This window comes from Nyctibius grandis, chromosome 8 (assembly GCF_013368605.1).
Source record: "Nyctibius grandis isolate bNycGra1 chromosome 8, bNycGra1.pri, whole genome shotgun sequence".
In the NCBI taxonomy this organism is placed as follows: Eukaryota; Metazoa; Chordata; class Aves; order Nyctibiiformes; family Nyctibiidae; genus Nyctibius; species Nyctibius grandis.
The window spans coordinates 907,609-1,166,202 of NC_090665.1; the positions used below are offsets into that span (position 1 = coordinate 907,609).

General features: G+C 42.5%; 3 protein-coding genes across 3 annotated transcripts; 1 reads left to right on the top strand and 2 right to left on the bottom strand.

Annotated features, from left to right (window-relative positions):
* Positions 1-70,566: 70,566 nt before the first annotated feature.
* On the top strand, positions 70,567-119,645 carry ARHGEF26 (Rho guanine nucleotide exchange factor 26). Its single transcript, XM_068406514.1, has 15 exons — positions 70,567-70,643; positions 71,249-72,373; positions 73,886-73,925; positions 75,650-75,795; positions 81,951-82,007; positions 86,245-86,405; positions 98,631-98,783; positions 99,272-99,401; positions 100,359-100,433; positions 102,136-102,225; positions 106,910-107,064; positions 113,607-113,816; positions 116,993-117,060; positions 117,561-117,665; positions 118,587-119,645. The coding sequence occupies exons 2-15, from the start codon at positions 71,324-71,326 to the stop codon at positions 118,727-118,729; spliced, it is 2,583 nt and encodes an 860-aa protein (XP_068262615.1). The 5' UTR covers positions 70,567-70,643; positions 71,249-71,323; the 3' UTR covers positions 118,730-119,645.
* A 6,246-nt stretch (positions 119,646-125,891) lies between these two features.
* Positions 125,892-144,323, bottom strand: DHX36 (DEAH-box helicase 36). Its single transcript, XM_068405939.1, has 25 exons — positions 144,084-144,323; positions 143,417-143,538; positions 142,437-142,638; positions 141,699-141,737; positions 140,450-140,620; positions 139,443-139,522; positions 138,368-138,442; positions 138,064-138,230; positions 137,401-137,482; positions 136,773-136,913; positions 135,407-135,509; positions 134,843-134,930; positions 133,909-133,964; positions 133,742-133,806; positions 133,099-133,242; positions 132,346-132,463; positions 131,996-132,094; positions 131,534-131,707; positions 131,145-131,231; positions 130,417-130,500; positions 130,216-130,315; positions 130,039-130,129; positions 128,600-128,720; positions 127,845-127,997; positions 125,892-126,827 (listed from the first exon to the last, which is right to left on the bottom strand). The coding sequence occupies exons 1-25, from the start codon at positions 144,321-144,323 to the stop codon at positions 126,642-126,644; spliced, it is 2,988 nt and encodes a 995-aa protein (XP_068262040.1). The 3' UTR covers positions 125,892-126,641.
* A 6,403-nt stretch (positions 144,324-150,726) lies between these two features.
* Positions 150,727-174,178, bottom strand: GPR149 (G protein-coupled receptor 149). The gene is made up of 4 exons (XM_068407075.1): positions 173,204-174,178; positions 172,018-172,210; positions 168,738-169,111; positions 150,727-151,299 (listed from the first exon to the last, which is right to left on the bottom strand). Exons 1-4 carry the CDS (start codon positions 174,170-174,172, stop codon positions 150,727-150,729), a joined length of 2,109 nt encoding a protein of 702 aa, XP_068263176.1. The 5' UTR covers positions 174,173-174,178.
* Positions 174,179-258,594: the final 84,416 nt, after the last annotated feature.

A 258,594-nucleotide genomic window follows, 5' to 3' on the forward strand; every position in this document is an offset into this window, starting at 1 on the left:
CAAAAACAGTGGCTGAATAGAAAAGCCAATTCAGAATTTGCATAATAGTTACTAATTGTTTTCCTTGCTATTAGCATGTCTCTGCTTAATAGGCAATATTGGTTACTATTTCATTTCTGGATACAGTCTGATACAAGAATTGTGACCTGTTGTAGAGGATCTTAATAGCTGAGCGTATTTAGGTGGAGAAATAGTACTGACAGAGCCCAGCGTGTGGCCCCTCAGTCTCGTGGTGTAAGCAGTGCAAGACTTCTCGCCAGAAATGTATTTCCCTTAGTGGGGTAGAACTAGAAAATTATTTATTCTCACAAAACGTTATGAAGTTTGGAGAAAATCTCAGTGTTCTCGAGGGGAAGGAAGATGTACCTTTGTTGCAGCTGACTGCAGAAGCAAGATGGTAATTTTGGCCAACTTTGGCTTCCAAAGCAAATCCCAAAGATTTGCAATTATTCATGAGAGGAATGTGTTGGACTTAAAGACCAGTTTCTAGAGAGGATCTGCTGTGTTTGTGTCGGATTTATATAAGTGCATATACAGAGAGAAGAAAACAGTGAATCTGCATCTGTTCACACTCTCTTCATCTAATATTCTGAAATACTGTCTTCAGGGATATAATATCTTATTCAGTAGGTACTAATCCTCTTAAATCCAGTAGTGCTTTGGAAAGTTGGTATTTGTAATTAAATGTTACTTCTCGAGTGCTGGTTTTGGTTACAGCAGCCTAAGCTGAGTGTACCTTGGTAAAAGTTTGCTACATCCCTGGTCCAGATCAGCTTTTCTGCTACTGGGAGGACGATGAGCTTGCTTGGGAAGGGGTGTTGCCGCGTGAGAAGGTAGAGTATTTCATCACACTCCTCTTTGTACCGTGGATCCTAAAGTCGAGGTGAAAACTGGCAGAAGTAAAACTGCTGGCTCTTTGTATTCTTGGGATGTAGAGATGCCATCAATGACACCTGCAGTCTTATCTACAGCAGCATTCATCATTCTAGCCAGTTTTTGGGGGGAGAGCGCTTTCTTTTCTCATCTGTAACTTTCTTCCTCTCTCTTGCCTGAACTTCCTGCTTTTCACAGTAGTCGTTCTAGAATAATTTCAGGAAGTGAATCTATTATCAGTCTTTACAGATGTTTCTTCAACTTGCCCCTTTCTGAAGCAAATCTGTTTCCTTTAAAGATGCAGTGCCCCTTTCCGCTGCCCCGGCGGTAATTCAGCATCTCTCCGAGCAGTGCTGCCACTCGTTTCAGGGGCACCTTCATAAGGTTACGGTTGAACATGTGTAGGTTTGTTCCTGTCTTTTCAGGAAAAGTTTGACATTGTGGTTTCCTTCGTAAGAAATGTACCTCTGTTGAAAAGGAAACATATTTTCCTTTTAAAAAAGCACGCCACGAAGAAAACCACAGGAGAGACAAAAGAGTAAGGCTGGAAATGTCGCCGTGTGACAAGGTCTGCTGCCCCACTGCTCATCCCTGGGCACAGGCCACACAGATCTGTGTGCCGTGTAACCCCTATGTCTTGCTGTGCACACAGGATGATTACGGTGGATTTTTGTGTCACGCTTTTCTCTGCAGATTTCAGAATGTTTAACAAAAGAAAAAGGGTTAGTGGCATCTTTCCCAGTGTGCAGAGGAAGAAATAAAGGAAGAAAGAGTTAAATTTCTAGGAAGGAAATGGCAGAGTGCAGTGTAAAATTCACGTCTCCTGAGACTGGTTTTTCTGCCACTCTATTACATTATATTGCCAATTATGATGATCTTTTGTTAGAAATATATGGTGACTTGCAGCAATATAGATGAGGTATGATTTGTTCGTAGGCTAGTGACATTCATCCCTTTTTTGTTGGTTACATTGTCCGAGGAGCTAAAAATATTTGCTGTAATCTCTTTTCTAGAAGATGTTTCTAAACTGTTTATCATTTTAAAAACATTGAAGATGAGTATGTCGGTTGGGGTGATTTTTTTTTTGTGGCTTGTCATTTAGCAAAGATCACTGTGAAGACTTCACTCTCTGCCATTTTTAATTTAGTGTAGATTACAAAAAGATACATTAATCTTTTTACAATTTATGTCTAGCAGAGGTCACCATCCCTATTGACCTTTTGGACTGGTGTGTCACTCAGCTCGTCTGTTTTGAGGTACATGCAGTGAAGTGTGAGCAGGAGGTTGGTGCTAAACACCTCATGTACCCAGATTCTCTAGAGAGCAAATCAAATTGCTTTGCTTTATTCTCCTCATTCAGCAATCACATTTTAAAGCATGAAAAAATTATGATCTAAAAATAAAAAATTACAAATACAATATTGGAAAGATTAATCATCCTGTGTTTAATCCATAGTGATTTCATATGATGAGATTTGCTTATTATTATTATTAGAAGTATTGGGGTTTTTTCTTCTGCATAATACAACTATTAATTTACAACTTAGAGCCATATGTTTTGTTTTAATTTCTTGTCATGAAACATACAGTGAACATTTCTGCCCAAATATTAATTAAGGTAAAATGTAAGTAAGTTAGCTAATCATAAGTGTCATTTACTTATTGGAATGTATTAATTCCATTTGTCAAATTCTCTGGAAAAATGAAGTTACCGGTTTTGTTTTATCTGAACTGACCTTCCACAGCCAAAACCAGCAGGCGTGATGACTTCTCTAAGAGCAAAACTGGTTTAAAAAGGGGACAAACAAACAAGCCTACAAAGCCTGATCCTGTATTTTTATGGAAAATTTTAAGTAGCAAAAAGTCAGGATGAAGGTATAAAGATACCAGATGCATCTCAAATCCTCTTAGCAAATCTAAAATCCTGAAGACTAAGCAAGAATTTGTTCTTCGAGTAAGGATGTATCTTATCTTCTCTGGGATATTTGGATAAAAGTAGCTAGTCAGATTCCACCAGTTCTCCTTCTAAATCTGTGGTGTCTGGTGGGCTTTTTTAACAAATAGAACATAAACCTGTAGCATAAACTAGCAGGAATAATAGGCCAGGTAAAGAAAGAAATTCAGGCGAAAGTCTCTTGATACTGTTCTCTTTGGTCTGTCGTTAGTATAAATTATCATTATCATAATTAAACAAAAAAGGCACTGTTGAATTTTACACTATATTCTCTTGATGATGCTGGAGAAATAATATGCTTGAAATCAAATTTTATAATAGCTATGAAGTCACTGCTACTTCCATAGTAGCTTTTACAGCTTGCAGCAAAAGTCTTTGGTGGTTGTGCAGTTCATAGTAAATTAATCACTTGCTTTTCAGTTAATTGTATATTTTGAGGCTATAAAATGAATATTTACAGCTATGCTTTTCTAATTCCTGCAGCCATTGTGCCTAGATTGAGATAATTATCACATCTTCACCTCATAATTTTGCTTGTCCTTGAAAGTCATGAACTTCATGTCTTGGATTTTTTCAGGTGGTTTGTAAAAGTTCCTGCTGAATTTAGTGGAAGGGACAGGTCTTAAATAGTCTTAAATCTCTTTTTAATTGTAGATTTGTAGTTCTGTTGCTGCAACCACAGAATAACAAAGATCAGAAAAGCTGTACCGCTCTTGCTACGTGACTGCTGTCATCACTGGGAGCAGTGGGTACGGAACAGACCTGTGTGTGCATGCAGCTGTGATGCTGGAAGAATCATGGGATGGTGACAATTCACATACGTCTAGAATAATCCTCGAGTTTATTGGGCCTCACTCCCTACTTTGCCATGTGCTCAAAGTATTTTCAAGATGCAAAAGAGGTAAGTGTATTTAATACTACACATTTGGGGGTTTTGTGGCATTATTTCTAAGTTTTGAAACTGTTTTTAGACAAGACAATGTCATCACATGAAGCAATGAATGCTTTAGACCTAGTTTTGTAAAAGATACAGTATATACAGCTTAAACCAGCCTGTTTGTAAATGGTGATGAGAATCTTGTAAAGTCTTTTCTTTGTGCAAAATAATTGCTGCTGGCATATTCATTTAATGGAACGTGCCTTCCTCTGGGAGAGTGAGTAATAATGCCTTAAGTTAGGCCTTTCATTTATTTGAGATAGACAATAGATGACATGTTTTAGGTTCCCCTTTTGGACATTTTTTCTTTGAAAAGTAGGAAATGCAATGACATTTCTGACATGACTGTTCAGGCTAAGAGAGTGAGTTTTTCCTGTAAACAAATGGCTGAGAAAAATCACATGGAAAATAATCCAAAATGCGGATACTTGTGTAGCTTATGAACAAAGCAGCCCATCTTATGAAGTTGTTTAGAAAAAAACCTACAAATGCAATTTTCTTCATGGTCATGACCTCGGAAGGTTGGTAAGGTGCCACAGTGTGTTATTTCTCTCAAAAAGACTTACTGGATCTGTAAAGTATCATCTTTGACCAGGGAAATGGAGACATTGGTAGATCAATCCCTTTGTCCACAATCAACAGACACCATGTGGAATCTTCAAAAGCAGCATGTGCTAAAAGTACAGCACATGCAATGTATGTGTTCTGCCAGTACAGCTGTCCGCTCTGGTTATTGCTTCCAGGAACAAGGCTGTGCTGCACAGTTTACCAGTAACTGTAATGGGCCCTAGACCTACCATTGCCGAAGCAAAAAACGTGGTCACCTGTTGTATCTTGTCCAAGGTGCCTGCACTCTGCTGAATTCCATCAAGAGGCTGTGGGAAATGGGGTGCACAGAGGTGTCAAGAAGCAGAAGGAGCTCATTGCTCCCCTGCTTTTCTTTCATTAAGCATATGACCTGTCTGAAATACCCATGCTTGTGTGCATGAGAAAATCACACAATTACAAAATCTTCATGTGGTGAACTCTTTGAATTCAGGAGTCCTTGGAGGCAATCCGGAGAGGACCTGTTTCATGCAAGAGAAAAAATGAAGCTAGTATGTCAATAATAAAGCATACATGACATGAATGAATTTATATAAGCTGGTTTCATCTATGTAGGGAGATCCATAGAAAAGATTATTAACATTTCTTCTTACTGTTTGGTTCTAAACAAGATAATCTTTCTGTCCTTTGTGTCTAACATAACTATGCTGTTTTCCTTACTAAACATTTGTGTATTTTCTATTTCCTGGCTCTGGATATACACTATTCCTTCCAAAATGGCTATCCCTGCTTAGTCACCCTGCCACCCATTGACCCCATCGCTCCTAGGACGTGTACGTGTTGCCTTCTCTTGGTGGCATCTGCCTCCTTTCTGCCATCACCTGCAGAACTAAAGAGAAATACTAATCTAACAACAGAATTTCAGACATAGAGCTAAACAGGCATAAATTCGCATGGTACATTTATTGTACAGATGTTTTAATTTTCATAGTTAATGGTAGTTGCTAGGCAGAGCAAAGGTTGTCCTTAAGATCAGAACAAAATGTTTAATTTTTATATGAATCTCTTTACCATATTAGAAGTGACAAATTTATGCTTTTTGAAGTGTGCTTTAGTGACGAATTGAAACTAACATGCAAAATATCCACAGTAATATTTGCATGCAAAATTTCTCAAAATCTGACTATCTTTGTTCTCCAGCATCTCTTCATTGCCTTTATGTGCTTTCTGTTAAAGACACATAGAAGTGACCAGTCACAACCGTACAGACACAGACAGGATTGGGAGACACTGTTATTATGTAGTGGTTAGAACTGGAATGGGGTTTACAGTACAGCACTGTTCACTGGGATCTTTTATTTAAATTATTGGGTTGAAGAGCCCTAGTTTTGTGGTGAAGAATCAAAAATAGTGACTAGACACTAGATTTTCAGGGTTACTGCCCCTAAGTATTTATAGAGGGATTTCCAGAGGAAACGAGGCCCTTCTCTCATATGAAAATCATCGTGACTGTGGTGCACAGATGTTTTTGGACATTCCATCTGACCTCTGCACGCTGTTCAGCACCAAAATGCTTTCATAAATCTGGCCTTGGGTGTTGGTTGGTGCGGATGCCATTTGATGGTATATGCAGGGTGATACAGTGCAGCTTGTCACCTAAAGCCATGGGAGTTAATTTTTCTCACTCAAGTTTTTTGGAACATGTTTTCCAAAACAAACATCTAAAAATGAAAGAGCAGAAGAAAATCATAGTTTCTGTGACAGATGTGGTTAAAGAAGATTTAAGACAGAACGTAATTTCCGTAAGTTGTATTACTATTTTTACAGAAAGAAGTCAATGTACTCAGTACTGTATTTATGGCCTGTTCATTGTAAATAGGAATAACATCATATTCTCCTGCAGCCTGCTTAATTGGTGTTATTTAATTATTATTTCTGTTATTTATTTCTGAAATCCTCACCTTAACAGCACTTAGAGCAATTTATAAATATTATTCTGCTTTTGGTTAACTGGGTGGAACTTGCAATGCTCAATAGCTTCAAAATTACAGACCATTTTCTCTTTGCTGTTTAGAATACGTGAGCTACACATAATTTTAAATAAAATTGCTGTATGAAGTGTCACGTGCAGAGCAGTATATAGTCTTAACACATGGTAGAAATGTGATATTTTAGAAAATATTTCACTGCAAGGAGATATTTCATTTAAACCCATAATGACATTGTATTTATGCCTTATTTTCTTTCAAGAACTGGAAGTGTGTTTTGACAAGAATTTTACACATAGAAATGCTAATAGCATGCTAATTACACTCAGAAGCTGACAGTGTACAGCTAGTAAAGCTCTTTAAGATAACCTCTTTTTATATTCTGAATTATAATCAGCCTTCAAAATTAATGTTGTTTAGGAGACATTGTTAATCTGCCTTGTGTTTATACACTTTAACAATAGGATTAGTTCAGGATTCCCTCAGGCAGACTTTAAGAATGATTTGTCACTTTTGGAAAAGGACCTTCCCATTTACTAACTTGCTCTTCTTACCAGGGATTTTGGCTTCAGGGGCTGTATTTTTTCGGACACACAGTGTTTTGTCTGATTTAATTTTTCCCAACACGTTTGTGTTCCATTTGTTGTGTGGCAGAATGTCGGGACTCATAGCGTGTCTTACCTAGCTGTCTGCATCTGCTTCTGGTTTTCCATCTGCTCGTGGGCTGGGATGTTGTTTTCATTGCTTCCCCAAGAAGCTGCTCTGTGTTCCAGGCACACTGCACTTTCTCTCCTCTCATAGCAATTATTTTTTAAGATTCTAAGATACTTTGGCTTTATACTGAGGTGTCACCGGGGTGGACACAGTTGAGATTTTTTGAAGTTTTTATTCACCTAATATTTTTCTGTTCAAATTAAGTCTTGCAATCAGTGCTAGAGCAAAGCTACCTCGTTCTTAGAATAACATGATAATAAGATCCTTCTGGCAATACCAAGGATCTTACTTTTTTTTTTTTAAACTTTTGAGTTGCAAATAAGACAAAATTTTTCTCTCTAAAATGATTTGCTGCCATATGCATACCTGAACACACAAACCCAGTGTCTGTACGTGTGTTATGCAGATAAAAGTTTTGTGTCCAGAATGAGGCAACCACTGAAGTCCTTCCACTGACTTTATGAGTATCCGGGGGGGTCACCTGTCTGCAGACTTGAGTGGCAGCAGTAATCAGTCTGCACAGAAAACAGGTAATTTTGGATTGTGAAATCATGACTGAGTGCAGAGCCTTTCAGTGACTGAAATCTAACCATGCTAACAAGCCCTGCAAGGTGGAAGAGGGTCAGTTCCCCAAGTTAATCTGAAACTGGTTTTTATCTGGTTTGCTCACTCTGTACTGTGCTCAGTGTGACATTAAAAGATGTTAGCAGGACTGAATGCTGTTTTCAACGCCAAGGTGTGTAAAATAATTTCTAATTTCTTCTAATAATCTCTAATTTCTTCTTTATAAGTATGCATCAAATTATATATTTGTAAAAAAAAATACCTGAGATGCAATGATTACATGTGCAATTACAGACGTGCTGGATGTATGACTATATTTCATTTAAGCTTGCCAATGATGTGTAAGAATGAATTCTAGATCTTACTCTCATAGGTAATATGCATTTCTTATGTTATTTTAAAATTATAGCAATGGTTTTATGGGTCATACTAACTTTATTATTAGCAGTATCAAGCGGATTATCAAGGCAAAATGGGAAGAAAAAGAAGAATTTTGAGCCAGGGCCTGAATCTGCGTTATTTTTAGCACTTTTTCAAGTTACTCTTCGTAACTGCCAGGAACTGACAAGCAGGAGAAACAGTGTGAATGGAGATGTTCAGTTATCATCTGTTCACATTTTTAATTTGTGAATTTGACATGCAAATCATTCTTTTGCCACTGGTGGTGGTGGTGAATGACGTACACACCGTTGCTGATGCATTCGTGATGAGCTGTAGGGGGGCTTTGGTCTAAAATAAATTGGTGGCTTTCTGTATAGGCTGGCCATTAAATGGCATCCCCTGGGGAACTGGGGATAGGACATCTTCTGCTGGATAACTAAGGAGGAGACATCCTGACGTGTGCTTGTCCTCTGTTATGAATGTGCTTGTTTATAATGGGTCAAAAATAGATGAAGGAGGAGTTTTCAAGAGGAGTTTTCAAAAAAGCGAGCAGTATTCTTTATGTATTCCTTAACTGGGAAAATAGTAAATAACCTGCCGCAGAGAATGCCTCTCACTTTCTTGTAGTCTCCAAGACATTCAACAAGAGGAAAAAAAAAAGTTCACTTGAATGAGGCCCTTGTTTTCTGGTTTCCCATCACAAGCTTTTGTGGTGTGCCTTCCTAGCCCAGAGAAGGAAAATCTGAAGTGCTGTCCAGTGCTTCGTTTCAGTGTTATGCCTGAGTGTAACTGCCAAAGAAACAGTTGAAGACAAAGACTTGTCATGCAGAATAGAGGGAGATGTGTTTAAAATTGACAATTATAACAGAAAAGAAAACTGAATAATTTTGTAGAAGAGCAAAGATACAGAAGGAGGAGGAGAGTAACTAGGAGAAAGAATGCGGCGGAGATCAATTATTACATGTTAGGAGAGAATTTAATTGTCCTGGAAGTTTGGAACAAGAGAATGAAAGAAGATAAAAGTGAAAGAGTGAGGTGAACTAAGAGGTAAATAGAAAGACTGAATTTAGCAAGGAAAAACAACCGTAACTTCCTAAGAATGGAAATCAAAGTACCAAGATGTTGCATTAAGAGGTATAATAGTTCTACAATATGCTTTGTAGAATGTACTAGACTACAACAATTTCATATATTCAAAAATGTTTCTACTTGCCATTTCTCTAAAGGCTTATTTATTTTTTTTTACATTTTCTTGTCATATGGTATTTTTCCATATGGTCAAAAGATTTTCCAGTGTGATATGTATGAGGAGTGAATAGTGGGTATAAGTGGGGTCTCACAAGATCTAGCAAGACTAATCAGTGTCTAGTAATTCTAGACCTGAAAAGAATCTAACCTCTGTCCTGAGATCCCGGAGCAGCATCTGCAATAATCACAGAAAGGCACATGGAATTGTGGTTTATTTCTTAAGTCATGACATCCGTTGGTGGGTCCAGTCGATGGAAGGAAGGGAGCAAGATCCCTGAGCTGCAAAATGTTCAGAATAACGTGCAGTAAGGATTTATTGCACACTCCGATTAGTGCAATTTTATCTGAAAATTTTTTAATTCCAGTTGGTTGCTTGGGTTTAGCGCTAGCCTGAAGTAAATCCTGTCCAGTGTATGGACTGTGTTGGCAGTCCCACTGCGGAGGAGAGGGTGGTTCAGCCTGTGCCTCTGGAGCTCATTGCCTTGGCACTGCTGAGAAGAAAAAGCAACGTTGTCTGTTGCCTGGATCTAGTAAGATTCTTTTTGTTTGTTTGGGGCTTTTTAGCTGAAAGAGAAACAGCTTCCACGTTCTGTGTGGAGTAGTGGGGAAATGGCTCCACTGCCTCATCATCCTCTGTTATTCCAAAAGCCTCAACAGCTGCTCTGGGGAAGAAACAGGAAAACACGTTGTATTCCATATCATAGCTGTGCTCCAATTTTTCTGGATTTTTTAAAACACTAGTTTAACATTCTCCTCTGTGAATCAAGTTAGCATGAAAACTCGTTGACAACAGCTGTTGCTTCATTTAGAAATAACAAGTAGATTTTAAAATCTGAGACACTTTTCTTCCCAAATCAACGCTTATTCCTCCTACAGTACCTAAAATGATCATGAGGGTTGCTGCTGGTTCACAGAGCTAATGAATTGGATTTTTAACTGTGTATTCGCTACAGCTTATGGCTCTTAATTTAGAAGATAAATGAAATGTAGGAAGTGGGTGGAGAAATAACGTTCCACTGTTTCCATTCACTTGTTTGATGGTATGTTAGGGACTGATTTTTTAAAAGCTTTTCAGAGTTAAATGTATTCAGGGATGGGCCTGTACTGATTTTTTTTTTGTTATTGTTGTTATAAACAGCCAGTAAAAAAAATTCCACTTCTCTTGGGAAGTAATAGTGATATTTTAGCCTGAAGCTAAATTAACTATTACAAAGTAAGCAAAACATTTCTTCAAAAATATGTGATAGTCTTGATCTTGTGAAGGGCTAAACCTTCAACGCTGTTTCTGCCTTGTGCTGTTTTATCACTGTTGTATCCCAATAATGTCCAGGGGCTTCAGCTGAGATCAAGATCCCGGTATGCCGTGCCCTGTGTAAGCTTAGAAGTCAAGACTGTCAGACCATCTGCGTATGCCATCTGAAGGGTATCTTAATAAAACCTGCCATTTAAGTTGTATTTCAGATGATCAATAAAATGGGACCAGATCAGAGCCAGTGCAGTCCTGCTAGGCGTTCATCCGCTTGTAGCTGTTTTGCTAATTAATGCACATGGACCATTTGATCTTTGTTATTTAGTTCCAATAGAACAGAGCAGAACAGATGCTTTCCAGAAGAGTCAGATGGTGAGGATTGCTTACTGGGGAACTAGCAAACTGAAGCAGAGCAGGGACTTAAAATTATACCCTGCTGGGATTATTCCCTCCCCACAGGTCTATGAGCGGTTCTGGACAGCGACCCTTTCGCTGTGATTTCCTGCCAAGCGCTGCAGTGAGGAAATGCCATCTGCTCTTCAGCACCCTCCTCCTCCAGATCTTTTGGACCTTGAAGATTCTTGAAAAGTGTCAGTTTTGTGATGGGTTCTGGAATGTAGTCACCAAGTTCATTTTGCATAGCAAGCTACATTTCAGGTACAGAAATCTTCATCTTGAATAACATGTTGGTCTGGAGTGCCTGTTTCCCATACCCTCACCAGGGTGAGTAGGGACTTCACACTGAGCCATGGGTTGTATTTTTTTAGGTAGATAAGTAGTTAAATAGCTGAAAAAGCTGATTTTTAAATTCCTTTATTTTCTTCTTACTGGAGTTGAAGTGCAGGACTACTTCAACTCCTTTATGTGTAAGCCAGAGATATGACTGTGCTGTCACAGTAGATGGGAGGATTAATTACTCGTGCTAATAGCGTGCTTGGAATATGCTGTTTGGAAGACTGTAAATATCCAAGATGAACTTGAAATGATCTGAAGTTAGTGCTCTGCCTGGGCATTCTTCCAGCTGTACTGTTCACAAGCCCGTGCTATCTCTACCTTCCAGCAGGTACATCAGACGTGGCAGTAGGCCTGGCTCTCTGCACTGTCAGGGTGGCACAGAACTCACTGCAGCTCAAAAGCTGTTTGTGCCTTGGTGTTACCACTCGCAGTACACCACTGGACTGAATGGGTTTTATCAGTGTGTTCACCAGAGGGGTTTTTTAAGCTTTGGAAGTGTTGACACAAAGGGATAGAGGTGATACAGTCACCAGTAACGTTTTACTGTCAAAAATCGGGACTTGAAACAATATAGTTCATTAGATGATCCTAAAACAGGGAGCAATTTCCATCACACAGTTGGTTTTTTTTCAGTAATACCAGGTTAAAGGTATTAGTGGTATCTGGATAACTGTTTTAACCCGTCAACAGCAACAATCACATCTTTTAAAAAATTTCTTTATTTATATGAGTGTTTACATATGAAAAGTAATGAATATCAATCCTGTTTCTTATAAGCTCATTATAACACATGAAGTTATGGATTACCGTGCTACATATACCCATTTTGCTCACAGTGATAGTTAAACAAACGTTGTCTGCCATACTAAGGCTACGACTTCCATCATCTCCTGCACTTGTTCTAATGGCTGACGAAACTGGACCCAAAAGGTTTTCTCAGCTGTTTAAGAATTTTGATTGTACCCAGGGTATATATTATCCATAAAAAACATCATGGATATTATGTCTAATATTCAGTATTTTTCTTCAAAAGAGAAAGCAAAAGAATTATTAATATTTAGAGCCAGGCATACTATGTAAAAGAAGTTGGAGTTGTTTTGAGGTTCTAGAAATAGCTGATGTGGAAGGACTTGAATAGCAGCTTTCTTTCTAAACTGACTGTATTCCGTGGTTTTGATAGCTTTCTGCAGGGGACTAGCAGTCACAGCTCAAAACTTTCTGTTTCTGATTCTGCTTCTGTTTTCCTCTCACATAATCTTTGTTTATCCATTTGTAAGTAGACACAGTAATAGCTATTTCACAGGGGCATTGTGAGACTACTACTTACAAAGTAGTTCCAGATCTTTGAATTAAAGGCATGAGAAGTGCTGTTATTACTATCAGAGATCTTACAGTAAGTCTGATGGTTTCAGATAATTCTATTAATATTTGATTAATATCAATGTATATTAATATAAAGTGTGGATACATTTTGTAAATTAATTTTCAATATCCGTATTGTCTTCTGCTTAATTTTGTGTTGCTGTTTTCATTTATTTTTATTGTATTACTCCTTGAGGCCAACATGCAGGGCAGTGCATAATTGTGTTGATAAAAACATATTGTTATTGCCTTTTACTTATGCTCTACTTTGACAACAGGTAGAGAACAAAGGAGGGAACAAAGTCATCTGCAGAACTGGTAGTAAGTTTGTGTCCTGCATCCCGTCTGTTCAGTAATCAGCTGAATCTGGAAGAGGTTTCATTTAACCTTTGGTAAATGGTTCTCCATGGTCACCAGTATGCAACATGCACGGCACTATAACCAGAGGCTTTTATGAGACCCTTCTGAAGACATAGTTCCCTCTTCTTTTTCTTATAGACCATGTAGCATTAAATGATGATTAAAAATCCCTAGTAATACAAGAATTTCAGAGCCTTATAAACTATTAGCTCAGTCACACAGTTGCTTTTGGACGGAGAGTCCGAGAGATGTGTGGTTCTCCTTGGAGACCTTGGAACTGCCTCTTGTTGTCTGCCAGTGATAAGCTCTTTCATTAGTTCTGCTTGTCTGAAGTGATTTCCCTTTGGCCGTTGCGGCTGGTGGTTATTTAAGACATCCTCAGACAGGCTGGCTGTGGCAAGCGCTCCGACCCACCTCCTTCCTGGAGCGCTGACAAGCCCGCAGGCTGGCTGCAGAGCCTCCTGGCTCGGGGGGCCGCGGGGACGCCCCAGCTCTCCGCGTTAGTGCCTTCCCGTCGGAGCCACGCTGCCTCCTGGCCCTGCCCAGCCTTCCACATTGTACTGAGTTCAAAGTTGTGGGTTGTGGATCTTTCTAGACATCTGCCATGCCCTCTGACCCTGACTTTGGTCTCCAGCCATGCAGGCTTTCTTCTTGTCAGTCTGCCACTGAGTAAAGCACAAAAAGATGGCAACCCAGCATTTTTTCCTGCTACTCTGTAATTTAACGGCTAAATATGGACTAGGGTCTGACTTGACTTGTTTCATAATAGTCTCTCTATTATTTTGGCACCATTTTCCACCAGTGTATTAAGTTTCCATTTGTATAGTCTGTTAGTAGGTGCGACTGACTGTTCACTTCATACAGTATCTGAATTATAATCAATCAATAAAATGCAACCTGACTTTCCGTGCGGCACATCTGGCTCTACATAGCCATCCTGAAGTTCCACACTATCTAATGCTCAGTCTAGCACACCAGAACCCCCTGTAATTAACCTGAGGTGTCACTCTCAGGTATTAGGCAGCTTTTCATGATTTTCAGATTTGTTTTACTGGATTTAAAATTCCTGCTTAACACACCAGAGTCTGATTCCCAAGGGATTCCAGAACTTTCCTGCTTCAGCAAGATTTCCCTTTGGCAGAATGAGTAAGAAAATGTAGACAAATAAAATGCTGATAAGGGCTGCAAAAGCGATGCCAAGCTAGGCTGAACCCTGGGATAAGGGTGTGCAGACTTCAGGCCCTGCTTGGAGTATCAGTTACTCCTTTTCAGAAGAGAGATGCCAATATGATCACCGTTTTGTTAGCACAACGTGTGTATTAGTAACTTGTTGCTTAGATGTTTGTATCAGTTTGAGTCAAACGTTATCTTTAAACGTGCAGATAGTGCCCTAATATGAAGAGAGTGATCACAATTATGTGTGGAATAATGCCCTGTAATAAAAAAGGAAATCCACAATGAATTGGCATGCTGGTGTTACTTGTTTATTGGAAACGCTCATCAGCACATGAATGCTTGTAAAATAACCAAAACATATAAGAAACAGGAATATAGTTCACCAGTATTCATAAAGTAGAAATATGCCCATCATGGACTTCTGGATAGCAAACAGAGGTGTCACTGCTGTATACCAAGTAGGTGAGGATGCCGTGAAATCATTCACACGTTTTTCCATGTTTTATGACAATTTTCATGTTAGAGCTGAATGTCTTCAGTGGTACAGAAACTGCAGTGCATTAAATACCCATATGAGCTATTTTAAACACAGTACTTCTCTTTGGTTTGTCTGGATTTGAAATCCAAATATGTCACAGCAGAAAGCTCTTGATAAATACCTTCCCACAATATTATAGCTGTGTGGAAGAACACCTTACATTTTGGTTATGCATTTCAAATGGATGTGTTTGCAGTTGAGCTGCCTCAATTCATGGTGGTCCAGTTGTTAGAAAGTTGAGCACTTCAGGTGACAAATTTCTGTGACACGTTTGGATACTCTGGCATAAGTGTTCAGTAATGTTTAAGCAACTCAGCAGAGCATGTGTGTTATGTCAGGAAGGCAGCTTGTCCTGTCAGTGGCAGGGGTGTGCAGCTAGCTCCTTGCTGCTGCAGGAGGCGGGGGATCAGTGTGGCATGGATCAGCATGCAGGTCCTGTCTGAAAGTTTTCTCTTAATTTCACTGTTTTTTCCTGTTGTGACCCTCTGGCTGACAAAACCCCTGCAGTGGCACACAGAGGACTGACTGGACGCCTGCTGCCTCAGAAGAGCCTGCGTGGTTATTCTTCCAGTTGAATACACGGCTAAATTTGCTGAAAGATCAAGCTGCTGTGGCTGCTGATAAGGTGTCTGGAAGCTGTGAAGCCTTGTTGCGAGGCTGCTGGCGTGCTGCAGGGATGAACTGTCTGGGGCTGATTGTTCCTGGGTAACTGAACATTGCTGCAAACTTAACCCATTTGTCATTCTTGAATCACATTTCTGGCATGCCTGTGCTGTTCTGTCATTGACACGGAGGTGGTGTAAAGCAATCCAAAAAGCCAGATGACAAGTCAGATGACCTTTGTAATGGACACAGCGTAACAGACCTATGTCTGGTTGCAATTTCAACTTTCTCAGCTTTCTGTGTTTCAGGGCATATCAATCCTGTTCTGTAGACACGTGCATTGCTTAAGCGGTTTTCTTTACACACAGCATCTCTCAGTTCCAGGGGACACTCCAGCAGTTACAGAGCACATTTCCTTCCTGTCGCAACATCCTGGAGCTATTTCTTCAGAGACAGATTGTTTGAGTTGCTGCAAATCAAAGAATGTTCAGTACTGCTGAAGAATCACTGCAACTGCCATCACACGGTGCTTCTGGCTGCACACGCCACATTCTGTTCATTTCTCTCACCTTCCAAAACCTATTTGGAAAGCACCCTAGGAGTGCTTTAAAAACGTTAACACGCTGTCAGTCGGTATGTTGTCAGAACTGTTCATTTCTCCTCTCTTGCTTACTTGGAGCTTAGAAATGATTAAAAAATGGAGCTGTTCCAGAAGCTGGTAAATACTGACAGGTTTTTCGCTCCTCCCTGTTCCTGATGGGTATGGCCAAGCTTAAGAGTAGCGGTCAGATACAGAGGTAGTTCATGTACACAACAGACCTTTCTGTCTGTTTTCCTGTTCCGTGCTAGAACAGCTCCTACACGCTTTTTGGAGTGCAGTTCTATGCTCTAGGTACAGTATTTTTGTGGAGAAAATGAATGCTTACCCTGAGCCCCCAGATGCTGACAGAGATGCCAGATCTGTCTGGGTACGGCTGCACTGGCTGTGTAGGTGCTGGCTGTCTTTCCTTACGACCTGACTTCTCCACCCCACTCTACCCCCTTCCACCCCAGCTGACATCTAGCGAAGCCCAGAGGAGCGCGGCTCCAAGGCAGCTGCTCAGGAGCCCTGCCTGTGCTCCTGGGTGCAGCAGAACGGACGCGTTCCTTGGGGTCACTCTGGCACCTTGTCTGCAGGTACAGAAAGAAGTAATGTATTTTCAGGGCTGAAGCATGCAACTCCATGAGTTTAAGATGGTTACCTTTCCCTTGTGTGGGAAGGGAGTACAAGGCTTGCTTACCTTTGTAAAACAGTTAAGAGAACAAGGCTGAAAAGTATGAAAAGGGCAGAAAATAATATTATATAATGTCTTACTAGGAGCATTATCCTGCATGATTATGTGCTGTGAAATCACCATATGTAACAATTGAACTAAAAAGGGACAGTGTTCTTTAGGGAGCTCCAAGATAACTGTTGAGAGTGCAGTGGCCACTGTAGAAGAAAAAATAACTTCCTTTAAACAATCCTTTTACTGTTACGGGTCATATGTTTTCCAGGAGAATCCGTGCACTGTTTTTGTCACAGCTGATAAACGCTGTGGAGGAAGCTCTGAAAAAGCTACTAGAATGGCTCTCTCTCTTTAAGTACATTCTTCCCACTCTGATGCTCTTAAACTTGACATTTGAAGGAGCATTCCGGAGTGGTTGTTCAGGAACAAACGAGGTCTTCAGCAGGGCGCCAAGCAGCCTCTGCGGGACGCTCCATAAGGAAGAAATTCTATTCATCGTGCATCTTCTATACTTTCAACCCATAGCTCTCTTCTGTGAGAGCAGGGCTGAGCTCACAATCTGGGCATGTGATAAGGGACAGCGAGTGCTGTATTTGTTGTTTGTGTCACTGATAGCTACCAAAGGAAAATAACTGCTTCGGGTGGCCTTGCTCTGACCAAGGGCTTGTGTGAGATGACCTCCAGAGGTCCCTTCTGACCTGAATTTTCTGTGTGCAGCAGTGATTGCCATGATCTGATTCCAGAGACTGAAAAGCAAGGTAACAGTGCAGAGATACAGCCCAGCCTCTTTCCTCTGCTACATGCAGATGTGCAGCCAGGGCAGGAGAGCTCCACGCAACCCAAATGTTCTGGAACTGTTAAAACAATTTCCTATGCCAAAATAATTTGAAAGTATGTATTCAGGCATTAAAAATAGTAGTTCTAGTACCCTGTTTGTCTTTTTCCCCACAAAGTGGAAACTTGAAAACGTGTGAGTTGTTTCTTCAGAGACACTTCAAGGATTTATTTTCTTTTTGCTGAATTTTAAACTTAATGGTCAATTTACTCAACCAAAGCCGCAGGAGATACTGAAATGAGTGTGAAAGGACAGTCCAAAGCACCTCACCCTCCTTCCAAGGCCTGCTTGCATGTAATGACTCCTGTGCTGTAAACAGTCTGTATGTTCCACCTTCAGCTGTCAGAGCTCCTCGCTGCCTGTGCTCTGGAGACGTTGGGACAGATGGGGATGGAGCTGTGCCACGCACAGGGTTTGCACGTGCAAGTTTCTAAACACAGAGAAATCAGCTGAAAATGGGAGTACACATTAACTGTGGCTGCTTGGAACTGAATGAACTTCGCAGGTGTTTGCAGAAAACACTGCTTTTACTCTCAGTGTGAGAGTTTGGGAACCTGTGAAACCCACAATAATCAGTTCAGTACAAGACGAAATTATGTCTTGATCCTAAACTCATCCATTATCCATCAAATGGATGGATGCTAAATTGTGAAAGCTAGTAGGAACAACTTCTTTGAAATAAACGAACACTCTGTGTTTGTTTGCACCCTTCGAGAACAGTTTTCTTGAAAGTGAAAAGCAAGAGTTACAAAATTTTACGTTTCATCTTCTTGCATGACAGATTAGGTTTCTTAAGAATCTTTGGTGAAGGACCTCAAGAAAGGCGTTTTGAAAATGCACTGGTCTGTATTATGTGTGTTATATTAATAATCATTTTTTCTGATACATATTTTAATTGCCATTGTTTTACTGGGGTTGGCTATCACCACCGTTTGTACTTTCAATGGTAAGATAATATGGGGGAATTAATCTCACCTGTATGGAAGCAAGGAGGGCTGGCTGCTGGCTATAGCAGAGGGAGCTGGGTGCCAAGGGCGAGCCCAGGCCGGCAGGGCAGGATCTGTGCCACCGTCCCCAGCAAGGGAGTAGGGCAGGGTCTATCATGTCCCAGCTAGAGTCTGCTCCTTTTTGCAGTTACTGGGGAGGACCGAGCATCTTCAGGGGGGAAAGTGCATCTCCAGCGTCTTCAGCCCTGACATAAAATGAGGGTTTGACCAGCTAGCAGTGTTCATTTCTCCCTGCATTCCAGAAGGCCAAGTTTAAAAAGGAAAGGTTTATGACTTTTGAATACCTACAATTTATGAATGCGATAATATATGATTGAACTGATGTTTTCTGACACCAGGCCTTCTCTGTTAATGCTAATGTGCTTATATTTAATTGGGAAGGGAATTAGGTAGAAGGAAATAAAATTTTATGAAGATGTATTTTTGCTTTAGGTCATTTTCTCATTCCATTACAAATTAAAATCAATATGCAATTATGATACTGGTTGATATTAGGGTCAGAGTGAAATCTGCATTTTGAATGGAGCTGGTTGTCTTTCCTGTAGTTTTTGGTTTATAGGTGCAGAACTACAGTGCGGTGTTAAAATATACTCATCCATTCAGATGGGATGATTTTAGGCAAATGGATGGCTCAGGTTCTGGGCAACCCTGGTTTCATATTCTGAAACTTCAGAGGGGAAATGGCAACTGAGTAGCAGTTGGGAATGCATCCAGTCAAAGGGGTTTTATCAAAAATTTCTGGAGGCCGTAAAAGAAGGTGTCTGTACTTCACAGAATCACAGACTGGTTTGGGTTGGAAGGGACCTTAAAGACCATCTCGTTCCAACCCTCCGCCACGGGCAGGGACACCTTCCACCAGACCAGGTCGCTCCAAGCCCCATCCAGCGTGGCCTTGAGCACTGCCAGCTTGCACGTTGTCAGGACAGGGAGATGAGGGCAGGAGCGGAGGCCGTGGGAGAAGGCAGTGCTGGTGAGGGCCAGTTAGAAGATATGAATGATTGTGTTAAATCTCAGCACCTGGAGATGAAGGTGGTGGTGGTGGCACTGGAGCTCACTTCTATGAATAGAAAAAAATCCAATTCATAACTAATTATAACAAAGCTAAAAGCAAAGACCCAAATTACAGCATCATGTTTAAGCAAGACTGACTGCCAGGAATGCAAAATGATGGCCCAGTATATGTTGTTTTGTGTGCGCATGGTATTTACAAACTGCATATTAATAGCTGCCAGCATCCAGCAAGAAGTTTTATTTTAAAATCTTTGTCATGTTTTTATTTAAAAGACTGTAAAATTGAATGTTCAAAACTTACCCAAAACCATCTGGAGGCTGCATAAAAAAGAAAATAGCTTAGTGCCTTGTCCAGATGAACACAACTTTTAAAATTAGACATTGCAAATGGGAGGTTGGGCCCTGACGGGCCACCCTCAGCACTGTGGACGTCAGGCTCAGGCCACAATGGCAGTGCTTTACACTTACAGGAATGCTCTTCTTTGAAGCCACTTGAACAGCACATTTTAGGCTGTTCAGTCTCAAATTTCACATAGTTTAACAAGATAAACACAGGAAAAAGTTAACCCTTCCTTAAAAAGCAGCTGATGAAAGAAAGCAAAACTACAGATGTCATAACTGCTTATGCTCCAGATCGAGCACAAGTTCCTTTTACCCCTTTTGGTGATTGCTCATAACAGGTCACATTCTCTTTCCAATGAACAGAGCCTGGAGTGTAAAATCTGCATACAGTTATGCATCTGAAAGGGATGGGGGCAGGACCCTAATTAAACAGAAATACAAGCAACTGCAGTCTCAGAGAGGATGCTCATTTAAGTTTTGATGAGGAGGAGATAAAGATGCTCCTTCAAGGACCTTAAATATTAGAAACATCAGGGGCTTTTTCTGGTTTGCTGTATGTGATAACAGTCTAACTTATAAATTAGTATCCCATTGTAAAAGCTGCTGCTTGTTTTCCATGGTAATAGCTCCTTTCTTAAGCAGCACTGTGGATGTCAGAATATCCCCCTTGGGAACTGCATGTTCTTGCTACAGCTATTTTGTTTAAGCAATAACTTTGAGGCATACTGGAAATACGAGGTAGCAACTGTGTATTGCATGCTGAGTACGTACAGAGGACTTGCACCAAGATGCTTATTCAGAGCACCGCAGGGCCCTTTCCTGCTGGGGTTTACATTGTGCCTAGAAGCAGTGTCACATCCAGAGTTACATTTTTACTGAAAACAAAGTCTTGTGAAAGAGTTTATAGCAATAAACTCTTATATGGCAATGCTGCAGAATTTCCACAGTAAGGGGCTTTGAAAAAATACGGGTTGGTTTATGCTGCAAAGGAAATAATGTCTTTAATTAATTAATCTGCCGTCTTGGCTGCATTAGTTTTTAATGGCTGTAGGTTTGCATATTCTGTGAATAAACGGGTTGTCCAGGTGGTGCTTATATGGTACTTTGAAACTGATTTTCTTGAGAACATCTAAAGTAGTCACCAAAGGAGATGCTATTCTAAAATGAAGTCATATACTATGTTTGCTGCAAGGCAGCTACATGTCCTCATGCCCTCATAGCTTGAGTGAGTTCCGTATCTAAAAGCGAGCGAGGAGGATGGGAGAATGATTAGCAGCCTAACTCCAACACTGGATACTCTGGTCCTGTTTTCAAAAACGGTGTTTATTTCTAATGGTTTCCCTTACTCCCAACCTGACAAGGAGTAGGTCACATCCCTCTTGCAGTGCTTAGTGCTGTGCACACACTGACTGTTACGAGCAATCAAAATGACAGATAATTTACATACACGTTAATCTGGATACCTCTGGGGAACGTTTTGACATTTTCTTACTGTGCAGATAAAGCATTCTTTTTTTATGTCACTTTAAAGATAAACAAAAGCAGGTTTCAGTTCTGAGTTGAATGCAACCTGTATCTTTTGTTCTTTAAGACGACCTTAAACCTGAGACCTAATAACCTAGATCTGAGTGCCACTGATGCCCGTAGCCTTGTTCATGGCATGGTTGTGCTGTGAGTAACCCGGCTGTAACTAACGGCAGAGAACCCCCAGGGGGTACATTCCCATCCAGCGTGAAGGGATTATGGTCTAACCCTTGGTGAGGAAATGATCTTGTCAGAGTTCACAACCTCTCACACAATATGGTGCCTGGCAGCACATCTGTGTAATACAGCTAATGGTTCTGCATTTTGGGTTGGTCCCTGTGCATACTTTAATAGAAACAGCACCACTCTCAATTAGCCATGTTTAGTAAGATCGTGTTGAATTGTTCAGTGTTAAATAAAATTGGTGAATATGAGAGTAAAAGTTATTTATAATTTATACATACAAAGCAAGACATTCAGGAAACTAAGATCATTAAGTAGTTGAGTTTTTTGTAAGATGTCTGACAGATCTAGATGAAAGGGACTACTTTCAGGTCAATGCTTTTTTCTACAGCTGAGTCTCTTAATATTCTTAGAAAGTGAGTAAGTACAACTGGGCAACATATCAGAAGTTTAGTCTGGGTGGAGGTAAAAATGATAGTCCACATATTTGTTTCTTTTGGCAGCATAAATGTCTGCCTCATCAGTGCTTTGTTTCCCTTCCTTTCCTCTTTAGCTGATAGCTGTCTCCTGTGTGCTTTGTCTATTAACTCAACACAAGCAATGTTTACTGAAATGTCATGCCTAATTGTAAGTGATAATGCTGTATGCGTGAGAAATGAAGGGTGCAAAGGAGTTCTCTTTAACCTATTTCAGCTGCACAGAACAGTTTAAGATGCAACCTACATTTTATGGGTTTGAACTAAGATTAAAGGGCATTTTTTTCATGGAGATAAATACGCTTATCCATTTTTATTCCACTGACAGCAGACTTATCACAGGCTGGGACGTATTTGATTATATCTGAGCACAGTTTAGAACATCCCAATACTCAGTCTGGACCAAAATGACAAAGAGTATTTTTCATGGGAAGGTGGGAATCTGGAGCCTGTGCTTAAAAATACCAGGCACATCCTTACTGTTAAACTCACTTGTTTAAAGCAACAGCATGAAATCCTGGTTCTGATAAGCTCGATAGGAGCCTTTTGAAAAAAATCCAACAATTCAAACCCAAGAATTTCACTATAGGCTATTTTTCAAAGGCTTACCTTGGAAATGTCTGATCAACTGTTGCTCTAACAGCCACCATACTGTCTCTGCCAGCCTTGGCTGACAGAACAGTAGGTGCTAAAGGCTGGAATAACCCCAGAACGTTTGCCTGTCCGGACACAACAGCAGAGAATTGTACTGTTTCCTGTTCCAGTTAGTAGTAGTTACTGCTGGTTTTGTTACTGAAGAGTATGACAGTCCTTTGGAGTGGGAGCCTAGGCGTAAGTCTCTGAGGCTTAATTCGTAAACTTAAGCAGAGATCTAAGTACCTCATCTAGCAGACCCTGGATGGAGCCCCCTCTCTGAGGACACCCTTTTCAACCATATCCGATGTGGAAGCACTGATCAGAGATGAAAAGCCGCCCTAATGAACCCTTCAGGCAGTTTCTCAAGATATGGTGAATCTAAAAATAACCGCAGATGCGGCTCCGTGTCCAAGGCAGACACTTTATGCCCACCACAGGAAGGACAGGGCCTTCCTATGGGGCCCGTCTCGTAGAGACGTAGAGTCTGTGACTGGGGGACATGCCTGAAATGAAAGGGAACGATAAAAATAAGTGAATTCCGAAACCCAGCCAATCTGGGTTTGATTGCTGGGTTCCTGCACGGGAGAGGGGAGTTCCCCTGGAGCTGAACGCGTAGGGAGGAGGACTGTGAGCCAGCAGCTGAAGCCCCTAGGCACAATGACAACATGTTTTGGAAAGTTCTGGATGAAGTCTTTTGTTTCTTTATTATTCTGTGGTTGTGTGTATGCCTATGCTGGAACTGCAGTTTTGCTTCATCAACCACATTTATCTATTTATAGATTTATTTTTTTAATCAAAATTACAGAGTAGCTTTGCCAGTACTTATTACACAGAAATAAAGTCAGGACAAAGCCCTTTAAAACTACAAACATTTTCAGGCCTTTCATTAGTATATTGAGGGTTTAATTCTTAGGAAGAAAAAAATAGCATTGGAAGCATAAAGGTAATGTTTCCTGTTCTTTTTTAAATGTAAGTAAAGGCATTTTTGAGCATTCCAAATTTTCCTTTTCTCTTCTTCCACTTGCCCAGGGCAGGCAGTGGTAGCACGTGTCTGTGGCAAGAATGGATTACAGGTCAGCCAGCGCGCCAGGGCTTTAGCTGGCGCTCTCCTTCCTCAGCTGAAAGAGATCGAACTGCTTCACCTGGCTGGTGCATTTGTTTCTTGTGGAAAACTTAAATTTCTTTAATTATAGTATCTGCAAGGCAGATGCGGAGCCTCCTGTGTGTCTGAATTCTGTGCTGTATGTCTGTAGTGCTGCTGCGTTTTACGAGAACTTCTATTGCCTTTGTCAGAATAACACACACGTACAGCTGGTTGAGTTTTGTCTCATTGTGTTGGATATGTTTGAAGCCAAATAACGGAAATAACTTTTCATTCGGCGTTATCTGCACTTCATGTGCATGCCCAGACTCTATGCGCTGCATGTTCCACTGCCTGACTGGCAAGGACGCTGTAGGCAGCTCCTGGGGCTTACAGCCATCCTCTCCAGTAGCCATGACTGGTGGTGGCTGGCACCAGATGTGTAAGAGTAAGAAACACTCGGGAGGCACTTTGAAAACAGTGTGCCTTCTCTACTCATCTCATCATCTCATCTCATTTGTGAACTAGGGGTTGTAAATTTTTGGACTAATGGTGAAACACTTTTGGTGAGCCAACAGCACAGCCACATGGACCTGAGAAGTTCATGCAACTGTTTCTTTAACAGTGTACTTACATCAGCTGCAGAGCAGTTCCCGTAGCTCCACTGACCAAGAGGAGCCAACTGTCTACAGTTTGGGAACTGTGGTTTAAAAAATTATTTAATCCATTAAATGCTGGGTTGCTACTTCCTAGAAGTTAGTTATTGTTAAGAAGGATATCAAGATACCAGTAGTTAATGAAACATTTTCTTTGTAAGAAGCATCCTCCAGGATCGCCCGTTCTTGGCTTCGGTGACTTCCTTTGGCAGTGAGTTTCTGAGTTACGGGCTGGTGTAGAAGTGTTTCCTTTATGAAATTCTGATTGTCCACGTTTTTATTTTCTGAAGAACTGACTGCCTCTGTGATTTCAAGTCTGCTTCACCTCAGAGCAACTTTTGTTAAAAAGCAACTCTTCCTATTAACTGAATTATGTATTTTCTTTCATGTCTCTCTCCTCTGTGCTCAGGAATATCAAATTCAGTTAACACTTATTAGTAAGTATTTGTCTGTACACTACTACTGCCAATACTTAACACATAAAGCAGATTAGTTCTAATTTGAGGAATAAATATATTGAATGCAGACTGTAAATGTTCTTGGTAAAATAAATGTTACTGTTGTTAAGGTAAACTTGTATTACCATGTGCTGAAGGAGTTGGGTTGAGTGGTTACTATAGCTGATCAGTTACCACTCCAGTGCTTTGCATTTAGAGAGGTGATTTGCCACATTCAGGGAACACTAAAGGCAATTGAAGTGTATTTTTCAAACAGTAGACCAAGGAGAGAAGCTTGTGATGCACTGTCCTACCTTTTGGAGAGTAGCCAAGCATAATATTTAAAACATCTTTTTCTTCTGGGGACCATCCAATTACTACATCAGTTACTACATGAGTAAGATTAAGCAACGTTTTTAAAGATTGGCAGAAGATATAAAGAGCTAAATAAAACTGTCAGTGAATTTAAAGTAAATGCAAGGTGAGCCAACAAAAAGGAGAATGAGCGAGGATCTAAATATTCCATCTGGACATTCACCCTCCAGAAGGGATTGCAGCTCTGGCAGAAGAGGGTTCATGTAAAACAGCTTGGCTCTTAGAAATCAAATCGAGTTCAGCACAGTGCAATTGTTGTTGATCAAATACACATTTTCCAGTGAAACCATCTGCAATGTGATTTGTGTCTTGCCTGACCAGAATATCATGAGAATGCACTAGTGTGTGGCAGTAAATGAGTTTCTGTGCTATTGTTGACAACTTAAGTGATTCTTTTCATAAAATCAGAGAATAGTCGTCGTGCGGCCCATGTAGAAAGTGGGAATGTTCAGAGAAGGTTGAGCTGTCTTTGAGATCTCTCTTTAAAAGGGGTGGAGGCAATGCAACACTTGAATTACCCAGGGCTTGCTAGCTGTGGAAGGGCAGTCACCCAGGTCATGGGTAAGACACAGCGCTCACAGACACCACCTGGCTGGCCTTGCTAGGTGATGCCTCGCAAACCTGCACAACGTGGCCGTTCCCGTGCTGCCTCCTGCAGGTGCAGATCCAAGGAAACGGCTGAGGACATCTTTGCAGTTCTGAATTGAACAGCTGCGCTGTTATTAGAAGATTCATAAAGCCTACAAAAGACCTCATGAATTTCTAAAGACTCTGAAACGAAGAGTGTGCAGAATAACATCTGCTCGTGTTTCCTAAGGTCTGTTGTTGCATCTGCCCTGACAAAGAATCCCAAAGAATGCACATTGTTTGTATGTTTTCTAAACACTTCATGAGACATCACTTCTAATGGCTCATTTGAATATCCAGGAATATCCTTTCACACAAATTGCTGCTGCAATCAAACAGGAATTAAGAGGAAAATCTGTTCTTGTTTTAATATTTGAAAAAGAAATCTGCTGAAAATCAGACAATTACAACTCCCAGAGGCGTTGATGAAAGCGGTTGGGAACCAAAGGGTTAGTCCCTGTCCATGATTTCCCTTCCCTGTTCCAGGAGGCTTTTCTGAGTTTGCTCCCACTAGTGATTGGCGGGAGGGGGCATACCTGGATTTCCAATGCCTGTAAAAATCTTGTAGGGCTTCAACAGTGCTAAGATATTTGAATTATGTTAACAGGGGCGTTAGTGAAGAGGTTACAGGGAAATGTATCCCCTCTTTTTTTCTTCTTCAAAATACTCCGAATAGTAGCAGAGACAATAATGGTAATACCAAAAGTAAAATTAACTCCCCGTTATTGATTTAGCTTCTGAACAAGCTTTAGTTCTTCATCCCTCTCCAAATATTATCAAGGGTGAGGGATTATTTTTTAAGATGGAAGATTTTCTCTGGAGAAGCTTGAAAAAGGCAGTGCTGTAAGATCAGTTTTACAGAGCCACTGAGCTGTATGGGGATTGTGTAGTTAAAATCAAAGTACCACCACTGCTGAAAAAAGCATGCTGCAGCACATGTGTTTATCAGAGTGCCAGAGAAAAACTTCCCTCTTGAACAACTTCAGTCTGAAGGACGTTCTCGGTTGTCAGCAGTTCATTCTGTAGGTGAGTGCTCTCACAGCAGCTCCACCCTGCTCTTCTGTCCAAACCCAGGTTTTATGTTCTTGCTGGGCATTCCTGATGTTACCCTGTCTGGTCCCGTTCCCGTCTCTTACGCTGCCCTGGAGTCGGCGCGGTGCAGCAGCAGCGGCCAGTGCAGGCACATTCAGGCCCTGTGGATGCTTTGGTTACGTTGCATTTTCTTTCTCCATTCCATCACCAAGGTTAATGGGTAAACAGAGCCTTCATTTAATGTTATACCAACATGATCATGAGATTTAAAATGTTCAAAAGAGACAATGTTAAGAAAATCTAGAACATTTGGATTTTTCTAACTGGGTAATTCTGGCTTCCTTCACTATTACCTTGCGAGTATATTGGGTGTGCTTGCCAAGGTACCGGCCGTTCCCTCGTGATTGACATGTTCTAATTGTTTTGTGACCTTTTCTTCTCTCTCTCTCTTCTTCATACTCAAGCCAGTGCTTGTTAAAATAAATTCATACTTTTTGCATGTAATTCATATTGATTACTGTAGGCAATCGTGCTGAAAATGAGTGTATTTATGGGCTGTGCTGCTCCACAGGCCCTCCTGCAAGAGCTTGCCTTTGTAGATCAGAACGGTGGGTGCTCCCCTTGGGATCTGCACCTCCAGTCTCCTCCAGGTTGGTCCATATGACAAATATGGCATGCTGCCCGCTCCTTTACATTGTTTGACATGAAAAAGAAGAGAACAATGTGTTGTCTTCATGTTAAGTAAGGTTTTGTTCTCCTCAGAGCTGCTAGTGTTGGGTGCTGGGATGTAAGAAACTCAGCTTGTACTTAGGAACTGCAGTTTTAGTCAGTACATACCGTCCTGGTGTTTAGCGATGCTGCTCCTAAACTGGAGCTCTCTGGCTTTCTAGTACTGCCAGGGGTTCCTCAAAGAGCCAAGAGTAATTTTCGTTCTGGCTGACGCTGGAGCGGAGCAGACCAAGGCCCTCACCGCGCTGCGGGGCTGTAGTGCCGCGGCGGGGAGTATCGTCACTCCTCACAGTGCTCCACTGGGGTTAGGCTGGAATAGGGTAAAATTTCAAACATGACAGATAGAGTAATAATTTTAATATAACCCAGATTAATAATATTATTTTAATGTTCTTTTTTGAATGTGCGTAAATATTATTTCAATATCGTCTCCAAGTTATGCAACGGGCCTTTTTGTCACTTTGAATAATTGGTAATTGAGAAATCTTTCCCGTCTGTTTATAATAAAAAGCATCTGTTCAACATCTGCCAGAAAAAAAAGTCTTGGGTGGGAGAGAATCTGTGGATTAGGGAAAATGGTTTCTGTTCAGAGGCCAGAAATCATGGGGTGAACCTGCATAATCTGCATTTTCTGATTTTAGAAGAATGCACTTCCAGACGGAGACGGTTACCTGGGGAAGGGCTGCTGAGCTCCACCTCAGCCGTGACACACGCAGTCCTCCTCTCCAGCCATTGTCTGACTCTGCCTGAATTTAATTTATTATTATAGCAACAGGAACGAGAACCACACATTCATCGCAGAGTGACACCACTTCACAGACTGACCTATATTTTCAAAACCAGTTCTTGGCGATGACGTGCTAGCTCGAGTCTGCTGAGCCTTTGCTTCGGGCCTCGGCTGCAGCCTGTAGAATCACTGATCCCTTCGCGAGGTGGGCATCTACATCCATGGGCTTTCTCCTTCTCTAAGAGAAGGGGTTAGTTCGTATTCCTCTGACCTTTTTACAGTATTGGAAATACCACATCATTACAATCTCACACCCACCTTGTCCTCCGTGACTTTTTTACCCCTTTTGAAGCAATAAGAGAATTACACAGTTTGTTTCCTGATTCTAGATGAAAGCTTTTTACTGTTGATACAATCCCAGTCTGTAACAGAGCACATCTCTCTTAAGACATCCGTGTTTTTACCTTCAACCATATACATGAAACACTTTTTCTGAGAAAGACAAGAACTGCAGACTGTAGTATTTGTAAAGAAAGCAATAAGTGGAATGACAAAAAAAAAGTGTGCTGCTATTTTTGTTATGTTTGCAGAGTCTTTTAATATAAGAGCAGTATAAATCAAAACTTGGAATATTCTTTGCTGGTCACCTGTATATGCCTTTCAAAGCCCCTGCACACGCTGTCTGCCAAAGCAGCAACGGGAAGCAGCAGAGCTCAACTCTCGCACAGGGTTTGTGCTCCCTCCGACCAGAGCCAGCCCGCAGCGGGCAGCTCCCCGTCCATGACTCTCCTGGTGTCACTGCACACACACTGCCATAGGAAGCTGTCCTGAGCAAGTCTGCCTTTCTTAACAGGCAGCAGGAACACACGGATAAGCAGCCTGGAGTAGGTAACTACAAAATCCTAATGCTTTGTCGTGGTGTCAGAGCAGCAGCTCTCCGAAATGCTGCCGCTGACGTGAACGCATGAGAATTCAAATCTGGTTGGTTACCAAACTGAGCTGATGCTGTGCTTAAGTGGGTACTCCATCAAGCAGTGGAAGCTCTCACAAGACAGCAGAGCTAGGCGGTATTTAAACACAGGCTGCCAAACCCTGAATTGAGGAAATTACAAGGATTTTGAATAAAATTAAATTCTTGCCTTTTTTTTTTAAAATCTAGTAAAGTCAATTTAAATTTGATTTAGTCCATTCATAATATGGAATCTTCTATTCCATTTTCCGTTGGCTCACATACGTGAAGGACTTGAGGGACTAAATAAATCATTATCTATTCTATGGCACACCATTCCTCTGATAGCTTTTCAAAGAAGAATTAGGAGGCTTGCATATTAAACACCTGCAATCCATGATAAGGATAAGGTCAGCTTCAAGGATAAAGGTAGATCTGTACTTGGAGTTTGTAACTCATTATATTAATATAAAACTTCAGTTTGATCTAGAAAGATCTCTTCAAAATTAATTCAATGGAAAAATTCATTTTTCCAGGTCAAAAATACCCAAAAAGAAAACTTAAACATTCCCAATTTTCTTGAGCAATGTTGTGGTAGTAGCAGATATAATGAGATTCAAAGAGGAGTCTGGACCACATTCCATGTGAAAAGGGGTTTTGTTTTTGCAAAGCAAATTAAACAGATGTTGCAGGAATATGGTATTTTATATTTTTCTTTGTACTATACTCTCTGTGAATTTGATGCTATGTTTTCATCCAAAGAACAATCTATTGCATATTAAATACATATCTTTAAAATACATTATTATATGTTATTATTATAGTATATAACTGCTGTTAGAGTATTGTTTAATTTAGTATATTAAATGTACTATATTAGGTTAAGTTAGTATCACATTACATGTATTTATATTTACAGTTCTCCGGGCTTCTCCTGGAGATGATTAAACCTGCCCCCATTTCTGGTTCTCTTCGTCCCTCTGCTATGTACAAATGCTTTTGTTAAGACTGAAATCAAACCGGTAAGATGACACACGTCTGCACTGTAAGGTGACACGTATGTCTGAACCCCTTTGACTCATTTACATTCTCCTTTGAGCCACTTGGCAGACAATCTCCTCAGCTCTGAGAACCAGGAGTCTCCTCTGCTAGCCCAACTGACTGACAGAGTTGTGCCTTTAATCCCTTCATCAACGTCAAAGCCAAGTGCACAGAAGTGTTAGTGGAGTCAAAGCTTTGGTAGCGTGGAATCCGTGAGGATGCTGCCGTGGGGCATCGAGGAGGATGTCTGGCAGGTGACAGCGTGACACGGCGGGCAAACAGAGGCCGAGCTCGGGGGGGACAGTGGGAAGGAGCCATCTGCAGCCCCAGGCTGCAGCATGTGCGAGCAGTGGAAGCAGTGACACGTGAGGTGCAAACATGTCCTTGGAATGGCGTTTGTCGACACAATTTCAGATCTTCATTTGATTGTGAATATATTGAACTGCCCAAGTAACACGGAAAAGTAATTATCAAGCAATTACAGCGACCTGATTTGCCCTCTCAAAATTTGCTTGGATGTTTTGTGTCATCCCATCACTCAGTGAAACCATAATTAGGTTTCACTGCAGCATAAATGTTAGTGAAATGTGCTGTCCAAGTCAATCAGTGTTATAAAGAAATTAATCAAATCCAGTTCCTCCTCCTAACGAACTTCTTCATTAGCTGCTAGCTCTTAGCTCTAGTCTGTACGGGGCAGGCGGAGAGTAGCTTCAGCTGTTTAATGGTAACCATTAAACCAATGTTTAACTACATAGCAATTAAAGAGCAGCAAAGAGTTTGCAGTGTAATCTTTTGTGTGTGGATATCACCAAATAATTTTGGTGAGAAGTTTGTTTTCTGTACTGGTTCCTTTTAAGATTGCCACGATTTGCTGCCCCAGTCATCTGAGTACCAGTGACTCAGGAGAGGCAGAGAGGAGGTGCAAACACAACAGTGTTGTTGGGATGCAAATGCTGCAAATTTGTGAATCCCTGCCCTTTGTGATTAAGTTAGACAGAGTCCCTATTATATCACATTGGTCTTTTATGTAAAGCTGGAGGATAAATTATGATTTATATTATAATTGTTGATCAAATTGTTACTTGATAAAATACGATTTAAGATACAACAGAAGAAAAAGTGCTCAGCTGTAGCTCCATTTTCCGGTCATTCCCTAGCTCTTCATTCTGCCAGTCGTAGTTCCTTTGACACTATGGTACCTCTGGTTCTGGTGTTAATTATTCAGCTGTTCCTCCAGCAAAGCAGTCAAGTGCGAAGACGGTCTTTTGCTTAGAAGATGCTTATTTAGGTGGTGACTCTTAAGCATGCAGTAAATAATACTGTAGCGTCCTCGCTGCAGCTCCCTATGTGAGTCAGCAAGCACACAGACAGGAGGGGTTTAGTCTTTAGTGCTTTTTTTCTGTAGCATAGGATTAGTATCAAGTTTCTTTTCAAGTGCTTTGTTTATGGATGTCTCTTGTTAGAGCTTTGGTTTCCAAGATACCATTCTTCCTCACGGAAAGACAACATAATTTTTCTGACTAAATCTTGCCTTTTCATCAATTATGCCGTGAATTTCTCCTGACGATATGGGGGGAAAAAATATTTCATTTCCATTTTGATGACAAAATTCCCTTATATGCGATGATGAATGGTTGAGATCTTGACCTGACCTAAAGTCTGCGGAAATCAGTGAGCATCTTCTGTTGGCTTTTGTTGTCTTTGCATCGGGCTGTGAGAGCATGATCCTGTCCCCTGAAGTCGGTGGGAGTTGTGTCTTTGATTTCAGTGAACACTGATGAAGACATTTAATGAACAGTGCATTTAATAGCTGGATGTTTCTCTGTGAGAACGAGCTACCTGCAGGATCTTTGTTTCCTGGGTACATAATGTTCCAGGTGGAGAAATGCAAAGTCAGACAGTCATCTGGCAATTCAGTGGGCTTCTCTTTCTACTCTGCTCAGCGTTTCTGTATGACCAACATGACAGCAGCCATTGTTCCAGAGACTGTTGTGCTGGAGCCTCGTGTATCATTCAGCAAACTGAAGACACGCAGTTCTGTCCAAACGCACTGCAATAAAAATGCAGGAACAGAGCTGTTGGTGGGGCATTTCATCAGGATGTTTAGTTTAAACACCCTCACAGCATCTTAAGTGATGCATCACACCCCTGTATGGGCCCATTTGTTTATTCATTTTAAATACCTCCTGTCATCTGCAATCACTAATATTTCAAATAGATTGCTGCACAGCTGTGAAACGGCTTTCTGTTACTGCCCCGGGGCTGGAGTCTGACTGTGTTACTGAGCAAGCTACAGATCCCATCGCTTACTCCCCTGGGACATTCAATCCCCACTGAAAAGTCATTTCAAAATATTTCCTCGGCAGTTTGGGTCTAGGGATTAATGTTAATTTGATGACAAATACAGTTTTTACCTTTCCCATTCTGAAAGAACCATCTCGTTGCCTTTTTAATGTGTTTATAGCCGTACAGCTGCGGGGTCACGTTACACCTCCATGTTATCACTCCTCTTGCTCTTGTCAAATCGCCACAGACAGCGTAACTGCTAGAGAGAGATGTCTGTGATTGATTTATTGCCCCTCTGTAAATTGGAGTACGATGCCCCATGAAGTTACAAAGACCCAAAGTGCAGCCTGGGTCTCTCTGCTCCACTTTCTCATCACTCTGCACTTCAAGAAACAAAGTGCTACATCTGCTTTTCAGCTTTGGGTGTGTGATCTCATGATCTTTAGTCCCCTGGGAGAGAGCACAGAGCAAGAGCTCGCGTGATCTTTACTAGCAGAGACAGTACATGACTCCTGCATATCGCGTGTTTCTGGGGTTCTCTCAGAAAACCAGAGCCACACAATCCAAATTTTCTATTGCCTGGCCCATATTCAGTGCGGTAAAGCCAGACCGTGTGTTTGCATACAGAGCGCAGCACATGTGCTTTAGTCACATACTGTAAAGCTATTTTTTTACATCATCTTTTAGTGTTCCCGTTTAATTTGGGGTTGTCAGAGAAATACTACTAGACACTGTGTGCAGATTGATGTCATGGGCCGTTCTGTTGTTAACAGTATTTTACGGCAAATGACTTCAGGGTACATAGTTCTGCTCTGCCCTTTTCCATGAGGATGAATGACCCTTTTCATCCAGGCAGGCATGCCTCTAGCCTCGTGATGGGTTCAGAAGTTCTGGAGCTCAGGCAGTGGGCTGGGCAGGCAAGGCAGAGAGCGTTGTACGGGTGAGCATGTCGAGGTTGCTTTACCAGCAGTCCTCCCTTCAGGGGCAGAGCGGGGCAGAAGGCCTTGTGGGGTTCAGTCCTGACTGGCTCCTCCGAATCACCAGGGAAAGTCTTTGGACTTCAAAAGTCTCCTCCATCAGGCTCTGCGGGCACTGACACTTGCTCAGTTAGCAATTCCTGTAAACCAAGAGGTACTTTAACAAAGGGAAGTTTGAACCTGTGTAGTATGGAATGGAATGTCAGTCTGCCAAGTATCCATCCCTCTCATCATCATCATCATCATCATCATCAGAGCTGATGGATGTGATCAGGACGGCAGCAACCAGTGTGTCTTCCACAGGGGCCAAATGGAACCACGGCAGAGTCCTCCCGGGCACAGCCTGGGTGCCAGGCTGCCGCCTCCTGCTGCCCCGAGGCCTTCCAGGAAGCGCAGGGGCTGGGATTTGTGTTGTGTACGAACGTGAGGCAGTGGGCAACGAGGAGCAGTCAGGGGAGGAGTGGCAGCAAGGCCTCCTTGGTCAGCACTCTTTCTGGAAGTGGGGAGAGAGACACGCACCCACCGCAGCACTGATGGGGCGCTGGGGGGGCACCTCAAAAGGCACAAGCGTCCCGTTGGCCACGTCCTGGCGCAGCCCGTGCCGGCAGCGCTGGGGCACAGCGAGCAGGCTGCCATCGCGAGGGCACTGGACTCTGCTGAACTGCTCCCCGTGCCACGGCAGCAACAGGGTGGCTCTTGGACACCTCCCCTGCCAGCTGTGCCTTTGCCATTTTTTTCCTGTCAAATCTAGCAGCGTCCTGGGTCGCTGGCTCTTGCCAGCTGATCACCTCTCTTTTCACCTCTCTGGCTGCAGTACAGCCCCAGCCCTTTCTCCTCATCGTCAGTGCCTGGCAGTGCGTGAAGCACGGGCACATCACCCTAGTTACTCTGAGCCCTTCAGGGATACATCTGCACTTAATGATGTCACTTGTTGTGCCGTGGGACTGCAGCGAGGGGAACTCCCCAGCGTGCCTCAGGATGTCCGGGACCATCCTCACCCCCCGGCCAGGAAGCTGTGTCATCCTGCTGCCTTTGTGCGGGCACCAGATTCTTTGGACACATCACTTATTGCCAGGGAGTCATCAGTCAGGCTCAATAAAACAATAGCTTTGATGGGGCATGTAAAAATAGGTGGCTGTTTATAATGAGATCTGATGCCCTGGAGTTATAAAGGGAACCGTAGGGGTACATGGGTGATACTGCAATATTGCTTTGGCCTCAGGGGGTTATTTTGTAATTTAATCTTAAAATAAGCAAATGGTGTTACACATTCCTGAATTATTTAATGAAGAGCATGACAAACTGGTAATTGTAAAGGCTGCTCCTTCCCAGGAGTACATTCCTTTTCGGCTGGCTAATCCCAGCTATTGCACTAGGTAGCAAATTGTCTCTGTGCTGCAGCTTGTTCTGTTTCTGTCTATGGACTCTCATTACAATCCTCTTGGACTTTGTTTTTTGAATTACACGTGAGCAAGTTCAGTTTGGAAGGAATAACATTTTTCTACTTTCCTATTTTTAGTTCTTTTCCATCGTTTTCTGTTGGGATGCCCCACCTTAATTAGCTACAGTAGCTCTTTGCTTTGGCACGTTGGGGATCATTGCTTACTGCATCACTGGAAAGTCTGGCACTGATTGATAAAAAGGATTTACATTTTGTTGTGTGTTAGTTCTACTTCTCATAATGATTTTGGCTAATCATATCCTACAGGTTTTTATCTTTGTAGGCCAAAATCAATTTATTAATATTTATTATTTAGACAAATGATTCAGAAGAACACTGATGTTTCATTTTTATGTAAAGAATAAATCTTGATTTTGCCTGTTAGCACCTGGTAAGGTTGATATCATACCTAGAATAACTTTCAAACTTCCATTAGGAAAACACTGCAAGGGGAGGTCGGTACCAGCAGTGGCACATGCAATCAGCACGTATAACGTGGTGCATCAGTCCTTTTGCAGCTGGAAGCAAACAGGTTCTAGTTTCTCCTGAGAGGAGCTGGCTGTTCTCACTGCTCTGTGTGACACCAGTGCCCATGGCCCCGAATGTTCCTGTGTCCCAGCGACTGAGGTGCTGCGTTGATGGGTATTGACGTTTCTGTGTTGAGGAGCTTCTTGCCTAAACTGGCTCATAGAAGAGAGGAGACAGTGAAACAAAGGTAGAGGTTTCCTACAAATTGTTGCACCTGCACAAGACTCTCGTGCTTCTGCTGTGGTGCCATGTCTCTCGGCTGTCACCTTTCCTGACTTGCTTGGGCTACTGTGAATGCTACTGGGCAAACGCAAGGACATATGTAACAGCACAGAGTCTGCTCTCAGTTTGGCTCACCTCCACAATCGTAGTGCTCAAAAAAACCTGTATTTGTCTGCCTCTCATGGTGTCATGTGTTTCTGAAAAAAATGCAACTGGTTGTTGACAACACAGCTCGTAGACTCTGATTGTGTCTGAAGTTTAAGTTGTGAATCTGTCAGACCTTTTAGTTGATGATCTTTGGCTAATAGATCATGGGTTGGTCTTCCACCTGCTGGGATTATCATTCACTGCTGGATTCTTTTTCCAAGTGATTAAGTATATTCTCCGAGCAGCCTGGTTTTATATCTGCAATATCCCGTCTTGATTTTGCCGTGCTACCCTGGGTTCACCCTCCCTCCAGGATGACATGGCAGGTTCACTTCCTATCAGTCCAGTGTCCGCTACGTGTGCGCTGAAGCCCTGTCACTGGGTGTAGGGCTGCGCGTGTTCGGTGAACGTGGTGTGGTACAGGACCTCTTTCCTGGCGTGGGGCCTCTGAGATGCCACGCGGGTGTCTGGTCCTGGCTTCGTTGCTGAAGAAAAGCTTTGTGAGCCTGAGGAGTACAGAGCAGGTTCTCGAAGCACCAGCTGTTCCTCTGTGTGCAGGGCAACCAAGGTGTCCACACCACAGCTACCAACAACGTGAAAGCGAATGTACGGGACTGAATGGCCGTGGGGTCCATTCTGTTTCCTCTGCAGTGTGCGGGAGCCTCTGGCAGTTGTAGGACATTAATTTTCTGTGTATGTATTATTCTTAATTGTCTGTTGCGTCATTGCCATATGGTCTATATCTGGCACTCGGCTTTAGCAGCCAACCCATTTCTTATTATTGTTGCAAGCAGCGGGATGTAGATAGCGTGACCTAGAGCAGCTGGTCTCTGAGGTGTTAACTCGCTTGGTGCTTAACTTGGGAGGCTTTCTTTAGGGAAGTGTGTGATTAGTTTAAGGCAGCGGGTTCAAACCTTGTGCCTTGTTTCTGTACTTAAAGTTAATATGTTTAAGTAAGTTATGATTGCAGTCACACAGACGTGATTTTAAGAATGTTCCCCTGTTTAGGTTCGTTGCAGGGTAAGTGTAACTACTTCATGTTATCTGGAGCAACATTTGGATGAGAGATCTGTCATCAGCTGAAATTAACCTGCACATGGCTCAGAGGAAGATGAAGGGCATTTAAATATGCCAGCTGGAAAGCATTTGCTGTTCCCTTTTATTCCCACTCTAACACTGCAAATCCCATCATGTGCATCTGTGTCGGTCTCACAGTGTTCCAAGCAGCGGGAGGTTTGCGTGGCATTAGGGCCTGTTAAGCCACTTAGACAACCTTGATGTGTCAATAATCCCTCCATGAATTAAAGCTGAGCAGCATCTCCTGCTCAGCCTCTCGGGCACTCTTGCCTGCTCAATTTGATTTGCTTAGGGTTAGCAACGGCTTTATTAGGAAGTGAAATGCTCTTGTGAATATAACCTGACCAACGCTGGTGGAAGGCTGCGAAGGATTAATCCCACCCTCCAGTCTCAGACAGCATCTCTGGCTACTGCTTGGAACAGAAATCACTCACCATTAGAAGCACACACAAAGACGCAACCAATGAGTCCAGTTTATCCTACACGTTGGGCCAGAGCTGCTTTTCTCCTTCTGAATGCCCAAAGCCTCCCTTTGTGAGGGTGGGAACTGAGCTGGGGGTGCATCTATTCAGATATCACTGGAGCTGCAGTGTTGCCTGAGGATGAAACGAAGCCAGGCTATTTTGCACCACCCTACACCAGAACAGTTTAAATCAGACAGCTAAAACAAGGTAGGTGGGTATGTGTCCGTAGGCCCTGATCGCTGACTAAGAGCTGTCCGTGCCTTCTGATCCTGCAGGAATGCAGACGTATATTTCAGTACAGTTCTGCTGACAGAACAAAGCTGGCCCCTCACAGCTCAGCTCCAGATGTCAGCCCTGCTCTTGGCACGCCTGCTACACGAGACAATCTTCACTGAACGCTTCATCTCCGAGGACCCCCGTCATGTGGAAGACATCTGCTTAATCAGCAGCAAAGTTTTGGCCATGTTTTGACATGAGAAAACTCTTTGTTTTCTTTAGAAGGTTCATGCAATTCCTGACTGTCTTCAACTGCTGATGACAAAAATATGACAAAAAAATCTTTCCCACTTGGCCAGGGATGTAAGTCATAACCTGTCCCTCCAAATGAGGGAGAAGGCAAAGATACAGCAGGCCCGTAACAGCTGCAGATTGAGGAGTGGGTCTGCACTTTCATTAACTGCCTGAACAGTAAATGAATTAAATATCCAGAGCACTGTTGATTTTTGTCTTCAAAGCTTTGGAAATCCATCTTGCTTTGTAATGATATGGAGAATATAACTAAAGCAAAAGGATGGTTATTTACAGAAATGAACAATAAGACGTGGCTAAAAATACATTGAACCTGAGCTAAAAAATCAGAACAGCATATCCCAGGGTCTGCTTAATCACTGAGAATGGAAGGATAAAGCATGCTTGATACATCAGAAGCAAAGCCTTGTACAGTAGGTCCTTCATTTTGGTCCATTTTGGGAAATGTGTTCAGCAGTGACAATGAAAGGGCACACGCTGCTCCGGCTGATGAAAAGCAGGCCTAGATGGTCCAGATTAACATTCTAGTGCAACCAAAGAGGCTCAGCACGTCTCAGTAATTTACTGCAAATTGGCAGATGGCTGCAGTAAAAGGATTACCATGAATCAAGATAGATGGCAAGCGTAACAAAGCAATAGCGAGTAAAAATGATCTTGCTTTTCTCATTCCTATTAAAAACTAGGTGAACACCAACAGCTTCAAAGCGTGGTGAATGACAGCAGCTTTGGATGCCAGCCAAGAGCTCACCCAAAGCTCCTCTTCACTTTCTCATATCCTGGCCTGACCTCCCAGCAGCTGTCCCACTGCCTGGGCTGCACGGACTGCCTGGAAGCTTCTTCCTGCCGAGCTGCTCCGACAGCCTCTTGGCTGCAGGCAGAACTGCCCCGTAGGTGCCTCAAGAGAATCGCCCCAACATCCTTTGTTCTTTAAATCATCACCAAAAAGCCCCCGTAGATGGAATATGTCAAGCTTTCGGCCATTCCAGTGTCCAGACCTTGGAGTATGGAGCACTTGGGCTTAGGGACTATTCATTAATATATGTGCTTGCTCTGGCACCTCTTCTTTTGTCTTTCAATGTCTGGTCCCATTTCACTTCTGTCCCCACGCAATGGAAGAGCCCACTCCAGATTGGTCTGAGACACCTGTGTTCACTTTTAATGAGACGATCCCCTGGGCTGGCAGGAGAAGGTGGAACAGAAACCACCTTTCCCTGTGCTGGCCCTGCAGGATGCCCAGCCTGGAGGTCGGTCCGTGCGAGAACTGGCTGATGGTGGAGAAGGCACATGGGTGCTATGTCCACCTCCCCTTCCTCAGCACCAGGGCGATCACAGGCAGTTCCCAAAGCTCTTACCTTGTGGTTTGCTTCCAATTGCAAGAATTTCAGAGGACATCTTCCTGGTTTGGGAGGATGAAGTTAGTAGTAATAAATGAGATGTGAATGGATGCTGATGACTCCTTTTCCTGGGCTGCTGATTCTGAATGATAAATCCTGTCTGGCGTCCCAGTGACAGCGGAGGTGCGGTGGCAGCCTGGGATGGACGAGCTGGGTGCCTGCTTTCACCCCCGCTGGCGTTCGGTGCAGAGCCACCCTCGAGAGTGTCACACCTCTGCACGCTCCGTCTCGTGCTGTGTTAGTACCACGTCCTGTGCCCCGGGGGGACTGCGGCATTAATGATTGTCTGAGCTTCCTAATTAGCGTGACAGATTGAGAGGTCAGAGCCCTATTAGAAATCTTGTGCCAGGTTACGTGCGCTGTGTTATTTTACTGTTGTAGTTATCACGTCCTGGGAATTCCTGAGTAAGTGCAGGGTCAGATGTGTTCTGACTTAAGGAAAACTGAAAAGTAAATTTGGGATTAATTTTAGGTAACAAAAATTACTTATTTTCAGTCAATTTTTCCACTGTTTTCATTGTGTGTGTACAAATTAAAGAAAATTGAAATATTTTTTCCATCAGAGTAACATTTAATCTGGGATAATGTTATTGTAAAGATATTGCTTTCATAAAAAAAGATAATAAATAATAACAACTTAGTATAGGTGGTGGCTTGTGAGGAATCTGCTGTCACGTTGTACTGCTACAGCTCTACACTGTGTGGGAACTGCGTCTTGTTGCCAGAGAAGAGGAAAAATCAAGTCTTATGTGTATTAAAATTCATTTGGCATTTTAGCTGGTGATACTCATCTGTAAGTGCACTATAAAAATCCGCTACGGGAAGCCAACTAGTTCCATCTGAAAGGAGGAGCTGGCATGATGCTGTTTAGGTTCACAGTAATTCCCACTGATGTGCTATTTCAGACGTGAGCGTGTGCTCTCTGAACAGGGAGAGCACCTCGGTGAGGCTCTAATCTCTCCACTTTTCTGACACAAAGAGGGCAGTGTAGAAGGACGCAGGTTTGTGAAAAGCAGAAGGTTCACTTGGCTCCACAGACGGCGAATTTCCCATGAAAAAAGAGAATTGGCAGGAAGCCTGCCGAAGGACAGGTCTAATGGGCACAGCGATTACCTGATTTTTCTGTGGTAATTACTATTTAGTTCAAATAATTACCCAAGCAAGGCCACAATTACATGACACACAAGTCCATATCGCATCCAGATTTACAGAAGTATAAAAATAACATCTGGCATCTGAAGCCCAAACCCAGATTAGCTCAGGGTTAAGGTTTCTCTTGTAGCCCAGACGCCCGCTGTTGCATACAAAGCTTTTTTTCTCAGCAGTTTGTCAAAACTCCCTGCATTTCGTTGTCAATTGGGAAACGTTTCCTAGGGCTCCTGACCAGGAGGCCCGTTCTGCACGGCGTTGGGGTGTGCCCGCAGCGGACAGCACGGGACAGCTGTAAAGCCTCCAGCCAGGCAGTGGAGGGGGGGGTGACACGGGGAGAAGGTCTCCTCTCGAGGAAGCCAAGTTCTCCTATGGAGCATCAAGCAGTACAGAGTCTGTTTGTCACATCTGTTATACGTACAGTGCAGTGTGTTGCTTACTTTTGAGGATGTGTATGTCACAGATGTATATGAAGTAATTAAATAGTAAGGTTGAATAAGCAGTTGTACTTTGCTCTCGCTTGGTGCACCTCAGAAACAGCAGTTTGTTTCCCTCTCTTGCTCTACTGGTTGCTTGGCCTTTTGGTTTCAGACTTGGCTTTCATTCACAGCGAGATGGCTCCTTTGTGTCCCTAGACTCTAACTGCAGCACGGGGGGATGAGCCCACACAATGCATCCTCTGTTGCAAACACTTTGGTCATTTCAAAGTGCTGCGCCCCAGATGAACTAAAAGATGAGCTCATGTTTTTCAGAGCAAGCTAAAGCATTAGAAGAATGTGATGTGGCATGAAACATATCGCTTTTTGTTGATGAACCTTGTTGGTTCCTTCATCCTCTCTCTCTCAGACTAGTTTTAGAGCATTTTCAGTGATAAGGATCTAGAGTGTGGTCAGACGTGTTCTTATATATCGCTCGATCAGAGATGTTTGTAACATTTCTGAACTATCTGCAGTCCAGTTGCTTTAGCTCAGAGCACAGTAAACAGTTTCATTAGTTAGACACACTTTCTCCTGTGAGTATCAAATACTAACAGGATACTTCAGTATCTGGTACCAATTAATCGGTGTGTGATTCACAAACCAGAACAGTCTGATCAAAGGATCAGTCACCTAAGTGAGATCTCTTGATTCCTCTTTCACTTCGGAAAGGCACTGTATTATCTTTTATTGACAGGGTTAGAAATGGCTTTGGCATATTTTATCCAGCAGAGATTTTGTATAAATACCTGCCACACCAGATTTTACTGGCAATTATTATTTCATATGACTGTTTTTACATTAATTCTATATTAACAACAGTTTTAGATGATCTTCACAGTGTCTGTAGCCCTTATATTAATCTTTTCTCAAAACTGCCTTATTTTTCAAATTTTTAAATTTTCTGATTTATCTGAAAATGATTTCTGTTTAAATACCTATATTTAATGCATTTATTTTAATAGTGGGCTTTTTTTTCTTATTTAGAGATAAGCTTTCATTTTCACAGAATTATTTTATATCGGTTTGTCACAACACTATCATCATGATGTGTCGCTAACCATGGATCTTAATCAAATGCAATTAGAAAATGACTGGTGGAGGATAAAATGCCACGAGCTATGGTGTAACAGGACTATTCAAGCAGCGAGCTCTAGAAGGAGGGAGTGCGAGCTAGAGGTTAGTGGCCTGAGCATCAAAAGCAATTTATTTTTATTTCAGAGACTGTGTTGACCTGAGCAGCAAGGGCCAGCTTGCACTCTCTCTACTCATCCATAGCAAAAAAGGATGCTTTACTACAACAAGATGATTGATACCATAGAACTGATTAAGCTCTCTTCCCTATTTACAAATCACTAATGAACAGCTCCTGTGGCCCTCTCCTGTACAGCACTTCCTTACCCCTCACAGCATACCATAACACTGTGTGTTACTACTGTGTGAGTAGTCCTTCTCTGCCAGAGAGAGGAGCTGATACCCAGCTGGGCAGTTACGGGTTTCACACATCCAGCACATCACAAATCTCTGAACTCTGCTAATCGTTCCAAGGTTCCTTAAAGCCGAACTTCCCCAAGGGGAGTGTACAGAAAGGAGCTGTCAGGTGAAGCCCTTGCTGTGCCTTCCTGGGCAGCATTCACTGTTGCTTTTGCCTTGGTTTTCCCCGTTGAACTCAGCAGTGAAGATGCTGGTGATGTTCCTCCTCCCGCCCCACCAGCCGGAGGGGCTGCCCCGCTCTCGGTGCAGCGCTGGCCGGGGGGTGTCTGCCCCGCTGGGGCAGGGCACGCTGCAGCTGGACGTGAAAAATCACCCTCCGGTGGCCAGGCTCCAAGGGGGCTGCCAAACGCTTACAATGACTTTCGGAAAGTAATCAGATGTAAACAAAGAGCAGTGCTGTTTGGGAAGCGTTTCAGGCCCCGGAGCTCTCCCGTGGGCCATCTCATGCAAATGAAAAACCCAGCATATTTCTGGGTTCTTTTATATAACTCTTCCTTTGATTGGGAACTTTTCCTGAGAGCGTCTGGCTTCTCCTCTCTGTCCCTTTTCTCCATTCCCTTTTTAGTTCTTCTGGTTCTCCGCCCCCTGCTTTCCCCCCCTGCAGCTGGGGTCTATTTTCTAGTGACTGCAGCGAGATGAGGACTGGGATCACACTTCTGCCTTGCTGGGGTCCCCTAGCCAAGCCCTGACTGCACCACGCTGCGAGGCGAGGCTGGCTCCAGCTGACAGGCAGGGCAGGCAGCTGCTGCGAGCAGCAGCATTTCAGTGGCAACAAATCATCCCAAACCAGTTCTTGGATGAGAGGGAGAAGGTAACGGCAGGCTGGTAGAGGAGGGTATTTGCCAGCTGGCCTGCGGGAGCAGGACTGCTAGAGCCAGCTGTATCTCCAGCTATGGGTAGTAAGGAAGGCACCAGAGGAGTGGCTGGGCCAAGCCAAAAGATAATCCTTGCTACGGCAATACAGCGTGGCTGGGTGTGGGTCGGGGGAGCCGGCCTGGATGAGGATAGCTGGAAGCAGGTAAATCCCCAGTGGATGTACCAGAGAGCTCAAAACTGCCAATAAACCTGGGACTGCTGGCAAGCTCTTCTAGGAAGGCTGCTCGATCACAGCCTTGAAACTGGAGATGAATAAGGACAAAGGTGTGATGGGTTTGACTATTTCAGGCATCACTGCTTTTTTTTCCTCACTTTTGGGGGGATTCCAGCTGACGGCCTTTGCCAGCTGGACACTTGCACAGCCTCCGACAGCCCTGCCAGCACAGGGTTTGCTCTGGTGGAAGGGAGTCTAATGCGGCACAGCCCCTGGTACCAGTGTGTCATAACCAAATCCCGTGCTCCTTGGGTTCTGTGTAGGCGTCCAGCACAGGGGCAGAAGGAAAAGTTTGAGACTGCCAGTAGACACAAAGCATGTCAGCAGTGCAGTTCAAATAGAAATAGCTTTAACTTTGTTATCTTGGGTACCGCCAGGACAGAGCCCTTCCTGAGCTCTGCATTTCCCCAGCTATACTGTTACCAGGGCTAGTTCAGGTACGTCTGCGTGGCCCCAACCTGCAGCCCCACACACGAACACCCTCACGGGCGGGCAGAGCGTGGTGCCGCGGTGCCTGAGATGGCAGAGCTCCCTCCCGCAGCCCTGGCTGCCCCTCAGCACTGCCTACAGCCGGCCTGGGCTGCTGGAGCCACGCGTTGACCCCTGCGCGGTGTGGGTGGAAGCTTGGGCACCTCCTTTCCTTAGGAAGTAAAGAGAGGGGCTTTCTGTTTTCCCTTTTCTGTGGTGAGCTCCCAGGCATCAGTCCGTGGCCAGCGCGTTGCGGTAACGCTGCTCCCTCCCAGCACAGGGCGGGACGCGCTCCTCACTGCCAGCAAGCCCGTGCCAAAGCTGGTGGCACGTTCAGGTACAGCAGTGATGGAGCGAAGCCATTCAGTTTGTGTGTTTGTGTAGGTGTGTGTCTGCATGTGCACAGAGAGTGGGAGAGGGGTTTAAAAACCAGGTACTTTACCTGTCCTTGACATTGTTTTGTAAGTGGGTGAAACTTCTGGTGGTTGGAGTGAAGCAAAAAGTGTGTGTTGCCCTCAGTATGCAGTACAAATGCTAAGTGCTATTGATTAGAGAACAGCAAGCCTGATTATATAAAGCTTTATCTGATGCTAACATCAACGGAGATCTTTGCAAGAGTTTCAGTGGGCCCAAACCATTAAGCCTGCAGAGGAGGAAAGTACACTAGGTTTTGAGGGACTCTCTCGGGTCTTGTTTTTCTCCTGGAACTGTGTTTCCCTGCTCAGTAACTAGTGACTTTGACACTTCATATTTCTGCTAAAGCAAATATATCATCTTACTTTTCATTAGTTCAGATTAGCCAAAAGTTGGAAGATGGACTAAGGAGAAAGTACTGCAAGATGGTTTTGCCGTGTAAACGAGGCAGGAAACTCCCATCTAAATGGTTGATGCAAGTTTAAGGACGTGAACCCTCTGTAGGGGTTATTGTGGTGGGAGCAGGGGGTGATTAGTGGTGACTCAGTGCAGGAAAACCCCCCAAACCTGGCTGTCACAGTTCTTCATCCTCTGGCTCAAATGAATGGCAACTGCTGCAGTGCCACGTTGTGGTGAAATGGAGAACGAGACACACTCAAACCTTTCCTTCACACAGAAACTGTCACCGAAACGGGGAGCTGAGGTTCTGACCTGTGGTTTAACGCCCTGGTGCCCCCCATCTCTGAGCCCTGCGACCTCCCCGGTGTCAGCTCTGCATCGAGAAGGGTCACGGTCTTCGACGTGAAGGTGAACGATCTCCAGGCACTTTGGCCAAAGAGGGTGGATGTTCCCAAAGCACTGCTGACCTCACCAGACCCGCCCTTCAACCTCTTGAGAGCGAGGACATTTCCAGCCTTCTGAGCTTGAGCTCTTCATTGGCTTCATCCTAATCTAAACTTTACTTTGATCCAAAGATCTTTTATGCTGTACCAAGTATTTTTTAGGCTGTACTATGTTCTATTAGCCATTGGAAGGGGCTGCCCAGGGAGGTGGTGGAGTCACCATCTCTGGAGGGGTTTAAGAAAAGCCTGGACATGGCACTTAGTGCCCTGGTCTAGTTGCCATGGTGGTGTCAGGGCAATGGTTGGACTCGATGATCCCAGAGGGCTCTTCCAACCTCATTGATTCTGTGATTCTGTGAAATTGTACATTGCCTGCAACTAGTGAAATCTCAGACCAGGCACTTGCATCTTGACTAGGGCTCTGGGGCCTGAGCTGAATGGAGCCCTCCCAGCAGCTCCTCTGGATATGTCTGTGCTCTGGAGACGGTACTGGGGACGATGTGGCAGTGCTGGGTTGCGTCTCTTTTTGGTGTCACAGCTGTCAGGAGCGGTAACGGCACACAGGAAAAGCCTGGCATTTGCTCTTTGGGCCCCGAAGTAGGGTATTTATTGTCATTTTGTTTTTCAAGTTATGGTGTTCACGAAGGCTACCTGGAACCACAAAGATGGGTGAGGCTTTATTCTCTCTTTTCTGGCATAGGCAAAAATATACTCTAAAAAATCATGACATACCTAGAAGACAAGATCATCAAAACTCCATGAACTTCTATTTTTTAAAGTCAGAGGTGTCACTGTCCTAAAACTGAAAACATATTCTCAAATCTGTTTCTCAGACTTGAGCTTCACATTCAAGGAATGCCATGGAGGGCTGTGCTGAGATAGCTGCCAGCAGATTGCCCGTTGTCCTGCCTTCTCCCTTTGAGCTTTTAAACTAGAACGTGTGTCTGCTGCATCTCCTGAGAGGATCAGATCCCCTCATTTCCTCTAAGAGTAGATGTTCTTGCTCTGCTGATGAGCCTTGCTCTCATGTACTGCAGCAGAGGGGGATCTAGCTGGACCACTGAGCCATCTCAGGTGGCTTCTAAAACAGCAAATGCTTGTCCTCATGGCATTACTCTGCCTTCAATGGTTTGTTTTCCATTCAAGTGAAATCTGTCTTTCAGAGTAGATAACGTATGTATTGTTCTTTGCTTTATTACATTCTCTTCTCCAAAAGCATTCAAGTGGTGTTTTGGGTAGATTCAAGGCATTACTAAGAAAAGTGCAGTGCATTGCCCCGTTTTCAGCTTAAACCTTGCGAGAAAACTGGATCTTCTCTGAGCCTTTGTATCCTCTCTCCTGCTAAATGATAGATGATGGGAAACCAACAGGTAGGTACTGTACAGCCTGATGGCCGAAGTGGCCTAAATCAAGCCTTGATTGCGGGCAGATCTGGAACAAAGTGCCCAAGATTAATTGCCAAAGGACAACAATTCATAGCCGTAGTTGCTGAGGCTGTTCAAGGTGAACTTTGCATTTTATTGCTTGCCAGAAGCTGTGGAAAAATCTAGAGATGCTGCTTTCCCATGTTGGTCTTTATCAAATACTGATCTGGTCTCAATGACTTTAAGGCCCAGTCATCAACTGGATGTCATGGGAGACAGGCAGGTAAAAAAATGTCTGGGGAGGGGGAAGAACGCAGGGGGCAACAGCACACACGAGAGGCAAAGCAGGACACTGTTGGACGCAATTGTAATTGAATTTGGTATTGTCACAAATTAATGTTTTGTCTTTAACAACTACACAGCTGTGTTACAGTGTAGGAGTGACCCGTTGGACCTTGGTCCTATAATTTAGCAGACAGGAGAGCACAGAATTTAAGGACAGCCCACATACCCCGTACAGAAGTGTGCTTAATCCTTAACTCTGGCAAACGTGCACAAAAACGAGGGGCTGGAAAATCCTCATTCTGCAGGTTTTTCTGAGCCCTGTGTCACAAGGGCCGTTCGTGCAATTAACTGACAGCCTTCATCAGACATTTAGGGTTTTGTTTACCACTGTTCTGTGCTGCATCATGCTCTCAGCCAAGTATGAAATGCAGAGTTTCATCGAATATGATAGTACAAGAGATATTTGTATTACAAATGAGATTTTGTTGCTGCGACTGAGATTTCCTCAAATACCTGTATGATATTAATGCAAAAAAACCATAACCCAATAGAAAGGGAATGTGTGACTTCTAAACCAGCTGCAAGGTTTTTGTTTGCAGTCCGATTGTCACCATAATGCTTACAACTGAGAGTTAGGTATTTTAATAATTTCATATTGCTGGTGATTTAATCTCCTCTTGTGCTTTTATAGTGCGTCCTTGCGACTGCAATCCAAGGGTCAGGAGTTCGTGTCCTCACGGAAGTCCCGCAGCAGAACTGTACTTCAGGAAAGCAAGTTCTGGGCGTACAAGGTAACGTTAAATTCCTGACATAGTTCTGTTGAGCTTTCTCAGGGGATGAATGAGCTAGGACAAAGTGAAAGATCTCTTCCCTAGTTAGCATGTGAGGGGGTGTTTGTTTAGACCCTGTGCTCTGATCAGATTTTGAAAAAACAGATCTGTAGCTTAGTTTCACATAAAAAAATGAGAGATGTTCCAGGTGAAGTTAATTCTTACTCCTGAGTAAGTTTTAAGTGATAATAAGCAACCTTCTCTGTCGACATTTTTGGCAATGTCACAGAGCCAAAATACCCAAAATCTATTTTCCTTGAAGTCTACGAACATCTGATGTCTTGGGTACGTATGAAGAAAGTAAACTCATTGTCTCCACATTGCAATATCTAACTTTTATTGCAAGGTCATTTTTTCAAGTATGTTTTTCAAAAGATTATATGTGCAAACAGCTTTGGCACCAGGATTAGTAGTTTTAAGATTTGTTTCCACAAACCTCCACAAAAATATGGCAACAGAGATAAAAACTCCGGGCAGAAGGCAGAATGAATGGAAACAATCCCTCTGACTGAGTAAGGCTGAACTCTGCAGTGGTCTGTTCAGCCTCTCGCAGTCCCGTTCCCATCCCACGAGACCAGAGCTCCTCACCAGTGAGGTATTTATCTGCACGGGCGATTGAGATACACGGAGTTACTCATTTACAGAGGGAAAGTTCAAAGCCAGGCAGGAAACAACTGAGTGGAGACCCAGGGTTCCTTACAGAGAAATGGCAAATTCCAGAGTTAAACTGCCGGACACATCTTCAAACCCGACTAATCCTGTGCCAGTGTCCAAAGAGCATCAGAGGAACTGACAAGGGGCCACCACTTCCTTTTGTTAAATCTCCATCCGATGTGACTGGTCCCTTACTGCTTTCAGCTAAGAAGTCTGCAAGAGGGGAGGAGGTAATAGGTGCAAGAAATGCCACTGAGTTGAGAAGCTTTACAGAAATAATTAGTGCTGGAAATTGCAAATACTAAATTAGCCTCGTTTAATGTGCTAATAGCTAGGCTGTGCCCCTGCACTTTGCCTGGGGCGGAAGGTGGGGTTCAGCTCTTGTGTCCTGAGTGGGCAGAGAGCAGGAACCTGCCGTGTGCCCCCGTAACCCGCTCCTCCCTGTGAGCAAACGCTGCTCCCGTAACCCCGCTCTGCCCTGGGCACATCAACACCGGCACAGGGTGTGTGTGGCCTGGCCTCAGCTCTCAGTGGGGTTTGAGGGGGGAAATAATGATGACAGAGCAAAACCAAACTGTGTATTTGGTGCCTGGTTTATTGTGCAAGGTGAGTGAGGAACCCCAAGTCAGACTGGATGCTTCTCTTTTATCTCACCTCTAGTTATTGCTGAGCATGACTTTGGTGTGATAGGAGGATCAATGGGGAAGAAGCTTGGGTCTGACTGGCATTTGAAATACAAGTGCAACTGCAAACCTGTAAACAGTCTCTTTCAAAAATTCTGCACAACTTCACACTAAAGCTTCACAGAAGAATTTACTTGATGGAATATTCAGTTGTGGCTTAAAAATACAGTAATATTTTGGAGTCCTACAAACCGCAAAGCCATCTCTAACAGCCATGCTTTGTCAGACAAAGTTGGTGTCAAAGTGGTGGTGCTGGATGCTGGCAGGAGCCCTCTAGGGCACACGGGCAGTGCCAGAGGCGGGGTGCCATGGTATGAGCAGCGCGGTGTGTCGGGCATGGTCACAGGCAGCCTTCGAGAAGGGGCAGGGTCACAGCGGGCTCTGGTGACGCTCCGCCACCACGGGCTTGTTCTCACACAGCGGAATTGGCTGTTCTCCAGCTTTGTCTTGTGCTGGGAGGAGGCGCTGCTCTGGGACCAAGGCAAGGACCGACAGACAAGAAGTGTGGAAGTCAGATTTACCTAAGTGAGAAGAAAGCACCAAAGGTTTTACAGGTACATTCTTAAGCAACAAGTGCATTACCTAAGGTCCTGAAGTGCGATGTGTAGACAGTTTAAGTCCTCAGAGAGAGCCCCTGGCCTCGCAGAGGCAGTTACCTGCCTCAGCACTCACTGTGCCTGGCGCTGAAAGGGGACCAGCAGGGAGATGGATGGCAACTTCTGATAACGCTTACCCCAGCCCTGCTCTGTACGTGGGCCATGCAGGAACGCCGGCCTGCAAGAGCTGGCTGTGGCTTCACAGCTGTTGGAGTCCCAATCCCAAGATGAAATCAATGCTGTAGCTACAGCTGCAGAAATTCCAGAAATTCCTGCTCGGGTTGGCTGCAATGCACATCAGGGTGTGAGCCCAGGGGAATCCAGGGCTAATGCTGAGCTGTCTCTCTGCTTCTTCCCAAATGAGTGCTCGCTTTTCTTTACAGAAAACATGTTTTACCCTAAATTCATCAGAAAAGACCAGATAATTGTGTGTTATAAACTGGCATAGCTCCACAGATGGCAACAAGCATTTCATTTCTGGGGTAATTTCTGCATTACTCGGCGGGAGGAGCTGCTGCTTCGTGATGGGCAGGAGGGCACGTGGAAACTAAAGCATATGCAGGGAGACATATCGTTATCATATTGTATTTTAACAAGTTTGCATTGTCTGAATCATTGAATCCAGTCTGCTGGCACTCACACTGAATGACTTTCTGAGTGTACGTTGCCTACCTGGCATTAAAACTTCTGGTTTTCAAAGGTACCATTGTTTGTACCTTTCCAAAATTCTGGCAAGATGTGTTTGACAGTAAACCCTACAGCCAGGGACTTGTCACAGTGCTTTTAGGTCTCCAGATGTTTTGCTTATTTTCAGGTCCAACACTGTAGTTTAATCAAGGAAAAAACAGATTTTTTTTTTTCATCTGTCATCTCTTTATCACGAGCTCTTGGTGAATGACTGTAGAGAATTTATGAGACACAGATGCAGCCCTCAGCTCCAGGGAGGAGATTATATACAGGGTAGTGCAAAACCTACACCCTGGCCCCAAATGCCACGCAGTTGTTACAGCCATGTGCCATTTTTCTGAAGGAGTCTATAACATAAACTCCTCCTGGATTTCTAGCACATCACTGGCTTATAAATATTTCTGAGGTTAAAAATAAGATAAACAGCTCTGTCTAGTGGCAATTCCAATAACTACATCAGAAGGTCATTACTTCTAACAGAATTCAGCCCATATGTGTTGAATCAAGTGAGTTTAAAAATAGCCTGTTGGCTTGCTCTGACACATGGCAAATGCTCCGAGTGCTGGAGAGACGCTGCATAAACACGTGAGGCCATATTCTGCCGTGAGTTTTCTCCTAGTTCTTTTAAGAGATTTGCTGCCTTTATTTAATTTTCACCAAGAGCATAAAAATCCCTGACGCTTTGCCGTTCCTAAAGCTGTGGTTGTTATTTGTAGGGCCCTGCGCTTCCCCCCTTCCCCCAAAGTATTCGGTGCTGGATGTTCACAATCCATCTCAGGCTCACGAGCCTGTCGTGCTGCGCTGGAAGCCTTGCAGGAACAGATGTCATTGGGTTTGGGTTTTGTGCAAGTTCCATCATACTTCCCTGTGTAGTTCTTAACAAAACCACATAAATGGGGGAATTATTCTGGACGCTGCCAGAAACTGGGGGTGGGGGATCCCCTCCTTGAACAGTTTTACGCCTGGAAAGGTCCTGCTTCAGGCCACCACTGGAGAACCCCCCCTGTCTGTGCACTTAGATGCGGAAAGCATAAGTATTTTTTAGTGATTTTAAAATACCATCACTGGGTTTTCTGTGTGCCATAAGGTCAGGAGTCATAAGGGCTGGACCCGCCTGCGGTATCTTCACCCGCTTCCATCTTCTCCCACCCCAGTGCAGGCTCAGAGCAACTGGCACCCAGGGGACGCGGGAGCGTGATGGGGAGAGGGCTGCCTTCAGCTGCCTGGGGATAGGGGGTGAAAAACTCCCCAGTTACAAACAGGACGTTAATTACCCCTCTCTGTGGAGAGATCTTAGCTAGGAGTACGTGTGTTCAAAGGTTAGGATAGACTGTGGCCAAAGGGGAGATTATCTCCAGGCTGTTTCTTTTGTACAGTGGGTAATACACGTATCTAATGATACTGTGTGTTCTCCATGATAGCCCTTTGGCTAGCTTGCTACAGTCTGAAGGAAATTCTAAAACACTGTAAAAACTCTAAATCACTTCAAATCTTCTCCAGAATGTCACAAAAAGGTGACATTTCCTGAAATACCAAAATGATTTATAAAATTGTTCTTCAAAGGACTTCATTTAACATCATTATTTTGGTACCGTAACGTGCACTGTATGATATATGGAACAGAAACCAAACCACACAAATCAGCTGGTGGCTTTTTATTTTGTGAACAATTCTGTTTTTTCTATCTCAAAGGATGCTTCTGTAAATCCGTAACAGGCTAATGAGACACAGCCGTAGATACTAGTGCTTGTCATCTGTGCTAGATCACTGCTCTGTTAAGAACGTGGGTCCTGTGGGAAAAAGAAAGCTAAGGGCAAGCTCGTTCAGGTGAACCTTTGCAGAGACGTTTGAAGCTGCCAGAGAACTAAGATTGTGCCCGTGGCAACTTCAAATGGCAAGAAAAGCGAAAAATCTTTTCCTGTAGTGTGCTCACAGAATATTCTCAGGTTTTCTGCAGCCTGCAAAGCCACCTTTGCTAGTGCTGATTTAGATTGTGCCTGTGTCTCAATTTCCAATAGATTGAGACTGTGTCTCATTTTTCACATTGGTATGTTGTAATAAAAGACTTTCAGAGCCCTGCAAGCTTTAGATAAAAGCTGATTTGATGAATAAATTCTTACATACAAGTTAGGAAAACAATGATCTGGTGTAGTAAGATCAACCTCTGAACAAACCATCTCTGTTCCACCATAATTAGTTAAATGTGATAGGTGATTTTTTTTCTTCTAATGATCCATTTCTTCACATGGATGAAATTATACTGGTATAAATGGGCCTAGACAGAATCACAGAATCACTGAGGTTGGAAGAGCCCTCTGGGATCATCGAGTCCAACCATTGCCCTGGCACCACCACGGCAACTAGACCAGGGCACTAAGTGCCATGTCCAGTCTTGTCTTAAACCCCTCCAGAGATGGTGACTCCACCACCTCCCAGTGCCTCTGGAGTGGAGCATCTTGCCCAGATACTCTGCACTTGGTCCTCAGCCATTCCCAGGTGCTAAGGTGTTATCTCTGGTCTGTGAAGTTTTGGCAGCCTGACACCCACCCACTCGGTCCTGCTTTTCTTGCTCTGTCACAGTGAGTTGTGTGCTCATCAGGATGAGAGGTTTGTGAAACCCAGAGCCAGCCCACCTGCCCTCCTCCGCACCCACCCACGCCTCATCTACTTTAATTGACTCTTAGAGAATGATTCAAAGCATACTTGTACTTAGATGGTGGTGGTAAAAAAACACCTTTCTATCAAAAGGGAAAATGGGTGTGAAGGGAGAAGGTAGTGGAGTTGTTGGAGTTGTAATTGCGTTGTCTGTCTGTGTGGTGTATGTGCATCTGTGCACAGTGCTGCCTAGATCTGAGGCTACAGCTGCCTCTGTTAATTGTGGTAAATCAAAATGAGTAAGCACAAATAATGAGGAGACTGCAGAAAGCATTTCAGGGGAAAGATTCAGCGTGCTATCGTTGTCTAGTGACTTCAGCTTACAGGAGGATCAAAGGTCAGAGCCTAAAAGATGGAAGATGAGCTCACTAGGAGTTGCTCAGGATTTCAGGTGAAGTGCACCCCAGCAGCGAAGTGCTGCAGGGAGAGGTTAGAGCTCAGGGCAGATGCTGCAGAGATCGCAAAACAAGCGGCACAATCCTTTTGTATTTAACACTCTCTTGTAACAAGGACTCTGCTGCTTCTAGGCAGGCGAGGCTTTATTTCTTAGTCATGGCAAGCAGGTAGAGACAGAAATAAAGCTGTGACTAGCTGAAAGTCATGTGCAGCAGAACTTCAATGTGAAGTCTGAACTTGCTCGTTTGTCTGCAATCTCCAGTGAAGCCAACAGGATTTTATAAAAGGAATGCGTTCTTGTTAAATGTGCCTCCTCCCTTGCAACACCTCCACTCGGCAGCATAGCCTGCAGCCTTGCCTCGCGCTTTGCATAAGCAAAGGCTGAAGATAAGGAGAGAGAAGCGATAACAGAAACCTGCAGTTTGCAAATTGCCCTGCCCAGGAGGAATTCGGGACTTTGAGTCAATTGCTTCCTCTGGACTAGTGCTTCATCCCAGTTCTCTGCAAGTGCTTTTCGCTGTGTGCCCCATCACCTCCTGCCGGTGCCTTTCTCTGTCATATACCAGATTGAACCTGGCGAATTAGGTTTTTCAGTTATTTTTGTCCAACTTTTTAAAGCTGGAGGTCCTGGATCATGTCTCCTTTTTCTCATTCTCCCCTTGTGCTGGGTTTTCTTTCTTGTATCTCCCTTTAGAAGTTCTGACTCATTTCACTCTTTGTGTGCTCTCATTTGGCATCTCCCATGATGTCTGCCTGCCAACTCCTTGCAATCCCCATGTCGTCTTCTGCACTCAGTATGTTTCTTGGCCGCCCGCCAGTTCTCAGACTTTAAACTTCAGTATTTCTAGGATCTGCTCTTGAGATTCTTTTTTCCTTTTTTATTTCCTCTCCTTTTTAAAATATTTCTGATCATTTCTCCTTTGGCCCTGCGTTGAACTCTCTCTAGGCACAAGGAAAATAAGAATGGTTTTTTGCAACCTGACTTGGAGCATGTGGGATTCAGAAAGGTGGTACAGAGATTTGTTTAAATATGCTCCTGGAGGCTTTACTCAAAGTGCAAGGGGCTCTCAGCCGCCTCTTCAAAGAGTAAGGTCTCTAAACAACCCCAAATTCAAAGTTTTGATACGCATATCGATATATGCTAAACGCTTCCATTTGTTGACAAACTTCAGGAAGGCAAGAGGTGCCAGGCAGCATTATTCTGGCAGGTTTATTTTGTCCTTCCTAGTTGCTATAAAGGACATTTCCCACAAACAGGCATGTACAACTGAACAGGAGAAGCTCGCTCGTTTGCAGGGGAGAAGAAACTCTGGGATTTTTTTCCATGCCAACACTTTGATAAGTATTGCAAATTTGAAACAAGTTTGTCAATTAAATGTTCACATCTGTACCTTTTTACTAATGGCTCTTTCATTCAAACACATTTCTAAGCCTTCCCTTAAGCTCACTGCTGTTTGGAAATTCTGTTGCTGTTTTTGTGGTTCCAGTTCGTATCAAACGGCTGCTTCACCTGCTTTTTTATATAACAAAATTGTGCATGTCAAGAACATATAAACCAAACTTGCATATTTTAACATTAAATGGTCACACTCTCTCATACTTTTCCTTTGTCTTTATCTCTGTGGGAAAAAGGGGCACAGAAAGAGATGAAGACTGTGGATCTAGAAATACGTGTGTGCTTGCAGAACTTGCCCGTCTATACGTGCATTGCTCCCATCTACATGAGAAGTCTGCGTCAGACTTGGTAGCTTGATGGACATTTGTTGCCAGCTTGGTTTTAACCTGTAATACTAGAGCATTAATTTCTCATGTCATATTTGCCAATTATACCTAACATCATAATCACACGCTGACATATACACACAGAGGGAAGCTGTTGTCTCATCCTTAGGCTAGAACATTGTGCTCTTCATTAATCTATTTATACATTTGTATAAATAGGCCATATGGACCTTCATTAGAGAATGTTCTTTGCAAATTTAACCCCTTCTTTCTCCATGTAATAAGTCAGTCTTGACTTCTGCAAAGTATTTGCATGATTGGAATAACCTCATGCGCTGGACTCCAAAATTCTTTAAGTCAATGAGAAGTTGTAGGTCTTTCCGCTGAGTTGAACTAAGTTGTATTCGTGTACAATGTAGATATATTTATAATCAGATCTTTCTGCCTACGGGTTTTTTTTGCATAATAATTTCAATCATATTGATCACTCATGATACCTGACTGATCACATAAGTCAGTACTATTTTTTTCCACTTGAGTAGATATTTATAACCTCTTTTGTAGTAGTGGTACCCTCATCCAATCGCCTGGGTGAGAATGTGTACATACATGTCTATACACATGCATGTATATATTTAAAAACACAAATTCCATTCTATGTCCATGGTTTCTGTGTAGGCAGAAAAACACAATTCCCAGCCATTGCTGCCAGAGCTGCTGTTTCTGGAAGAGGCAGACATAGCCCGGTGGTTGGCTGTCCCCCCGTAGCTCCTCCGGTGGCTAATGCCTGGGGCGCTTTGAACAGCCCTTCAGCCGTTCTCGCTGGAACAGGCGCCCTTTGTGCAGCAGCCAGCGTCCTTGGCTGAGCTGACACCTGACCAGTAGTTCAAGTTGGTGCTGTACTCCTTACAGTATGTTTCCTATTAATGCCAGATGTGTTCATCACAGCTCAAACACTGCAGTGAATACCAAAAGAGTGATGCCTTAAGTGGACTCTGCAATGTGAGTCTCAGGGTGCTGTTCTCCAGTGATTCATGGAAACTGGCTTTCGTTTGTTTGTTCCTTAAATCCTTGTATTAAAGATACCCTAATCTGTAAGTACAACTGTCACTTAACAATGCTTATATTTAAAGCACTCTGCTAAGATCACTGCTCTTCGCAGCAGGCACAGTAAACGGAGCAAGCAGAAATGTCCTAGAGCCAGACACTGAATTTTGCTGCAGGAGAAAGCTGCAGGCACAATAGATTCTGTACGATGAGGGTTTGCCTGGGTACATTTTTCAAGACGAGTCAGTAGCAGGGCACCAGAACACGCAGTGAATGGCTTGGCAGGCAAAGTGAGGATCAGAAAAAAGGCCGTTCCTTCATGTCTGCGCAGTGCCAGGCATTAACGCAGAGAGTATCGGGCAGGAATGCACGGTGGAGGCTGTGACAGATAAGGACAGTGTGCAGGGGAGGCAGCTCAGGGCTCAAAGGCAATGGGAGAAAAAACAGCGTCTGGAGCTCAGGGTCAGCTGATAAGTTTGCAAATAATACATGTGTTGCTCACTGGTTCTGTTTAAACTAGTTTATCTCTTACAAACCAATTTTTGCAAGTGATTTAATTGCTGGTTGGATGAATGCTTGTAACTGCATATTAACCACTGTTTAAAGTGCTGCTTGCATTTTCCTCCCTCAAATATCTAGCATTAATTCTGGAGTAATATGATTGGCAAGGTAACACGTATACATTACTCTTATCTGCAAATGAAAGTAACTATTAATTAATGTCCAACAGTGATTATCACACTAGATGTCTTAGCTGCAGCCCTGTTTTATGTGGGCAGAATTTAAATGGGATTGGGTCAGCAGTAATTTAGCCTGATTAGGAATGTGGGTTTTGGACTCTTTGATGGAGTCTTATTGCTGAGCTGTATGCAGATTTGAAAAGAACACAGGGAACTTGTGTGGATGTCAATGAGAACAAAACTCAATCCATAACTGTTTGCTCTAAGCGTTCCGCCAAACCAGCCCAGGGAGGTGGCACAGTTGTACAGAGACCCCTCTCTGGGAAAGCCTCCCAAGAGGGTGACCTACCTCGGCTCAGGCTCCTCTAGGCTCCATCAGACTATCGCACGTGGGAGCTGTGCATAAGTGAGGTGGGGATTATGCTTCTCTGACAAACTGGCAAAGCAAGGCAGTAGATTTGTCTCACGTTTTCTGTACCTTTAATCTTGTACTTCACCATCTGTCTCCAGGTGAGATCAGTCAGTTGTGGAAAAACCTCCGTGAATTCAGCTTCAGCAGCCTTTGGAAGCAGATGAAAAATGCTATTAGGAATGAGCCCTAAGTTTCAAGGGAGGCTTGGGGAGAAGGGTTCATCCATTTATAATCCAAGAGTTTACCCAGGGTAACTTTTTTTTCTCAATTTTGTCTCCTCAAGGACAGGGAAATCTAGCTTTTTCTTCTTCATTTGCTTTTCACATTTCTGCTGCTGCTAGGCTCTTTTTTTTGGACTAAAATAAGGTGAACAAAGGGTGAATCTACTTCTGTTGCTACGAGGTGAAGCAATAGCTGAGGTCAAACACTTTCACACTTTTTCCACCTTCCAGGGTTTAGTCACGCTACATTTTCAGCTGGAGGCTTGTAAAGGTTAGTTGGAAACGAGCTTATCAGCGTAGCAATGTAAGTCATGCACTTCTTTAGCTCTTTATCTAACACGAGAGTTTGAATGCAGAACAACCAAAGGATTAATAGGCCCTGGATTTTTGTGTCACAGATGCTATAATGTCTGTTACTGTAGCATACGATGGAGCGTTCAGCAGCCAGCTAACTATAAGCCTAGAATTTCTTTGTACATAAAAACTAAACTGGAGCTGTGTGTGGTGAGGCACTAAGGAGCTGGGTGCTGAGAAGGGACAGGGGCTGCTGGCTGGACACAGTGTCCTGGAGCAGAGGAGAGAATCCTTCCCCTTTTTTCCTTTCTAGCAAGGAAAGGGCAACAGTGAAACTGTTCTCTGAAGCTACTCCTCATGATTTCTGATGGAGTTTCATAAGCCTTTCTGCACCTACTAATTTTTCCATGAGGTGAAGGAGATACCACGTACATTAGCCTGTGCTCAGCTCTTCTGCTGCTTGAAAACAAAAACTTTCTCTCAAACCATGGAGATCAAAACAGAAGCCTTATTTATTAAAGTGACTAAGTCATGTATTCATTCTCAGTGACTGGGATTTTGGCCCATGAATGCAGAATTTGGAACTGCCTGTTCTTCCCTTGTTTTTCCACTCTCGGACATTCTCACTCTGGTCATGTTTTGTTCCATCTACAGCCTTTTCCCCATGAGAACACAGTGTCTGCTGTCTCTTTCTAATTTCTTAGAAAATAAATTCATCTCTAAGAAAGGACACTTGTGCTTCTTGTCTTACCTCTAATAGGTATTGAAATGTATGAAATAATTCCTGAGTTTTTTAAGAATCATAGCAACTATCCCTACTTTACATGTTAGTAATTTTTTAAAAGGACTCCACTAATTTTTCTCTTCATTAAGTGAGCACTCTTTAATAGTGTTTATCCCAAATGCACATTTAAATCTGTTCTGTTCTGGTTTTTCAGAATAGTCTTTTCACTTCTCCTTCTCCAAAGCAAACAGGAACAGACAAGATGTGGAGCATGTGTAGGTGACATGACGGTGTACAGCCTGGTGCAGAAAGTGGATCTTATTTTAAAAAAAAAAAAAATATTGGAATCTTTCTCTTCATGGATTCAGAAGTCGCCTGCTTCCTTGCTTGTTAATGTGGGCCTATTGTAACTGCCAGCTCAGCTGCCTCTGTTTGGCTTTGTGAAGAGCTTTTCATCCTGTATTTTTAGGTACAGAACTAAAACCATGCTGAGCTTTTCTCTTGCCCTGACAAGAGCTTTTCTGTGTGGGCAGTGGCTGCCTTCCATCTGCTATCTCGTTCTTTAGGCCTGGGCAAAGCTCTGTACGCTTTAGAAATAAGACAGCCCTACTCTCCTGGCATCACCTCTGCTTGCCAGGAGCTTCTGGAAGGAGCAGCCCATTTGGGTGTTCATCATTTGCCTGTCCTCCCTTTGCGTAAATGAGGGAAATATCTGTTCCCTTCGGGAGGGACAGGGAGAATGGAAAATAGTGCCATCCTTGATAAAGCGACCTCAGAGCCTTTGTCAGTGGCAAGTCAGCCGTGAATATTTGTATTTCCCCAAACAAACATGTACTGTACATACATGCTGGCAGGCTGTTAAATATCCTTAACCTCAGCTGCTCTGTCCAGCAGGCTGGGAGGTATGCGAGGCACGCAGAGCCTTCTGGCAGGTACTAGCGATGATGGGCTGAGAAATAACCTATGACAGAGTGATTTCTAAGCTAACATGTATATGGATGTACATGTACAGGTGCAGCACTAATGAAAATAAACATGCTAAAAGAGGAAAAGAACTTGCTTTAACTTGCTAAGCAACATGTTTAGCGTTGTTCTGTACCTCTAACAGTCTGAGTAAAGGCATCAAGAGCTGAATGGGCAAGAAGCCAGAGCTCCCCTTTGAGCTGTAGTTCCCTTCGGGACTGCTCTGTCATTCCACAGGGGACTTCTCACACGCTGTTACAGCCCTGCCAAGGGCCTCTCGAGTCCCTTCCGTACAGCCCGCTCCCAGCTCCTCCAGCGGTCCCAGCCGGGTCTGCCCTGCCAGCCTGGGCTGCGCTGGTGGAAGTGGCAGGAGCGGCGTGGTGACGCCTGTCCCTCTCCCTGTTCCCGTCTGCGTCCCTTTCCCTGAGCCCGGGTCTCTGTTGTTGCTGAGCAGACAGACCTTCGTGTGAAAGCAAGTCTGGGAAAGCCAGGCAGCGGTGACTGGGGACAGAAGGAAGATAGATCACTAGGGAAAAAAATATGTGCATTTACACATATAAACATATATATTTAATAATGCCTCTGAAATACCCAAAGAATTCATTAACAGAAGTATGGAGAAGAAATGCAGTGTTTAATCCCCAAATCCTGCGTCCCCCTTCCCTGTTGCTGTGAGGAATGCCCGTGTGTAGGGCCCTCGGTACAGGCCGTGGCCGTGTCTCCGTTACACACGGACAGAACCAGGGGCGTTACCGGGGCACTTGGCTCGTGCTGGCCCCTCTTGGGCACGGTGAGGCTGCCAGCGAGGTCCCAGCGGCGTGTGTGATCCCAGAATGAGCCTGCCATTACAGGGATGGAGCCAAAGGCTCACGATGTAAAAATCTGATTTAATGTTTTTAATGGATTAAGGCCATACTTTTATTGTGCTTTTCTCCAAGGGAAACAAGAACTAGAATCCTGCTTTATGAAAAAGAGGTGAATGATAAGATTTGAGATAGGTCAGGCTGATCGTTTTAGACATCATCTAGTGTAAGGAGCAGAGTAGCTGCCATCTGTTGCTCTCCTTTTTTGAAGACTGTGCAATTAATTGAAATGTGGAAAAAAATTATTTGTCTGGGGTTTATAAAAGCAAGGTCTTGCAGAATAAGATGCATGAAATTAGAAAGATTTTCCTTATCATTACCTTCTCCCTTTCCATATTTATTTCCTATTTGTATAGAACTTCACATAACAAATTAAGATTTTTAAGCTGAGGGTCTGATTTCCCTGCTGTGTTTGAACTGTGTATATGGTGACATGAAATAGAGGAGAACTGAGAAACCCTTTTAAATTCTTTCCCCCCCCAAAACTATTTGGATCAGAATATAAACAGTATATAATGCCAAATATATTTGCGCTTAAAATCCCTCCAGGTGCAATAATGCAAGGAGTTTATTAAAACAGGTATGGACTGTTGTTAAAATCCTGTTTCTTTCTGAAATAATAACCATTAATTAAATCACTTGGGTAATTAAGAATCAGAATTTGACTGTGCAAAGGGTAAAGAAAGGTTTCTAATTATATTGGAATTTAAATAAATCTTTCACTCGAAGCAGGACTCTGTGAGAAAGTCTATTTTTAGACTTAGATTTTAGAGCAAAGCTCTCTTGTTGTAATACAAAGTACTTCTCCCGTGTTTCAAAGATCAGCTTTCCAAACTTGGGTGTCCCAGAAGCTCGCTCTTTGTATGTTTCTTCCCCTATTGGAAGCGTCTCAATTTTTGTAGCTCTAGTTTTGGATGGCTGGTTACAGCTAAGTAGTTCAGTCCAAGAATATTAGTGTGGTTTTTATCATTGTGATTGGACTGTTCTGTTAATGGTTTACTTAAAACAAAGATACATATTTGCAGTGGGGTTTGCTGGCCAGTCATAACTATCTGGAGTATTTCAAGTATTCCTAGGTTTTCACTCGCAAGGATAAGAACATCTGCAGCTGGCTGTCCTTTCTAATGGCTCTTACTTCTGGCTTAAATATTTCTCTTGGAATTCTCAGGAGATTCGGGAATGGCTTTTTAAACTTTAAATTACTGATTAGTCGTGGCTTGACACCTAGCAGGCTGCTCCGCCTGACGCTGTGCAGACAGACTCCACTGCAAAGCCCTTTAAAACGAGCCCTGACTCAGCTGTCACCTAAGTGATCCACCCAATCCAACAACTGATTTCAAACTCCTTGCAAAAGATCTTGCTTATCACTACCGACGTGGCCAGTTAGGAAGGGCTGTCTAGGCTTCCCTGCACATAGTCAGGGACTGTGGATGCAGCTCCCGTGAATAGGGCTGACGTCTGCCCAGGGTGTCTCACAGAGTGCGGCTGGGTTCTGCCCTGGGTGGGAGCCAGGGGCTGGCGGCTGGGGCATTCATGGGACGGGCAGTGGGTAATAACCTACACGGCAGCGAGGGCGGGGGTGGATCTGGATCTGAGTATTTCCAGTTCTTGTGACTTTTTGGTGCTGAGGGCTCATAGTGATGCCTATTTCAGAATCGGGTTCCTTGCGCTGAGGTACTGCTGTAAATGTTATCATTAATAGAAATAAAGTTAAACATCAACAGCAAAGAGTCAGGGTACAAGAGGAAGGATCACGTGTCTGTTTCATTAAGGCACATGCCTGTCTTTATGTTCTGTAGAAAACTTTCATACATTTATTTAGTGTTTTAATTTGTTCTTCAGATCATTACTTCCTCTAAGAAGTCACTTATTTTTACCCCACTACAAAAATGAAGTTAAAAAACCCAAGCTGTGATACTGTTTAGAGTGGATGATGTTGATTTGCACTTTGCTGGTTCTCTAGATGGCCTAAATTCAGTGTCGAAGCTCCTGCAGGACTCCCCTCCCCATCCCAGCTGCACATGGTGAACTATAATTTTTGTTGTATCCCCATTGGATGCACTTAAATCTGTTTAAACCTGGCACATATAAATTGAGCTTAAAAATCAATTCTAAATCAGTAAACTCATTTAGAAGTATTTACAAAGGAGTTTGGACAGGCTTGACTGAACGGATCATAAAGAATTATTAGTTACACAACTGGAGAGGTGTGGATCACTGTAACGTAAGCCCAGATTCCTTTCCTGTGAGCTTTGCTGTGCGGTTGTTGCCAAGTCACAGGAGTCCATGCAGGCACACACAGACCAGCCTACAGTAAAACCCATAGAAAGTATCGGACACAAAAACATCTTGCTTGACAAAAATGAACATTCTCTCCCATTCAGCACTCGGGAGTTCACCTCTTGCGAGCATTTGTACTGATAGGGAACAACCCTGAGCTAGTTCTTAAAAATAACTGCTCTTACCACGGAGCCTGCATAACTCAAAGTGAGGTGACAAAGATAATTTATTTTGGTTATTTTGCTACTTGAAGAATTGATTAATGATGATACACAGCAAGTAGGTATCAAGCTAAGTAAACTGGCTTGTAACACGTGTTGTTCCCTTTGGTCTTAGAGAGAGAAACATGTTCTCTGTTTCCTTCTGGCTTCTGGCTTTTATCACTGAAAAAAGCAAGGACATAAACTGCACCGTAACATTGCCCAGGAAGGTTATCCATTGCTTCGGTAACCTCTCCTTCAGCCAGCGAACACACTGACGCTGCAGTGGGGTAGGTCTAGGACTAGGGACTGTAGGACAGAGGATGCCAGCAATTTAATATCGCTTTTCTTATTTGTCTAATGTTTTAAGAGAGAAAGAACTTGCAGAAACAAGAACAACAAGAAGCACTTTCCAGTATCACAGACAAACTGCTGCTTGCAGTTCTCTTTTTAAGTTTTCCAAGTAACGACACAAAGGTTAAAATTTTTTTCTCTTGTTTTCAGACTGCATTTTAAAATATTTTCAGCCACTTTAATAGTCTTTCATCTCCTGAGAAACTTTGAACAAAACTGTAAATGACACACAAGCACTTTGACACCACACATGAATCCAGACGTGTATTTAACAGCCCGGAGCTCTCTAGGAAGAAGCCAGGCAAAATCTTCTGAGAGGTGCGAAGAAACACTCTTGCTCTATGTGTGCATACCTTAATCCACTCTTATTGTTTTTTCTTCTATACCCCAGAGGATCATAATTCAACATTAAAAAAAACTCCATACAAAACAGGACAAGAGGACACAGCCTCAAGCTTGGTCAGGGGAGGTTCAGGTTGGACATCAGGAAGCATTTCTTCTCAGCAAGGGTCATTAGCCATTGGAAGGAGCTGCCCAGGGAGGTGGTGGAGTCACCATCTCTGGAGGGGTTTAAGAAAAGCCTGGACATGGCACTTAGTGCCCTGGTCTAGTTGCCATGGTGGTGTCAGGGCAATGGTTGGACTCGATGATCCCAGAGGGCTCTTCCAACCTCATTGATCCTGTGATTCTGTATCAGCCTGTAAAAATAAAAACCCAAAGCACAGTAAGACCATGCACACATATGAGCACTGTTGTAACTGGGACGACAATCCAGAGCTCCTACTAATCGTTCAGAAGACCACAGAGCATTGTCACCCGTGCTGTAAAACCACTGAGAAGTCTCAGTCCCTGTACCAGCTCAGATGACTTTTTCCAGCTCCCTACACATGGCTGAAAACCAGCACTGCGAATAGCTGCTGCTCAGCCTAAGGGACCATGAAAACGTTCGAGGTGGAGTCCAGCGTGTTCGGGGCAGATCGTGTTTTGTTTCCATGGCCATCAAGTGAGTGCCGTGTTTGCTTCCAGTTTCAAGGACTTGTAAGGCCTTTACAAAGTCGGTGGAACTCAGCTGAGTAAGTCCTCGTCCTTTGAGAAAGGCTCTCGCCTATTAAAGCTCTTCCCAACTAGGTAAAGTATGTGGACTTGAAACTGCCTGAGCAGCCTGCTCTGTGTTAGGCCCACGATTGTGCACGCTGGCCAGCTGACCTGCTGCAACAAATCAGTTCGCAGGATTCTCACGCGAAGTTTTTTCAGAGTAACTTGAAAAGTATTTAAACTCTTTATTAACATTTATAAAACAGCTTATTCTTCACAGCAGCTATGCTGGGCAAGGCTTCTGCTTATTTTGGGCCCAGCATTGCCTCTCTGGAAGGATGCCTTTTTCAAGGTCTTGATCACCTTCACTTTGATTTAAGGGATAAAATTAGTCTGTGACTAATTTTGAAGCCAACTGAAAAGCAATAAGAATGTTTTGTCTAAGGGGACTTGTTTCACAGATAAAATGAATAATCTCAGCCAAAGGCACTGCTCGGGCAGAGAGCACTCGCTGTTCTCCTTCAGACAGGGGCCTTTGGCAAACAGCACTTAGTCCATCCACTGCTTTTTTTCCTTCCTTTTGAATCCAGAGTTCTCTTTTGGGATTCTGTTCTGTTCTTGGCTCAGTAAGTGTCTCTACCCCCATCTTCTCTTTCCCTTTTTAGTCTTGTCAGAAGTGCTGTATGAATTCTCAAACTGCTCACTCTGCTTCTAACTTGCTGTTGTTTCAGCTGAAGGTCTTTCTTTTCTTTCCTGCAATATTCTGTTCTACATACCCCCTTCTCCTCTCTTCCTCATGACTGCACCTATCAGTTCTAGAATTTCAATTGCCAGAACCACCATTTACAAATCATGCAATAAACGTGCTTTGTAAATTGGGCTTCTGTGACACTTCGTGGTACTGAGACCTGTGCAAGCACGTTGTCGTCTCCGTCTGTTGGGACGCTCACCCGTGCTTTGCTGTGCAGGAGGAAGTACTCCCTGGTATCTGTTACCAGGGCAGAAGCAGTGCTAGCTAAGTTGTGTTTGAAAATAAACCCAGCTTCTCCGCTATTGCTTTTACTCATCTGCACTGAGCACAGGCTGATGGAAAGGAGGTCTGAAAGGACAGCTGGGGATCTCCTTTGTAGAGGAGAGATACGAAGCTGTAGAAAGCTCTGGTGTTGCCAGTTTTGTCCTTCTCATTGCAGCAGTGGTGTAGCAGTGATGTAGCAGACCTGGGGCTGAAGTGTATGACTCCCTGACCAGTCCTTCCTTATCTCATGACTCCTGGCTGCTCACGGCATGTCCTTTACATCTTCATGACTCGACAGTAAGCTGGGGAGGATGGTCCTTGCCAGCGGAGCAAAGTGCAGTGACAGCACTCGAGCTGACCAGGTACTAAGACAAGTACTTTTGAGAGACCCTTGAGTTGCTTAGTTAGTGCTTGTGCTTTCAACATGGAAGTGCTACGTGTAAGTGCTGAGATGTGCTTCGGGGGTTTGTGTACTGGGGGTTTTTTGTGTGTATATATGTCTTTTGTGTGTATATATGATGAGAAAATGGAAGGTTCAGTCTGAGATGTGTCTTTTCATTCTTAAGGATCTTTTGAGAAGCAGAGATATAGATGAACTTTGAAGTTCTCTGGGGTAGGTTGGGAAATAAGTCATAGTCAAAGAGACAAATAAAAAAAAAGATAATATGATACAAAGTATTTGCAAATGAGAAGAACAGTTAAGTGACTGCTAGAAAATAAAAGCATGAATCTGACTGGAAAGGAGGCAACTTTAGTTTGGAGAAACCATATACCTGAATTTTGGCACACACAACAACAGACTAGATCCCACTAATTAAAATGTATTTGAGCTAATTAGCGGGTTCAGAGTTGAATTAGAAACACTTCTAATAGCTTGAAGAGGGAAGATAATAAAAGAAGTGCCCATTTTTCAAAACGTTGAGCAAAGGAACAATCTTACATATGCTGCTATTCACCAAAAAAAAATTATTACAGAAAGACTTGTGCATTCTTTGGACAATCTGTTGTGCTTAGTACACTGCTGTGTAGGAGGACTGGTGAACTGTGCAAACGGCCTCTCACTAAGGAGATCGGGGAATTCTACTGAACTCACAGTTATTCAGGTCCAATTAGTCCTCCTGCAGCCAAAATCATGGTCTTGTTGCAGTCAGTAATACAGCTCCCCCAGCCTTTCGCAGGGCCGGGATCTTACCCGTTACGCGTGCGTTGGTGCATAGTTTCCACTGAAGGACCGTCAGCCAAGCAGCTAAGTGAAGCGTGGAATCTGAGTGTAGGGAGGACAACTGGGAAACCTGAATTTAAGGAGGAAAGGCACACTTCAGAGTTTCAGCTCATTAGAGAAAAACAGCTACAAGCTTCCATGCCTCACACTCCAGGTTTCCTCATTTTCTGATCCTGTTGCTGTGGCATTCATAAAATTCGAGCATTTTGATGCTGGATAATCACAGCCCGAAAGGGACTTCAGAATGGGTGACTGCTGCTCCGATTGCAGTGAATGACAGTGGTGAATCAAACCCATGAATTATTATCTACCATTAAGGAAGCAGATCAAAAACATTATGGTTCTCCATTTTTTTTTAAGTTTCTGTATGAGCAGAATGTTCATTTCTTTAAAAAAAAAAAAACTGCAAAAAAACCCAACAAAAAACAAACTTAAAGAATAAGAAGCGGCTCTTTGGAGTCATGCCCACAGTAATGATCCTCTCTCCCTCCTGTCACTTGTTCAGGCATTTTCTGTGCAACATGCAGACAAAGAAAGAATAAAGAAAGAGCAGACATAGCAAATAGCATCCCTTAGCTGCAAAGACGTGTTCTGCAGGCTCCCAAGCTTGCTTTGGTTTCTAATAGCAACCACAAAATGTCTCCAGCTATGGCGAGCAACGCTTCCATCCTTTTGTTAGGAGTTGTTTGAAGTACCTCATCTTCCTGCTGAACTGGTTAACTAGCAACATCTTATGAACTATAGGAATCAGTTAAAAGAGTTTATAGCTGCATTTTTCGGAGACTTTTCCTTAACTGTTCTCCTATAGAAATGACGTTCTTAGGATTATTGAGATGAAATTCAGGCCTACCGGACCTAATTATCTACATTGAAGTCCGTGGGAGTTTTACTAGTGAAAGTATTGTAGAGAGAAACGTTTCTGGAAAATAAAAAGTAACAGCAAAGACAGGCATCTAATTCAAGCAAGGCAGGAAATGGTTTTCACATCAAAATTTAAAATCCCACATACACACACACACAAAGCTTGGGTAGGATATTGAAATCTCCAATACTTGCTGTTGGAAAATTCCCAAGTACCTCTAGAAATGATGGAGCTGCCATGTAGCATCCTTCTCCCACAGTAGCAGATGATCTCTGGACTCGCTTTGATGTGGTAAAGGAAGAGACAGTATCAGCAAAGATTCTGTTAAAGCAGCTGGGTAACAAGTAATATCAACTTAAGGGTTAGTAAACACAGGGCTATTTTGATGATGATGTAGACAAGAAATTCGTGACTCCCATTACAGGAATCAAAGGGGCAGCAGTGCCTCAGTCATCAGTCGTGTTTCTCAGGGTACTCATTCTCACTCTTTTTCTGCCGTTCTACTCCAAGCTACATCCCAGTTTCACAGTAAAAAGTCTCTTGTTTCAACTCTGATACTCTGTGAGCATTAACAGGTTCTTTATTACTACAGTACTGCGTGATTTGGTTTTCCCCTAAAAGCTTCACGGGGGTACGGTGAGGCAGGTGTGACCCCTGGCCAGCAGCGGTGCGGGGTCTGTGACGGGCCCTACGCAAGGACACGCTCCCCCTGCCCCCACTTAGGCCATCTCAGGTTTTTTCACTTCTCGAAAAATACCTCAGTGATTTTATACTGAGACCTTGCTTTGTCTGAGGTGTTAATAACAACGTTTAAATTTCTTTCTTCTCTTAAATTATATAGTTGATTGTACTTTGCTTCTGATGGCAATTTTATTGTAAGGGTTTTATTTCTTTTTTACTCTGTATGAAACCGAACACTGAGGTGGCTGTTCAGAAACAAAAATTACTCTTGTAATTGCATCGTAGTTAATAAGTATATGTAAGAGAATAATCTTGTAAAAGCTGATTACCTCAGTTATTAATAATTAGGACTTATGAGTTAAGTAATACGCTACAACTATATCCAATTCCTTGGCAATTTCATGTGGAAAGTTGAGAGGTAATTTTAGAAATAATCCTGTGTGTGAATTTTCTATATAATTAATGCCTTAGGCTGTGAAATCCTAAGTGACAACGGAACGAGCATTTGAGGTTCTGCCTGTGGCGTCTCCGTGTGTGCTTTGGCTGGGTGAAGGTGCTGCGGCAATTTGAAGTTTTGTCTCATTTGTGAGACATGCAAATTTGTCAATTTTAATTTCATTGTGCTTTGCTTAATTTTATTCCTAGTAAGATTTTTGTTTTTCCTGGATTCTTCTGACAGAAGAATTAATACATCTGAGGTTTATGTGCAGGTACATGTGGCTGGCCGTTCCTTATGTTTTCTTCTATATTTTTTTCTGATTGTTTACTACCTACTAAACAGGCTTAGTATAAATACTATTTTTTAATATCTTTAAAAATATAATACAGCACTTTTAATATCTTTCTTTTTTTTTGATTCAGTGATATATGGACTCTTGCAAGTCTGGAGAGAACAATTAAAAATCTAAACATTTTTTTCTGGCCCTTCTCCTTTCAAATTTAGCCAGGAGCTCAAGCGAGTGCCCGTCTTTAAATAAGCAAGTTATTGAACTTGAGTTGGAAAATCAGCACTCTTGAAGTTGGGCATGTGTTGATGCACCAGAGTGAATTCTAGCTCGTGTGAGGCTGCCTTGGGCCCTTTCTCCTCTGATTCTGGACTCAGGCGTATGTGTAGGGGGGATGGGTTAGACAGCCCTTGCATGGAGTTTTCCATCAAATCTGGTGATAGCCCTTCTCTTTGTTACATTTGCTCCTCTTTTCTAATTAAGTGCCTTTCTTGTAACAAACATGATCATCACCTCAGCTTCCAAACTTCTGAAGTATCATTTCAGGATTGGGCGTCTGCCAAACAAACCCGGTGAGGTTTTTTTGGTTACACAAACTCTCAGGGAATGAACCACCCCCCTTGCTCCTGCCAACCACAGCGACTCCCCTAAATCCGTGTGCTTTTCCTGCCGGGAGAACAGAGCTCTCACTGCTCACTCAGGAACCGCCTGTGTCACACGTGTGTAGCAGGGCCAGCTCCACACCTCCCAAAACTCTCTCCTGCAAACCCCCCAGCTGGTCTCCAGCCCTGAAACAAGCCCTCGGAGCGGCTGCTGGGTGGCCAGGCTCCACCAGCGAGGCACCTGCCGTACTGGATTGCTGGTATGTGTTGCAGGCCGGTCTCCACATCAAAGCTTTTTGTTTTTCAGTTAAAATCTGGAGAGAAATCAAGTTGGCACCTTGCAGGTAATGAAAGCAAAGTGCCCTCTCAGCCGGGTGGGAGGAAACACCTTCAGCCTAACAAAGCCTTCGCTGACCCCAGCCGCTTTGCCATTTCCTGAAGCTCACTTAGATGTAAATAACGTGAAGGTTTCACCACTAATTTGGGTGGCAGAAAACCTAAGAGCCAAGATTAACAGCAATAGGTATGCGCCGCATGTCCTTCAGTGCCTTATTTCCCATCTCCAACCCTCTGGATTGCAGGGCCTGCACTCCAGCATCTCCAAGCATTCGAGGTATTTCTGTTGCACCGATCCAGGCTGGATGCAGTACACAGGAACAGGAATCACACCTAGCTTTGATCCTTCGTGTGTTTGAGGGAAGCCTGGCAAATAATTCAGTATTGTGATTCAATACTAGGAAAGCGTTCTAAATGAGATTTTACATTCATATCCAATGTGACATCTAATAGTGGAGCTAAATAATTACTCATGCTACGTGCCCCACATACTGTGACAAGATGGCTTTTAAAATATAGGGACCATAATTTTTTTCCAACATTAGTGGAGACAAATTTTAATTGCAGAGAAGCAGACAGTGAAGTAAGGGCATGTTGTAATTATTACTAAATGTAATAGAGCAGAAAAAGCATCCGTGTTACTTGTTTCGGGGACTCTGCTGCTGAGGTGGTGGAGTCACCATCTCTGGAGGGGTTTAAGACAAGACTGGACATGGCACTTAGTGCCCTGGTCTAGTTGCCATGGTGGTGTCAGGGCAATGGTTGGACTCGATGATCCCAGAGGGCTCTTCCAACCTGGTTGATTCTGTGTGATTCTGAGGCTCTGCCCTCCCAGCAGCGCAGGGACCTGTGGGGTGGGCAGCGGGGGCCTTGCCGGTGCAGGAGCCGGGCAGAGCGTGTACCTTGCTGGGGCGAGGGCAGGGCAGCACCATTTTTAGAGACGCAGGGTCTTCAGGGTGATGTAATTTCTCAGAATTCCCAGCAGATTCACGGTTTATGTCCTATTTTCTTATCAAAAAGCTGCTCCTGTTCCCCGCTTCCCCCCAGCACTTCTGCAGCAGGCAGGAGCCCAGCCTCAGCCGGCCAACACCGAGGTAAATCAGTTCCGCTTTTGCCGAGGGGCGACTCCAGCCGCTGCTGCCGAGCACCGCGCTCCTCAAAAGCCCCGCCGCCCGCGGCGCTTGCCGGGGTTACGTTTCGTGCAGCACCGGGCCGCCCCCGCGAGACCGGCCCCCGCCTCCCGGCCCCTCCCGCCGCCCGCTACCTGCGGGGCGGGGGCGGAGGGCAGGGGAGGGGCCCGGCGGCGGGGCCGGGCCGTGGCGGGGCAGCGCGGCGGGGGCTGGCGGAGCGCGGTGGAAGGGCTCCGCGCCGCCCTCCGCCTCGGCCGGGCCGCAGGTGGGGCGGGGAGGCGGCCTTCCCCCCGCCCCGGGGGGCGCTGCGATGAGGTGAGGGCCTGGGTGCTGCGGGTGGGACCGGGGCGGCGGGCGGACGGGGACCAGGAGCGGGCCCTCCCCTCCCCGCCGCCGGGGCCGGGCGGCCCAGCGCGGGCTCCACGCAGGTGGGAGCGGTGCCCGGCGGCGGCCCCCGCGGGCCGGGGGTGCTCCTGCCTCCCCCTGTCCCGCGGCCCGGCCCGCCGCGGCGGTGGGGCTGCCGCGGCCTGACGAGCGGTGCCGTTTGCTTCCCCTTTGCCGAGCTGCAGGGAGCGGGCGGCGGCGGGGAGCGGCGCCGGGCGGGAGGTGCTGCCGCCGCCGTGAGGTCGCGGCGGCCCCCGAGGATGGACGGGGGGGGCGAGGCGGATCTCTCCAACAAGGCGGCGCCGCGGTGGAGGAGGAGGTCGACCCCCCGGCCGCAGCCCCGCGCCTGGAGCAAGCCGCGGCCGCAGTCGTACCAGAGCGCCAACGGCGTGCTTTTCACCGACTTCCCCGTGGAGGACAGGTGCGCCTTCACCGTGACTCAGCCTGCCGGCACCGTCAGCACCTGCCCGGGCAGCGGGGCGCTCCGGAGGGGCCCCTCGCACTTCAGCTCCGGCATGGGGTCGGTGTCCAACGGGACGGTGCGGCCTCCAGCCTGTAAAGCCGTCTCCCCGGAGCGCTCCTCCCGGGTGCTCGCTCTGGTTTCGAACAGTTCTGGTGGTTTTACGGCCAACGGCACCGTTGCCTCCCCGGGAAGCCAGGTGGGTCACCCCCCGAGCATTTCCAGCCCGCAGCAGGAGCAGGTTGGTTTTAGAGCCAGCCCTCAGCCCTCCCCTCCTGGGAACGCACCTTCGCCCAGCAACAGCAACGCGGCAGCGCTGCCCTGGCAATGCAGCCGGCTTTCCAAAATGCCCGAAAAAGGGCCGCTGGGGCCCGCCGTGGTTTCCCGGGCGGTGTCCCCGGAGCACGGCACAGCCCCCCAGAGGCCGGCGGCCCCTCCGGAGCAGCCCCTGGAGCAGCAGCCCGTGGTCCTGAGCACCCACAGCCCCGCCGCTCTCAAGGTGGGCACGCAGCAGATCATCCCCAAGAGCCTGGCTTCCGAAATAAAGCTGACGAGCAAAGCCCACAGCCAGAACGCGGAGACGAGCAAGAGGGTGCTGAAGGTCCGCAGCATGGTGGAGAGCCTCAGCGTGCCCTTGGTGGCCGACGCGGAGGAAGAGGCCGAGGGCGAGCTGGACAGCCCGGGGGCCCTGAGGCGCGGCCTGAGGTCGACGTCCTACCGCAGAGCCGTGGTGAGCGGCGTGGACTTGGACGGCTCGTCTAACTTCAAGAAAAAAAACAGAATGTCCCAGCCCATACTTAAAGCAGTTGTGGAAGATAAAGAGAAATTTGCGAGCCTGGGGAGGGTAAAGGTAAGTTGTGCTGATCGGGGACGCGTTGATTTGAACGCTGTGGGTCACACAGGAGCGCCATTTGCAATCTCTGTCCTTTCCATTAATGCTGAGGGTTTTTTCAGTTTGCTTTTTGCTGCCACAAAACTTTTTGTGGTTGTTGATGAATGCCACAGATCGCTTACAAGTGGTGTTTTCAAAGTGAAGTGGTGGAGGCTTCAGGGACACGATTCTGTTGAAACCTGGGCAGCTCAAAGACGTGCTGATGGCAGCCTCATGCTCCTGTTTCCTGCTGGGTTGCCCAGCGTTTCTTTCACAATCAAATCGATGTTTTAAAACATGTTTCCCAGGAAGTAGTAAACAGGAAAAAAAGAGACATTAACTTAATGAAGTCTGCCTGCTAGGGTAGACAGACTGACAGAAAAATGAACTTCCTCCCTTACTCCTCTATCTGAGACATTACTTCTGAAGTTCTTTTAAAAATCAGAGTGTGATTTTTAAATTGATAGAGGCCCCTTCAAATACCTTTTTGTAGCTTAATTTTAATGCCTGCAAGTAAAAGCAGAATGTCTGTTTTTAATTCATTGTAATCCTTTAGGAGTAGTAGATTTACACTGAAAGTTAACGTATTAAAATTGAATTATAAAGAGTTACTTAAAATAATATTTTATTTGAACATATTATATTGTAATCTTATATTTCCTTCTTTTTAAATATAATTTGTTACCTTTTGAAAAATATATTGGTAGATTGCTACGGAGTGTTTGGAGTTGTGTAATAAAGTACTCCAGGCTAAAGCCTAATGCTGTAGCTACTAAAATAATTATCAGCTTTATGACAATTTTCAGCCCAATTAAAAATTATGGTTATGGAAGCTTTTGTGAAAATGCTACAGGTGGTGAAATAGGGATCAATCAAATTGTGAACTGCTGCTGAGTGGGGACGTGGTTTGGTTTTGGTAGGAGACTTGAACAGTAAGCTATGTTTAAAGTAGGAGGACATGACATTGTCCTGTCTTTACACACAAAACTCTTTGCTACTAGCATTTTTTTAAATAGACTTCTTAGACCATAGGACTTGTTACACCAAAGCAGCTGTTTTATTTCAGAGGCATGTTTTGGTCTCAAAATGGTAGTTTACAGAATACTTTGTGTGGTGGTTCTTTGCAGTGTGTGGAAGGAGGCAGCTACTCAGTCCTGTACCTCCAGCCTCGAGGCAAAGCCCAGTGACAGTGGGATGAGCTGGGAGTTCACTGAACTCTCCTAAAGCTGTGCTTTTGGAACATAGAAAAATGAAGCATTTGGGGCAAATATGTGTAAACAGTGCATGAGAGAAGGAAAACTAGAGCAGCTTTTCACTTTCTGTGATGAAGCAATTGTTTTCTTGCATACTTGGCCAACATCAGAAGTTTATAGATTAGGGCCTGTTAATTTGGTGCTTAAGTATCAAATAAAATAGAAGTTCTTGTTACCGTTGGTTATTTTGCATTCTTCATTTAATGTGTATATCTCTCTCTCCTGTTAAAATTACCAGAAGAAAATGCTGAAAGGACAAGGGACGTTTGATGGGGAAGGTAAGCCCTTTTCTGTGCAGACTTGATATGCTCAATCACAAGAGAAATGAACTTCAGGAGCATTTGCACACTTCTTAATTCGTAAACACTAAGTACCCTGTTTTTCAGTAAACTGACTAAAATATGGAACCATAATTTTGGCACTAGACATACTTTAGGGAACAGTTTGAAGAATAGAGAATGGCAGGCTAAAAATGGGGTTTTGTTTGAAGGGCTGCTTTTCAACTTAAGCTCCTGTCCCTCCTAAGAGATGAGCTGCTCGATGTGTCTGTCTCAGCTGTAACAGTTTGTGGAATTACACAGCTGAGGCTCACTCCTCCAGCTGGGACTGCCTGTTCCCCGTGATTCTTCCCAGGTGCAAGACGTAGCTTTTGTGGATCAGCTTAGGGGTTTGGGGTCATCACTCGCAGCAGGCACCTGAATTGTTATTCTGAGTTTGTGTTCATGCAGCTATTTCTCTCTTTTCATCATAAAGCAACGGTGCTGCGGTGAATTCCTTGACTTTGTAATCCTTTTCTTTTCTTGCTACCTGGACTTCAAGTTTAAGTGTCAGAAAAACACTGTCTGTGTGCCTGCTCTTTTATGTTACTCATTAATTCCGGGCTTTGCCAAGTTTGCTGCTTTTCCCAATATTTCAACAAGAAAAAAAATTCTTTCCTGGCTATGAGTCCATGGAGGTTTCATTATAACTGCTACTCTCTTGGCTTTTCTCTGCTTCATGCCTCCTTAAGGTCATCTCAGCTGCTGTGTTACCTTCCTTTTCCTCTTGTTTCTATTTTCAAAACTTTCTACTTTGTTTTATTTGCATCATCCCCATCTTACTCTTTATCTTTTCTCACACTATCTCCTGACGACATTTTCTGTATTCTTTTCCAACGTCTCCCTTCTATCCTGGACTGATTCCAGCTAATAACTTTCTCTGTAATGCCTCTCAGAATTCAGTTGCTGTACACAATTTCCTGTCTTAAAAGTGTATAAACTATATAGACACATTCCAAAGAACAAATACAAAAGGCCAGACCTTGTATAATACTCAGCCAGGGCTGTATGGTCTGGGCAGGTGGAACAGATCTACCCAGCCCAGCATCAGACCTCAGGGGTTGCAGCTGTGTGTGGAGTATCTGATATCACTGAATTAATACTGGCAGCACCGAAATATAAATGGGTGTATTTTGTCTTAAGGCTCGTAGGCTTCATGCTTATTCAAGCTTTGAAGTTTCTATTTGGAATAGTTCTGACCTCAAATTTCTGCAAATTGGATCATTTCCTTCTCTTAGTGAAGTGTGAAGATGGGATTAAAAGCTGACAGAATAAAAGTTGGCATGGGGAGTGGACTTATTATGGTCTTGTAGATTAAAATAGCTAGACCTCCAGATCAGTGACTGCTCTACTGACACGCTTGTTCCGTTTTTAAATTGCTGGCTAATTATGAAACATTGTACAGCAAACCAAGGAAGAAAAAATTGTTTTCTGTTTTTTCTTGACAAAGGACACATCTGTTCTTTAATTCAGTCAGTGTGGATCTTCTGGTGGCGGTACAGTGATGCATTGTTACTGTACTGCACCATTGTCCATCCTAAATAAGATGCTGTCTGTGTCTCGTGGAGTTTGTGAGCAGCACACTGACATTTTGGGTTCTTTCGTTGTTTAATTACTTACAATTTTTATGAAAGCAGCTAAGCTAACTTTCTAGCAATTAATGACATACTGTTGTTGTTTTATAGAAAATGCTGTATTATATCAGAACTATAAAGAAAAAGCTCTGGACATAGATTCTGATGAAGAGTCTGAGCCCCGAGAGCAGAAATCGGATGAAAAGGTTGTTTTTCACTATAAGCCCCTGAGATCAACGTGGAGTCAGCTGTCTGTCGTGAGTATCTGATCATTGTACAGCCAGACAAAGGCAGAGTATCTAAGAATGTATTGAAGCAAGTCTTTTTACTTGCTACAGGAGCTTTTGGCTAAAGTTTGTCATCTCCTTTTCCCTGCCAAAATATAAGGTGTCTCCAAATGTTTTTTTAATCAACAAGTTTGCAACCATTCAGATGTTACTAATCCAAATCCAGAGGTCTCCATTTAACTTTTGTTTAGGTTTTATGTGAGGTAACTCCAACAGCTTAAAGAAAGCATAAATCATGTTTTCTCAGTCAGTTTTAGTAGGTATAGACTGATGCTGTTTCCCTGATTCCTGCCACCTCCCTTTTTCTAGTGCAAGTGTTTGTAGGCTCACGTGGCCACACAACAGAATGGTCATAGTATCTGATTTGAAATTACCTGGAAAAAAATTCAGTGTAGCTTCAGATGAAATTAAATACAACTTTGAAACGCAAAGGAATTAGTATGTCATAGTTTTGCACTTCAAGATACATTTCTAATTTTTTTTTCTTTTTAAACTACGCTGGACCAAAAAAATCCAGCGTGCCTTTTTTGTTTGCACATTGGATTTAAGGCCCTGACTTTGTACTTCCCCCAGTCACTAGAGATGGCTGCTTAGGCCTTGCCTGCACAGGCTGTTGGCAGCTGTACTGATGCAGGTCCTTGGAGGAGTGATGGCTGACGCTGACGTATCTTACTGTGTCTGGCTGTTCAATGAGGTGCTGTCAGAGAGCCTGAAAAGGCAGGTGTGAATCCTCACAGCGTGGAAACTTGGAGTGAAATCTGTGCTTTGTAGTTCTCAATAAATTGGAGTGGTGTGGACCAAACCTTAAATAGGATTTAGTCCTGTTCTTTTTTTTTTTTTTTTTTTTTTTGCTAAATGTTTTTTCATTTCATCAGAACAACATGGAAGTCCTGATCAATTACTGGTCTTTGTTTTACATACAAAGCAATGCAATTGAGAAAGGTCGTTTTAGGGTCCTGCGTTTGGCAAAGATACAACTTTACTGGTTGGTTTAAAAAAAAAAGTGTTTGAATCACTAAAAGGGTCAATTATACTAAAGAAAAGCTTCGGTTAGTTACAAACAAGTTCCTGCTGAATTGTTCTGAATTGCTGCAAACCAACTCTGAGTTGATTTGACTGCATGTATTTAATGGAAACCAATTTAAAAAGGCTGAGTATTCACATGGTGGCATTCTGCTATCCCTAGCACGGTCTGTGAAGCACGTGCAGTGGCTTTTTCTTAGTAGCATTGTTAAACAAAGTAAAATTCAGCTGTTTTAGTACTGTAATCTTGCTAGCATCCTGCTAATAAGCTGGCAAATTAATGATACTAGTTGGGATTTCTGCAGGCTTTGCTACTGTGCATGATTTTGAGACTAAAGCAACTGTAAAAATTCTGTGTTTCTGTGGTTAATATTGTCCTATGATCATTTCTGTGGCTTCTGGAGGGATATCCTGAAAATGAAGGGTTTGGGGTTTTTGGGTTTTGTTTATGTAACTTGCAGAATGTTGTAGAACCTCGTCTCTGGATGTGGCATAGGGAAGGGTTATTACTGCGTGACATGATCACCTAGAATACTTGACAATTGGAGCAACTGGCTTTGTATGTCCTATATAAATCAGTTATTAAGCCTCAGCAAGATGTTCTAAGGCTTAGATTGTCTGCTGAGAAGAGCTGTTGTAGATGTTGATGACCTTTCGCAATTTTAAGGTATTGAAATATGAATTTCTCTGATTCAATAATTATAAAGAAGGCAAGACTGTGGTTTTGAAAAGATTTGCTTTAAATTTTCTTACAACAAATGAAGTACTTCAAATGTGGTTAATTTGCTTAATGTTGCAAAAAAGTTTGTTTATAATGAAGTCAGATTGTTTTTTTTTTTTCTGCCTTCCAGGCAAACTAGCAGTTAAATGTTTAGCAGCTGAGGTATTGTGGAAGCAGTGCTATTCAGTAATAATAATAATTTCAAAAACGCTGATTTGTCAGGAGACCAAAGTAATGTAAAGATCATCTCGGTAAGAGAACCGTACCTGTGGTGTGCTTACACCTCTATAAACTAAATTGTTCTTTACGATCTCTAGCACAGCAAACTTGTGCAGTGTCTTTAGCTGATTCACAAGGTTGGAAGTGGGGAGTACATGGGAAAAGGCAGTGCACTGTGAAAACAAACTGTGGGAATCTGAATCTTGTCGTGTCTGTTTGTAACTCTCTGGAACAATTACACGCTGTCAGTGTGTAGTAAAAGTGATGTGAAATTGGAACAGGAAGTCAGCTGGAAAATGTCAGCGTGTTGGGTTTGACCATACGTTAGGAAAGGCGGAGAATAATGTTTATGGTGTTTGTTAGCAGTGACTGTGCTGGGAAACGGAGGGGAGAGGCAGCAGGACGGGTCTGCTCCTCCTGCAGGATGTGTCTCTGGCCGTGCAGGCTTGACAGCTGGTGCAGCTCTGAGCAGAGCTGCTGTCTGAGGAGAGCAGTGAAACCTTCGTGGATGGAGTTGTCAAATATAATAATAATAACAAAAGGGCATTTCTGTCATCCTGCACTGTATGCACATGTGAAACTAAGACTGAGCTTTGCAGAGGACGTTTAAAGACTCAGAAATAGGGTGCTGTTTAAATCTGGTTCCTTTCAAATTCCTCCCTTGAACCCTCTTCCTCTGTAGACTCCCGTTACAGATCAGACAGCTAGCAGTAGCTAAGCAGATGGCTAGGTAAAGAGCTAGCTTACCTACTGTCTCTGTTCCTTCCAACCTTCATCTGTTATTTTAGAAGTTTAATTTCGGGAGAATAACCAATATTTCCAAAATATATTCCAGAAGTGTCTTTTGATATTTTTGAAGAATTTGCAGCAGATCATAAGCACTGATGCTAACCTGTGCACTATGTTCAATGTATTTACTTCCCAACAAATGCAGCATTCAGTTGTATGGATAATGACAGTGTGTACTATTGTGCATGCAAAGAGTCACAGCATCAGCTGGGTTGGCAGGGAACTCTTGAGATCGTCTTGTCCAACCCCTCTGCTCAAGGAGGGTCAGTTAGAGCAAGTTGTCCAGGACTGTGTCCAGTCAGTTTTTTAATATCTCCACAGGTGGAGACCTCACCACCTCCCTGGGCAACCTGTTGCAGAGTTTGACCACTGTATCTGACTGGTGGACTTTGAACTTAAACGTCTGTTTTTCCAGGTCCTCCCTGTCCAGCCTGGAGAATATGATGGATATTCACTGTTCGTTACTCCTGTCAATGCTGCTGTGATTCTTACAGATGTTCTTGAGATCTAGCACTGGCAGCAGATGTCCCATAGCATGGGTAGTGCTCATAATTATTGAAGGATTTAATATTAAATGGGTGTTTTAGCATCAAGACCTCCATTTCATGCCCAGCAGGTTCAATGTGTTTAGGTAGCACTGCATCAAGGTTTTGCGTGTTCTCTCAACTGCTGTCTCTCTAACCTGAAACTCTTTCCAAGCTTTGGTCATCTTGTGTTTCATTTCTCTGATCAAGTCTTTCTCTGGTTTGGGACAAGTGAAGTTGGGATTTTTCTCATCCATTTAAAAAGCTGCTGCAAGTTGCTCTACCAGGCCACTCACACTGTCACCTTTCCATGGCTGCCTCTTCTCTGTGGTATCAGACAAAAACTACCTGGTTTTAGTGTCAAGGATCTTCAGGGCTAACCTCTGCAGTAGCTCTCATTTCTCTCCCAGTATCAAAGGGCTTCCAGAATCACAGAATCATTTTGGTTGGAAAGGACCTTTAAGATCATCGAGTCCAACCGTTAACCCAGCACTGCCAAGGCCACCACTAACCCATGTCCCTCAGCACCACATCTACACGACTTTTAAATCCCCCCAGGGATGGGGACTCCACCACTGCCCTGGGCAGCCTGTTCCAATACATGACAACCCTTTTGGTGAAGAAATTGTTCCTAATACCTCCCCTGGTGCAACTTGAGGCCATTTCCTCTTGTCCTGTCACTTGTTACTTGGGAGAAGAGGCTGACCTCCACCTTGATACAGCCTCCTTTCAGGTGTGTTCAGTTTGGTTTATGGTGCAGCCACTTAGTGTATTTCTCAAAGAAGTATTTCTGGTGAGTTCCACCCCTGCAGCACCTCCTTATTTTGGAGGAACTTCTTGCACATAACCGCAGAGTTAACCTGTCATTCTCTCATCCTTTCCTCCTCGTCTCCATGCTTGAAGCAGTCATAACCGAGTTGCTGGAAAAAAACAATCCAGTGTGAAAATGAGACAACATTGGTAGCTGTAGTGTTGGGCCTCTTCCATTCTTTCTGGGTATGTTCTTAGCTTGTATTAAGGGGTTTTTTTGCATAGTATCACAAATGTGATTTTTAGGCTATTTCAGCTAAAACATTTTGGACACCTCGAAAACAGGAATCGAGTTGTCTTTCACAGAGTGTGCTAAAAATAGTCTCTGTATTTGGGCGTCTTTCTCTTTGGAAATGTTGCCGTTGATTAAGAAAAGCAAATAGCTCAACCTTATAATGTGATGAATTTATATGTGTACTTTGTATGTACACACCCGCATACGACAAGATAATGATCAGGAAAAGCAGCTGCAGGTTTTTTAACATGAACACAGCAGTTGCTGCACTGAGCTCACTGGAAATTTGCAGTTAGCACTGAAATCTCTGGGATGTGTTCGTAAGTGTTTCCTGTGTCGGCATACTCTTACAAAAATCTTCCCCTGCATCCAGAAAGAGGTGACCTTGTACTTCCTAGTGAGTGCTTTAAAGCTTTCACGTTGTTGATTGAAAGGTACTTTAGTAGAAAGGCATCTAGTCAGTTCTTGCTTGGTACTCAGAGGCGTGTGCTTGTGGTGACAAAGGAGTTTGTGACTTGTGTTCAAGAGAACAATTGCTCAAACACTGGAATATTTGTTACTTTTATAAGTGTATACATGTGTGTATATACTTTGGTGTGCACGCAAACCAAGTGCAGCACTTCTTAATGTTGTTCCCCCTTTACTCTTGAGCCTGCTGTCCAGGTTTGTGGTGCCTGGTCTGTGGGAATAAAATGAGGCATCCTGTATCCTTTAAAATTACAGGGCACAAGTGGGGTAAGAAGAGAAAGCTGTTATGATAGTATGTTAGGAGCTTGTGGAGAAGACTGAGAGAGAAATGGGAGAATGGAGGAGCATCTGTTAGGTCTCGTGTCCCGTGACACACTGCTGCTCCACGAAGAGAAGGCTGTCTTTCACGTGTGTAGTGCTGGGCAGTGGCCTCTTTCCCCTGCCCTGGGCCAGCGTGCCATACACAGGGGACCCTCCTGATGGGGGGTCCTGGCTTTAACGCTCCTCTGGGAAATGCATGAAGTCAGTCCCTCCTTGGTGCTTCGCTTTCTGGGTTTGTTTTTTGTTTGTTTTTTTATTTAATGTTCTCTTGTGAAATGCCACAACGCATGCGTTTTGCACCAGGAAAGAAGAAACTTCAGGGGTTTCAGGTGTGGAGTTTGGTAACTAAGCATGTGGCTTCAGGCTGTGGAAAATGTGGCTATGGCTGGAGATCATGATGGCTGTGTATGGAGAGCTGGGGCAAACGTGTCTTGGCTGATTGGGCTGTAAGGTGCGGAGTGGGGAGGGACGGCATTGTAGGGCTGGGGGTAGAAATATGGGTATTTACTCAGGACTTTGCTGTGTCTGTTTAGGGTAAAGCTGGAGCTCCTCCAGAACAACTTTTTAGCCAACAAACTTACCTTCCTAGGTAGCTTGTCTCAGCCTTTAGATGTGTTTAACAAATGAAGACACTAAGATTTTTCAGGCCAACTCAGAAAACGAACCTTGTGGTGTATGTGTGTCAGTCAAGAAATCTATCTTGAAAGGAGAAAACAGATTTCATGCTTCTGTGTGTGTGTAAAATCCAGGGAGGTTGTGCAGGGCGACCATGATTCAACTTATAGTTCTGTGTGCGTGTCCTGGGATAGCTTTTAATGAGTTTAGTTCTTTTGATAAGTCAAATGTCATTATCAACTTTTTTTTTATTTCTGCTGGTTCATTGCTGTCTTTCTGAAGTGGACAGATTTTTTAGTTGAATTCTTAGTTCAATGTTTTGATAATTCTGTGGTTTGTTCTTTTTTTAAGTCGTATTTTTCTACAAAATATGTGAGAAAACATTTTTTTTTTTCCTTAGGTAAAGAAGAATGGATTATCAGAAGCGATCAGCCAGGAAGAAAGAAAAAGACAGGAGGTACTCTTTAAAGTAGCACGTTCTTTTGTGTTGGTTGTTTAGGGATGCACTGCATGCCTGATTTAATACTCTCTATTTGTTGATAAGGAGGCAAGTTCATCACACTGCTCCTGTCCTAGAGTGAGGTGTCTTCTCTCCCCAGGGAGAACAAATAGACAAAACCTGTCTGTGGCTGATGGGCATATGTCCCTGCCACGGGTCTCCTGCCGGCATCCTGCGGGTCTGCTGGAGGAGTGGTTCCTAGGTGCGCTCACTCCAGCAGATGCAGCCTGGCGGGTGGCAGTTCAGTGGCAGGAGACGGTCCCTGTGGCGTGCTGTGCCGGGGAAGGTGTAAAATTAACCTGGCGTTCACAGAGGGTAGGAGGTAAAGGCAGCGAGGAGCAAAGAACAGCTTGTTACAGTGCCCCTTAGTTGTAACTAATCCTGTGAACGATTCTGAACACGCGAGCACGTGTCTGGTGTAACTAACCTTTTCCCTTCCACACTGAGGTGGAGGAGGTGCATCCATGCTGTCAGCAGCACAAACAACAGCAGCAATTACTGATGTGGTTATCTTTTCTGTCTCTTTCCCCTTTGCTCCTTTTGTCCTCTTGACCCGCTTTCCTCTTCCTCTTTGCTCCTTCTGTCGCTTCACCTGCTTTACCCTCCCTCCTTACTTACAGGGGCTATATCAAAATGAATGAGAGGTGTTGAAAAGAGTAGCCTGACCTAGCCACTATGTACCTGCAGTGCTTGAGGTATGTCCTTCAATAGGAAAACACCCACGTTTTTGTGAACAGAAACACTGTAGGATCACCTGCCGTGGTAATTTGTTCCAATATCTTCATTTCACTCCAGGACGTACCTCAGTGCATGTAGCTGGGTGAGACCTGCCTGGGGTTTTCTGGGGAGTTCACAGATGTGTATAGCGAGCCTCAAATACTAATTTAGCTGCGTGACCTACAGCTGTTGTGGTCGTCCATGAAATACAGAAACATCTTGTGTTGCATACATGAGATTTAGATGACAGTTTGCTGGGGTTTTTTACTAAAGCTACGTTTCTTTGGCTATCTTCTTTCGGGTTTTTTTTGGGGAAGAGGCTGTGCAGCAGTTCAGGCCACGTGTTCTGCTTTTCTATCTCCTGCTGTTCTGCTTTTCTATCTCCTGCTGGGGAGCTTTGAGACACAAGGCATTTATTTCAGTCATATCCTTCAGGAGCCTTTAGTCTGTGCTTCCTGGAGTCATACTTACATCCCTTCAAAGAGAACAGGTTCTTTAGATGCCTTTTAAATGTAAAGTCTTCAATGTTACCAAAAATGTTTTCAAGCCTGAGGTGTTTTTCATTTGAGTATTAGAGGCCCATTCTTTGAGAGGGAGCCTAAATAAATACTCTTGAGGTGCAGTTGTACTGCCAAGTCGTGCTTTTGCAGTATGTCTTTTAAATTGCCTTTGATCAGTTTTTCTTTATCTATTCTTTAAATTGTTTTTTAGAGCCTATTAGGTTATTTTTGTCATCATAATATATTGTCACTGCAGAAAAATGTTTGGTTTATACCTTGATTAAATGTCAATGTCATGCATTGATAGACATCCCATCTTTCAGAGCACATTAGGGGGATGGACCTCTGTGCATCTTTTGTCTAAAGAACATGTCACATAGACTGATTTGAACTAAAATAATTTTTGATAGATCTTCTTTTCTTGCAAGCTGGAAACTGTGTGTGTGTACACAAACTGCAGTATGTATCTGGCTGCTTAAGAGTGTTCACTGTCCATCAGGATTCAAACATCTGGTTCCCTCGATATCATGCACATTAACCACAATAGGAGTTCAGAGGTCATTCAGAAATGCTCTTAGCAAGCGCCTGGTAAATGCCACCCCAGCCTCTGAATGTGGTGTAGTTACTGTATGTCAAAGACAAGGTTGTTTCTTCATCCTTTTTTATTTTTTATTCTCTGAAATGTGTTTGGGTCGTGGTAAGATGATATCCTCTCCCTTCCTTACACATGAGAAGCAAAGTATCTTTCTTTGTCCCATTTATTTCTGATGACGCTAATGACTTCCTGTCCCCAAACTAGAACAAGTCCTTGAGGGTCCTCAGTAAAAGCATAAACAAACTCCTCCAAAACACTAAGAGAGCTTGTATATTTTCCTGTGTTGAAAAACGTCTAGGTAGAAACCAATTAGCCATGGAACTCTGCAGCAATCGTTAGGTAAATCCTTTCTTGGTGAGCACAGCTGGGACAAGTACAACAGACTGAAGACACAAAATGTAACTGCTGGGCAAAGCCAAAATACCCTTTTTGGGCACCTTGTTAGCCAAGCAGTAGGTAGGTTTGCTGCCAGTTTGCCTGATGTATATGTATGTTTTCTAGATTCTTGAGGCTGATGGAGGTGGCAGGCAATTTAACAGTGTTTTAAGCATCCCCTTTGCATATCTTCTGGCACAGCAGTATTCACTCTTGCGAGTAACATGTAGCATGTTGTAGCTGTTACCTGGCTGCTGCTGTATCCCTCACCAGATCCCTTCAGCTCTTTAGGTTGGTAATAAGATGGAGACTACTGACATGTACATTAGGCTTCCTTTCCTTGTGTGTGTAATGGCCCTGTAGGTTTTCTGTGGAGTTGGTAAATCTTCTTTGCACCGCATAAACATTTTAAGGCTTCAGCTAAAGCAGGTTTTTGTTGTTGTTGTTTTGTTCTAAGAAATCCAAAACTTGTTATTTCATCATTAAACTCTCAGTTCTTTGAAGAAGACTTTTTAGAAGGGCAAGAATAATTTCAAAAGCACAGGCTGGGAACACTGAGACTCAGGATACCCAAGAGAAATTGTCTGTGATCAAAAGCTTCCCTTAGTAACACCAGCAGAGTTCACTGGACTTGAACTCTTTAAGAAATCTTACGAACAAATGTCCCCAGCAAAATGTTTTGCCCGGGTATGGTTTGTCTCAGTTGGCAGCTGGGAATACTCAGGAAGACTGCCTTCAACCTGCTGTAGTCTCCTTTGCCTTTATACTGGGTCACGGAGGAGCAGGGTTTCTGTGGAGCACATCCATCAGACCATCCAAGTGATGGTCACCTGCAAGACCCTCTCTGTGTAGAGCCATGGGCATTAGCCTTTCTAAATACACAGGTCTGCACATTTAACGTATATATTTCTCTTTGGTTTGAGAATGCTTAGAGAAGCTGTTTGCAAATAACTCATGAAATTATACATGCAAGTATTAACGCTCGTTATATTGAGAACAGAGTTCTGTTAGCTCTGCTGATGGCATGATTCTGTGTTAGTAATGCCTGGAAGGTAGCACTGATGGCAGATGTGACTTGGTGGAGCTCGTGACAAAAGGGTTCATGAAAATTATTTAACTTTTTTCCATGTATATACATATAAGAACTCTATTAGATTAACAGCCCGTAAAGCCTAGAGAGGTAAGAGATGTCTAAAAGCTGAACAGATTTCTACATGAGGTGAAAATTTCCAGTGGAACAAGTATGTGGGTTTCAAAGTCCAGGAGTCCATCGACAGTTTGCTTTGTGTGTCAGCCAGCCCGTGGCAGTTACAGGGGCTGCTGCTGAAGGGGCAGGGTGATAAACCAGAGGGCACGTGTCAGAGCTGTGCCTGGCTGCTGGCTGCTCCCTCATCGCTCAGGGGCAGGGGCAGAGCGCTCCGCTTCTCCTGGGCCTGCTCCTAACCCGAGGATTTAAAAGTACCCAAGGTATCGCTGCTGAGAGATGACTAAAACCTGAATTTTGTGAAGGGTTCTGCTCTTCTGCAGGTGCTGGAGTAAGCAGAGCTCTGTCACCCAAGAACACTTTCAAGTAATAGCTTACCAGCTTCTGTTTAAAAAAAACAAAAGCAGATACTGGCTGGTCAACAGTAGTAGGACTGATAGGAAGCTTCCAGCCAGACCACGGAAACAGATGTGTTTTTTTAATTAAAAACCAAACCAAACCCACCTGTCAGGAGTGTGAATGGGGAGTGATCACAGTTGGTGTTCAGTTTTTGTCTTCAAACTCTTGTTTGTAGTTGCATTGAGAAGACTGGATATAGACTTTTAAAAAGTTTTTTTTCTGGTATTAAATCACTTATTTCTAAGTAAATGATGCAACTATCATAGAAACGAATATTTTATAATCTCTAGCTTACATTCAATAACTTCTTTGCATCCTCCTCCACATTTTCTTTTTTTTTTTTTTTTTTTTTAAAAAAAAAGCCTAGTCAATGGTAAGTCTTTTCTTTCCCCCTCCACTTTGCAGGCGATATTTGAAGTGATATCTTCTGAGCATTCTTACTTGCTGAGCTTGGAGATTCTGATCCGGATGTTTAAAAATTCCAGGGAACTGAGCCTCACCATGACCAAAACGGAGAGCCATCACCTTTTCTCCAACATCACGGACGTTTATGAAGCAAGCAAAAAGTAAGTGTAGCAATAAGCTTCTACATTTAACAGAAATTACACATGTTTAAAATTATACGTGTAAAATTTAGTAATTGAAGACTTAAATTATTCACAATACATTTTTGAAATTATACCTGAGAGTCATTATTAGTAGTCAAAATATGTTTCAAGCAAGTAATGAAAGGTAGGATACAAAATAGTGGCATTAGTATTACCACAAAGTGAAGGAACAGCTCCAAGGCAGCAAATTCAACAACCAATTAGGCCTGACAGTTTAAGAATGAGAGGGCAAATGTTGCAGGTGTTAATATGCACTTAGTTTTTTGTAAGCTGTAAATAAATTAGAATGGAAGTGGATTCTCTGTTCTTTCAGAGCACCAAAATATATGTGCTCTGCGATGTTAAAGATTCATTTCATATAATACAAACAGCTAAGGTTTGATTTTGCTTCTGTAATACAAGTAAGCCCCTGTTTATTTGGGTTATATTTTCCTTATGTACCTCACAGGCAGCTCCTTGAATAGTAGAGCTTTGGTTACTGGTATCTGTGATACATGGTAGTGTTTGCAGACTCGGGCTACACCTTACCTACACTCTTGTTCTCTGAGGCAGCTTGCTCTTAGTTGGACAAATCTTCGCTTTCCTTGCCAGAATATTCTCTGTTTTTACAGTTGAACAGTTGTTTACTTTTCTGGCTGTACTGATGTAGTAAGGAAAGCTTACTGGCAGGCTGGACTGGAGATGTCCAGTTATTATTTAATAACTGAACATAAAAGCAAGTTTTTAATTGGAGTCTCAGGTAACCGTTTTGCAGTGGTAACCATTTCTTCCAGAACTGTCATGCTAGTTTGATGGTGGAAAATGCAAATTGGGTTTGACAGACTCACCTGGCCACTGTGTTTGAGCTGCCATGTAGTGGGATAGGCATGGCATTAGTTTCTCTGAAAACTGGTAGGGAAGGAAAGAACATAGTATATTTTAGTAGGAATTAGCATCCTCAAACCTAACCGGTTCTAAGCTGACTGTTGGTACATTAGGCAGTCATACCTAGTCTACGGTCTGTCAAATCAAGCTTAGTCTGCCCTTATGAAACTGTTAAAAATTGAGCAAGAGTTTCATGCTTGCCCTTAAGAACTGGCTCTTGCCAGTGTTTTCCTTCCTCAGCTGAATCCCTGTTTATTTTTGGCTGGGTACGGGATGTGCATCATGCTCTGACTGAGTGTTACCAATACCTTAAACTCTATTTCAGACAGTTGTTTAATAAGGGTTTGCTTTGTTATAATTGGTTCGTTATCCTAGCCTGGTTAATAGCAGTATTGGCAGGTGTATTTCTGTGGTCTGTGTAACTAAAAAATCAAAATGTCTGTGATCACTTCTGCCTTATTTCCAGTTTGAAATCGAGCTCAATGGCTAAAGGCTGCACACGGCCTAGTTAAGAGACCGATTGATCTGAACCATAGCACTGCACAGCTTTAAAGGTTAATCTCTCTCTGACTGTGGAACAAACCTCGCCTCGTTTCAGGAACGGGGCTAATGCGTGGGCAGGGCATCTGTCAGGCTAGGAATATTGCTGGAGTCAGTCCTCCCCACCTCTTCAGCTTTTTTTACCTTTTTTTTTTCCCCCCTTTTCTGTTGTCCCCTTTGGGTTTTTGGTTTTTTTTTGTAGAAATTATGATGTTTTGAATGCTTTAGCATTAAACCTCTGTTTACCTCTGTGGCACTTGTCAAGTTTCCTGTTCCAAGTCGTGGTGATGTCCTTTCTTGGCTCCTGTTTCTCTGAAGCCTCATGAAGTCTGTGGAATTTTACATCTGTTGTGGAGCACTTTGATTTTGTCTTCTGAAGTTTATATGGTAATAAGATTTTGTTTCACGGAGAATACATGTGAGAGAGTCTGATGTGTTGTGTCAGGTCCAAACCTAATTTAGGAGCTATATAATAGACTGATTTGCTGTACCTTCGTATCTCTGTCCCTTGTTCCCTTTTGTTTCTCTCTCTCTCTTATAGTCGAGGTCTTTTGCCAGAAGCTGGGTGTTTCCTGAATCCACCCCAGGAGGGGGTTGTACACAGCAGCGTTGTCAAGGAGTGCAGCTTATCAAAGTCCTTATTTTCAAGGAATAGTTGTTTTTAAAGGCTTCTCCTTACATGAAATGTGAGTTGTAAAGTACCGTGAGCCTGTTTTTTGCTAGATGAATGTTGATGGCACAGAACCATCGTGTGTTAGGGGTAATTGCCATCTTTGCTTAGACAGCTTAATGGCAATCAAAGGTTTAATTAGCCCGCAGACTTTGCCTCTCCGTTGGACTGTTTCTGTCAGACACGGCTGGCCATACTGGAGTAGCTGTAAATAGGAGCGTGTTTGGTTTTTTCTCTCTGTTGAATAACCCTTCCAAATCATTAAATCCACTTTTAAATTTCTCACTTAAAATATTTAAAGCAGAAACGGGGGTGGAGAGAGCAGTATTTTTAGGGGAATTTTTACAACCCTTTTGATTAATAGTCTTCAAAGGAAGTGGGAGGGGAAAAAAAAGGAAGAATGGAAAAATACCACACTAGCCTAAAATTATAATCTTATTCTTTCTTGTCTGGAAAGTCTAATGGTTTAAGAACTTGGGTTTTTATAACTTGGAGTAACAACAGAATACGTAACTCCTTTTTAAACTTAAATGAAAACATATTTTGTTTCCTGAGTTATGCAATACTGTTAAAGTATAACAAAACTTTGTGCTGGCTTTCTGCAACCTCATTTGTGTAAATAAAGCGATTTTAAAGCAGAAGGCTCTTAGTATCTCTGAACTATTGCTTCCCATTTTCAAGGGCTTTCAAGGGAGCAAAATCCATCCTTTTGCTACAGAATTGTAATAAAATAGAGCATCTGTCCCATTATGCTGTATTTTAAGCAGCTTTTCCTTTACTTAAAAATATTAAATCTTAGTATGGGTGTAGTTATCAGTGGGTTTGGTTGCTCAGACAAGTTTGGTGACCTAAAGAACATGAACTGATAAAAACACTGTCTTTAGTCAAAATTGCTTAAAGCTTCTATCTAGGAACTTTGACTTAGAACATGTTTAGTGGAAACTCTCCAGAAACACCGAGACAGGCTTCTGATGCGTGACAGGGCAGCTTCTGGTGGAAGAAAGCTGCCTTTGTTAGAAGCAGAATGCAGACAGCAAAGACCGTCTCTGCTGTTGGGAGCTCATTGGAATGGCTCTAACACAGAGCTGATCTGAATAATTTGTGCAGCATACAGTGTGTTTGGAGACGTCCTGTAAGGTGCCTTGGGAAAGCTTATGGCTTCTGGTGTGTGTTTGCCTGTGTGTCATATGGGAGAGAACACAGAACCACACAGATTGCAGCCCGAGTCAGTGAGAGCTGTTCTGGTGAGATGTCAGCTGGTGGGGATGCCAGAGGCCAGCTTACTCTGAGAATCCCGTGCAATCAATCTCAGTAGTCAGAAAAACTCTTGTCTCAGTACGTGGTGCAAGAGAGGTCGGTTTCCCAGGAGCCTGTCTTGGGAAAGAGGAGTGAAATGTCTGGAGGGACAGTTAGTCTGACAGGTCAAATCACCAAATTTAAAGGAAGAGGGAAAACTTTAGTGTTTTGTTTCTCCCTCTGCCATTAGGCCAGCAAAAGGCAAAAAGCTCATGGAATATCAGAAGATATTAGTAGAAAGAGACATGAACAAAAAATGGTTTGACAGGTTCTGACTGTTAGTAAACTCTGTGTCTTGATTTTGGTAGAGAAGCCTGTGCGGGTGTGTGAGGTAGGTTAACGTATTGTCTGAGTCTCTTTAATTTTGTATGTGTGAATGCGTGTTAGGAACCAGATATGCTTTCTCATAGCACTTTTTGTAAATTAGGTTAATGTTTCACCTCTTCCCAACATCCTTTCCGTGGTGCACCTTCATCTTTTTCCACAGGAGAATACAGTCCTAGTCTTCATTTAAGAAGTGTGTGTATTGAATCAGTTAACTGGGCATTAAAATCTTTACTTTCAGAGAACGCAGAGTTCTGTTGCTCAGTTTCTTTGGATGTTTGAAAAAAACAAAACAAAACAAAACACCAAACCCACATACAGTAGAGTAAAAATAAAAATTTAAATACTGTGAGTAGGCTGTGGGTCATTCAGATGAACTATAATGAGAGTTATTCATAAGTTACAGATCACTGATTTGATCTCCAGGTAAGACAGTGATATCAGTCATTAATATCCTTTTTTCCTGGTTGGTCCAGACTGATGGTCTTAGTCTGTGTTCTGTATTTTGTGTCAGTTCTTGCCATTAGCATGTTGGAAGAAAGCTGAGGAATGTCTCAAGGACATCCAGCTGAGTGGTTACCCTGGAGGGTCAGTGACACTGAGGTGTGATCTGGGGGAGCATTTCTGTGCTCTTCTGAAGAAAGTTGTTGGTGCTGGAAGTTTCAAAGCAGATAAGTGGTTTCCTTATCAAAGTGTGAGTGGTTTTGTTGGATGTGGTGGACATAGAAATGGGAAAAAGAGGGAGAAAAATCCTCCCAGATGGCCTGGCAGCGGGATGCAAGGGACCTGTGGCTCTGTGCAGAAGCTGGTGTGTTGCCTGACCCAGAGCAGGTGCTGGTGACCTGTGGTGACCACACCTGACGCTTGGGTTTCAGGGTGCTGTGGAGCACTGATAAATTTACTGTTTGTGGTCTTTGCCTGTCTCCCAGCCTTGCTGCACAATCTGCTTTTACTGCTGTGGGAACTTTTTTGATTGTCAGGAGCTTCCAGGGATTCCAGAGGACGTATTGTAGAGCAGTGACTCCAAAATACCTTTTATTTTTTTCTTTAAATTGTAGGTGCCCACAGAACACATTTATGAATTTGCATCATATTGATGTCTTGGGACATTTATCCTTGTGTTTCCTCAGACTGCTTCCTTCATGGTTTGTTCTGACATCAGTGCTCATTGCTGAGCTCTTTGGCTTTAATAGCTAGGAACTATTTGTTTAAGGGGTTCTTCTGGCAGCTGAAATAACTCCCTGGGTTGACCTGCACTGTTTCTTTGCAGGTGACTAGCAGCGTTGGTAAACAGCAACAGTGAAATAATAACATGCAGTTGGTACTTGCATTCCTGACCCAGTGATTGCTCTTCTATAATTTAGCTTCCTTATTGGAGACGAGATAGATCTGACTTCAATACTCAGGAACAGCCAATCTGAACAGAATCATACTCCCCTCGTTTTCTTGAGTGAACAGAACTTAAGAAAAAGAATGCTTTTTTTTAAATGAGTTTAGAAATTTTTATACCCATGTATGCATTGTATAATGCCTAATTTAGTAAATACCTGGCAATTACCTATGCAAAAAGTGCCCTTGAAGAAAATACCTGGTTTCCCAGAAAATACCATAAGCCTTTAGCTTCAAATTATTCACTTAAACATATTGAAAAGAATACCCCAACCTCACAGATCTCCACCCATCCCCTTCATGGTGTATTTTCATCCTGCATAGACTAAACCATCGCCAGCCGTTGCTGAGCGCAGGAGAAGGACACGTTTGGGCAGTGGCTCTGCCAGGGTGACTGGAGGACGATGGCACTGCCTGGCTGCGTGTGAGCCTGTCCTTCCCGCTGCTGCTGCCCTGCCCTCCTGGGTAACCCGGACTTTGTTCCCAGAGCTTTCCTCTCCCGTGACTCCGACGTGGCACCGCAGTCACAGTGGGGACCAAAGCAGGGCAGAGCTTTTTTGGCTGGTACCTGTGGAGAAGTTTCTCAGCCCACAGTATTCACTGTTGATAGCGAGCTTGCGTGTGGGTTGCTAGTGGGATGAGTTTAATTCTTACAACAGTTTCTGAGAACAGTCAGCATTTTACTATAGTGTTGGTTTAGAGCAGTAAAGAGCAGTGAAGTGTTTCTCAGTACGTTCCCCTCTGTCCTGCGTAAGGTCCCGTTCAGGCTGACCCTGGCTTCTCCGTGTCAGGTGCCCCTCTGCAGGAACGCCAGCCGAGCGTAAAGGAAACTGAACCCGTTCACAGTGTGCTTGTCTCTGACCTGTGCAATCCTCTGTGACATTAAATACTGCTCCATCACCAGTGACTTAAGATGGTTTGTGTTATCCCGCAACAGATAGTTTTGGCATCAAATAAAAATACCTCATTTTGAGATTAAGCATTGATTTTGATAAGGATTTTAACCATATTCTAGGTGAATGGCCTTAAAACGTGAGTTCAACCAAAAGAGCTGTAACAGCCTTCTCTCTCTGCTGTGGAGGGCTGTTGTAGGACCAGCATGGTAGACTTGTTTATTTGTATCCTTTACTTTTTGCACACTGATGTGAAAGGTCTGGGTTTGGTGCTAGTGGCACCTGGAGGTTTTCCTCCTTCCCCATGACTCCCTCGGTTCAGTCAGCTGCCAGGCAGGCCAGGGGATTGATGTAGCTGGAAAATAACCCACAAAACAAACCTGGTCAGAGTTTTCTTTCTCTCGCCTCCCTCACATCCCTGTCGGAGCAGTTCCCAGATCTCACCAAGTGTCAGCCCACAAGCAGTTGCCGTGAGATACCTGATAGAGCATGGTAGGAAAGGGAATTAAGACAGTAATAAAGAAAAGGAATTAAGTTGGACAAGAGCTGTGGAAGCTGGCATTGCCAGAACTAGGAAGCTGCCATCTGCCATAATATTTATTTGTACTGAAACCCATCCCTATATTACGTAAACATATTACCTGCTTTAACCATAAAAAAAATCCCACAGCAGCATTTGTAGCTGACTTCTTGGAGCCTCTGGCTCTGCTGTGGCCTAACCTCTGCATGGAGAGTTATTTATGTGAATATTTGTGTTTAAGGACAGTAGAACAGAAGTACTTAACAATTTTAAAGCCTTCCAGCTGTAACCCAAAGCCTATTTATCTGGTAGGTGTTTATGTGTCCTTCCCTGCAGAGCATCCCTGTCCCGGTCACCTGGAGCTTGGTGCCCGCACGGATCCTCTCAAGCAGCCGTGCTTTGTTGTTGGGTCTTGCAGGGTTTGTTCTAGTAGCAGCTTGTGAATCTTTCACTGATATTTCAGATTTACTGTTGCTGTAGGAAGCACAAAAGAGGAAAACTATTAGTCTGCATATTTTTTTTTTGCCAGCAAAGTGAGTGGATGTTCAGCAGTTGTTCAAACTTGCGTCCCTGCTTTCCTTGTAGAGAGACTGCTAAGGAGTGAAGCAGCAGCTTTTCTTAGTTGGGGCTGAGGGGTAAGTCTTGAAGAGGTCAGCCTGGTTTCAGAGAACTGCCGTTGCCCTTCTTGCCTAAAAAGAATGTGTAGCTCTGAAAAGGCACCAAGTTGTTAGTAAGTCTAGAAATATCTGTGTTTAGCAAGCCTGTCATAGCGGGAGGATTTATGTTTGTTCCCTTGGCTCCTCTCATGTGTCATTGGGTCAATGTGCTCTCTTTAAATGAGATTTTTAAGGCTATACAATCTTTTATTGGACCTCAGACTCCTGAGATGAAAGCTCTCATGGCAGATAGATGAGTCACGTTGCATTGCTCCACACTTCTCTGGACAACTGCGAGGCTGGTGTGTGCAGTGTTTATACCCAGGAAATCCTGCCTGTGAAGTGTGGGATCTGCTGTCCTCCATGTGCTGTAACATCTACTGCGGATGTGGCCCTGTCAACACGAAGATTGTGTATGCAGACATTTGTACACGTTATAGGAGAAGCACCTTTATGTGCAGCAGTATGAAAACCTGCAGCTTTCTCCTTGCCTTTAAGCACATGTGATGGTTTGCTGCCCCGGGTAACTTGTACAGATGTGCAGGAAAGAGGCTGAAGTAGGGCTGCCAGGAGGCGTGTGGCCCCACGGCAGTACCCGCTGGGCTCTGGGGCGGGGGGACAGGAGCCTGGGGGGGGAATTTGTCATTGGGAAGGAAATGACAGATTCCAGACTTTCTCTGGAGAGTTTCCTGGGCATTCTGTAAATCACCATTACTTCTAGAGTGTGGTGGGGAGTTCCTTGGCTGATGCATTTCCCTCAAGACTAAGCAATGCTTAACTTATGTGTTTATATGGTTCATATTTTTATATTAACAAAAATTTCTTCCCAGATATCAAGATCGATTAGTTCTCTAGCATATAGTCACCACCTCAGTATTTGCTAGTACTAACGCTGGGTTCTTGTGAAGGTGGGGATTGCAGGGGACAGCCCAGGTCTGCAGAGCCTGAGAAGTTAACACATCTGATCGTTCTCCTCCGTTCTCCAAGGTCTTTGCTTGCTGGGTTTGTTGGTTTGGCCATCCTAGCAAGCGTGTTCTATGGGAAGAGCCTCATCCCCGTTGTTGGAAAGTTTCACAGAATTATTTGTAAATCCGTTGTTTGTGACATGCAAGAGATCATTTTGTCCTCTGACAAATGAGGGTGTCGATGGCTCCTCAGACTCGGGGAGCCAGGCAGAAGCACCCTGCTTTTCACTAGTATAAAAAGCCTTACTTTGTTCAGCATGGGAAAGGTTTTTAAACCAAGGACTCCTGTTGTGATGTCTTCATAATTTATCAGAAAGATTTACACTTCTCGTGGCACAGCGTGTTCTTTGTGGGCTCGTTGGTCAGTGGGTATTAACTGGGTGAATCAAGACTTGTTTCCTAGTTGCATACCATTGAACTAGGAGCTGTGAGCTCTCACCAGCTATCTCGGGAATCTCGCTGTGACAGAACATACTGACAGGGCTGCCATGGCCTTTTATTGTGCTGGTTTCTGCCAGGATGTTATAAATCACTGAGGAGGCAAGCGGCTTGCCATGAGTGCCGTTACTTGTGGGTAGGTTTGCTGCAGAATGAAGGAAGAGGCTTGCAGGGTCTCTTCCCCCCTCCTCGCTTGGCTTTGTAGTTGCTCAGTGGATATTGCCCAATAAAAGTGGTTTTATGGGGTATTAGCTGTGTGGTGTTTGGTGTGTAAATATACGTGTGTGCATGTATTGTTTGCCATTAATTAGATTGAGGTAACTCGCATAACAAACGGATTCCTTTCAGACACTGGTGGATGCAGTTACTCACTTTAATCACCCTCTTTTTCAGCCATTCTTTTGCTAAAAGCTCTGATTCTGATTGAGCATAAAAATTCTATGGAAATAAGGCTGTACTACTTCCCTTTTTTACCATTTTAAATTCCGCCCCCCCCATATTGTGATGCAGATGTTAAGCTTCTGTTCCTCTAAGAAGATTCAGCTTTGGAGAGGCAAATCAGAAATTTTTATTACTTTTATCTGAAGTTATCTGAAATTGGTAATTGTTTTTCCAGTCCCCTTATCTCTGAAAGGAGGAAGCTAAATTGTACCTTCTTCCACTCCAGTGGCCTTTTTCTGTTACTGGATAGTAATGAGTCGGCAGCACCATCCCTATGAAGCTAAATCTGTGTTATAGTCTTAGAATAACTGATTCCATAATATAATTGTTTTTCTAACTCTAATTTCACCTGCCTAGTTAAAATCTCTTTTACCTGCCTAATTAGAATTTTTTTAATCCAGTGCAGTTGAATCTTGGAATACCCAGCTAGCAAGATTCAGTATGCATAAGAATAATTAGTATCTTTATCTAGGGGTGAAGGGAGAGTAAATGTTGAGAAGAAATGTTGACCAAAATGATTGATATTAGGCCATTTATTTAGTGTATTTTTTCATGGCATCTGTTTAAGCAGAACTTCTGGTGATGTCAATGGGAGTTTTGCAATTGTAAATGAGCCAGAGTTGAGGCCTTTATAAAGGTGAATTGTGTGGGATAGTTTGTAACCGTGTGCAGGTACCCCTGCGCGTGGGTGTTCGTACTGCTGAATTAACCGGAGTTTTTGTGGATGTCAGTCATGGATCAAAGCAGTGGCAACGAGTAGGAAAAAATAGCTTGAGAACGTTGCCCAGGTATTAGGACGTTGTTCCTGATGGAGGTTACCAGCTGGTGACTGAGCTGCCTGAAGACATGGGAAGGCCCTTGACTTGAGTCACCCAAACTTTGAGGACGTGGCTTGTGGTAGAGGCAGGCACGCTCCAGAGGCGTGAGCCCTCCAGTGTCCCTGGCTCTTGGGCTGGAAAAACAAACAAGCAGGAAAGGGATTAAACCTGTGTTTGTAAATTTGGCACCTGGCCTTTAGGGGAGGGGAGTTTGAGAGTATTACAGATTGGATGTTTCTTTTGAACAACATAAGGGCAAGATGAGGGAAACCAAATGCTGTCATGAAATACTGTTTGACTTTCGCTTAATTGGATCTAACTTTAACCAGAAAAGTTCTGGATTTAACAAACAAATGCTTTAAGTAAATCCTTCTGGTATTAAGTGAAAAAAGCCAGTCACGCAGCGCAGCTGATTCATGGTTGGTTAAAGGGAATATAATCACTTGATCACTCAGTACTGATCTTCGTGACACAATCTGTCCTAAAATTATAAGCAAAAGGTTTTTATGATGTGTCTAGTTCACTGATGGTGTATAGTAATTAGCAGATGGGGTGCAAAAAAAGACAGCCTTTGTTTCAAACTCTGATGCATGATTTCCAGAGATATCTCTGATAGTACGTGTTGGGGGGGTGGGACTTGGCTGTGCTGCTTCTCCCTGCCCCTCTCTTCTTTCTTTTTTTCCCTTTTTTTCTTTTTTTTAAATATTCTACTATCCAGAACCTTTGCTGTTCCTTACACTGACTGTGACTGGTGATGTCATTGATGAAGCACCAGATAAATTCTACAAGTGGAAGTTCTAGCCCAGCATGGTCAAACCCCTTGTCAGCAAGCCATAACACACAGCAGGAAGAAATGTTGGATTTCCTCGTTTCCTGAGCAAAGTAACTTGGCAGCGTGCTGAGAAGCTCTCCCAGCTATAAACATGTCTGAGTAGAGCAGAAACGAATTCCAGTCGTCTGCAGTTTGTGGTGGTCAGCGGCTGAAATCTGTTGTGGTTCGTGAGAAATGGTGGAGTGTGTGACTTGGAGACTTCCCCACGCTTCTTGGACCCCAGTGAAATCGCAGGCAGCTGCAGACTTTATTTGTCCACGTATCGTGTGAGATCTCGCAGCAGCTCAGTGTGCTTTGCCAGGTAGTAGTGTTCGTGATACTGAAACCAAAACGTAGCATAATGCAAGTCAGTGACAACGTGAGATGTTCTGTGCTTTGGAGTGAGGTGGGTGGAGGATGGAAGGGTGCTGGAGCACTCTGCTTCCCAAAGGGGCACGGCTGCTAGGAGTGCTGCTGCAGCCCGGAGAGGGGAAACTGCGTGCTGTGGTAAAGAGCCTTATATCCACTTGTAGGCAGTGTCCTGGTTTGCATTGAGTGATAATACTGATAAACCTCAGGCAGGTAATGTGTCAGAACTTTAAAAAACAAAAATAAACAAAAAAATCCAAAACCAAACAAAAAAAAACCCCCTTGATTCTTCTGACCATGTGAGAATCTGGCAAGCACTCAATGCAGGCAGCTGCTCCTAAGCACACCTGACAAAACGTCTCCAGTTTGGTTAACCCATGTTGTTAAACACTTGTACAATAAACTTCTGCTCATCCTGTTCTCCTCCTCTTACATGTTTGTGGTTTGTTTGTAAAACAAACTATGGAGAACATTGGTGGTGCACTGAAAAAACATTACGTGCTGCAAGGTGACAGGTACTGAAGAGCCAGTGTTAGTAATGAGAAAATGTAATAAAGGGCCAAAATAAAATAAAACATGTTTCAAAATATTTTAGCTTGATGCGAGATCATGTGTTCCAAGTGTTCCCTTAATTTTTCTGTGCTATATGAGGGGACCAAGTGAGCTCAGGATTTTGGTTTCTGTTCCCATTCTGTGTTTGGTTCCAGTGGTAGATTGAAGTGTTTGCTATGTGCCTGTTATGTATTTTTTTGTTGTTAATTTACCAGTTCACACATAACTCTATTTCATTGAACATTTCTGGTATTGTGCTTCCTTTACTACAAGAGGAAACGTGTTAATGTTGTGCTTGAAGTTGTTTCTTTTTCAACCCTGTTTCTGGAAGTTCTAGTCTAACCAGATCAGCGATGCTGTTTGGGTTTTGGCAGCTGGAGAATGGGAAGTAGCTTTGCCAGCGTTGCTTATGCTGCGCTCTGCCAGGAGACACCACCACCCTTGGCCTCGTATCGTGTCAAGGTTTCCCTTGCTGCTCTGCCAAAGGAGGGATGATCTCACCCCTTCACAAACCGTCCAAGTTGTCATTAGTTTATAGAAGTCATGGGTTGTGTCAGGTGAAGTGTAAAATGTTGCAAGAGCGAGTCTGCTCTTTTTTTTTTTGTAATAATGAGTAATTTCTTTTCTTTTTTCACAGGTTCTTTAAAGAACTTGAAGCAAGACATCAGAACAACATCTTCATTGACGATATTAGTGACATAGTTGAAAAGCACACGTCCTCAACGTTCGATCCCTACGTGAAGTACTGCACCAATGAAGTCTACCAGCAGCGAACACTGCAGAAATTACTGTAAGAACTAATTTTAAAATGTGATTGCAAAATCACCCCCTTTATAGTAGGAGTGAGTATAGGCTGTGGTATTTGGTGCAAAACCTGTGGCTTCCAACTAAGCATGTACTTACATGCTCAGCTTTCCTTCATGCACAAGTTCCCTTGAGGTAACTGAGAGTGAAGATGTGCCTGGCTGCATGGTCCAGTCCTGTTTGTGGCCACGTGTTACGTTCCTTCCCACGGATGAGTGCAGTTTAATCAGTGTCAGAGGCTTTCCCTGTGTGGTACAGCTGAGTCTGTCTGCACCCGCTTCATGGATGGGAGAACTTGAGGTTTCTAAATGTCAATACTGGTCTTGCATATCCAAGTAAACAAAGCTGAAGGCTTGTTATGACTCCTTCAAATCACGCTTTCCTATTAAAATCATTATTTATTTTAAATCTAGGAACTTACACAATTCTTTGATAAAACATACCGTTGAATTCTCTCCCCCTTTTTCCCCCCAGAGCCACAAATCCAGCATTTAAAGAGGTGTTGTCACGGATCGAGTCCCACGAAGACTGCCGGAATTTACCCATGATCTCTTTCCTCATCCTTCCCATGCAGAGGGTCACTCGTCTTCCCTTACTGATGGATGTGAGAAAAGAGTTATTTTTCTATTTTTCCATGATGCATGTTATTGTAATGTTAGCGTTTTTCCATGTTCAATTCCTAGTTCATTCCAGTCTCTTTGTATCTTCTTACTTAGACCAGGTACAGGGCTGTAGATACTGGTCTGTTGATTGTGAAGTACTGGAGCATTTGTTTGCTTACTGTGACTGCTCCTGCTCCCCCATTCAAGAGTTAAATATTTAGACATTCTAATGGAAAAATTGTACAGTAAAGGGTCAAAATGACTCTGAAACCAAGGAGGAACCTAGGACAGAAACTGTGTATAGTGTTAGGATCAAAATTAAACCCTACAGATTGAAAACCAAGACTTCCTATCATATAGATGAGGGTCTGTTTGCAGTAAATACTTTCAGGGACAGGGTCGTTAAGACCCCCAGTTAAGAGGGTCCCAGTGTCCCCCTGAAGAATGAACTCCGTTCTCAAGGGCATGGGAGCTGTTTGTGAGTGGAGCAATATCAATAACACTCATTTTCCCCTCAGTGTGTTACACTGAGATGTTCCCTTCCTGTGCAGGTTACGGGGTGACTTAGAAAGTGTGGTGAAGTGCAAGTGAACACTTGTGAAGCAAAGTCCCCACCAATATTCAGGGTATTTCAGATGCTAGAACTAAATGGACGAGCTGGACCACCAGCAATAGTGCAGATGAAATTCCAGGCTCAGATTCTAGCAGTGGTAGGATCCAGAAACAGGACTAATAATTTTGTTCTCCTGTGTATTTGCAAATTGTGCACTGATGAATTTGATCATCTGGATGGTTACTTAGTTCATTTATGGACATTGAATACTCTGTTCTCTGCAGTACTACCCCAGTCCACAGCGGTGACCTCTCCTCTGTGGTGTCAGTTAATATGTATGTAAAATTCTGTATTTGTTACAATCTGTGCTTCTTACTCCTCTGAAGTCACTGGCATTTTATTTCAGACTATTTGTCAGAAAACGCCCAAGGATTCACCAAAATACGAGAACTGCAAGCAAGCTCTGAAAGAAGTGAGCAAGGTGTGTTCTTAAAAGGTTAATCTGGATGCAGAATTTTTTCTGCTTTGACTGTTTTCCTTCCTAAATTGCACCGTGTGCTTTTGTCATTTCAAAAATCCACTGTGAGAAGGGGCTGCTTTTGGTTTGTGTTAGTCACTTGAGAGTGAATTTTCATGCTTGTTACTCGTTTTGCTCACCTGTTTCATTGTGCAGTTGGACAAATGTGTCCCGTTTGCTGCCAGTCGTTCCAGCAGAGAGCCTGTGGTGGGCCATACGGATAAAAAAGGCCAAACCCCTGTCCTGACAGCAGAGAAGAGAAAGTCTGAATCTTTTAACCAAACTTAAGCATTCTCTCTGCTTTTATTGTAAGTTAACCAGGTCGCCTTCTGTCAGTTGTTCAAAGTTGTTCTCTTCTCCTGTAGAGAGGAGAGAACTTTGGCTTTTTTGCCAAGAATCAGTGGTGGAAGCAGAGCACAAGTCCATGTCCACAGACAGATGGTGCACTTCAGCAGCACCTACTTGGATGATAAATTCTGGTTCCTTCCATTTGAACCTGAGCAATCAGATTACCAGGGTTTTTTTAATTGGTGTGAAATTCCAGTCCATTTGTTTAATATATTTATATTCTGGAAATAGACAGCTCTTTAAAACAGAACACTTTTAAAAGAAAGCCTCAGGATCTAAGCACTGGCTATTTTTTGCCTCCAAGGTCTCAGAATTTCAGAAACGATCGTGCATCACAGACTGTTGTGAAATGTGAAGTACTGGGCATTCTTTATCGAAGACAAAAATCTTTCTCTGCACATTGGGGCTGGGCATTACCTTGGGCCTTGAACAGTCTTGTCTGCTTCAAGGGAAAAATCAATGTTTTCCATGCATAAATAATACAAACAGAGGAGCACTGAAGCGTAAAACCTCCAAATTGTTTTATTTAAGAAAGGCCACTGGGGATCGTTTTTCTGCCTGAATTACTGTCTGTTTATTACTTAGGAAAATATCCTAAACTCAGCAACACTGCACGGCTGCCAGCACAGCTGGGTGTTTCTGTAGGAGCAGTGTGTGGTGTGTGAAGTGTTCGATTGTAACAGGAGAAAAGGCCCGTGGTGGTCGGAAAATCCACGTGTGATGTCGTGGGGTTGAGGGGATGCATCTGCCCCTCCCCGTTTTTACGTGCCCCCATGCCCCCGTGTGCAGGCTTCAGTAAAACTGTAGCATGCTTTGAAATTGCATTCTAAAGGTCAGCTGCAGTGAAACTTTCTCTGGGCTGCTGCTTGCCTCAGTTTACCAAGTACCACAGCGTTTGTGTGGGGACCCTGGTGCGAGCGAGGCGGGTGCGTGCAGGAGACGCGTCCGTCCGGAAGGGTGTTTGTTCTGGAGCTGATCATTAACTCGGATCAGAGAGCTAGAACCCTTCTCAGCAGCACTTCGGGCTGAACCTTTGCACCATCTGCACTCCCCTGAAGAATAAATAATGATCGCAGTGTTGTAGGATAATTGAGGTTGAGGGGGGTCTCAGGAGGTCACAACGGGCTGTCAGGCCAGGCCCGGTCACTCGGGGCCACGTTCAGTCTGCTCTTGAAAACATGATGTCTGTGACCCAGCGTGAAAATGTCAGTGCCTTTGTAAATGTTATGCTTCCCCAGAAGTGTATTTTGTAAAGGAACAGAAGTTTGTGTTACAAGTCTGGAGTACATTAAACCTGTTAAATAAATCTCTTTTCTAGCTGGTGCGTTTATGCAACGAAGGTGCTCGGAAGATGGAAAGGACAGAAATGATGTACACAATCAACTCCCAGCTGGAATTTAAAATCAAGGTATGCTGGGGATATTTCTGACCATAAATCATATGTAGATTTGAAGTTCTGCTTAGATTTCTGACTGCAGTGGAGGAACAAATAGTGCATTTCTTTAAAGAGTGCATTAGTATTTGTAACTGATACAGTCAGCAGTGGAACTTCAATAGCACCTTCATATCACACAGTAGTTCTTGCAAAGATCTGTTATGGCAGGATAAAAATTAAAACTGCTCTTAAGTATTTTCATTTTAAGTAGAAGGGTTATGTTATAGGGAAGTGGCTTTTCAATATATAGTGAATTAAGTATTCTTTGCTGTGAAGACTAAGTTGCTGTGAAGATTTTGCCATTAGGAGAAAGCCCGACTGCTGCTGCTCGGTGGTGGGGTGTGCAGGATAGGCCCAGTACCCCTAAGGAGTACCCTTTTTCCTAAGAAAAAGTTTTTTTCTTTCTGGTACTGAAAATACAATTTAGGCTGTTATTAAAAAAAAAACCCTCTACAATCAGTCTTTTCGGTAGGGAAAAATAGCAGAGATAATCATAGTTAGTAGGGGGTTTATTGTACTTTCAAGATACTCCTTCAAGTACACTGACTTTTTTCTATTCAATGTTTGTTAAAATACCTTTTCTATAAATAATGTCTCGTACTGTTACATAATGAGTGTTCTTTTGTGAGAAGTAGTTTTTATTATCATACATGTAGTAAGCAGAGGTTTGTGTTTTTAAAACCACCGTTCTTTAAAGGCTCTTGCTCAGTCTGAGAAATGCTGTCTGCAAAAAGATGTCGTTCAACTTGTCTGAAGTATTTTATTTTCAAACTTTGACTAAAAGCTGAAAGCAGTAATATTTACTTATAACAATAACAACAATAACAATATATAAACCATCTCTTAACAAGTGACATCACTACATTTGCTAACACTGGTGACGATGGTCTCACACCTTTGGACAGTCTGAACCAGAGGTCTGATCAGCGTGAGGCCCTGGGCGAGCTGCTGGCGCTGTCGTTCCCATTGCCAGATCTCCAGGAGCACCCAAGTGTTGAAGTGTTAAATGGTTTCTGGTCCCTTACCTCCCCCTCAGGAAGAGGACACGCACTATCCATCCTGATTTTGCAGCAGCGAGAGGCCTGTGTAATTCCTCCCTGTAGCAGCTCTCACCAGTTTCATGGGAGTAAGAACATCTTTATTTTGTTTTTCTGTATTTTTATGCAAGTTTTTTTCCTTTGTGCGTCTTAAACATAACCACTCTGTGGTTTAGACCATCTCTGTGGTTTGGGAGCTTGCCAGCTGGCGTATGAACGGCTGCTTTGGCCACGTTTCAGCACGTTTGAAGTTCTGACAGCTTGTTCTACACAGAAAGGAGATGCTATACGTGATGTACCCTTTTGGCAATTAAGGAAAAATTAATATGAAGGTAAAAGCAAGCTGCCTCTGGAATATAGTCCATTAGGAAAATGTGATTAACTCACTTGGAGTACAGATTAGAGGAATTTTTAGTTCATGCTCAAATAGAAATTTTTAAAGTACTTCTTGTCTGTAAAACGACCATCAGGGTGCTGTAATTCTGTTTTATAGCCATTATAAATGAGGTGAACTATTTCTGTTCCTGCTCAACCTCCTGTGGTGCTCTGGGATTTTTGTTTGTTGGTTTGTTAGATGTAAGGGTAGAGCATTCCACGGGAGTACGAGAGAAGCTGCTCGAAAATTATGTCACTGGTACATGGCTAATCTGTAGAATTTAATTTTTTAATTAAGATTCAGAAGTTTTTATTCTTAATTTTTTCATCTTTATCACGAGAAAAGTTTTTTCTGCAAACACACTTTTGGGTTCACAAAACAAACTTATTTGCCTTTTGTGTTCAAGGACCATCTAGGACACAGTCTGTCAGTTTTGTAAGGTCACAAAAGCTCGATGGTGTCACTGTCAGGGCGTGGGCTGATGTTTCATGTTCCTGTATGCTCTCCTGGAACCACTGCTGCGTTTCAGGAAACGTAAAAGCCATTTGTTTAAAAAACTGATTTTCATGTCCCTTGAAGGTACTGAACCAGCAGAGCTGAGATGGAAAGCATGAGGATTTGTTTGAAGCTGAATGTTAATATAAAACTTTGTTCGATTTCTGTGGTGGGAGTTCCTCTGGGAGCGTCAGATCCAAGCGCTGAGCTAAGCTGGCCTTTGAGAACCTGGGAGGTTTAGTGATGTGCCCTTAGTAAAATGACCATCCATGAGAAAAATGCTGGGATACAGTCCTGGGAGAAGGGACTAGGGTTGGGTTGGTGGAGGTCAAAGTTAGCCACTGATCTGAGATGAGTGACAGTATCAGTTAGTGACCTTGAAGTTACAGTGATTTATAACCACATTGATTTACTCTGGTTCACTGACAGAGACTTGGATACAAATCTATTTGTGAAATAGGGATTTGAAACACAATTCTACATTTCCAAATCGGAGAATACAGTAGAAAATGCATTTAATAAACTAATGGCTAATACAAAAATAGAAACCTGCAAAGAAGTCGTATCAATCACAACAGAATGTGTGGGCTTGGATTAACAGGGAAGAAACGTCCGAAGCATATTCCTGCTAATATTCTCTTGGAAGCATGAATGCAAGTCTAGAAGGGTCGTAGTGGATAAATGAAACGTGCTGGTATTTATCAGCAGTCACTTGTAAAGAACACGGGGCAGAAAAGGCATCTCTGGGGTAACTTGTCCTGTGCCACTTCAGAGTCACGGTAAAATCATACCTCAGAGTTCAAAACCAAGAGGGTGGCTGCGTGTAAAATTAGGGAGTTAATATTCTGTTCTTCCAAGAGCGAGATGGCAGTCAAAGCACTGGACTTTGGGTCTGGCATAATACTACGGGGCAAATATTGACAAGGTGGAATTAGCTCAGTGAAGAGCGGCTAAAGTGATTAAAAGACATAAAAAGACAGCCCATGCAGAATGGAGACGGCTCATAAGCTGAATGAAGAAATACTTTTTACAAGCATGTGAAAGGTGCTTTTAAATGAGGGGGAAAAAAGTTGTCTTCATTAGCTTAATCATGCAAGACCAATAATGAATTTGAACAGCAGCAAAGCAAATAGGAACGTTTGATGAGCAGAAAGGCACTTCAATGTAAAGTAGAAACAAAAATTCAATTATTTTGCTTAGGATGAATAAAAATATATTATATGCTCCATAACATTTAGGTGTAAGCACCCTTTTGCTGGGGCAGGTGTTGGGTACAAATATCAGTAAGGGTGGGCAGGGTGGATGCCTCTCGTTTCCCAGTGGTACCATGTACCTGCTGCTGGAGAACCCACCAGGGACAGGCTGGGCAGCTCAGGCTTCGCCTGCAGACATTGCCCACGGAGCCCGGTCCCTTTTGGTACCAGCATCTTCAGGTGCTCCAGCCAACCTGTGGGCAACACCCAAAGGCACACGGAGACAGAAGTACTATCATCTCCGGTACTCAAGTTAGGACCCAAACAGGTCATGCCAGGGATGAGGAGTGAACCCCACGGAGGAGGTCAGTATCTTTGCTTAGAATGTTGCCTCCCACTGAAGAACATTCCCCCAGAGCAGCTCTGCTCGGTTCGGTGCGAGCACCAGTCACTGAGGTCATGGGCTGAGGAGTCCTGGGCAGTGGGGCAGCTGCCAGCACTGCAGTGGACCTTTGTCCTTCTGGCATCGTGTGTCGTGGTACAGCTTCAGAGATGATCTGTTCTCTCTGTGGCCAGGACGTGCAGTCTCGCATCTCCCTTCGTGTTCGTGGCCCAGAGAAACAAAAGGTCCTTCTGTGGTGTCTGTTTCTTCCGCAGTTGGGAATAATTTGGATTAATAAAGGCTGGTCATCACATTAGGCAGCTGTCATCCTCCCTGGCTTCCTTTGGCTGTTGCAGGTGTTGGTCCTCACCCTAGACAGGAATGGAGATCCTGCTCCATGGAACATTTAGAGTTCAACTACATTAACTAGATGAGGAGTAAGAGGAGCTGTAGAATCCTTAATTACCCAGCTTAGATAAAGCTATGACTGGACAGGTAACTGTGTGGTATTTCAAGAGCTCCTAATGAGGACAGCAAGTACTTGGAAAACTTCTGGCTATCAAGGGAGAAAACGTAAGTGGTTTGGTGTGGTAGTTACCTTGGAAGGATGGTTCTACCTACACCTTATGAATTGAGGGCTGGAGGTTTATGCATGGTGTCATTTTACCTGCCCGTAGGGGTGTGATGACAGGCAGTGGGCAGCAGCCCTCATGTTGGAGATGAGAAGCTGAGACTCTTCCAGCTGTTCAGGCAGACCAGCTGTGAGGTACCGAGAGGAAAACACGGTGTTCAGACGTGCTTAACCAACGACTGCTCGCTCTGCAAAACCTTACCTGTTCCTGGGAGACAGTCTTGTTATTTTTAATCTCCTTAGGAGGTCTCAGAGCCTGTTCCATGCCCAGTAGGACCAATCAAGTCTGTTCATTTTTCTCCTAGATGAGCAATTAGGTCATGTGCGTGAGTGATTTTCAAGTATTTGCAGGCTATGACTTGTGTGTTGTATCAATGATGAGGATACCTTAAACCTTGATAACGGCTTTTTGTGCTTGTACTCACCACCTCTGAGCTTTCAGTTTATTCAGGCATTTTTTTCCCAAATATATAATACTCTGTTAATTGGTTTTTAAAAATCTCTGCTTTTGAAGGCTTAAAATGTTATTTTCTTGCTTTGTAGCCATTTCCCTTGGTTTCCTCGTCACGATGGTTAGTGAAAAGGGGCGAATTAACGGCATATGTAGAGGACACTGGGCTCTTCTCTAAAAGAACTTCGAAACAGCAGGTCTACTTCTTCCTCTTCAATGACGTCCTCATCATCACCAAGAAGAAGAGGTAAGAGCTTCCCCAATAAAACCACCTTTGTGTTCAACAACTTGAGGCACGGAGAGAAGAGCTGAGTTACCGTTGCCTCGACTGCTGGGTGTGCCTCAGCCCAGGGGAAATGAAACCCCAACTGTGTGGCCGTGGGTCAGCAAACGTGGTCGCATCCATGGCATTTACACGTATTTTCTAGCCGTGTGCTTGTTTGAAAGAATGAAGGAGATTCAAAGAGAAGTAAGTGGGCCTGGTAGAGTTGCAGCCTTAAACGAGGAAACACGGACTAAACGTGTTTTAAGTCCAGTAAACATTTGTGAAGCCATTTGCATGTTTTAACAGGCCACGTCTGAGGAGTAAATGAATTATGTAGGTGTGTGAGTCTCTAATATCACTCGATACTAGAAACTGCGTTTCAAAATGACAAGTAGCCACTTGTTAAACAGGATGTATTTTTGGCAAATGCAATTGAAATTCCAAATTGTCAAATTAACAAGTTCATCCCTGATGCCTTCGCAAAGGAGAGGTTTTGGAAGGATGAAGTGTTAGTTTTCATTCCCCAGTTGGGCTGGTTTGAGAACGATGTATGGGAGACCACTTCTGGCAGGCTCCATTTACGTTTTTATCACGGGATTTGAGAGGAGTTTTAGAATAATTGAAATTAATGGAATTTACACCTTTTGCTGCTGTGATTAGATAATACTTGATAGATAAACCTTATTCCCAAGGCTAAAAACTGTTTTGAAGAGCAATTATTTTGCATCTGGGTTGGCTAGTTAAGCCAAATACCAGCTATTTTTAAAAGAAACCCTTTTGTTGAAACTTCAAATTCAGAATTGAAGTAAGCAATTTTGAGGAATGAGGCGTGACACAAAATCTGGGAAGAAAATGCTAATATTTAAGCAAAGAGAAAGGTAAATGAAGATGGAGAGGAAAGAATATTTAAGTGAAAGGGGTTTTTTAATAAAGATGGGAAGAACAGTGAATAGATTTCTCCCCGGCTACCTTACTGATGTGTTCCTGAGATCCAGCGTTTATCAACGCTTATGCTGAAATGTGTCTGTGAAAGTCCCTCGTTAAACCCCTGGCAGCACATCAGAGTTGTATCGCGCTTTTTGGACAGTGCATTTCTTTTCTCATGGGCCTGCTGTGACCGTAGGATTGTGTTGGTAGCGAAGTAAATGTCTGAGCTGGGGAAACAGTGGAAAATCCATTATCTGTGTTGTTACACTGTTTATTGGTTTCCTATGTGATGGCTCGGTGTCCAGATTATAACACAGATCTTTACAACAACATGTCTTATCCAAACTTTGGGGCTTTTGATTTATAACAGCTTCCAGCTGTTGGAACTGAAATGTCCTAAATGGGCCCAGAAGCCAAAATTAGAAATGCTTCGTGTTACAGATCAGATTCTCAGAGTCCCTCTCCCAAGACCCCCTGAACAAACGGGTGTCACTGAGAAGGAGCGATTTCTGCGAGCCCCCCAGCTGTTCTGAGCGCGAGGCACGTCCTTGCAGCAGTGAATAAGCGTATTAATAATATCTGAGCTTTTGGTGATCTGGGCTCCCACCCCCAGTGTGACCATGGGCACAGCAGTGGACAGAAATATTAGTTGCTAGTTGAGTTTAAATGTTTGTATTTTTTACTTGAGCAGATTTACTTGGGAGATTTGCTTTCTCTTGGGCTAGTGAAGAAACTATTCCAGGATCCACAAAGTATGATGGAATTAGTGCTTTATTAAAACAGAGAACGCTTAGTTTAAATACCCATACTGCTTCTGCGTTTGTATTTCCTTCATAAGGAGTTTTCAGTTTTCTCCCTGTTCTAACCCACAAGGACGGGTGTAAGTACCACCCACGCCGCTGCTGCACAGCTGATGGGCACAGCTGCTGGGTTCAGGTACGTGTGTGCCCCTGCCTGGCGTGGCAGTGTCTCTAGCAGTCACTTCACAACTGCCCGAGCAGAGGAGCAGGCTGCAGAGGAGCTGATTGCTCTGGTACCTTTTGCAGGCTTGGAAGCGCACACTGCAACAATATTCTGCTAAAAACAGGGTACAGCTACCTTTGAACTCTCCCAAAAGCCAAATGCCTCCTTTTGTTCCACATGCCCTCCCGGGACCACGAAGATCTGGTTACATATTTTAGTTATTAATGCTCAAAGCTGCCTATGAGCTAGCTCTGTTGTGCAGAGTTCAGAACTCCAGAATATTATTAATAAAGTTTTGTTATATATACAATCAAACAGCTGCCTTATGCAGCTATTCAGAAAATCCACCAGTTAAATCCTGAGTGCTTTTAGATTTCAGGTGAACTGCAGAGGCTTATACTTTGCAATGAGTGTACATTTATTGACTGTTCTGTTTTCCATCACCCCTAAGGATACGGCTGGAATCCTGTCTGTCTGAATGCTCTATGGCTTGTCAGCCCCCGAGGTACCCTGACAGGGGAATGCAGCTGGACTGGGCATCACCCAAAGGTTCGCTGCTGCTTGGGAATGTCACCTGGGCACAGCTGCTGGCAAAGCCATGGTTTTTCTCAAGGTGCCAGGGGTGATTCTGTAACTGAAGGCAAGCACAAATACAAAGTAACTTCCAGGGAACACCAAGGATTTCAGAGCCGGCACAGCTGGAAAGAGTAACAGAAACAGGGAGACTGACCCTTCTGTTACAGTACGGGTGGCCTAGAACAGATGATGCATCAGTAGATATCTGGTCCTCATAAAGTGCCTCTAAAATCCGCATGTGTTCCCTGGGAAGGGATATAAAACAGTCCTCGTTTCATGTTCTGAATCTAAATAAAAATTTAGCAAAAAAGTTCAATTCTAAACTGCAAATGAATGTTGGCATGTTTGTGTTACCTGACTAGAGTAATTTTAAAGAATGCGTTAGATGTCACTCCGCTGCCTGGCTGAGCTGGTGACATTGCTGCTTGTCCATCTGCTCCCTCCAGCTGTATCGGCACGTTTCATCATCCGTTGGGAAGGGGGAGAGAGAGTTCGTGAGCTTGACAGGGGGCGGAAAGATGAGACTGCCTTGTGGAGTCAGATCAGACTGCTTTGAATGGAGATAAGAAATAGGATTTGTAGAGGTTCATCTCTGATTAATTAGTAAGGAATGAATTTATTATTAGCTATGCCAATGTATAGACTAGTTGATTAATTAGTAAGGAATGCATTTATTCATTATGCAAATGTATAGACTACATTTCTTTCTCAGAAGCAAGATCCCCAAATAGCCACAGCAGCATCCCTGGCTGGCTTTGCTGGGTCTGCCCTTGGCTAAGCAGGGATTGCCCACACTGAAACAGTGAACTGACTGCTTTAAAAAGCAAACAAACAAACAAAAACCCCCCCAAGCCAGCAAAAGTGCCCCACAATCCCCCACCAGACCAACCACCCAGCCTTTCCCTGGTTTAGAGTATACATTTTAAGAAAGAGGGAGAGACTGACAGATAGATATTAGATACAAAATGGTTTTTTTTTATTTCAATAGGAACCCTCAGCTACTGCAGAGGGCACGTGAAACAACTGTCCTCAAGTGATAAGTAGCATCTTTTTGTAGATAAATGAATTACTTTGAATCTAGAGCTGGATTTAGGGGAACGTGAAACTGAAATCCACAGTCTCTACTCCCTCCCCTCTTCAAACACGCTTTCTACAGTAGGACAGTCACAGTACACTTAAACTTGTTCTGTTTCAGGGAAGAGCTGCATGCACACCCTCCCAAAAGGATATGGACACAGAGTACATTTGAATTAAGATTCCTTTTAGCATCCCTGGGATCTATGTGCAGAAATTAAACCTTAGCTTTCCACATGCTTAACTGTTGAAGATTCTCCCAGCTCCTCAGTGTGCTCATGTTAAATTCGTTTAATTAGACCAAAACCTATTTGTAATCTGTATTTTTTTTCTACTTTGGGGCTCAAGAAGGCATGTGGAATAGCATTAACCTAGCTGCATTTTTACAGAGCTCTAAAAGAGTTCATTGCTTCCATCTCATCTCCTATGGGATCTATTTTTAAATTCTTTTACTCTAAGGAACATGGAGCCAACACTGATCAAAAGCTAGGTTAGTCAGAACTGTGGGGAGGTTTTTAAGCCATTTTAAGTTCTTCACCAACAATCTTGGACGTTTTGGTACATTTGTGCCTTTGCCCATGGTACCTGAACGGAGAGTTGTGATTCCAGCCCTCAGAGTGCAAAACACCAGGGGCTGGGGGGCAGTTGTTGGTACCATTTTGAGACTTGGAGAGGAAGAAACGGGGAAGGAAAGTGTTCATCTTATGAGCTACAGTGATTTCAGTCCTCCTATATGATAAATCTAACTAAGCTTGTCTGTTTTTGCTTCTGCTCCCTTTGTAAAGCCCCAAAAGGCAACAAAAGATGAGAAGAAAAAATACTTGCAAGAAGCATTAGAACATGGTATTAATGGAACTGTTTCGATTGTTTGAGAATGTACAAAGCTGTACTGAAAAAAACCCAAAACATTTCAAGTGTTTAATTTACAGAACACAAGTAAAAATGTACTCCACATAGTTGAAATAAGAACTTTGTTTTTACACTAGATGTGCTGGCAGAAACTATTACTCCACAACAATCCACAAACACAACACAATCTGTAAACCCGTCAGCACTTTAATAGAGAAATTCTTCTAGTGCTGCATGAGTCACAAACCCAGCAATAACTTGTGTTTTGAGTCACAATGTTGCTCGGTTGTGTTTTAGCAATTCTTTTTCTGGAGGATTAAAAATAAGAATTATAAAGACCAGTACATTAACTGCTGAGGTATTCGCAGGTGTTTCTCTGACAGTTCAGAGTGGGTAGAATATATCCCAACAGATGTGAAGCCATCATCTGTCCATCGTCTTATAACACTTGAGCAACCATAAAGGCAGAACACGCTTCACCTGCACCTGCCAGAGGGGCCTGTGTCACTGTCAGGTCTCAGACAGCTTCAGCTCCAGGTGTCTGGGGCTGGATTTGTACCACTTCGGCGCTCAGGTTTCCGTGGATCTCTGGCAGCAAAATTAATCTTCTCAAGTATGTTTTCAATTTAAATTATTTTAATGAACCATAGTAATCTGAGGCTCTAGCATAGCTTTTCAGCCCTCGAGACTGAGGTCTAAATGGATTTTACTTTAAGGTGGAGTGTGTATAGTTGCACCTTAAAGTTTGATGTATTGATTTACTGCAAAATTTGACACACAGCCATATACGGGCTGGGGGGAGAACTGGCTTATGCCTGTGGAAGCAGGTTTGTTCTGTCTTCTCTTGTAACAGTGTAGGACAATAAACCTGAAAAAAGTTCACAGAAATTATGAGGTAATTAGCTTCTCAGTGTCCTGGGTTGATGATACATCCTGGTAAACTTGCAAATACATATAAGACAATGCTGGGAAACATGCTCACGAGCCTCAGTGGAACAAAAAGACCTTTTCAGGTGGCTTCTCTTGTGATCAATTGCTATTTGGTGAGTAAGTGATGTGGATTCTTTTAACTGTTTTTTTAACAATGTTTCAGAGCTTTAAAAATTTGGAAAGGCTGCTCTTCTGGGAAGTGTGTATTTCAGTTTAAGTCCCTCTTGTTAAAATCACTAACACTTTATGTTCTGATTTGTGATGTCTCGTGTTTGCATGTTTTCACCTATCTGGGAAAACTACCATCATATCATTTTGGTGTAATTCAGCATAGAGTGTCTTTGACATAAATAGTTCTGTGGTGTTCTGGTTCTGTGCCAAACATTGTGTCAGCGAAGACTAGTCTTGGCCACCTCTCCACCTACATTCCAACCATACGGAAAGCAAAGCTTCTAACTGCTTCATTTCTTAGAATTCCTTCTGGTTGCTTTCGGGGAGTTACTGAGCAGATGTAGCCATCTTTATTGCTGTCACTTAGAGCTGGTGTATTTATTTACAAAGTACTTTCTAAAAGGTAAATTGTGCAGTGCGTTTTGCCAGACCAATAGTGTCTGACAAGCCTTTGCCTGTCTTTAAAATTCACAAGTGACTCGGGTTATGTTTCAGAATGTTGTAAAATAGTTTTTAGACTAGACCTTGTAGTGCAGATGGACGAGGAGTACAGATGATTATCCTGTAGTTAACATGATCAGTAGTGTTTATCTGGAAGCACTACACATACCCAGTTTTACAGGCACAGGAAAAGGGACATTTTTACTTTTTTCCCTATAACATTCTAAAATCAAGGTCTGTTGTTCATCTGAAGCTACGGAAGAGAGAGCAGCGCAATTCTAAACAACTGCTGTGCCTGTTTTCAAACTGAGTGCAGTAAGTTGAGCTTACACCATCTCAAGAGTGCCAAGGATCATTTAACTGTGCCACGAAATGTAATTCTGCAGGGTTTAAAAACTGATCTGCTTTATATCTTGGAAAGTTGGTAGTTTCAAAAAACAAATGGAAAAGATGAGGATCTGAGGTGTCAGAAAAATTGTGCCATACTGCGTAGTTAGAAGTGGGTTGTATGACAGAGTTTGCTTCCAGACAGACTTACTGGAAAACTAAATATTAACCTTGTGGTTTTTTTCCTTCCCTCCTTTGTTTTGCAGTGAAGAGAGTTACAATGTCACAGATTATTCCTTGAGGGAGCAGCTGGTGGTGCAGCAGTGTGACAGCGAGGACCCGACTGCCTCTCCTGTTAAGAACACCTCGACTGTGCTCTACTCACGGCAGAGTTGTGCGGCTCACCTCTTCAGGCTCGCCGTGCTCAGCAACCACGCAGGAGAGAAGGTGGAGATGCTCCTGGGAACGGAGACTCAGTAAGTGGGGAGATTTTAAATAAGTGGCAGAGCAGAAGAACACGCAGCTTATAATATCCCCTGAGGTACTGGAGTAAATAGTATTGGAATAAAAGTCTCTGCAAACCTAATTCAGTTTCTCTAATGTAATCCTGTCACAAGAGGACTCAGTGGTTCTAGGTGATGTTAGTGGTGTTCTCCTTCCTTGCGGTCACGGTGTAGGAATAATGGCCAATGGAATGCATATGCCAAAGTTCTCTAAACTGAAGTATGCATTATTACGTGTTTTGGGTCTTCAGGCCAAGGATTAGCTACGCCTCTGCCGTGGAGACTGACGGCTCCCTACTCAGGGGTTACTGAATCCCTGCTAGTTGTTACTGGTGAGGCAGACAAGGGCTGCAGGACAGAGATTTAAGCAGTCTGGATTTCTTGGGGTTTGGGGGGATTGTGGAAGGAATTTCCATTAAAGTTATTTTCAACTTAAGCAATATCATGGTAAAAAAAAAGAAATCAAAGTTCTGTCACGTTATGGAAGTGTTAATCTAATGATTACACAATCTGATGATTACATGTTGCAATATGGAAGTTTCTTACTGTTTAATTTGAACTACAAATGTGACTTAAGTGTCTGTGTCATCACTGGGTTTTGCTGTAGCACGAGTATGATGTGTTTAAATACTTCTCTAACCTTCTGAGCACTGGAGGTCAAGACACGGGGTTTCTGCCTAGCTGACCTGTTAATGTAACACTTCTATCTAATAAACATTATGTCCAGAGGGTAAGTAAGTGCCTAAAGTAAACCAGAAGAGCAGACAGTGTACTGGAGTTGAAAGTGCTGTGTACATATGCATTCCACAGCCTGCTTAAATATACAGCTGTGCTGCAAACAGTTCAGACGGTGAGGAACAGAGCTCGGTGCTGAAGAACTCCAGGCTCTTCAGTTTCTAATGACAGGTCCATTACAGGTAGTCGAGGGGGTGAGAGTCAGAGTTTCAGGCTCTCTGTGACAAGTCCCCATCACACTCCGTGGCACACTGCTGCTGTGCATGCTGAGTAACAGAGCCTGCGGATCTAAGTGTAATGCACGTTACTATGAGGACAACGTTGCTTTTACTGTTGTAGTTCAGGGAGGGTTTCTCGGTACTGACCTTGAGAAGATCTTGAGTAATCTGACTGCAGAGATTCATTTAAGCTTGCTCTGCCTCCGATGCTTTTCTGCCCTGGTTTGTTTCTTGCTGTTTTAAATTATTTTATTCTGTCAGTTCTCTTAGCAATGTGGCATTTATACCTTGTTGTGTATCTGCAGGGCACAGTACTAGCAGGAGGAAATAGGCACAGGTGCATCCTGAGGCATCATGGTGGTGGCAGGCAAAGGTTCTTAGGGTATAAATGCAAAATGCTCTCGTCCTGGAGCAGTGATTTGTGAATTATTTATTATAGCAGTGGAATCAGTACTGGATGAAATGGGAGGAGGAGGTTGGCGTTGCCTCGGGGAAGCTGTGGGGCTGTGCTGGGATAGAGGTGCTCCTTGTTCTCCCGCCGTTCTGAGGAGGGTTCTGCTTTAGAAACGCACAACAAGAAGTGTCTTGTTCCTCGGGCACAAACATCCGAGCCATCGTTTGTCGGGGGTGCCGTTGGCTTCCACAGCCCTGCACAAAAGTGAAAGGTTTTATCTGTTAGTGGGAGCTGGAGGCAGGACAGAGACATGAAACAGAGCGCTCCAGACGTAGCCCAGCCTGGAAAAATTGCACAGTTTTAGGTTTGCTTTCAAAGTTCAGAATAACCCTGAAAGAAACTGTAGATCATTAATGATTTCTAGTGAAGATCTCATTATAGAGTAAGCAGATGATTCAGACTTGTTTGGAAATGCATTTTTATTGGGAAAAAAATGCAGTACATTTTTAGTTGTCTGGCCTTTTTAAGAAAAGACCTTTTGTTCTGCAGATTTATTATTGATCTGTTATATACTGTTTGTAATATAAATAGCAGTCTAGCAGACTGTCGTTCAGAGGAGGAAGTTCTGAAAGGAATTGCTTTATTTGGAAATCACCTATTTTTGTAGAGTATTATCATGTATACGGAGGGTACAGAAGAGAACTCAGCTTTGTGTTAACTCGGAGGAGGATGGGAAGGGAAGCTCCAGCAGGAAGGCCAAGCTGGATGGTTACAGCTTAGTGAATAGAATTTTGTGCATGTAAAACTTCAATGTTTTCGCTGACACAGATTTCTAGCACAGTTTGATCACGTTTTGTCACTTCATGTGCTGTGTGCTTCAAGTACAGAAGTACCAGTTTAAAATATAAAGTTTTATATTGCCCTGTGAGTAAGGGACAAAACACACAGTATACAGAGATGATGAAGAAATATGTATTTAAACTGGGAGACAGTCTGGCATTATCCAATTTTTCTCAGAGTTCTCTGAAAAGAAATGCAGTTTTCCTGTTAAGTGTGATTACAGGGAAAGGAAAATGAGAGTCTAAATAGCACCCGTCTCTAAAGGAAAAGCCACAAAGTTAAGCTTATGCAAAATTTCATGCAGACTTTCTTATTGTGGTTGAAACACAAGTTTAGCACCACCTACTGAAATGACTGAAATGTCTACAGTAGCACGTGTTGTAGTTTAGGCCATTTGATCAACAGGTGTCAAATGTTAGCAGGACATGTGCAGTAGTTTCACCTTTGAGGAAGAATGTGTGTTGGGATTTAAAAATTTAATCAGAGTTTCTTGGGGTTTTTTTCATTCTTGCTTTTCATTCTAAGTGCATGTTGCAGACAGTTCTTACAGGAAAGCTGTTGGTATTGTATATTAAAATTGATGTATTGCATTTATAAGGTGCATTAGATTTTTTTTTTTATTATTAGATTACTAATGCATATTAGTCACAGACACTAGTGGAGAAGTTTACTTAAAAATAATTAAAATAAAGGTGTATAAGAATCATGCCAGTATGTCCCATGTATATAGGCTTCTTTTTCTAATCCAACATGCTTAAAATAGTTAAATACGTTTGAATGATGTATTACTAGAAGTACTATCACACCTCCTGGCCATAGTTTGAGAGGAGGAGAAAAGAGGTTTTGTTTTCTTTACCCAATAAGAGGAAAAATTGAAACACAGAATTTTGAAAAGGGACTTAGTCTTGACCATTATCAAGAGCATGAGTTGGGAAACTGAGTTTTGTCTTTGCCGTTGGCAGGAGCGACAGAGCCCGCTGGATTACAGCGCTTGGACAGGACAGAGATGGGCAGAGCACAGACAGGACAAGTAAGTTGAACAACTGACAAGATTCCCGAGAGCTGTGACAGGAGGATGGAAACGCACTGCCCCTTAGTGGGGACCGAGCAAGTGCAGACTGTGACTGTGCACACCCTTGGAAATGTCCCTTTCTTTCCCTGGGTGCTGTTGCTTTAGTGGGTGGGAAGTTGCCATCTCTTCCCGTGCCCAGGGCTGCTCTAGGAGTTCTCTTCTGCACAGTAATTTCCATTTGTGTTCATTAACACTGGTCTGGCCAGTTGTTTCAATCTGTTAGCAAAAGTGCAAAGCCCCTTCCCTAACATGTTTATCCCAGATTTGTTTGTGTCTAATTGCTCAGGTAGGAAGCCGTTTGCATAATTTGCTACGTCCTTTGGGTTTTTTTGGGGGTAGTACACTCTAAGATGGAAATTTTGAAAAGAAATTGTGTACACATATATATATATTTTAATAAAAGATACCCTGTTATGTGAATTGTTTAATTAATTCACCCTGGCTTATTTCTTCCACAGCTTTGACTCAGGTAGAGATCATCAGAACTTACACAGCAAAGCAGTCAGATGAGCTCTCTCTTCAAGTTGCTGATGTTGTTTTGGTTTATCAAAAAGTAAACGACGGTGAGTGAGAATTTTGTTGTTGTTAGTAACCATCTGCCACCACTGCGGGTGAATCCAGCTAGAAACATTTGCTTCCTCACAGCATTGGCCGTGCAATGAACAAAGGTTGAGCTTCCAAGGAAAACATGAGCATTTCAGTTCAGGTTTCTAAAGGACAGCCTCTGTTTAGGCAACAGTAACTCATTGCCTGTCATAACTTATATGGATAAATAGCTGCAAGAAAGTATCTGCTGGTTGGCTTTGACATGTAGATGTCCACAAATAAACTGAATTCTGCCTAAAAACATAGAGCTTGGACATTTTAGTGAGGACCAGCTTTCTCTGAGTAAGAGAAACATACACATCATTAGTTGTGTCAAACACTGTGCTTCACTGCCTGTTAAGGGGAGGGGTCTAGCACAGCGTTTTTGCCTAAGTTTTTCATAGCATGAAGTACCCCGAGATCACAATTGATTCTTGCCTGGACGTGCAAGTGATTCTACTGATACCTCATGATGTGCTGCCTCAGTGATGCTTGAAGCTGTCAGTGCTTGCAGTACTAAACCCTAACTTAATGATGTTATCAATATTATGTATGAAATCAAAGACCCTATTAATCAATTGTGCTGCATTGCTTTCTTTAGATTGCAATTATATTATACTCTTTATATTATCTCAATATATTTGAATTACAATATAAAAACATATTACAGTTGTTTCATATAATACTAATTTTTACAGACTATTTTGTTCCTTGTCTGCCTGTATTAAAAAAAATCTGCCAAACTTATCTTAATCTGGTACTTTATTCACTAGAGGTAAATGTATAATGCATGTGATGGCCGTGGCAGCTGTCTTTACTCAAGCACAACACATTTCTGACAAAGTACCTTTAATACCACTTGAAAAGGTTTGTGACTCCTCCTCTGTTCACCCCTGCAGGTTGGTATGAAGGGGAGCGACTGCGGGACGGCGAGAGAGGCTGGTTCCCCATGGAGTGTGCTAAAGAAATCACGTGTCGTGCCACCATTGACAAGAACATGGAGCGGATGGGACGCTTACTTGGACTTGAAACCAATGTGTAGATTATTTTTGCTTCTTCGTACTATACTACAGGATTTGCACTAACTGCTGGCCCTGGGGGCATGGTCGCACGCCCCACAGCTCTCGCATGGAAGATGTGGGTCACCACTGCGAAAAATCTGGTAACAGAGCACTGATGTTTCAGATACTCATCCCTTTTTGTTTTGCCTTTTGAGCTCTGAACTGAAACCTGGCTCAACCAGTAGTGGATTTCAACTAGAAGGAGTTTCTTAGGCACTGGAGCTCAGCCATGCATCTCCTTCACTCACGTTTCAGTTTCAACTTTGGCTCCTCCATCCCTGCCTCTCTGTGTATTCTTTCTCCATCTGTTCTTGAGCATCTTGACTTTCTCTCAGAAGCAGAACTTTGTGCAGCAGTCTGCGTAGGAGACTGACCACCACAAACTCACCCAGGCCCTTGCACTGGAGGTCAAGAGCAATATTGGGGGTTTCCTGCTCCGAAAAAACTGCAGTGTTACGTTCTCAGTACCAGAGATAACAGAATACTTCCCAGTTGTGTCAAAGATCTGTGTGTAACCTGATAGAATAACCACCCCCATAATTCATACAGGACTACCTCTCCAGCCATCCCAGGCTTTGTAAGATCTCCAGGGGAGAATCCTGGTGTGGGCTCTAGTATGGTGTGTTACTCCTTCAGGCAGCTCAGGCTTTTTCTTGTTCTAGTGCTGCAGTGGTGAAAGGATTTCTGGAAGCAAGAAAGGTACCAAACCTCTGCAAAATACATAATGATTATCTTGTTCTCAGATCCATTTTAGCACAGGTATTTTAAAGGAGTGTAACTCCTGGAAATGTGTCCATTTTGGTTCTGTTTCCCCCATGTGATTAACTAGGTGAGTTACTGCTTAGAGCAAGGGTTTTGATGGGGGCTGCAGAAAACATGAAATACTTTGTTCTGGGTTTGGGGGGGGGTGTTTCGGGGGGTTTTTTTAGTCTTTCTGCTCTTCTGTACTAGAGGAGATCGATTATTTCCTTCTGTGGAGGCAAAAAGTTCAACTGAACTTCAGTTTACCTACATCTTTAGCATTTGTTAGCATCATGTTGAATCCACAGGCAAAAAAGAGGGAAAAGTAAGGTGCCTGGTCTTCTTCTCTCCATTGTATGGATAAAGGGTAAGACCACCACTAAGGAAAGACTTGGAAGCACCTTGATTAACCTGGTATTTGTTACCTTTGCCTTCCCCTGCTGCAGTGTGACTTGATGTCATTGGGTGCTTCAGGCAAGAGATGAGGGAGGGAGGAGAGTGAGCAATAGGTAAAACACTACTTGGCCCTTGCTTTCAGAGGAGCTCGCACTGGTGCTGCTCACACCTGCTCTTCCCTGCTCTAGAGAAGACTCCTCACACTTGCACTACACACACCACCTGCTAAATTTTTGCATCTGGGGTTTAGCTTTGGAATTTCACAGAAAAAAAACCCAACCACGTAATGCACTCAAAAATGAAGTAAGTTTCAGTGCCTCTTTTCTGTATATAGGTGTGACAGTTTGTATTATAGAAACCTTCACCTTTTTAAGGACCAGCTGGTAACCCAGCAGGGTAGAATTCATGTTCAATAAAAACAAGTACAAAGGTTTTCTGCTCGTTGCATTCCCTGTCTTTTTTCAAGGGGCTGGATGTTGTTTTGTATACTGTAATATGTCGATTCAATTTGTGAATGAATTGGATGTTTATAAGATGTATCTCTGTAACAATTTAAAATATATTAAGAAAGCAGTAATTTTGTACAAAAATACTTACCTTGCCAGTCGGACAGTGGTTATACAGCCTTGTAAATTAATTTATAAGTGGACTGACAAAATAGTAATGAGATAAACTGTACATTGAATAAAGACTTATTTAACATAGTAAAAATACTGCTAATATTTTAACAAATTTAATTGTACACAGGCAGATGATGTTTTAACGCATAACTGAATGTATAAATCCAGCCATTAATTTTATTCAGATTTTTTTAATACATTGTATATATTTTTCATTACCTAGTTTTTCCAAAAATGCTGTAATGTTTTTTTAAAGACATTTTTCCTATTGTCAGACACGGTTCTTCAGGAATTAAAGACTTCTATGATTTTATAGGACAACAATCAATAAAATACTTTTAAATCCTTACTAAAAAAAGCATCAGTTTTTCTTTAACAAATACCATTAAACGTCAAGTTGTTAATGTCATTCTTGTCAGACATTCACTCTGCTCTGTAACCTCTGGCATTTAAAATTTTCTGTTCTGTGAAGATAAATAGCACCATCCTGTGTCCTGCTTCATTACACATGCCCATGAAGTTGGAGCAATGGCATAAAATGCAGCCCTAGGTGAGCATCTCATCGCCTGGTTAGAGACTGTATTAGGAGAGGGAGAAAGGGAAGAGTGTAAGGCTGGGCTTGGCACCTGTCTTTGCTTTCCATAGTGGAGTTGGAAGGGACCCACAACCACCATCTAGTCCAACCACTCCAGGGCTGACCAGAAGCTAAAGCACATTGTTAAGGGCACTGTCCAAATGCCTCTTAAACACTGAGCTGCTCCTCAGAGGACATACATACCTGCCAGCACTTCCCCAGCTTGGTTGCCTTCTAGGAGCCTCTCAGAACCTGGCCCTTGGCTCCAATACATTTTGCACACCTGACTTCTGGAAGGGACTGTGCAGAAAATAATTCAAAATTATCAAGAGAGAAGGATGAAACAAGGCCCTACTGCAGAGCACATAGAAAGTGGAAATGTTGGACCCAGTTCTTGCTAAAGATGACTGCATTAGTCACTATTAAATAGTTACAATAAATGCTGGAAGACTGTATTGCAATTATTTATAATGTGTAACTTATTAGGTTAGCATACAAAGGTGGAAAGACAAGTGCCTGTCCTACTGCTGACGGCTTGGGGCGGGGGGGGCGCCTGAGGACTGTCTCCTCTCCTGTATAAACAGATTTTCAAAAGCTAAGGGGTTTGTTTTTGTGTTGTGGTTTGTTTTTTTCCCCCTTCTAACAACTCCACAGTATTTTCATTAGCAAAAAAAAAAGCCATCTCTCAACTCTGCCTTGCTCTGAGATGAGTACTTCTGTTGCAAAGGGAATGATCTAAAAAAACTCATTCATTACTTTCACTAACCAGTGGGCACACGTGCACACTCTCTCTCCTGCCCAAGGAGGACCATGACACTAGTATCTCCTTTTTAATTAAAAACAGCCCAGCAGTGACACAAGACAGCTGGGAGTTAGTTTGTTACTGTAAAATTAACTTCCATATTTGCAGGGCCTGGAATTCGTACCCCTTCCTTACACGACTTCTCTCATCAGGTTTTAAGCAAGTTGACCAAAAATAAAATGCTCTCAGTTCACAGAATCAAAGCTTAATTTTACATGATGCAATTAAATACACATTAGGTAAGGTGGGCAGAAACCAAGCTGGGGACTCTGCAAGGCCACCAAGCCCCCCTTCAGAGAACCAGTGCCCACCTGACACAACCTGCCTCAGCATTTCCAACTACTCGTGTGACATGCCTAAAGAATAATACTGTCTTTTGTGCTGCTTTGTATCATCCCTGAAACATAAAAATGTTCTATTTATTATCTGAACTTTTTAAAAAGTAATGCTATAATGCACTATTGTTCTCAGCTCTCATGTCAAAGAAATTTGTTCTCAATTTGCTGAAAATAAAAAGGCAAAGTAGGACCACTTTAGTCAACCCACACAACCTCATGAAACACAGTCTTTGTGCAGCATCAAACTTACATGCACGTACCTTAAACTCTGTATCTACAGACTATATTCACACAAACTTCCTTTATTCTGTGTATCCTATTTCTAAACTAACACAGTCAAAACAAGTGGACAGAACACGTGTTAGAAACAAGCCTAGAGTAAATTTTGATGCCAAGACTGAGGAGGTCTTGTTTCCTGGGAAGTACACAGAGACAGTTCTTCAGTGGTGCTCTTAGCTCTGCTGTAGTCTGCAAGTGATTCTCAACAGCTGTATCATAACAACTCTATCATTTAGGCAAACTGGAGATAACAGAAAGGTCAGGAAGAATTAATTACCACCACTGAATTCTCTTTCATTCCATAACCTGGAGTTCCAGAAGATGCTAGAAACTAACACACAGGCAGAAACTGCCTTCATTAAGTGCACTATGAACCAGGAAGAGAAACATTCACAGTCTCTGGCTAGCCACATGAAAAAGAGAGTTAAATACCTTACATCAGCATTATCTCATAGATTGCTTAATAACCTGATGCTGTGGTTTAACCCTGGTACGCAGCTAAACCCCACACAGCTGCTCACTCGCTCTCCCCCAGTGGGATGGGGAAGAGAATCGGAAGGGTAGAAGTGAGAAAACTCGTGGGTTGAGATAAAGACAGTTTAACAGGTAAAGCAAAAGCTGTGGGTGCAAGCACAGCAAAATCAGGCATTCATTCACCACCTCCCAGCGCAGGCAAGCGTTCAGCCATCCCCAGGAAAGCAGGGCTCCATCACCACACATAAGGGTGACTTGGGAAGACAAACGCCACAACTCAATGTCTCCTCTTCCTCCCTCATCCTCCAGCTTTTACTGCTGAGCAGTACAGCCCTACGGTTGGTGTGGGATACCCCTTTGTTCAGCTGGGGCCAGCTGTCCTGGCTGGGCCCCCTCACAGCTCCTTCTGCACCCCCAGCCCATTGCTGGTGAGGCAGCTTGAGAAACAAGAAAGGTGTGATGCTGCCTCAGCAATATCCAAAATATCCCTGTGCTGCCAACACCCTTCTCACCACAGATCCAAAACACAGCACCATACACACCACTATGAGGAAAAGTAACTCTATCACAGCCAAACCCAGAACACCTGACATTTGGAAAAGGCTGATTTTCAAACTCAGAAGAAAACCTAGGTTTCTGATAGTTTTCTGTTTAAAAAACTATGTTAAGCTACAGGCTTAAATACAGTCAATATCATTATTTATACATTAGTCACATTACAAGTAAAGATCTGACCATTCCAACCCGAGACCACCTCAGTGTGCATTTCTTCTGGTGGTGGCCCTAATACCACACTGATGCTGATCCTCCACACTTTGGGGGGGTGTGTGGGTTTGGGAGAACTGCTGTCTTTGTTCAACCAACTCTGCTATTCTTACCCAGTGTGGAAGAAGATAAATGATTTGCTTTGCTTTACGTTTAGATCACAGAATTTAGGCCTAGATAAAAATTAATAAGAATAGTGAATAGAGTTGAGGAAACAATAGCCACAGGTGCTCAGAAAGTCTGAGAACCACATCGCAACCATAATGCTGCTCATTGGGCCCTTGTATAGCCCCCTCCAGGGCTGGCTTAAAACCCAGTCAAGCTAATCAGTAGTTTCTTAGAAATTTAGATGTAACAAAAGATAACTGTCTGGAAAATAAGCATTTATCAAAAAAGTATGAGACTATAGATGTAGACAACCACTCAGCTTAGGCCTACATTGTGGTATGTAGTTAATAGAACATCTTGAAGCCTTCTCAAAATTCAAGGGTAAAAACATCTGTGTGTACAGAAGATGAACGAGGAGATAAGCGACCAAGATGACCCTGAGGACTTCAAAGCCAGAATGATGAAGTGGAACAGAATGACAAGAACCAGCTGAAACAGGACATTGTGGTAGATTTTTAACAAACAAGAAGATTCAGGAAGCATTTGTGGAAAAGTACTAAAGACTTTATATCTTACATAATGCGTTCTGAAAAGTATATAAGGTATAGAGTTTTGTTGTTAACCACCATTCACTGCAGTGGTAGTCCAACTCTGAGTTGCTCAATAGTCAGCAAACCTAGAGACCTGAACTCTGCCGATTTTCTTTAACACCCACGTTCCGCTACTGCTACCATTTCTTTTTGCCCTTTGTGTTCTGAAGTAGAAATTTAGCCATCATTTAAGCGCTACAAAACCCAAAAGCAGGTACAACTGCCTCACACCACAGCTCCCCTCAGCTCTGGGCGCCATCTTGCTCCTCCCTCAGCTCTGGGCGGGGCGCCATCTTGTCTCCTCCCTCAGCTCTGGGCGCCATCTTGTCCCCTCCCCAACCGGTTACAACCCGCGTTTCCACACCAGGAGCAAAAGATACAGCACTACAGTCAAATTATTTAATTTCCATTTCAACACACATTATCTCCTCCCCCCCCCACTTTGATTCCCTTGCTCACCTCAGCGCTGCGTGGCTTCCCGCCTCCTCAGCCGTCCTCTCACCACCAGCAGCCCGCGCCGAGGCCCTCTCACGGCAGCTCCACCGCCGCCCTGAGGTGAACGGACCGGCCGCCTCCCGCGCTTATCTGTCCCTCGAAGGTCTGGGGGGTCCCGGCGGCCTCCGGTGGGTCCTCACAGCCTCCACACAACCGCGGACGGCTCCGAGGCGGGGGTCGAGCGTCCGCTCCCGGCCGGCGCCAGGTCCCGTCTCGCCCCCCGCCCCGGAACTTTTCCCCTTCCTTAAACTGCATCCACCGCCCCGAGGCCAGGGCAGGATGTCCCTCCTCCTCCCTCCGGGTTTTAAACACCAGCTACAGCACCTGAGGGTAAAATAACAAACTGATTGGGAGGGGGGGAGGTTGAACTTTGTATTTGTTTGCACCTGTGTTGCAGAAATAACGAGACCCTTGTTAACCCAATGTCTAGTCACTAAGTTACTTATTTCTGTATGAAATAAAAGAGTAGTTTCACATGATCAGTTCTGTTTTCTTCAGGATAAGGCTCATAAATCCTCCCAAGTGTGGTGGTCAAGGTCATTTTTGCAAAGCACAAGAAACCAAACCAAACCCAACCCCGAGAAGGGGTTACATTTCCAGGCAAACAAAATGAGACAGAAGAGCTTTGTTCCTCAAGGATAAACCTCAAATTTTGTTATTTGTTCCTCAAATAACCGTGGCTATGGCTGCAAAGCACAGGTAACAGAGGGCTGCCAAGTAAACTGCCAGCACTTTCCAGTGCCTCAATTTTATCTCCATCTCCTGTCCCTGCTCCCAGCAGTGGGGAACAGAGCCCAAAGCCAGCCCCCAGGGTTCAAAGGAAACAGCAGTTTGATCAGAACAGTATTTCTCAAACTAGTTGCCCTACTCGAAATCCTAAACCATGTTCTTACATATTTGGAAGCATTCAAAACAGAATGACATTCAAAATGTTAAGAACTAAGAACAGATGAAATAACACTTTAAAGAAAAGACTTTTAATGTAAGACTGTAACCCATACATGGACTGTTTTAAAAAAAGAAAAATCAGAATTAAATGAAACCGTAAAGTGCAGTCCACCATGACTTTTATCTAACCATGTTTCCTGGAGTCTGAAGTTTTAAGTCAGCAGTGATGATGGATGGGCACAGAAAGTGAAGAAAGATTAACTGAATGGGATGAAAGGCAGAAGAAGAGAATATTTCTGAAGATTGTTTCCTCCCACAGTACAAATTTAACAAGTGTTTTCAAGTTTAGTTTAATTAAGCTATAATTACCTTCTGTGGAAGTGTTGGTGAGAAGACTGCTGCACAGCTGGAATAACACAGTAAGTATAATTACTCAACACCCCCAATTAAAAAAAAAAAAAGTCTTTTGAGATGTTTCTACCAGTAGCAAGAACAGATCTGAGCATTATTAAGCAGTATTTTAGCAGGTTTTTTAATATCTATCTGTTACCTGATAGGTAAAAAAAAAAAAAAGGCTACAGCAGGACAAGAACCATACATCAGCTAACACTGCTAGCATTGCATTCGCTCTTACTTAAAAAGCTACACTGAACACAGAATACCATGCATATACAGATATTACCAACTATTTTGAAATAACTGCTCTTCAGTACAAGGGAATTACCCTAAAAAAGTTTTTCCTCTAGCTAAATAAATGCTGTAAAAAAAAAAACAAAACAAAAAAGGTGAGTATGTTGGCTTTAGCGATACAGATGAAAGTGTGTCAACTATAGCGTTCACTCTGGAATCGTGGAGCATAGTTTCTGGCACTTTCATTCTCCTGTGTTGTGATTAAGTCTATAATAGCTGTCAGTACTGCTGTGTCCCTGGATTTAGTATCATCCCAGTCCACAGGATGTGGGTTTTCTATTTTTTCTTGCAGAAGATCATCAAGCTCTTGCCTTAAATTCTGGAAAGAGTTTGTTGGAATGAAGAAAAAAAAAAAGAAAAAAAGAAGAGACAGGTAATTAGAGCTACACACAACAACATTACTACAGTAAATTCAAATCCCTTGGGCCTTCTCTTCTCCTAATCTTTACACCTGCTGTTCTCCCATCAATTCAGTCCAACATTGCTATCTTCAGGATCAAAAGCTGCTTCTCAAAAGCTATCAGTTTTACCTTGTGTGACAGATTACCATCTCCGGATGTGATGGCCTTTAACAGCCTATATACACCCCTTAGCTGACTATTTCAGGATTAAAGATATTTGGGTTTACAAAAGAGAGTCAGATATGATTTCTAGGGTCTAGTATTAAACAAAGCTCCATTCAGCTCCTCCTTCCACTGGAACTGAAGAGCCCCATCCTCATGTTTCCATATCCACATGGACATTTCATGGACTGATCAAGTTCATCCTATAGCTTTTGCTATAGAAAACTACAGAGATTAACCTCTTCAAATCTCCACCTGTAAGACATGTTTATAAATCCTTTAAATCCACCCTATGACTCTTCTCTGAGGCTTCTACAGTTTTTCAGTGACCCCACAAACGTTTCAGCAGAGGCTGCAGCAGCTGAACAAGAACATCACCACATTCCTGACGCCTCAACAGGCACACAGCCTCATTCTCCTTAGTCAAGCTACTACACTGGAAACAAACAAACAAAATTAACCTGAGTGCCTGCTCCTAAGGCCAAACATAAGGGCGTACATTACTGTTTACTTCTGCCCAGTTCACCATGTGATACACTGTTCAGAATGCTGGTTTTACTACTGCATTTTATCTCACATTCATTTACACACCTTCAGCAGATCTCTCGTTTACTTTGTGTACCTGAACTGCTTTCTGGGAATACATTTAAAACATTATTATCTCCCTACAGTGATAAATCAGTAGGTACACAGTAACATCAAATACAGAAATCTCTAAGAAGAACCAGTGTTACACGAAGTCCTCTATATACATCATTATTATATATAGTCACCTTAACTAACTGTGCTATTCTTGCCGGAGACTGGAAAACAATCCATTCATCCACAGCGATGGTGTCCTGATCTTTATCCTTCTGAATGGATATATCTCCACCGAAGAACAGGAGACAGTATGGGGAGACCTCTGTGCAATCATACAAGTAAATCTGCAAGCAGACAAAATTGTCCAATTATCCTTCAAAACATCTTAAGCGACACCAGTAACCCTTAATGAAACTCCTAACAGAATTCCAGATGATCATTAATCATTCATAAATTTGCAAGATGTATCTGAAGCAACTCAGTTGGAAAAATTACATGAAATCAGATTAAACAGGAGCAAAAATGGTCCCTAATACAGTCCTTCACACAAGTGATGAAATCAAACCAACTATTCCATAACAATCAGAGGAAAAAAAAAATTTTTTTCAGCATATTCAAAAGTCCTACACTGGATCAAAAATAATGATAATAATAAAAATAACACCTGTCATTGCCAGAACATTTTAAAAAAAAAAAAAGCCAACAAAACCAACAACAAAAAAACCCCAAAACCCCAAACAACCAAAAAAACAGAAGTCAGTATATTAGTTTTTTGTGGAACAATACCACCAGTACCACAAAGAGCATAATCTGATGGCATGTAAAAGAAACAACCCAAGACAGGAAGGCTTCAAACAAAGGCACTGTTCACGTCCCCTTTGAACCTTGATCCAACCTTATTAAAGAGCTACAAAAATAAATTACACAAATATAAACCTCCACATACACTGCTGGTTCTCATCTTCAAATGGTACACAAGCCAGTTATAATGGAACTCCGTTTCTTCCACGTTAACTGATTTAGGATGAATATTAACTGTTCCATCTGTCTTGGTGCAAACTTTCACCCTTAAAAGAAAAAAAAGTGTTTATTTTAGGATTGAAATAAGATCTTGAGAGTTTGGTACAATCATGTCCCAAGCTAAAAAACCCTCCAATTGTGTTCTAAACTGCGAAAGTACAAGCACATTTGAAGAAACAAACTCCTTTCCCAAAAGATTACAACTGAATCTACAGTATGAATTTTTAGACATCTCTCTCTGCATTTAAGTTTCAATTCTTTGCCAAATTTACCCCCTTAATAAACCCTGCATTCTCTCACGTAGAAAAAACAAGTGGCATTCTTTTTTTCCAAATGAAGGACTCTGAGTTACTGAATTTGGTTACATAAACCAAGTTTCAAGCAATTTCTTGGAAAAACCACATAAGGAACTTACATATCTGAATTCCCTGCTCAGCGTTAAGCAGTGTCAGTGTGGAACAAGTGAGTAACTATACCACGGTCAACCAGTCTGGAGTGATGTACCTTTATTTGTACCAGGTGCCTTTGAACAAATTTGACTCAAGGAATAACATTCAACTGCTTTGGTTACACTTACTACCCAAAATCACATTTCCCTTCCAACTTATTAATGCCACCAGACAATAAAAAGCAGAAACCAAGCACAATACATACGAAGCACAACTGTCCTCCTCCTTCTCACATGTCAGAGATGTAATTCTTTGGGTGTGGATCACTGAGCTCTCCACTCCATGTGCACAAGTTATTTTGCAGAACACTTGAGTTCAGCATTTGGAGCAGAAATAATCACTTAGGGTTTTTTTTGCTTGTTTATAGGCAAAATGATTGCTCCTAGCTTGCCATTTCAACATTACACACACAGAAAAATCGATCCAAATGTTCAACCCTTCGTTCCCACTTAAAATCAGGTCTGTAAAGAAGGATGTCTATATTCTGATGAGTATACGGTTACTCACATTAATAAGGATAAATAGTCTGATAGTATAAGTAGTGATAAATAAACAGACCGGAATTTCTGGGCTCTGTGTTGCCAAATGATAAGGAAGGATATGTTTCAACTGCTGCTGCAGGTCAAAGACATGGCAGGACTCCTTTAGCAGCAGTGTTATTGATATCTTGTAACATTATCCATGCCATGATTAGGTCACACAAATTATTTCACAGACTAGCAGGTATCCAAATGTTAAACAAAGTAAAGATCAACACTCCCATGCTCTGAGCTACCCTTCTCAAATGAAGGAACCCACACCTGTGACTGAGCTATACCGAGATCCACCCATGCACTCCAGCCATTGCTTCACCTTGCCAAACTACCTAATACAGAAAACACCTCGAACACAAACCAACATTACACCAAACCCTTACATTTTTCTCTTTTTGCTGAAGCTTGGCCGGATCTTTGCAACTTTGGGATATAAACCAGCACAGATGACTGCTTTGAGCAACTTCTCATTATCTGCAGAAGACAGCAAAGTAAATAACGCGGTTCTGCAAACTGAGATTTCAGCTACCAGAAATTTTCCGTTTCCTTCCACTGTTTACCTGAGTTGGTATTAGATTTGGGATCCTTGGGGTCTCTGCTATTCACAAATCCAGCTGCAAGGAGATGCTCAGCAAACTGTCCTTTCATGTTATGCAGCATCTAGGAAACAACAGAAGTTGTCCCAGAACGACGCTGTGTCAAAAAGCTCCCTCCCTTTCCCCCAAGACAGGATCCTCTTTTTGGGACTGTCAGGATGTTACCTGGAGCGTATTTGAAGACAGGAAATATTCCCAGCAATAGTCTTTCTCTGTTCTGAAACCACGACGCCGAGTCTCTTCCCAGCCCTAAAAAATCAAAATCATAGTTCAAAGGCATCTGTAAGCAAACACATACCTAAAACACTGACAGCAAAAACTGGAGGTCAACAAACAATAGTTACCTTTTTCTCTAAAAGAGAAAGTAAATCCTTTGATGTTTTTGTTTATATATATGCAGCACTGAGTAGAAAAACACAACTTTACAACATTTTGAATCAAAAACTTCCTTTTTCCATGGTGAGGAGTGAAATCTAGCCAAGTTTGCCAGAACTTCATTTGTTGCTATTAAGTCCTGGGTAGAAACTGCATTCCAGGCCATTTATTTCCTCTCCGTGGCCCAACACTATACAGCTACACCTCCAACGCTTCTGAAGCCTGCTTCAGCCTCTTGTAGAGGCCAGAAGGACAAGAATTAATTACTTCAGCAAGGTAACTATAACATTGTGTTTTCTTTGTCTCTTTCATAGACAAGAAATTAGGTTTTTGAGTCTGAAGACAAGACTCCTCAACACTAGAAGGGTGAAAATTAATTTAGTTTTATGTTTCTGCAGCAGCCAAGAAAGAAATATTTCAGAGCATAAACTGATCAGTTTTTTCTTTACAATAATCCATGCTACTCAAAGCAAAAAATCTAGAAGAAAAAAAAACACCAAACATTAAAACATGCCTACCGTGAAAGCATTCACCACAGTTAGATGATCACTTTTAGTGTTCTTTGAGAGTTCCTTTCTTCTTGCATCTGCTACTTTCTCTTTGCCCTAAGAATAACGAGAACCTATAAAATATTTGTGACTGACACGCCAGTTCTCTTTTCCTAATTAAGGTACATATATACAGCAATACTTTGTGTGCTAAACACATGAAAATTAAAGCTACTTCCAATATTCTTTAGGCAAAGACAATCCTTCATAGTATGTGAAGGCAATCTTTTACTAATAAAAATGTAATTAACATGAAAATAAGACTAAAGTGCTTTTAAACTATAACATCTCAGTAAGTCCCAATATCCTTCTGAGATTCTTAAAATATTATACGTAAATTCTCCTCTTAGAAACCTTACCAGAGGAATGACAAAAGGGTCTTTGAAGCTGAGGCTAGCTGCAATTGTAAGGACTGGATCCAAGCAGCAGAATAAAGCTCCAAAGAGGATCATTTTTCCAATATGTGGTTCAACTGGTAACCGTGCTAAATGGACACCCAGCGGAGTCAGTTCTTCTTGTCTGTCCAAAGCATTCTGTCAGAAGAGAAAAAAAACAAGGAAAAAAGAATAAATACAGTATTTGAAATGGGGAGCATTTCCTTGAAATAGCCACCAGTATACCCAGAGAACAAAGGAAAGCCTCATAGCTGGAGAAGACAGCTAGCTGTAGTAAGGTATGGTAGGGAAGTCTATGGAAGGTCTACACAACACAATAATGGGCTGCAAACATCTAGACCCCTACAAACAGAGCTGTCTGATAACAACGTAGTAACATGGCTCTAAACAGATTTTTCCTTGCGTGTACATTAAGCAATACTTTACCAGCTCCATTAGGTGATTTATAGCCAACATAACAGCATCACGAGATGGTGGATCCATTAGTTTGCTCAGAAAATAAGCAATTCCACCAAGCTTAAGAATCTGAAAGAAAAAAAGAATAAAATATCCAGAAGCCTGCAGCAATTGGAGAAAGATGGGTACCTAAAATCGATAAGCAGTAACCACACTAATTAAAAAAGTGTGACTAATTCACAGCTTGAGTTAGAATTTCACTAATTAAGAACTAAGGACAAAAATAAAAATGTATTAATGATGAAATCTGAAAGATGTCTCAACCTCTTATTCCAATGGAAAAGTAAACAATAAATATGTTTGAAGATTCATATGTTTACCTTGATTTGTAAACAGAGTTCTTCCAAAGGGGTCCTCAAGATCTCTGGTAATTGATAATCATCTAGAAGGCTAGCACGCAGTCCGTTGTATAGATGATAACAGTGGCCTGGCTGAACTCTGGAATTATTTAAATAAACAATTATATTTTTTTTCCTACGACACTGTGACATTATGATCGTGTTTTTCACTAAACAGCTTTCCAAAACACCCCAAGGAATTAGAACTGAAGTTATTCAATGGTAAAAGCCACGTCAGCTTTCTGAAACACTGACCCATCAACAGGAAAAAAGGCATGTAGAACACAGAAACCTCCTATCAACTGCTCAGGAGTCATGGAGAGACCACAGAAGAAGTCTAAGTCTGAACAAGAGAGAAAATATTCCACAAGGTATTTTGAGAGGGAGAAATTTTTTAAAATTGGTATATAGCTAAGGGATATTAATTTGTATGTAAAGTATCATAGCCTCATAAATGAGGTATGAAGGCAAACACTACCAACAAAAATTCAAAAAATGCAGGACTTATTCTTCTGTAAGAATGAGAGAAAACTCCTGAGTTAAATGCAGCACAAGTTAAGTCTGTTTCCTAGAAAGACAAAGCAACCATTCCTTCGGTGGGAACAAGAAAGAGTCGCACTAGCATCTGCTTCTGAACACATGAATAACGAAGCAGTATCTTCAGCACGCATGTGCTCAGAGACTGATGGAAACTTAACACCATAAAACTTTTCTAACCATCCCCACTATTCTTACCTTCCTGCTCGCCCTTTCCTCTGCTTGGCATTAGCTTTACTAACCCACTCTGCTGCCATGGTGCTAATGTTGTTCTGTGTGTCAAAGTGAGTTTCCTTTATTTTTCCACCATCTATAACGAACACGACGTCATCTATTGTAATGCTGTTTAAAAAAGAGAGGAAAAAAAAATGCAACTCTTCATCTTTGCAAGCTTGACCTAGGATTTGAAAGGGCTTTAGCCTCTCTTTATCCTCCCCCAAACTGTCAGCCAGCAATAAAAAAAAAAAATCTGTGTTTGGAATTTCATTAAGAATTATATTACTAAGCAGTTCAAGAAAGAGCTTGATTTATTCTTGATTTATTTAGGTCTGGCAAATGTCACCACGTGGGGTTATGAGGTCTGCAGAGAGGACAGGCAGCTCAGATTTATCATGTATAACAAAGGCGAGTCATTATAGTAACATCCATGTTTTAATTGTTTAAAACAATTAAAGGAAAATTCCTGTTTAGTCTATAAACATTTCTGAAGATAAAGTGTTATAAATGAATGGTACAAACATGAAAGCATATTTTTGGAAACATTAAACAGGTTTAAACTTTAAATTATCACTTTATTTTGTTAAATGTATAGCTTTTTTGGTCTCTGTAGCTAGCTATTTACCTAGTCTCTGCAATGTTGGTAGCAATCACGATTTTCCTTACTCCTGGCGGGGTCTTCTTAAAAACCTGTAATTACCCATGGCCCGTTTATATGTTTGCCAAAACCAAACATATGTTTCATTAATTTTTTTTGTAGTTGTGAAATATTACAATAAAAGACAAGCATACCTGAGTCTGGTTAACAGTAGGCATCAATGAATGTAAAGGTATGATAATAAACCTATCTGAAAATTAAAAATCAGTAAAAGATATGGTGTAAGCACAGAAATTAATTTTACAGGAAAATCAACTATGCAGAATAGAGAAAATACGCTGCAAGTCAGTCTATGGTTTCTTATACTGAATTCACAGGTATATGTATCATAATGGCAAATTCTAAAGTAAAAAGGTATAAAGGAATTTTTCATTATGCTATGATGACTTGACAAGTTTAAGAGACTATATGGAGTTATGCACAGTAATTTATATTTCATTTTAAAATTCTCAAATTATTTACTAATTGCTCAAGTTTAATAAATAAACTGACACTCTCCTCAATCTTTCAATAAACTGAAATTCTTTATCTATGGAACATACACAACATGAACTGTAAGACAACTATGTGAATAGTCAAGAGCAGTTAGATGAGTTAGATGAAAATATGAGTTATGCAAACAGGATAAATTAAAGTGTATCAGATAGGCATAGAGTACTTTAGTGTCCTATTAAAAAAGCTTCCAGGAATAAATAGGATTTAAAAGAACTATCAGCAAAGCAGTAGACAGAAGCTGCTGAAGAATCAAGAAAAGAGGAAATGAACACAGAATGAAGAAAGAGAGTTTAGCTTTGGATGGACGTTATCACAGCTAGAAGAAAGGACAAAAGGAAAAAGATGCAGGGCTCGGATTCTTTCTCAGATTGTTCACTCGTACACTGTGGAAAATGAGTTATCATCATTGAAAAAATACCACAGAAATGCAAAATAGGCTGCGCAAACTGCAGTCATTTTGAGAGGAGAGACAAGAAAACAAATCAATCCAGTGCAGTACCAGCAATCGCATGCAAAAATTAAGTTTGCCACTAACGCTACTGCTGGAATTCCCATGTAAAATTTGGGGTTTACCTGACTTAAACATGACTTGTGACATCAAGAGATCATGCAAAGTGCTAATGTTGTCCCAGCCTGGAAGAAACACTAGAATTGCACCTTCCTATGTATAAAAGAGGGAACAAAGGGAAAAGAGGTTAGAATAAATCAGACGCTCTGCAAAGAACCAGCTACTTGCACACTAATACAAATATTATTTGTGGTATTTGAAACCTCATTGACTCAAATTTGGAACAACGTTTATAAGATTGTTTTCTATAAGAGTCAGCTACATATATTCATCTGAACATAGATGTCATTAACACCCACAACCCCTATTCAAGAGAACGCTTAGATGTGTGCTCCCCTTTAAACATTGATTCTATCCCATCATTTCAATAAACACTGTCACTAACCACATTCTAAGCTCAGGGCTTAAATAGTAATTAGATATTTAAAGCTGTTAGATTACTTCTCAGAAGAGCAAAACAAAAAATTATTATTCTTTATATCTGTATGATAAGCCAAAACAACTACCAGCTCTGGTGACCCCAATTCAGTCACATCATTAAAATGTGATGACAGGAGACAGAAGTGTACCTCTTCTTCCAAAACGATGTGTCTGATAAGTGCTGCTATAAGGTCAAGGTCAACCTTGTCATCGTCCATCATTTCCAAGGCATCTATAGTACTTGCTGAGTACCTACAGGCATTGAAAGCACACATATTGTAACTATTAACATACAAAGGCGTGAACTCATGTTTCTGTTACAAGGCTCTGCAATCACACATCTGTGTAACCCCTACTGATCAATTTATTTCTTTCTCTGTTCAATTACTGTACCTCCAATGTACTCTTGAGATTTAGTTTAGTGCAATTACCATCAGTTTAGAATACTAAGTTTAAGAACTACCATGTTACAACTGAACTGCATTTGAAGCATTTACATGATCTCTCGCCTCCTCATGGATTAGCCAGGACATAAACAATCTGACTTCACCCTTCAATCTCTCGCTCACAGTGAGTATAGGAGGCATCTCATCTGTTGAGCCCTTTGATTTCATGAAAGTTAACGCTATGCAAAGAATTGCCAGTTGGTTCAAAGGACATGGCAGGAAAGGGAAGGAGGAGCACAAACGGGACGAGCAGAGCATGGGACAGGCCAGACAGCAATACAGCACTGAGGACCTCTCCCTTAGAAAAGAGAGGTGAAACTGAGCCACCTACATTCATTGTTGTCACCAAGCTGGATATAGAGACAGTCCCAAAATGCAGAGGACAAATAAGACAGGAGAAAAAACAGGAAGATGCTGTTCCTGAAATAAATCAGCCAGGCTAATTAATCAGCTTATCCAGATTACCAAAGTAGTCAAATGCTGGCAATCAAAAGAACGTTTGAAGCGGACAATCTCTACTAGGTGCTCAAGAGGCAAAATTACTTAGCTTGGTTTTAAGCCACTCTAGAGGAATATTAAAATATTCTGAGGAAAAGGTTCTGTTGGGGTTTTTTGTTTTCTTGAGTTTGTTTTTTTTTGTGATTTTTTTTTTTAAACCAGCACATTTTGTATTATGTTGACTATGAGACTAAAATACTGTGAGATTTCTCTCAAAGAAAAAGACTGAAGAAGGGGAGAATTCATCAGAACAGAACTAATGACCAACGCTCAAGCAGCCTAACATTATGCTGAAGACTGTAATGGGCAACATCAACATCAACAGCAAGTGACTCGACAGCTCTAAGTTCTCTTACTGCTCACACACTCAAAGGAAGCTCATTCTCTGTGATAACTCTAAGCACTTCACTGGCTGCCAGCCAACTGCACGGGCAGGGCAATTCCATCACTGCTTTCCACAGCAGCAACTATCACACCATCAATAAAAGCACAGTAACAGAATACAGCACTAATTTATGTTTCTCAGTTAAGTGTCTAAAAACTTTATCCAAAAGAGTAACTTGAGAACCACCTGCCCCGCAGCTGCCTCAAGTAGCTTGGCCACTGTTCCCTGTAGATCTCCTCTTTTTCTTCTTTTTCTGGTCTGCTTACGTGTCCTTGCATGAAGCCCTTCTTCCACCGCGGCCGACGGTCTGTGTTTTCTGGAGTATACCTTTGAATTTGAATAACAAACATAATTAAATTTTTAACCTAAAGTAATTTAAAGCCAGCTGCGTAGTAGTTTTCCAAACTATGGACAATGTGCCGTTCTTTAGCTATACCATGTCAACAAGATTCTCAAGATCTCTTTCAGAAAAGAAATTTGCTTATAAAAACAGGTACCAGCTCTAGTAAGCACAAGAACATGTAGGAAAAAAAGTCTGAACAAACAGAAAGAGTAGCTTGATTTAGTAGCCTGAAAATTCACCACACCCAAAGACAGACAAGGATTATTTTCCTCCTCAAGCCAACATTTCCAGTTAGCTATGTGCCATTTTTAACTACTGCAAAAGCTACTACACTTGACTGGAAAGGTTTTCTGTTGAAAAACACAGCTAATTCTTTCACAGGTTATTTATACCAAGATAATCTTTGAAAAGACATACTAAGCAAGAAAACCCAAAATACTATCTATAATGGTGTGCAAAAAATACACTTACCTCAACTTCTCAATCACATCTTCGAGCAGATATTCCTCCACAGGGAAAGTGAACCCAGGTATGTGAATCATTGGACAGTTATCTGTTGAGGAAGGCCTAAGTCAGTTTTCAAACAGCAAATAAAATACTGTACTGAAATAATACAGGCAACAAACATTCTTCACTATTTTTGCAATATAGTTGCCAAGTCTATAGGGTTTTTCTGTTTATTTTGAAATTCTCATGGAAGACCCCAAATTCAATTCCAAATAAAGCTGCTGAATAACAAAAGCATAGGTAGCAAGCAGTATATTGTTCTCCAGTGTGTTCATCTGGTTCTACCTACAGGATAAAGCTGGAAGACTGAACGAACTAAAGGCTTCAATCTGATTGCCCCCTCACACCAAGACTTCTAAAATATTGTAAATATTAGTAAATATTTAATATGAAGAGACTCTGGAGATACTGTTTCCATGATATGTCTGCAAAGCAAATACAGAAGCAACATATGCTCATGAGAAGATACAACTAAGGGAATAAGCATCCCCAGCAGCTGGCAACTATTTGTAAAATTGAAGTCATTACCTCTTTTGATAAAAATCAGTCCTAAAATTTGAGAACTGAGTTACACTGTAGAAGCCTGAATTACTTAAGAGGAACATTCATAGGAAGCATTTCACCTACCAAAATACTCCGAAAACTTCTCTGCATTTAAAGTAGCACTCATTAGTATTACTTTCAGATCCAAACGAATATTCAAAAGATCTTTAATAATGCTCATTAAAACATCTGACTGAAGATTTCTTTCGTGAATTTCATCAAGGACTACATGACTAATGCTGGACAAGTGCCTAAAACAGAAGAGCAGGAAGTTAAACATTTGTTTTTAGCAAAATTAAAAAAACAGAGCCAAGACTCTTAGAAGACAGCTCAGTAATCAACTCATCTCATTACTGTATTTGGTTTCTTATTAAATAAGAAAACTTACTTATCTGACTGGAGCCACTGTAGGACAATTCCTGTGGTACAGTATAAAATTGAACCTTGTCTCCTTGGTAACCGACTGAAAGAGATACATTAAGAATTCCTCAGTTCTCTTCTGTATTTTACAAAGTACTTTAAAAGCTTAAAATCAAAATGCAGACGGTCATTACAGACATTATGAAGTATGCCTCATTCTTTAACTTGCTCACTTACAATTCAGTTGGAGGAACAAGGAGCTTGGCCACAGTTGCAGCAATTTTGTTGATGGGGAATGAACTACTTGTAATCTGACAGAAGCCCTGACTTCCCAGACATAATTTTTCATCATTTTCACATTGATCTGCTGACCCCAAATTCTTGCAGCTATATAAGCTCAGCACAGATGACAGCTAAATAAATATATATAACATTCTTGATTAAATAGTAAAGAAAAATATAAACGAGATTCTATAAACTCAAACTAAAATGCTTAAAGGACTAAGCTGTCATCTCTCACCAGCAGTTTTTCTTCAGTGATAATTGAGATTCCATTATTTGCTGGTAACACTTCAGATTTTTTTTTAAATTACAGATGTCTCCAAATGTAATAGCTTTTGCTCTACAGCACTAGGTCTACAAACTCTTGCCAAAGCACTTAACTTTATTACCTGATCCCAGTGGGAGTACTCAATAGGTAAGTGTAGCAAATACATAGTTTTCCACAGAAATATGGCTTATAGCATTCTCTCCTTTAGCATTTCCATTTTTCCTTGAAATTCATGGATTAGGGACGTCAGTTTTATCTCTATCTATAGCAGAACCTTTTAGAAGAGCTGAAAAAAGGACTTACTAGACAAAGTACAACTTGGTGCTAGCCATTGTTAAACACTGCATAAAATACAATAATCACTCAAACTTCTTGCTAAATTTCAAAAACCTTATTCCCTACACCAGCTATTCACAGGAATTCCTTTTGGAGAAAATATCAGAATGAAAGCACTCATCTATGTTAAAAATCACTCCTCCAATTTTCTTGCTTGAATAACAATAGGTACTACTTCATATGAATGCGTAAAAGCTGCCAAGGGAACCTCTCCTACCTCTGCAGACGAATTTGGTATCCTGTACTCTTGCCATTACCACATGCTTCTGCCCTTTCAGCAGCAACTCTCTCAGCCACCTTAGAAAAATAGATAAAAATCAAAATAGTGCATTAAAGAAACTTTTTCAAAAGTCCCACAAGGCTGATCTATGATTTAGCTACTCGTCAGCAGGAAATACCTAGAACCAAGATGTTATGTGAACAACAAAGAAACACCCTGAAAATCACTTTTTCTCCTCCACTGAGAACAGTGTTTCTTGTCAGCGACCCAGGATGAGGTTTGCGACCCAGGATGTATTTTAAAAGGAACACAACCATTTCGGCATTAGCAATACACTCACCCTTTCAGCAGGGCAAGCTCTTCCTCATAGGAGTAAGGTTCTATAACCATTTGACACTTAACTATCAAGAAAAGCAATTACTGTGCACTTAAAAGCCAAATTCTTGCTCATTAATATACCTCTAAAGGGCCTGACACAACATTAGTGTTTACCTTAATTCACATTTGCATTGCCCATAGCCATTAAAATCACAGGCACAAACCATGATTAAATTCAGGGAAGAATGAGGCTTGCAGTGCCAGTACTCTATTAATGACCAAACCTTATGAAATATCCAATTAGTGTACATTAAGAAAATGGTTATTTGCAATAGAATGTGAGACAACTGAAAACGAACACACAAAAAGCAGTCTTCACAGACCACTACAGGCTGAATGCTTATCTTGAGCTTTAAATTCAGGATGAGTACATGTGATGGCAGAGCAGTTTTCTCTGAGAGGTGCACAGTACCTATCTGGTCATTTGGAATTTTTTCATATCTTAACTTCAAATAACCCAGCAGACTGTACATTCAGTTCAGAAGCCTGCTCATGGATCCTAGGCCCAGGAAAAAATACATTTTCATTCAGTGATTCTGAGTACGGCAGTAATTTTTCCTCAGATTTACTGTGCAAAAAAATAATCACAAGAAATAAAGTTCCTCAGTTTGTCAAACTGCACTTACCGAGATAGCACTGATCCTCCTGGGCTGAGTACAAACAATCCTGCAGGTAGACCCCTTCCCTCGCTCTATGTAATCATCCAAGATGAACTGGGTCACTTGGGTTGTCTTTCCACAACCAGTTTCACCACTTATCACAGTCACTCGATTATTGTTTATAAGGTTTACAAGTTCCTGTTTCCAAAGAAAGAGAAAATATTTATTGTATTATTGTTCAAAACAGTTTTTAGAAGGATTTTGACAATTCTCTGCTCCTGTGTGGTAAACTTAGAAGAATAGCAACTAAAGAAATGGACACTCTGTTTCTCATAATACTAAAAAGTTTAGTTTAAACCACACAGGAGTAATTTCTGCACATTTGCACTTCACATCTGTAAGGTTTAAAGCCTATAAAATCTGAATACTAGTTTTAAGTACTTAAGATCCTGTATGAAAACAACATAAAATAACTAAAATGAAAGCTTGAAACACATTTTTAACCTTTTCTCCCTCCTATTTGCCTTCTGTGTATCTTTGGTGACTGAAAACAAGCCTTTCCCTGATGGACTCCACGACTGCACTAACTGAAGATTCTCAGTGCAATATTTTAACGTTTCTTATACCAACAGGAACAGATTTCTTACACTCCCAGCCTCTGCCTCCCAATCCAGAGGATTGTAAAGGGGAGCATAACTATTTTAAGAAACAAACACTATCAGGAAGGACCACATTATGACAAATTAACTTTAGAAAGGAAGCTCACTAATCATTCATTGAGCCTGCAAAAGAAAACATCCCAGAATACTCAATTTCTATTTCATACAGGCAACATCAAATGAAGAATTAACATCAGTTAATAATAACCCATACTATCACTGACATTATACTTTGACTGGGAAACTAATGGCAATAAGAGCCAGCAGTACAGCCATTAAATCTGTGATTAAAAAAGTTTTAATCAGCACTATATCAAATTCTAAATTGGGCAAATGTAAAAAAGTACTTAAATGTACCTAGCATTCAATAGCATTTCCCTGAATAATGCTGCCCCCACTGATAAAACTGTACACAGCCCCAGAGTAACTTCACACACATCACGAAGCAGTGAACCTGGGCTACTTTCCATAAAGAAGTCAAACCAGTGTCAGAACCTGGGAGGCTTCAGCACCTTCATAAAACACAACAAAGGTTTCCTGACAGTCCCAGTTATTCAACTGTTTTCTCCTATTTTACAACATAAATACATATTCTTTCAAATTAAATACACACTTACCTGTCTCATCCCATACGAAGGGAGTTTCTCTCGGAATCTCTGGGGAAAAATAACAACAGTACGTATCTTTAAACACCCTTTCAACACTGAAGTCATGTAACAGCTTCCATCTATGATCTAGGCTAAAAACTGCAAAATAACACAACAAACTGTTTGGCTCATACTTATATAAACACAGGCTCCCTAGAAGGAAGTTTAATTCCATGCATGTTTTCAGTTTCATTAAATTTAGCAGAATTAATTAAAAGCAACAGTTCAGTACATGAAGAGGTAAGTAAGCTGCAAGACTAGGGCCTTGTAGCAAAGGGAGAACCGCCTGTTCGTAGTAAGATTGTTTTATTTGACAACTTTATATATGGCTATTAGAACAACACAAACTACGTTTTTAAGAGGCAATTCCTTCAGAGCCCATTTTTGTGCTTTTAGTTTTAGACATAAACTGAAGAGGATCCATTCCGTTAAAAAACAAACATAAAAACCCAACTAAACAGTGTGTAAGCTTAAAATTTTAGCTTTTATGCCATCAGAAATTGTCACTGAAAGCCTGTTTTTTCAATCACTGTCCTATTGACAGGTATGCATTTTGCAAATTCTGAAGGTAGTTTTTAGCTAAAGTAACATCACGACAACTTCCTAGTAAATAAACTGCAAGAAATTACATTTTCTGGTTAGTTTAATTTAAAAAAAAAAGAAAAAAAGTCCAATCAAGAGCCTTCTACTTAACACATGGAAAAGTACCTGCATTTCAATATATCTAGGATCAGATCTCTTCTTTCTTAAGTCTTCTTTAAGTTGCTCATCTAAATCAGTATCCTGCTCATTTTTTTCAAAGAGATATTCCACATCCCGATCGAGACATGTTTTTTCCAAGACTGGTCTGTGTCTTACAGGAGCTTTTTCAGCATCTGGTTTCACTTTCACAGGCTCTTCTGGAGTAGGTCTGAAGTGCAGAGAACAGAAATTTCAAAGACTACCCAAGACGTGCTGTGAAGAGCACATTGAACCACCCAAAACAAACCTTAAATCTGTTTTTGAGACATTACATTCATGAGTTGCTTGACCATGAGCCAATGAGAACGTGGCGTAAGCCATTAAAACAACTAGTCTGAAAATCACCAGCCATCAAGGATTTTACTCAGTATCTAGAAATATAACATGTTCTTTTGTATCAAAACAAAGCAACAAAACACCTCCAGAGAATTACTGCTTCACCTGCTGTCAGAACCACTGCCCTGTACCCGGATCATTCAGCCAACAGAGACCCAAACACCTCACTTCAGTGCACTCAGAAACACACCTGGCTGCCCATTTCACTGCTACTACTTAAAATCCTGTAAGCGTTAACAGCAAACCCTATTTCACAGAGGCTGAGAAAACATTCCAAGACACTGAAAAACGCAGCCAAATGCCACTCTGGAAGAGTAATTCCAGAGGCTAGGGGAGCTGAAAAATTCTATATATCTACTCTAGTAGGCCTGGAGATCACTTACAGGATTTTATGATTTTAAGTAAAAATTTAACACCCCAAACTCAACAATTAAAAAAGTTTTATAGCAACGGCTACAACCAACTGTTTCAGTATGACAGAAAACTGAGTATATTTGTTAACGTAATTCACTCACTACGTGTAAATATTTTCTGACATATCTTCCTACCAGTTTGTGGGAAGTTTGTTCCATTCAAAGTAAATAAAAGTATTAGTAACTGCTTCTCTTTACCCTTCTTCATCCCCAGACCACCAGGACATGGCTTCTTGCTCCTTTTCATTTTTGGTTTGGACAGTATTCAAGAGCTGCACAATCTGCTCTTCCCGGCGTTCATCCATGTGCACAACAGCTCTCTAGTAAAAAAAAAAAGGACAATTTTCACCAGCATTTACTCAGTGTATCTACAGATATTACGTTGTTAACACTTAAACGTCATTCTCAAGCTAGGGAGACTCTTTGGCATGACCAGAAACTCCCTTTTTAAGTTGCTCCTTAGGAGTAATTTCAACGTGCAGAAAAAGAAGAACAACACATCTTTTCCACCGTGCCAGGCCAAACACCCAACGCAGGTACGCGTTTGTAGGATAACGGCACCTCGGCACAGGCAGCCAGGCACGGAGGGCCGAGCGCGGGAGCAGGCCGGGCCGCCCCCAGCCCGCACCGGCCCCCAGCCCGGGCCAGGCCCGTCAGCCCCCCCCGCCCGCCGCTGCACCGGCTCCTCCTGCCACCCTCACCCCGACCGCCGCCGCGCCCTCAATAGCGGGGCCAACGGCCGAGCCCGCTCTGCCCCCGCAGCCCGGCCTCCGCCGCTCCCTCAGGGCCAGGCCGAACCGCCCCGGGGCGCCGCGGAGGCACAACCGGCGCCCCCGGCTGGGCAGAGCCCGCGGCCGCCCCTCACCTGCTGCCGGTCCGTCTCCTTGCTCTTCTGGCCCTGCTTCCGCGCGTACCACAGCCCGATCTCGCGGCCCCGGAGGTGGCTCGGGTGGCGGCCTCGGCCGCCGCGGCCCCCCTGTCCCCCCGCGGAGGAGGAGGCGGAAGGCCCGCCATCACCGCCGCGGCCCCGGCCCCAGCCCCGGCGATGCTCGTAGCTCATGGCCGCCCGGCCGCCGGCTCCCACCGCCGCCGCTACCCGCCGCATCCGCCGCCGCACTTCCGCCCGCCGCCCCGCCCCGCAGCCGGGCCGCGGGTTCGAGTCCCGCCGCCGCCGCCCCGCCTGACGCGGGTTCGAGTCCCGCCGCCTCCGCCCCGCCTGACCGCGGGTTCGAGTCCCGCCGCCGCCGCCCCGCCTGACCCCGCGCGGTGCCCCGGCACGCACCTGGGAGCGCAGCGGGGTCAGGCGGAGTAAGGCAACACGGGCACGGCGACAGGCGCTGAGGCTCATCCTGCACGAGCATCTCCTCTTGTTTTGATTTTCTGAGGCTGCAGATAAGATTTTAAGGAAGCATTCAGTGCTGTTCCCCATCCTTACCTAGGCGGTTATTACGCTTTCTGTGCACCAGATTCCTATTGTAAATCGAATATACATAATTAAACAGGTACCAGGTCTGCTGGCTGACTGCTGCTGTATGCGCTACACTTTGCCCAAGTTCTCTGGAGTGTTAAATTAAACCTTTTAAATTAGATAAGATTATTCACAGAATTATTACTCTTTCAACAGTTAATTAATGTTCTTTTTGCTTCCTTGAATACCTTTGTGCAGCTGTAAATGCTGCTTCAATCTGATTTCTTTACATACTCTTTTGCCTTTTCTTCTTTGTTGGTAGGATTTACATTCGTTTAAAAAGTTCAGATCATTCAGATCTCTGAAATATGTCACACACTGATTTTCAAACTTCTTTGGGGTAAAGGACTGCTTCTTCCAAAGGAAACCACCTCCTCTTTTTTCTCTGCCTATAGGTTACCTACAGTTAGTCCAACAGCTCCCAGCAGCTGGCTATGTAAAGAAGCAAGAACCAGGTGCTCGAGTTACAGACCTGTACTTACTTTTTTCCTTTCCCCTCACAAAATGCATCCAAGTAGCCCCCTGTCACGCTGCTAGGCTTATCCTTGTCCATGCTTAAGGAAATGCTTATTGCCATGGCCTTAAAACACGCAAACCAAACCCACAACGCCTTGTCACAGCAGACATCTGCAGCCTTTCACTCAAAGGCACCTCAGGTGATGGACCTGCATGACGAGGCAGCCCCTGGAGCTCCTACTAGTGATGATGGCAGTAGGTGGCAGATGGCTCACGGGGCCTGTTCCTCCGAGGACGAAAGTGCCCTGTGCTGGGGATGAGACCTGCAGTGCAGCGCAGTGCCCTGTACAGCCCTGTACAGCCCTGCCACCTCACCCAGCGCTCAGCTGTACACCTGCAAAGTGGCACGGCATCATGCCACGGGCCTGCACAGGAGGGTTTGAGCAAGAAACATCATGTGGCCTTTTTTAGCTAGATCCAGTTTCAGGTATGAGGAGATCTCAGAGAAGCTCAGATTTTAATTTCAACAGAGACAAGTAAGGAACAGAGAGCAAGATCTCTGAGTCATCAGCACAGCGAGTGGCTGAACTTTGGGTGAGGTTACCCAGAGAACAGAGGGAAAAGGAGGGGACCAAGAACAGAGAGTACAAGGACTGGAGGATACTGAGGGAGATCATCTGAAAGGCAAATTACAGGAAGAGGTGTGGGAGAGAAATCTAGGAGGAAATGTACTTCTTCCTTACTTCTCATCCTGCATCTGCAGCTTTGTGCAGACTAGGGAAGCACCCTCCACGACTTCTTGCATTCGTCGTCCCACATAACCTAACAGTAACTCCACAGTGTTCTTCCAAAGTCTCACAGTAGCAACCAACTAGGGAGTAAAAAAGAGCCAAAGAAAATTAGTACACAATAAATTATTCAGAAATCTAAGAAATGTTAAAAGATCCCCTGTTGAAATACGTCCCTGGCGTGCCTATACAGGGCAAACAAGGGAGGATGGCCCAAGTGCACCCGAAGGGATGGGGCGGGCAGGGTACCTGATGGGAAACCACATCCTGCTGCTCAGGTGTGAACTTTCACATCAGTGGCACGACATCACCCACGCACAAAGGAGCTTGTGCCAGGCCTTCTCCAGTCTGTGGGTCAATATAAATCAGGGCAATTCTTATCTCCAGTTCTGTTATTGAGATATACCAGGACAGGAGATGTGCCTGATGCTAACCTGAAACTAGGGATGCCTGGAATGAAAGGGCCCCCGGTGCCCATCCCTAACAGGTGCCACCAGCCAGGGCTTACAGTACGTGCCCCGTCACCAATGTGCCTGGCCATGCTCTCGGGTGCCACTTGACTCGGACACGCCGTTCCATCTCGTGATAGGTGCTGCGTGCCTAAGTGAGCTGTCAGAGAGCTGCTTTTGTCTGGTTTATCTCCTTAAAAGTATTGAAGAAAAATGTTCTGGGGTTACCTTGAACCACTCGGGTGACTTAACAGACGTATTCTCTTTGATCCAGTGTCTCTCCAGGATGGTGTATTTTGACACCAAAGCAGTGCACACATTTGAAATAAATAGGATTTCAGTGCAAGAGGAGATTTCCATATGCACGCCTGCAGCTACTGCATTTCAGACATGTCTTTTTAACGCTGTGAAAAAAGCACACGTTCTAAAGAAAACATTACAGATCCAAACAGTTTTAGCAGATGGTAGAATTAGATGTTGGAAATAAATGTGCATCTATTCATGCAAAGATAATTTTCTAATACGTATGAAAAGATGTATTTCTTGACATGATCTCAGTGGTTTGCATATTACTGGGCCTTTTCAACTCCTTGTAACCACTGTTCATGTTCAGTTTTCATCCACTTCAGCAGCAAACTATCATGATGTAACGTAACACATCTGTACATAATGATCTCCACGTAGCAGCACGCTCTCAGAGCGGACAGAAGACAGTGTTCTCCTTTCAGTACCTTGCAGTGAGATTCCTTGAAGTCAAATTCCTAATGAGGAAACATGAAACTTGTCAGGTAACACTGAGGGGGAGGAGACACAACAAAAGAGGATCCCACGTTACAGCTCTCAATCCACTGAGTAAAATCCTGCTACTGCACGCTACCAGTACTGCACGCAGTAGGACTGTCTCTGTGAGTAAAAATTTTTTGTGCAAGGACCTTTAAAATTAATTTGTTTTATAAAACATAAGAGTGTACAACATACCAGAGAATACAGATATGGGTACTGTAATTCTTGTGGGAGCTGTTGCTGGAGTCTGGGAAAGCAGAATTTGTTCTGCTCTGAGACATCTAAATCTGCAAAATTCATTAAGAGAGAGGAACATAACACTCAAACCCTCATCTTGGAAATCATTACAGTGATACATCCTGCAAAGTCAAATCATGTTCCAGGATCTATGCATCAACCCCAAATCTATAAAGGTAAAATAACATACAAGAAACATCTATTATTTTTTATGAAATTACTGTATTCTGAAATAGTGTGATGCTGTAAGATATATCTTCTATCAAGATTCGTACAGAAAATTTACATTCCAGCACCTGGCTATCTCTTTTCTTTCAAGCAGCACAATCCTTTGAGGCATTTGGGATTTTTGGGCCTGGCCTTGCTTATCACAGATTTATTTTTCTCATAACCCTATTAATGTAATGTTATTCTCAGTGTCCCTGAGTGCCACTGAAAGGGAACTCTGACCCACGGCATGTACTGCTTACCAAAGATTATCTGAAAAATTATTTCCCAGTTTCTGGTTTCCTGCCCTTTGCATTATTCACCTACCCATATCCTAAGAGCAGGGGAAGCCCAGGCGCTGACTGAAGTCACATTTTCCAAAGGATTCTTTCCAGTGGGTTGCTGTGGGGTCTGAACAGAGATGAGGTCTCTTTCAAGTCACCTTCAAACGGTCAGTGACAAACACTTTGCCCTCAAATGTCAAGCTGTCACTGAAATACATTAAAAGGTCAGACAGGGGAAAAACAACAGAGGAGGAAGAAAAAATTTTTCCTTAAAAACTATTATAAAATAATTGTTTTAAAAACTAAGTCCAACTCCATTTCAAGAAATGATAAATGAAGACACCTTCACACTTATGTGAATAAACAAACCAGAGGCAAATGTTCTCCGACAGCAAGTTTTCTGGTGCTTTGTGCAAGGAGCTGGTATCTACTCAATAATTACAACCTGGGTTTTCAGACACTTTAAATTGTTTAATGATGTGAGTCATTTAGAGCAAAAAATAAAATAATCAGACGTTTGTACGTTATCAAATGTACAGATTCATTAAAGAAAATGTATGTTTTATTACAGCAGCGAGACAACACTCCACAATCAGGTCAAGCTCCAGGTCACAGCTATGCAGAGTTTCAACCCCTCCCAATTTTAACCCTTTGCAAATAAATCCATCACAGATTAACACACATAATGTTGGTAACACAGTCCAAATCACCTCCAGGAAAAACAGAACACCTGACCAAACTGAAGCTGTGATGGTGCATCCTCCATCACAACGCTGCTACCTTTATCTGGACCGAGTGTGGCTGTTGCTATAAGATACCTTCTGTGTTCCTCCTACGGAACCCAAAAGCAACATATTCAGAGACAGCAGAAAGCGTCTCTCTGCTCCACGTAGGATACAGATTTACTCAATAGACTTACCACTGATTGTTCCTTCTGCTGTAGTTTCTTGTTAAATCCGACATACAGCGCCTTAGTGGAACTAAGAGCCTTGAGGCAGTCTCACGAGAGCCCTTCTTTTCACCTTGGAGAGGCAGCACACGGGAAGCACAACTTGCAGAGTGATCCATCTCTATCACGGCAACCTGCAGTCCTTGACCCTGGTTTTCTTCAGCGCTACATCACTGTCACACCAGCACAGCCCCACTGAGGGCGAGGGCAGGCCTGATTTATGGTGGGGAAGCGAGCAGGCAAGTCGCCCGCTTGTTTTCATGCCTCCACATTGAACGCTGAGGGCAAATGGACACAGTATTGGGCCCTTTTGCTCTGTCTGTTCATGACCCATAAAGGAATCCTGAATAGGGTTGTGCTTATCCTCCCTTGCACAGACACCTAACCGATTCTGTTGTCACACGTACCACTGGAAATTAAATCTATTCATTAAAGCAGCAGTATAATTTTTAATCAAACTGCTGAAAGTCCTGGGAGTATATTTACCTCTGTTTAACTGGAATGAATGACAAAACCTCAGAAAAAAGAGCTCTCAGTCAAAATACACTTTCATTTCAAGCACATGCAGCGTATTTAATGTAAGACTTGAGGACTCCATTCACTATTTCCACCTTGGCTTGTCTGAATTTGACACAAAATAGAGTATTCACTGGTTTAAGGTTGGTTTTAGACTTAGTTTTATAAGTCAGTAGGGAGATGGGCTCCTCTTGAGGGAGATACAGGGCAGGAACTTGATTTAGGTAACCAGACTCACTCTCTTGAGGTTGATGTCTAAGTTCAGTCTCTAAGTTTGGCTGCCTTGAATAGCTCCTTCCCTGTCTCCTAAGCACTCACACCCGAGGAGTGATGACAGGTTTACTGACAGAATACACATGGCAGAAAAAAACATTAGTGTTTTTGGTGTGAGCCACTGGACTCCTGCAACTATCTGCAAGATACACTCTCTCTCGTGGTTGTGTTGATACAAGTACTAGCTTCATATGGGCCTTGAGGAGGAAGATGAGATTGTAAAACTATTCCTTGCTTAGAGACAACTCAGACATGAACTATTCAAATTACCTTTGACATCCTACCTCTTCAAACAGTTCAAATGCTGCCTTTATCTGGATTGAGTTGCAAATACTCTGTGAGGCTGGGAAACTTCTTAACTTGGTAAGACATCACGGAGGCAAAAGGACTCTCCAGAGTAACTGGCATAAAATTAACCAACATTTGTCACATTTGATCAGAGAAATGTCAAGCCATGAGAACACTCGTAGGTTTCACAATGTCATATTTACAAAATGTGCATGCTTACATCCCAGCCACTCATATTCAAAGGTCTATACAACGGCCACTTACACAGACATTACATATGAACCACATATAGAGTAGGAGAAAATTAAACCATTTACATATCTTTTAATCCTCTACTTAGTCAACCCAACGAGCTAGTCTTAGGTTTGGGCTACAGTTGTTCAGGTAAATATTTCAAGTCTGGCACATCAGTAGGAGCAGAACTGCGAGTCAGACAAAACTGCTGTAACCTCACACCCGTGGAGCTGCTCCCTCACTTTCCACAGGTTCCCACAGACAGACCACCCAGTGCCAACAAGCGACCAGAGCTGGTTTTTAAGACTCTATTTAGGATTCCTTTGAGACACAAGTGTTCCTCAAATAAACAGACACATAAATAACCTGAAAGTCACTATGCAAAGCTGCAAAGCACTTAAGTATTTGTTATCCCATCCATATCTCATTAAAAGTTTTAATCTATTTAACAGTGTACCCAAATAAAATTAATTTATAAGTTAGGAAAAAACAGTTGTCATTGTATTTGCTAGGGTAACTTGAGTCAAGAGGAGCAATGTCTGTCAAATCAGTTTAAATGTCTTGATTAAATGCCTTTTAATTGCTGTTGCCATCTTCTTCCCGTTTTCTGTATGCTTTATTCAACATCTGAATTTCTTCCTGATAACCACCTCTTTCCATATGCTGCTTTTTACTATTCTGCCGATGAGCTTCGACAGTGTCTGGAATTGATATGTTAATATCGCTGTCAGGGTTGTTTGATGGGATGAAGAGGGAGTAGGAGGCAGTTTCCCCTAAATCACACGAGACAAACCTGTTTTCTTTCCGTGAATAACGTAAGGATGGAGACCTTACCTGTGTGGAGGACTGGCTGATGTTACTGATGATTGACACAGTGTCCAGGGCCTCTTCATTGTCACAAATTTCAAGAACCTCTAAATGAATTTTAACACTCGTGTCAGCAAATGTGTTAGGAGACTCCTCCGGGTTTGGCTCGTGACCTACGCTTTTAGATCGATACACTTCAATTTTCTTGGACGTGGGTGTTATTTTTTGCCCTTCAGTGCTCACCTCGTACGTAGATAAAGAGAGCGTTTTTCCTGTGGGTGCCTGAAGAGATACAGTTCCTTGGAATGCACACAGAGGGATAGCTAAGGCCCCGCCTGATCGCTGGAAAGAGAAAGAATGACCATTACCTCATGCTAATTTTTGAAGTCAGAATCCATTATAAATAAGCCAATTCTGCTTAGTTTGTTAGCTTATTTTACTGTTGTCGATTTTTCCTTGCAGTATTTTAGAAACCTGGTATTTATGACTTTAAAGAGTAGAAAGAAGTGTTTTATAATTATACACTTTAGTATAAAAAGTGAAGCCCCAAGTGACTGTGACTCAGCTACAGCTTGTGGACACACACACTTTATCAGAACAGTCTACACGGCACAGCTCCTCGCAGCCGCTCCCAAGGAGACAGCAGCACGAGCAGGCACCTCTCTGGCTGGTACTCACTGGCACCTCTGAAGGTGTTTTCACTCTGCTTAAATCAGACCAAGACACTGATCTCCTAAAGCTCCTCATACAGTGAGGGAAAGGAAAGAAATGACACCAGAGGACTGTTCAAACCAGGACCCTACGCTGACAACGTCTGTCTCCCTTGGGCACCCTGTCTTAATTAGCCTTAGCTAAATTAGGTGCTCAAAGACAGATGGCTTAGCTACCAAGCTGAACTTTCCAAAATAACTTGTCATATATTATTCAGGGAACTTTTAACACATTTTTGTTTATTTTTATGGTGGAAATAATGTTCATCCAACAGTATCAGTTGGAAACCTGTAAAAAGGATTTACAGCACCACTACCCTGATGGCCAGAGGGCCCACCCAGAGCCCCGCTGCCAAACACATTTCACAGTGGTTCTAGAAGCCAATATAGCATTTTCTTCTAGAACAAAGCTGAATGCTCAAAGCTGAATGCTCAAACCAAGAATTTTTAGCAGTTGCAATGAAAATAGTGTTTCAGAGGCTGTAAATAAATAAAGGCATTACACAAAGACATCACTGCGAGTGCCTGCACGGAGAACAGAGGACATGGCTTGCTCCTCTGTGGACCGTGGTAGCTGACTCAGTGGTAGGTTGTTACTTGTTCCCTTCCATAGTGCTGCAGGACAGATCCTGACTCTTCTCATGCCATAAAGTCTCTCGTTTTTAACTGTGGAGGTTGTCCACTCAGTGACGTGTCGTAGACAGAACAAATGTGATGGCAGCAGCAGACACACACAACAAAGAAACATCGGACTCAGGTTCTGGAGAATCTCACTGAGGGGTCACCTATTGCTCCATCCTCATCTGCTTTGCTACAGTTGACTGCTTACTGAGAAGGGCAGGGATTAGCATTTGAAAACCTGCTCTTATTCACTAAAAAATACTACTAAAAGGAACTGCAGCTTTGCCAAAAGCAGACTCCTTGGCAGGCGGTGACGTGCTGACTTTGGGACAGGGCAGCTCACGAGGAAGGGCTACACTGGCTTAGAGGGAAATGCACCCCAGAGAAGACTACTGGGATGAGGGGAAGCTGCAGGATCCAGCTCTGCCCCCACGCAGACACTAGGAGAGGCGTGCGCGGAGGGTATTGAAAGCTGCCAGGTAGCAAGGTGAATCAGTCTCCTGTGCTGCTGTTGCTATGCTGCTTCTGGGACCCGCTGATGATCTTTTAAATCTACCTCGAATATCTCCAGATCACACTGTTATGTGAACTCCACACTTACTCCTGTTGTGCTGCAGCTCCCTCTCCAGCTAAGGTGCATCCCTACCTCCCGCTGCTGCTGCCTCACATCTCTTACTGGCCATGTGAGGGAGGGCTAAGATGAGAGAGGGAGACGGCTGGCTGGGACAGAAGGATAAGCCTCTGCGTTTGTAAGTGTCATGATTAATCTGCCTGCAACTAAGAGACAAACCACAGGAACCCTGGGCTTTGGAAAAGACCAGTCCTTCCCAGGCAAGTTACAGGGGGATGCCCTGAGCTCCCCCTTGGAAGCAGAAGCTCCAGTATTGTCCTCCTGGGTACTGGTTTGTCTTGTGCAAACTGTCTGAGGAGAGACAGAAGAAGAAAAGGAGTGACAGAAAGACCAGGTCTAATAATTGGCAGCACGGGCAAGTACTAGCATTACTTCAGCACTGAAAGGACCTCTTCCACTTGGACCAGTTGTGTGAAATAGTTCCTTTCCAGTAAAACTGAAAAAGTGAGTAGAAGCAGAAGGGTTTAGGATACCGACTGGAAAGGTGAAATTGTTCACAGTGAGCTGGGAAGGGTAATTATTTCCTGATTATTAAAGGAAGCTGTTGTGATGAGACTTGTCGAATTAGGCACAACTTTACAACCACACAGCTAAATCAAGTGCCACATTACCTCACCTTCACTAAGGAGCAGGAAAAGGAAATTAGGTTTCATTGCACAGAAAAATCTTGCCAGACTGTGACTTAATGTGGTCCTTCGACAAAGGAATTTGCCTGACAAAACCCCAGGAGCTGGCTTGCCCTGCTGGAAGCAAATCAAAGTTGTATTAGTCTCCTTAATAGATTTGTCAGAGAAAAATGGTCCTCAAGTGTTCTTCCAATGTGCAGTTACAGAGGCAGCTATTGTGCTGTGTCATCAAGCCAGCAAAGGTCCTGTATCAATGAGTGTGAGATGGCAGCAGCTCCCTGCCAGCTCCTGGCCGCTGCTCGAGCACAGAGCCATGGTGGTACAGGGGCTCTCTCCAGTGCAGCTCTCCCAAGGGGAAGCACCAGCGTTGTCTCAAAGCAGTGATGAGGGAGCTTTTTCTTTAAAGCACAGTTAGGTGTTGGCACTTACATTTTCTGTAGCAATTAGTAATTAGGATCACTCCTCCAGGAAAGGAGAGATGTGAGAATAACTGTTTTCTCAGCTTGAGGAAGCTCTTCTCCACTTGTCTCCCATCCCAGGTGCTTACTAAGGCCACTAGACGACAGAGCAGCAACCCCAGCTCTGGGGAAGATCAAGTGGGCAATGGCTACTGTTCCAAGCAGCACGGACAGAGGCACAAGGTTAGTGTCTTGGCTATTGCAATAGGCAGAGCCTGGATACCTAATCATTTTGGTAACAGGCATTTAGAACAGTGTTTCTGTTGGATATAAGCCCTACAGCTCTGTTTCCAGCCCCCCGTCTAGTTTCTGCAATCAATACTCAAAGTCCTTTGCAGAGTCAGTCAAGAGTGTCTGCATTCCTGGTAGTTAATCAAGCTCAGAGTCTGAAGAACAGCCTAAAAGAGCACTTAGATTATACAGAAAGACATCTAAAGAGTATGAAAAAAAAAGTTAAATAAGAACTGATTACTTCAGCACAAGGTTACGTTCTACTCAGTAAAACACTGCAGATTTGTCAGACTGAACGTCAAGAAGATGGAGGATATGTCTGAGGCACCGGGGGGAGAATGAGTACTCCTCACTTGCTGGAAGGAATACTCCAGTTCTGGAGAATGAGAAATTTTCCAGTGACCACAGATTTAGTGGCTCTTTCTGAAAGTCTGTTTTGTGTTGAGAAATCAGTATTTACTTCAGAAGTGAAAGGGACATACCAAGTCTTCCATGCTACTTCCCAGTCACTAGTGAGGAAACCAGCAAACTACACCATTTTCCACTAGAAAAATTCCAGTAGAAATATTGTTCCATTACAGATGCCTTCAGCTGTTTCTACAAGTAGAGAATCCAACACAAAAATGCTATGAATAAAATCACTGTTAGTCCCAAAGAGGGAAGAATGCATTTCGGGTTTTATGTACAGCCAGGTAAAATCAATTATTACTGGAATTACTTTCAGTATAAACCACTACTAATGAGAACAGAATGTGACCCTTAGCTTGTCCTTGATATCGTTATTGAATATCCGTTTTTGCTCCTTATGATGCAACCATGGCAATAAATAGGAATCTACCAGCAAACCAGACTACACGGGTCCATCCTGTGAAGAAGTATTTTATCTTCCACTCCCACTGTAACCTACAGTTCAGCTTTCTGATTTTAAGCCTTACAATGAAATTCAATTCTAAAGCAGTAGGAACAGGAAGCAATTTGAATAACACTTAACAGTGGCCTTCAGTTCATCCATCCACGTTCCTGTATCTCATCTCTGCATTATTCCAGTGGGAACAAGAGCATCCACAGTTGTAGAAGGGTTATGATTCATTTTTCTCCCGTGAGGACAGAAAGAGATCCACTGTGCTGTTGCTGAACGTCTGCCATCTCACTCTCCACCGCCTGGGCCCAAATGCCTTTTGAAGGGGTACTGCTCCACCAGCCCCTTCCCACACTCTTTTGCCCACACACTTTGTATTCCTGTATTTAAAAGAAAACCTAGCTTCTAAGAGAAATGTGCACATTAACTCCTCCCACACAAATTATGCTATGTGTTCTCTCTTTAAAGCACCTCTAAAAAGATGTGTTTCAGAAGGTACAGAAAACTTACAGCCACTTGTTTCTCAGATCATCTTCAGAAAGACAACGTTTTGATGCTCTCTTGACAATGCACGCAGGAATCAGGCACGAGCACAAAAAGCTTTGTGAAATAAAATAAAATCCTGTCTTTTCAACCAAAGTGCCATTTTGCAGCTTTTGTGTCTCTGTAGCTTTGCAGCGTATTAGATACACATACATAATTATCATTATTCCTAAATAAAATGTAGAAATTTTTCTACAACTCCAGTATTGTGTTTGTTTATTGGCGTTAGTTACACCAGGGTTTGTAGTACTATCACAGACACCCCCAGCTGAAGTGCATTCTTTCTCACTCTCCTGCATCCCATCCCAGTTTGGCATCCATGGTAACTACACAAGGACAAGGGTGACCATGATCCTGTGAAGGGAAGGCTTGACTGTCTGAGACCTTACTCACTCTCAGCTAGGAGAGGTGAAGGAAGGATCAGACATCTGCTTGAAAACAGCAGATTTAAAATTAAGTCTCTTCTGGTTCTTACATCCACTTATAGATACTTCTTCTCTGCGTGCACACATGCATAGATACATACAAGTATTTATTTATTCATTGTACACATGCATATATGTATATAAAATATTTATCTTATAACATTTTATTTCTTACTTTCTGGTGGGACTCAAGGAAAGGTTTCAATTTGGAAATGCTCAAATGTTTCAACGAAAAAAATCCTGCCATTCCCCAATCAAAACATCCTGTAAGCCACAATCGCTCCCTTTACGCTGAGGCCAGCTTCAACTGAACCCCACAAAATATCTGGCGGTCTCACACACGCTGCAGTCTAGCACTAAATCTGAGCTATCCCTGTTTTCTGCAGGTTTGCATCACAGGAACAGCAAGTTGATGATTTTCAGAGGTGCTCAATATATATCCACACGCATTTAATGGCTCGGGAATGCTGCGGGATCACTAATGCTGGGATGTTTGCCAGGAGCTCCTGCCAAGGGGAGCTGGCCCTTCCCTTGCCTGGTTTTACCTCCTGTGGGGGGTTTATTTCCATCCCACCCTCCCCAGGGCACACCCTTGTGCAGCTCTGCCCGAGACGGTGCCGCTGTTCTGGCTGTCAGGATCTGGGACAGGGACTGCGCCGGGGGACTACGTGTGCCAGCACATGCATTTGTAACAGGCAAAGACACAAAACTACCAGGAAATAAATCACAAATGCACTTGTTCCTTAAGGAGCGCTGATGCACGCTGAGCAGAGAAATCCCTGCATAACTGATAAAGCAAATCCTTTCATGATTAAATTAAACCATCCACCTCCCAGATTTCACAGAGGACAGAACGCAGCTGTCGTTGCTACGAGGCAAACCTGCCTCACAATCCCTGCGGCTGCAGACTGGGCTCCCTGTCCTGCTCCGGCTGCCTGAGCAGCGTTTGATCCGGATTCACCGTGGGAAAGCTCCTGCCACGCCGGGGAGGGCTCAGCCTCTGCAGGGCTGCCTGCGGGAGGGCTTCCATTGGGAAATGCTCAAAGCAGTGAGCAAGGGCCACCGGGAGCCGCCTGACTTACAGTTTTTAAATGATCCCACTAAGGCCGTTGATGGCACCTAGAAACTCCGCAGCCTTCCCTGAATAGAAAATGGGTTTGATCCCTACGGCTTTTTTTGAGGGGGATGGGAAGGGGAAGGTGACTTTTACAGAATCTGTTATTGTTTTTCCTCCTTGCAAACTGGCAGAAACCAAAGAAAAATATCCTTTTCTATCTGGTTTGCCGTGAAATACTTATGTGAAATATTAATAAAGGGGCATTAAGCTGCAAGTACACTCACAGAAAATTGTAATTTCCCCACTTGCCAAAGCAGAGCCTCCTCCGCGTGCTGTCGGTGCCTCCCACGGGTGTCTGGCGTCCCCTCTGCTCCCAGCAGGGTCTCCAGGAGCTGACCCGCGATGTGCAGAGCTGGGTGCTTATAGAGAAGGCAGGAATGTACGACTGCAACCAACTCGGAATACTGATCCTGAGGTAGTGACATGTGCTGGTCAAAATAAGTTAAAACTCTAGTTTACAAGCGATCGAGAATTTATTCTGCTAGAGGAAGCCTAGAAAATTATTATTTCAAGTACCAAACACTTCTACATACTTTTTGCATTTCATATTAAGTGTAACTGGATCCATTCTGTTACAAGGAGCTTAAACTCAGCGGTCTTGGTTCTCCAGTGCTTAGCACCGGCAGAGACCATCACCCAGTCTGGATAAGCACACGCTTCCCAGGTAATTTGTTGTTTCAGGGAGCGGGTGGCTACACTGCAGGGAAAGGAAAGCACAAACAGCTCCATTCTCCAAACACTGTTATCAATTAATCCTTCATCTCCTGAGAACAAAGCTGATCCTGTTGGAGATGTGGATCCTTAGCCAGGTAACGCTGGTTAGCAACTGGAATCAAAGGTGAACTGTTCAGAGCCACCCGGCCTGAGTGGTGGCTCACGCAGCTCACAGCTCAGTGTGATTTTAAAGATAATAAATCGCTGTCGCAATATGGTAAATGCCAGTGGAGAAAAAAAAGGTTAACTGGGGAAAGAAAGGAAATGCCTAAGGGCCTGGGATTCCTACGGGATCAAAGGGAAGCAGAAAATTTGTCTGGAGGATGCTGCAGCGCACCTCAGTTAGGAGCCACCCTCCCTGACTGTGCCAGCAGGCTGCGTACTCAGACGTTGGGAGTCTGAACTAGTTGCCCAGACATGGTTGCCTCGTGCCATCAGAGATGCCATAGAAGATTCAAGACACCCTCAAAAAACTTTCAAATATAACAGAGGACTAATGGGAGACCTACAGCCCCCCGAAGCAGCTGCTGGAGGCCAAGTGGGACACCCTAAGGCATCTCAAGTGGTTCTGCACGCCCGTGTCTGGGCAATGGGCGCAAGCACAAGGTCATTTGTAGACTCTCCTTCATGATTCCTAATTTTCAAACGTCGTGAATCACAGCCCCTGGAATCAGAAGACAGGTGTAACATCAGTGTTACAGTGAAGTAGAGATCGTATTAGAGTGTGTCTCTCGTCTCTGGAAAAGGCAGGAGAGCTCTGCTGGGAGGTCCCAGAGTGGAGTGACTCCCCCCAGCCAGCGGAACGGCGCCGTGGTGGAGCCAAGGACAGTGGGCAGGTTTTGGAGCATCCCAGTCCAACGCCACCCCCATCGGGCCATGCTGCCTTCCCAGAGATACCAGCAACCTAAATAAAGCTCTAATGAGTTTGCGTTCCTAATTACTTTGGTGGAATACAGCTCCAGCTGAAAAGTTCTATTTTTAGAATGTTTCCAGTCAGGATCCCAACATTTCTTTCCAGAGACAATGTGTTTTCTGTTCATTTTAAAATAGAAGCTTAGTCTTCCACCTCCCTAAAAATAAAAATTAGCCGCAGTACAATTAATTACTGCAATGATCTGCCCTTTGAGAGGCTGACTGCTGTAAATTTAGACCTAACAGGGTATGACAAGAATAGACAAGCTCACCTCAGATGCCCTGAAACTAGTGTTTGCCATTGGCCTGCCCGGTGTGGACAGACTGGTATTTGGAGCAAGTTACTAACAGAAAGTGCAAGAGAGGCATCCAAGGTAAGAGCACGTGTGTCTACACACCAGAACTGCTGTACTCAGCTCTCTGGGGTTGAAGTGAATGAGCTCAACAGAAAGGCCTTTAATATTCCACAAATAATGCATATGGCCCCTTCAGTGACCCCTGCACCACACGGCTGCAGCACGGACAGAAGCTCTGAAGGCGCCTGGCTCTAAGGCCGCTCAGTGAGCCCACGGCTCTCCTTACTGCGGGGCTTCGTGGGAGCCATCTGCCACGAGCTTCAGCTTCTCTGTCGTCCGTAATCGCTGATGTCCTACAGAAGGGGGTGTTTAGCCTGGAGAAGAGGAGGCTCAGAGGTGACCTTAGTGCAGTCTACAACTACCTGAAGGGAGGTTGTAGCGCAGTGGGAGTCGGCCTCTTCTCCCGGGCAACCAGCGCTAGGACAAGAGGACACAGCCTCAAGCTTGGCCAGGGGAGGTTCAGGTTGGACATTAGGAAGCATTTCTTCTCAGCAAGGGTCATTAGCCATTGGAAGGGGCTGCCCAGGGAGGTGGTGGAGTCACCATCTCTGGAGGGGTTTAAGAAAAGCCTGGACATGGCACTTAGTGCCCTGGTCTAGTTGCCATGGTGGTGTCAGGGCAATGGTTGGACTCGATGATCCCAGAGGGCTCTTCCAGCCTGGTTGATTCTGTGATTCTGTGACTCTGTGATTCTGTGCTCTGCTCCTACTTATGCTAAAATCATTACAATCTATATTTTCACGTAAAGATTTGCTGTTTCAAATCTATTACATTTAAATAGTCTTTTTCACAGACAGAACAGCTGATTTTACAAGGAACAACTCTCTTCAACATGGAAACAGGCTTGCCTGATGGGATTTGCTGATACGTCTGGCTTTCAACAAACTTCTTGCCTTCAGGACACCTGTCTCACATCCTACACTGATCTTTCAAAAGTAACTAGGAAAATGTGCGTGTCTGTTTGATTTGTTATTTTTAATAAGATTTTTAGAACAAGTACAGACTTGGTCCTTATGTAATGCTGTGCATTTGTTCTCACAACACAGTGTGAGATATTTACGACAATTTCTAATAATTTATTTGCAAGTTCAGATAAAAAAGAGTGCACAGAATTAAAATTTCAGTGTTAGCTCTAATTATTTGCATAAAGATAAATATTTGCGCAAGAAACAGAGATATTATTCAAAACCTACACTAGAGGAACATTTAAATTTCGAAGTCATGCACTTGAAAGTTGAAAAATGCCAGCACCGTGGCTCCCTGGGCAAACTCACTCTGGCTCTTGTATTTCTGTCTGGTGTGGTTTCCTCATGGGTACAGTGAATGTGGGCAACAACTGACCACGCAACTGAAGGCTAAGGCCATGGTCTAGGTGTACACCTCTGTTCATACAGAGAGGGAGGTGGAGAAGCTGCCTGAGGTTTTAAAAGCAGAACAACGAGGCCAGCACTGCACTGAGGCAATCACCTTGCTCTTAGCTGTAGAGATACCTCCAGCCCTGCATCTCCACCGCACAGTATCAGTCAGTGCCAAGTAATAAGGGTTCTGTCAACTGGACCACAATTAAAGCAGTGTTAGTGTCCACAGAACTGAAATTTCCTATTTTAGAAAGGTGCAACTATGAAATCCACATATCACACTCTAAAGAACATGGGTTTTGCATGGTTACATATATCTGCCAAAGCTTTCCAGCCACGGACGTTTGAAAATGGCTTCTTATGGTCTTGACTGACAGGGCTGGTTGCATCATTAACTGTCTGAGGCAGGTCAGTATTGCAGAGAAGAGCTCTATCGGTACAGAAATCAGAGCGTGGGATGTCCAGCTGGTGGACATTGATGGTCCAGCCCTCTCCATCACCTTGCCACCAGGAAGTGGTCACTCTTTGCACAGGAGAGAATCTGCTGACGTTCATTCTCTTTTTTGCAATACCTGCAAAACTGGCCCTTACCCTTTTCACCAGACTTGGTGAAGCTTATTTGACGTGTGTACTGACAGTCCTGGAAAAAAGGTCTGAGTTCATTTGCAAGCACCATACTAACAGGCTTTCTGCTGAGCTGCAGGAATAGTAAAGGTAAACTGAAATGGTGTTTTCGCTTGCTAGGAAAATATAATGAAGAAAAATATGTTGAAGAACAGCAGAAGCCTTTAAAAAATGCAGAACATATCAGGCTAGAACGTCATGGCTTTATGGAAGGTGTCTAAATTGCACTGCTTTTGTAATCCTACTCCATTAAGTGGCATTAGGGCCAATGCACAAGGATCCCTTGGTCAGGGCGATATCGATTTTGTTTGCAGCATTGCCTGTTCTCTCAGAAAAGGAACACTGATACCAGTCAGGGGCAGCTCTTTGCAGGATTGATTCCTGTAAGAGTCTCTGACATACGGTGTTGTTGGTCAGCTCCACAAGGCTTATTTATCCTCATTACTTCTCCACAGCCCAGGTTTTTATCTCTTTTCTCTAGTTCCATGCATGCACACATACTTGTGTCTAGCATTCATAAAAACCTGTTTAAGCAACAGATCTGACCCAGAGTAAACAGCAGCCACAGAAAGCTAGCTGCTTCACATGGGGCTGCCAGCACGAGGGGAGCGCTGCAGGAGCTCACCTATACTCATCCTTGCCTCCTGGGCAAATGCTTCTACTCTCAGTATTTCCCGTTTGTGCAATTCAACAGTGCCAACTGCAGCTTAACTGCAAGCAGAGCGTCAGCGAGCGTGGCAAGGACCGCCCGCTTTGTCCCACCTGGAGCAAAGTTAGATGATGGTTAAATGATACATTGATTTTCCAGCCACCTGCAGGAGGGGACCAGATGAGAACATCACAGCACATCAGCGTGGGTGCAGCTGTATAGGCCAGTGGAAAGCAAATATAATCTTCAAGTCCGTTCGTACCTCAGCTTCTGCGCCGTGCCTGGTGTTTATTGGAATGTTTACAACTTTCCTGGAGTGAGAAAGATCCTGTGTATTTATCACTGCTAACAAAACCTCAAACTGCAGACACACAGAGAGCGAGCGCTGAGTCCTCCTAAGGGAAATAATTCACACAGCCTCCCCCTTCTCTTTGCAGGGCACATAAATAGGTTCTATACAGAGAGTCTCTTGAAAGAGTTTGCTTGAGGCAACCCACAGATGAGATACCAAGTCAAAGAAAAAAAATAATCAGAAAACCTATAACATGTTGCAAGCCTGGGAGATTTCTGTTGCCTGAAGGCAGTTAAGTATAGGCAAAAAAATACATGACACATTTACACTCAGTCTCTTTAGGAAAGGGAGATACCTTTAACATCTCATAAAATACCAGTGTATCTTTCAAAAATGCAGCTGAGCAAGAGTTAGAAATGACAAGTACCATTTTTTCTCTCCCTCTCAATTATAGCTAGCCTATATAGGCATTAAATAAAACTGCTGCCTCATTCTCCTTTCATGCCACTTTTATTCCAGAGAAATCACTTTGATGGAGTAACTCTCTACTCACAGACCAGACAAATAGGAGACAACCAGCTACGGCATCATTACTATCACTCCAAGGTAGCGACAGCTTCCAAGTAGCACATAGCCTCCACAGAAAATCAAAGGCATCACATACATTGTCTGGCTCCCTGCTCTTCAAAGAGCTCAATCACAGTAATTGAAGCCTTTCTCACTGCTTATTTAAGGTCTGAAAATGGCAGAGTAAAAAATACTGCTGTCACAATACAAATTAAAATGGGCAGCCTTCTGCAAGGATCGCCTGTTGCTCGGAGGGTGGAAAAAAGTAACGTAGGGAGATTCTCATCCCTTGTTCCCCTGAGTCACTTTATGCAGACAGAGCCCCACCAAATGTAATGGAATATTACCTGACTAAACGCTGGGATGTTTGGGCTTGGGCTGCTTTGGAGCAGCCCCCTGTTGACTAACCTTGCTATTTACAACCTTGAGTAAAACGTGGTTGGATTGTTCCCCCCATTTTGATAAAGTTTGAGTTGCTAAAGGTAACCTACTGCATCTGCTTTTGACCGTCCAACTTCCAAAGCCAACCCCAGTTTCCTGCCTGAGGTGGGAGGTTGGTTTGTTGGGGAGAGCTGTGCTGTTTAACACCACTCCCCTCTCAGCCTCTGTGGCCGACACGCAGGCAGCAGGTCAGCTGCAACTCACCCCTCGTACAGCGTGTGCAGAGGCTGTCAGGGAGGGCCACCTCCACAGGAACTGCAGGATTCTGGGTTTACCCATTAAATCCTTATGCCTTTATCTCACTATGCGAATCACATAACTTTAAAATCAGCAAAAACAAAGTCATATTCGCAAGGACCCAGTTGCAGGTGTTACTGGCAGGGTTTACCTTTGGACCCGCAGAGTCCTCAACCCTGGCCAATTTCCATTCAGATGAAACTCTCTTTCCTCGAGTTGGCTGGCCAGGTTTAGCTAAGCACACAGGTTTTCACATCTTAGTTCTTAATCACAGTGTAACGCAATGCTTCGGTCACACCAGAACACCAGACACTATTTCCAGCCATACCAGCACTCCCAGTTCCTTACTCCATTACTTTTTCATCAGAGATGCCAAGCCTTTCCCTGGATCCTTACCCTCACCTAGCAGTGCAAACCACCTTCAAACGAGATGGAAAGCATCCCCCAAAATTCAGTCAGATTTCAGCAAGTCCTTTGCCTCAGAGGGGTTTTTACTATTAAGCAGTTGTGTGCACACTCGGCCCATCAACCCAACACACGCTGTAAGTTTGGCGGTAGCAAAATAGGAAATTGAACATTTCTTTGTAACTCAGAACAGCACACATGCCCATCAGCATGACTATAAGTTATTTAACTGAACACCTCCTGCTACAGAAGTAGAGCTGGAAGAAAATGCACAGGATGGCTTTGTAGGACAGAAACTAAGGGGACACATTTCAAGGGCACGGCGTGTACTTCAGCCTCTTGACTTCCATTAGTGTTAATGGCAAAAACACAGCTCTGTCCTGCCCTCAGGATGCAGCCCAAGAGGATATTTTTGCCTGGAAACACCACAATTTAGCACACAGCACTGCAGCCAGTACTCCCACCTCTGCCTTCATTTCATCAGCACAGCCACTGCCATATGCTTGCTTTGCAGAAAGACAAGATTTGTGGAAGCTTTAGTTTTCCCCAGGCTGAAACAGAGGCAAACCCACAGCTTTTAGGTGAAAGGGCTGAGTAAATTTACTGGAAAGTGCTAAAGAAAGAAGGCAGGACGTGTGCTGGGTTTGTTTCTGGACCACAGCACGCTCAGACTCCACTGTTCTCCAGTATGTCACTTCTTTTCCTCCTGAGCTTTCTCAGAGGAACTTCGGGCAAGTGTTCTTCTGTGAAACAACGCTTGGTCAAGCCTGCTTTTATTTGCACACTACATCTCATCTCCCTCTCCTGTTCAACCTGCTCTGAACAAGAATTTTAATTTGAGAAAAATGCATTCTGGTTTTCTATAAGACAACTCACTGTCCATTTTTCAACAAGTATGTGCAGAAGGACTGAGATCATCTTTTCCTCAAGGTCTCATGCCAAGCACCTATGCCCTCTGCTGTGTGGAAATTCAGCATGTAAGGACACACTTACCACACCACTTAACAGCTAAGCTGAAAATCCATGTGTAATTCCTGTTCTTCCTCCTACTGTAAGTTATTACAAGTTCTGCTTATTTAAAAGAAACCTGGAAGTACTCTAATAAGAACATCTCTATTTATTTCTGTGATCAAGCATTTGTGGCCTGAAAGTACTGAAGATGAGGAACTTTTATCCTATTAGGATAATCACCCACTTCTTTGTATGGTTTGGTATCTTCTCCCCAGCTTAGCTGACAAATTAAGAAGTACACGGCCAATAAATGCTAGGGGAAGACTCCTTTTTTAACAAAGGTGAGAGAGGGAGAGTGATGAGAAGAAAGTGACTTTTCTTAGATACTTTGGGACTTCCAGACAGGATAAATAAAAGGGATGGCTTTCAACTTATTTCATGTTTGGCCCAAATTGATCTTTCATCCAACATACATCTGATAAATGCATTAAAGCTATTTTTACAACGCTTGCTGGAGTTTCACATTCTGCCCTTTTTCAGCAGCAAAGCAAATGTCAGTGCTGTGGAGCTCTGGACACTCACGCTGAATGTCAGAAGCAGGGAGATCTGTACCTCGGAAGCCTTGAACTTTCAGACCGCAGGAGCCTTAATGCCTGGCAACTGCACACTGGGTTGTAACTTGGAAAATGTCAGGAAAGGATGAATTGGGATTCCTTGCACTGCAAGGAGTGAAGAAGTATGTCCAAAAGTGACATAGAAAGCCCCAGGGCCAATAAAGCCATCCACACGCAGTCACTGCCAGCTGCTTCACGGAGAGGTGTTCGTACCTGCTGGCATGGGAGTCACAGGTGCAGCAATGTGAAATGGCAGACACAGGAGATGGGAAAAGGAATTTTTAATTTTTTTTTAAATACCATCTGGAAACTACTGCTAATGATGAACCTAGTGATATACTGACCTTATTAACCAAACTACACATGGCACACAAGAGGTTAGTGAGAACTAGATTAAAACCAGGCTGAGTCGTCATTTACTTTTGCCCACAAACACGGTAGCTCATCACTGCACACTGCAACGGAGTGAACATTTGCTTTTTCATGAAAGGGATGATCAGTCAGATTTGAAATATCAAACAAATCCCTGCTTTGACTCAAATGATAAACTTGTGTTTATCAGAGAGGGGATTCCCTCATTTAGATATAAAACACATCTTCTACATCTCACCTAGGTACGTGCCAACGGCCGAGAGCAAGTCGATGTAGCTTTGAAGTCAGCCCTGCGTGGAGCAGGAGGTTGGATCAGGTGACTTCCAGAGGTTCTTTCCAACCTGAAGCCTTCTGCAGCTCCTGTCCTGTGGACTTCACACAGGCTCTTACCCCACTCCCACCAACTGTAGTGCCAAATGTCTACAGAATTCCACAGTGCACACTCAAACCCTCAGAGTTTAGTTAACACTCAGCCAGGCAGACTGGCTTTGGCTTCTGACTTCATTGTGCCCCAAACTCCTGCCTCCTGCACCACCTCGGGGCTGCGGTGGGAGGAAGGACTGGGATTCTAGGTACCAGAGTTCAAATAAACAAGGAGAAACTGTTACCAGCTGTGGAGTTCACTGAAGGGACATGTTAAGATGAACAGAAGCTGTGGTTCTGCAGGCAATGCCCCAGAAGCATGAGAGCCTCACCTAGCCCAGTCAGCACACGCTCCAGAAGACAGGGTTCTCATAACCCAGGCAAGGTCAAGTCCTCCCCTCCCATTCGGACCTTAAAATCCAACTTCCTTCATGTAAGTTTCCCCTTCCAAACATAGCTCGGGAAAAACTAAGGCTTCCAGGAAAATTATTGACCATCTTCTGTTGTCCTTGAATAGGGTGTGAACATGCAACTGTATCACCTGGAAACGCGTTTCTCAGATTTACAGAGACTTCTGCTTATTTCAGTGGAGACACTTAAACCCCTTGACAGGCAACTGATACTTGAGTTTGTGTGACCACTGAAGGCCAGTGGGAGAATAACTGCTGCCACACAACACAGCAAACAGCTTTCCCCAAATAAGAAAATCACCCTCCTGAGCATTTAAGTTTTCAATTAAGTTTTTGCTCATTCCTCAGAAGAGAGACACACACTCTTGTTTTCTCTCAGTGTCACAATCCTGGAGAAAAACTGAAGATATGCTTTTCCTATGGCCAACATGAACTTCTCACTGTGCAAATACAGCAAAAGAAAAGGAGTAATTCTGCCACATACTACAAAAGCTCCTGAAATTTCATAAAATAAAATGAAAACTCAACCTCAAATAGTATTACTATTTATCACTCAAATAGTAATAAAATATTTTTTTAAATACTTCAGTGTTCTTTGGTTTTGTCCTTTCGCTTGTGTTTCCTGGTTGCTCATGCATGATACATCGAAAGCTGATACTGGCTCCTTTTGGCTTCCACCAAGGGAACCTTCCAAAGGTGAGCAGGCAGTGCTGACATTTTGGGTTGTCTCAGAGGCAATTTACAGCAGCAATATGAACCTGTGACTGTGTCACACATAAAACATGAAAACTGTACTGATAGGTACACAGAATCTTGACAATGGGTGTGTATCTGTGCTGCCAGAAGATCATTACATGCACTATTTATGCAGCCCAAAACTGTGCACTGGAGCATAAATGCCACAGCACGGGAAAGGTGCACACAGAGGGAGCAGATAACTGCACGATTACCCCTGTTCACTCCTTAGGCCACTCTGAGATCTTTTTAGAGCCCAGTGTGTGCCAAAAGCAGCATGTAAATGCCACAGGGATAAACAGCTGTTGCTCATTTCAATTTCCACTACAGATGTCACAGCGCAGGCTCACCTGGGGCCTCGTGCCAGCGTTCGGCCTTTGGCTCATAATCATGAATTTTCAGGGGACAGAAAGTCCTCATCCTCGTTGCCCACTTAACAGGCAGTTGACAAGGAATGGCCACCAACCTCACCAACTCTCGTCAGAAGTCAGTGCAGACCCTCCCACTATGGGCACTAACAACAAGGTTTGTCACAGCAGAACCAACACACCTCCACGCTGAGGAAACCAGTGATCCTGCTGTTCGTGATACGCCGCTATCCCCACGGCAAGGAACAGGCAGATGAGGACCCTGCCCTTGGAACAGCTCGCAGTCCTGCAGTCTGACAACTGAAAGCAAACCCCAGCTTTTGTGGCAGTGGTGGCACATTCAACAGGACAGGCCTTCAGGTGAAAGAGTTACACAGCAAGATTGGAGCACGCTCCATTAATTTAGGTGGTATGTCCTTAAAGCCTGTGGGTTTTGATACTCCCCTTCTCCCAATCTGTGAGCTCTGTTGGGTTCAATACAGTGCACACCAGAGAGAGCAGAATCAGAACATCTGTGCAAAGAACTACACAAGCTGAGGTTACAGACACCTTTAACAAGTCTTTCCATTGCAGTGCTAATGTATTAAGACTCTACCTTTCTCTCAGAGCTCCTAAAAACTAATAAATTTCTCAGAATTTCTTCTTCCCAATAACTGTCCACAATCCAAAGGAAACACATGAACAATATAATATTTGGAATATTTTTGTTTGAGTCTAATAGGAATCTTTATGCCCAGATTGAAATCTACATTTCTCTGTGGACTTACCATTCATGCTTGGTTTTGCAGTTCTCTGTTTTCCCCTACTCAACGTGTAAGCATGACAAAAAAGTCACCAGATGCTTGGAAATACTCTTGAAAATGTAATCTTTTGGAGTCTTTTGGAGAGAAAATTCCTATTCCTTAAGATGAATTAACATAATTTATACTGAATTCTTACCATATACAGATCATGCAGGTGCACACAAAATAATAATAATCATTAAAAAAACATGATTAAGAAGACAAGTGAGAAATTATTGCAGGATCAGAATCTGCAAATAGGTGTGCGGTTACTAAAATATACAACACTAAGTATGATTTTTACTAAAAGTAACTACACAACCAATAGGACTAATAGTAATTTGAATGTAAGTAAAAGGTTAAGTAATTCTTATAATCAGAAAAAAATAAGGGCAAATCCATATTTTACCTGCCGAGGTGTCCTCTCTGATTTACTCCTGCACCATTCCCAGTCTGTGAGCTCAGGCTTACGGCTTTCCTCGTGAGACAACCTCCGTTCTGGTCCCTCAAAAAGAGTCGCCGTCTCACAGCTTCGGCCCTCGCCCCCTGCGGGCGCTCCCTCCCGGGAGCTGTCCGCGGTGCTGAGCAGCGCCCGCCCGCCGCCCGGGGCAGCGCCGCTCCCTCGCCGAGGGGCTCGGGGCTTCTCGCCCTCGCAGCTCACCAGGTTGTGACAGGACGTAGATTGACCATCACCATCGTGGCGGTGGTGGTTTTCACGGGATATTTTGTAGATTCCATAACCTTGCTGGAATGACAGGTTGAATTCGAAAACCCTGCGTTTGGCTAAGCAGAAAGGGAAGAAATGTCATATTGGAAAGAGTCAAAACCAAGAAGAAAAGTGAGGTGACATACACAATGAAAATTACATTCTAGAACATGGAACAAATTATTTAACGACTGCTAGAAACAGACAAATTTCTATCCATAAAAAGAACGAACTGTTGAGAAGAAAGACTTCTCAGATGGTATGTTATGCTGACTTCTTAATGAATTCACAAATTACACATTCCAAAGTTAATGGATTCCCAGAAACTGGTGGATTATCTGCCATTTTCAAAAACACGCGATAGATGATGTTTTATGGGACACACACAAGAAGAAAATATCTAAATTTTGTAATACTGTCTTTTTCAGAGGCTATTTCAGCTATATTCCCAAAGGTGAAAATTGTACAAAATGATAAAACGTTTCTGAGAATATATAACTAACCTTCAGTACTAATAGTCAAGCAAGAAAAACAGAATTCTAGCATAAACAATAAATATTTGAAGTATTCACACAATGAAATTTTTTGTATATTCTCCATTCTACATTCAGTGCTCCAACTAATCTTACACAGCAATTGAACAATTAAATAACAATTCTCAATCATTATTTATAGCCTTTTATTCTTCCTCCTTTCTAACACAAAACACCTCAGATTCTTCATCCTCCCCCTCTTCCTCTTACATTATGTAGTAACTAAAGAAGTGCCTTTTATTTAAGTAATGAAATCATCTTCCCACCAAACCTTTCATGCTAAATTATAAAATAAAAGGTATGGGGATACATTTGTACAACCTTTATTTCTACTCAACAGTTTGTGTGCTTCCTAGATCATATTTAATTGTGGGTGAAATCCTGACCTTAGCAGTCATTGCATTAAAACTTGAGAACAGCCTTTACTACAAATATCTAAAAGTCACAGATTTATCTTAAATAATTTTATAATTGCTATTTTTCCATCTGTTGAACATTTATTTCTCTAAATAGCATTATTAAATACAGCTGAAATAAACTGTCTTCTGGACGAACTGCAGTCGTCCTCTCTGGGAAATTGGTTGAGATGGCATCAGTTTCAGCACAAGCCATTCTGCCTTTGGAGAACGTGTCCAAAGCAAGTGAAAGCCACGAACGAGAATGGCTTTTCTCCAGGATTCAGGAGCTTGCTTTCTCCCTGAACATGCACTGAATGTCAGGAATCCATCCACGGAAGTCAGAGGACTTTCACTCCAGAGAATGGGAAACAACACCCAGACACTCAGAAGTATTTAGTTCTTCACTTTTGCAGTTGGACTAGATGATCCTCGTAGGACCCTTCCAACTGAACTAGTCTAGTCTAGTCTAATTGTAACTTTCTAAATAAAACTTGCCAGCACTTTCAACTCCCCCTGGACCAGGCCTCAAGGGACAATGGTATCAAATGCTAGCACTGCAGCTCTCACTTCTGAAGCATTAATGCATAAACATATAATTGTTATATACAAATATAACTGCAGCATTATAAATAGGAAATTGAAATTTTTTCTGTGAAGTTATTATTGATAATAATTATGAATGTAAATCAAAAAATCGACCATTGCTCTATTGTAGGCTTCCTTACTGATTTTTTACCAGAACATATTTATTATACGTTAACAGAGATCTAACAGACACAGATGTGTTTAATATCCTGTGGCAGATCTCTATCCTTCAAACTTTCCATAGTTACCTACTGTTGAACAGCTGGATTTTTTTAAGTTCATACATTTTCGCTTGTCCCAGAAAGCAAATGTGTATGAATATATATGCCTACATTTGTGTGTAATTAATGTAAATTAATCACTAATAAAGATACTGAACTTATATTAATAGGTATAACAAGCTTCAAAAAACCATTGTAATAACAAGTACTTCTCTCAGAGTAATACTGGAAACATATTTTCATTTGTAATTCAAAATGCAATCCCTCTGTGCAGCTACGTGCACACTGGAGACAGAGGTACTTCCTAAGTAACTGTGGCCAGGGGATTTACAGGAAGGCATTACACAGTCTTTTAGCCACAAATATGATGAAGTTATTCATGTTTGCAGAAGCCTAAGTGTGCTTTTCACTAGAGATAAGTCATGGAGTGACAGCTGTATTTCTTTGTCTCCTGCTTCCCTGGCTATCACCACATGATCAAGTTCTTTATGAAAAGAACACGAGTCGTGTAACTGCGGGAGACAGGCTGCGGCAGCAGCGTGTGCAGGGACTCCTCCAGCTGGTGTTACAGGGAGGCCCAGAGGAAACCAGGGCTTTGGAAGACTCCAAGGAGCTTACCAGTGAAGGTCTGGCATCCTCTGCTACACCAAGGTAAGCTTCATAAACACGCAGGGAAATATTTTTAGGCAGAAGCTGTGTCAGGGTTCCTTAGCTTTCAACAAGCAGCAGGAATGCACTGAGACAGAGGCCCCTCCCGTCCATCACATCCTCACTATTTGCTGATTGGCGTCGCTGTGACTTCTGGTTAGTAGCTACAGCGCAGGGGTACAAACATTAGCTCCTGCTCCTCTCCTTATAATTTGCCCCCAGTTAGCACTATTTTTTTCCCCCACAACATTAAATGTGTTTTGCATGTCCCATATATCTGATTGGCAAAAGTCAGATTTTGGTAGATGCATCTTCCCCAGGGTAAGAGAGGAGAGCGAAACCAGGATTCTGAGTCCGTCGGACTCTGCTAAAAGATCTGACAGTGACCTGGGAAAATCAGCCACGCTCCTGTGCCTCAGCATCCACTATTTCCACCCACCTGTCTCGCAGGAATGTTGAGTCTCATATACTGTACTGAACAATGTCTGTATACCAGGTAAATGATTTCAAGGAGTGCAAAGTGCTGTTACCGACATGAACTTCCTACCCTGTTTACTACGAGACACGTTCCAGCTGCGCACCACCCTCCCATACTTACTTTTGAGTTCTTCTGAAGACACTGCGTACGAGTTCCTCCTGCAATTAATGATGCAGCCACAGGGCAGGTGGATCCAGTGTTCTGACAGGACAAACACTGGGGTGACTGTGGCAGCCAGCAAAGTCAGCAGGAAGCTCAGTGTCTCAAACGAAAGGCTCTGAAAACCAGTGACGTGCTGGACAACCATTTGTATCTGAAAGGCAGAGCAGTTTGAAATTAAAATCACTTCAGGCTCCTGAGATACTTCCAGGAATAAACAGAACATCTCACCATGAGTATGACATAAGTAAAACACACAGGTTGTCATTAATGTGTGCTGAGCCTAACAATTTTGTTTCTAACAGAGAGTGGAGAAAACACACTGACAGAGGCTCTCCTCCTCATTCTGCATTTCTCAGAAAACCCCTTGCTTAAGCTAAATATAGATGCCAGAGCACTATTAAAACAAGCAACTCAGAAAAGCCTGCTAGCTCAGTCTCTCCTGCACGGCTCTGAGGAACCCCAGCTCCTGATGGGGAACAGGAGAGGGAACTTGGCACCACACCGGGCTGTGCTGCAGGTGCTCTGTAATGCTCTTTCCACGGAGAGCAGCTCAGGTGCTAAGTCTATACACACCCGGGGACAGGGATAACACTGCCCCAGACCCATGTTCCATGTTAACAGACTCCTTTCTCATTATACATGAACGTACCTGTTCCCAAATACACCAGTGCATGCACACAGACAGCCCTCCCCGCCCTCCAGTGCTACAGAGATTACAAAGATGCAAACAAACCTCATTTTTCTAACAAACTCCCATTTTTTAGCCTGGCAAAGGACGTGCCAGCTGTGAGGAGGGCCAGAAGGGCTGGCTTAGTACAATTCACAGACCCCATAATGCTGAACAAATGCTTGTCAGACAGCTGGCAATACAGAAGGGTGGACCTTATTCATCCCTGTATTCAGGTGATATAAATAATGTGATGATAGAGTAACATACTGATGAATCAGGCTCTGCCAGACCTACTGAAAGCCAGTTAAATTCATGTAGTGACACAGACCTGCTCAAAAGGACTTCTGCTGGCACAAACTGTACTATCAGGAACAGCTGCAATAGCTACTGTTCATGTTGAATCCACGGCACACCAACTCACATCTCAGTTAAACGTCAGTACACAGCAGAAAGTAAAGCAATCTGACCATTTACCATCATTGGAAGCCAGAGAATGACTTTGGTCAACGCCACAATCAGTGAGAACCGTTTCTGGGCGAAGCCCACCGTGAAGCTCCTGCTCTGTGTGCTGGGCATGCAACGGGGCTCGAGTGCAGCGCTCTCAGCCACACCTTTCCTCAAAACTGCCTCCGAGCTCGGACACGTGCTTTGGAAATGCTTCAGGGTTTTATCCACAGGGTCCACCGGTGACAGAGATGGGGTGGCAGTACTGCAGCCTGCAGGCGTCCCAGGGGTGGCGTAGCCTCGAGAGATTTCCTGGTAATCGATGTGCAATAGCTGATGCTCATCTGAGCACAACAGCTGGTAAGTTAGAGGAACAGCCAGCACTGTGAGGAGGCAAAAGCACAGCGAGTAGACAATAAATAAAAACAAGATGTAGGAACTGGCACAGTCAGTGAAGCAGCCCCAGGAGGTGGGGATGTAATTGCCCCAACCACAGAGAGGCAAAACGCAGATCAGCAAACTGACAATCCAAATGGTAAGAATGGCCCATGCCATGCTCACCCGTCGCTTGGAAGTGCTGCAGCCCATTGTCTTAGTTTTGTTGATGGTGTAGAAGTTGTAACAAACTATAAGAGACCCTTTCATGTTGCTAGAAATGCCCTGGAATAAATACATAAGCGCTGAGGCGGTGCACAGAGGCTGGGGGAGGACATCACTTGACCACTGGATGAGCATGAAAATAATCACTGGCACAACGCTGATCAAATCATCTAGTGACAAAGAGGTCACAATCATTGAAACAGTGGTTTTGTTTTGCATTTTCAGCAGGGAAACTAGTGAATAAATGCTGCCCAGAAGTGCTGTGAATGCAATGATAAAAGTCAAGCAGAATAGAAAGACATTCAAAGTTTTATGCTCACTAGGCTTATCCATGATGCTATGATTTTCAGTGAAGAAGCTTGTCCCATTGAGTGACAAATTACCAGGCGTTACCGACATCGTCCTTGGCAAATTTTTTTCTTTGCCTTCTCACTGACTCTGCAAGTTTTCACTAGCTGAAACCAGAACTGTTAGCTCCACATCACAAGTTTCTTTGTTTTCCTAGAGACTCTTCTGTGGCATCTGATGAAGAAATATTCAGGTGAAAGCACCCTTGATAACCAGAACAATTCATGCTCTCGAAAAATCAGGCAACAATGAAGTATCAAAGGTGCTGGAAAAAAAAAAAGCAGTTCTTCATAATCCTTTCAGTACTGGGAGATGGTTAACTCAGGCTCTTCGGGTAATAACGTGCCATTCAGCTCTGACAGATAATCAGGAGATGTGCCTTACTCACGAGTTCAGCTGAAACGAAGGCAGAATATCAGGTATGTTCAAGCTCTAGTAGCTCGGGGAGAAACATAGTAGAAATGAGAGGCTGTTGGATTCACCCTGCGCTGTTCGGAGCTGCAGGAGGGAGGAGTCAGACGCAAGCAGGATAGCAGAGCCGAGGGGAGTGAGTATCTTCTCAGAGGGAGCTGCCTCTTCGCTGGATGGGAAGAGTGAAACAGTGTCCCTGCTAAGCCACTCCTCCGATGCTGACACCGAAATCCAATGCAAATACTCAGATCTGATGTCAGCCGTAAGTGTCATTCCCGTAAAGCCCGTGGCTGCTCCAGGGCTGTGCATCACGGGCTGGAGCGCTGCCTCCATCCTGTCGCACTTCTGTACTCCAAGCTCAGCGAGGGGAAAAGCTGCAGGAGCCTTTTATGAAGGTGACACAGAAGGGGGGTGCCTGCTCTGCCTTTCTGAATCCCTGCTCCCCCTGAAAGCGTGCCCGTGTTCGTGCACACACCGCACACGGATGCCAACCGCAGTCACTCAGTGACAGCCCTCCACCCATGGCAGGTAGGTGCCATGCCTGCCAGCCGGGTGCTGCCCGCCTATGCAGCACCTCAGCTCGGTCAGGGGTTTATAAAACTTTCATTCCCTGCATGATTCAATCCGAGCTGCACCAAACGCTGACTGTCGGCTCTATGAACACACAGAATCACAGCCAAGTGCATTTTGGCACGTTCTGAATGTTTGCTCTTGAGAAAGTGCAATACTGGTGAAACTTCTGAGCTGACAATACTTCCAACACTCAGACGTTAAGTGGACAGACGGGTTCAGCGCAATCTTCTTGGAGGACTCTGCCCCTCTCTTCTTTTTGGCACCACTTTGAGTTCAAATACGTGATGGGGATGCAGGACAAATATTTTCTGATTAAGGGTAATATTGTGAGGCTGCTGCGATTACTTGCTAGTCTAGGTAACATCACAAATCCACCCAGTTATATCTGTGTTATTGACAACCTGATCCTTGCTCCACTCTACCCACTCTGAAACACATTAGCTGTGTCACACCAACAGCTGGATCGTGCTGGTGTTCTCCCTCCTGCCAGGGCAGGGCAGGGCTGGAGGCAGCGACTCCCAGGTGCTGGAGCCCCGACTGGAACAGGCAGGGGAAGACAACACGTGGCTGACGCTGTGTCGTGTGACGAGAGCCCACAACACACGGATCAGAGCTAAGGGCAACAACAACTCACCTGAGTAACACCTCCTTCTGCATTTCCCATTTCCAAGCTGCCCTGCCATGGCACTGGGAATGCCTACACCCCAAACCAGGCCAGGTCTGCCACCCAACCCCACGTGCCCCGTACAGCCATAGAGCTGTCCTCATCGCAGGACCTGTCGCAAAGCCACGCTCCTCCTCCACAGCCTGACTGGGAGCCTTTGCCTCCCCGTTCTCCCGTTCACATCGCAGCTGCCTCTGTTTTGAGGATTCTGCACCATTTATCAGGACCAACTGTCAACCCTCATGGCAGAAATTTGCAAAAGAGAGGAGCGTCCATCCTGCCTTCCACACGAGGCACAGTCCTGGATCTGGACCATCCATCTGGCCTTTAGCTGTACAGGATTTGACTTGGCTTTTGTGATTTATCTGTCCTGCTGGACTATTGATTGTTAATCTGTGCTGTGCCAGCTAAAGGCCAGGGCTCATTTCCTTCTATTTACAAATCACAGCCACCTCTGCCCCCGCAAGTCAACTTTAAATTAAGGACAGCGTTCTAAATCTTAACAGGGTGAGCCTGGTCAGAAGTACAGTCAAGACAGAAGAAGATAAAGAAGCATCATTCACCCTTGTTTGGACCATTATTTTTTAGCCTGGCTTCCTCAGGAGACACACGACCACGCTGCCTGAGTCTGGATATACGCCTGTGCATGCCTCTCTCCTGCTCCCCATCCCTCAATTCCTTTTGACAAAATGATCGTTTTCATCTCAACCTGGCAGTGTCAAAGCTATTAAGTTCCCACAAGTTTTATGAAAATGAGCAGCAGATCAGAGGAGACACATCACAGCAGGCTGCCTAGACATGAGACAGGCTGCAGCAGTTCCCTCTTCACTAGGAAGTAGTGAACACAAAGCAGAGGCTTTATAAATACTCCAACCATAAAGAAAGCTTCAGCTCCAATCTCAGTTAACCTGCATGTTAAACTTCTATTTATCGCCATACCCATTCAAGGCAGATGAAGTATTACTCACTTCAGTTTCTCTTCCCACAGAATGTATTTTATATACAAACAGCACCTTGCCATTCTCTGTGGCAGCTTCTACCAGAACTTACAATATGGTGAAATGTTCTTTCCTCTGGTCATTTCATAGTTATCAACCAAAGGTCTTAGAAGTGATGAATTCAAGCAGCTTCCCCCCTTATTTATCTTTCTTTAAGATGACTGATAAATTCTGACAAAACATGTACAGAAAGATCAGTTTCATCTTAAAACTAAAGACAGAATTTGGTTGTAGTAAGAAACAAGCAACTCTATAAAGAGAAGTGGGATTTTCCACAGAGCTGTGCCTCCAGGTAGTCGACTTGCATGCCCCCAGTAAGGTCTGAGCCCTGAAATGTCTCTTGTGGCCTGGGGCAAATGAATCTGAACTAGATTCTCTGATCTCTTCTAGAGGGTGAGTTTATATTGCAATCTTTCAAAACTTACAGGAACGCTATCTTTGCAGTTGTAATTTCACTCCCAAATTTCACTGAAATTCGTCAACAGACTCAACTAGGGCCAGGGGTGGCAAGGACCAGTAGGCAAGCAGAGAGGTAGTGTCAGCACAACCCCCTTCTCCCCAGTTTTCTACAGAAATAGTGCTAGAATGGAATAACACAGCCCTGCCAAAGAGCCACGGGTAATGATCTTGCAGAAACCAAGAGAAAAGACAAGACACCTTTGTCTGCTGCTGTGTCCTTGGTTTGGCCCGTGCGAAGGCAGGCAGGAATGTGCAGATCAACACCCTCACTACCTGTTCTCTTTCTTCTTTGCATTGAGCCCCCTGAATTATGGGAGGTTCCTAATACAAATATATTCTTTATATATTCTTTATCCCGGTGTGAATTCTCTTTGTTAAGGAATGATCACAAAGAGCAAATACATCAGGCACAGAAATCTCCTCTCTGGCCTCACTTCAAACAGCACTGCCCAACCATGCCCCGTTAGAGGAAGAGTCAGCCCTACTCCACAGCCTGTGAAAGGATTTCCGAGACTCTGCATGTAACAATTCAAAAAATGCTTGTAAAGAGAATCAAATATTCACCATTCATAAAATACAGTCAACAAATAAGGTATTAAAAATTTATCCTATTTAGTGTATGAGTCACATTTCATTTTCATACCTTGCACTAAGCCAAGCTTTGACTTATGGTTTTGCTTCCTTTTGTCACTCAAGAGAGACAAGGTTATTACAGCAGCTGTACAAACATTTCATTTCAGAAGGGGATATAATCTCTGTGCCAGACATAAATGTATATATATAAAATTCCATAAATGTCTCTGTAATTTATTCCTCAATAGCATGCGAAAGAAAATGTTTTATTTTTTTCTAGAATTCTTTAACAGGCTTTTAAAAAGATGTCAAACTAGATGATCATTTTTGGTCTATTGGATTCAGACGTCACTCTCAAATACAAGATGGTTAAACTGCAGCTAATTATTTAATCTGGTTATTTGCCCCAGATGAATGAAATCAGTGGTGACTTCTAATAAAAGGCAGATACTCTTATACCTAATCCATTCCTGCTGCAGCTGTATTGCTGTGCTGTAGGAAAAGGGCGCTTACTGAGTTGGAGCAATTAGAGCAAAGCAAATCAGGAGTAATTCCATTAAACCTAAAAATACGATTTAACTTACGTTGACTTGGCACGTCACAGCCTGTCCCTCCACGAGGCAGTGCCCTCTCTGAGTACATGGGCCAGTATTAAGCAGTGCCCATTGCCAGCGCTCCCCAACTGTAGTTTTTGCTCCCGTGCTGTCAGTACAGACCGCAGACTGAGACTGCCACGAGCTGAACGGCTTTGGAGAAGGACAGAATTAGTGAGAGACAAACGGAGGTAAAAGTGAGCAAGCCCCGAAGTGTCCACTGGGTGAGGCACAATCCTGGTGTGCGTCCTTCCCCCAGCTCCCCGACGGCTCTGAGCGAGGCTGGTGATGGACCAGATGGCCGAGGGACGAGAATGAACCCGGCCGGGCTGCGCTGCACCACACCACCAGAGATGGTTACGTGCTGTCATTCAGGAAATGCCCAGAGTGGGACCAACTAGAAGAGAAACAAGCAATTATAAAATAATAATTGCAGGATGGCAATGCTGAAAGGGAAGAGGTATTAAGTATGCACTTCAAGAAAGATGTTGAGGTGTTGGAGCAAGTCCAGAGGAGGGCGACCAAGCTGGGGAAGGGTCTGGAGGGTCTGACCTACGAGGAACGGCTGAGGGAGCTGGGGGTGTTTAGCCTGGAGAAGAGGAGGCTCAGAGGTGACCTTAGTGCAGTCTACAACTACCTGAAGGGAGGTTGTAGCGCAGTGGGAGTCAGCCTCTTCTCCCAGGCAACCAGCGATAGGACAAGAGGACACAGCCTCAAGCTTCACCAGGGGAGGGTCAGGTTGGACATCAGGAAGCATTTCTTCTCAGCAAGGGTCATTAGCCATTGGAAGGGGCTGCCCAGGGAGGTGGTGGAGTCACCATCTCTGGAGGGGTTTAAGAAAAGCCTGGACATGGCACTTAGTGCCCTGGTCTAGTTGCCATGGTGGTGTCAGGGCAATGGTTGGACTCGATGATCCCAGAGGGCTCTTCCAACCTGGCTGATTCTGTGATTCTGTACACAGTGTACACAAGGAGGACAGCAGGACAGGTCTAGCCAGGAAGGTGTTATTTCTCTAGCGGATGGTGAGACAGAGATGGGAGCAAAATCTGCAGCTACCAAAGTGGCGAGAAGCCCAGTTCTAGATAGCGTGGAAAGTAAGACATTCTGCTAGGTGTGGCATAATTGCTCTCTTGAGACAAGACACTTCACAATGTCACTTTTATTGAGCAGCCGCTGGCTCACCAAATTGATCGGAGGAGACAGGCAGCTAGCAGGGAAGCGATTCTTCAGTACACCTCCTCTCGGTACTGTTTGCTTTCTAATAGAGAGCACAGCAGGCTAGGAATATAATTCATGGAACAGCATGATATGAATGCTTTTAATTTTGCTGCACAGCTCTACCAGCAGTAGAACACCCGTAATGCAGCTGTATTAGCAGGGTCATCCCTAATCACGGAGAAAATCCAGTAGATGTAACATTGTGCTCGGGAATCACTTCTGGTTTAGGCACCACAAAATGTATGGAGCATAGCAGAGAAAAAGCAAATGTTGTGCCATCCAGCAGGAGCTGGGCAGAGGTAATACCACACTGCTGGGGAGAATCGCACTGAGAGTTAACTGGAGAAGCCAAACAGCCGGGGAGAAATAATTATCCCTTTCTGAAGGGAGGAAAAAAACCCAGGAAGAAGGCACATGCCTTTGAGTGACCCAGCCATGACCCCATCTGGAAGCAGCAGGAAAATCAGCTGGATATGTAGAACCTTCTCCAATAGTAATAAAATTAATGATGGCAAGAGCCATTTGTAATACTGTGTGCAGCTTTCACTGCCTGCTGGATAGTCTCAAGAGCTCTGCCGTGGGTTGTCTTAGCCCCTCGTTTCTCTTCCTCATCATCTTCTCTCCCACTCACCTCCAAGAAGGCTGAATGAGCAGACCAGGAAATTCAGCCCCAGGAGTCAGGATGAAACCGAGTTTTAACGAGTGAAGACTGAAAGCTCTGAAACCAAATTCTGCCTCTAGAGGACTGAGAACTTGCGTTGGTGGTTATCACTGCTTTTACCTGCACCAACAAAACTACTACCTTCCTAGCACCGACCTGTTCCCTGAAAAGATACTATTATTCACCAAATATTTTTGCAAGGAAAACAGTATTTTAAGTGTTGCTTTACCCTGAATTCACAAATATAAATGCTATCATAAATGATACCAAAAGAATGTGGACACAGCATAGGACACAGCTTACTGCACGTAAAAACAAAAAGTATCTTTTTTTTAACAAGAAGGGAATCCTCTGTATTCTGCACATATGTTACAGAGACTTTAAGGGAAGAGATTATTTTTGTGCAGCAGACTAGTACTCCTTCTGCAAATAAGCTGAGTAGCAGACACGTGCTGCTCTTTCCCAGAGGAGGGGTGCCAAGGAGAGGAGCAGCTCTGCAGGGAGATGGCAGCCTTTGGCCAGCCTGAAGGAGAAAAGGCTACAGGGAAATCGTTTACGCTTGCCCATTAGAGAAGGCTCCTTAGAGCGCAGAGATTTTTCTTGCCTTCCTTAGGAAGACTTCTGTTCTGACTTGAAGCTTTGGAAAAGTTTGGAAAAATAGGAAAAAAAGAGAGTCTGGGGTAAAGGTGAAAAAAACAATAACTGGTATTGTAAAAGAAATACAGGAGATAAAGCAAATCCAGTGGATTTCAGATATTCTATAAGACCACTGAAAAAAAACCCAATAAATGTTTCTTTTCCATAGCTTTAATAAAGTTGAAAAGATATGAAAAGTCATGGGCTGAGAGTGCGTGCGCCAGCTCTAGCCTCTGCTTTCTGCGATAGCTGTGCTCTGGAGTCCCTGAAAATCACACTTCATAACAGAGCCATATCCTCTAGCTTCTTCCCCAAAGGGTAACCAGATGTGCATGTGTTTTTGAAGTGTTTTTAGAGTACTGAATAAAGAAAGGGCTGCTAATTAATTCTGAGTGACAGTAAAAAGGTCTATTAGCTTTGCTGATGTAAAGGATGACTGAGTTTGTACTGGAAAGGGTGAAAAAAGGTAGTAAAAGAGGATACTGGAATACAACATGAAATCTTTCCTTTTCTGAAAGAATTTTTCTTTTAATGGAAAGGTTTAATTGAAGTATGAACTCATCAAAATGACAGTGTTTTCATGAAATCTGAAGCACGGCAAGGAAGGAATACTGCAGACTACAAATCAGCTGTACTTCCCAGCTACCTCTCACCAGGTGGTAGGTGTTTGAGAAAGAAAACGTTCACTTCAGATTAGAATGGTTTTTAGTTTCAGATTCTTCTGAACAAACTTCACTTCTTGGTAAGTGGATTTTTGTCTGTAGAGTATTTACAAAAAACATTGTGCACGGCTAAAGGTCACTAGATCACGAGGCAGCGCAACGTGAAGAGACGCTTGGGCTTGCTCTGCTCCCTCAGGTGCACGAGCCAAGGCAGCTACACTGCTCTGCACTCTGCCCAGGCCGTTACCTCCTGCTCTGCTCCTCACCCATCTCCAGCTCTGGTGCTCCTGCACAGCAGTAATACGCTGGGTAATGGACACTACCATTCCTCCCCTGTGAGCTCCACAAAACCTTGGCTAAAACACAAACAGTTAAACCCCAAAGCTATCTCGTGTTCCTTCCACTCCTCAGGAGTATGCCCCTAAACCTACCAACCCCACCACCGATGTTAATATTCCAGCCCTGGGCTGATCCTACCCGCAGAGCAGCAACAGCAACAACAGTTTGCTTTGGAGATGCTGGGAATTGCCTGAGTGCCTTTATCTGTAACTATCAGCTCGAAATTCAGGTCACGTAGAAGACCTTCCCTTTCAAACTGTGAGGTGTAATCTGATGTTTGGTATCATCTCATGTATTTGCACAAATAAGCAAACTAAGATGGGCTCCGATAACAAACCGTTACTAATTGAGCTTAAGAAAATGCATTATTTAAGAAAAAAACCATACATTCCTCCTGAAACCCCTTTCCCTCTCTGGTCAGTTCAATATCATTTGTGAGTATTTACATAAGAGGGACCAAGTGGTTCTCAACAAGGTTATTTTTCACACAAGTAAGGGCTGAATTAGTAGTGTAACAGCCTGGGTTACACCAACAAGAAGTGAAACAAACACATTGCTCTCCTGTAAATATATCCAATCATTAATTTCTCTTGATGTTGGGAAAACACTGAGTCAGTACATTACTAACCTTTTCAATTTGTCAGCCTTACTCTCTCTTCCAAGATCAAGAATACTAAAGGAGCTTCAGAGGCTTTCAAATAATCTGACGAAACTAACAGGATAATTTTACCACCAGTTCACAAAACTATAGGTTACACGGATGTTTTAAATAGGTCTTGAAATCTATTTTAGTATTTTAAATTTTCAGTAATTGAAACAAATGCTAACAGGCTATGTGGAATTCAGTTTGGCAAGGACAGTGACAAGACATCATATAGGCAATAAAACTATACCCTAAATCCATATACTTATTAAATAAACTCTTTTGCATTGTAGGAGGAGGAGCAGGTATTTCCAAATGCATGTTCCAAGTTACAGGCTGATTCTGCAAACTGTTTTTCTACGAGTAAACTGGAAGTAATTCAAGAAGTTTTTCTACAAATGTTTCAGTACTGTACTAAGCTCAGCCCCAGTTACAATGAGCCCTAAGGACATGTTACATCTCACATAGAAGAAATCCTAAAAACTCCCAGTTCTATTCCAGCTGCAGAATATCCACACACAAATCTTGGAAGGTTGGTTCATCATGAGGATTTTCAGCGTGGTCTCAGGTAAGAAATCACCTCCTCACTTGTTGCAACTTACTTGTGTAGCTAAAACACAACATCTAGAATACGAAACCGCATACTCCTAGGGCGTCCTCCAGAAGATGGCATTAGTGAGGAGTTGCTTTCCTTTCCCTACCTTGCTCAAAGCAAAATACCTCTGTTTATGCAAGTCAGAAAGCTAATAAATGAAAAGAAATTAAATCTTAGGTTTGGAAATTCCACCTTCTTTGTCGTAATTCCTTTTTTGGCTCAGTTCTGCACAAGCTGAGGCAGGGAGGTTTTGTTTATCAACTTTGGTGAAATATGGGCCAGGAAAACCCAGCAGGCTTTTAAAATTTCATGTTTACTACCAAATTACAGATATTGTAATTCCAAGAAAAACAAGACAACAAAGGTATAAATCTTTCCCAGAATTTTCAGCACACTTATAATGAAGCTTTCTTCTTTGATATCGCAGTTTGATCTTTCCCAGTAATGGTATTTAAAACTGTTAATTTACAGAAGTAAAAAAAATATCAGATTAGAAACATGTGGAATAATAATAGATCCAGCAAGAAGGGAAGTGCAGAGCTACGCCACTGGGCATCAAGCATTTTCTTAAGGATTCCAGCCAAGAGAAAGAACTCATGAATATTTTAATGAGATTGTGAACAAAACCCTCCCAAACAAGATAAAATCACACTTAGAAAACAGCCTGTCAAATGCAGTGACAGGTCCAGCCTCTCTGATCTATGACTTCTGAGACTCAGACTGTGATAAAGAGACTGCAGAGTCCAGGCTTAGCGCCAACATAAACTGGACACAGTGTGTCAGCAAGATACTGAGATGCTATGGAAAGCCTTGCCATAAAAACCTGACTTATGAGGCTAGATGGAAACCATGCATCGCCCCTCTCAGAGGTTAAGGTGTCAGAGAAAGAGGAAAGAAAAAAAGCCTGAGAAGATTATTTTCAAACACTGAATCTTTTCAATTCACATGTTTATCTTACCCCCTGGGACTGATGAAAAACTTAACTCCGGATTCACAGGGCAAGGCTGAGGCTTCAGGAACGTGGCTACTGGTACAAACCCTACCTGGGCACGGGCTCGCCGTCAGCACGGTGTATTTCAGATCTGGCAATGCAAGGGAAAACACTGCAGCATAAAAATGCACATAACTGTGTATTTTTCTAGTGAACAGACATTTGTGATTAGCTTGGAAAAGCCAAATCTCAGCACGAATGAGTCACCCGCTCCTAGTGAAACAGGCGTGGTTAAACGAGCACACTTAGTCACAGCGCATATTAATCAGGTGTAAAGTGAGCACATTTCTGGTTGACTTATTTAATAACAACATAGGAATAAATCATCTCGATTCCCTCCACGTTCAATCTTGCATTCTCAGCAGTTTTTAAACCATCAGTGGATAATTTTAATGGAAAAATTAAACACGTTCATGATTGCAAACACAAGCTAGAAGTACTTCTCTCTGCCAAGCTCCACATTCCTCTGGGTGTTTCAGATTTGCACATGAACACGAATGGTGTATGTCTCAGTGAAACACAGAGGGGATTTGCTCAGTAAAGTCTGAAAAATAACTGATTTTATTTATCATTGTCTAGTAAAAAACATACCACAGAGAGCACGGATCAGCTTCTTAGGTTCTGGTAACTCAATTTCGATTTCAATTTTCAATCATCGAATTCAATTTCTGCGAGAATGTCTAGCTATGTTCTGAGGAGAAAAAGCACTACAACCCCTCCTGTTAATATGAGAGAAAATAGGAAATGGATAGGAAAGCAAAGCACTTCAAGGTGTGCAAGGGAACTTTTCCTGGTGAATACTACTTTCCATCTCAGAAGCATTCAATGATTTGGGTTCATTCCTGGCATCTTACAGAAAACCACATCCTCCTTCTGAGACAAGCAGAGGGGACTGGTGGAGGGTCAGCACCTAAGAGCAGGTGGAGAGGTAGGTACCATGAGCATTTATTTGTATCTTTGCTTTTTCTCCTGAAGCCCCCCTCAGTACTGACAGTGCTTTTCAGAATAGCGTTATCAAGCTGTCTACCAGGTATTAAACTAGGTCTTCCATTTCCTACAAAATTTTATATAGGTATCATTGAACGTGCACCAGAAGATAACAGTGTGACCATCTGTATCATCAAGACTAATCAGTATCGCTTTCAACCTAGAAGACCCTTGAACCATCCAGGCTCACAAGAATGATTTTCACTCAATTATGCCATAAAAACTTACATTACCTGATATTACAGAAAGAGGTTTCTTTATACATGCAGTGACCTAAGCTGTTACAGTCTGTCATTTCTTCCCTCGTGTTAAATGATCATCAAGAGTTTTTGGATGTTAAATCTAATCTATGGAGAATTGCCCATTTCTTTTTAAAGTGTTTTTCATCCCTTGTTCACTCATGTCCTCTGATTCATGTCACGAATTCTCCGATTATCATCCCAACTTATGGCAGATGTCTCCACTCAGTATGTTTCTGGAAGGTATGTATTATGGATGTACCTAAAGATTCTGCTGCTTCCTTTCATATCTGGCCCAAAATGCCAGATATTATCTCCAGCTGCACACGAGAGAACACCTATTCCTCCAAGCAAGCTCAGTGCCTGCTGTGGTCTCTCGTGAGCATTACCTGGTTGACAAAGACGGGCCCAAGTGCTTGTGCTCTGCAAAGACCAGAAAGGCACCAACCAACAGCCGTTCTGGGAATGGAATGGTTCTTTTTCTCACCACTGGATGTTTGCTGCGTTTTCACCTGAAGGTATTAAGACAAAAAATCCTGCCAAGACAACCAGTAAGACTCCATGTAGTATATAGAGCATGCTCACTAGTCATTTCAAAGTGTTTTAACCACCATGAAAACAATAAGTGATTAAACACCAATCCATAAATCCATAATTTTAAACTATTTGACTACTACATTTTACTTAGAAAGAAGCATGATTTTGGTCACAGATTTTTTCAGCGTGTAGGCAGAAAGATTAGTCTTCTCAACACCAACAGGCACTACTGAAAATCTTGTATTAGTTTAATAAGCCCTAAGAAGTCAAGTTCTTATGGCTGTGTAGTCTGTGGCTTTGTGGCAGTTAGCCTACTCCATAACATAACTCAAATTTTTGAGATTAAAGGAATCAAAGAGTGTATTTTTTCTACCCATTTGTAAATACACAGCACAGTACCATGCCATCATAGATTCAGCAAAGCACTACCATGCCACTTCAATGCTTAATGGATACCAAGATTTTTTTCAAGAGTTGTTTTACATAAACCATATTTGGTGAAATCATTTACCAGAAGCCTGTGAATTAGATCAGTACAAATATTTAGAAACAGCAATAATAGTGGGAAAGAGTCTACTTGTTCAAAGCCATAGTAATTTCTATGCAATTATTTATTCAGAATGCATTAAATTAAGGTTACCTTGATTAATTTAAGTCAGAAAACATTCAAGATAAAGCCATAATATTGACTGTATGGCAGTAGCAACCTGGGAAAAGGAATTTAAAAGGGATATATCCATCTAAAAAGTCCCTTGGGCCATGCAGTTTTCCAGAGATTGATTTTCAGTCAATTATGCCTTAAATATCGAGGTTTGGTTGATATATTATAAATATCCCAGCCTGAGGGTTAGTGCCATGCAAGAAATTGCTTAAAGACTCCTCTTACATATTAACAGTGGTTTGCTTTTCTCATATGTATTTTACTGTTAATTTCGGTTTGCTAAAATAATGCTGAAGGAATAATAAAAAATTCCTCCAATTATCTCTGTGCAAACACTCATCCAGACCTAATGAGGAAAAACAATGTCTTCCACTGGCTGCTCATCGTGTGCCTCTTCAGTAAGCACACAACAGGGTTTTTTGGACTGAAACCATAACAAAATAGACTGTAATTAACATGAGAACTGACCCAAGGTCAGACTCATCATCTGTTTCTTAATTAAGTTTTAATGTGAATGATCAGTAAAATATTTAACACCTTTACTTAAAGCCACAGCAGATGACATACCCATCCCCAGGATCACAGACTGGTTGAGGTGGGAAGGGCCCGCCGGGGTCCGTCTGGTCCAAGCCCCCTGCTCACACAGGGTTACCCAGAGCTGGATGCTCTCCAGTATGTCCATGGCTCTCTTGTACTGGGGAGCCCAGCACTGGACACAGTCCTCCAGGCGTGGCCTCAGCAGTGCTGAGCAGAGGGGAAGGATCACCACCTCCCTTGACCCACCGAGATACTCCTAACGCAGCCCAGGAAATGTGTGACGGTCAGAAAAGAAAGATGCCCTTTCTGAAGTGTTATTTTTTTCTCTTTCAAGCCTCAAAACTAGAGCAGTCGTACAATTTCCTCCCCAAGTCAGATAGCTCATTCCCTGCTTTCACATGATTCTCCTGCTCTAGAAGGCGTTAGACCAGATCTTGCTGCTGAAGTATCATTAATAACATCACATAGGTCGTCACTGGGATTAGTAAGAGCTTAAAGCAAGCACTACATTTCCCAAGGAAACAGACCAGGCACCATCAATTCCTCTTAAACCTCTTTTCAATTAAAACCTTTTCTGTTTTAAGTCAAAATTGGTAACATAAAAATACGCATTAACTTTTTTTCCAGAGAAGAGACTGAGGATTCTATTTCTTCATGATCTGACTGACAGACAATGCTTGCTTATTCTATTTGTTATGAATATAAACAGTCTTTGAACTGGAATAAAAAAGGTTTAAAAATCAGCTGTTTTCCCAGCTCAACTGTGCAGTGACAAAGCTGCTGTCAGCTATCTGCCTTGATCAAACATGGCTTGGAGTGCTCTCAGAAGACAGTCTATAATGAGGACAGAGGAAAAAGAAACAGAAGACATCATAACACAGTAAGAGGAACCTTTAGAAGACAGGGATGATAACAGGACAGGAAACAGGAAGAAGAAAAAATCCTATTCTCAGCCTTCTGTACTAACAGACTTTTTTCCCTTCCACTTTCTTAGTTTCATTCTCTTACAGGGGTTTTCTCATAGATTTTCCATTATTCACTTCTGAATGACTTTTGGTCTCACTCCTCCGTTTCATTTTCCCACACATCTAGTTCTCGTCCTTTCTTTTGTTGTGTTTTTTTGTTTTGTTTTGTTTTCTGTCACTTTTTTACCTTTTCAGTTTTCTGTTTAAACCTCTCTGTATTCTACCTTTTCTTCTCTTTCCCTGTTTTCCACATTCCAGTCCACCACAACCTACTTCATGGCACCAAACAACCTCACCATAATTTAAACACACTCACCTGCACAGAGACCCTGCAGTCACCTTTGGTCAGTAACTGGTAACATTCCTCTTCAATTACATCAACTCACAACAGAATTTTACAATACCACAATCCAACATCATGCACTACACCCAATTCTAGAAAGTGAAATTGGGTAAAGTTATTTATAGCCTAATTCTGCAACCTCAGTTTCAGGGACCATGCTGCCACCCCTACTGAATTCTTTTTTTAAAATAAAAAAGGTTACTAATTTCAGTATAGATTGCAGGGTTGAGACTATCTTTCGCATATGTGTGTCAGGGAAGTGGAATACAGTTCTCTCCTACTGATGAAATTAAACTGTACGACAACCACACCAAAAATTAACCATTCCACAAAAAGGAAAGAGTTCTTCCTAGTCCTTATACTTTTTAAAAGAAACTGTAAGAAAAGGTACAAGATTTATATTAGTAAACATGATTGTCTAATGTGGATAAAAAAGAAAAATATTCAAGATAGTCAGGTTTCATAAAAGCACAATTGAGTTGAGAGGATAAAAGCAGAAAAATTCAAGCTTATTGCAGAGACTCATGACTGCAGATTTGAAGCTTACTCAGACATTTCTCTGACTTAGAGTGTTATTATGACACCAAACTGGCAAGAGGACACGAGTACATCATGAAACTCAAGAAAATTTTTGTAGTCTTATTTAATTACAATGCTTTAATGCAGAACTTGAAACAACCAGAGTTGTCTTCAAAAGCCCAGGAGTAACTGGCGAGTCCTGCTGTGTAACGCAGTGAAGCCCAGGACCTTCGTGCCTTTGCTAAATTCATCTTTCCACTGGGCAAAGGCTGGAGCCACGCAGTTCCCAGCCTCAGGCAGCTGCACTGTGCTTCACACGAGGAGGGAGGCGTACCAGTAGCAAGCTTTGAAATATTATGGTACTCTCATCTACACCAGTCAATAATTTTTTGTGAGAAAGGTAAATTAATGAGGGGGAAATCCTCTTTAATCACAGCAACAGGACATCACCAAAAAATCAAAGGGCTGTGAAGCAACAACAAAAGTGTTAGCTGGAGAGAGGAAAAATCATGTTTACTAATATAAATCTTGTACCTTTTCTTACAGGTTTTTTTTTTTTTAGAGCTTTCCATTTTTTATCAAACTGAAAATATTTTTTCATCCATGAAGTGTCTAAAGAGGAAAAAAAATCTGTCAGCACTGTGGGTGACGACTGTAAGAATACTTTCAGGGAAAACCACCTGAGAGCAGACGAGAGAAACACCATTGCAATCAGCCATTCTGTGCTGAAGCAAGAACCAAGGCTGAAGGCTTTGAACAAGCAGAGAGAGATGAAAGAACCTGCAGTATCTACTCTCCAAGACAAGTGTGGCACATTTCAGGGGCCTGACATGTTGTTCAGTAAGCAGGTACCCTTCACTGGAAGGTCTTGCCCTACGTCTTAGATTTCTTTCTTCATGCAGCCTTGGGGTGACGGCTCAGTCTGTTTTAAGAATGAAACAGCACCTTACCTACAGGTACAGAAAGTCTGCAAAGTAAAAGTTTATAAAGAAAGTTTTGGACAAATCCATTCACATAAGGGGAACAAGAACCTCAGCAAGGGAGCAACACAAGACGAGAGCAAAGAAACGCACAACTGCATTGCGACAAGGAAAACCAGTTAATTACTGTAACTACTTCTGGTTCCACTTCAGTGCTTTGGTCAGACTCTTTTTACTTTTTCTATTTATTATAATGCAACCTAGTGAGACCTAAGACATGGGGAAAGCACCGGATCATCTCCCTACTGTAAAACTTGCAGCATGCTAACAAAGTTCAGTGAATCTCTCCGTATTTCACACGCCAACCCACACCCAGCCTTTTGGTAACTCAGAGCTTTCAATTTCAAGGACTTCCTGAAAGTTTTTGGGGGGTTGTTTTGGTTTCTTTTGTTTTTTTTTTTTCCAGAGAAAGTGGCAGAACCATATTAAGGTAATTTAATTTGTGGGAGTCAAAATGCGCAGTCAGGTATTCTGAGGGCTCTCAGCACAAGGGTTTGGCTGATGTGTGGTTGCCAGCCACGCACTTACTACTGCTTATTTCTATCTCATCTTCTCTGTCCGGCAGTAAAAAGGGTAGACAAAGCTCTAGTAGCCTGGTGGAAACCCAAGGTTTTCTCTAGTCTAATAAATTGTGGGGTTTGGCCTTGCGTCAATTCAATTATAGAAGGCATTCGATTTGCCCCATTTCAAGTCGCCCTCATTCATCACACGCTATCTCAGACTCCACAGTACATAGAAGGCTGATCAATCTGTCAGCCACTTACTAAAAACCACTGAACTAACGTAGGAAAGAGTCAATAAATGCAGGGTTGCTATTGTTTTTACTGTGTTTTGTAGCCCACTCAGCTAGTCTCTAGTGGTTGGGAAACAGGCATATCCTTGTCTCTGAGAGCTAATTTGGACTGAAACAATGTTCCAAGGTAATTGAACTTGTAACTGCAGATCTCAGGACACCAAGAACACTCTTCCCTAATTATTCCGTGCAACACGAGATACAAAGCTTTGTTTTCTCTCATTTCTCCTTTTACCTGTCATACAGTGCTAGCTCATCCTCAGAAATCACCATGGTTTTAGTAACTAAAGGCACCAACAAGGACTTGTCTCAAAGGCACACCACTGAACCGAACAGAAAAGCATTAATTTATCTGTTGAAAAATGACAAGGGAAAATAATACCAAAAATGTAAAATGTTTTATTTTACTAGACTATTTTCCACGTAAATTAAAAAAATATGGATCACGTTATCATTAGTTTATGCAGCGACAGTCTAGTTTGTGATGAAAAAGCCAAGGAGATCAGAAACTGTGTAGGAGCAATCCCTTGTACCGTGTTTGTTTTGCAGAAAATGTACTTATGAAATATACATGTGCTGGGATGGGACTGGGATGCAGTTCTTGTTTTGATTAAAATGCTGCTTCCCTCATGTTTACCGAGCTTCAAAAACCAGCCTGATTTGTATGCTTATATAGTATTTTCTGTCTTTTTTTTTAAAGCAGGACTAAATTTAACTTCACTGCTACGTATGCAAAAATGAATGCAAATATGAAACTTTCTTTAGCTTACAATTATTAACCTGAGAGAGAAACTAGAAAACTATTAACCCAAAGCCCAAGGTCATGACTACTTCTAATAACAATAACTCCAGTAGCCCGAAATGAGGTCTGGGATCCACTGAGCCAAATCATTCAAAAATCACAGTGTGCTTTGATTTTAGTGTGCTCTTCCCCTCTCCCTTTGAGCTCTGTTTTGTCAGCCCTTGTCAAAGCACAAGCTTCATCACTGCTTGGAAAACTCTGGAAAAAATTATCACCATGGCTATTATATGGTCCTTCATTCAGAGCCTAAGTTAGACAACACCATTTTCAGCATCCTGCCAAAAGCCTTTTCTACTAGAATTTCTGAAGCTGTTAGGATCTGAAAAAAAAAAAATCATAGTCTAGAGAAAATTAAAACTTATTTGGTGAAAGCTGCATTAGGTGGCAAAATGGGTATTTCTTTCTTACAAATGACATAAAACAAGCCTTAGGGGACAGAAAAGAGATTTCTTCCTAGGAAAAGGAGTGATGATTTTGTTTTCCTGGCAGTTTTACCAGTACTTTTATTACAGATTTTGTATTATTCACTCCCGTCACTGCACTCAACCAGGTAACTGACATTCAGTCAGCACAGTGCTCCTAAATTGAGCTGCCTCCTGAATCAGCTCCTGTTATTATTTTAATGTATCATATATCAATACCTCTGAAAGACCTGCCAGAAGCCTTTTTAACAGTAAAAGTACCATTTGTCTTAGAGCCCTTAATAACATACTATCTGCTCTCAAGTATTTTGAGGGGATAGTATTCAAGTTCATATTTCTTTGACAATGCCCAGCTTCCCTTCAGTCCTCTATTTTAATTAAAATAGACCAAAAATCTTCAGGCAACAGGTTGGTGTTGCTCACTGAGTATCTCCAGCCTCCAGCAACAGGCACCTGGGAAAACGGGTAGCCGGCCAAACATGGCATGTTTTCTTGTTCAATGACAACAAGTCTTTTCAAAAATAATCCATTCAAACAGAAATTGTTGTGTAACCCTTTTCTACAAGAAGTCATCTGCCAATCTCAGGATCCATCCCACAAAAAACGTTCTCCCAATCAATTACTTTTCACTCCCGTGTAAGCAGGGTGACCCACTCGCGTGCCTGGAGCTTGGAGGCAGTACTGCACGCCTGTGTGTGGAGAGGAGGCCACTGCGCTTCCAGCTACTGTAACATAAAAAGCTCCTTCTGACTTCCTCAAGTGAGTGCAGTCAGTTACTGTAGTCTTTAAAAATATTATAAGAATTCTGGTTTACTGTGAACTCCTTGATCACGCAGGCTCAGAGTAGCAAAGCTCTGCTGATGATTAAGTTTCCCTTCCACTGGGATGGGGCTTTTAATGCATCTGTCTAATTGTGCATATAAAGTAAAACGACTGCTGTTCCTACATTATTAAAATGGATTAGTGCCGTAATTTTTATGGTACAAGCAATGAAAAGATGAACACGTTCCTTTACGAATCCAGTGGTGGCTGGCACTTCCATTTTGCATACTGATAAGAGAATTCGTGAGAGCAACTATGTTTTCATTTCACCACTCTTCAGTGAAATATTTATGAGCTTTTTGTATTGTCCTCAGATTCTTAGAATTTCACACTCTTTACCTACTGCTAGATTTGAATAAGGAAGACAGCAAAGGTCACCATGACAATGCCAACTGCAAACTGTTTAATCACAGAATGTATTTTAGCACTCAGCATTGTCAAGTTCACTTACAGATGTCGTACGAATCCTAAATGCCTGTCTCCCGTTTAAAAAACTTTGATGCTAAATATCAATAATTTCTAAAATGTGTTTTTTTATTAAAAATCCTGCAGACCTCACTAGTACCTAAATCATACTTGATCTTGTATAAACTGCTTTGAAATATTTGCACACAAACATGAAGTGGCTCCATATGTCCTAAAAATACCCTAACAAACATACACACATAGTTACACACACACAAACATACGCCGTGGGCACTGTCAGCTGTGTGGAACTGCAACCTTTAAAAGGCTAATACTGAAGTACCCAAAGGTTTGTTGTCTGTTTACAATGCAGCATGCAAGCCAACAACCCGCTCATCGTTTTCTCATGCAGTCATGGGTATTCCCTTACCCACTAACTTCACACCTCAGAATCAGGAATGCTGGTAAACAAAGCAAAACCCAAAACAAAAGAAAAAACCCCTGTGTCAATCAACATAACTGCAATGGTGAGGTTTGTGTCAGGGTCAGACGTGTGTCAGTCGAGGGCGAGCGGTACGAGACTCCTCCCATTCACCCTGACAGAAAAGGTTCAGAAGTGAACTGGGAATCGCAGATCAGATGACATGGGAAATACTTGATGTATGGCTCTAACTTGCTCCCTGCATAGAGATAATCAACTGATAGAAAATCCACAGAAGAAAATGAGAACATGCTTTGTACCAAAAATAGTTCCATACCTTTAATTTCAATATTAACTCCAATTGTGGTCCTTCAGCCTTGAGAATCTAGTGAGGTGGGGCTGGGTTTTAATTTTAAAACAGAGATCCTTGGTAGATGGCTTTTCCCAAATTCTCCTAGTCCATGTGAAAAGAAACACTTCACCTTCAGCTCACTAAAACAGAGCATTTGATTGTAGTGTTTGGCAGAGCATTGAAGGATTGAAGCCAAATTTGCTGCTGGGAATTTAATTTGCAGGAAAAAGCATCAAAGAATAAATCAAGAGCCTTTCTGATGGGAAAACTGCAGTACAAAACATATTACATTATGTCCTGGAGGTAAACACATTCCAGTTAAAATTTTCTACCCTTTAACCTAAAGACAATCGCTTGTTTTATAGTCATCCCCTCTCTGAAGTGCCAATAATCACAAACCAATAATGAATATCAGCCTCCTTTGTGCCACATGAATATATCTGTCAATACGAAAATCTTGTGGTTTCTCTAATGACGAAGACAAGACACTTTGCATGTCATTAATGTTAAGACAATTACCATGTAATGTTAGCCTGTACCGTTAACACGTAGTGTAGCATGGCGTTGACATCACCATCGAAGTGGAAATCCCATCTGTTAAAACATAAACGCCGGAGGCAGATGAGTTGGATTTGGGTTGCACATGTGTAGAGAAGAGAACATCCATAAATTATAACTATCTTGGACATCTGACTGCACACAGAGCAAGCCTTTCCAAAGCAAGTGGTATTTAAGCGAATATTAAAGCAAGAGCTTTACTCCAATGGCCAACACGATCCTTGGGGATGCATAGAGCTCATGACTATGCCGATGCAAAAACAATTAACAATAATTTATGAGTGGAAAAGCATGTGAGTTGGCTCTCAGAGAGTTTGCAAGTGAATATGGCCAGGTGGCTGTTTTAATCTGAGTAGCAAATGTTAGGAAAACAGCATACATTTACAGCTGATGTTTAAACCTGTGTCAGCCTACAGGTATGACACTAAACAGTAAAAAAACAAAAAAAACACCAAAATAAAAAGTCTTTCCTCCTCTGTCTGTACCTCTCCCTGCCCCAATAACACACTGTGCAGCTCCCAACGGCTATGACATCCCATTAGTGATTACAGTGGCAAGTTAGCTCACGGTCACAGATTACACGTGGGTGCACACATCCACACTCACATAACGTGAGACTACAGACTCACCCCAGCACAACATTATTTTCTGTGTTACTTTCAGCAACAAATAATGTCAGCAAGTACTACGCATCTGTGTAAAACTGCACGTGCACTTTGTACTCAGGGCCCCGAGTTCATTTCAGGTAGGGCTAACGATGGTTGGAAGACAATGAGGCCAAGAAATCACGCCAAGAAATCTTTATATTCCCAAATGAAAATGAGCTCCATAAATAAAACGCAAGTTAAGCTCCTCGCAGCCCCTCAGCACTCAGGACTGTCTTCCCAGCCCAGCTGTGAGACACTGGCTTAAGCAAACTACAGCCCAAAGGGCGCAGAACCCGACCCTCCGTGGTGCAGGAGGGGTGCAGCAGGGGCCAGGCTGAGCGTTGAGCCAAGCTTCCCCACGTTACACTGCTCGTTAAACCACAGCTGTTAATGAACACAGCCTACATGCTAAACATTCACAGCTCTACCTTTAGATTTTGGCAGGAATACACATGAGGACAGGGAGCTCTCAGCATAATTAGCTCCGCACAGTCCCAAAGCTCCTTCGTTAGTCACACATCGAGGATGATAACGTGGTCTGAACGCCTGTCGGAGTACACACAGGCTGATCGCTGGCAAAACACAGCCCCAGCCCCTGTTGTCCCTTCTACACTGGCAACGCTGCCCATCCCCTGCGGAGGGTGGTTCTTCCACAAACCCAGAGCACAGACACACGTTACCAATCTCACCACACAGTATTCACAAATGTACTCACGCAGAACCTCATTCCTCGTTTCAAAAATCACGATGAAGTAACACAGGCAGTGTGCCAGCCTGCAAATGGAGGGGCCGACAGGTAGGAGGGAGGAGGAAAGGGGCAAACATTGCCAGCGGTGAGCCCTGCCTGCTCCAGGAGGCCATTCCCTATCCCAGCCCAAGCACACGGCGAAGGCCCACGGATAAGGTCTGTATGCAGATCACTGTGGTGTATACACTAAATTTCCTCTGGCAATGTATTATTTATCTGCAGCACAACGCACTTCACCTGCAGGGAATCTGTCCATTATGAATTTATCAAATGCACTGATTTATCAAAGTTATTCATACATTTGCTTAGGAAACTATTTATTGTATTTATGCTCCTTATAAAACACTCTTTCTGCAGAAATACTGGGACCAGAAGTCGTCTTTTGTGATTCATATGCCGATCTTCACTGTGAAACAAAAATGATAATTGATTCATTTCCATTACCATCACCCTGCATTTTTTGTGCCAGGAAAGTCAAACTGACAAATATTCTGACACAGAATCACAAAGTAATCATACATTTAATCTCACTTAAATATGCACAGACTAATAAAACAGTAGTAAGAACATGCTGCCAAATAGTGTTTTTTAAAGCCAATTTGAGATCATTTGTAATGCTGATTTCTGTAAATTCTAACGTGGCATTAAAGAAAAAAAACATTAAAAGCTAGACCTAGAGCTGATTATACTGGAGCAGCTGTGAAACACCACTGCTGTGCATTACAAGCAATATTACACTGTTAATATTCAGCAGCAGGCAATATAATTTGATATACAATATTATAATGGACTCTCATAGTAGTTCTTTTCATTTCTTTTGCCAGATCCAACTCAGTCTGGCTTTTGCAATTATCTTTTATCCCTAAACTTCCTGAACTCCAAGATCTGGTACTTCCTTGTAAATAATCCCTTTTGCCATTCCTCGTAAACTCTTTGTTTACTCCTAACAACCTTTCATCTCGAAATCGCTCTGCCTGACAAAAGTCACTGCCCAGGAGTGGTCTGTAGCCTACCCTTCGTTTAAGACAATGAGGTGATGCAGTACAACCGCTGTAAAGGAACATCAAATCCATGCTCCTGCTGAAAGTATCAGCATTCACACAGGAGAAAAGCAGTTAGAAAAATTTGCCTTTAAGCACAAAAAGATAATGGATGATAACAGCCTTCTCATTCCCTTGGATCAAGTACTGCGCTGTCTAGAATTTTGGCCAAGAGTAAATGCGTTGACTCTGTACTTTTTACATACTCACATTTTTAAGGATCCAATTATTTTTCTTGGAGTGTGCTTCCTGTATCTGAATATAAAATATACAGCAAGTTCAAAACATAGTGGCAAGGGCTGCTGTATCAGGCACAGAATTACTTTATGGCTCATTTTCTTATATTAAAAAAGCAGCTAACTATACAGCAGCCAGGATGAGACCTGGGTTCCAGAGAAAAAAAAAGGCATCCCATTTATTAACCTACAACCACCTCTCCAGAGACCTCAGGCATTTTGCACATCTACTATAATTTGCTACCAGTCTCTGAAGCTTTGTAGTCATCTGTCGAATACTGTTCTCCACCACCAAGGGATTTATTGATCCCTGGTGAACATTCATGTCTTTTATTTCTATAGGGAATCTTCAGTGAAATGGACACCTTAACTTCCCTCTGAGTATCAGTGTTAGGGATCCTGTAAACATCTCGAAACCACCACATCCCCAAAGGCACCGTGATCAGCCCGTTCATCCCGTAGAGTCTGCACACACACCCCGTCTGGGTGTTCACTCACAGGAGCAAGACACGGTGGCAGAAAATGTCTGATGGAGCCCAGATGACAGGCAGTAGAAGATCTATGGTGGCTGTCCTCCAGTCTAATTCTCATTCAATATGTACCCGAGCTGCAGACAGGACAGTAAAATGATTTAGCACCAAGTGAAGAACTGAGACAGTGGCCTTTAGCAGACACTGTTCGGTGGTATCTTGTCCTGAAAGACCATTTGTGCTGCACATTTATACCAGGTCTTACTTCATCCCTGTAACTCTATTTTATCCTACTACCTACACATGCTGCATGGCTGGACTCACAGCATTTGACCTTTTTATGTCAACATTCAGCAACACACGACTATGGCCTCATCACTGAAAAATAAAACTGTCTGGAGTACTTAATAATTGCAGGCACTTTTGGCAGAGTCCCCAATAAACAGTTCCTTGATACAGTCACTTATCTGGTGGACAATCCACAGTCTCAGATAGGATAACTAAACAAAACCAAAACCCAAACAACTTCTGGATTTTAGAAAAACAACTATAACAAACCAAGCACACTGACCAGGTGACCAACAGGGGAAAGAGAATTAAAAAAATGTTTCATTTATTGGGATTCCGCAATACGCTACTACAAGGTGGATCCTACTTCATGTATTCGTTTTTAGTCCAGTCCAGTATACTACAAAATCAAGAAATAATTACTGTAGCTACTTTACAGGAACCAGCATCTGCTTCTACCTTACTCAAAATTATCACAGATTTAAAAATCAAAATAAAATCCCTCATTATGTTCACCAACAGTGAATTATACTAAGTTGAATGTATACAGAAACTCCCCAAAGAAATTTGAAATATTTTTAATAACGTCTAATGGCAAAGTATATCTGAAAAATTATATTTCAGCAGCAGCTGTGTTGTTTGCCCAGTTGCCAAACAAAAACTGACCGTATGCTCTGTGCCTCAGTGAGTGGTTTCATTCTCTTTTCCTTTTTCCAAAGGTGCACTTAAAAAAGAAAGAAGATGGGTTGTTCAGACATACTACTACTGACTAAGCTTCATCTGAAACTGTAGTGCTACTGTATAAAAGCTATAGGCTCCAGAAGAGCAACAGATAATTCCATAAAATCAAAAGCTTTTGTATCTTATCCCTAATACAATAAATAAAAAAACGACAAAAGAAAAATAGTGAGTTATTTAATTCTGCCTAAAACCACACTAGGCCAATTTCAGTAGTTAATAAGGAGTAGTGGGGAAGGCCTTGCAAAAACCAGATTTTTAATGAAACAATGAATTTACCATTCCTTTTTATTTGCCTGCCTGTTTTATGTCATGAGGGCAAATAATCAAAAAATCTAGGAACTAAAGAAGAAAAAAAAAAGCAAAATACTGCTAGAGACTTACACAAAAACATGCGCTCTTGCAGTGCTCCTTCAAGAAAAATGTTGTTTTCCAGTTGTTCCTCCTACATTGGGAGGGTTCTGCTCCAGCAGTGGCTTGTGGCCACCTTGAAGTAAGCAGTGAAACAGCGCAGGGGACAGAACCCTCTTCCAGCCTAACGATCACAGCTAGAGAAAGAGAACTGAATTACACGGGCTAAGCAAGAAACCAGTATCTGAGATTTCTTTTATTCTTTTCATGAAAAGACATGGCTGAAAGGTGAGAAGAGGGAAGTGTCAGAAGTTCCCTTTCTAAATAATTTTTTATATCAAGGAAAGCTCTGAGGAAAAGAGAATTGTGGACACTACCCGGGACAGCCCTTGCGCCTTTTTAAAACGTTCCAAACCAGATTTTTGCCAAGATAGATGGATTTATAAGCTACTTATTTTTTATGGCATGCATTTTCTGCAAATAAATCTCTGTAAGAAAATCCTTCTGAATAAATAAAGACTATCTTTATAAAAACAGAAAATGAGACACATGAAAACAAGACTTCCAGTAAGCTAAACCAGCTCGGAGACACCAGCTGGTTGTCTCCATACCAACTCACTACGCAGTTCTTACAGCAGTTGTACGCACTGAATTTCTGAACATTTGTTACAGTTTTCAAAAAAGCTCAGATTTGGGGAATAGCATCCTGGACACTCGGTAATTTGAGCATAAAAGCGAATACGAGCCATGATTGCTTCTGTTGCTGTCACACCGGCGAACGGGCTCAGCCTATCGATCTGAACGAGATGTTGCTCCTCTAAGTAACTAATAAAACCCAATCCCATCACTCAAGCTTCATTAGGATCTCATGGAGTGAAGACAGAATAGCTGTATGAACACAGCTTGCTCAGAGCTCTGCTATTCAAAGCAATAGATCATACAACATTTTCACTCATTTTGGTTTCACTTTATGAATTTTTAATCTTTTCAAACCGCTTGAAAATGCAGAAAGAAAATGTTAGAATTCAACATTTAGCCATTAGTCTTGCAAATTGCTGCTTTTAAATATTTTAGATCATTCATATCTAATTATTTTTATGGGAAAAAAACCCCAACCAGCCACCCTGAAATCTATAAACAGGGAATAGATCTATTCAGAAATTTTGGTGCTGTGTAGCAAAGAAAATTTTCCTTATCTTCAGGAAGTCAATAGTGAGTCTAGTCCCTCACCTCAATCCCTTGGAAGGTGACAGGTAAAATCTTCCTAAAAACCATTTTGAACCACGTGAAGGACAAGAAGGTGACTGGGAGCAGGCACTGTGGATTTCCAAAGGGGAAATCATGGCTGACCAACCTGATGGCCTTCTACAACGAGGTGACTGCCTTGGAGGATGAGGGCAGAGCCGTGGATGTTGCCTACCCCGACGTCCTGACACTGTCTCCCGTAACATCCTCATAAGCAAGCTGGCAAAGGTTAGAAATGTGCCCAGCAAGGTGGGTTGAAACCTGGCTGAACAGCCGGCCCAAGAGGGCTGTGATCAGTGGCACCAAGCCCAGTTGGAGGCACGTCACCAGTGGTGTACTCCAAGGGTCAACACTGGGGCAGAAACTGTTGAACTTCTTCATTAGTGACTTAGGCCCTGGACCAGACCTCACCCTCGGGAAGTTCCCAGGCGATACAAACCCGGGAGGAGTGCTTGACATCCAGCTGGGTGTGCCACCATTCAAACAGACCTCCACAGGCTGGGCAGAGAGCAACCTCAGGAAGTTCTACAAGGGAGAATGTCACGTCCTGCATCTGGGAAGGAATAAGCCCAGGCACGGGTACACACCTGGGGCTGGCCAGCTCTGCAGAGAAGGCCCTTGGGGTCCTGGTGGACGAGCAGCTGGCCACTAGCCAGCAGGCACCCTTCATTTATTTTTTTCTACAAATTTTAAAAAGTAACTTCTGTTCCTCTCTCTCTTTCCGCTCAAAATACAAGGAGATTCCAAGTCTTAATTTAGGCACTTAATTAGGTACCTAGAGTTAAGTGGGCTGAATCCAGGCCTTATGGATGAGATCTAGAACAATAATGTATGGGTTCTGGGGAAAAAGAGTCTGGGCACTTTCACAGGGGGTAAAATCTAACAGATCTTCACTATACAGATTGTGTTATACGAAAGAAAGAACCAACAGTCATCAAGAAAAATTATTTACTATGTCTCCATTCTACTGAAATTACCACCAAAGTTTTTAGGAGCAGTGTGGATCAAGGGAAGCGTTAGGAAAACGTAACAAAGGACGGGCACAGAAAAGAAGAATTAGAGAATGAGGGGGAAAAGTGAGTCACTTGGAAATAATAACGTGTTCTGAAGGCTACACAGTAGTTTTCCATGCTACTCCCTACAGAAAAATGAGGTTTATGTCACTATTATAGAAGCAGGAAAACAAGGTTGTATAGTAGTTTTCCACGCTACTCTCTGCAAAAAGGTGAGTGTTGTATCACTCTTCTAGAAGCAGGAAAATGGATGGAGAGGCAGATCTAAGGATGAGGGAGAAAAGAAGTTCTCTGGAACCAAAGGTCCTAAGAAAATGTCTGATTAAGACATTAACTACACAAATCATCCTGCATGCAGGGTTTGCTTCTGTCTACACTGTAACCCTTGTGAGGAGAGAAGAGGAGGAAAAGGGGGGGAGGGAGAGGAGAGGAGCAGGGAAAAAAGAGAAAGATCTGGGAGACAAGTCTTTGGGCGACAGACGGGTTAGCAGGTACAGGGCAGTGACTGAGGCATCTGCAGGTGAACAGCTTGGTCAGGCAAGATGGGGAGGAAGGGAAACAAATCCCAGGGCAAGAGACTGGAGTCGGTATGGGAGACAACAGTGATGTAATGAAAAGCTTTTATGAGCAAATGAACCTAACAGTACCATCAGAAAAGGCAGATGATTTCTGAAGCAAAGTATATACAGATCTTAGAGTGATTAACCACCTGTTTGTGCCTGAAAATGCAAGAAATAAAGATAAAAGCTCTATATTCTGCAAATGGTAAGAGGCTAAGAGAGCAGGTACATCTGACCTCCAGCACACATTTACAAATCTGTCGTGTCATATTTTCAAAGGCTACATCTCTATTTGAATGCGCTCATTTCTGTGTGCTGGTGACCTCTCCAGCTTAAGAAATGAAGAAATTAAGCTAAGAAATTAAATGGTTTTAATACATATAAATTTGAGCCTTCCCCTGTAAGAGCTAAAATGGTTTTGTGAAAAAGCATTTTAGATACCTACAACAGTAAATCACACTGTTATTTACAACACACTGACATGTACCCAAGACAACTCTACTGATGAAAACAGTTTGTCAATGAAAACCACCATTTTATTACACAGTTACTGACTTTTCACAAGAAAATGTAAAGAAACAAAAAACCTATGGCAGCTAAATCCCCAGATGTTCCTATTGGCAAAATTAGTCAAAAATAGGGTTCCCAAGGTCTTAGCACTTCATGTGTGATAGCGTCTCTCTGAGGAGTCCCACCTACAGAAGGCAGTAACAACAGGACATGGCATGGTGCAACACCCATAGGAACACAGTAGTATTTCCACTAACACCCTGGGGATTTACCTGCCTTGTGCTCCCTTTTTAAACTTCTATTTCAAATTTAAAAGCAGAGTTGATTCTTACATGGAAATCAGGTACTTCCCAAGAACAATTCACCTACTTAACAACAATTTTACACAGAAAACCAGCTTACACTCAAAATTATCATTAAGGTCGAAGCCAATCCTGCTGACTAGGCGCATGCTCAGCACAATAAGGCAATTTGACAAGCAAAATGCAAAAATGTCGGTGAGTTCTCCATGTGGAGGACTCACAGTCCTCTCTGGGAGCAGAACAACAGATATGAAGTTGCCTAAAGGACATTTAGCATGCCTACCAGGCAGATTTTTAATGAAATGTCTAGAATTTCACACCACAATATAACATACAAAGCCAGCTTGGGAGTCCAGATGAAACATCTCCAGTTCATTCAATGAAAGCTGCAGGTTGGTTTGTTGAAAGCCAACAGCCACGTGCAGGACACAAGAAGGACATAACATCGCACAATACACACAGGTACCTGCTCTGTTTCATCTACTCCCTTTTTTCTTCACAAAAACAATTCTTTAATAAAAGAACAGAGAGAGCACACAGTTCACGCACCGTGTTGCAGCTCAGCACGTTGGGACTAATTCTGGGGTCTTTAGTCAGACTGAAGACTTCAAAAGAACTCAGGATTAAATTAAATTTTCAGCAATGGCTCAATAACTTCCACTGCCTCCTGAGAACAGCCTCGGAGAAGCCTTCTCAGAATCAAGCAGAAATACATGGTTAGATTCTACCTTAAGCACATACCCAGAAGGACTACAGAGAACCTGCTGGGGTTATTGCAGAATTACACCACAGCAAAATCCAACCACGTTCTGGCCCACAAATTCAGCATTCAGCCATCTATGTAAGACGTCTGGTTCCCTCCTTGGCAGAACAATCCAGCGAAGTACAAAATCAATGGATGACAGTAGCTCCAGTTCTGCCACTGGAGCTTATGTTGCCCACAGATTACTCAAGATAATTAAATCTCTAAGAATCACACTTTATTTTCTGATGTAAAAATTCAGAGGAAACACAGCCCTTGGAAAGCTGTCCCTCCCTGGCCACAACAGCTGTAAGATCATCGTTACAGCCTCTGCTGCCCTGCATTCTGGAAAGAACAGGCAGGAAATCAGAGGAGAATTGTGTCACGGGGAGAGGGGAGGTACAGGTGACATGCAGTCAACCCCATGGTAACTGGGTATTTATATCACTCTTAATGGTCTCACATTGTTTGAACAGAATTAGCATACAGTTTTAAGCTGGTCAAAGTGGCTTTTCTTTTAATACCATTCTTCAAAAGATCTCAGTCAGTAATTATCCTTCTAGAAGAGAATAATAGTAATAGTAGGGCAGGTTATTATTTTCATCTGTATGGAATAAACGCTTTGCAGACAGCAAAAGACAGCCTAAAATAAGAGTAAGGTTTAACAGGCCGTTGGAATGAACGGGGTGCCAGGAAAAATGAGGCAGGTTGAGAGATCCATTTTCATACAATCCACACGTACGGAGATTCTGCCCAAACACACAAGGAAATTCTCCCATTTTACACGCAATGAAAATGTGTCACCAAGCAAGCGTGCAAAAGGCTTGAACTTTTGTCTCTACGCAGATGTATCAAAAATGGTTTATTCAATTGAATTTTCATTATTTCAAAGACAGCAAATTAACTCCAAAACCAGAAACGTTGCCTGAGAGTAATTATTTGTCATTGCTTTGCAAAGAAAACAGGAAAGAATATGAAGGTCAGAAAAAATGTGCTGGGCTGTGATCCTTTATATTGCCTGATTACTGCAAGTATTTCCCAGCCAGGAGTTCTGGGGTAAGGTTACCCCACGCCCTCCTTCTTTCCCTGCCTACAATGGGAAGAAATAGAATTTTCAGAGTAGCCAAAACAGATTTACCTATTATCATTTCAGAAGCTTTAGGGGTAAAAAGAAAAAGCCATATTTATTTCATCGATAATAAGCTTGTACTACTCCAAAACAAGTCAGCCAGTGTGAAAAAAGGGTGAGTTTTACTGCAATATTGGTGAAAGATTTGGCTTAATGGTATGATCAGAGCAGCAACTTACTGTGGTGTATGGCAGCTATTTAATACAAGGGCAGTAGTGCAGTCACAATCAGACAATAAATACTGGTCCATATAAACGTTATAAAGACATCTAAGGAAAATAAGACATTCAACTAGCAAAAAAGGAACAAAACAACTAAGACAAATTCCAGCACCAATTATATCATAATCTGAAAAAATAAAAGCTAATGTCTTTTCAAACTCAGAGAAAATGGCAGATGTTTTCCCAAAGCAACTGAAGTTGCAAAACAAGTTATAGTTAAAACAACAGCAGGAACATCTACAGTGAAAGTGAACACACACTTGTCTTCAACCCTAGAGCTTCAGGAAAGCCTGCTAGAAGAGTAACGACCCACCTTGTCTATGTAATGAAAGGCACACGTGTCAGCGTGATGTACACGCGTGAAGGATTGACATCCATGAGTAATTCACACTGTTCCCTTGAGAGCAGCTGTCTTCAGATCTGCACATTGTGAGGAGACTGCTGCAGTGTCACGCTTCCCATCCTTACAGCCTGCACCCTTCCATCTCACCACCCAGAAAAATGTAAACCAGAAAAATTAAATACTCCCCAACATACTAAGAAAAACTGAGAGAAAGATCCTTCACTTATTTACTGTCTTCCTAGAAAAAAAACCCAACTGCCTTAACAAAACTACATTCTCCAAACCCAAGAATAAACTTCCTATCGTTATATGGTGGATAGGAAACACTGAAGTAATTATCGTGGGTATTTTTTCCTTTTCTTGTCTGTTCACAAGCTGTATGGAAGCAAATTGTATAGTCTCTCGCTAAATCACCAAAAACACACTAAGTAGGGTTTACATTAGTGTAAGTGCAATATGGGGGGACATTTTTACTTCTACTTAACTTTGTCCCCACTTATTTTCCCATACTGTCTCATTTTTTCTTACCTGTTGTCTTCGTTTAGCCCCCAACCAGGGCTAAACACTGACCAGTTGTTCTATCCCACAATCTCCCCTCCCCAGGTGAGAAAGGGAATTGGGAAAAGGAGGGAGACTTGTGGGTTAAAATTTAAACAGATTTAATAAAATAAGGAAAACAATATCAATGCTAATACAAAAGACACAAAATTATACTTAGCTCATGGAGTGGTGGCGAGTCCCTCCAGGGATCACAACCATTGAGAAGAGAGGAGAAGGAGAAAGAGGGAGGGGAGAAGAGAGCAGAGCCAAGAGCCCCCCTCCCCAGCAGCTTCCCCATTTATGGTGCCCCTGAGGTCAATGTCCCAGCACACACCTGGGCCAGCCCGGGGCAGCTGCCCTGGGTTTAACTGCTGATGGCCTCCATCACCAGCCACAGCTGGGCACACACTGAAACAGCGTGGGACAGAAAAGGGAGTCTATAAATTTTATCCCCACAAACCCAGGACACCTATTATGTAAGTAATATGCCACTAAGGTATTCCTGAATTCAAGAGCTTCCACCCACTTGGAGTACAAATATTTGCAAAAGTTGCGTTATCATAACTCTTAGTAAAGCATGTCTTCTAGACGGAGCTCCACACACATACACTTCTTGTATCTAAGAGAGAAGCAGGTATAAGGTCTTCTAAACTCCTGCATTTGTTTTGGTGTGCACTAATACTCCCATTTACTAACACAGTAATTCAATTCAGAAAAGTACAACTTTTGTTGTCTCCGGGGTTTTGCAGTACCTGGCTTTGCATAGTGCTGGTTACCAGTTGACACTAACCATTATTTACACTAATAAACATTTATTTTAATTAATCACTGAATTTGCAGGTTTTGCTAAGTTGTCTTTGGGAAAAAAAAAAAAAAACCCAAAAGAATAGCACTTTTTTGACCTTGCATTGCTAGGAAAAAAAATGACTACAGGTGCTTTGTGGTTTTACTGTAAGAAACCTACTTACACTGTCACCCTCCTACCAAAGGGAGCCTGTCCTGGAAATTTTCTGCAAATAACCTGATGTGTGAGAGGAGAGAGAACTGCAGAGCAGACTGGACTGGCAACCTCTAACAACTGCTGAATGTTCCAGATCACCTGAGAGGGAGAGGCTGAAATGCTGGGAGACCCCTTCGTGTCCTGCACTGCAGCTGCACGCACTCCAGAGACGCTCCCTTTACATGCTGTAGGACATCTTCACTGCTTTCAGGGTAGGGAGCACCTAGAGTATCATGTCTTCAGTCAGAAATGTACTTCCCAGAAGGGGTTTTACTGCAGTGTTCAGTAGCTGGTGCTTAGAACCATTCTGAGAGGTTAGTCTTCAAAGACTCACAGCACTTTTTTTTGAGAAGCATGCTCTTCAGGTCTTCTACAACCGCAACTAAGCTCAGCAGCCTCCATCCATCAATAATCAGTTTTCAGCCAGTAGAGTTTGATAAAAGCATGTGGAGTTCATCAGCTTGTTCTGAACAGAATCTTTAAAAGCATTAAGGAAAAATTCAGCTGTTCATTCCCAAAAGCATCTTTTGAAAGCAGACAATTCTTATCCTCACTTGGGGAAACAGAGCTGCAAAGACTTAAACTGGATTTACACTGAAGGCTGCAGGAGTAGGAGCTCCTACTAGAAAACACAAGTGATGCCAGTCTGCAGGAAGTGTAGCAACTGAGAAGGAAGTGAGATGTCTGATTTTTATGCTGAATAATCAGTAGCATCCCCCATGGTCTCCTAGTTATGCCTTTGTCCCATTTGAGTTTTTATCCACCATGATGCTTGAACAATAGAAGCCAGTGTGGACCTATATATACCACAAAGTTTCCACGCATTAATTTTTGACGTTTCTCCCACAATCCACCATTTACTCCAGAGAATAAATCTAAGAAACATAATTTACATTATGTGCAGTTTGCTGATCAAATGAGAAATCATTGCACTTTTTAGTACCAAGTAGAATATGTATCAATAAATGCCATGCTATTACCCACTTCCTTGCTTCTCTCAAATGCCATGGGCAATGACTCACTGTTGATCTAAAAATAGCTTTTATCTTGAATAAAACATAGGAATCCAGCTGCTTATTTAAATGCAACCTCTCATTTTTCAGTTTCTGTTTGAATAAAAATGATATGCTGCCAGGACTGATCTAATAAAAAATTTTATAGGACCTGAAATAAAGGAACCTTCCCAAACCCTCAAATCTCAGAGTTTCAGTAACCACACGGACACACAGGTACAAGCCTTGGTAACGTGACAGCACTAGCTGCAGTCCTGGCTGTATTTCTCAGTTTAACTCACAGTTTCCTGAGTATCTTTTGTCTTCTAGTTATTTCTCACAAGGGCGAGACTGTATATTCACTATCCACTTCTTGCAGGGTGAAGCCCCTGTTGTTCCTGACAGTCATGCATTGCTTTTATGCAGACTATGTAACGGTGAGTAGAAGTGTCCTTTCTTTTTCTTCTAAAATCAAGCCATAATCTGCTGCAAACCAGGCAGACTCATCAGCCAGTGAGACTGACACTATTTTATACACACATATGTAATCCCCTTCCCTGCAACTTTGGGTTTGGCTATTTGTGTATTGTGGATACACCATTCAACTACAGTACAAAGCTGGTAGTGTCGTGAGTGGTTTAAATGAGCTGAGGGGAAAAGAAGAGCCAAACTTATACATAAAAGATCTGACTTTTGGGACACAACTGGTTCCAGTGCATTTGGTTAGTAATTTAAATCCCATTAACAGACCAAACCATATTCAAGACTGTCACAAGACCTAATCTTTTCCTCTCCTTTGCATTTCACAGCTGCTCTGCACTTCAAGGTAGAATCTTAAGGTCCTTTGAAAGAAACAGCACTGCCATCTCCAGCTGCATGGTCTGGTTTGAAAACAATGACTGAAGTACAGGGTCTCCTGCTCGATTATTCAGAAAGCTCTTGAGCCTTATGCACTAGGTGCAAGTTGCATGGTACAGTTGGTTAACTGCAGGTATACAGGTGACACATGCAGCTAACTCTCACACCCCTGTATCTGGTCTAGGTACACGGCTGCTAAATTCAGTTATTCCAATAGTGTTTCCTACAGGAAACTAAGTTCTAGCTTCTCATCAGCATCACTGCAACATTATTCAATCCTATCTTTGGCCTATTAATTTTATTAATAAGAATAAACTAAAATTATACTGTGCAGAATTGTGTCTCCTTTGAATCCAGTTTTAGCAGTTGTGGACCATCTGGAGGAATAAAACACGAATTCAGGTTCTTAAATTGAAGAGAAACAATGCGCCTTGTGCGCTCAATAGTGCAGCTGGAAAGAGGCAAGGAAGCAGTGTCCCCCAGTGTTCAGGAATGCAAAAACAAGGTGCAGAACAGTCACAGCAGCTCAAGCAGCAGTCCCAAGCCGAGGGTACACCATTCTCAGTGTCTTGTAACGGACAGCACTGGCTTCAGAGGGAGAATAAGGCTTGGGATGGCAAGGACAGTGTTCTGGTGCCACTCAGAATGAAGACAACAAATGGCAGAGCTGCCATGTGCACACGGCAGGCACTGCTACCAAGGAAAACAGACACAGACAGCATGGATAGGGGGTGAGTAAAGCCACTACAGATTCTTTCAAGTTTCTGTAAAGAATCCCTTAGAAAAGAAAACTGTGATCAAAAGTAAACATTTCAGGCTCAGCTCACTGAATGATAAGCATTAAACACTTTCTCTCACCTCTGACAAGTCACACCTTTCTGCTGAATTCAGAAAAGACCTCACAGCACCTTAACAAGCATGAAACCTCCCCTATTGATGACAAGGACATAGCAGATGAAAAGAGTATTTCTGGTCTTCTCCTATGATGTACCTCATTTAGAAAACCTCAGAACTGACTAAAGCTCAAAACTAGTACTCAGAATAAGCTGACTGTTCTACAGTAGGATAACATGAATGAATTTTCATTACTCATTCTCATTCTCAAATCTGTCTGAACATCCCCATTTTGTTGGGATCTCGAATGTGATTGTTCAGACAGAATTAGAGGAGAATTTACCGTGCGTGAGAGGAGGTTCTGGTATGATAAAAGGAAGAAAGTCAAAGTTTTACGGCGTCTCTTATGACACCATTTAAGAATTTTACCTTTCATTCTACTCATGTGCACCTTATTTGTTGCTTTTTATAACTGGTTGAGGGATACATAGTTCATAGCTCTCTTCTCATTTTCACCTGTGTAAAATCCCACTGACTTCAGAGAGCGAGGCTGATTTCCTATTCTGAAAAGAAAGCCCAGTATATTTCTGAGTAGGGGTTAAAACAGAGCAATTAAAGAAACATTAATCTTCATTGCATACAGTTACCTCTGCCAAAAAGCTGGAGATCACGTGAGTGTGAGATTAAGCATATTTTACTTCTGCTTTGTTCAGTCATGATATATCGAGTTTAGTTTTTCTTTACAGTACTGAGCAGTTTTGTTCTATTTTTACCTTCTCTAACATAGGACAATGTCCCTAAAAGCAGAGAACATCAGAACAACTTTTGTAGCCAAAGTTCAGCCGTTGGAATCAAGGAACCCAATCTCTGTAAAAAGCTCCTCAGTCCATGCAGTAATGCCAGAAAATGGCTTTTAGACTTGCTATCTTGCAATACTAATGTACGAGGCAATCAATTAGAAACCTGTATCCTGTCAAGAGATATAATGCTGTTAAAAGATTTCAGGGAAGTGGAGCCAAGATGCCTGAAGCCAAACAAAGGTTTCCTCTCAGGAAACAGATTGAGAGAGTCTTGAACTAATTATAACAGAATTTGGAAGAGGCAATGAGACTTTTCAAAACAGGGAAACCCTTACTCCTTTAATCAACTGAATTTACTTAGGAAATAAAAAAAGAGGCAAAAATTAAGGATGGAGGGAAGCATTTGGCAATTGTCATTGGGAATACTGAAGGATTTTCCTTTACGAAGTGTAATCTTGAACTACTCTGGATTTGCTATTCAGCTATTCCTTGTCTACAAGTTTTGGCACTACAGAGCCATCTCTGTTCCAGCACAGGGAGGGGGGATACAGGTGAATGGTGTACATTCAGGACAGTGGCTGAGGCGTGAGAAGATGAACAACAGGCCATTTTTCAATCTGTTTCGATTTCTTTCCTAGTTTGGTAGCTGGTGAGCATCAGGTTATTGCAATGTTTGTCCTTTTCTTTATGCATCACCAGGACTACTGGCACAGAATATGGGCTCATTTTCCAACTTGCTTTTCTGGTTTTTTAATCTCTCTTAATTACCTGTAAATTTATACTGCTGATATTACTTTTCCGCTCTAAATGTCTCTGAGTTCTGGCTCAGCTGCTTTCAGCAGAAAGCCTGGCACCAGAAGCATGTCAGATAACTGCATGTACATGGAAAAATAAATACATATGACTCACAAAACAAAACAGACCTTGCTTACATGCCCTGTGCTAAAAAAGCCAAGTTCTGCTCTTAGTCAGCCCTTCACAGGGGTGACAGAAACCCCGACTAAGGGCTTACACCACCACTGGAGACAATGGAGTTCACATTCATTTTCATGATTAAATGGTAAACCTGGGCTGACCAGATCTGGCTGAGTAAGGGAAGAGTGAGAGCTCTGTGCATTTCTTCTCTAGAGACAGCTTTTTCTTAAATTCGATCCTCCAGTCATGACTGAGCTCTGAAGCTGGTAACTACCTTGGAAAACAAACACTGCTAATAATTGTATTCATAAAATGTTCCTAATTGAGACACGTTGATTTTCCAAGAGCAGACTTCCAGTTGACCATGGTCATCTGACATCCTACATGCAGTTTGATCTCTCCAGTTAAAAAATCCTTTCACATGATCCAGCCAAGACAAATGGAATAAGTGTCTGTGAAGTCATGTGAACTCCACAAAGCCTAGATGTATATTCAATACAGGAGCTTCACTTCAAAGGGCTGGAGGGCAGGAACCGCTTTGAAAAATGACAAGTAGCAATTGAGCTAAGATAGCTGCTCAGTCCAACTGGCTGGCCTAAACACATCGCTATTTCCACACAAATAAAGGGATATGGATAGAAGCGACTTGCACATTGCACTAAGTCGTTGATGGGAACATACAGAAACCTCCCCTCAGCAGCAGTGTAAGAAGCAGCACATGTGACAGTGCAGTAAAAGTTGGCTGGAGAAATGGTGAAAGCGATGTCAACAGAGCCATAGGCATGCCCTCTCCCCAGCTTAGTGCAGTAACTAATTAGCTAAGTAATACAGTCCTTAGATTGACACAGCAACTAGATTTTTCCCCTTATTGCTTAACAAGTCATATTCCTGTAATGAATCAGGTATACTCATTTTCAGACTAAACTACAATCACTGTTAATTTTCATCCTATTAAATTCAACAGAATTACCTAAGTGCTTCCTCTAGAATTAGCACTAGCTATCAGCATGGCTAATGTCAAGTGGTTTGAGGGATTTTACCACATACTTCTTACGTTTGGCTTTATTTAATGAAATAAAAATGACATTTTGACACTATGAGGTAAAATCCCTGCTTTCTCAGTGTCTGCTCAGTTTAAGTATTTCCTGTGTGTATTTTCCAGAGCAGGTGTTTGATCAGGTTTTTCCTGCAGATTCTCCTGCTGTTTAACAGTAAATAATCAAGTGGCACGCCACAAAAGCAGAGCAGCAATCACAGCACAGACTAATGATGCTTTAAAGGACTGCTAATAAATATACACAGTATGAAAAAACCGCATTGAATTGGAAGAAACTCGGCTAAGGACCGACCAGTTCCTGGGGGTTTCAGACTCATTTTTTTCAGATAGAATGCCACCAGGATTCATGACAGGACACAGAGAAAGGGCCTGACAGAAGAATATTTTTTCTCCTGTACCACCAGCAGCCATAATTCTTGTTATGCTGGTGATAAAAAGAAGACAAAAAGTATCATCTTCATCATAAAGAGCATCAAAGTGTTTCTCACAAAATCACACCGTCATTTAAATTTATACATGTGAAAGAGAAGAATATAATTTATATAAAAAAATTTGTATAAAAGACCAATTTCACACTGTGACTTAGAGCAGAAAAACACATGCAAAGAGAAAAAAAAGCTACAATAAACCCAAAAAGTTTCATCCCTAAACTTACATATTCCTTACAAGTGGTATTGACTTGAGCTTAAAATGTTCAAGGGTAAAACTTACTGTGCAAATTATTTTTGAAGCCTCAGAGAGGTTTAAATAAATGCCCCTAAATGCCAACATTAAGGGAAATTTTGAGAATAAATAGGATTTTCTGCACAAGGGGAAAATGATCGCCGAAAAAAGATCCCCACTCTGTCCACGATTATTATGATTAATCACATCCAGATTCTTTATGTGCTTAAAGTTAAGCACATGGCAAAATCAGGCAGCATCTCGCTGCTTTGTTGGAACCAGAGTGCTTCAGCCTGAAGTTCTCCAAGGTTGTACGGTTCCCCTAAGAGTACAGATTGGGCTCTGTGCTCCATGGAGAAGGGGGAATGGTGATTATAATTGTAACCTCAGCAACACACTGAGTGAGCAAACTAGCAAAACTTTACTGGCTACTTCTGCAGCACGAGGGAGAAAAACTAGGGAAGTGAGTTCATGAAAACACAAGAAAATAGAAAGTACAAAAAGAATTAAAGATTTTTGTCCTAATGTTAATACAATTAAAATTCCATTTTAAGTTATTTTTTAAATTCCATAGCACTGTAGTACTGTACCAGTTAACAATGAAGAGTGTGAACTCTTGGGTTCCAGTTCAGCAAGTCATGAAAGCAACCTGCCTAAGTCAATGTATCTTTGAATGAGCTATAGGGACATTTGTGGGATCAATGGCACAACTTCCAAGCTTTTTTGTTATTCAACTGCATTTGCACTGGAGAGATGGAAAATATAAATGTTTCCTATCACTAGAGGGAGCTGCTTTCCCATATTAATACACTAACAGCCAAACGCAAACACCTGATAGAAAAAACTGGATGATCTTTGCACAAAATTGCCAGTCCCACTGTCTGGTTCACACGGTCCCCCAGAGCTGGGGTTAACTCACGTGTCTATTGATAAAGTTCATGTTCACTGTCTCTGAAAAGAGGCTTTAGGATGGCAAAAGCTGCGCCTTTTTTTTTTTTTACATCTCTCATGTCTTACCTGTTCAGTTTAGTTTAGCAGTGAGCAACATACCATGGCTCTGTCCTTATGTGTTACAGGTTATTCTGATGTGTGCTGTGCCCAGACACCACAGAGATGGCATAGAATGACAAAATGTAAAGAAATTGGCCAAATATATGCTAAACATATAAAACTACATCTTACTAATTATTATTTTCTGTAGCTCACACTTTTGGGTCAGATTTCTCCCTTCCCTCTTGCACACAAAAGCCATGCTTAAACGCAGATCCCTCTCCATCTCCACTGCAGCAAGCAGTCAAAGCAGCTCAGAGGACTTCATGCTGAAAGGTGCTGGGCATGCTGCTCGGTTCCAACAAAGCAGCGAGATGCTGCCTGATTTTGCCACGTGCTTAACTTTAAGCACATAAGGAATCTGGATGTGATTAATAATAATAATCATGGACAGAGCGGGGATCTTTTTTCAGGGATCATTTTCCCCTTGTGCAGAAAATCCTATTTATTCTTAAAAGGCCCCTTCGAGGTCCCTTCCAACCCCGACCATTCTGTGATTCTGTGATTAGGGTGAATCACTGTTTTGCTCCAGGCAATAATGAAATGCGTTGGTGGTTTCCATCACAGCACACAGGACACGAAGCAAAACAAATATACAATTCAAATTCAGCAAGCCTGGCAGCTGCTGCGTTATTAATGATGCTTTAACGGGGCGTAGTTTCTTTGCCCAGTAAGATGCTTCCCTGACCTCCAAACACATCACTAAGATGAGTGGCAAAAGAAAGAACTTTTGTACTTCTCAACCTGCAGCCTAAGGCCTGGCTCCAGCTGTCCTGGTGTGTGTCCCCTGAGGTCAGCCAGCCTGTCATCACCCCGCGGGGCTGACTCCACGGTGTGCATGCAGGACCTCTGACATGGTGATCAACAACATTCAATCACTGAACTTCACCCCCAACTCTCACTCCCGTACTTGAATTTTCAAAGCAACAAAAATCACAGGTATACAAGGTTGGTGTAGGGTGAACAACGGATCTAACTCCTCAGAGCCTCATTATACAAAGTTAGGGAGCAGGGGCAGTCACTCAACAGGGAACAGGAAGATGAGGGACCACACACAATGCTTTTTTTGGATGCTGAGGAGTCTAAGCCTAGCCATTTTTTCATCTCATTATAACAAGGAGGAGTAACTGGAAGATGCAATGCCTATACCCTCCCTTTCAGTTACCTTATCAGTAAAAATGTGCCACACAACATGTTTTCTGCATCCACAGATAAGCAGATCATTTATTCAGGCTCCAGCTCACCCAAGGAAACCAAGAGGAAAGGCTGAGTTACTTCCTGTCCCCTACATCTTGGAGGTGATATTTTGACACACTTATTGTGACATATTTACTTAGATTGCAGGTTATCTTGAGCAGTGGATCTCATTACGTTTTCTTTTACCTCATTTATGAAACAGACCAGCAGACTAGCTCTGCCTGTGGTTGCTGACACGGTGGTAAATCGCTGGGGAACCCACGAACTCAGGTTTTGTTTGCATCGCAACACGTAACTTCTAGAAGTGTAGCAAGACTCGGTCTGGTGCTTGGCCCCTCTATGCTCAGCTCAGTGAACCACCTTCTGTCTCCCTAATCCTGCCAACAGTACACGTATACACTTATGGGATCTGTGGAGTTAAAACATTTTTTCTCAGTTCTGCTGCGGAGTTGGCTTGAGTGGGTTCGCAGGGCTGTGAGGAGAATTTGGCTGAAGGCATGTTTTCTTTTGTTCCATTGTGGCATTCATACTGCTCACCCCACAGCAAGAGCAAAACAAAACCAATTTGTGAAGTCAATTCTTAAAAAACCATCTCTGCCAGCTCCGAGATGCCTGTATTGTGCAAGTTCTGAAGGCAGTTGGGGGCGTTCAGCAATATAAAAAAGTATTTGTTTTAAATGCACACCCCTTTATTTCAAGGGAACAATGCCAACAAGGATCTCTCTTCCCTCCCCACCCCCAAAGGCTCTGACAAGGGAAAGCAGCTTCCCATCACCTTGGGGACTCAGCAGGAGATCAGAGAAGCCCAGGGGATCTGTGTCTCAAACCAAGGTGTCCCAGAGACGTCCGTGGATCTCTTACGTCTTTTAGTTCCTAAAGCAAAGTACAACCGCCAGAACTTCTAGATGGACTCCCTCTTCTTGGGAACCCGGAACAGAGGGTGTTTGGTGGCAAAATCACGTATAAACAAGAACTGAAATAAGCCTGGATAGTACAAGAAATTGGTTTAAAATCAACATTTTTCTGTATATATTTTGTTTGTTTCTCTTGGTGTGTTTTCACTCTTCTAGATAAGCAGATGGGAAAGGTAATTTTCTGGGCCCTTTTTCAGCACCACACTGATCTTTGTCTGATGGAGACTCTTCTACCTTTTGGCACAATATCCACTATTCACTAGTATGGTTTTTTCTCATCTTTTTAGAGAAGCTTCACATGTTACAGGCAGAAACCTTAAGCCTGAGCTGAACCTCTTGTCAGAATGGGAAGAAGAACAGAGAATGATAGCTTTTAAACCTGGATCTGCATAATTCCTGGCCTTAAGGCTCTCAGGCGTCTCACAAGCTTCCTCTAGCTGCCTTTGTGCTCTCCTGAGTCCCAAGGAGGAACAAACACACCACTCCAGACATCCCTGCTCCCACCTCCTCTCACGGTACTATGAACAAACCTTTTGTGTGCTGGGATTAACACATGGGATACATAAAATGCCTGGATCCAGGTTGGATCTGGGGTCACAATTCCTGCTCTTAGAAGCTTACATTTTTTTAGGTTTGCTGAGTTGTTGATGGCAGCAGATAATAAGTGTTAAGCATAAAATCATAAGAGCAAGGAAATGGTGCCTAAAAGCAGCAGGTTTTTGGCTTGCATGCCCACAAGCTTTCGTTCGGAGATTGTCTTGTCTGACAGGTCAAATCTACTGACTTGATCTCTATCAAAATATTTTTAACAGCTGTTTGCCTCATGTCACCTTTTCCTCACCAAAAGAGGACGTGCTGTCACATTAACATCATACATTAACTGTGCTGAACAGGCCGGTGTCTTTGTACGTGAGATCTCCATGCGACCTCCAACGCTGAGAGAACTTCTGACACAGGTAAATATGAATTAAATACCTTTTCATATGGGAAGAAATCTGGGTATTCTTACACTGTATCAGTCATGCAGGTGAAGACTGATAACCTCTATGAGGCCCTACACTCCATAACATACAGTAGTTCCTTATTGCACAGAAGGAACTGAATGCTGTCAGAAAGGACTCAGCATAAGCAGCAACACGGAGACGATGGTCTTAATAAGGAGGAAAAAACACTCTGCTTTTTAAAATATCCTCTGACCTCGGGAGAGATGAAGTACTTGCCACTGTGATTCAGTCAGCATTTTTCTTGTCTAATATCAGCTTTATGAGCTTACATAGACTTTCTTAATGATTCAGTGTGTTTATTATTTTAAACAAGGAATCTTATGGTCTCTCATCTACTTTTAGGCCACCGTGTTACTTTTTTTTTTTTACACTTTGTTATGGTAACAAGAAATTGTTCCTAATAAGACCTTGGAAATTTCTGCATGTGCTTTAATCTAGCCATAAAAGAATGCTAAAGCACTGACAAGGACGTGAAGAGATTGAAAAGGATGATAAAAGAGTCAAAGACTCTGCACCTTTGATCTCAAATGATATTCTAAGCCATGTTATTAAATTAAGTCTAACTTAAATGCCAAATATATGAAATGCTTTAATTGGATCAAGGTGAATATATATGAAAAACATTTCCTATAACTTTTATCAGAAACTAATAAAATTCACCCAGACTCTAACTTAATAATTCTTCCTCATCTGCAGTCATCAATAAACAGTAGAGTTATCTAAACTCTTTGCAGACCATCAGTGGTTCATAAGCACTTCCAGGTGGTCTGTGGAGTTGTTCTTGTCAAGTATTTGCCAGCCTTCAGTCAGTGTTTGCTGTAAAAAAGGCAATCTCTAAGAGCTTTCAGGAGGTTTTTGGAACAGTTAAGATCTCCCTGCTTGTCTGCTCCAAGTCCTCTCTTGCATATTTCTCACCTGGGAATTTAATTACAATAAAATTTGCTGTTGCAGGAGAAGGAGTGTTGCACAGAATAGTATCACTGTGTACAGATGGGAGCAGCTGGAGCTGAAAACTGCAACAGGAGGACTCAGTGCTAATAAGCATAAATCCTGAAAGAAGAAATAAATAGCACAGAGAGAACGTGTGGGAGAGAATGCTGCACGCCCATAATTTCAGGCAGGAGCCAGCTTATTTTGCTCCTTCTCTTTAAGGTCATGATCCATTGCAACTTAATACTATATTGCCACCAGAAAGGGGAAAAGATAAAAAGCAGGAAAGGAGAAAAATATGTATCAAAACCTTTTCCCATTCTTGTCAGAATAGGAGAGACTGTAGCATAAAGGCTGCAGACAGCTTACGATCAGCATGATCATTGCATTGGAGTGAATTTTCCCTAGAGGGGCAGTCTTGCAAAAAAGAAATTTCAGGTGAATTTCCATGTGGAAATTGATTCAGACGTAAGGTGGACATGTCCAGAAGAGCGGCTGCTTCCCATTCTTCACCTCCCAATGTACAATAACTATGTCCCTGCTCTTCCCTCAGTGTGCACTTGGCAGCCCCTCAGGTATAACATACACTCACCTCTGCTCAGTACAGCAGAAAGTAAAAGCATAAGCAATTTTCAAAGCTGCTAAACTGAGTTACATTATTCTGAAATTTAAACATAAAGCAAGTCTGGTAAGAATGACTTTTAATTATAATGCTAGTTCAAACAGTGACAGCCCTTACACATTTCCCAGCCATCTACACAAAGATCACTGCTCCCAACAGCCTCAAAAAAGAAGAAGAAACCCCTCAGCCTGTCAGAGGGTAAGGACAAACCTCTCGTTCTCTCCAACGGTCCCAGTTACTCCTGGACTACACAAACACATCCTTCAAATTGCCCACAACCTTCCAAAGGTGAAAGGAGATAAAACAAGCAGAGAGAAAGAGCAAAGAGGGTTACAGGCTAGTGAAAGTGTATTTACCTCTGTATTTATACAGCCATCTGTACGTAAAGGCAAAATGTAAATGGAACAGAGAACGGAGTAAGAAGGACCAAGCATGTGGAGTCGGGAGGTGGGAGAAAGATGAACAAGGATGAGTGACACTGCTGGAGACACTGCCATGGGAAATGGAAGAGGAGAAAAACGGACAGTTAGCAGACAGATGGCAAGAGAGGAGGTACAAGGTGGCTGCAACATGTAACTAGTGAAGGGACAAAAGTAACGTCTCACCGCCAAATGTCATGAGTTACAACAGACACCTTATGTCATGATCTGCGTCCACAGATCGTAACGTTCTCACAGGGCTTCAGCGAGGCCTCTACTTTCAAACTGCTGTTACCCCTCTAGAGGGTCCTCCAGGATAAACTCCTGCCATTGTTGAGCGACGAGACGGCTGCTGATCTGTGCGTCTCTGCTAGTGGATGGCAACATGTCCACCCCTGCTGCTGGGGGTCTTTGATGCTCTAGCTGGATGGTTTCATCCACTTCCTTGCCCACAGCCCTTACGGGTACTTGCAGGAGGTCCTAATGACTAGGTGGCATAATTATAATCACTCTCTTCCATAGACATTTGCTGTACCAGCCAAAAAGTAAGACTTAATTATCTTTTTTGACCTCTCCAAGCCAGATTCTACCCCTCTTTCATTTGAGTTTCAAGCCCTAGTGTGTGAGGAATAAAAGTAATGGAAGCTGAGAGGTCAGTATTCCCTGAAATACCTTCACACTGTTTCACTGTCTCAAGAGTTATGTGGACCTGCATAGTTTGGTTTAAACAGAATAAATCTTTAACTGTGGTGCATGTACACGTCGTATCCCGAGTAATTTTTTATGACAGATTACCACTCGTTTTTTCTCACCAAATTCTGTGGGAGTCTGACTGAATCAGACATGAATAAGGACTGAATCAAAACCTCAGGACGTGGTTCACTGGAGACTTAAAATGCAGAAGTAGCATCCCTGAGTTCACTTCCAGAGTTCAAAAAATTCTAAAATTAAACATTAATGTTTTCAGTGGAAGTTCACATGACTGACTCACTCAAGCAGGTCTTCTCATCTGCCAGTATCCAAAGTAGAAAAACTGTGGTGACTGCACCCTGTGTAGAAACTGCTGCCCTGGCTTTGGAACAGTGCTATTAGCCCTGTGAGTACAGCATCTCCAAATTCAGTGCCAATTGCAAAGTCACCTGAGTCCCCAGTTTGCCCAGTTCACTGCAATTATCTCTACCAGCTGTTCCAAGGTCTACACTGTATCCATGTATGTTTACATTAGTTGAAATCACAAGAATATTCTCAACTACATGACTTTCAATCTCATATTTGATAGCTCTGGAAAATTTGTTTGAAAACAACAGCCCTGGTAGCACACTACAAAGAATCTCTGGATTTCTAGAACTCTGTCTTTCAAGACTCTATGTAACACCAGCTCACCTGAGAAAATGTCCTCAGGTTCTAGTCATCTTTCATAGAAGAGAATTTACTCCGATTGCCACTCCCCTGTAACTCCTCAGGCATACCAATTAGTATGTTACAAGTTCAAATATGCAACACCATTTGCAGTAACCTTAATGAAGATCTACGGTTTTACATCTTTCCCATCACTGGATATCAAAGCTTCCAGACATGAACTTATTCCTGTCTGTAAGGAGGAGAAAGCTTTATAATCCTCACCAATAGAGTGGGAAACTGCTTCTCAGAATGACGACGAGGGCAGCGCAGCAGAGTGCAAACAGAAAGCGTAAGCTTGCAAGGGCTGGGTGCAATACTTCTAAAGCACTGTAGCTCTTCTTTAGGACTGCCCCACTGCCATTACCATCCACAATTTCTAAGGGGAGTACTCCCATGTGGGACAGCTGGGTGTGCATTTCTATACAGGTCATAGGGAAGACAAGAAAGAATTGTTAGGAACCTCTTTTACCTTCTCCCACCCAGGAACACTTTGGCCACTAGCCAGCGTTGCTGCATCTTCAGTTGTCAATTCACAAAGACAGGAACAAGGCTGATGACAAGTGTGTGTCATTTTCTGTTCTCTCATATTCTGATCAGCTTTAATTCGGACAGAGACAAGTCTAGATGACCTTAGCTGTACCCTAGACTACACTGCAGAGAGATCATGTCTCACAGCTGGTTTTTGGTGGGATTCCAGCTAAGTACACCAAGGTCTACACCACCTAGAAATATATGCAAACTTATACTCTAACATGCCCTTCTGATTCCCTTTCTGTGCAGACAGTGACTTAAAAGGAAACCCTCTGGCTCCCTGTTACACAGACAAGGTCAGAGTTACACCATGTACTTCTTTCTGCACCTGGCAGCTTTGCAGGAATGAGAGCCAAGGAACTAGTGCAGACAGCTCCAGCAGCAGCTCTCCATACCGTGAATATCTCTGCAAAGGGTCGGAGTCAGGAGAAGGCACCTCAAGCTGCCATTTGACCCATTTATGTGTGGCCGAAGTGAGTACTGACTTTGATTAAATATTCCATGCTGCTGCAAACTATTTCTACTTCAAACAGAGATTTCTTCAAGAATGTGTACATATGTGGGAGCTGGAGCGTAGGAGAACGTACGTGGATTTGAAAACAGGATGACTTGACTTTACTTTTAATTCCACCTCATCACCAGAAATCACTGCCCCTTAACAGCTGTTTCAGAGCCCAGATAAAGAGCTGGCAACTTCAAGCCAGCCAAGGCTGACAATGCTAACTGCCAACGTTACGGGCATGACCCTCGCTGGAAGCTGCAGTGGATGCTCAAAAATCTTCTGTGTGGAAGCAGAGGCTACTGAATTTTTCAGTCAAATATTAAACAAAGGAATTTCAGCTTATTTTGATCTTAGCCTGTTTGAGGAAGCTTAGAGTAAAAGCTAAATAAGGACCTAAGGGCTGTGAACAGAGATTCCACACAGACTCACAGTTCCAACAGAGTTGACTGAATTGTGAGAGAAATATTCACGAAAGCTGTTCACCGTGTAAACAGAATTCTAGTCGCCAGTGCTGTGAAATCAGACTTCATTAGCATCAAATTCTCTCCACTGTTTTCTAGAAGGGGGGAAAAAAAGTAAAAGTTTGGGAATAATAAATTTGCAGCGAGCTCTGCTAGTGCAAGTGCTTCTCCATCAACCCTTCTGTTAGATGTTTCTAATAATGGGATGCATATACTGACATCTGTTAAGTTACAGAGGTAATTTGCACCCACTTAGAGCTCCACTTGGAAAGGTATAAAAATAGCCTGGTAACAGCAACCTGGCCCATTCCTTTTAATAATTATTAGAAATATAACTAGAATAATTATTTTAGTTTCACTAATAACCTGAAAATCAGGCAGAAATGTGCCTTTGAACATTCTGTGACAATCTCTTTTGCTATTAGAGACACTAACATGGTTCCTGCAAAAGTTCTGTTCACTCTTTCATAGCACTCTTCAGCTGACCCTTTCAAAAGAATAGAATGATTTTGGAAGAAAGCAAAATCTCCCAAGATTGTTCCAAGACATCTCAAGACTCAAGTTCGCTGAGCTGTCCATTTCAGTTACGTGCTTGATGATAGAATTTGCATCTCTGCTCTCAGTATTTCACAAGGATGTCAGTATACACTCTGTATGTTTTCCTCTATAGTTAATCTTGCTGTACACTGGCCCAGAAACACAGAATATTATGGATGCAGTAATACATCATTTAAAAGAAAGGGAATGAATAATAGTCTTTAGCACAAATAGGTCATTTGTATATGTCAATCCTAACTGGGTTACTGGATCAGAGAAACAGTGCTGATGCCTTTCACAGGCTTCACAAGCCTGTACTGCTCCCAAACAATATCCCAGAATTTTGATTTCTGGAATCATCTAGTTTCTATTTAGGGAAAATTTACTTTACCCATAGCATAGTTATTTTGTCAAGTTTCTGCCAGCTATGTTTACTTTCATTACACACTGGTGGATGTTTTTCCTGTAACTGCATACATACTAAATTTGGTGATATACACTTCATTTGAAAGAGGAGCTACAGTCTGCTCTGTGATTTGTAGTATCTTCTGAAGGAAACAGTTATCATCGACTTTCAGCATTTCAGCTCTTTGTAAACTTTCAGCTAAGCTGATTTTTTCATACAGTGTTCCAACTCCAGTGCAACATCTCAGCCCATTACATTTTCCATATTTACTATGAAGATTTCTTCCCTGTTTAATACTTTTTGTGAGAATATATGCAAGGAATTTTTTCTAAATATTAAACATTTAATCATAGAATTAAGAGTCGTAAATCTTTGTTGTGTTACACAGTAGCTTTTCAACATTTGCATCTATTTACGAAGACTTTTCTGGAGAAAGCTAGAAAGAATTTGTATTATGTTTAAACCCAAATAAAGTATTAATATTTAATTTTTCTCTTTTTCTCAAAGATTTTGGAGAATGCTACGCAGGCAGATAAATATCTTTGCAAAACTGAACCAGCAACATCTGCTTATGGCTACCAACGAGAGCATCATGGCATTCTGCATGTAAATGCTTGCTTTATTTATGATACAAATGCTGCAAAAATTTACATCTTCATTAAAGTCTTGTAAATTAACAAGTTCAAAGTTTTCATCAAGAAATGCCTAGGGGACAACAGATCTTTTCTCCGAGGATTCCCCCACATCCCTTTTGCAATACTCTGGAACAACACTAGAATATTCTGTCACTGTGAATGTTGCTCCCTCTGTAAAATCCACTCCAAAACTTCTGTGAGAGCTGATTGTGGAAGGTAAGCAGAGAAGATGACCTGATATTGTCTGAATAGATTCAAGTGAGCAGGAAAACGAAAGGGTTTGAAGCCAAACCATTTGGATCATCCCTCTCTGCAGTTACAGCTGTCACAGTCCACCTGGTACCTACAACTTAAATTTCTTGCAGCTTGATTTGATCCTTGTGTGACCATCTATCAAATTCAACAGTCAGCACCATAATTGTATCATAACCCCCCCTAAAATTCATGGAAATCACACTGTCTCAAATCCTTTTAAAAGGAACGCATGAAATTAAAACTTTCCACAATCTTTGATTATTATTTTCAGTCAGAGTGCAACACCTCACTAAGCAAATGTACATACTGGGGAAATTACACTCACACAAGCTGAGTTATAGCACTGTAGTTTTACTCACATCTTTTACAACGCCCTGAAATCTTCTTTTTTGCTCTCCTCATTAATCACTTCTGTCAGACAAGCCTGTATTTTTGATGTCCCTCTGAAAGAAGTCTTCTCTTCAGGCTATATCTGTAAAACAGTTAACAAATAATTGTGAAAATAGTGATTACTATACTTCAGTCATGGATAATTTGTTTCTCTCTACCAAACTATCTGTACTTCAAGAGTGCCATCAACGTATCCTACAAGAATAGGAAATCAGCAAAGAAAACTCATCAGGAGAAAGGAATGTCAGGATGAAGTGTTTGCATGTCGGTTGCTGTTGGTCTAGAAGGCAGAAATGCAGACTGTCCTCTGCATAAAGCAGCACATAAAAACATGATAATGCAAGTGCAAGGCCTCACAGGGATCCAACACTAAATAAGTTAAGAGCTCATATAAAAGATTTAAGCAACGTCTGCGCTGCAGAAGAACGCAGACGGTGGTTAATCACAACGCTGGGCTAACTGGGATGGCAGTTATGTCACAGCCAAGACCCTCAAGCCCGCTGTGCTGTTTGCTGAATCTGCTGCGCTCGGCAGGGCCAGTAACACTCTGAGTAAGGAGCATCCATGAGCGTTACTTTCACCATAAGACTATTGCTGGTGGGCACTCGCAAGGAACACAGTTCACCTTCACAGTTTTGTGAACACATCTCCGATTTTAAAATGTACTGTGGCGTAGAGGATTGGTTTGGTGGTTCTTTCACAGTCTTACTTCAGAAAAGTGGGTACACATTCACAGACAGGCCACACAACTTGCTGTCACCAATACCTAAGCTAGCTCGGTTACACCCACACCTCATGAAGTCACAGAACAGGTACCCCTGGATCATATGCAGATGCACAAGGAAAACCAAGAAAACTTCTCCCTTGGCACTCCTCCTCAAGAGCCTCCGCCCCAAGGATCCATGGATTTAGTCTGGGGCAGCTTAAGTATCCTGGGGGAAGACAGAACTTCCTCCTGGGAAGAGCTACTGGCTCAGCTGGTTCCTTGGGGGAAGCACTGGAACCTCCCCACACTTAACTACTCAAGGCATCCTAAGTAATTTCCTTTGTTTACAAAGAACAGATCTTTATTACTTCCAAGCAAAGGGCTGTTTGTGCTTGGCCCGAAGCTTGCTCTTACAGAGTTCTTCACGCCCAGCACCTCTGGCAGGCACAACAGGGCACGTGCCAACTGAGGCTACACCACCTCAGGCAGTCACCCCACCGTGCAGGAAATACGCAGTGCTGGGAAGGGCTGAACATCTTAAAGACCATGATGTAACCCAAGGTCAAATTCATAGGAGAAGGCACAGGTTTCTCCTTGATCTTATGCATATTATTGTGAATAAATCATTCCTATCTCCCTTCTTCAGGTTCAGGCTGTCAGTCATGATACAATAGCAGTGCCTCAAACTAATCACAACCTTTCTTATCAACCGCTTCTTTTGGGGCTCCCACAATTACCATCCCTTTTCTGCTGTTCCATGCTCATCCCTCCTAGGATTTCTGGCTTCACTTGTTTACATGAGACAATACATTCTGAAATTTCAGTGAGTTAATCAAGAATCAAGCCTTTGTGGAAAAAAAAGCTTTGCTTCAGCTCCAAAACTACCCACTACACAGTGGATGTGCCTACCTTTCTCCTGTGTGCCTACTTTCTCAGTGAAAGTGAAAACCAGTATTAAATTATTCTCATTTTAAGTAACAGAGTGTAATAAGAATCCTACAATATTCAACTCTTATTGGATTTGTGGAGAAAATTTAACACTAAGCAGGGTCCAACTTTAAGCCCTGAACTCCCAACACAAGTGAAGTTTGGACCTAAAATGTAAACCTTATAAAAATAATCTTAATGCAAAATAAATATTTATAACGCAGTTTTTATTTGGAAGAACTGAAAACTAGTTTTATACCTACAGATAGAAAATGTAAGAAAACACGATGATGGAAGTGAGGGACACGACAGAGAACGTTCCTCCCACAGCTATTGATCCTAACCTCAAACGCAGTGGTGAGGTTAATGGCATTGTGCTGACGAATCGAACAGAAAACTGTTTTGCAGGACAATAGCAGTGGGACTGTCACACATTCTGACTTCTGTGGCAAGTTTATTTTGTGATTTTTTCCTCAAGTAAATTCAGGATCTGATGTTTCACCTTCTCCAGGTACAAAACTGCTACTGATTTCAGTAGAAGAGGGCTAGTGATAGCCCAAAGTTAGAATTTTAAAAAAAAGGGGAGAAAAAGGAAAGAAGCAAGCAGTGGATTAACTTTAAGAAGACTGACAGTGTAATACCTGCTGAGCAATCTCCTTCGGCTTTTGGAAAAGGTCTGCAATAGATACAGACATCCACGAGGACAAACACATCGCTTATGACAGACGTGCAGCAGAGGGACGCTGCAAACCTGTTATTTAACGGCAGCGAAGGGGAGTATTTCACTCATAAGGGCTCAAGTTCTCTATTTATAGTTCAAATAAAGTAGAAGCAAGCAGAATGTGATGCCTCCTGAGCCGCCTGCCAATGACATCAACAATTACCCACCACGGCTGGGTAGATCATCAGTCTGCACTTTAATTTTCCTCCTTAGCACCCCAAATAGGCTCAGGAGGGTATTTCTTTGTACCTGAAGGGAAGAACTAAAGCAGAGTGCAGCAAACTGTTGGTTGAAATAAACCACCCACAGCAGCACGCTCATAAAGTCAACCTTCTTGAAGTAGGTCTCACATCGCAGCTGCCAGCAAACACCCTGTTTATTACCCAGAAAATCTCCCATTCTTTTAAGCTGAACACCCCGTACCTTTTTCCTGTATGCTGTGCAGCTGTGTACACAAAAACATCCAAATGAGGAAACTAAGGAAAATAATATTCTAAGATAATTGTGCTCACCTCTATGATGCTCTTTAAGTGTAGTATGATGCAGCTAACCACTTCTGTCCTTCGAAAATGGCCAAGAACTATAAGCTGCAAAAATTGCCTGACAATTGTTTTACTTTCCTTTCTAGGTGTAAGTTTTTTAAGTAAAACCATCCTTAAAACCCACAGTGAAACTTTGCTGTTTGCCAAATTTCAAATATGTATGAAGAAAATTATTAAATGTCCAGTTCATGCAAGTGTGTATATTCACTTTAAGTCCCTGGGTATAAAGATAATTTTGTTTTACCAGCATATGAAACATTTATTTAAGCACTTTAAAATAGACTCTGGCGGTAACAAAATTATGGTCTTTGCCTCACTTTGTTTTCAGGAGTGCATAAGAGCTTTCCCTCTGCAACACAAAAGAGCTGAAGTCCAGCTCCTTTATAAGCTGAGAATTCTGCAATGTGTGTAAGTACCAGAGGAGCAGGAACAAAATGTGACACTTCATCCACACCGCCTTTATCAAAGGGCTGATTCAACGTTGCCTGAAACGGTTTCCAGTCTTTCATGGAGTTCAGATGCCAAAAAATCCCCACAAACAAACAAACAAACAACGACCCCCAGAAGAAGGCAGCATGCACAGATGCTCTAAATACTTCCTGCACTGAGCAGCCCTGGCACAGGTAGCAGCACTTGCAGGACTCAGCCCAAACCTACATGCCCACAAGGAGAACGACACGAGCACACCAGCCACCCTCCCTTCCAACTGCCAGTGACCTCCTGCTTTGTAAGATGTCTTCTGAGACAACACGTGTGTCACAGAGTGCATTATGCAAGAGAAGAATTAAACATTCAACGGTTCCTCTTCCAGCCTGGCTGTATCTCTTAATTCATTTAGCAGCAATGATCTCCCAGGATTCTCTTAGAAAAGTAAATGGGTTAAACCGATGAAGTATTTTTAATGTGTGCTGACAAAGGTCCAGAATGAATGTACAGTTACATTAGTTAAATTGGGGACTACTCTGCTCATCCCCAGTAGAAATGTCTTCCTCTTTCATTATTTAAAGCTTCTATTTTTTTTTTAACATTTTATTATGTGGAAAGCAGCAGGACATCAAATGCTAATTCACTGGGAAAACATTTCTGGATTTTCTGCAAAATCACGCTGAAGCAGCCGTGGAAAATGTATTTGTTTCATTTTCACGCTTCCTTTAAACTTAATTTGTACACAATCTTTTTCCTTTTTTTTCCCTACTTTCATTGCAGGGTGCAAGGAAAAGGAAAAGAAAAAAATAACTTTTTGTCCTCCTGATTATTGAAAGTATTAGAGGAGAACCCTGACTAAGGATCCAGCCTAAGACATCTAAGTGACTATTTATGCCTCTCTCTACCCACTATGAGCCTGAACTAAAAGACATCTCCCAGGTAACCACGTGCTGCAGAGGAGATGAGCATTGCTAGGAATCTGGACGCTGCTGTGGAGTCTCCTGATGCCCTGATAACATGTCTGCCTTGTTAGACACTAACACAAGATTTCTGAATTCGTGTTGCACGTGTGGCCCTCAAAGCTGAGGCTATCCTACCCAGAGCCAGCAGCAGCCTCAGATGGGTCACAGGAGCAACTGAACACTAGTTTCCTCCATTTGTTTCTCTGAGCTATAGACAGAAAGCACCATCGGTTTTGCTGCCTCCTGCAAATAAAAACAGCAACACTCTTCCCCTTTTTTATTTGCATTTGCCTTATGTCAGAGTTGATGATGTTTTGACACTTCTTGCTGGCTGTGCCCTCTTGATCTCACCAAGGGCAGTGCCGTTCCACAGACCAACAGGAACGAGGTACGTGGGGCACTCTGGATATGGCAACATGACAAGTTGCTCCGAGGCAAGCTGGGCTGTCGTCGTCTTAGTTTATGTTAAATTTTTTTAGTTTATGATAAACTAAATTGGACTAATTTAGCTACGTGGCAGTAACCTTTCACTGAAATCTTAGTCAGCCAGTTCTGAGTTTATTTTCAACTACATGAGACAGTAAATTGTGAATCCTACCCAGGGTGTCAGAATATACATAAGCCTATTCACAGGGCCTTTCATTTCAATATGTAATCATCAATATATGCAAGCAGATATTGTTAGAGGTGGCTTTGCTCTTGACACACCACTTTCTAACGACTGAAGCCATGGAGGTGCAGATAACAGTCTCTCCAGTAAAGCAGCAAGGTTTTGTGAAAGAAATCAACATCACCTTGAGAAGCAGTTTGGACAGAGTATTCATTTATGTCAATGATAAAAATCAGTGGCACCACTTTCAATCCCTGTGTTTTTAGCCCCGACAGTGACAACCAGAGAAGTACAACCTCAAAGGAAAACTCAAATTGCAACCTTCCTCTGCGATAAATAGCCCATGTTCACCTAAGAGTACAAAGTCCCACAGATTTTCTATCTGGTACAAGAAGACAACAAAGTAATGCTTTACCAAGCGTTTTCTTAAGGTCAAAAGATGCTTAAAGGATCACGTAATATTTTCAGACATCTAATGAAGCCCCATTCCTTTTTGAAAACTTGAAATCACATTTCATGTCCTACTGTGAGGTAGTGCTTTGACTATGTTACTCTTTCACTACAGATCCGTCCATTTTCCTTCACTACAAATTGCAACTGTATTTTGAATGAATTGGGAGGCAACTGTGTTGTAACTTCGCCTGCCAACAGCCTCACACTTGTGGCGTAAAGGGATTTTGAGTTTGACCACAGAATCTGGGCATAAGGAGGAATTCCATTTCGGTGACCTCAGCGGTTTTAAACCATGACACCAAACACTGCCCCAAAACTCTGTCAGGAGTACACAGACACAGTTTAATGATTATGGAAAAAGAAATGTAGGAAAAAAGTCACATGTTCTAGAAGCATTGCCAAAATACCATGGAGCCCAACGTAACTTCCACCATCTTTCTAGAATCATGCTGATTTCTTGAGGAGTGGGAAGAGGCAGAGAAAAGAACCCCAACAGGCCTGACATCCCCCCTTCATACACCACAAACACTATTTTTATCAGTGATAGTACCAGTACTCACAGAGTTTGCTAAACGTAACTGAGAGTCTCCTTCCTCTACAGCAGACAAGGGGCCTGACTGGTGCATTAGGACAACTATGCAGGCAAGGCTCTTTTGGCTTCCCCAACTCATCGAGACTCACCTGGTTTGATGTGTTGCCTCCTTCTGCTCTGGTCCATCTTTTAGTCTTTGCTCAAGCCCGGCACATCTCATACATCTTACTCTAATAAGGTGATCTCAGCTGATTTGCCCAAAGGCAACACTAATCAGGCTCAGTTTGTCTCCTGGCCAGCTGCTCTGAAAGCATTTCTCATGCTAAGACTGACACTAATGTGGTCTAACAACTCTTTTGCACCGGAAAGTATGACATTATTAAGTCCAGCTCTTCTTCCTCCTCTCAAAGAGAAAGGTGAAGAATGGCCTGGGCTTAAGGCATTAGACTGTGATTAAAAAAGTCTTCTTTGCACTTCAGATTCCTTTACTGCATAACATAGCGATTTATTATTTGAGGTCATGATTTAAGATAAAATTATAAATAAATGAGAACTGAAAGATATTATTGTCCATCTCTGTTTACGACCCTTAATAGCAAAACAGAAAATATCTCTTTCAGTGTTCCTGCTTGTAGCCTCCATAACCCCAAATTTCCAAGCAGAAACACCCTACAACCAGGCTTTTGTACCAAGTTTGTGAGAAATCTATGCACACGTACGCAGGACTCACAAACGCTCAGGCCTGCTTGGTATGCCAGCTAAACTGCACGTGGCCTCCCTCTTTCAGTCAATTCTAAAATAATCAGGTATAATTTCTGGTGAAGAACAGCAGTTTGGGGGCTTTTTGGGGAGACACAAATCCTCATAGCAGCTGGGCTCAAAATTATTTGCTAGAAACTGGCCCAGTGCCCTGCCCTCTGAAGTTAACTTCCCCTGGGATTGTCAGCAACCAAAGAATTTTGGGATGTTTCCAGTACCTCTAACCAAACAGGCAAAAGGCTCATGAAACAAACTGGCGCTTGCCAGCAGAGTAGGTAGATGGCTGATCCCGAGGGAAGTTTTTCTGCTTTTCATCATACATTTGTATCGTTTTCTTCTTCTCCACCACCAGTGATGACAATTAAGACTTGACTGTGCCAAGAAATGGGGTTTTATTGCCTTTATTTGATTCTTTCTAGGAGCAGAAATGGCAGGTTAGAAAATACCAGCACATAAGAAAGCAGAAAACCCCACTGTGTGAGCTTTGTGCTCTAGATTAGAGCACAGCCCTCACTCCTAACCCAGGAATGTGAACAGTAAAAGCCCAACTAAAATGGTTCCACTTGTATAAGCTGGCTGTCCAGCAATATTCCCTCCACTCGTCTTTCTTGGAGGATCAGCAGAAACTGCTCAACCAGCTGGGAAGAAGAATCAACCAGTAAAAAGATTTGTTGACACTTACCTTGTGTCAAGCATCACTCCTGCCACTGATTCTTGTCCATTTAAACAAGGAATGTAAAAGAAAAGTAGAAGAGATTTCTCTTTTTCCAAATTTACAAAAAAAGAACAGACCTTTATGACCTTTGACAAAGACTTTCCCCTTTCGTGGTAACATAAAAGCTAAAGTCACTACTACCGGGTTAGGCAGTGACATCTCAGACAAGACTACACAATCTTTCCCCGGAGGCTGAAGACTGACCTGCCTCAAATTCTGGGATGATGCTAAAAACTGTCTAAAATAAATGCAATAAAGATGTATCTCTATTATAAGAAACATATTGCATGCTTGCAATGACTGACAGCAAATAGAAGAGCTGGACGGCTGCTGAAGTTGTTAAAAGACATGAAGAGGTGGAATAGTTTTACTTTATTTATCATCAGTCCTATTTGGAATTTATTGCTTCTGTTCATTTCAAGCTGACATTACATTATCTGGTTCCTTAGTATATTCTTTGCTTGTTTCAATACAGACCTACAACGTTTGTGAAGCCAGAAGTGTTTCCTTGTAAGAGCACTCTTTTCCATTCCCTGTACTGTGGAATTGAAGCTCAGGTTAGTATGTGATTTTATGCTAAAAAAAAGCATTCCTAGATATCAAGGTAGGCCCTGACTGCTGCTGAAGACACCTGGAAGTGCTAGGTTCCCATTAAAAACAATAAATTGGGAATAAATTCTGTATCACTTTCCCCTGTGTCTGCACCACTTCACTGTTCTTCCCAGATGAAATTTGGCAGAGGGAAGCAGCAGTGTGACATTGCTAAGCTTGTTTTACTGCAAAATATGGCCCATCAACATGTATTAAAACACAAACCTACAGATTTCACTCTGATCAGAAGGACAATTCTGCTAGGTAGAAATCTCCTGGTGACAGAATGCATCAGTCTTGTATTACAAATAGCCTGAACATAAACAGGTTTTACTGTTATTGCTTTAGATAAAAATCTTTCTCCTCTTCCAAGGGTTTATACAATTTCACACTTACAGGAAAAAAATCCCAAAAGTTTTTCAAATGGGATTCAGCCACAGCTGCTCTATCATAAATCTAGAAAATTAAAATGTGCAGTGAGACAGTTTGGCTAAACAACATCTTAATTTCCTTCACGTGAACCAGCTTGTATAAACATTAACAGCAGCAGCGCTGGGGAACTTTTTCAGAATATGTAAATGGAAGAAAGAGACAGCAAATCGAATCTTTCCTGTCTGCAGTTCTGTCACCCAGATGTATCATTTCCTAAACAACAGCGTTATCCTGACACACAGCCAACACGTGTCTTCATGCACCAGGTGCCGCAGGGTAACCCCGCAGGTACGCCAGTCTTCCAGGTTGCTTAGTCGTAACCCTGCCCCACAGAGCACAGCCCTACAGACCTGGGAGGGAGGAGCACTATTCGCTGTGGAACCTTATTCATAACAGCAACAGTTCTCCTTGTAACCTCCTGACCAAATGGCAACATTGAGACTATTTCACAGCTACCCAAACTGGAAGGCTCTGGGACTCAGAGCTTTCAAGCTGGAGTGACACTCTGAAGGGACAGTCTCTTGGAGCCTGGGAAGAGTCAGTTTTATTTTAGCAATCTGCACGAAATTCTTTCCTGTCAGATCAAATACATTGATTATATCACCTTCTGCAGGTATAATTTCAGGATTGTCCCTGTCCTTGATTTTAGATCTGGCGTTTATATTCAAGCACTGCCATAACTGGTGCACATAGCTGGAAACTTAAAAAGTCAGTTGTGCATGTTTTCCTTCTCCACAACATCTCAGAAGCTTGGGAACTGAACGTCTCTCTCCAAGGGTGCCTGCTGAAACACAATCCACGTGTCGGCATCATTTTATAGGCCTCTACCCTCCTCTAGTTATTTCATAAAATTGCCTGCCAAGTTCAGCTGTCAGGATATAACCAGGAACGCAACACACACGCTGATGATACGCTCTGCTTTCCATGCAGCAGCACTCAGCCCACACTCACCTACTGGCAAGGCACAGCAGTGGAGAGTCTGCATTAAATTATGAATTCCACGGCCCACCCATGAGCCACCTTTGTCTGCCAACACTGAAAAACACTGCTGCCCTGTGAACAACAAGGGTGATTAAATGCAAACATACTCTACGGTCACTTTGGCCACGTCATTATTTGTCAGTGGCATATGCTATCAGGAAAAATAGGACACGTAGGTTTACACTAATCACTTTCTTCTCAGAACTCCTGCTACTCAGCAGCCAAGTCCCACCAGAGGCATTTCCATGCAGCAGGAAAAGGCCAAAGCGTGGACACCTTGAGCATGAGCTATGATTCACCTGACGGGTGAGTAGAAAGAAATCTAAACATCCTGAATTCTGTTACCAAGAACGCCGCAGTTTAGCTTGGCAAAGTGCATTAGATGATGGTAACTATAATAGTCATTACAATAATAAACAAAGTTGAGAGCAAAGAGAAATGGCCTCGTTTCAATCATACAATTACAGTGTAGGACGCTCCCAGAGATAACGTGACCCCCAGCCCAGACAGATCTCTGTCTCTCTGGCTTTCCTTTTCTCCCAGGTAAGTCTCACTAAGACATGGCTGCAGCTCATGTTCTTTTTTTCTCACATAGCTCTTTCAGATTCCTCTTATATGCCTGATATATTACCATCCAATTTGCAATACCAACTAAAAAATAACAAGATCTGTCCTTCCATTCATGGCTATATTCCATGCAGAACTCGGTCCAAAACAGCGTATCAATTCCTACGCTCCCATTTCTATGCTTGCAAAATTAACTCCCTCAATCTTGAACACTTCATCTATTATATCAGCTTTTCTGGCCATACTTTGAGATACAAATTAGGAGAGACTATGCCTGTATTTTAAGAAAAGCCAAGAAACCACACACACCGATGCTAGTTTGGAGATTTGACTGCCCTCCAAACCCCAGAGTGAAAATCCCTGGGACCACTCTTAGAAAGGTTTGGTTACAGCCTCAGACAAAATGTGCTTGGTTACAGGAACACCATCACTGTTTCAACGCATCTCATCTGCCCTTGCTGCAGTTTTCTCTCCCTATTTTTTCTTATGAAAAAGGAATCTTTCCAAGATGACCTGGTGGGATTTATTGGCAGCTTGAGTTCGGTCTGGCTATAAAGGCACTATGGACTTGTGGAACCAAGTCTCTATTGCACCTTTGGGCTTTGTTACAGTCCCAGAGCATAAATCCAGTGTAATTCCTGACCTTCCCACAGTCTCCACTACCACCCCACAGCAAACATGGCCTGAGGAGAGTCAAACTGATCTGCAGGCATTCCTACGAAAGGCTGTTTTAAGACAGAACAAAATTAAATGCTCCCTCCTTTTAAAACAGAAGTACAAGGCCCCAGGCAAAAACATGCACACAATTAATTCGATTTGTGCATGGAAATGTGGTGAGCACATGAAAATTCCGGCATATTTCTATGCAGCCTTGGGCTTCAGGCTTTACAGAAATCCACCCCAATATATTAAAATCTATTTTTTCTTTGAAAAACAAAAAAACACCATCAACTACATTGCACAAATTGAATAAATGAGTGTCACATACTAGCTGAAAAAAATGATTACCTAATTCTTAAAAAAAATGAACACCACACTGTGGTGTTCATATCCATTTTATTAATATAACTGTCTTTTAATCAGAAAAAGGCAAAAAAACAATGGAAGAATCTCTTATGTTGAGGTACAAACTAATCACCAAGTCACCAAGCAAAAGTTAATAATCCAAACAGGGTTCTACTGTTCAGACTAAAATGAGTATGAATAGTGACCCATATTCAGTGAGAAATATCACTCCTGGGCTGAATTCAATTCAAAAGACCTATTAGTAGTTTGGTTCTTTAAATGAACAAAACAAACGTTGTGATCTAACAAGATTTCTAAAAAGGAGACTCTAGGAAAGTCCTTTTCCTTAGGGGTCAGTCACTTTAACTTCCCACAGTTGTGCCTTAGGGCCTTACTTTGTGGGAATATTGGTTCTATCAAACAAACTATTGCTCTTTAGAAAGTTTTATCACTCCTTTTTAAACCTGAAGGACTGGGAGGACTAAGACAGCCACAATCCTGCAACCAGCAGGACTTTTGAAGCATTCAGGTCATGGTTCATTCTGCTGCCTCTTCTGATTCAGGAGTTTTATCACCGACGTTGGTGGGAGCCAGGTTATGCCCACACCGAATACTTTCAGAACTATAAACCTCGAGGAGGTTCGCTCACAGAACCCATCTGTCCACTTTATTTATGAAGCATTCATTAGAACAAATGCTTCTGTTAAAATGTTTCATCTAGATAACTGCTGCTGATTCTATTTCATACCTCATCCACCAGTTTTCTTTTCAATTTTCGTATCTAATAAGGTTTAAGAAAACATCTGTTTTATGAATTCAGACAGTGGCATTACAGAGCGCAGCCTGCACCACATGTTTGCTGAAATGCCTCTAACACAGATGTGTATCATTGGGTAAGTATACTGCAGGGATCAAACTTTTACTCATTCTGTGATGGTTTTCACTGAGACCAAAGCACAAAGAACAGATGAATCCAAAGATCATCAGAATTAGCTCCTGACAAACAATAATGTCAATGAGATTCAAATCAAACACTAATGTTAAAGACAAATATATAAATTAGAGCAGGATGAAACAGTAATATTGAATCAGCAGCAAGCTTCTGGGGGTTATTTAATATACCCAAAATACATAAATTGTGACATAATATTGTGTCACTAAAATATAATTCTGTCAGCTGGACACAATAAAAAGTTGTCCATGCTTTGTTAGAAGAGTATAAAACCTGTCTTTGGTGATAGTTCAGGGCAGGGAAATGTATACTTGCATCTGCTACAGTTGTGAGCACATTTATCAAAGACAAAACCTTGCTAAAAACACCCATCACACATTCATTCGGACAGCTGTGAGGTGGTATTGCCTCATCAGGGGTTTGCTGGCCACTGCAGCTCCCAACAGGACATTCAGCATTGGTCTCATTCCATTTTGAACCATTTCCCACGTCCCTCACGGGTCGTGACAGGACATGTACTGTTGTGTGGTCCACAGGCGGACATCAGTTACATCCCCGTGTGCCCATGGCCAGGTGATAAAAGCAAATGCAGCCCCAGGAGAGGGGCAGGGTGTGACCTACACCCTGCTGGGCATCTTAAGGAACTTTGCCCACCCCAGCATCCAGGTTGGACACCACGGCTCTAGACAACAACCTAGCTACTGCACGGCTGAAGCAGTTTGATATTGACACATGAACAAATAGGACATGCTACGCCTTCTTCGATGTTTTAACAGAGAAGCAACAGAAGACCTGATAAAGACTTAGTTTTCAAATATTAAAAGCACAAAACCACCATAGTGAACCTGTATTTCAATGCAAACTTTCTTAAAATGCTGGCAGTGGGAAATGCTACGTGAAACCTTTCAGAATTGTAAGGCTCTGGGTGTTTGAAGCACTATCCTGGCTACTGATTAAGGCAAACAAACATAATGTGTGCTGTATAAACTCAACACTTCCTCGCTCATGTATGGAGCATCCAGCCCTCTTACTGCTCCGAGCTCTGCACCAAGCATGCACTCACAAAGCAGAGCTGCCCATCCATGGCTACACGTGTTCTGAAGCACCAAGAAAAAGGGCAAAGCATTTGTTTCCTTTTTCTGCATGGTCGCCCTGGTTAGCAGCACTTCGAGACCAGCTGCAGCTGTTCGATCTGGTGCAAATGGAAGGAATAAGATTTCACTTATTACTCAACAAAAGATGTTCTGTTGTGAGTGTGTGTTTGGGGTCTGTGATACTCCTGCTGCCAAACACCTGCATTTATTCAGACACATGTGCAAAAGAATCATATTTTGTGATTCATATTTATGCTGTCAGATACCAACGACAACTAGATAACTAGTGAAAATTTACTGAAATTTTATTTGCTTCAACATTGCATTTTAGCATTCTTCACACATCGTACAGCAAGTCTGAATAACTGAATAAAAAAAGTAATCCATTTACGTCAATGTTAGGGCAATCCTGCACTAGCAGACATAATGCTATATATCAACGCACAGGGGGAGAATTCAGACACTTTATTCAGTTTTGCTGCTTCTTTCATATTTTTTCACGTCAGTTCTGACTTGCTTCCTTTTATATGACCAGTGAGATTTGCCCTTTGGTTCTATTTGAAGTGGCATACTTTATTTATTTATTTATGATCTTAGATAACATAAACTATATATGTACTTTAAGAAGTAAGACTTCATCTGACTTGTTCTGTTTAGATTGAAGCTATCTTATCAGCTGGAAAACTAACAGGTCATCATGTTCTTCAGCTTTTGAAATTCTATTTGAGTTCTTCCATGCCAGTGGCATCAAATACGTCTTTCCTTAAAGATGCCTGGCTGGGGTAGAAAAGCTGATGCAATGAACAATCTTTCCACCACATCTCAGTGCAGCCTTGGAGCAGCAGTCATTGGCTGCAGCATGGTGGCCCACACAGGTGCACCAGTACTAGCCAGCTGTGTCAGAACTGAGAGGCCAAGATGTTCTTCACAACAAGAAGCCACAGCCAGACTAGTACCACTGAGATTTGTTACGAGCTACTCCAACTCAATCACTCTTTTTCTATGGCATGTGAAATTAGAAAATAACTCAAACAGTTCACCTGGCTGAAAACAAGAAACATTTGAAGAACCCTGGCAACTTCTGGACTAGCTTCATAATTAAACTCAGTTGATGTTCAAGGACAGCGAAGTCATATTGCGTCATTTCTGACATTTACACATTTCCTCTTGTTTTGTTCCTTGTGTATAATAAATCACTTCCATATGTATTCTGAATTTAATGAATGCATCAGAGACACTTTATTATCCATAGTAATTACTCTGCAGTTTAAAAAAAACAAAACAATTCTTATTTTCTTTCTTTAAAAGAGAGTAGAGAGAACTTTACTCTGGGTATCAGCTTCTGCTGTGTTTGGTCACCTGTTTTATTCAAGAGGTTTTCTGGGAGAAGAAGAACATAAGAATTAGTGTTCTGGCTCTGATCCATGGTAAAACTAACTCCTGTGCTTTCTTTAGAAATGGCCACTATGCCGGGCAAACTTTGGAGAAAAACACTAAAAACCAATATAGATAAAGTCTATAAGGCAGAATTTTTTTGACTCCTCACAATCATGGTCAGTTTACAACCAAAATCCTGAAAACTCATATCTTATGTTGGTCTTTCTAAAGTACTTGTAGTTTCTCATTACTCTTAAAGTCTTTATGATTATGTTTTAATAACTTGTCTTGTCAATTAATACAATGGATGCACTATGTTGAAAAAACAAGCAAGACAAAAACCTCATCACCAGAAAACTTTTGAATTTTTGATTATATTTGCCTTCATTATTTTTGAATGTGCTCCCTTCAGAGTCCTGTTCATGTATCAGAAATTTACACCAACCTACATGTAAAGGAAAAGGAATGTGAAAAGTCAAAGGTGGTCTCTGAACTCAGAATAATGTAAGAGATGAAGACAGAAAATAGGCACAAAGAGGAGGGAAATTACAAATTCCGTTGCTAGAGCACTGTAGGAAACCCAAACCAGTTTTCATCTAGTACTGCTCTTCCAACATTTACTTCATTGTTGGGGATAACATTGCCAGATAAAAATGCTTTCCAAATATTTTATTAATAGTCCAGTACTTTAGTTACCAAGTAATCTTTCCTAAAAGTTTAAGGACCAGGTATTTCCTTTCCATCCTATATTTCCCAGGAATAGGGCCATGACCGCTTACATTTCAGTGCAGAGGTTATTTTTTAAACAGCTAAAGAAAAAGCCTACAACTCTTCTAGTATTTCAGAGCACATTCTTTGAACCTGAACCTAGCGTTGACCAGATGAAGCACTGTACAGAGAACATACACTGTCTGATATGGCATGCTCAATTATTAATCACACCAGTCATTTTGTATCTATATTTAATTAGGCAGCTTAAAAGAAACACAAGCAATATGTTAGTTTGGCAAAAGATTCAGTGTACTATCAGTATTTATGGTGGTTTTCCATTCTTAAACATATTGATTTATATTTTAAAAGACCTCTAAGTTCACTCCTGTCATTTGAATAGGATTTTCATGGCAATGCTGCAGGTTCCAGAAGCTCAGCTGAAGCTTACCAAGCAGTTTTTACAGCACTAGTGCAGGAAAGGCTGTCAAAACAATTTCTCAGGTAGCATTTGAAAACTTTCCCTTAATCCTCCTCAGGGCCATGGCTCCATTCCCTCTAAGAGTCACATGGAGATATACTGGAGACATGTAACACATGGAGAACATTGAATACCTGTTTCACACACAGCCACAAGAATCATTCAAGAACTTCAGTGCTGTCTCAGCACTATTTTCTGGTTTTTTAAGTGTTATTCCTTGCACTAAGAACAGTTTCAAATTGCTCGGCATCTCTCCCTGGTTTGACAGAATTCACGTACCTGCAAACCAACTTTCTGCAACCCTACACCCAACGTCATTAGCTTTACGTAGGGTAATTTGTCAGATGGAAAGAGAACACTGCAGAAAAGCATAGTGACAGCTACATATCAAAACGAATAAAGCTCCTGATAGACATCTCTGAAGAAGAATTCTACATTTGGCCTGTCTGGAGCCATAAAGATCGGTGCCAATACCGGCTATCACACTTTGCTTTTGTTTTCTGTGTGCTCTGTGCACTAGTATTTTGCTTAACTTCTGTATAATTCAGTATTTCTTTCTTTCCCCCACCGTGTTCTAAAATAACACTTCTCATTCCCAATTCCTAACTGTCATTCTGGAGAAAACTATGTATGGGAAGTTATTATGTTGGGAAGATGTATTTAAATGGTTGCTAAAAGTGCACAACTTTAAAATAGTAAGAGCAAAAGCAAAGTATTGTGGCTTTCAGCCAGATGAAAATTTTCCGAAGATCTTATTTCATATGCACAATAATGTCTCCAAAGAAATAATGCTGTTCTTGTTTATGGGATGGGATGAGATGTGTATCTTCTGAACACTGGCACAAAATTTAAGATTAACTGACAAGAAGCATAATTTAGCTTGACTTCTCTTGATTAAGCATCCATTGGCAGCTTGTCCTGAACTATGAGGAATAACAATTAACTTCAGAGGGAAATATGAAATCTAAATTACAGCTGCTAAACCTGAGAACAGCAAAGAGAAGATTCTATTATAATAAGATATATTCAAATTACATACACAGCACACTTAATTTAGGAGAGTGGGCTCATTAGGAATGGCAGAGATGTGGATAGATTATGAAGTTTAGTATTTCTTTATATTCCTCAAACTTGATCATGAGTAACACAAGATTGCATCTTGTTTTCTCTCAAAGTTTATATACAGAAAATCTCAAACAGCTTGTCAGCTGTATATGCTGTATATATGTATATTCTCAACCTCTCCTATAGATTCAACTTACCTCACATTCCGCTGGGCCTATTTTCCACCCTAAATCTTCCAAAAATTACTCACCCATCTCCTGGAGAGGAGACCGGGAACTGTGCTTGAAACTTCAAGACAATAACACCTGATAATACAAGTAGTTTGGCAAGTGGGCCTATAGCTGTGAGAAAATGACTGGCTTTTTATTTGCCACCTGGATAGTACAATTCACTCACAGGGTATGGATCAGTGAGAGACAGATGCCAACACATCAATACACTGATACAAAATAAGTGAGACAAGGCAGTGAGTCTGTTAAGTGAAACTACTTGCAAAACATCTTTTAATTTGGAAACTCTTATTTGTTCTTATCCTGAGCGTAATCACTACCTGACGCATTGTTTCCCTGAAGTTCAGTTTACTTTCCTGCCCACCTGCCCTAACGTGGTCAGCTAGAACTGAAAGTGCTAAAAAAACCATGCTGAAACACAGCCTTGCTAGATTTTCCTGTTTTAAAGGTCTTACTCAACTGACAGAACCTAAAGGGAAAGTTTCCTAGACATGTTCCCCCCATGTACTCTCTGTAAACTCCCCCAAAAACTCAGATCAAAGCAAAACACATTTCACTGGACAGGCATTATCTTCCAGCACACCCTGATCTGCTCAAACAACCCAGCTCTCCCCGTTGTGAGCACACCATCTTTCTCTCTTTTATAAAGACTGGAGTTTAAGTACATTCAGATGTACCTGTTTCATCTCAGGAGGCACAGCTGACATTCTCAGCTCTCCCAAACCTCCTGCTGCTGTGCTGCACAGCGGGATTACTTCTACAGTCATCACTAGGACAGCACAGCTGAGAAAACTTCCCTTACTATAATGAACTGGCCTATCCCCCCCATCACATTTCTTCTTTGTAGGAGACATCAAGCATTGAATTACCTTGAAAAGTTATAGTGTAGCTACACCACGACATCACCATCCTACATTTGCTGCTTTATCTGCATGGCAGTGTCCAGCTGCAGCCTTCATTTCTACACAAGCAGTTCCCAAAGTATGCCGTTTGCTTTGCTAAGGACATCAGAAGTACCAAATGTTTAAGTGGGTGCTGCAGAGAATGAGATTTGAAGTTATTTTATCCATAAAACATCTCAGTTTATTGATACTGTTAAAGTGGTCCATATTATGCACACAGCAAAAAGTTAAGAAAAAGTGTTATCGCCTATGTGAGACAGTACTGAAACACTGGGTGTATTCAAACTATGTAAGTATAACCTTAGAAGGAGAAAGAATGGAAACACTCAAGTTAGATTTCCAACTCAGCCATTGTTTTGCTTTCTTTAGTTTCTTAACATTCCACCTCTACAATGAGCAACTCCACTCTATTTAGTAACAACAATAAAGAACTTTGGAAAGTGTTCTCTCCATCTGGTGGAAGCTGCAATACAGAAATCATAGTTTACGTATTTATTTTAAAATATGTGACACAGAAGAGCAGTTCCCAGGATTCCCTCCATCTTACTGAGGAAGGCTGCAACCTGCCAGACTAGAGTCATGCTCTCTCACCCTTCTTCCCCCCATATAAACTTTGCTTTTTGGTTTTTAAACAACAGTACAGCTTGTTTCCTGAACAAATTGAAATGCACACAGAAAAACATGCATAAATGAACATCAAGTGAGAAGTGATTAAGCGGATCCAAAGCCGAGAATCAAAAGAGACAGGTGGGAGTCACCCTGTGCATAGAGGATCTCTGATGAATGACCCATGACTATGGGCCACAGAAAGCCACTCTGGTTTTCAGCAGTGGAAGGACCCTGCCTTCTGTTCAGCTCAGTGAGAGCTGCAGACACCAGCATTTCTTTCACGTTGAGCAGAACAACAGTGCAGAGCACTGGAGAGAAGGAAAACTGCTATGTTTGTGTGCTGGTCCTGCTCTGGGAAGGTTCTCAAACTGTCCGCTTTTTTGCAGGTAACAGAACAAATCTACATCACCATCATACTGCAGGGAAAGACTCAGTTGTGTCTTGCAGACATGCAAGAAAATCTGCTGCATGCAGAAAAATCACTAAACCCCCATCTCATTAATTTATCAATGGACTTCATATAAATAAGAGCTAATTTCTCAGTTTGTATTGGTTGACTTAAGACTCAGCTTTTAAGTCTTGGACTTCTTTTGGTTGGGGAGCTGCAGGACACACCTCCTGTCCCAAACCACTCTTCCTGCCTAAAAATACATTAAAATTTGATTCTGAGATCAAATTCTCACATTTTGAATTCAACTATATCAGACATGCTTTGAAGATACACCATTAATGGGCTTGGGGCTGCTTCCCAGTCTTTATTCTTCTAATATTAAGTGACTTAGAATTTTACCACACAAGGATGTCCTTTAACAGCCAGCCATATTCTTGTGGCAGTGCTCCATGTCTCAGAGCACCCGTTTCATCACAGGCGTTGCTCTTGGACAGTTTCAAGTATCTTCCATTTATATCCAGACAACGACATTTCACTATTTCCTCATATATGCTCAACTCACATTCAGTTATAATATATCATTTCAGCAAGTCATGTGGGAAATGAAGTAAACACAATAAAAATCCCTGGTAAGAATGGTAGCTGATTGACAAAGAACCAGTATGTTCATAGGCTCGAATTAAACCCATTTTCTGGTGCATTAAGGGGGAGAAAAGAATTTATAAGATAGACTAGATTTTTTCCAAAAGCATGTAAATAATTTATAAATTCAAGTTCTAATGGAAAGCAGGTGGGACTTGTACTACAAATGGCTCCAGTTTTAGAAAATAGAAGTGTTCACTGAGCATACCCTGTCATGTAACGACAGAAAAACCTTCTTTAGAAAACACAAAACCCAGAAATGTTGATCTTTTTTGGCAGAAGATAACTCTAGCATGTTAAATTGCATCATCTTAAATAGCACCAGAAACAAATGCTAGAAGTATACGCTGTGTTAGAAACTTCTGTAAGATTTCAAACATTCTTGCGCTGCTTCTTTTCACTGTAAGAAAGCAAACAGCCCAAGTGAGAAGAACGTGGAAGAATGCAGTAGTATTGCAGAAATGCTCACACGCAGAGACAAAAATCAAAGACAGGTTTTCAGATGTGTGTCATGCTGAATATGAAGGAAATATACTGAAACCCACTGTAAACAGTATTTTCAAACTTAGAAATTTTGATTTCAGTACTTCTGGCCACTCAGCTTCCAGTGACTTCAAGGATATCTCTGCCCACCTAGCACTTAGATGTTTGGCAACTCAGCTTGTCTTTCTGTGCCCTTGCAGGATTTCACAAAAGCTAGAATGGAGAAAGGCTTTTTCTGGCAAGAGTAAAACACTGGCAGTTCAAAGCACAGGACAACAATTACTGCTATTTCCAAAAATGTACAAGCTTCCATTTGCTTCCATCTTATATCTTACTTTGGCTATCACTTGGGAAGGCTGTTAGTGTTTAAAAGGGAAATGTGCCAGGAGCTCCTTTAACACAGTATTTTTAAGTTATTCCTGAGAGATCATCTGATTAGCCCCGGGGAAGTCATGATTCCACAGCAGGGTATTAATGCAGTTTTCCATTAAAGCAGATACATACAAACAAAGCAGGCCACAGCTTAAGGAAATGAACAGTACAATTACATTTGTAACTAAAGCACACATTATGACTGACATTTTCTATGTGATTTTTTTCAGCTGCAACAAATGTAACAAGCATATTCACTGACTTTCTCTTAGCAAAACCTGTTCACAGAAGGCCAGTGGTGTCATCTCCTCAGGTGTTTCTTTATTTAATCAAGCTGTTCTTCTTATACCAGCAACTGAACTCTAAATTTAGCAAATAGCCCAGCAAGGTAAACTTTTAAAACTTCAGAAAGAACTTCTTCAGAACTTTTGAAATTTCAGAATTTCTAAATCTTTTGAGTTTCAGCTCCAATTGTGCATGGGAACAACCACAGCTCAAAGAACAGGAATAACGACACTGAACCACATGTGCTCCAGAGCCTTACCAACACTAGAAAAATATTAAATATCCACATATCTATATTCCTCTCTTCATTGTCTTCTAAGCTTTCTGTGTATCTCAGCTCAAACAAATGAACTTCAGGTGCATTCTTATTTTATTAGAGCCTGACACAGAAGACTAATTATTACTATGCTGGAAAACCTTACTGTGCTTCTCCACCACAAGATGAGAAGAAAATTAAAAACAAAGCATCACTTGTCATTATCTTTAAAATAACTAAAGCTAGAAACTCAGAATTAATCTTAAAAAAGCTATGAAAATCTTAACTGGATAGCAGCTGATTCAAATTTCTAATCTCCTAAAATGCTGCAAGCAGCAATGGTTAATTTTTAAATCCCAAACAAATTTGGATTGTTCCCTCTAATCCCCACTAAATCATATGAAAGATACTGAAAAACTATTTTGTTTTATCATTATTAGCAAAAACATCTGAGAAATCTTATCCTTTAATCTCCACGTAACTGAAATATTAAGATGACTGTACCAGCAATGATTTTGCTACACCTGTCAAAAACCATGAGTCTTCCCAGCTTTAAATACGCTGGCAATAGGGAAGCTGTAGCCAATGTCCCCAGCGTTACAGAATGTTTCAATGATTATCTGAAAACTGGCAAGGTTTTTCCTCTGAGTACAAGCTCATCAGCAAAAAACCCAACCAAAACCCCAAACAGATTACGGTAGCACACATCTAAGTCTTGTCTCACACCCGCTTCAAATTTTAATCTCATTCTACCTAATTGATCTTATAAAAGATATGGTACATTTATCACCCCAGCAGAATCAACTATCTTTAACAGTCAGCTGCTTAAGAAACCAATATCCACAACAGACAAAGTCTAAAAAAACCCAAACCCCACCTGCAAGATAAAAGGTAAAATACCTTTTCTTTATCACTACCATCCCCTATCAACTAAGGGGATTATCAAAGATGCCTAATGCTAACCTATCCAAGATATAGCAGGGTGCTTCAGTAGTGTTTCAGAGCATATGCTAGATGAAACCTGGGAAAAGGTGGGAATAAATATATAGAAACATTCTTGAGAATTTTATTTTGGCTCAGCCATTTTCATCAGAGCAGAATATTATTTACATAATGAGTAAATTCCTATCTATAAACAAAAACTAATAACCTGGGCAATAATGTATGCTGAGGACAAATAATTTCTGTCTCAGGTGGAAACAAATGTAACTTAGAAACGTTAGAGCATCCAGTCAGTGAAAAACCACCAATGGTGTCACACAGCATATCGCAGAGCTTGAACTGATCTTCACAAACATAAAGTAACAGCTGTACATGACACATAAGTAAATACAATATTCACCTAAAACTGTCAAGAAAAGCTTGAATAAAATATAAGGTAAAAGAAACCTCTCTATGAAGAAATTATAAACTGTAAATGGAAACACCTGAAATCTCACACTGTAAAAAGAAGTTTATTTATGCTACATTTGCAATTAAAAAACAAGGCTAACTCAGTGTAAATACACACTAGGCAAGGAGTGTATATAAGGAGAAACAAAGCAAAACAAGCCAGCTACGCACTTAGCGAGGACTTGCATTGTTTCACAACCACTACTTTGCACCATTTGCTCACATAAATCAAGAACAGCTTTGACAGAAATACTTCTTTAAAGTATGAAAATAAGGAAAAGAATTATATTAGTTCTGAGCATTTCTGAATATTTTTCAGAGGAAGTCTTGCTGGAGTGAAGGTCAAATTATAATTGTAACAATATTCTAAAACAATAAAAACTTAAAGGCCTATGAAAACATGCAGAAATTATATCAACACATGGTTGTATTTCATAAGACTTTTCACAAAATAAATACTACAGTTTCCAGTCCTCAGAGATGAAGAATGATGTCGCAATTTTCACGTATTTTTTTTTCCTCTTCAAAGAAATTTAAACAAATGTATTTTCTAGATCTTCACTCATGGTGAGAAGGAAGCAAGAACTGCCATGCACCCAAAGCAGGTAAGTACTATTATCACCTATAAAAAGAACTGTCAATATTTGCTCTTATTAATGTCTACTTTTCTCTATGCACAGGACCTCTGCTTGGCAAATGCAGATACAGTGACCACCATCATCACCACCATCGATGAATACAGAGACCTACCACAGTGAAGCTATTTCTCCATGTCTGCCTCGTAAGCCTGTGGCAGCCCCCAAAATAAGGCAAAAGCATCTGCACAACCTTCTCTGTGTGTGTGTGTGTCTCCCAGCTTGGAGTGATTCCAGCTGCCAACCTCACACTGCAGAGCAGGGGCAGAACCAGAGTTAAGACTTTCCCTGACCTCCTTCAACACAGTTAAAGTCTCACTGGAGTTCCTAGGGCCTTGTCACGGCACAGCACTGAGAGCCATGCCTCCATGATCAACTCATGCTATACCGGGCATCCTTCATCATCAGATACAGCACTTCTCATTTGCTGCTCCCCGTTTCTGTTTGGGTAGGGAAGGAATATATTTAACTGGTCAACAAACCACAAGTCTTTTTTAATTTTAACATGGCATTCCCTGGGGTTATCTCACTGAGTGGGAGAGAATAATAACACACTTCTGGAACAGGCTTGGTGCTTCAGCCAGATTCTCTCTTTTCACTTCCGCCTGAGTCACTCTCGATCCCCCAAGGCTTCTCCACAGCTGGGTGTCAGATTATTTTGGCTGGGAGTTGTACTTGCACAGTTGGTACCACCTGCTGTAAATTCTTCAGTCCTTGTTATCTCTGCAGCAGCTCTTGGCCTTTCAAAAGCTAATTCAGTGAAGAAAGAGGAAGGGACAGTTTGTGCTTGATGTTTAAACTGCAAATTTGTTTTCCAGAAACTCTTCAAATTGATAGTTTTGATTGTATTTTAAGAACTCTCAGCACGACACGATGAACTATCAACTCCTGCTGCTATCATTTAAAGGAGGCCAAACTCTACGCTGTTAAGTTGCTCAGTGGTATAAATACAGTGTAATGCCAAAGACCACAACAGAATTACTTTACCCACAGGTGACAGAGCTACTCTGGAGCTGTGCACATAAGAGAATAGAAGTTCACTGTACCTCTTTATATAGACAAAACCCAAGCTATCAGGCACAAGGAAGACTAGTATTTTTCTGTTTATCCCACTATTCACAAGAGCCAGCATTTTTAGAAACACATGGTTTTAGTACTGAGGATGCCATCAGTCAAGTACCAGGGGAGGTCATAGAGACAGTAGTTGTAGTGGTTACAGAAACGGCTGAATTTATATTCTTGTATTTAAACAAGACTGACTTAAACTCACTGTAGCTTCAAGACTTGAACATTCCACAGGAACAAATCGATTTAACATCAACAAGTGCATCTGGATTTCTGCAGTCAGGAGACAGGGTATGGATCCAAACTAGTCTGAGAGATGCTGATATACATTACAGTTAAAAGAAAATCTGAATTTGAGCTTAGAGCCAAATTTCGCCAGTCAAAACCTCTGCTAATCCAAAACCAGATCTGAACAGGTCACATTTAAAGGAAGTTCTGCACTCATTTTGCTGTATAGGTAAGTGGACTAATTTTCATTGCTGCATGGTCTTTTTACAGGGTAGCCATTGAACAAAGAGAAGAAAGCTAATTATGTTTTGGGTATCTTCAACCTGGAAGAAAAAATAGCAGTTCTGTGGTACTATGAGAAAATTGACCACTTGTTTTCTGCCTTTCCTTTCCGCCACTCTCCGCTCTGCCCAAGACAAAAGTTTAATGAGATGTGGGGTAGGGGGAGGAAAGTATTTTTAGGTTTTATGTATTTTGCCCTTCCTCTCTGGAAAGTAAACAACAACAGAAGTTCCTACTTCTTCCCAGTTATGAGTAAGAATAAACTAGGACTTCATAATAAAATAACCTGGCATTTAACAGACACTATTTGATCTCCTCAAGACACAGAAAAATGTAATGCCGCAGAACCTTATAAATGGCAAACATGTAGGATGGAGGAAAGCAAATACTTCATGGCTTTTTTTAAACACAATTAGATATTTGAAGATCAGAAAGTAGCAGCAGCCATATACACCTAGAGTATGAGGCATACATAGTGCCTGGTTAATGTGTATTTTAATATTCACGACTTACCAAATATGTAAATATAAATTCTCAGAGAAAACACACATCATATGGTTTAAGCCAACCATGTGTTACCAAGATAATTTTGAAAATCTATTTCTGCACTTTAAATTATAAAATCTTTGAAACTTTTCCTTGTCCTCTGCAAAATGAGCATTTTCCTACTTCTCATCTCCCCATTTTATGTGTATTTACAGACCCCCTAGTTCAAAATCTTTCCCTGCCTAAATCAGTGATGTCTTTAAAACTTCTTAAGGAATTTAATAGGTCTGGAAACACTTAGCAGGCTACAAATCCCCCTATAAATCCTGGCAAATTCCCAGACTGCCCATTCTCACAGGGATACATGGCCTAATTACAAATCCATTAAACACTGAGTTCAAGGGTCTGCTTTAACCCTGAAATTGTTTGATCTGCCTTACACTAACAGCTTCAGTGAAACAGAGAAGAGTAAAAAAGGACAAAGCCAACAGGAAAATAAAGTGAAAACAGGGTCAGAGAGTAGGCAAACTAAAAACATGAGAAAAGTAAATGGCAATCAAAAAGGACCAAGCAGTAAGGAAAGAACACTCCGAGATAAAGGGGAAGACTATCAGCTGCAGGGGAAAAAGAAATACTGCTTGCTTTGTATGAGCTCTCGCTTAGCCAAGTGTAAGTGAACTAAGATGTTAGGATGTTGATGTCATGCCACCTCTCTGGGTAACAAAGACACGGGACCGGCTCTGTCCCTGCTGTTCAGGTATCACTGCACAACTGCACCCGGCAGAGGCATGATGACACCTTTTAAGCTGAATGTAGAGCAGGTATTTGCTTTTATTATACATGCTTAATTTTGTCTATGCTCAGACATCTGCAACTGTGCTTTAGGCAACTAAATACCACACACAAGCACTTAACAGCCTGGTTTCTCAGGGCAGAAAGATGTCCTAGGTCTTGATCTCATCAATAAAGCTACTAGAAGCTTTGACACAGGCCCAAGTGAAGCAGGACAAGCCCTCACTGAGACAATCAATAAGAGATTTATTTCCCCATTTTCAGATTCACGCATACAGAAGCTTTGCCCTTTCATATTTTAAGGCAGGAAAACTAATGTAAAACATTAGGAAGAACTGCTAGTTTTCTCTCCTAGATCTGCTATTCGATGTGACCTAAGAAGGGTTGCTTCGAACGGGACAGCTCTCACTGTGTTCCGACAGTCTAGAGGCAGGGGTTTTTTCTCCCCATTTTCTATACAGTACTCACGTTATGCAAGCCTTGTACTTTGTCATTCGGGATTAAGAAAAGACCAAAAAGAGACATTTAAGTCATGGACTTTGTTCAAATTATCTCATTGTCCAGGGACGTGGAGCCAGCTAATCTGTGACATTGAAACAGAACTTATTTTTCTTGCAGACTATTTGCTTATGTCATTTGGATGGCGAAAAGAAACTCCAATCTAGGGTGTGAGCAGCAAGAAAGAACAGAAAAATGTGACTATTGATTTGCCACTATGCCAGGCAAGGTGGTAGGACTTACTGCTTTGTTCAGTTGTGGCTGATTGTTTTCCAGTGACCTAGACATTACTTATGAATATTTTTAATGTCATCCTAAATTTAGACGTTTCTCTCCTCTCATTTTTAATACCTTCCAGCCTTAATAATCCTCTTGATTGTAACTGCACTCAACACTCACAGCAAACGTGGCCTTCAGTTTAGCATGTTTATTAGGCTTGCAGGACATCAATGGCTTGTTGTTTTAACAGAATATGACAATGAAAAGAATCACACCCCTCGGCATGGTATAACCTGATTAGTGGCTGAACCAGTCTTGACATTTTTCCAGCCTACTGAGAAAACACATACTTTGGGATCTGTTCTTCAAAGGGTTTGTCTCTCCTGATAAAGGCCTCCTCATCTATCCGCAGTCTAATGTGGTCAACACACAACACAGACATGCAGTATTTTGGCAGAATGCTATCTTACACATAACTCCCATGCAGCACTGCTATGCCCTATTATTTATATTTAGTTAATAAATAATTTGTTTGATATTCTGAACAATAATTCAAAATGTTGTTGGACGGGATGCTGAGATTTGTGCATATGAGGTAAAGACATAGAAAGAAAGCATATAAATACAAAAAAGTCATCACTTTAATCCACTGAAATAATATTTTTTTCTCTTGCTTCTTTGCTGTACTTTCAATTTTCACACTAAGATACCTAGGAGGAGATACTCACCATTACTTTTGATTAAGTATTGATGACATTCATTACAAGCTTCTAGTTTTCTTCACCCATCAGTGCATTTAGCTACAGCTTTATACCTTGGTTCTGAGACACAAGAGTTTCAGCCAGTGCCAAGCCAGTACTTGGGTAAGTTATTCTGTGACCACAGTTACCACAACAGGGACACTTCAGCAGGCATGTACCTTTGTGATGTGCTCTCAGGGCTTGGAGAGAGGACTTTGGATGGACAGCAATACTTCCAGAGCATCCATGCAAGTCATGCCACCTTCCTGGCACCACAGCTGAAGCCTGTCTCACTGTCTGGGGAAAGTGAGGCATATTTTCCCTAGAGCAAGTTGCCTGTGCCATCTGGAGCCTGCTCCAGATCTGGGGCTAGGTGGCAAGGCATTTGAGAAATCAGGTGATAGTACACAGCTGCTTGACTTCTGTCATCTCCTTCTCCATTCCATTCCTGCTTGCTCTCTGATAACTAAGTCTCTGGCTGCTCTTTAATGGAATGGATCAGCTCAGAGATCCTCTTTTTTTCAATATAAGTTCGGCTAAGCAGGACTTTTAATCCACACTTCCACCTTACCAATGAGCCTGGGTTAAAAGTCCATGTAAGAAAAGGCACGTGTGCATCAATGGCAGCAGAATTCTCACTACCATACAACTGAAAATACCGGGTATACATAGTTAAAGGAAAACCAACCAACCAACAAGAATTAGTCCTTCACAGCTATTTCTTTGCAATAAAGATGTCATGGCATGAAATCTATGAAAAACAGCAGACAGATTACTACAAAACATTCTCTCTTTATTTGTTAATCTCCTTTGAATTTGACTTCTTATAATTTATTTTGTGCTTCAAGATGCCTCTTAGACACTGTGAAAAGGCAGCTTGCAAGCAAACACTAGAGAGCTGCTCTTTTTGATTTTTTCTGCTAGAATTTTTTTCCACTAAATGAAAAGGTTACTTTCATTACTTCTAGAAAAGTTCTTATGGATTAACATGTGTTCCGTAAAACCTAAGCAAAGAAAAAACTAAAAAACTCAGAACTATTCTCTCAGCAACTGGAGAATTAAATTACTTTTATTCATCAAGCATGGTCTATATTTGCTTAACTCTAAATATTGCTACTCTTCAGGAAAAGGTCCTCTGCGATGCTTACAGCCTTAGTTCTGTAGATAATTTAGACACGCCACTGAACTTCTCCAACCATTCAATGCACCTTTATAGCAAACAACAAAGACTAAATATTCTGATACTTGACGATGAAAAGAAAGGAAAGGTTATTCTATTGCTGAGAAAATGGGTGATGTTAATCTCATTATCTTGTAAGGAAAAGACAAGTCAGAGTAAGACTGCAATTCTGTTATCCTTAGTGCTGACACATGCAGGAGCAGCTTCAGAACATTTTTTACGCTGTAATGGTGTATCAATCCTTTCAGCTGATAACCAACCCTCTCCTCCCCAGCTGCCATATTACATGAGAGATATTCTACATATTCTCTACTTTCTTTAAAATACCATATTCAAAGTATACCACAAGCATATTTGTGGCAGAACTCTGGGCTACTGATACTTGCAGAACATGCTGTGATCGTAACACCTGGAAGAGGGGCAGGTTTTTGATTTACTGCTGCTAGCCCACTCCATATTTTGGGTATTTTTGTTTTCATTTATATCACTACTACATTGTTCTTGCCATCCAAACCACCAACATCCTTACCAGATGCCATTTTCATAAACTGTATTGTGCACTTCACTAAATAATAGAATTCAATAAGAAATTTAAATTTTTCAAGTAAAAAGTTGAATGAGGTTGCATGTTTTGAATTTGAAGTAGCCAAAGCCTGCTCCTACCATGACCTCCAGAAAACAACCAGCTTCTACCTTTAATTTCTGAACTATTAATACTGAGAATTGAAATTTGCAATGACCAGTTATTGCATTACCACAATACCTATTCTACCCTTTGCTCACATGACGGAGAAGTCAGAAACAGCAAATAAAAGAGGCAGGACAAGCACTGTGATGGACACAGAGACAGTTTTACTCCTTGAATTAGTGTTTATACCAACACTATGGAACACACTCAGTTTGAACCTTGGAGGAATCCAAAACAGCGCTCTCTTTTGAATTTCAGTAGAAGTAATTATTTCCACAAATCTGCTCAAACTCATGTACCATCTGCCAACAACAGGACAGCCCCTTTCATAAGCTCACTCCATGGCTTCCAGTCTGAAGCCCTCTGCAGAGCTGAGTAAGGCCGGTCAAATAGCAGTTCCTGGACAGCCGAGTGATGTGTAAACTACCAAATGGATCCAAAAACCTGTGCTCCTTTATTTCTTGGTAACTTTAATTATCTTGTACAGACACACCAGGCATTACGATTCAAACAGTGCTGCAGTCCAATGTATTAATCTCATTATTTAGTAGAATGTAGCTGCTATCATTTAGCCAGAAGAAATACAGAGGAAGCACATGCTTTACAAGTTCCCAATTCAAATTATTTCTCCACATTTGTGGTCCCCATGTATCTCCCTGCCCATGGTTCACTCCTTGGTCAGTAGCTGCTACTGACTCTCTGGCACTTCCCCTAAAAAAGCAACCCCAGAACACATCCCACGTTACCATCTGACTGCACCACACAGGCCCCTTTCCTGGCATACCGCTCCACTTCCCAACCGCAGGGCTCTCTGGCAACGTCAAGCTCTGCAATGAAAGCAAATAGGAAATTACTAGCCCCAAGGCCTAAGAATAATAAAGATGATGACAATGCTAACAAAACACAAGTAAAGTTTAGGCTTTCAAAATGATAAGCAGCTAACTTCTCCAAAAGATAAATACGTACATTTAAACGTGAACTATGTTGCCAGGAGAAAGCACACATGGAGAAGTGTGACACATCATGGCTGATGGACTCGCTAACGGCAGCGATGGGGCGATGCCTCCTGACGGTGACCGCTGAGGCACCGCCCGCCACAGCCCCGCAGGAGCCCACACGAGGGGCTCCCTCAGGCGGCACCCGCGCCGGGCCACCGTTCAGCGGGGAGGCGAGCCGCAGGCCCCCGCCCCCTCACCGGAGCGCCAAGTCACACGGGACCGGGGGCACCCTCCGCGGGGGCGGAATTCACCGCGGGCACCGCAATTACCGCCTCCGCGGCGGGCGCCCGGCCCCCGCCCCGCCTGCGCGGAGCCCGCCCCCGCCCCCGCCTCAGCCTCAGCCGCCGCCTCACGCTCTTCCCGCCCGACGGGCGCCCCCTGGCGGCCCCACCCCACTCCGGCCCGCGCTTTCCAGAAGGTTCCAGGCGCGGCGCGGGCCTTTCCCCAGGGCCTGACGGGCCGAGGCGGGCGGTGGCCTTTCCTCAGGGCTGCTGAGGAACAGCCCGCTTATTGTCACTGCATGCGCCCCTGGGCAGCAGCATTGCACGGCTCCCACCTCGGAGGCCCAGCCGCTAGTGCCGGTGCGAGCACCGCTTGCGGGTGAGTGCGGGCCGAAGGCCGCCTGAGGCGAGGCCCTGGGGAGCGCGGCCCCTGCCCGGGGCAGGGCTGAGGCGGCAGGAGCTGCACTTCAAGGCCCAAGTACAAACAGCTGCTTGGCAGCGTGGTGTGGTGTTGACTCCCGACACTTTACGTGGCCGTAGTAGTTGCTGCTCCAGTTGTTGCTGGAGTAAAGGCCTCTCTGTGCTCGTGCTCGTTTTTTTGCAACGCTGTGGTTTTAAAGTTAACCGGAAAAGTGTGACTAAGCTTTGTAGAGTCATATTTGCACTGTGCAGGAAACCTTGTAGTTAGTTCATGCAAATTCTGTCTCTTGCCTTTTGCTTCTGTGTTCACAACTTTTATGCAGCCTGCATACACCACATGCAGTTTTACCTCACTTCAATTTTTACCCATTTCTTCCACAAAACCCACCATTTTCCCAGTAACTGTGGTTGCCAGTATGGCTGCAGAGAAGTTCAGGACCCCAGAAAGCCTGTCAGCCTGCGTTAACTGAAGCATTGTATGTGGCTTTTAGGCAAGCTCAAAAACAGCCAAAAAAAAAAAAAAAAGCAGCTTTTCAGCCAAGCATTTTATCAGGCTCGCAAACACCTGCAAATCAGTTACACTACGAAGCCTGTCGACTAACAAAGACAAAGCTTTGTAATACAATACAATTAGACCTGAATAATTTAGGCACTGAAGCAAATAGTTTGAGACCTGGGCTGTTTACTTTCCTGAATGAGAAATTACCCAGACCTGGATTCATTATAAACCTGCTGAGGAAAAAAAAAAACACAGACAAATGAGTAAGCACTCAGTGTGTTAGACTTTACCATCTAAATTCTCTCACAGTCCAACTTCACCGAACACACACAGGGCCAAGGTTGGAAGGCAGGAGATTTTCCCTTTGTTTCTTCTGCCTGTGGCATAGGATTTGACAGGGAGAAGAGATCATCAGGATTAGGATGGGCAGTCAAAATCACACAGGCAGCATTAATGTTGGCAGCTGTTCATTTCTTGAAAGTTGACTTTGTTACGTTGGGAAAGTGAGCTTTCCCAAAAGGAAATACAACAAGTATCATCAGCGTTGTTTCATAGTAATATAAACGAGTCTTGATTTCCCAAATGTCATCCAGAGGTCATATTGAGAAGAAGGTCTTACTGTTGTCAGCTTGGACCAACTAGAGAAAACAATATTGAATGGGTTATTGGCTTTTCTTCGCTTGAGGAACTCAAGTTGAGCTATTGTGACGCAGTTTGTTTTTCTGAAGGCTGGACAGTGCATCCATTTTTGTATGTTGTTCTGAATACCTGCAGGCACAGTTTTTGGAAGCACACTTCCCTAACCACTGGTTTTTAAGAGATAGTACTCCTGCCTCCTCTCAAATCAGTATTGAGCAGAAACCTTTATTTTTCAAGGACACTGATTTAATGACAGTGTGCTCTTCCATTAACACTTTTTTTCATTATCTGACTCTCTAAATTATATGCTGAGTTTTATTTGGTTCTATAAATTTACCATGTATATGTTTCAGCCTGGTGGTTGTCCATCAGAAGTCCAGAGAATTGTCAGCAGTAGTGCCAGCTCCCATTAAACTTACCCCTAAAGGATGAAACTGCCAGATCTTAATCCTGCTGTCTTTCTCACTGAAAGCAGTGAGATGACTTGAGTGTAAGACAACTCAGGAAGGTTATAAGGGCAAACTATTTATTCTAATCTGTAAATGTGAGGGGTTCATCATTTTTTTCAGTTCTGAGGTGAACTTTCTGTTGTTGGTTTGCTTTTTTGTTTCTTATCTCAGCTTTGTGTAATTACAGTATTAGAAAGATGAAGGTGAGTAAGAGGAAAGCAAACACTTAGGGTTTGACAGGAATCTGTGCAAGCTGTAATCTGCTCTGTGGTTCAGCTTGGCATTGGGTGTACCCCTGAGCAATCTGTAGGGCATTTCCGTTAACAGAATGAAGCTGTAGGTCTCTTATTGTGCCTGAAATTCTAGGGCATAAAAAAGACCACATACACTACTGATCTCAGCTAGGAATTTGTAGGAGTTGTTCATATACGGAGCTTGAAGGTCAGGGAAAGAAGGAACTTCACGTGTATAGCACCTACTGAGAGCCCTCTGCTCAGCTGAGGCGTGCTGGGGTGGGTGGCAGGAGGACAGCAGCGTGCCCCGGCACAGCCTGCGCGTAGGCTGAGGTGCTGGCAGCCAGCTGTGAGCGGTGGGCAGCCAGAGAGCCGTCCTGCAGCAGCGGCGGGGCTGTGCTGGCCCAAGAGCACAAAGTCCACGACAGCATCGATAACAGCTCTTTGCTTATTCTTAGGCAGGATGTGACACTATCGAGTTGATGGGAGTTTTCCCTAAATTAGGCCCAAACAGGAATCTCAGCCTTTGACTCACAGATCACACCTCGTGTAGCCTGCGTGTATGCAAATGTCTAATCCCTGTTTCCAAGCACGAGGTTCTACAAGAGTGGAAACTCACACTGCCTGGCAGGTACGTTAGTCCTCTTGGGACTATTTTCAGATTTCCAGCCTAGTTTCTCCCTTTTCTCTCTCTTTGTGGTGAATTAGGCAGCTACACTTTTTGGTTCACCTAAAATTTTTGAAACAAGTCCTTTTTTGCCATTTTATTTCAGTCTGTTCACACACATCACCCTCTACTTTTCAAGCTTGGTCATAGTTAAGGCTGTACAATAGGCATCTACTTACAAAATCACGTGCATGTTTAACGACTTCTCTATTCCTGTGTTGTTTGGTGAGATTTTGTTGTTTGTGTTGGGGTGTCTTTAAGGCACCAGGTAATGTCAGGACTGACCTGCAAGAGCAGATGGCTTGTTGTAGTAACCGGAGTGGAACTCTGCAAGAATTAACGCAGGAAAGGTTGAAAGTGAGATATTTATATTAATTTGAACACTGATTCTGGAAAGGATATAATCAGCATTTTTCCCCACTCCTGTCTGTAAGAAAATGCAGTATTTTTGTTTTCTAGACTTTTAGAACTGTTTTTCCTGCCTAGGTGTGGTACTTCCATTGCCTTTTCTCTTCGGTGAATAAAACCTTCCTCTTCAGATGTTCATCTTGCAGAAGTGCTTCATTCTTACAGCTAATGCTCAGTTCATACCGTATCAGCCTCCCCTCTTCATCTCACCTGCTCTGTGGGTCACTTGCTGTGCAGTTCCATAAAGAAGTCAGCATTCAGTTTCCACCTTTCTCAGGGAGGAGGAAGGTTGCCCCTCTCAAGCAGCAGACATTTGTGTGTGTGTAGCTGGTAATAAAAAGATTTCAGAAATTTCAGCTGCCATTTCTGCCTCAGAGGTAATAAAGGTGCTTTTAGGAAGGCAGCAAAAGTGAGTGATACCTGGTTTGAGCGAGAGGAGTGGCAGCAGCTCATTGCTTCTTGTGATGTTTGCCGATTTATTAGTAAAAATGGAACTTAATAAAAATGAAACTTAGTAAGAATGAAACAAATGTCTTTTGATACTTGGTTGGCTGGGAAATCTTATGACAGAGCTCGGAGCTGCCTCTCCGTGCAAGAAGTCACAGCTGCCTCCCTCCTGAGAAGCAGTCACTCAGTGAAGGAGGATATAAGATCTTGCACGGGGTATGTGACTGCATTAATTCGACAAAGGCAGAGAGTCTGCATGGAAACAGGCACCAGGCGTTGCAGCCGCTGCCCTTCCCCGCGCATCATCTCTTTCCTTCTCCTGAACTGACTGGAAAGAAATGACAAGCCGGAGAAGGAAGGAAGGTGCAGGCTGCCCTCGCACCCCGGCTCAGCTGTCGCTTTGCGTACGGCCCCGGAGCCTTCCGCCCTGCTCCGCGGCACCCCGCGGTCCCGAGCCGGGAACGGGGCAGCTCCATCGGACATAGCGCTCATCTGCCCCGCCTGTCTCCGGGCGGCAGCTCCTTCCCTCCCCTCCACCTAACGCTCGGGGAGCGTGGCGAGGTGGAGAGCGCGGTGGCGGCGGTCGGGGCGGGGGGGCTTGTTTGTTTGTTTCCCGCCCCATCACATTTTTACGATCGCAGAGAGGAAGAAGCCTT

Bases quoted from the DNA above. Each gene is read 5' to 3' on its own strand.
- ARHGEF26 (XM_068406514.1), top strand. From the start codon at position 71,324: ATGGACGGGGGGGGCGAGGCGGATCTCTCCAACAAGGCGGCGCCGCGG. The intron at 75,796-81,950 runs GTGAGTATCTGA...TTTTTTCCTTAG, and splicing joins CGTGGAGTCAGCTGTCTGTC to GTAAAGAAGAATGGATTATC. The intron at 117,666-118,586 runs GTGAGTGAGAAT...TCACCCCTGCAG, and splicing joins TTATCAAAAAGTAAACGACG to GTTGGTATGAAGGGGAGCGA.
- DHX36 (XM_068405939.1), bottom strand. From the start codon at position 144,323: ATGCGGCGGGTAGCGGCGGCGGTGGGAGCCGGCGGCCGGGCGGCCATG. The intron at 131,232-131,533 runs GTAAGGTTTCTA...CGTTATTCTTAG, and splicing joins ACCCTTTTGTCATTCCTCTG to GGCAAAGAGAAAGTAGCAGA. The intron at 130,501-131,144 runs GTAGGCATGTTT...TTGATTTTTTAG, and splicing joins CTGTGGTGAATGCTTTCACG to GGCTGGGAAGAGACTCGGCG.
- GPR149 (XM_068407075.1), bottom strand. From the start codon at position 174,172: ATGTCGGTAACGCCTGGTAATTTGTCACTCAATGGGACAAGCTTCTTC. The intron at 172,211-173,203 runs GTAAATGGTCAG...TCTGCCTTTCAG, and splicing joins TTCTCTGGCTTCCAATGATG to ATACAAATGGTTGTCCAGCA. The intron at 169,112-172,017 runs GTAAGTATGGGA...CTTTCTGCTTAG, and splicing joins GTCTTCAGAAGAACTCAAAA to CCAAACGCAGGGTTTTCGAA.